Genomic DNA, 288,358 nt, shown 5'->3' with positions numbered 1-288,358 from the left:
TTCAAAATAAGCTTTTAAAGCCCATGGCAGTATCTTTGGGTATAAGGTTTTTTTTTTAACTTACACGAGGCAGGGTCATTTAAACTTTAAGAACCAAGGTTGCAACCTCAGCGATCAATTTAAAAGAACACGCATGTGTTTTGCTGGCCCAGACTACTTAAGACCCCAAAGCTTTGGGGATGGGAGAAAAGAAGTTGGAGAGGAAGAAAGGGTGCTAGGGTTTTTAATAAGAAGGGGCTCTGCATGGTCCATCCAGGTTAGCTCCAAAGGAGTGGGCATGAGACACGCTTCCCCATGTTGCCATGAGCTTAGGAGCTGAGACTAGGAAGGACCCTGCTACTATCTGTCTGGAGCACTTATGTATGTCCCCTTCGCCATCATGGCAGGGACAAGGGAGTAGATGTTATGATGTGGGGCAGGGGCAGAACCAGAGTGGCATAGGAAAGCAAGGGAACTCTTCATGTTTCTGAGAGTGAGGTTGAAGTGGCTGAGAAAGGGAGCCAGCGATCCAGAAGGTGTCATGGTTGCAGTGAGGAGATGCTGTGGCAGAGAGCAGGTTGCTTGTGTGACTGGAAACCAGATGGGAAGGACAAACCTGGGCAGAGGGCCTCCCGTACCTGCACGGGCTGGTTCGTGCTTACTGTCTATCTGCTAAGAGGGCTGGACCAACCTTGTGTGTGATGTGGCTCTGTGTCAAGAAGCAGAGACACAGTAGAATTTCTTTAAGATGAGAGAGAATACACCCAAGGGAGCAGGTGCTCGGGCTTGAATTCATTTCTTGCAGCCCCTCTAGGCTCTCGATCTTGAATTCCTGTGCCTTGCATCCTCATTAACACCTGTGGGCCACCTCTTGGACTCTGGCTGTAGTTTGCACCCTCTCTGGGATCAGATGATTCCCACTGCTGAGTCTGGCCACTCCCTAACATGCATTCATCCATGCCCAAAGCCCTGGCATCCCGTCCACATGGCCTCTGCTGTCCGATCTCATTTTGCCTGGTTTTGGCTTCTTTGCACCCACCTTGGCACTGACATCTGGAAGGGGCCCCACCCCACTCTGCAATCTAAGATGGAATATTTTCTAAGAGTAGCTCAGCCAAAGAGCAGGCCAGGAGAAAGGGAATTATGGGAAGGAGCCGCCCAACGGTTATGGTGTAACCCCTTTGCCAGGCTGCCCTGCAGGAAATTGGAGAACAACAAAGCCATAGTGTTTCTCTTATTCTTTCCCAGCCGGACAGCCCTCGAGGCTCCTCCTGGTTAGTCCCCGCGGACCCAGGGCTCTCACATGTGTGTGCCAATGTCTAGTCTGGGCTGACGTCATTTTCGTTCTTGTGCGCTCTGGCTGGCTCTGGTGCTGTCCCCTCACTGCTGGCCACCCCCGGAGTGCCATCCCCAACCTTGCAATCTGCCAAGAGTCCGCACCTGCTGGAGCAGCCCCTGCCCAAGCTGAACCCACTGAGGGGGTCTGCACGAGGGCACTGGTGGTTGTGCCGAAGGATGAAGGTGACATGGATGCTGTCACCACCACTGGCCATGCTGCTTGTTATGGGTTGAACTGTGGCCCCCAAAGCTACGTTAACGTCCTAACCCCGGGATACCTGCGAATGTGACCTTATTTGGAAATAGGATCTTTGCCATTGTGACAAAGATATAAAATTAAGATGAAGTGATGCTGGAATGGGGTGGGCCCGTGGTGCCGTGTGACTGGTGCTCTCATAAAAAGAGAGGAGACACAGACAGACACCGGAGGGAGAACATCATGTGAAGATGGAGGCAGATGACCTCATTCTGCCTGGTTTTGGCTTCTTTGCACCCACCTAGGCACTGACAGCTGGAAGGGGCCCCAAGGGATGCCAATGATGGCCAGAAAGAACCAGAAGCTAAGAGAGAGGCACGGGAGCTACCCCGATACCAGCATTGGCAGCTTCTGCATGGCCTGTGCCCCCCGAGACCCCCCGACATTAGAGACAAGTGCTCATTTTGCTTTTGTTTGGTCTTTTCTTCACACCCTCTTGCTCTACAATCCAGGTATAAACCAGCAGGGGCTGGGCCAGGGTGACACCTTATGAGTGGTGACCCGCGGAACCCAGAACACCTCCCCCCCGAGCTTCCTGGCCATTCCAGAGCCCAGGTGGGCTTCTGTCTCCTCTTGAGAGGAGCTCTTTCCCCTCAGCCACCTCAGCTGTGCTCCAGGGTTGATGTGGAAAATGACAAATTGGGGGCACTTTTTACAGTGCATGTTACTAATTAGAAAAGAATTTCTCCTCTGTGTAAGCATATACCCAGAACAGCTATTACCCCACCCTGAAAGCCGATGTTCAGGACAGATCAGGAATCAAAATATGCAAATAAGAACGTAAGAACTTCAGTCTAGCCTTGGCTGACTGGTGCTCAGACCTCTCTAGTCCTCTTCTGCCAAGCGCTCGCCTAGAGCTCTCTTCGCAGAAAGGAGGGTACAGCAAAATGTCAGTAGCATGGACCCCTGGGCCAGGCTCCCTGGCAAGCGGCATTCACACATCTCTCCCCTGGCAACTGTGCACTTTACCTTGTTGTCTCAGCTTGTGTGTGGCCCTTGGAGGGCAAGGATAGACCTTGGCCACAAGGACAGAGTCAACTGCAGGATGAGGGTCAAGGTTGGCAAAGCTGGAGCTCCTCCTGATGGTCCTCAAACAAAGACATTTGAGGGTCTTCACTCAGCTCGCCCTAGAGGATAACCATGGTGGGGTGGGGTGGGGGTGGAGATGGACAAGAGTGGGAAGGCAACATGGCCAATTGGGCTGGGGCCCAGAGCAGGCTAAGTGGTCTGGAGACAGAAGGTGTTGGTCCCAGTTCAAGTATCATTTCCAAATGTCATTGGCTAAGCATTATCCCTTTAAAGACCGTAGGCAAATGTAAGGTAAAGCCAGCAGTCTCCTCAATGGGAATGCTGTGACAAGGGGAGGTCCACAGTAGCAGCTGCTTCCTGGCTTGAAGGGTAGCTCCTCTCCCAGCCTTTTCTGTAGAATGTTCTGGGTGGTTCCCCTCAGTTAGAAAATGCCACCCAATAAGCTTGGGACACAGACTGGAGCTAGGCTGGTCAGAAGACACCCTGAAAAGGGAATTGATGATGATGATGATGATGATGATGATGTTGACGATGAAGATGATGGTAAGCTCTCAAATGATTCCTCCTGTGTTTCTCTTATCTTTTTTTCTTGTTTTGTTAATCCTCCTCCAAAGATGCTCGTTACCCAGAGAGAAAAGCCCCGACTGAATAATAAACACTCCCTTGTGCCAAAAAAGAAAAGCACGCACATGTCTCCAGCAAAACCCGCTTGCTGTTCACATTTGCAAACCATCCTATCATTCTGAAACAGCGTTTTTCTGAAACATTTATCCTCAGCTCCTTTCTACTCTAATTTCCTGTTTGCTCTCTCAAATGGTAGGTTTGGGAAGTGGTTGGGGGCTATGGTGGAGTAGGGGAGAAAGAATGAAAGAGGAAACCATAACCCCAAACAGGGATAAAATTATCCTCACTGGTAAAATTATCTTCACTGTCATGATCTATCTTTCTGGGACAAAAGTCACCATTTTGTGCAAATACAGATTTTGCTTCCCTGACTCTTGACTGTGAAGAACGATTTAAGGTGTAAGTAAACCCTTGAGATGGTTCATAACAATGGCCTTTGGCTTCAGGCTGCCACCCAGCGGTTGGGCTAGAACTCTAACCATCCGCCTCCCTCGCTGGTTCCTGGGCCCTGGGAAGGGGGTGCTCTCCCACCACGTGTCTGATTTTTCTGGTAAGATCCCTATAGGCTGGCCGCACTCTCCTTTTGCTGATAGTCCCCAAAACAAGGCTCTTGGGTCGGAGAATATTTGAAGGTCCCCATTCACACAATGGCTTCTAAAGCTCCCCTTGCTCTGGGGCCTTTGGAGGAGGAGGATTTGGATTGTCCCTGTTTTCTTCTGCCTCAGGGCCAGGGACTCGCCATCATAGCAACTTCCCCAGACTGAAGACTGCTTTGTCCCTTTCTCTTTGTTTGAGGTCTGTATCTCAAAGGAATGATACCCAGCCCAAAGTCCTGGCTACAGGTTTCCACGAGTGGCGGGGGGGGGGGGGGGGGGGGGGGGGGGGGCAAGGACTGTCATGTAAATGAGACTCACACCGCCTGTCTTGATAGGCCAGCGCTCTGCAGAATAAGCGGTCCACCTTCTCCCAACATCAGGCTCAGGTATGGAGAAGGGGAGACTTTTTACAGGCGACTTCACTTTTTCCTGATTCCTGTCATAAACTCTTTCAGACTGACACAGTTAGGTAGTAACCCACCAATCAGAGCTACTGTATGTGTGTGTAAAAGAACTGAAAAAGATTTTCAGCTGCCTTTAAAAGCTTGTGAAGAAATAACAAATGCATTTCTCTTTATAGTTCTTCATACCTCTTCCCTCCCCTCAACAATGAAGACCCTGATGCATCATGGCAAGTGGTCAGTTAGAACTGGCAAAAGCCTCTCTGGTCTCAGTTTTACACCCTGCCCTGGGGACACGTGTGCCGATAGTGGCAAAGACCTGGTCAGATTCAAATGCTGAGAATGGGGGTGCCTGGGTGGCTCCGTTGGTTGAGTATCCAACTCTTGGTTTCGGCTCAGGTCATGGTCTCTAGGTCATGGTCTCAGGGTCGTGGGATCAAGCCCCAAGTTGGACTGCAAGCTCAGCAGGCAGTCTGCTCAAGATTCTGTCCCTTTTCCCTCTGCCCCTCTTCCCACTCATATGCTCTCTCTAAAATAAATAAATAAATAAATAAATAAATAAATAAATAAATAAATAAATAAATAAATAAATAAATCTTTAAAAAAAAAAAATGCTGAGAATGAAAACCTCTCCTGAATCCAAACTCCTTATTTTTTAAATTTTATAAAACAATGTTCTTGATAAAAATCAACAGAAAAGGGCAAGTATACAGCTAACAACCCCCAGGCCTAAATTCAAACCAACTGTGTTCCATGCTATAGGACCTGCCTTGGCCAACATGTTATTAGTAAAACTCCGACTTCAACCCAGAAAGAATGGAGGTTCTGGGTATAATGCAAGTAGCTCATAAAAAATGAAGCTGGAGATGATTAGGGAAAAGACGGATATTCACATGTATGTAAATATCACATATTGCTAAATAATATTTATGAATAAAATAAATGATATGTTAATATTACATCTTTATCACATATTATTAAGTATTAAACATATATATTATATATAGATAATATATATATGCGCTTCTCCAAATTTCTTCTTTTATTGCTAATAAGCCTTCAGTTAGGATCAGGAAATTAGGTGTAAAGGTTACAATATTAGCAGTCACCTTCAAAGTCAGATTACAGAAAAGATCCCCAGATTGGGATGTTCCCTGGGACAAGGTTTCCATTTTCCCCAGATTATGTGGGTCAGAGCAGCTGCAGAGACTCCTGGGCACTCAGCATCCTGCCAGGCTTTTCCATGTTCCATAGGGGAAGGGGGCTGCAGGAAGCCCTGGGGGGATAGTGAAGGGGGTAGGGGGTGGCAACAGTGGGGGGCAGGAGTAAAGCCCATGTCCTGCCTAATGGAAAAGAAGAAGGCAGACCCTGGACTCCAAGGACCACCTGGGGAGATTCTCAAACTGTGTCCTCCACCCTCCACTCATCCATTGTGACCAAATGCAGGCTAGGCAGTGGCTTCTGTGACCTGAGCCCCAGGAGCTGGAGTCTGGGATAAAAGCCAGGGTTGTCCCTAAGGACCAGTCAACTTCCACCTTACAGAACTGTTGCACTTTCCTTGCAAAGAGTTGCTAATTGGTATTCGACTGATGGCTGGTGTTTTTGCACAAGAATCAGAACCGCATTAGTAAGGATTCAACATCCACCCCGAGATTGTGCTCAGCAGTGGACAAGACACAGATGTAAACAGGCACACTCCATGCCTGCTGGGCTTGGTGCCCAAATGATAAGGACAGACATGAAAGGCTCGGGAAAGACATAAAGACTCATGAAGTCCAGGATAGGCGCTCAGAGGAATAACCATCGTGTATTGGGTTGAATTTCTTTGTCCATTTTGGGGGTATCTTGTGATCCACGATTGGGCTTCTGGAAAGAGCCTATCTAGAGGAGGAGTCCGAAGGTGGGTAAGATTGGATGGAATCTGAATTCCATAAAGGCGACTCTAATTTCTGCAATCGACTCGAGGCTCTGTTGCCTGCTCTTGCCACACACACACACACACACACACACACACACACACACACACAAACTATGCAGCACAAAGCCAAGTCGGATCCGAAGTGGGTTAGGGTATTATATAAGCCCTTGGCGGGAGGGGAGATGGTCTTTTCTGTGTGTTTCTTTTGCTGCAGCGGCGGCGGCGGTGGCGGCAGCAGCAAGAGTGGCTCAGGTTGATTTAGAATACGGATGACAGTGGCCTGGCGCGAGCCCACGGCTGACGAAAGCTGCTTAGCCCTCTCGGTTTCCATGGAGACAAGCAGGAGCAGCGGCGGCGGCGGCGGCGGCGGCGAGGCTGTCAGCGAGCGCGGCGGCGGCGGCGGCGGCGATCGCGCGTCCGCGGGGGTCTGCAGGAGGAAGGAGGAGGCCGGGGCCCGGACCCTCGCGGCAGACATGGACTTGCATTGTGATTGTGCTGCCGAAACGCCGGCCGCCGAGCAGCCGTCGGGGAAGATTAATAAAGCTGCTTTCAAATTATTCAAGAAGAGGAAATCGGGTGGCACCATGCCCAGCATTTTTGGGGTCAAAAACAAAGGGGATGGGAAAGGCTCGGGTCCGACGGGCATGGTGAGGAGCCGGACCCACGACGGCTTAGCGGAGGTGGTGGTGCTGGAGAGCAGCAAGAAGGAGGAGCCACGCGGCGGGGGCGACAGCGGGGGCGGCGGCGGGGGTGGCCGCAGCGGGGGGCGGCCGAACCCGGGTCCCCCCAGGGCGGCCGGGACCGGCGTGGGCTCCCTGGCCAACAGCTCGGTGGCGAAGTCGCACAGCTTCTTCTCCCTGTTGAAGAAGAACGGGCGATCGGAGAACGGCAAGGGCGAGCCGGCGGACGCGAGCAAGGCTGGCGGCAAACAAAAGAGAGGGCTGAAGGGGCTCTTCAGCAGCATGCGCTGGCACAAGAAGGACAAGCGGGCCAAGGCGGAGGCGAAGGGCGAGCGCGCGGGGGCCCCGGGCGGCCTCATTCTGCCGGGCTCGCTCACCGCCAGCCTGGAGTGCGTCAAGGAGGAAACGCCCGGACCCGCCGGCGAGCCGGAGAAGCCCAGCAGGGACGCGCCGGGAGACCCAGCAGGTGAGCTCGGAGGGGGAGAGCCGGGGCCGGCCTCCGCCGATCGCGCCCACGTGCCGGACCGCCGAGAGGCCCACAGCCCCGGGGTCCCTAAGGCCGAAAGCGCCCGGGGAGAGGACGCCGCGGGGCATCGGCGCGCCGAGAAGCCCCGGGCACCCCCAGAGCTGGGCGCTGGGGAGGTCCAGACGGCCGAGGATGCCTCCAGGACAGGTGACGTTCCGGTAAAGACCGTCCCCCTTGTCGACTCGGAATGCGGCAGCGGCCGAGCGGCGGCCATCCCTGACCCTTCCTCTGTTGATCCACCCTCAGACCCATCGGCCGATCGTATTTGTTTGATGTTTTCTGACGTGACTTCACTGAAAAGCTTTGACTCTCTTACAGGCTGTGGAGATATTATTGCAGACCAAGAGGACGAGGCAGGTCCCAGCTGTGACAAGCATGCCCCCGGGCCAGGCAAACCAGTTCTGTCTAAAAAGAACCCCGGCGTGGTGGCCTACCAAGGAGGAGGGGAGGAGATGGCGAGCCCGGAGGAGCTGGACGACACCTATCTCCAGGAATTCTGGGACATGCTCTCCCAGACTGAGGACCAAGGACCAGGGCCCCAAGAGGGAGCGGCCAAGGCGGCGGCAGCCCTGGAAACCAAGGTGGTGGCCGAGACGTCCAAAGACGCCAGGTGTGCGGAAGGGTCCAAGGACGTGTCCTTGGGCAAGCACAGGAGGCTCAACCGGATTCCCATCGAGCTCCATCCCAAGGAGGAGCCTAAACAGCCCGAGAAGGAGCAGCAGGAAGGCATCCCCAATAGTGACGAGGGCTACTGGGATTCCACCACTCCGGGCCCTGAGGAAGACAGCGCGGGCAGCGGCAAAAAGGCGGGCATCCCCCGGGATAGCTACAGCGGGGACGCGCTCTACGATCTCTACGCAGATCCGGAGGGAAGCCCGGCGGTCGTTCCTGCCAACGAGGAGACGTCCTGCTTGTCCCGGTTAAAGCCTGTGTCTCCAGGCACCATCACCTGTCCACTGCGAACACCAGGCAGTTTGCTGAAGGACTCCAAAATCCCTATCAGCATCAAGCACCTCGCGAACCTTCCATCCAGCCATCCCGTAGTGCACCAGCAACCAGTCAGGAGTGAGATGCCCAGAACAAAAATCCCAGTTTCCAAAGTGCTGGTCCGCAGGGTCAGCAACCGGGGTTTGGCTGGGACCACCCTCCGGGCAGCGGCGTGCCATGACAGTGCCAAAAAGTTGTGAGGTCTCCGAAGCCAAGGTGGATGGACCACATGTCAAGGAATACAACTTTCCCTGGAAACCACTCAAATAAGTTTTGCTTCTCCTAAAGAAAAGCTTTTAGGACCATCCCAGCTCCAGAGCCTAGACCGAGGACGTCTCTGTGCCGCCAGCAGGGGCAGGATACACCAGAGAGAGGGTGCTACACGTGGGATTCTCCTCTCCAGATAAGTTCCCTGAGAATTATTTTCAAGCACTTTTAGTTTTTTACCTTAAAAAAAAATCACTTTTTTTCTTTTTTCCTTTGATGCACTGAACACTTGGAAGTCACCTTTACTTGCCTTTGCAGAAAACAGGACTTAACCAAACCTATGTAAGCATCATGCCATGATATTTGGTGCGGCCAGGGCCCAGAGAGGGCCTGGAGGAACGACTGCCAACACCAGAGGAGCCCCTCCTCTTCCATGACACTTTCCTTCCCTCCTTCCTTCTTTTCCTTTTTCTTTCCAGGAAAAAAAGAGAGAGAGAGAGAAAAGAAAAAAGACCCTTTGCTGTATCACTGTGTGGGAAACACCTGCAAAGCTGAAAGAGCCAGGTATTTACCTGATGAGCAGAGGGGATCACTGATTGGTCAAAAACTTACCTACTTTTAGTTGCTGGGTATGCAAATAGGTCAATATCTACCACTAGGACAATAAAGGAGCATTTTGGTTTGGTTGGTTTAGAGCATCTGTTTGGGGAGAAATAAGAAGCTCAGCAGAGCAGGTTTTTTCTTTTTCTTTTTCTTTTTCTTTCCCACCCAGTGAAGAAATGAGGATCAGGGAAAGATTTCACTAAAATGCCAATAGACACAGTATTTTAGCATTTATAAACTGTAACATTTTCATGTGTAGATAACGCATATTTTACAGTTTATCCAGCTGTTAACATTTTATAATCTGTCAGTAACCTCGAATTTAAAATCTGGTTTTATTACTAGTTATGATAACTGTCCCTGAACCACTGATGTTCTTTTATGTACTGTAACCTAAAAGCAATTCTGTTTTTGTTTTATATGGGATCTCTGGCTCTCAATGCAGGAAAAAAAAAAAAAAGTCTATTGTGTTGATGTCCCAGAGGAATGATTCTGCCTTGTCTTGGGTAAAAAGACTATTTGCTTCTCACTCTCAATCCTGGTTTTCAGAGATTTTTACCTTGGTTATAAAAATTTCGGATTCAACCATTCTACAATATGGGGAGTCCCAAATGAGGAACATATTTTAAAAACCCAATAGAAAAATACAGTTTTTCATGTTATTTGACTTTTGCTTTATAGATTCATAATTGAGACATATGTTCAGAATATAACACTGGCAAGTGTATATATCATAAACACTCTATGTCAAGATTTTTTTTTTGAAAAGTGGTTTCCTGATATGTATATTTTCTATTATTTTAGATGAGACATTTATTTCAGGATGGGTTACCATATGCCTGGATAGTTTGAGTGATTAACTGAAGCAGTTCCTAGAATGCTATTAGCATCTAATGATTATATAATATCCTCTTTGAAACGCACTTCAGTGTGTTTAATCAAAAGACCGGAGCTTCTGCTAGGAATTGATTCATGGTATCAGGAAGATTAGACATTTTCAAGGAAAACTACATGTATATGATGGCACAAACACTTCTATATAGCTCCCATTTTTCAGAGAGATTGCCTAAGTAATGAACTGATATTATATGCTTTCCAAGCTTGTTTTCTATTTTATAAAGGAAGGAAAGAGGCAAGTTAAGTATATGGAAACCTATTTTAATAGTACGAAAGGAACAAAATAAACGGACATCAAAGGCAAACAAATTTGAGCCAGTAGCATAAAGCAAATCGTTCCCCATTTTAAATTTGCAATGATTCAATTAGAAGAGGTGGTAGAGATTTGTTGAATTTCTTTAGTAGTCAGATTACTGGATTTTATTGCACTGTGTCAGATCCTTAATGTTATTTCAAAGTAGTGTTTTAATATTTAATTTCCTTATACAGATGAGGTCCTATAATCAGATATAGCCTTAAGCACTCTGAACCCACCAACAGGAATTCATAAAGCCACTCACACTCACACGTGCTTATGCACTCAACTGTGCACAAACTAACAGACAAAGGCGTGTACTGTACACTTGGAAATATTTTACAAATTATTTCTGTCTTGAGAAAGGGATTTAAATTTGATTTCACACTGATAGTACTATTTAGACTCCAAATGCATTCATCTTCCTCCAGTGAATGTAAAGAACATAAATTTTATTCCTAGCCGTAAAACAAAGGATGTTTATTTTCTTCTTGTGCATTTTCTTGTGAGGGTTATCTTCTCCTCTGCGTGAATCCATCACAGAGTTATATTTGTTCATTCGTTCAATTGTACAGGAAAGTTAGGAGTACCTGAAGTATGGATGAGAATATTCTAACAGTAAAGGCAATCTATTGATAAATCTATTTTGTTAGCACTGGGACAAACTAGTTTTGCTTTCATAATTTTGGGGGCTTATTTCTGCCATTATACCACTATGCTGTGTCTTCTTGTTATAAGTAAAGGAAAATGTCAGCAAAACTTACCTTCATTTCCCCCTGCCTATTAAGCAGTTATACAAGATGTAAAATATTTTCTCTTTTCCTTCTTTTTTCCATATGTTTTCCACTTTTAAAAAACTCTCGTCTTTAAGAATTCCACCCACACCAGTAAAATGAAGGATGCAGGCAATTAATTAAATGGCCTCTGTAGCTAGATGGGAAATCAGGACCAATGCAGGAAGCCTGCGTCTTAACCTTTTCCACCCACAGTCGCTTGCTTTGTGTGTGTGTATGTGTGCGTGTGTGTGTGTGTGTGTGTGTGTGTGCATGCGCCAAGGGCTACTTTTTCTCATTCATGTTCCTGGAGATTGCTCCCCCCCCCCAGCATTTTAATAGATTTATATTCCAATTATTATTAATACATTTCTTAATTTGGCCTATTTGCTGATTTTTTTTAATGGAAGATTAAATATGGGCTGATGACACCGTTGCTGTGTGTGTATGATTCTGAGATGCTTAGTTGATTAGGTCTCTTTAGTCAGAGAGCTGGACAAATTAGAGAGGAAAAAGTCAGATCAATTGTTGGCCCTGAATTTATCAGTGAGTTTAAGAGCTCTGCACAAAGACAGCCTGACTTTAATAACTACATTACACAGACAATGTTACTTGAACTACTTTAGCATCAGTACTAATGGCAGTTGGATGCTTTTATTCTTCCATTAGCACCGACTGGAAGAAATTTTACTACAGCCGTTTTCAACAATTGCTAGAGGAAAAGATTTTTATTATTTCACCTAATGACAACAATGGCAGATAGGACATTAAGGACTTCCTTTAGATACGTTTTCCACAAATTATCTGCCTATTTAAATACAAAGTGTTTAACATCTATGAGAGTGATGATTTACTGGGTCTAAAGCCTTTCTTCCTTAATCTCAGAAGTAGTTTTGAAGTATTTGCACTTAAATGAATATTCAAATAACCCTTTGCACAGTTACCAAGGTAAAAAAAACTATATTAGGTATCAAGATTTCTTCGACTGATCTGAGTTTTTGTTATTTATGTCTCTGTCAGATTAGTTTTCAGAGCCTTTTGACTGTTAACTTTGTATGAAGAGATTGATTAAAGTAGCTTTCTGTCCTCTCCCTTTGTACCCACCAATGTTTGATGTTTGCTTGGTGCCCTCAGATAGCCATAAGTGGACGCTTGTCATGATGGTGGCGTCTTTGACTCTTGCATAGTGGAACACATTTCCTGATTGTAGTCATTCCAGATTTCTCTCCTGAATGATGACAATCTGGCCTTGGTCACCTGTGCTGGGTTTCTACGAAGGCATCTTCCAATACATTCACAGATACTTTGCTCCCCTTATCATTCTTAAAAAATTAATTCAAGAATTTTATACTCTTAAACAAAAAGAGAACACATCACAATTGTCTCTTATCACCACTGGGAATGACCAGTTCAAAGTACCTACATGAAATAAGAGGAGAAACCTGAATACCTTGGCCTACCCATTTCCCCTCCCTATTCGTCAGACAGACCAAGGGATGAACAGCACCATTCTTATTTGTGGAAACTTGGCCTTAGGAATTTTTGATTGCTTATGCACAAATATTCATGACAGTTTGGGACCCGAAGCTAGCGTGGCAGAGCGGTGGCTTATATATCTGTGTGGGAAAGCAAGAGGCCAGGATTTACTTCATAAAAAGACGTGTCTGTAACGTTGTCAGGTGGGAAGTGCGGTTCCCCCTCAAGGTCAGTCGCCTGTCTGCCTCTGAGGATTTTGTAAAGGCCGTCATAAACTGCTTCTCAAAGCCTTTGCACTGTGCTAATGCTTTAAAGGAGATGGTTTGTTGCAACTATAGCCACTTATAAAGAATGCTATTATCTCACTCCAGATAGTGCTTTTAAGGAGTGATTCAGAGTGATAGTTTCATGATTATGGAAAAGTGTTCTTTCTCAAACTGAAAAAGGAAAGATTAAAATAGTCACAAAGCCTCCAGAACGGAAACTGGGCATATTTTATGACCGACGTTTACTTTAATTCAATGCAACCTGTGTTCGTGGGGCATATACTGTGTCTAATACTTCATAAAAACCCCTTCAGTCTGGGCTCGCACATAGCTGTACTGTGATTGGACTTTCTTAACAGTCATGAAAAACATCTTTATTTTACTTTACCTTTTTTTTTTTTTTTTTTGCATCTGTTGCTTATGGTTTGTGGGGTGGAGCAGAATGCGGCAAACTTGAACAGGAGTGGTATGGATTAAGCCACACAAATTCCTCTCAAAATAATAATAGCAATTATAACAATAATGAACATTTGTTGAGTCCTTGCTAAGTGCCAGTGACCACTAAGAGCTTTACAAATATTGACATGGTCCTCCTAGCAGCCATGTGGGTTAGGCAATATTATTTCCCTAATGTGCCATCTTTAACTCATTCTTTTTGTTTGTTTCCATCCCATCTCATCTCCCCCCCACCTCCCCTCTTTCTCTTTCTCTCTCTTTTCCCCTAGCTTCTGGGATGGGAACATAAACTCTTCTGTAACTTAAGAGTAACACAAGAGCTAAGAACTACTTAATGTCATGACAGTTCACTTCCAACAGAAACAAAGCTAACCCATGCCATGAAGCTGAAAATTGGTTTTTTGTCCGAGACAATGGTGCTCATATCACTGACAGAGAAGCCAGGCACAGTTAATAGGCAAACACTCTGCTTTCTTTTGGCGGTATCCTCTCCTTCTTGAGATTAACATCAAAAATATAGGCAGAAATCTCTCCTGTTGTCATGGTAACACTTCTTCCCTGTAGGATGTCAGTCATTCCAAGCACGTTGCCCTTGTTTTTCCACCATGAACCCACTCTAGGCTTGCTCTGGCTGTTCCATGTGGTTTGTTTAAATAGCGACTAGCTGAGTGATCCCTTGCCTGGATACAATTCTGAACTTCAGAGATAAGCTCCTGGCTCTTTCCAAAGTAGCACATCCTACATTCTGTCGATGGCCATTGAATCCTGACTCATATTTTCCAATTCATTAATTCATTCAACTAATATTATTGAAGACCTAGAAGTCAGTCATCGTGAATTTGAGTATTTTATATCGAAGGAGAATAACTAACATATACTGTGTGTTTGCTCTGTGCCAGGATGATGCTCGGTGCTTCCTTTCATGTTCTTATCGCCACTGTTCACAAGGACCATGCAGGGTGGATATTGGCTCCATCCCCAGAGGAAAAAAATGATGCTCGCAAAGGTGAAATACTTTGTCCCAAGTCACCCATTTCCTAAGTAATGGACAGAATTTGAATCAGAAACCTAACTCTATAGCTTCTGCTTTAATTATGCATTTTTTTAAGCCATATGATTCAATTTCTGTAAAACTTGTTTTAAGTAAGAAACTGATCAAAGTTCTGAACTGCAAGAGCCAACCCCGATTTGTGTAATTGTGGGTACCATCCGACTGATGGCTGTTTTAGTTAAAAGTGAACTTGTATTTTTATTTTTAATTCTTTGATGGCTTTTATACATGCAAGCCTAAAAGGGAGAGCTCAGAGACTAGCAGGTTTTTTTCTCACCTGGGCCAGTCAAAATTGTGGACTATATTCATTAATTACTTTAGAGTTCCATACAAGCAGACCTATGTACAGATTTTGTGATCTGATGTCTGTTTTGCCAATATTAAAACCAAAAGCAATTTCAGTAGTGAATCCAGCAGCGTGCAACCTCTGTTTTATCCCACTCTGATTCTGTTAATACCTCCAGTATTTAGGTAAAATCCATTTGAAATTGCATCATGGTCATAATTAAGGAGGTTATTTTCCTAATATATGGCCTGCCTACATTTGGTAAAATGCTTTTAAAATGAATTTTAGACTTCATTTTAATGAGACACAGTGGAAGATTTTAATAACACGTGGTCATTCTATTAAAATGTAAACTAGGGTAATTTGTGGTAATAACTCAATAATCAATAGAGTAAATTTCTGCTTTGTGTGTGAAGATAACATTTTTAATAAAATATAGCCAAGGTGACTGGTTATCGGAGACATATTTAACTTTCTCAGATACCTACCTGGATCATCTAATAAGCTAAAGCAGAGATACTAAAAATACCTGGTTAGATTTCATAGGGGCACCGAGCGGACACACAGTAAATACTTGTAACACAAGTATTGAAATGGTCCTAGGTAGCCTGAAGGAATTAGTGAACTTTCTAAATATCTGCATTGCAACCATTTATCCCCCACTACACAGTTATTTCTAAAGAAAAGAAGAGAAACTCTCATAAAGTAATACAATAGCTTTCTTATTGCTTCCAGGACACATTTAACTGAACATGAAGGATCTGAGAGTGGTCGTTTTATCAAGAACATCAGGGAAAATGGTTCTGATGTTATAGGCAAAGTAAATTTTTGTCACTTTTACTTGACTCCAGCTATCTACCAGGCTCATTGCTAACTTCAGGTTTTTGACCAAGTTATTTATATGGAATATCTCAGTGTAATATAGGGAATGCAGGTTATTTGAAAATAATGACAAAGAAGACCCAAATGAGAAACTCCATTTCTATAATTAGTTTTCCTGAAAGTCAGGCATGTCTTTGAGGACAAGCTTTTGGCTGTATTATTTTTGTGCACAGGAGGAAAATTGTTAGTAGGTTTATAGATATTATTTTTATAATAGAATGTTAAATTCCCCCCAAACATCAAAAATCATCTCCTAGAACTACTCTATGTTTTTAAAACTTGTTTTAAAAAAGGATTCTAAATAGCAATAGGATCTTTTCTCCTTTCTCCACTCCAATGATTTAATGGGATAAATGAACCAATGTTTATATTTTTAAACCTGTAAATATTTTATTTTGGGTATTTTGTATATTTGTTGATATAATTCCATTTTGTGCATATGTATCATTGTGCATGTTGCTGTTTTTGATAGTCACTCTTTTAATGAATGTAAGAAGCTTGGACTAATAGCACTTTTCTTGTTTCATTCAAACATCTTAAAATGAAAATACAACACTGCCATTTTAACTGTTGTGTTTAATTCAGTCAATAAATTTTGTTGCTCCTTTACATTTAAAGTGAAATCTGTTGGTTGTTATTTTTCCAGGAGGAATTTTATTTCCAGTCTCTTCAATTTTTAGAACTGATACTAATGACGGTGATAATGGCAAGGTGATGTGTGTGTATGAAATTGGTGGAAAAACTGATGGGGGGGCTGTATTTCTTTCCATACTTTGTAAACAAGTGAAAAATTATTGTTTGGTTTGGGCGGTTGTCTTTCATTTTTTTTAAAGATTTTATTTATTTGAGAGAGAGAATAAGATAGAAAGAGAGCATGAGAGGGTCAGAGGGAGGAGCAGACTCCCTGCTGAGCAGGGAGCCCAATGCGGGACTCAATCCCGGGACTCCAGGATCATGACCTGAGCCGAAGGCAGACGCTTAACCAACTGAGCCACCCAGGTGCCCCAAGGGTGGTTGCCTTTCAAAAGCCTTGTTGTCTTCACATGGATCTGATTTCTGAACCTTTTACTCAGAAAATCTCCATTCCTCATTAGTGCAGGAACGTGAAGCCAGCTACTCTGCTGTGATTATTAGGAGCAGCTAACTGGAGTCTTTTTTTAAAGAGTTGTTTTCTGGCTTTTATTGTTTTGTTTGGGGGTGGGCGGAGTTGTTAAAAAGCAAAATTCAACCAAGTAAATTTGAAAATCCAATTGGCTTCGTTAACAATTCATGAATTGGGCAGCATTCCTTCCGGCAAGTAGAGAGATGCTCTGAGGAGTTGTACAAAATAGAGGGTTTTTATAGGAAGGAGGGTGGGGCAAAGAGCTATTAGTAAAAGAAATAAAAAGGATTATTTCAGGCAGGGTCACCTTCCCTGAAGGGGAAGGGCAGTGGCTTTTATTAGTTGGCTGACCTCATCTTCCTTTGGGGAATGGAGAGGGCCCCAGTGGCAGATTACCTCTGATGCTGATCAGAAAATTCCTTACAATTTCTGGGGGAGGCACAGGTTAGGTACTAAGTCCTGGTTTGGTGACTTGGCCTGAGTGCTGCCATTTTGGACTGTGGTTTTATTTTCAACAGGGGTATGTTTTCACTTTGTATGTCTAATGGTTTACATTCATAGTAGTTTGAGGGGCACCTGGGTGGCTCAGTTGGTTAAGCAGCTGCCTTCGGCTCCGGTCATGATCCCACGATCCTGGGATCGGGCCCTACTGTCGGGCTCCCTGCTCAGCATGGAGTCTGCTTCTTCCTCTCCCTCTGCCTGCCTCTCTGCCTGCTTGTGCTCTCTCTATCAAATAAATAAATAAAATCTTTTTTAAAATAAATAAATAAATAAAAAATAAATAAATTCATAGTAGTTTGAAACTCAATGTAAAGACTAAGGAAGTTGTGCCCTTTTATATTTGAAAAATAACAATCGATGACTGCACAAATTGTTTTGAAGTATGCCTCCCTTAAAATAGGCTTGTTCACACTACACTTGCTTGTATTTCTCTTAAATGACAAGAAAAATTCATATTTGTCCGGAGAACATGATGAGGGTAAACTTCCAAAGGGAGATCTGATTAGTTACAGAAAGCAGAGTAAATATACCACAATAGAACCAGAAATAGGGAAATAGAAACTTACAAAGCCTCTACTCCCTTTGTGCCGCCTCTCCCCCTTTCTCCCAGCCCCTTTGACTTGCCCCTCTCTTCTTCTCTTGTCCTAGAATTAGCATGGAAGCACCTCAAAATAACTGAACTCAATTTCCCTTTAATAAGGCGATGAGGAGGCTAAAGCTCATAGAGGCTGGGAGACTCACCCTAAAGTCTTTGAAGCCGGAAGTTGTGGTAAAAAGAGACCAAGTTTGGAAACCAAACAGAATCTGGGTTTGAATTCTGGTTTGGGCACTTATCCGCTCTCCAGGCAATTTTCTTAACTTCTGTGAGCCACAATTTCCTACTCTATAAAATGAGGATAACAAGATTTAATTTAGAGGGTACTTGTACCATTATTAACTTTCAGAAAGAAAGGTGTCTAAGACATAGTATGTTTTTTGCATACGTTCATATAGTTCCTCTTGTTTAAAAAAAAAAGAAAAGCATTTATAAAAATTAAAACCTCAAGGGCTGGAGTTGAAATAGTCTTGAACAGAGAACTTGTTTTGATGTACCTAGAGATAAATATGAACCTCTTGGTTTGGGGTGGAGGTGTAGAGTGGTGAAGTATGCTTATATACAAACAAGGAAACAAATGGGAGTCAAGGTGGTCTTAAGTGTCTTATTCTGAGACACATAATTCTGAAATGAAGAGCCTACATGCAATTAGGAGAGAGTAGAAGGAAAAAGCTAGTTTTTGTAGAAGAGGTCAAGAACAGTAGCTGAGCTGGTTGAGCTGGTTAGAAAGTTGGCAGCTAAAACAACAATGACCAGACACAATGGCACTGAAATCAGAAAGGAGTATACACCCCCAGACATGAGACAATGGGTTGTAAGAGACAGCACCACCATAACTGAGGTATTGGGTACCTCAGGTAGCTGGGAGGTTTAGTGCACCCACTTAATGGAAAGAGATCATTGATGTGTTTAACCTGAAAAAAAAAGAAGTAGCTATATGGGTTTGAGAGATAGAAAATAATTTAAGCAAGAAGGCAATGCCTCTACCATTTCAAGTCACGGATGAGCAAAGCCTATGTTCTGAATCAGTCTCAGTTCCTGAACGCTTTTCACAGAGTAAGCATCGCCCTACCCTGAGTGGGATGTGGGATTCTGGGATTTAATGATAACACCATTTTCATAGCAGCCAAACTCAGTCAGAGAAACCCATCTATTCTGACACGGAGGGAGTAGTTGGCCACACTGAACATACTGAGATATGTCAGTCTCCATTGTGAGCCTGCACAGGAGAGTTTTAAGGGCATTCACAATTTTCTCCTTTTATGCTGTTTTCACTGTGTGGAGAAGTTTAGGCTGAAAGTTTAGAATCCCAAGGAAGCAATTGTGAATGAAAGGGGAGTGAAAACATATGTCTCAGAAGGAAGAGGTTAATACCATAAATCTAAACCAAGAGAACAAAGCAATGGAAAACTGCCTTTGAATTTTCCTATCCACCTATGCCTTTTACTCACAGACTCCTGTGCACTCCAGGATATGTCAGGTGCTCATGAACCAGCAATGAGATGAAGAAAGGGATATTCCCAAGAAAAAGTAGAAATCTGGGCAAAGACCAGGACCAAGGGTTACAGACACATCCCTTTGTCTTTGTTATTCTACATATATACTTTGAAGCAGCAAAGTATATACTTGTGTTCCATCAAGGAGGGGGTCCCCATTTAAGATCATTTAAGATTTTATGCTTGGGCACCTGGGTGGCTCAGTCATTAAGCATCTGCCTTTGGCTCAGGTCATGGTCCCAGGGTCCTGGGGTCGAGTCCCACATCGGGCTCCCTGCTCCACGGAGAGCCTGCTTCTCCCTCTCCCACTCCCCCTGCTTGTGTTCCCTCTCTCGCTGTGTCTCTCTCTGTCAAATAAATAAATAAAATCTTTAAAAAAAAAGATTTTATGCTTTTCTGGCTTCTAGGTCTACAATTTGAGAGTTTAATTTCCTTCTCAGCCCCTGAGATTTCTATATTCCCCAGGCCCTGCATAAAAGTGGCCTTTTAGAAGTAATTGAGAGTCCTTGACAGTTGTTCTCGGTGCCTCCATGTTGGCTTTGTTGCCCAGGGGATGTAGGAAATTTCTAGAGGATTCTGGTTCTCTTGGGCAGCTCAGGGACAACACTTGCCAGGTGCTCCAGTGATCCCATGTCTTATGTCACAGTCTAGCTGCAGCTTTCCATCTTATGATAGGTTACATCCATTGTATATGACAGAAAATAGATTCATGCCATCTGGCTTAGCTCAACAACCATCGACTCTTTAATGTGTTAGGTTCATGCTCAGCTTGGTGGGTATAAGTTTGTGAGATATAACGCTCTCTGCTAAGGGCACTTAAACTTCCCAACAAATTCCCTGAGTACAGATCTCTGCCCTGGCGTCATTTCCTGGGGACCCTTAACCTCAGATATTATTATTTCCATTTTCCAATAAAAAAATGAGGTTTAAAGATCCTACATGTTTCTGGCAATACAGAAGTTTAGATAGAGTTTTAAAAAAATCCTTGTACGTAACAATTAAAAATGCCAGACAAAGTTCATTTTCATTTCTTTATATGCATTGTTGAGCTATCACAGAAGGGAGGCCGGAAATCCCTGGATATTACTACTGATTCCTGGACTAGAACTTCCAGTTCCATGGTTCAAGATTGGGCTGGGGACCAAACAGGAGACAGTTAAATCCACAATCAGAGCAGAAGAGCTGTTTTGTAGACCTTTTCGGTATTGAAAGATCAAGCAGGCACAAAATCAGTAAGGATAAAGATTTGAGAAACACTTATATAGTTAGATACGTATATAATCCTGGATCAAACAATTAGAGAATCCACATTCTTTTCAAGTACAAATAAAACATTTATGAAACTTGGCTACATCCTAAGCCATGAAGTAAGTTTTAAGCTTTTCAAAAAAATCAGTTTCATGCAGAACATGTTCTTTTACTACAAGTATGCTAGAAATTTGTAGAAACAAGATAACTAAAACCACTCCATACATTTGGAAAAATTTTAAATGCACCTTTCAATAACTTATGGATCAAAGAATAAATGAAAATGGATACTAGGAAACAATTGGAAGTACGTAATTATGAAAACATATATTAAAACATGGAATATAGCTAAAGGTCACTTAGAAGGAATTTTACAGCCTAAAATGCTTAAAACAGAAAAGATAAAAGGCTACAAATGAATGAGTTAAGAATCCATTTTAATCAAATGTAAGAAGTTAGAAAAAGAATAACAGAATAAACACATAAAAAGTATAAGTAACAAGTAATATAAATTAGCAGAAAGTAATGAGACTGGAAACAAAGATACTCTAAAGTGGATCAACAAAGACAAAAATCAATTCTTTTGAAAAACATCTAATAACGTTCATTAAGAAAAAGAAAAGATAATAATAAGATTCAGAATGGGAAGATGGGCACTGTGTCTGTGTGCCAAAGATAAAAAGATAAAGAATGCTATAAAGCTATGCCAATAACTTTAAGATTTAGACAAAATATGCAAATTCCAAAAATACATAAATTGCCAAAACTGACTTGAGAAGAAATAGATAATGTAGAAAGTCCTAAAACTATTACAAAGATGTGACATTGGTAGTGAAAACTCTCTCTCCCCCTCCAAACATGACGGTAAAACCAGATGGCAGAACCAACGTTTTACCAAACAACTAATGATCAGGTAATTCCAATGTAACACCATCTCTTTAAGAGAAAGAAGAACCGTTCCTTGTTGCATATATCTGAGGAAAATTAAGCCATAACTCTATTATGGAATTCAACATTTCCATATAAGCTATTTGAAAATTGAATCTAGTAGTCTATAAAACCAACATCCATCATATCAAGTTGGGTTTGTTCCAGGAATGCAAATATGGTTCAACATAAAAAAAATCTATTACTATAACTTATCACATTAAGAGGTTAAAGGAGAGCAAATGATGTCTTAAAGCTGTAGATTCACATGCCTGAAGACACTTTTTTAAAGTTCTTTAACAATTCTAGAATTTGGACACCTAATCCCTGTCATGTTCTGAAAGCATTCAAGCTATTTAAGACAATGGGCTTCTTTAAAGTTTAAATGTTTTGTCTAATAATATTATTTTAAGCAATTGCCCATATTTCATCCAATCTATGGTTTTATAGATGCACATTCTCTTATGTGTCATAAAGAAAAAAACAATTCTGGCAATTATAATTGTGAGACACCATTGATTCAAATATGTACCCAGTTTTAGAGATGTAAAATTGTGAAAATATGCATCTTAGAATGGATGTAATATTGGTGTATTTGTTAAAAGTTTAAATAATATTCTTCACTTATCAGGGAAGTGAAGGTTTATGTGAAAAAAGACAGTTATCTAAATGTTGGGTCTACAGATACCAAATGTCTGTATGTTTGGAAGCAACTAATATTTAGTGAAGAATATATCAAACAGATACAATCAAGGTCTCAATGTTTAGGAAAATTGTATATTCCTTTTTATACAGAATTATACACTTTTCATGAAATGAACATGAAAAAAATTCACATTTATAGAGGGTTAGTTTTCAAGCTTCCCACTTTGAAGAAAATGAAGACCTGTACATCTGACATCTTTGCTTACCAGGCCCTCCAAATTGGCAGCAAGAATACAGTGATAATCGAAAAAGATCTTTCTCTGCTAGCACCTCAGTGTTTCCCAGAAGACACCAATTTCTCATAGATCTATGTCTTGTACTTACTTCCAGATGGTAATGTGTTTTTTAACAAGCTTCTAAATCTTTCTTTTGCCCATGGGACTACACTTCAGAAGATTCTTGTCACATCTTGTTTTCTCAGTCTGGCAGATATGCACCAGGCCTGATGCATGACCATATCCATCAATTTGTGCCTGCCTGGTGGGTGTTAGGTAGAGTTCTTCTGAGTGGAGAGCCCCATCATCTGGCAAGTTCAAGTCCTACATTTTGTTCAAGAGAATATTGGTCTTCCCATAATGATATCTCTCAATTTGTAGGTCTTTAAATAGTCATAAAAGGTGAAACCTACTTGGCTTTATTCTTTCTGATGGTCTATAGTTTCCACACCCCAGGGACTTGAATCTTTTAACCTTTCTTTTATGACTGTGCATTTTGGTTTTAAGCTTTCCTTCTTCCTGCTATCTTTGTTTTTTATTCTCCAGATAACCTGCTCTCATACTGACATTTAGCCCGGAATTATCTTCCCAACAGTTCATTTGTTCTCTTGTAGTGGAAAATCCACATAATACCTACTTTTTCTGGGAGGATTATCCTGAGAATCTTGTATCAATAAACTAGTGTTGTTAGAGATTATAATAGAGTTTGTCTGGTCTTGCTTCCTGAAAAATTAACTTGGAAATCTTTGGACTTTCCTGAGTGACAGGAGTGTCTTTGTTATTCATGGGGAGCCCCTCATCCGCACCTGAGCTTATGCTAATGAGGTGACTCAGGATGGGACTGGTCATGCCAGAGAGACCAACCATGTGATTAGAAGCCTAGGGCTCCAAGTCTTGTGACAGCAGCCTGACCTCCCCACTTCCAGGGAGGGGAAGGGGGCTGGAGATTGATTGAGTTCAACTTTGAAGCCAATGATTTAATCAATCATGCTTAAGTAATGAAACCCCAACAAAATTTCTGGACACTGAGGCTTCTGAGAGTAGCTTCTTGGTGGTGAATTGTTCTGGGAGGGGTGACAACCCCAATTCCATGAGACAGGACACAGAAGCTCTGTGTCTAAGACCCTCCAGACCTTGCCCTATGTGACTCTTCACTTGGCTGGTCCTGATTTGTATTCTTTTTCATAACTATAATTGTAAGTATAGCACCTTCCTGGGTTCTCTGAGTCATTCTAATGAGTTATCAAACCTTAGGGGGTGTTGGGATCCCCCCAAACTGGTAGCCAGTTAGTCGGAAGTGCAGGTGACCGAACCTGTGGCAGGCATCTGAAATGAGGACACTTGGGGACCATGCCCTTAACCTGTGCATTCTATGCTGACTCTGAGTGGCTAGCATCAGAACTGGATTGCAGTATTGCAGGGATGCGGGGGGAGGGGAGAGAGGCTTAATTTTATCAAGCCCGAATAACACTTTTGAAAGGTTATTTTTGTTATAGTGTCTATAAATAAAGAAATAAAAATTGATACCATAGTCTCATAACTTACATGCCCCATTGATCTACCAGCTACACTTGTTTCTTAGTTATTTTATGAGGCTGTTTCTCTGAAACTTTAAAGAGTTACTTTCACACTCCCTCCTGTGGCTTTAACTAGACATTCCTCAGAGGTATGCTTGGAGGAGCTGATCTCCTGCAGGGCCCAGAGTGGTTGGCCATACCCTGGTTTGGGGATCCAGAGAGTGGCTTGGGCAGAGGAGAGAGGGCCTAATATCATCTCATGGTATTCACGGGCCTGGGAACAGATGAAAAAGCCTGGGACTCCCTGCAGTGCTAGAAAATGCAAGCAAGGTGATCCAGCACCTGGAAATCCACCTCCCCCACTGCTGCCCACCTGATGGACAAAGGGTGGAGACGGGAATGGAATCTGTTTTGGAAAAGGGCAAGGGGCAGGGTTCCATAGCCTCAGGTGCTGCCCAGTGTGGGGCAGGGGAGGATTTGGCTGGGTCCCCATCTCTGTCCTCCCAGTTAGCATGCTTTGGGCCAAGGGCTGGTTTAGCAGACTCTCGCTGTCCTCTGAGTGACTGCTCTAGTATATGCAAGATACACAAGGGAGAACTTCCATTTATAGAGTCATCAGTCATCAGGGTCAAAAAGTCCAATTGGGTCAGAGGTCCATTTGCCCTGATCAGAAGAACTTCCACCATGAAAGAGAAGGAGCCATTAGACTCTTTAAACCTAATTTCAACTTTTATAAATGTTTGAAAGGTTTACAAAATGGTGTTCAATTTTTTATCACCCATTTGGGTGAACACGGTTCCTCCTCCATGGTGACTATCAAGCGGTAGAAAAGGAAGGTGGGACCGCTAAGGCTTAAACCCTTAGAGGCATGCCATACACAGGGAGAGCCAGCTCCAGTTTCTCAATAAAGTTCTTGGAAAGGTTTTATTGAAGGGTTTTATGGAAAGTCACTATTAAATATTTTGTCTGTTACTTCCTATCTTATTTTTCTTGATATAACTATATGATGTAATATGAAGAAAATGTCATGTTTTTACCAAGCCCCATAGAATTGTCCCTGGCTCCCCTCTGCTTAGCTCCACATGCTGCATTAATATCATTCTCCATGGGACTGTGAGAGGAAGAGCCTGGGGGCCCCAGCTCTTCACACCGTCATGAACGCCCCCTACTCACACGAGATTCACTGGTATTTTAGGGAAACTCAAGACTGTGACCAGTGAGTTCAGTTGTCCTCCCTGCTTTACATTGGGAAAAATCTGTGTATGTTTCCTCCCCCCAGGAGCCGCTAGGTAATCAGAGCAATAGCACATAAAAAAATCTCAGTGGATTCTGGTGTGATATAGAGTAGCGAACACAGGTTAATATACAGGCTTAATACATTTTTTTAAAAGATTTTATTTATTTATGAGAGAGAGAGAGAATGAGAAAGAGAGAGCACTTGAGGGGGGGGAGGGTCAGAGGGAGAAGCAGACTCCCTGCCGAGCAGGGAGCCTGATGTGGGACTTGATCCAGGGACTCCAGGATCATGACCTGAGCCGAAGGCAGTCACTTAACCAACTGAGCCACCCAGGCGCCCCAAGCTTAATACATTTTTAATTTTAAAAAGTCAGAAAGCAACACAGTTGTGTTACGTTACTAACATAATGTAAATGACAGCTGGGGTCACCTGGTCCTCCGAGTTTAAATGCCATCCTTCCAATGGTAAGAAATCCAGTTAAGCAAGGAGGTGGTTTCCTGAAAGTTCCCTCAGCCTGATCCCACAGGGAACTCAGGAGAATGTATTTCACTGTGAAGCCCATCCACCTTGAGACCAGCGGGGTTTCTGTACTCTTCACCAGTCAGCCATTAGCTGGGGGACCAAGCAGATTTTTCTATATTCATTGGCCATTCGGGCTTCTTTTTCTATGTACTGCCTGTTCCCGTTTTCCCCTTCGTTTCCCCACCTACTAAATGAGCACACTCTCCCACCATCCCCGGACAGGCTGGCTCAGGGGGTTTCCTAAACAGGTGCCTCCCTAATAGAAATCTGGTACCAGCTACTAAAACAATCCCCCCACCACCCGCTATCTAAGAAATGAAAGAAGAGAAAACAATAAAGGAGTGAAGAGAGGGAGGCTGTGGCAGGTGCTTAGGAGAGCCCTGCCCACGTCCGCTGGGAGTCTGTTGCTCTGGGGCTGAGACTAGTAATGACTCAGACCCACAGCCTTCTCTGAACTTCTGCCTGCCGGATTGGAGCTAACTCTCCAGGCCTGCCTGGAAAGCTGTCCCCCAGGCCACCCCGGTGACAAGAGAGGGTTCCAGTAGCTCTGCTCCCTGGACTGAATATATGTGACTGTGCTTGAAACGTCTGACTTATGAGTTTTTAAATCTCTAGGCATGGGACTCATTACCATGAATTCATCAGTGTCACCTCCAAATGGCACTGAAAGTACAATCGTTTTAATGTCCACACTAACCCCATGAGATAAATGGGGTGGGGACAGAGTGGTTGGAACTAGAACTCCAGAACTTTTGAACTGGAAGGGACTTGGAGATTATAGTCTAATCCCTTCATTTTACAATGAGGAAACTGAAGTCCAAAGAGGGAAAAATGATCTCCTCCCGGTGAGTGAGGTTCTGTGGTGAGGGAGGGGACAGGTTTAAAGCCAGAGCTGAAGTCGGATGCTTGTCTGGTTCTCCTTTCCAGTGAAGGATGGAATGGAGAAGAGCATTTCAGGCTTTTGTTATGAGTCCAAGTTAGTTGCCCACAATTCCTGGAAAGGGTCTTCTTCATTAAGGAGGTGCAGGGGAAGACGGAAAGATACAGGTTCGAGAGAGATTCAGGAGGTAGTAGCAATATTTGATGACCAACTGGATAAGAAAGGAGAGAAAGAGAGAGATGACAGACAACTCAGAAATTTCTGATTTTTTAAAAGATAGATAGTAACTCATTGTAATAAGGAATATTGAACAAAAAGCAAATATTAAAGATGAGTTCATTTGAGATATACTGAGTTGTTATGTTTTCAGGACCTTGAGATGAAAATGTCTTTTAAAGATAGGAAACTGGGTCTGGGTGGGATTAGTGCTTGGGAATATTTTTGGATACCAGCAGGTAACACTAGGTCATAATTCATTTGTTCCTCTATCCCTGGACACGTCTTAAGAAACTGGTTTTAAGGTAGTCACCTACTCAAATCTGTGTGCCTCTTTCCCAGAAGATAAACTACACTAAAGGGAAGAGAAAATACAACCCTGAGAGAATTGCTCAAAATCATGCTTGCTGGGAATTAAGACAATTGAGGTTAGATATGACCATTGAAACTTCCTTAGATGAGATCAATGAATAATTGAAGATCTCAATTGAAGATCCCAAAGATCAAGAGTTCTGTTCCAAAAGAGGAATAATAAATTTATTTTTAAAAACATTCCCTTTGTGGACAAAAATACCCGTGTCCTCCATTTTGACAAAATGAGCTGGATTATCTGACAGTGAACAATTCCATTTTTAGTAGAAGACCAGAAGCAACGAGGGTCATTTCAGAATGTTGTTTAACATGTTTTTAGATAGGAAAGAAAATGACAGGTCCTTCCTCCTTCTAAAAAAATCCCTTTTAAAAAATTCCTTTCAAATGGACTATATCTTTTGTTGACTTGAGCTTTCTATTCCACTGGATGAAAATAATCAAAGTAAGGTTTATTCCAGACCCAAGGGTCCTAAGCCAAGGCAGCAGCTGAAGCCACAGAAGTAGCTGAGATTATCCAAAGGGAATCTGGAACAGAAGACAAGAAGTAGAATTCTGGTGTAAGAGACAGCTCTTGAATTTGTCTTTCCAGCATCCATTCTCCCTTCTTTGGCTAACAACATACTATGTCCTCTGGGGAGCACCTCCATCCCAATATCCCTCACTTCAACTTGTTCATGTAGAAATGGCCCCACATTCTGGACCCAGGATTGGGCACACCACTCAGAGCCCTGCACCCCCCAGTCACAGTTGTGGATTCAAGGAGGAGTGCCTGACTCACTGGTCCAGGGAGACATCACTCTAGATCTTCTGCTAAAACCATTTGGGAAAAAGGGCTCTTTGTCTGCTGGAATTGCTGTACTGGTGGGAATATGAACAGGAAATTGCTCTTGGCCAACTAATCACCGCAGGGAGATCTTGCCTGAGAGAGAAGCAGTGGGAACAGAGCTATGAGAATGAGAGAGCTCCTGAGTGAGCAAACCCTGGCGCCCAAAATCATGGACACATTGTGACAAAGCTAGCTCTGTGTTTGAACTTTCTGTCTGAGCCAATACATTCTTTCTCCTATTAAAGGCCATTTCAACTGTGACCAAAAACAAAACAAAAAAAACCAAAAAATCATGACTAAAGCACTTAAGCTTAACATTTAAAATATGTTTCTTAAGCTTCGGTCTCTGAATTTTGCATTTACACACCCACAGTGATACAGTAGATTGATTAGCCTGACATTATCCTGCTTAGCCCCCTTTCTCCAGTGCAGAGCTGGAAAGGTGGAAACCACAGGTCCCACTCCCTTTGAAGCCAGGATTCTGCATTAAGACCTAGGCTCTGCCAGGAAGACGAGCTTGGGAGAGACCCTGATTGGAAATTGGGTCACCCGAAGACAGTGGACCTCGTGAGGGACTTGATCCGGTTGGAGTTACATGGGGAGAGAAGCTTGGGCTGCAGGGCGCCACTTTGCTGGCATGGTCCCTGCTAGAGCTGCTACAGTTTTGGGGCCAGCATCTCGGTGGGGGCTTTTCTCTGGGGGCTCTCTCAGCAGGCAGAGGCAGAGCAGTTCTATTGTGTGTTTAGGGTTCCTGGAAGTTTCACACTCCCAACCTTTACATGAACTGTCTGTGCTCTCAGGAAAAGCCCCTTTTTGACTCCCCTAGCTGGAGCGTATTCTCCAGTTTGTTACAAACAACCTTGATCAATACCATGCAAAATACATGTTTCTAGGGAAACAAACCATAGGCTTTGTCCATTTTTCAACAGGTTTTGTAATCCAGAAAAGGCAACACATTTGTTGGCTTGAGGGATGGAAAATGGAGGAGGGACCACTGAAAAGGAACAGGAAGATCTATGAGGGAAGTGTTCAGCAGGCCATTTAGAAGAGGATAAATCAGCAGAATCAACTGTTGCAGAGGAGTGAAATGCTGAAATTAGGCCACTGCACTTGGCAGTTTCAGGAGAGTAGAGGGGCAGAATTCTAATTGCCAGAGTGAACTGAGAAGTGAATGAATGATAAGAAAGTACAGGGAGTATAGAATATTTTTGGAAGCAAACACGTTGTGAAGTGAAGAACGGGGATGACAAATTGATTCTCAGGAAGAAGGAGAGTTGTTTTTCTTTCCTTCTTTTCTTCCCTTTTTAGTTCATACACTGAAGATAAAGAGCCACTGGAGCAGAGAGATTGGAGATAAAAGGAAGAGGGAGTAATTGATAAAGCTAAATCCCAGAGGAGGGCAGGGGGACTGGATCCTGAGCACAGGGGGCCCAGCTCACTGCCGACAGGAGGAAGCACTGCTTGGAGGATAGGCCAACAGGGATGGAGGTGGAGATAGCTGAGAAGTCCGAGAGAAGTTGTGGACTCTGTACAGGCTGGCTTCTCTCTCTCGACGGAGTAGGAGGCAGGCCACCCGCTGAAGGGTGGCGACAGGGTCTGTGTGATGAACTGCGGAGGCTGCTTTGGGGCGTGGGGAAGACACTGGATATGTCGGACTTGGCCAACAGCAGGTGACAGAAAACCTCGCTCCAACTGACTGGAACAAAAAAGAAACACCAGATTCATGCACTGAAAAGTCCAAGGACAGGGCTGCATCTAGGAGTTCAAACAATGTCATCAGAACTTGGTTTCTTTCCCACTCTCTGCGAATGTTGGCTCCGATCCTCAGATGCCACTGCCCAGTTCCTGACAATGGACTCCTCTTGGGATCGAGTACAGCAAAAAAGGAGAGGTTTCTTCCTGGATGGGGATGCCTGAATCCTGGCATGGGCCTGGACTAGACTAATCTGGGTCTTAAGCGCATCCTTGACCCAATCACGGTGGCCCGGGATTTGAATTACTCTAATTGGCTAGCCCCATGACATGTGACCTCCTCTGGTCCAATCATTGCAGCAAATGCATTTCGGCGGAACTGAAGAGCCAGCCCTAAAGACTGTGCAGGAACCGCATGTAAACCAAATTTCCCTGAAGGGCGAAGAGGAAGGTGGGAAAATCACTGTAGGGGAGACAAGGACCGTTAGCGCAAACTACAGGCATTGGTTTAGGACAAGGAGGGCTCAAATGCCAGGGAGGTACTTAGGATGACTGACAGTCTGAAACAGCCCCGCGGGGACCCAGAAGAGGAGACAGCGAAATATGAATAAAAGGGTTGTGAGGAGGGCCCCGAGGTTAGCAAAATAGACAGACAGACTTGTTGAGTCAGCACCCTTACGAGACATTTTTTCCTTTCTCTTTTCTTTCCTTCTTCCTTTTCTTTTTCTTTCTCTTTTTCTTTTTCTTTCTTTCTTTCTTTCTTTCTTTCTTTCTTTCTTTCTTTCTTTCTTTCTTTCTTTCTTTCTTTCTTTCTTCTTTCTTTCTTTCTTTCTTTCTTCTTTCTTTCTTTCTTCTTTCTTTCTTCTTTCTTTTCCTTCCTTCCTTTCTTTCTTCTTTCTTTCTTTCTTTTTTTCCTTCCTTCCTTCTTTTCTTTCGTCTTTCTTTCTTTCTTTCCTTTTTCTTCTCTTTCTTTTTTCCTTCCTTCCTTCCTTCCTTCCTTCCTTTCTTCTTTCTTTCTTTCTTTCTTTCTTTCTTTCTTTCTTTCTTTCTTTCTTTCTTTCTTTCTTTCTTTCTTTCCTTCCTTCCTTCCTTCCTTCTTTCTTTCTTTCAAGAAGCACTTGGTAGCCAGCCCCACAGTATAAGGGGAGGAAGCAGAAATGTTAATAGACATACATCCACTGCAGACAGAGCAGCCAGGTTGCTGAGTGCTCTGCCTCAGCGACAGTGCGTGATTCATGGGAAATTCCTGGCTTAGCCTTGAAGGCGCTCGTTTGGGACACATGCAGACGGGAGAAGAGGAGCAGACGTGGCCCACAGCTTCTTGTGCAGGCAAATTTACTCCTGGGAAAAATGTAATGACATGCTTTGGAATGATTCCCCAAACAGAGAGGAACAAGTGAGGGATTGTGACATGTGTGCGTTTTTGGATTTGATGTGTTCCTTTTAATCACATGCAGCTAAGCAGGTACTTAAAATAGCTGGGCCACCAGGGAATTGGCATGCCATTCACACAAACTCTGCTTTGAGTGTTAATTTGAAGTTGCTCCCTTTAGGGTATTCTTAATAGCAGCAATGTTTCTTAATTCCTGAACTTATCCCCACCCTCAGTCTCTATTTTTCTCATTCACTCCTTACAATAACCAAAATCTTCTCTACCACAGATCTATAGTTGAGTCAAGAAGCATCTAGCTTGGTGGTGAAATGGGAGTGAGGGTTCCCCAGTAATCCCTGTGGGACAACTTTGAGAATAGACAGGGAATACATCAGAGTTTTTGGATGGAATTAAGTAGGTATCATAGAAAGAGCAAGAGAATAAAGTTTTATGTGTCTGGTAGCATAATCTTTCTGGAGCACAGCTGACCAGAGTCTGCCCTCTGCTCACTTTTTTTTGTTTTTTCAAATTAGGTTTGTGCAAACACTCTTCATACCTACAGAATAAACTTCAGAACTAGGCATGATATTGTAGATCCTTCAACCTCTGTCCTCAAATTTTCCTTTCATTATTTTCATTTTTTACGTTTAAATATTAAAGATTTCAATGCATAGTAAAGTTCAGAGAAGAGGATAAGAGACACCCAATGCCCACAACAAAAATTAGACTGTTCATTGGTTTGTCGTATTTGTTTCACATCTTTGTGTAAAGAAAGTCTTAAGCAGACAAGACGGTGGTGGTGGTGGTGGCGCCTGGGGCCTTGGGCACCTTGCAGGCAGGTCGCACTGGGTGGCTCAGTGGCTGCTTGCCGTGCATGGCTTGGCCCCGGGTGGAGGCTGCCCTGTGATCTGGGCCCCTGGGCTGGGCGCCAGCCACCAGAAGGTTGCCCAAATGAGGGGCTACAGCTCTGAGATAAGGACGGGCTGCAGGTAGGGTACCTGGAGGAGGAGAACCAAGGAATTGTGGTGCTTGGAATAAATAGAGCTTATGGCAAAAATTCGTTCAGTAAAAATCTGATAAAAACGCTCTCAAAAGCTATAGATGCTTTAAAATCTGATAAGAAAGTGAGGACAGTGTGGCGTCTGGGTGGCTCAGTTGGGTAAGCATCTGACTCTTGATTTCCGCTCAGGTCATGATCTCAGGGTTATGAGACCCAGCCCCACTTGGGATGCTGAATGTGGATCCTGCTTAAAATTATCTCTCTCCCTCTGCCCCCCGCCTGTCTCCCTCTCTAAGAGTGAAAAAAAGAGAAAGAAAGAGAAGAAAGAAAGAAAGAAAGAAAGAAAGAAAGAAGAAAGAAAGAAAGAAAGAAAGAGAAAGAAAGAAAGAAAGAAAGAAAGAAAGAAAGAAAGAAAGAAAGAAAGAAAGAAAGAAAGAAAGAGAAAAAAGAGAGGAAGGAAGGGAGAAAGAGAGAAAATGTGGACCATAATAGTCAGGAGAAAAGTCCCAGAGATATTCTGTGCTGGTGTGGACCTTATGGAGAGTGAGAGCATCAAAATGAATCTCAGTGAAGTTGGTCCTTTGTCTCCAAAATAAGAGCAGTGTTTAATGAAATCGGTGGGCGCCCAGTGACCATAGTGGGCTATCGGGATGTCCCTGGCCAAACAGCTCATCTTCTCTGCATGGGTGCTTGATGGCCAAGAAGCCAAAGCAGTGGGCTTGATCAGCCATGTTCTAGAACAGAACCAGGAGGGGGACACTGCCCACTGCAAGGCTTTGGACCTGGCACAAGAGTTTTGACCTCAGGGACTTGTTGCGGTGAGAGTGGCAAAATTAGCAATTAATCAAGGGATGAAGGTTGATTTAGTAACAGGATTAGCTTGTTATGCTCAGACTATTTCAACAAAAAATAGGCTTGAAGGTCTTCTTGCTTTTAGGAAGAAAAGGTCTCCTCACTATAAAGGAGAACAGAAGAAACAGAAATCTTTAAAATGCCAGTGTAACAAATAAATGTACTTCTAGAAGTATGCTTCAGCACCTGGAATCCCAATGACCAAAGTGAAGAGCCAGTTATCCATGTAGTGAATTAAGCATCTGGTGTGGACCCATATGTGGACTTTGTTCAAATGTGTATCATTTCATATTCATTCAGTTTTATAAAGCTAGTCGTGTAAACTGTCAAAAACAGATTGAAAATTCAGTACACATTTTTAAACATCTCCTGTGTACAAGGTTTCTTGTTCTTAATTTTTTGTTTTGTTTTTTTTAATGTGAATAATTTATACATTGCACACTCTAGGAAATAATATTGCTTGTATGTCTACTCTGCCACAATATGAAATAAAATTATTTCTATATACCAAAAGAGAAAGAAAGACTCAAAGCAAGCAAGAAAGTCTTACAGACACAGTGAAAGCTTCTGCCACCATGCATCCCCATGTGAAGTTCAATGTCATGACCACTGTATTCGATCTCTGCTGTCCTAGAGGGAATCACTATCCTGAAGTTGTTCTGAGCCCTTGCCACCCATGTTTATGTTTTTGTTAATTATATGTTTCTATAGACACTGTATAGTATTATTCAAGATTTAAACTTCTATATCAAGTAAATTACCCTCTATGTATCATATTCTAACTTGCTTTTTAATTCAATGTTTTTGAGATTTTTCCATGTTCATAATTTAGATCTGATTCATCCATTTATTTCAACTGCTGTACTATATGTCAATGTATGGATATATCAGAATGTATCCATTCTCTTAATGATGAACATTTATTTTGTTTCTGTACAACAGGGCTGTGACAAGTGCCCTTAACCATGCTTCCTTGTGCACATATGTGAGTTCCTCTAGGGCAGTGATTTTTCAAAATTGTGTTCTGTCACATATTTTGAAAACAATACAGGGGTGCCTGGGTGGCTCAGTTGGTTAAGCGTTTGCCTTCAGCTCAGGTCATGACCTCAGGGTCTTGGGATCAAGTCCTGCATCGGGCTCCCTGCTCAACCGGGAGTCTGTTTCGCCCTCTGCCCACCCCCCAACCCCGCTCATGAGTATTCTCTCTCTCTTTCTCTCACAAGAAAAAATAAAATCTTTAAAAAAAAGAAAACACTGTGCTCGCTTCGGCAGCACATATACTAAAAAAAAGAAAACACTACAGATAAGTGCAGAAAGAAGTGAAACAGAAAACATGAGTGTTAAAATTATTTAGCAAATCCCTCAAGAAATTGCCATCATAAGGCATAAGAGAATTTTCTCTCAGGTTTCACAGTTAAGAAACATTAAACAACTGATCCACTCTTTTTTTTTTTTCTGTCAACCTTGTAATAATTGGGGTGTGCTTTTTGCTTGGGCTGTTATGAAGCCTGGCACCAAATTTGTAGGCCACCCTGGGAATTCATAGCACCACATGGCATGTATTCTATGTTCTAATCTCTCCCTGGCTTAATTCTTTTTCCTCAGTTTTATCACCTTAAGTATTCTATGTGTGTGTGTGTGTGTGTGTGTTTGTGTGTGTGTATGTGTGTGTGTGTGTGTGTGTGGTATATGTATGTGTATGCTTCCTGGAAACATTTGCGGAGTACAGCATAAATGAATCAATGAATAAATAACAGATTATTACAGCAAGACAGCAAGACTAGACAGGATAGAATGGGCAGATCAAATAATCTGTACCCATTACAGAAGTCTGCCTTAAAGCTAATTTTTGTCAAGACACATTCCTCTTGCATAAATAATGTAGCTCATAATTTCATAACTTTGGCATTTCCTAGTAGGGAACTCAGCTCATTCTAGCTCAGCCATCTCAAAGATTAAAGGTTTGATTTTCACTTTTCCTTACATTGATCAGAGTGTTGATATATAAATCAAAAGGACAATTTGTGAGCTTGCAAATATCCAGCGGTTAGGGGCAGAAACAGAAAAAGCTGCCATAACTAACGTATCTGAAAGAAATCCACATAGTTAGTCAACGGATCCTTCTCTTTGAAAAACTACAAAGGGGAGCCTGGATGGCTCAGTCGTGAAGCATCTGCCTTCGGCTCAGGTCATGATCCCAGGGTCCTGGGATCGAGCCCCACATCGGGCTCCCTGCTCAGCGGGAAGCCTGCTTCTCCCTCTCCCACTCCCCCTGCTTGTGTTCCCTCTCTCACTGTGTCTCTCTCTCTCTGTCAAATAAATAAATAAAATCTTAAAAAAAAAAAAGAAAAAGAAAAACTACAAAGTTCGGACCTGAGAATGCCATACGCTGGCCTGCAAAAAGATTGTATGTAAATCACATGCAAATCACCCCCACTGTGTTGACAGTGACGGAGAGCAGTTATTGTTTCACATGCCCAGCTAACCAGAAATGGGGGTTGTAAGTAGTTCTTTAATAGTATTTTGGGAGCTAAGCTATTCTTTGGCCTTTACTGAATAGGACTTTTAAATGTCTCGCCCTGATTACCCTTTCGTGTTATGTGTCGGAATCTTTTTCCACCTCAATTTAAGGTCTTCTGATGTTCAGCCACTTCATTTCGTTATAAATGTACTATTTTTTTTCTTTTGTCATTATGGAAACTATCTGTCCTATAATGTAGAAGGTATTTTAAGTGCTTGCTTTTTTCCCTCTGACCTACTGTTCTGCTTCAGTTCTGTTTTACACATAGATTGCTTTGGCAGTTTTTAATAACTTGGCAGGTCAAAACAGTTTCTGGGAAAAAAAAAACTTAAAAAAGGAAAAGCCAGTCAAACCAGAATTTTTTTTTTGTCCCAAGTGACCTAACCAGTCGTGGTGATTGCTGTCATTTTCTGGTTTAGTGAACAATGAAGTAAAAATTAAATGAATATTAAAAACCCTACTTAAATTATTTTCACATGGATGGATTTTCTTGCCCCTCTAAATGTTGATTTCTCTTCATGTGATTCTATCTCATGCATTTTCAAAGTGCATTGGGTGTAGACAAATTGGCCCACTGGGTGAGTAGAGAGAGTCTGAAGGTCAGTGAAATTCCAAGTGCTAGTTACCTTGTTTAAATTACTAGCTGAATCTTGTGCCACACTCTGGGACAATTCATTTCTTTCCTTTACTTATGGCCCAAACCACATTATAGGAAGAGAATTGTCTGAGATCGTACTCTCCCAGTAGCAATTCTTGTTTTTCTTTTCAGAGAATTTGTCCACCAACATACTTTTTTTGTTGTTTTTTCTTTTTTCTTTTTTAAAGATTTTATTTATTTATTTATTTATTTATTTATTTGAGAGAATGAGCGAGAGAGAGAGAGAGAGAGAGAGTACTTGAGCAGGGGCAGAGGGAGAGGAAGTGGGAGAAGCAGACTCTGCTGCTGAGCAGGGAGCCTGACATGGGGCTCGATCCCAGGACCATGGGATCATCATGACCCGAGCCCGAAGGGAGAAGCTTAACTGACTGAGCCACCCAGGCACCCCACAAGCATACTTTTTACATAGCTGCCTCCTACAGCTTTTTTACCTCCTTAATAAAAATACCATTTCACCTGTGAGCACATACAGCATGCTTCAGAGTTTTCTATCTCAGTGCTATCAACATTTTGGGTTGGATAATTTTTTGTTGTGGGGGCTTCCTGTTGTCCATCGTGTAATGTTTAGCAGCATCCCTGGTCTCACCCACCAGATGCAGGTGGCACCCAACCCATCCCCAGTTGTGACAGCCAAAAATGTCTCCAGACATTGCCAAATGTCCCTGACGGGTGGGGGACTTCTTAAGATTGCCCCAGCTGAGGACCGCTAATCTGCTTTTCTTATCTGAGGAAAGCAAAGGGTGTTGCAAATGAGACCCCATGTCCAGGCACACAGGAAGGAATGTGGCTCTAGTGTGGCAGGGCCAGCCTCTGAGGAAGGTATGCAGGCTTCTTCAACTGACCCGCATAATGAAGCCAATCAGATAAGTCCAGGAACCCCCAATCCAGCTCTGCCCAGATCAGGACCAAATAGTCACTCTGTTGGGAATGTGTGTTGTTTCAGGCACTGGCTCTTACCCTTAATCCTCTGAGGCAGGTAATACTAACCAAGGTTTACAGGTGGGGAGACTGAGACTCAGAGAGGTTAAGTAAACTTGCCCCCTGGCAAGTTGGGGAATTCAGGATTCAAACACTGAGCAGTAGGATGGTAAACTTATAGTCTACCTCCTACCATGACACAGAAAGGTAGTAGGTGGGATCCAGGCCTGCAGGGGATGGCTGGGTTGCTCAGGGGGTCAAGCCAAGTCTTTAGAATCTGTTTCAAGAGAAAGAGAAGATGTGAGGTTGATTACAGTCAAGGGAAACTTTCGAAGAAAGAATTGAGGTGTTTAATGGGGAATTTTATTGTTTCTGCTGTATGTTGGATGCTAAGACCTCTCTACCGAATCCTCATAAAATCTCCACTAAAATATGTGTGTCACATTATTGCATCATGGAATTGGGTCAGCCACTGGAGATGGGTCAAGGTGCTAAGGTCTGCTCAGGGTGCGCAGGAGGAGTGGACGGAGGCAGCCCACGTGGGTGATAATGTGCCCACGTGGCACTGGTCCATTCAGCTGTTAGGATGATCATAACATTTTGTAGGAGAACCTGTTCTAACATATCACAGAAGAGCTGCAACAGAATCGCCAGGGGCTTCCTATAGACTCCACACTCTCTACTCACTGACAGCCAATCCTTGTCACAAACTTATGAGGTGGGTGATTACTTTTGGCATTTGACAGTCACAGAAACTCAAACTCAGAGAGGTTAAAATGATGCAGGGATTAAGTAGCAGAGCAGAGACGTTTAATCCATTTGTAATGGGCTACAAGCCAGCCCTTTTGCCTACTCCATCATGCTATCTACTGAGGAAGAAGAGTAGGACTGGGAATTTTCTTTGTTCTCAGATTTCTTCACTAGGCAAAGGTGTTCTGAATACTCTGCTGAGACGGAGACATGAGGATCCCTACAGGGGCTCCACACAGGCAAAGCCCCAGCCTCACTTTATGGGAGACCGAGCAGGCCCCCATCAGCCTGTATCTGTAATAATTGTTATATTTGTTATAATTTCTATAACTGTTATAATTCTTGTTATAATTCTTATACTTGTCCTTAAGCTCTCTGCCCCAGAGTCCAGGCAAACATATGACTGTAGTCAGGCCCTGTTTATCTCAAGAACATATGTAATTCTTTTAAAGAGAAAAAAAAAAATCAGGGTCTAAGGACTGTATCAGTCCCTTCAGCTGAAATCTACTTGGGGAGCTACCATGTTGGTAAGACCATTGATATAACCAGTCTCCAGCCTTTTGACCAGTCTTGCTTCTGTGGACCATGCCTTGGTGTGCAAAGGATATTACCTACCTACCTACCAGCTAACTTTGTTCCCTGTGAGCTGTTAGTTGCATATAATTGAATATCAGCCACTGGCACCATGGAAAAACAAGTTATGTCATCTTCAGTTAGTCTTTGGAAGTTAAAAGAAGTACACCCAAGTGAAGCAAAGAAGAAGCAAGGGCCCTTTCCAACTGGGTTTGGAGACACAAGATCTGGGGTGAAGGAGAAGGAGCCCACAGGGCCAGACCAGGACCCAGTGGACCAGAATCAATTTGGAGAAGCCGAGAGCAAGAATCTGATGAGACTAGGAATACGCAGAACTATGAAACACTGTTCAGTCTTCATGGAGCTTCATGGAGTTCATGCCCTCAGAAAAAAAAAACTCACAAAGATCTATCAACAACTCTTTGAATTCAAAGGAAGAAAGCGAGAGCCTTCATATTCATTCATACATGCACGCAGATGTGTGTGTATGTGTGTGTGTATTTGAAGACAATGTCGGTATTAGAAGACTATATACAGATATAGTCTTCTTTGTGCTAGCATTTTTTCAGGTGGGATAAAACAATGGACAATTTAAACCAAAAAAAAAAAAAAGAGAGAGAGAAAATCCTCGCTTGTGTGGAGATTACATTATATTTCTATATTTCTGTGTATGAGCAGATCTCATCCACTTGAGACCATACTAGTGGCTAATAAAGCGTGGATAAATCGCTGTTCTTTCTTTAAAGAATAGATGATAAACATGAACGTTTCAACTGACTTTGCAAATTATGTTGCAAAATGCAAAAGCACTTGCTTCTTACAGATTATTATCCTGTTTATACTACCAATTGATTTAGCAACATTTTTATGAAGAAATTATGCCACAGAAGGTACATTTCTGTTCATTATGTGTTCAAATATCATGACAGAAATCAAACTTTTGAACGATTGCATTTTTATTGCAGCCACTTTCAGCAAAGCAGGGTGGGGCTTTGGGATTTGCTGAGTTTGGACTAGAGCGTATGAACGCATGGATCGCTTCAAGGTGTTGACATTCTTTAAATAGAATAAAATATGTACAGGAATGACTCATCCACTCCGTCAAGGCTTTTTTATGGAATTCAATCTGGTTTCCCATTTCAAGACATGGGAAATAATCCACTGTGGTTGGAAAGGAAACTGTTGCAAGTTAGCAACCAGACTCCCTTTCCCTGAACTTCTTTATTCCTTTCTTGTTACGAAGAAGCAATAGCACCTATTATGTTGTAAATCCCATTCCAGCGTTAGAAAACACTGCATTTTCCAAGCCACTGTGAAAACTGACCGTGGGGGGCTCTCACTCCTCGATGGTGGGAATGCAAAATGGTGGCAGCCACTTTTGAAGACAGTTGGGCAGTTTCTTACAAAATGAACACACTCTTACCATACAATCCAGCAGTTGCACTCCTTGGTTTTCACCTAAAGGAGTCAAAAACTTCTGTTCACAGAAAAACCTGCACACAGATATTTATAGCAGCTTTATGCATAGCTGCCAGACCCTGGAAGCAACCAAATTGTCCTTCAGTAGGTGAATGGACAAATAAGATGGTACATCTAGACAATGGAATATTATTTAGCACTAAACAGAAATGAGCTATCAGGCCATGAAAAGACCTGGAGGACGCTTAGAGGCATATTACTAAGTGAATGAAGCCAACCTGAAAAGGCTACATACTATATGATTCCAACTATATGACATCCTGGAAGAGGCAAACCTGTGGAGACATTGAGGTATCAGTGGTTGCCAGGGGTCGGGGGAGTGGGGTTGGGGAGGAAAGAGTAGGCAGAGCGCAGACGGTTTTAGGGCAGGGAAATACTCTGTATGGTACTATAACAGTGCATATGTGTGTGTCATTACACATTTGCCCAACACCAGAGCATGTACAACACCCAGAGGGAACAGTAATGGGAACTATGGACTTTGGGTGATAATGTGCCAGTGAGTTCATCAATTTGTTTTCTTTTTTTTAAAAGGTATCACTTATTTATTTTAGAGAGAGAGAGAGACAGAGCATGAGCAGGGGGGATGGGCAGAGGGAGAGGGAGAAGCAGGCTTCCTGCTGAGCAGGGAACCCCCCACACACACACCAAAATGGGACTCGATCCCAGGACCCTGGGATCACGATGTGAGCCAAAGGCAGACGCTATACCAACTGAGCCACCCAGGCGCCCCCATCAGTTTTTTTCCTAAGTGCACCAATTATAACAAATGTAGCACTCTGGCAGGGGGGTGTCAATAGTGAGGGGGGTTGTACAAATGTGGGAAGAGGGGGTATATTAGAAATCTCTGTGCTTTCTGCTCAATTTGGTTGTGAACTTGAAACTGGTGTAAAAATGAGGTTTATTAATTTAAAAAAAGGAGGGGCTTAAAAAAACTGACTGTGGGTTTAATGAACCAGAACTTGATCATGCAAATATTACCAGTCAGGTCTTTTTCCAACATTGTCCGGGTGACTGATAACAAATTTGTTCAGAGGTGTTTGTTGGTGGGGCCTTCAGCTCACTCCCTGAACATGAGTGTCTTTTTTTTTTTTTTCCTTCAGCAAGATGTGCTGGTGCAGCATTGGTGCGTCCCCTCTGTTTTTATGCCCCGAAAGCCGCATTGTGTGAGTTCAGCCTCCGTGCCCGTTGGCAATTTTCACTAATTGTTTACAGTGCTCTAATTTTTACACTCTCTTTAAAGGATCTTTGTGTGTGCTGACTGCAAGAGGTAATATTTCGGGCACCAGTAACCATGGTAATGAATCATCTCCGCTCAGAATTGGTGCCAGGCACACTCCTGTCTAGATAGTAGCACCCCGGTGTTTTGCTAATGAGCGACTTTTCATTTGCTTGTAGGAGGATGCTTCCACTTCTTCGCATGTTTGCTTGTGTTTTGTTAAAGGCTCTTCCTTGAGAACAACATGAGAAAAAATAAATCCCATTTGGTAAAACCTTGATCTCAAAAGGAAAACCTGCCTAGTTCCAGAGAGCAAAGCAGGCAGAATGAAAGCCTTTGAAGGTTCTATGGGGAGGCCATTCCCGCCTGCTCCAGGCTCCAGTCCTACTCGCCGCCCCCCCCCCCCCCCCCCGCCGGCCTGCTTCCCCCAAGCATCGATCTTCTCTTTCAGGCATGCACAGAGAGCTTGCCATCAGCATTCTCCTGTAACTACTGGAGAAAAGAGTTTAAATATTTCAAAGATTTATGTTATGAATAATTTAAGAGAAATAAAGAAAGCCCTAAACTCTCTTTGAATTATGTAATGGAAGCTTTGAAATATGTTAGCATTTTGCCTTATCAGATTAAACTTATTTTTTTTTTTTTTTGTGGGAAGATCGAAGTGGAAATGTAAGCTATTGTCCCCCTTTATTTCACTGACTAATGATGATTCTAGGAGAGACAGAGAGCTTCTTAACCTTGCAAGAGATAAGAGCCCTGTGGTAATGGACCCTCTTTCCATCTACTCTACGTGCTATTTCCACGAACAATTGACAGGATACTCTCACTAGCTTTTAAAACATTTGAATCCCATAGTGCTGCTACTTCTAGCCTGGGTGGCATTTTGACTGAGAGCTAGGGAAAACTGATATCCAGAATACCTGCTGAGTGTTCTTCCTTCCTAGTCACTTAAATACAGACACCCGAGCCTATGATTCTGGTCTGGATAGTGACTCTTAATGCTGAAACTTCACTCGCAGTCATAGCTTCGCGAGAGGCAAACACGTGGTGCTTTCCACGCAGATCTTATGTGCTTTAGTGTGTTAACTTATTTTATCCTTATAATGACTCTACAATGTACACATTATTTTTTTTAGATTTTATTTATTTATAGCACAGGGGGTCAGGGGGAGCCTGAAGAGGAGCTTGATTTCACAACACTGAGATTATGACAGGAGCTGAAATCAGGAGTTGGACCCTCAACCAACTGTGCCACCCAGGCAACCCCGATTTACACGTCATTATTTCCATTTTACAGATGAGGAGGGAGGCGCAAAGAGGTTAGGTAGCTAGTCAAGGCTACCTGGATGGTAAATGGCAGGACCAGGATTCACATCCAGGAAGTCTTGAGTGTAGAGCTCTTGGTATTATCCACATACCTGTATATCTATAGATCCATCACAACACTCTACCATGGAAGGAAGCACACAGGAGGGCTCACTGAAATCTCAGCCCTCAGCCTGGGTGGCTCAGTCAGATAAGCATCTGCCTTTGGCTCAGGTCTGATCCCGGAGTCCTGGGATCAAGCCCCACATCGGGTTCCCTGCTCAGTGAGGAGTCTGCTTCCCCCTCTGCCCCTCCTCCTGCTGGTGCTCCCTCTCTCCTCTCTCTCTCTCTCAAATAAATAAAATCTTTAAAAAAAATCTCAGCACTGCCACTTGCCATTTGCCCCATATAAAAAATCACAGCACCTGCTTCACAGGGTTCTTGGATGATCACGTGAGATTAAGCATCTGAAAGCTTTTTTGAAATGCTACAGGCGCTATGCAGCGGATATATAAGGGTGAGGATGAAGAAGAAGATGATGATTACTGGAGAGGTGGATCATAATGAAAAAATGTATCCCTAGAGAATATTAAAATAAGTGATAATTAAATCATTCAAATTTCTCAGAATTGTGTGATTAAGAACTCACTTATTTCAAAACATTGTTCTTGTTGAGTTAACTTGGAAGTTGACAACCCATCGTTCCGGAACAAGTATGAGATGGACTACTTAAAAACGGGATGTTCTTGGGGGCGCCTGGGTGGCTCAGTCGTTAAGCATCTGATTTCAACTCAGGTCACGATCTCGGGGTCCTGGGATTGACATCATTTGCTGCCGGGCTCCGCGCTCAGCAGAGAATCTGCTTCTCCCTCTCTCTCTGCCCTTCCCCCAGCTCATGCTCTCTCTCTCTCTCAAATAAATAATTAAAATCTTTTTTTTTTAATGGGATGGTCCACGGTCATAGTTATTTTTTGAAAATATCCATCTTTTTTGGGGAGATTAACATGTCACTTGAGAAAACAAACAACAAATCCCTTGAAATGACTCCGAGTATGGACAGAAACAAGTGACCCCCAAGTGACCCGGGACATTGCGATTGGGCCGTTCACATTGAGGGTGACACAGAAAGGCAAAAGAGCACAGCGGCAGCGGACGAACCTGACGAAGGATAAAACTAAGTGGCACAAATGTTACCAAATACATGGTTTAATGCTTTGTTAGCAAGATGTATTTTAGAGAGAGAGAGAGAGAGAGGAGAAAGCAAAAGGGAGAGAGGGAAGGAGAATCAGAGACCGAGAGAAATGATGGATTTCATGTTTGAGTCTCCATTCAGGTCTAAGAGTCCAACTACAGGAGGTTCAATTTTCTTCCTTCCAGAAATGATAACCTGACTCTTGATTTTTCCCTTTAGACATTTTCTTCCCAAGTAGAAAAAACGAGCGGCAAGAATATTTAATATACTCACAAAATTCTCCAAGGGGATGAAAATAATCACTTGCATTAAAGTGGAGATTTGGTTTTTTTTGAACTTGGCTGTGCATCACCAATCATGTTAAATCTCTTATTATTGTAACTATGTTCCAGAATCCAAGTGAAGGTGGGAAATATGGAGGCTTTGGTCTTTCCGACAGTAAACCACAGTGGAACCAGTTTTACTGGCACTTTCTTTAAAGAGAGCACAACCATATTCCCTTTAAAGTCCACTGCGGTGTCTCACCCATGAGTCATGAACACTCCTGCTTCTGAGAAGCAGAGATCATGTAAGAATATGCTTGCTGGCACTGGGGAGGGTGGAGAACAGAATCCTGTTAGTGGTAGTGAAGCATTTTCTCGCACATTTATCCCACTTCAAAACCTGTGAACGTCTTGGAAGGGATCCATGAACGCACACTCAAAGGAACAGATGGTGAATGAAGGAGAGAATGTGATAGTAGAAACGAATTCGCTTATTAAGAAGTCAGCTACTTGATATAATGTGGCAGGTTTCCATGGAGTACTGCATGGGCTTTGACTCAAAGACGAGAGGGCTTTCCCAACAGCTCGCTCCAAAGCAAGGACTGGTGTTTGGATCACCACGATTTACAGTCATTTCACAAAAGCGTCCCACGCAGAGTCTAGGATTCCCGTGGCGGAGTCCTCTGCTCTCCCCTCCCCGGCCATTCCTCTGGGCCCCCGGCTTCCCTCTCCGCTCCTGGGCAAGGGCGCCCAGGCTGAGAAGCATCCACGATAGCTTCTCCACCCCAGGCGCGGCGCTGGGCTCAGAAAGTGACACAGATGCCTGAAAGAGACACACATTCTCCTGGAGCTCCCAGTTCGGAGGATGGGGTGAAACAGGAAAGATGTCATTTCAGGGAGACAGAGTATCAGGAACGAACGAAGCAGCCAGGCATGAGGCTTCAGGGAGCCGTGGGTACTGCGGCCATCTGGAGAGAGCAATGTGAATATGCAGATTTTTGTGTGAAAATGTCTGAGTTTTCTAAAACACTTATGGCAAAGCAAAACACACTGAATTCAGCCTGCAGCCTGCCAATTTGTGACAGGTGGGAGGGCAAGAAGCCGGAGTATGAATGGCCCAGAACACACCAGTACCTTCCTTTCTTTCCCCTTGGAACAGTAGAGTTAGGATTGTTATCTTCAACAGAACAAAACACTCCAAGGAAAACAAGAAGAACAAACAGCTTAAGATCCTACGAGGTGTTAAGAGCATGGCCATAAAACGCTGGAGTCAGGGATGGCACTGCCTGGGTTTAAAGCCTGGTTCTGGAGCTTGCGAGCTGTGTGGGCTTGGGGCGGGGGGGGGGTCACTTCACCCCAACACCTCATTTTTCTCATCTATGCAACGGGGAGAATATTAGTCACCACCTTATGGGTTGGGAGGATAAAATTAGTTGATACAGATAAAGTGCTTGGAAGTGTGTCTGGCACCATATAAATGTTAACTCTTCTTATAGTTATTTAGACAGATGACTTCAGACCATCAGGATCTCAGAAAATGCGGTGAAGAGGTTCACGTGACACACGATGGCTTCACCATCCAGGCAGTCCTTTAGAGCAATATCCCCTCCAACCCTCTTCTCTACCCTGTATCTTTTTTCCAGCTGTGTCCTGGATCATACCTTCTTTCCAGAGCTAGACTTCCCAAATATACCTTAGGCTGTATCTTCTCTTCAGACCTAGACCAGCACTGCAGAAGCCGTTGTGTGCATGTGAATCACCTGAATATCTTGCTAAAAATGCATATTCTAATTCAGTGCCTCTAGAATGGGACCTGAGATCCCGCACTTCGAACAAGATGGAGGGTTTCGCCAACTTTGAAAAGCTACAGAACTAAACAAGCTGCCTCCACATCCTCTTCCAAACTAAGTTTTATATCAAAGCTTGCCTTTTATTTATTTATTTTTAAAGATTTATTTATTTTTAGAAAAGGGGAAGAGAGAGAGCAAGAGAGCACAGGGAGGGGCAGAAGGAGAGGGAGAGAGAATCTCAAGCAGACTCCCTGTTGAGTGTGAAGCCTGATGCAGGGCTGATGCGGGGCTCGAGCTCACGACTCTGAGATCATGACCTGAGTTGGACGCTTAACCGACTGAGCCACCCAGGCTCCCCTCAAATCTTGTTTTTTAAAGTTTGAAGTATCCTTTAGCCCCGAGGTCTAGTCTATATGATGATACCCTCCCTTGCCACTTCACAGCTCTCTTGAATGGCAACCATGGAAAATGGACCCTGTGCCCATAGAATATTCCAGCCCTTGTTACTAGCTCCATCTGCCTCTTCATGTCTTCCATGGCTCAGGCACAAACCTCCTCCAGTGGGAGTATTCTAGTAGGTGTCTAGTATGAATAGAGTTTTCAAAATCATTCTCCAATCTCATGACGCTGTGAGGAAAATCATTTTTTTCCCCGAATAAACACAACAAAACAGAACCTTACGTTACAGAATATTATATTTGCCTGTGGATTCGTCTTCTTTCGAGACAATAATTTCATAAAGGTGAGGACTTCTTGGTCACTTTGACTCCTTCCACCCTCCCTCTGTTAGATTCCCTGCATACAGTCAATCCTCAATAAATATGAGGAGGATATGATTGCATTTCCACACTGAATGAGCAATTTGACCACAATCCATACCACTATTTTGTTCCAAGTGGCCCAAGACACAGATATCCCATGAATTTATGAGGCTGTCCCAATTCTCTTGGCTCAAACTTCCTCCAAAACCCAGGAAAATGGAACCACCAGGTTTCTCTATGTTGACTTGTACACATCCCAGACACAAAGTAGCAGAAAAGAGTGTTATTAAAAGAAGGAAGAATCTGTGAGCATGTATTTTAAAATGGGGAAATGATGGGGCGCCTGGGTGGCTCAGTCAGTTAAGCGTCTGACTCTTGGTTTTGGCTCAGGTCATGATCTCAGGGTCTTGGGATCGAGCCCCACGTCGGCCTCTGTGCTCAGCATGGAGTCTGCTTGAATTTCTTTCTCCCCCTCCCTGTGATTCTCCCCCCTACACTTGTTCTCTCTCTCTAAAATAAAAAAAATAAATCTTAAAAAAAAAGGGAAAATAACAATAACTTAAAGCATGGGAATATTACACAGTCTTCCCAAAGCTCAAATGTAACTAGCCCCCAGTGCCATTTATTCCTTGCACTACAATCGAGGGCACTCTTGGGGGAGTTTTATGGTGGTCTCTATCCCCACCGTGACCCCACACGGCTCCAGGCTTAGATATCACTTCGGTGACTCTTCCCTATCAGTTTCATTCACTCATTCATTGACTTGTCCATTCAGCAAATGTTTATTTCAGCCTGTTTGCTGGCTGACATGTGGGAGCAGGCAGTATAGTGGATTTGTGTTAGAACAAGAGGAAAAGGTGAGAATTCTATTAAACATAGATGATGTGTGTACCTTGTGTTGGGGAGTCTGGGAAGGACAGAACTGAAGTCTGGTGTAAGTCTTATTCCCCGGCCAGCTCCTTTGGGGCTGCTGCAAAGACCAGCCTGAAGGTGTGGCCCCATGTCCCGTGTTGAGAGGCTGGCAATGGATGGTATCAACGCAAGCCAGGGTCAGAGACAGTTCAAGAGCAGTGAGTGCAGGGGTGGAGGTGGGGGAGGGGGCAAGAGTAAAAGCACCAATGGCCCAAGCTAGGACATGTCCTCGGACCCAGGTGAAGTCCCACTGGAGACTCCGTAAGGCTGGGGTGTTCCACACCTCTTGCAAACCTCTCTACTGATAACTCTGTCTTTGTGGGTGAGGGGTTTCTTGAGGAGATCAACAGAGCAGGAGTTCAAAAAGAATCTGTTGAAGAGAAATGCAACCAAATTGAGATGTGGCTGACATATACCACATGGAACCCAAAATGCAAAGGAAGCATTTGACTTTGGGAAAAATAGAGAAGAAAAAACACGTAAAGAAGATAATGGGCATTAGAAGACAGAGAGTAACAGAAATCACAAAAGACTCTGTGCCCACATCCTCTGAACACATCGTGAAGAATCTAAACCATTTTAGCGGGGGACACGAAAGGTTTCATAGGGAATAATAGATGCTTTACTCACAGAATGATCTGGAGTTCAATAGCACTTTCAGTTCACTCCACAGTTTGACGTCAAGGGTCTCTCTTCCTCCCACCAAGGCCCTGGGAGGGACCCAGGGAAGGTGTTATTCTGAGCTAACCCGTGAGAAGCCAAACGCAAGCTTCTCAGATGCTGGCCCACAGATCACTCACATCAGACTCACATGAGGAGCATCGGGTTCCTGACCTTTGTCAGAATCTCTCAGGAATTCACATTTTTAACAACTTCGCCAGGTGATTTGTAAATGCACTCAAGGTTGAGAAGCTGTGGCTCCAGAGGTTTAGGAACTTCACACACACGCACGCGCGCGCGCGCGCACACACACACACACACACACACACACACACACACACACGGCCAAGACCAGAGCCCAGCTCCTCTGGTCCCGCAGCTTTCCCTCTCAGTCCTGTGTCTCTCACGAAATCCTGGTGCCTGTTGCCATCCGTTCCATACTGGAGTTTCTGAGTTGCTTATCAACGCTCAAATCTATCTTTTTTCTTTAGGGAGCAGGGTTCAGATGATTTTTTTTGGAAAGCATATGAGTAAAAGATGAGTCTCTCTCTTTTTTTTTAATTTATTTTTGTTTGAGAGAGAGAGAGTGAGTGGGGAGGGGCAGAGGGAGAGGAAGAGAGAGAATCCTCAAGCAGAATCCCTGCTGAGCCTGGAAGCTGATGCAGGGGGTTTGATCTCACCACTCTGAGATCATGACCTGAGCCGAAATCAAGAGTCGGACCCTTAACCGACTGAGCCACCCAGGGGCCCCAAGGTGAGTGTCTCTTAAAAGCAACTCACTAGTCATACAGAACAGTCCTGCAGTCTTTATCATTTGGTGTCTTAGAGCCTGACCTTCCATCCATCTTTTACCCCAAATTGAAAGGGGCTGGTGGGACACAAAAGTTAAGCTATACATTTGTAGTGAAATTCTTGTTTTACTTGATGAAACCTGCACATTCTATGTTGGGATGAGTGTCCTTCTCCCTCTTGATACGGAGGGGGTGACTTCGTGCAAGCCTCAACACCTACTCTGTCCTGATGGGGGATGTGGGAAGGCACAGCCCAGCCTTCTCTCCTCCTCCCCTTGACGGCTGGCTCCTTGGTGGGAAAGCACATTCCACAGGGTTCTTGTACTGCAGTTTTCAGCAGGGTCTGCCCAGGAGATGGACAGGGTGGGTCAGACATAAGGAAGCCCACTCTTCCATAGGCATAAGCCACATTCCCCAGCAACAGCTTTGTCTCTAATAAAGGTAACATTCTGATGTCCCATCCCCCTGACTCTCTGTTTGAATTGAATTGCCTGTATTTAATTGAATTTATGATTCTTTCCACTAAAAATTTTCCAGAGCTAAGAGGAAACAGAAGCTTGCCTCACTGAGTTATTTGCAAGAAGCCCAAAAACGTATCTGCTTTAATAGATATACTTAAACAAGGAATTTAGCTGGGCAAGACTTACTTTTTGACATTATGTGCTGTTACCGAGGCAGCCGGATTGTGGCAGCCCTGAGTCTCCCTCCTGTGTGCAGAACACACAGCAATAGCCCTTATAAAAAACAAAACAAAACAGTAAGTCTAAGAATTCAGGCCAAGATGACAACCACAGGTTGGAGGACTTTTGGAAAGCGCTGTGTCTATGGTGGTCTGAGAATCGTCTTCATTGCCTCTCTTCCCCGTTCCGTTACTGTCCGTGACTTCTTTTACTGGAAATCAACCTAAAAAGTGATATGGTCTCCCAGTTTTGCTAACAAACTCAGGACATTTGAGTATTGATAAGATCATAGTACATGAAGAATGGCTGAGTCAATCACGCCCTCATAACTGAAGCAAGTACTGTATCCTAATTTTCGAAGCATCGGACATCCTTATGTTGCTTTCCTGACTCTAGGGCTTTTGTCACTTTGGGCCTGAAGTCCCACTGGGAGGCCAGAGACTTCAAAAATCGGCCAGGTGTGAGTTACCCGATTCTCAAAGACTTCCTGGCCCCCTCTTCAGTCTCAAAACTCCTAGAGGCTCCCGGCTGTCCAAATGTTCGGGAAAGTCCTCCATTTAAACACATATCTGAATTTAGATGGGATATGGCAGATACCATGTGGGAGAGGCCCATATAGTAGTTAGAGAATTACAGTAGTACGTAAAGAATTAATAATAATAGAGGGGGACTGAGAGTGATCAACAAACACTAAGCGTCAAAGGGAAATTATGACAATAAATATTTGGGGGAATTTGGGATTGGGGGGAAGATCCTATAAAGCTGGAGGGTTCAGAGGAAGATTTTAAGAACAGGCCTTGCAGAGTGGATAAAATGAAGATTCACCTATAGGAAAAGGAAGGCCGTCCTAAGCAGGGAAAGGCAGACCCCTGCCCCCTGCTGCCTCCCTCACCATCGTCAACACTGGCCTAATATGTGTCTTCCAACTTTCCCAGTGTATTGGGCACCAGCTCTGTTCAAGGTACTTTGACTATTGCATCTTTGGTCTTAAGTCACGAGGCGCCACAATCCACAGCTGTGATACACGGGCCCGGGTGGGATGGAAGTCCGTCCCCTCAGAGTGTCCCGGGAGGCCGTACCGTGGGGCTAGATGCTGTGTGTGTGCGTGTGTGCGTGCGCGTGTGTGTGCATGCTGGCAGCCGGCCCTCCTGTGCCCTGAGGAGCTCGCCTTCGGGCCCTGCCATCCCCAGCGAGGCCTGCAGGTTCTCACTTGCTGTGTTATTATCTGTTGGTTTGAAGAGTTCCATGGCCCCTTTATTCTTAATTCTCCTCAACTTGAGGACTGTCATCTCCTTACTGACTTCTCTCCTTCCCATTTATTACCTGGGGTAGAGTCCTTTTCTCTTCTTATTTTATATGTTTCTTCCGAGTGGTCTGACCCACATCAAACAGTCACGACTATCACCATATACCTACAACTCCAAAATCAATACCTCCAGCTTTATTTTTATTTCTAAATTGAGCTACAGTCACATTTCTGCATCTCTTCTTCCTGAGGGACATCGTTAGGTATTTCAAATCGAATATGTTAAAAATGGAACTCACTTCCTTCTTCCTAAAAATGTCCCTAATCTCTTTCATCTTTCACCTTCCTTACCTTCCTTATTCAATTTATTCCAAGTTGTGTCTCAGATTTGTTCCCCAAATTGACCCGACTTCTTATCCTGGGTCATTACCAGACCACCTCTCAGGGGGCAGAAGGCTTTAACTCAACTCACTGCCGCCAGAATCTCTCCTCTTGGGTTCATCTTTTACGTTGCTACCAGAACAGTTTTCCCAAAAATAAATTCTTTCTTTAAAAGGCTTTAGTTGGCTTCTAGCTTTTATAGAACAAAGTTCAATTCTCTCACTGAAAACTTAGCCTCTTCAGTATCACCTTCCTCCTGTCCCCATCCCATATCTTTTTTTAAGATTTTATTTAATTATGTGAGAGAGAGAGTGAGAGAGAGAGAGAGCATGAGAGGGAGGAGGGCCAGAGGGAGAAGCAGACTCCCTGCTGAGCAGGGACCCCCCCCCCCCGATGTGGGACTTGATCCCAGGACTCCAGGATCATGACCTGAGCCGAAGGCAGTTGTCCAACCAACTGAGCCACCCAGGCGCCCCTCATCCTATATCTTATGCCATCCTGATGCCTAACCTCTCCCCAGTCTATAAACTATAAACCAGTTCATGCTTCCATACATGCTGTTCCTGTATCTGGAATGCCTTTCCTGTTACTATTCATCTAGTGAACTCCGATTCATCCTTCAAGACCCTTGTATTGTTTAGAGTCCCTTCCACAAAGATGAAACAGGTATTGGTCCAACTCCACGCACGCAGAACACCCCGTGGTCACGGTCATGGGGTAGAACCAACACTCTGGCCCTGCTGCTCTCCCTTCCCCTTCATTTTCTTGCCAACTCTCTCTTCCAACATCACCTCCATGTCTTCAGCTCATGGAATGGACGAGAGGAGACCTGGGACCCAGGAAGCCCACGTTCTGTTCCCTCTCCTGCTCGTCTTCTTGATATTCTCTGAGATACTATCTCCCAGATGATATTCTTGGTTGGCATCGGGCGGGGTGATGACCACGTGTTTGGATGGCCGGTGCTTCCAGAGGCCTCCCTCTCGCCAGCCCCCTTCCAAACACATCCTCCCAGTGCCACCTCAGGTTGGTGGGGACAATGCTGAGTTCAAGGGGCCGTTTCCTTCCTCTGCCAGGAATGCCGGGCCTCGGCTTGGAGAGATAGAGGGTAGAGTGAGCTGCAGTCGGAGGACGCCGGTCCTAAACAGGTGCCAGGAGGGACAGCTCCGGGCTCGGTGAGCGGAGCAAGCGCCTCCCTTCAGGTGCAGAACATAGAGTGCGGACTGGCTAAGTTGTATCGGCATCCTCACTGTATCGGGAGGGGGTCTGCCTTGTCTTCCAGCTGACGGTGGACAAGTTATCAACCCCCTATTCCCAAAGCCTGCGTTCAATGAAAGACTGTTCATGGAATGAGGGAATGGGTCAATTTATTACAAGAGTTTCAGGGGTTTTCTTTGTTTTTACTTTTTGAATAATGTTAAGAGGGGCGCCTGGGTGGCTCAGTTGGTTAAGCAACTGCCTTCGGCTCAGGTCATGATCCTGGAGTCCCGGGATCGAGTCCCGCATCGGGCTCCCCGCTCAGTGGGGAGTCTGCTTCTCCCTCGGACCCTCTCCCCTCTCATGCTCTCTATCTCATTCTCTCTCTCAAATAAATAAATAAAATCTTTAAAAAAAAAAAAGAATAATGTTAAGAACAGGACAGATTTTCTGAGAAACCCACTGCCCCGGGGGTGTTGCCCGTGCTTGGTGCACGAGCCACAGGACCCTGAATTCCGCTCCTTTCTTTGACCCATGGACCGGTGAAGGGGGTCCAGCAGGTCTGAGGTCTTTTAGCAGTGTTAAGTAACAAAAATCCAAACGAGCACATTCTAAAGATCTAATTGGCTTTATTAAACAAGTCGCAGGTCAGGCAGCATCCCAGCCAGCGAGTAGACGGGAGCCCTGAGGAGTTGCACAAAATGGAAGGTTTTTAGAAGGAGGATGTGGCAAGAAAGTTATTAGCAAAGGAAAAGGATTGTTCCAGCCAAACCCCCCTTCCCTTAGGGGCAAAGGCAAGGGGTTTTACCAAGCAGATTCTTTTGTCTTCCTTTGGGGGGACGAGAGGGCCCCAGGGGCATGATCATACAATTCCTGACTAACTGGTTTCGCCTGTATCCCTAGGGGAGCTTGAAACTGAGAGCAGATGAGGTATTAAGCCCCAGTTTGGGATCTCAGTCTCAGTGGCCCCCATCTGGGGCCTGTGGTTTTCTTTTTCACAGCAGCATGCCCTGATCAGGGCCAACTTCCGCATTTCTGGGAGGAGGAGTCGTGTCCGACGTGGCCCAAAGGACAAAACTAATGTTATACCACTTCCTGCCCAGAAGGCCTGAATTGAGTGAATGAACCCCTTTGAGCCTCAGTGTTCTCCTCTGTAAAACGGGACAATAATTCCTTTAGAATTGCAGTCTGTGGGAGTCAGGGAGGCCCTGGAGCCAGTCCCCTGGGACCATTACAGTAACTTCTGCCCAGCCAGCATTTTGTGGTGTACTTTGTATGACTGTCTCCCCCACAAAACCAACTCTTCTCTGTCTTTGAAACCTCAGCGTCCGACACCTAGGAAGGGCTCAGGTAAATGTTTGCTGAGTAAATAAATGAATATGAGAAGAGAGAGAGAAAGGAATAAGTGAAGTATAATACAACCTTCACCAGGACCTATGATGTACTTTGTTGTGTTGTTGATGGGTTTCTCAAATCCTATTCATGTGTTGGACTGCTGGTGCCAAAATCCGGAGTGTTTAGAAATTATTTTTAAGAGGTGGAAATCCAACCTGTGGATTTTATTTCTTGCCCTAGAGAAGGAGGTGCCTTCTCAGGGCCCTGTTAGTTAGAGGGTGGATGACTGTCTCCCCAGCACAGGGGGTGGGGGTGGTTCTGAAACAAGAAGCTGTTCCCAAACTGGGGAATGGGTGGGAAATAGAGGGAGAGGGTGATTGAGGCCTGAGTCCATTCTGAGCAAGCTTCTGGCTGTCAGTGTTGGGCCCAGGGGATAGCCCTGCATGGGAACCAGGACTACTGTGGGGAAGCCATGGCCAAGCTCTTGGAAATACTCGGACAAGGGATCTCTGCTCATCCTGGCACAGGCCCACCCTCAGGCCAGCTGCCACTCTTGAGCCAGGGTCACCCTCACAGCGGTGCTGGGGACCCCGAATTGTGTGAGTCAGGGCAGACACCCCCTTCCCTTGGTCTGGGACTCACCTGGAGGACTGCCTTTTATTCCTCTTAAAAGTGCCTTTTCAAGTTCTACATAGAGAGTTTGCTGGGGAAACAGGAAGCATGGATTAAAAAAAAATGTTAACTCAAAAGTGAGGATAAACCACCGTGGAATTTACCACACTACCTTTGGCTAATAAATAAAAATAAAATTCTTCCCGAGTGAAGTAAGAGGCCACAGGAAGTAGAACATCACGACCTTGCTAAAAGAGATGACGCAATCCACAGATGCTCCAGCAAAGCGCTTCCTGCTTTGACATCTCCATAAACCACAAGATTATCTGCAAAGCTGATCAGAGGGGAATCGGTGTTTCCATTATTAACACCTCAAACAACAATGTCAAATAGGAGCTGGGGAGTTCATAATTGCTAAACTGTATCACCTAAGAAGATAGCGATGAAAAAAAAAAAAACTCAGCATGGTAGAACCTTAGCAAAAAATCTAGTCCAACCCCCCTATCTTCAGACAGGGTAGAGGTGTGGAAAGGCCCCCTGGTCTTGACTGGCAGAATGGGGATTAGCATCCCTAATTTGGGCCTCTTTCTGCTACACTGATGCTTCCCCGAATAAGTTGGATAGCAAAATATCTATTTTGTGATTTCTAGATATATATCTAGACATTCCCATAAACCTGTGGCTTTCTAAGTTTTGCTTACAAGTTGCACCTAATAAATTTTGCTGAAATGAGATCATTTATAGGAACAGAGTCTTTCCTGAAAGGGATTAACCCTGACACAAAACTTGTGTTTGGGGGCAGTTCATCTGGAGCATTTAACCAAGAATGGAAAACTTGGGGCACCTGGGTTGGCTTAGCTGGTTAAGTATCCAACTCTTGATTGCAGTGCAGGTCTCAGGGTCGTGAGTATAAGCCCCACATTGGGCTCCACGCTGGGTATGGAGCCTACTTAAAAAAAAAAAAAAAATTCCTGAGAAGTAATTGAGACCAAGAAGCATCATCAGGTGGTTTAAAGACAAATGTCCACTGGAGACTGTGCATGGCCTTGCTTCGGAGGTGGCAGGAAGCGGGCTGAGCAGTCTGCAGCTACACTGAGAGAGGGGACTGAGCAGCTCCAGCAAATTGGCTCCAAAGTGTGTGAGGAGTGGAGGCCAAGCAGGGCCGCAGGGTGGCAGCTCATCTATGACAGAGGACGCAGGTGACGTCTGCAGAGACACAGGCCTGGTGTCCCGCCCCCCCCATGCTGAGATTGCTCAGGCGTTCAGTTAGCACTGATTGCATTGGATTGAAAGACAGATGCCACGAAGCCGAACCCAGTCATGGAGGCACGAAGGGCAGCCTGGGGGATAGGGAGGAGCTGAGCAGAGAGCTACAGACTCTGAAGGAAAATGAGAGAAAATGAGACTCCCGTGTGACTGGCAGTGCTAGGTTTTCCGGAAGGCAGATGGGGCTCTCAGTTGGGGCATTGGCAGGATGAAGCACACAAGAATGAACCTCATCCACCAAAGTCCTGATATGGCAATAAAAATACAGAAAGACGCTACTTTGGTTTCAAGAAACGTGAACCTTAAACATGCACCCCAATGTTCATAGCAGCAATGTCCGCAATAGCCAAACAGTGGAAGGAGCCGAGATGCCCTTCAACAGACGAATGGATAAAGAAGATGTGGTCCATATATACAATGGAATATTACTCAGCCATCAGAAAGGATGAATACCCACTATTTGCATCAACATGGATGGAACTGGAGGGGATGATGTTAAGTGAAATAAGTCAAGCAGAGAAAGTCAATTATCATAAGGTTTCACTTATTTGTGGAACATAAGAAATAACATGGAGGACATTAGGAGAAGGAAGGGAAAAATGAAGGGGGGGAAATCGGAGGGGGAGACGAACCTTGAGAGATTATGGACTCTGAGAAACAAACAGGGTTTTAGAGGGGAGGGGGGTGGGGGGATGGGTTAGCCCAGTGATGGGTATTAAGGAGGGCACATATTGCATGGAGCACTGGGTGTTATATGCAAACAATGAATCATGGAACCCTACATCAAAAACTAATGATGTACTGTATGGTGACTAACATATCATAATAGAAAAGAAAAGAAAAAGAAACTTGCACCTTGTATCTTGTGCGTTGAGTTCTTTGTCCACTTAGGCAGTTCTGCAATGTTTTCAGTGCTTCGGGCTTTGAACACCTCAGGGCCTGGGACTGAGGCTTCGTGAGGGCTCCCCGAAGACAAGGAAGCCAAACCGCATTAGGCTTTGGAGGCACTCAGGAGAGAACACCCCTCCTGAGCTGTGGTCAACTGTGGAGACGCTCCAGTTTATGTCAGAACTCCCCCTTCTCCAGCGTCATTGCTCAGAAGGAAGGATTTGCCCCAGGAGACCTTCCCATGGCTTATTTTGTGTGGACCACGGGTGTTCGGAGGAAATGACCTTTTCTACTTAATTAAATTATGGTGCATCTTTTCTTATCTTGTGTTCTGCTGATTGAATTCCCCTTCCTACAGATTGTTCCCAAATCCCATCCCTCATCTGACCATTCACCCTTGACCCAAACCCTCTCATCTGAAGGTCTGCCAATCAATTACACTTAATGTTTCCCTGTTACTTCACATCATTGCATCTCAAAGTGCACACACCACCTTCCCCATCAGACTAGCCCTGCCGACTACTCTATTTCCAGTATCGGCACCCCCAGCTCCTCGTCATCTGGGTTTACAAGCATAGATCATTTTTTATCCTATCTTCTCTCAATTTAGGGTTTGTGCCCTGTCAGTCTTTCTTTCCATTGTCCTTTCACATCTGTACTCTCCTTTCTAGGAACAAAAGGGCGGCTGGAGAATTCAGGCCGGTGCATGCAGAATTAGTTCACTTTCGGCAATTAAGAGTATCAGTCAGTAAATGTTTGCTCAGAGAAAGGACGCAAGAAAGAATCCAGAGTTTGCAAGCCTTCATGAGACGTGAGTCACAGGAAGGCAGGAGCAACGTCTGAATTATCCCCCGCGCCCAGCTAAGTAATGGCACAGCTGACTGAATGCTAGTTAAAAGGAAGATACAAACAGATGTTTCCTTGGTCTTTGTTCCAATCTCTGTGCCTGTTAATCCAGCCTATTAAACTTCCATAAATAATTTATATTATTAGTTTTCTCCTTTCTTCAAAAATTTCAGTTTCCTATTAAAAACTTCCTTTGTGTGTCATTCAAGAACTTATGCATGTGGCTTCAGGCAGAGAAGAGAGAGGATTGTATGTGTGTGTGTGTATGTGTGTTTGTGTGTGTTTGTTTCTGTAGCTGGGGGATAGAAAAGGGTGAAACTAGACGGGATGAGGAGGGTGGAGGGAAGAGAGCAAATTATCCACCAATCCCACACCTGTCTCTCCCTGGAATGCAGGTCATTGAGGTTCTGAACCTTGAGGACGAGGACTCGATTGACCAAAAAGCATGTCCTCTGTTTATTTCCAGGGCAAGTCCTCTCTCGAGCCACCTCCTCTGAGGGGATTTTTACTCAATATTTTCTTTCGGTGGAGATCTGCTTTCAGTGACAGCAAGGCTTTCCAAGGTGAGCGGGTGACTCCAGGCTGGGCCTCTGAGGACATCTCCTGCATGGTCACTGGCTTGAGACAGGCCACACAGGAGGGCTCAAGTCCCAGCTGGCCCCTGGAGCCGGCCACCGTGCTTTCTCCCTCCCGAGCAGCGCTCCCCCTGAAATAGGCTGGAACCCGCACAGAGGCGGGCGGGGAAGCACCACAGCTGCTGAGCACGTCAATGACCTTGACAGCAGAGCCCTGCTGAGCAAGCCGGCATCCAGAGAACTGTTGTCCACGTCTGCACCTGGCGGACTCACTCGCGCCGGGAGCTCAGGAGGCATCCGGTAGCTCATGGGGCATCCGGTAGCAGAGGACTCGGCCAGGGGTGGCTTCTGCGGCTGGAACAAAGAGAGAGGTGGAGGCAGGCGTGAAGGAGGGGCCAAGACAGGATTTCTGGCCTCTGATCCTATTTATGAGTTAAATGGCCAAAGGGGAGGGGAAGGCGGGATGGTGTTTTTTTTTCAGGATGGGTTCTTTTCATTAGCTATTGCAGTCATTCGTAAGACAGCAGAAATGATGCCTTACAGTCCACAGTCAATTCTTCACAATTTTCTTTTCATCTATCAGAAAGCCAGTCTTTTCCCTCTGTAAACACACCTGGAGCAACAAAGGTAGCGACGTTGGCTTTTTCAATTAGTGAGATTAATTATTTGGAGGCCATTTGAGTTTTGAAACCATCTGGCCAATATTGCAGAGACAGAAACCTCCAGCAGATGGCAGCACGAAGACAGTAGCGCCACATAGTCCCCGACTCGCCAGCATTCACCTTGTGAGCAGGCGCATTCTTCTCGTTGGAACCTGTGTTAGGACTAGCTACCACTAAGTGTAGTATAGTCATAACAGGATGAGTCATTCATTTAATATTATTGAGTCATAAAATAAGAGAAATAGGAAAGGCCATTTTGCCGACAAGCTCTAAACTAAGGGCTATGTGTTTCTATCCCAATTTCCAGAAAATAAACATTGCAAATACTGTTGAAATTCATTGCTTCAACAAGGAATAATACCTGTTGCTTGGAAATTTGCTTTTGCTACAAGACCTGGAAAACTGAAATTCTGGATTTCTCCTATATAATATAGGCTTTTGGTAAAAGGGAGTCTCAGGATTTTGGGTGTCTCTGAAAGGATCCTGGTCTTTTTCCTAGACAACAGAAGATTGAACTTAGCTGTTTTAGTGACAGTTTAAGAGTTAATTTTATTCTTAGAAAGACATCATTCAGTGGCATTGCATATGCTCTTTTGGTTAAAATAAGTAGGCTGAAGTATAAACATTATTATTCAAAAAGAAATGCAGAGTTTCTTAAATATGTCTATGAATCTATGTAGTTTGTAAGTGTATATATTTATAGTTTAGCATCTTTTTCTTATTTAAGAGATATATATCTGCCATGAATCTCTGATATATAGATATAGACCATAATTCACACCGTAGGAAAATGCTTTTAAGTCTAATTTCATGTTTTAGTAAGACCGTGGACAGCTGCTGCCGTGGAGGTCTGTACTTGAGCCAAGTGGTATTTTTAAAAGCAAGCCAGTCTCTATCTAGCTGCTTGTAGCTGGCAAGACCTGGAGCCAACTGCAAAGCACAAAGCACCTTACCTTAATAGACTGTCCTGAATGATGGAAATTGCATTTGGGATAAATACCAGCTCATCTGGATGTACCTGAAATTCCTTAGAGGGCCATGGTGGAGAGAATTAGTTGTTCTCTGAAAATGGAAGATGCTGACTCTTGCTGTCCATAATCCTCTGTGTGTCCTGTGCTATTTGGTTATCATACATCTAAGAAAATCATTTTTACATTTGCTTCGACTCCATTGCAGAGGACCCAAGTCCCAGTCCCACCAGTGAAACTTCCAGATGTGTTCTATAAATGGCACCCAGGGCAGAAGGGCTGACAAAGGGTCTAGAAGCTTTGACAAAAGTCACATTCAATCTTTGTCTCAGTCTCCTTGTCTGTAAAATAAGGGCCGTAGATGGCATGGCTTCTAAGGGCTCTTTCAACTTTAACATTTGAGTATTTCTTCTTCTGGAGGTATTAGGAGAGGGTTAAGGATTGACTTACTTCTTGTGCAACTCTGCCAGAAGTAAGAGAGAACATTCTCTTGGTGTCAGCACCTTCAGATAACCTGGCTCAAAGGACAGTATTGAAGAAACATAAGCCTTCCGTGATTTCCCCAAATCTCCGTCCTTATTTTTAGCATACAGCTTTTAGTACTAGCTCCCTAAGTCTCCGATCCTTACAAAGGTAAATATTGTGCTTTCTGGTACTACATTCAAAAAAGCAATTCTCTATACCTGTGTGTATTACCTCCTGGCAGGAAGCAAATGACAGCTCACACCTGTGTCATTGATCTGTGGAATCTTAGTTTCAAGGCTTAGCCAAAGTAGTTACTAATAGATTTTAGATGACAGATATGGAATTTTCATCTCTCATCCTTCAGTGGGAAAATCAGAAGGACAGAACTGTGATGGTAGGTTTTGATGCCTTCATGGTAATTTTGGGAAAACCTAAAACAACGTTAAGAAAAAAATATTGGTATATGTATATATCAGTGTCGTTTCAGTAGTCTTTTTAATGAACACAAATTTATTGATCTGGCAGGTGAGCTCAATTATTTGCATTATTGTCAAATCTCAAACTGGGGACCATGTATAAAAGCACCAGAACATGCATGGAACAGTCACTCAACAAATATTAATGTCATTTTGTACAAAGTGTACTTGAAGGGTGATTATTTGTAATCATCTCAGGAATATCTAGATTATTTACATGACAACAGCTCACGTTAGGAGACTGAAGATAAACAGATTATCTTAAATAAATGTTGGCTAGTTTCACACAGTATTTTCTTAGACGTTAGTCTAAGACCTAAGTCTGATAAGGCCTGAGAACCTTTTTTTTTAAAGATTTTATTTATTTGAGAGAGAGAGACCACGAGTGGGGAGAAGAAGCAGGGTCCCCACTGGGCAGGGAGCCCGGCTCGGGGCTCGATCCCAGGACCCTGGATCATGACCTGAGTGAAGGCAGATGCTTAACCCCAGGCCTGAGAACCTTGAAGATGAATTATCCTGAAATATCAAAGATATATGTGCCCACGCAGCCCATTTTATCCCCTCTGGTCTGCATTCCTTTAATTTTAGCTACAAAGGCGCAAAGATCAGTGTCTCCAGGAGGTTTGGGTCTTGAAGGTTTCCTTGTAAACTCTAGAAGTCATGGGAAGCATTGCGTTAGGTACCAAGTGTTCACTAGATTTTCTAAAGTTGAGAAATCTCGAGAAGAAATAAAATGTACTACTGCAAGAAATGGACCTGCCTATCCCAGCAGTTAAGGATACTTGCTCATAGTTCTTATATTTTCACAGGATTTGCACCATAAGAGCCTAGCTCTTCATTGATAGCTGACACTCCTCTTGGTGATTACTAAATAGCAGGGCCTCAGCGTTTATGAGGTGGCTGAAAAGACAGCAGAGATACTCTATTCATTCTCAAGGTGCTTCAAGATGCAAATGATAGGAACCAACACTGGGCACAAAGATTCTAGGGACTTGGGTGCTCATCCATTACAACCAAAGAAAACAAATGCCTTTTTGTTTGCGAGATTGCTCTGACAAAGAACATGTCAGGGTAACACAAGTCACAGCCCACGCTATCTTCTATTACTGTAGTTACTGATTTACGGAGTCATCTTAACTTTCTGAAGTATCAATATGGAAAGAATTTATGTTTCCATTAAGAGCCATTAGCTGTGCTCTGTTGAACATCCCCATCCCTTGCTCTCTGGCCAAGCCTTGCTTACTCAGTCCAATTATATAAACCTTTAGTATTTCCAGTTATTAGCACAGTCTCATTCTAAAGGTAACCAGTCTTATTTATTTTCTTTAAAACCACATTTTTTTTAATTGAGGTAAGTTTTATGCTGTAAAATGCATTGTATCTTACATGCAAGATTCAGTGACTTTCAACAAAGGTATACACCTGTGTAGGATGCAAAACAAATACACAAAAATCAATTGTATTTTGTACACTCACAGTTAAAAATCCGCAAATAAAATTTAGAAAATGATGCCAGGGGTGCCTGGGTGGCTCAGTAGGTTAAGCATCTGTCTTTGGCTTGGGTCGTAATCCCGGGGTCCTGGGATTGAGCTCTGAATCGGGCTCCTTGCTCAGTGGGGAGCTGCCTTCTCCCTCTCCCTCTGCCTACCACGCCCTCTCTTGTGCTCTCTTTCTCTGTCAAATAAATAAAATTAAAAAAAAAAAGATTCTATTACAGTTGCATAAGAAAAAGACAAAATATTTAAGAATCAATTTACAAAATAGTGTAAGACTGGTACCCTAAAAATGATACATTGTTGAAAAAATTTGAAGAAGACTAAGTAAGAGAAGACATCCCATGTTAATAGATTGAATGGCTTGTTAAAATGGCAATATACTGCAAATGGATCCACAGATTTAGCATGACTCCTATCAAAATCCCAGTTACCTTTTTTTTTTTTTGCAGAAATTGACAAGCTGGTCCTAAAATTCATATGGAAATGCAAGGAACCCAGCATAGTCCAACCTTGAAAAATAATAAAACTGGAGAACCCACACCTGCCAATTTCAAAACTTACTTTAAAGTTCCAATAATCAAGACAGTATGAGACTGGCATAAGATAGCCATAAGGTCAATAGAATTAAATTCAGCCCAGAGATAAATGCTTACCCTTTTGGTCAATTAATTTTTGACAAGGGTGCCAAATCAAAATCATAATGGTGTGTACAGCAAAGGAATCTATCAAGAAAATGAAAAGGCAACCTATGGAATGGGAGAAAATACTTGCCAATTATATATCTGACAAACGGTTAATATTTAAAATATATAAAGAGCATATACAACTCAAGAGCAAACAAGCGAACACATTAAAAAATGGGCAGAGAATCTGAATAGACATTTTCCCAAAGAAGACATATGTGTGGCCAACAGGTACATAGAAAGATGCTCAACACCACTCGTCATCAGGGAAATGCAAATCAAAACCACAAGGAGATATCGCCTCATACCTGTTAGAATGGCTAGTGTCAAACGGACAAGGAATAACAAGTGTTGTTGAGGATGTGCAGCAAAGGGAAACTTTGTCTCGTGCACCATTGGTAGGAATGTAGACTAGTGCAGCCGCTGTGAAGAACAGTATGGAGGTTCCTCAAAAAGTTAAAACTGGAACTACCCTATGATGCAGCAATTGCACTACTGGGAATTTTTCCAAAGGAAACAAAAACACTGACTCGAAAAGATATCTGCACCCTCAGGGGGCACTGCCGAATCATTTACAATAGCAGAAACCTGGCAACAACCTGAGTGTCCATCAGTAGATGAATGGATAAAGAAAATGTGGAACATGTATACAGTGGGAAATTATTCAGCCATAAAAAAGAAAAAATACTGCCATTTGTGACAACATGGATGGACCTGAGAACATTATGCTAAGCGAAATAAGTCAGAGAGAGAAAGACAAATACTGTATGATCTCTCTTATATGTGAATAGTCAATCAATCAATCAATCAATCAAACCAAGCTCATAGATACAGAGAACTGATTGGTGGTTACCTGAGGCAAGGGATTGGGGGTAAGAGAAATGGGTGAACTGTTTTTGGGTTTGTTTTAGGTTAAGTAAATTGAACTTTAAAATAATTTCTCCCCAAATATTATAGTCATTACTTCCTCCTCTACCTCTATCATGTCTGCTGCGTTTGATCATTTCACTTGCTATCATCCTAGCTCAGAAACAAACACTGCGTGATTGCAATAATCTAACTCAGTGATTCGCAGCTCTGGTTCCCCATTAGAATCACCTGGAAGAGCTTTAGAACATCCTTATGGGGGCTCCTGGGTGGCTCAGTCATTAAGCGTCTGCCTTCGGCTCAGGTCATGATCCCAGGGTCCTGGGATCAAGCCCCACATTGGGCTCCTTGCCCAGCGGGAAGCCTGCTTCTCCCTCTCCCTCTGCTGCTCCGCCTGCTTGTGTTCCTCTCTCTCTGTCTCTCTCTGTCAAATAAATAAATAAAATCTTAAAAAAAAAAAGCTTATCTTTTTAGAGTGTAGTTTTAGAAAGAGATACAAAAATATCACAAAGCATTTAAAAATATTTACAGTTCTCTGGGTATAGTTCTAATGTCATTCTTTCAAGATCCCTAAGTGTCCTGAGATTCTGCTAAATATATCTGGTCTATCCTCCCCAAAATGAATGTCCTTATAATCCTAACAAAAATGGACAGCAAAATGAGGTGGAGTTCTTTTGAGGCCTATTTCCTGATTTTTATATATTCCTTGTCTAGGGCAGCGTTGGTATAAAAAAAATGACTATTATCACTGGGCTTTTTTTTTTTTTAAAGATCTTATTTTTAAGAAATCTCTATTTTAAGAACTCACAATCTTGAGATCTAGAGTCTATGCTCTTTCAACTGAGCCAGCCAGGTGCCCCAGCATTGGTTTTTAAAATTTTACATTTAAATTGATTCTCGTGGGACGCCTGGGTGGCTCAGTCGGTTTAGCATCTGCCTTCGGCTCAGGTCACGGTCCCAGGATCCTGGGATCGAGTCCTGCGTTACGCTCCTTGCTCAGCAGGGAGCCTGCTTCTCCCTCTGCCTGCTGCTCCCCTCCTTGTGTTCTCTCTCTCTCTCTGACAAATAAATAAATAAAATATTTTTAAAAATATAATAAATTGGTTCTCACTAGTATCAAGCAATACAATTGAGTTTTAAATATTGACCTTGAATTGAGTGGCCTACTGAATCCACTCATTATTTCTATTTGTTTATGGACTCTTTTGGCTTTTTGATGTATGCAATCATGTCATCTATGAAAATACAGATTTACTTTTTTTTCCCTATCTTTATACTTTAATTTCTTTTTCTAGCCTCATGCAGGTTAGGTCTTCCAGTACAAAGTTGAATAAAAATGGTGATGATGGATATCATTTTTTTATTCCCTATTGATGAAGAAAGCATTCAATATTTCATCATTAAGTATGATATCCTAGATTCTTTGTAAATATACTTTGTTCTAGTTTCCTGAGTGTTTGAGAGAGAGAGAAAGAGAGAATGAGCAGGGAGAGGGGCAGAGGGAGAAGCAGACTCCCCACTGAGCAAGGCACCTGATGTGGGACTCGATCCCAGGACCCTGGGATCATGATCTGAGCCAAAGGCAGACTCTTAACTGATTGAGCCACCCAGGCGCCCCTCCTGAGTGTTTTTTATGACTGGGTCTCAAATTTTATGAAATGCTCTTTCAATATATGCAAATATATGGCTTTTCTCTTTTATTTCTGTTATTATGATGAGCTACACTGATTGTCAAATGTCAAACAAATTTTTTATTTCTGGAATAAGCCCCAATAATCCTTCATTTTGACAACATTCCTAGAAAAAGGAGGTTTCTATATAAATGAAGTTTATTATCGCCTTAAGAACAAAACTCTTCTTTAACACTTTTTTGAAGGAGGTGGGAATATTTTAAAATTGTTTTGTTGGCTTTATACCCTTTAATCATAACATACTGAACACAATTACATTTTTTTCCTACTGAGAGTTATCATTGTCATTGACATTTATTCCACAAATATTTACTAGATGCCTTTTATTCTTTGTTCTGGTTAATGAATTAATGACCGTTAGTTAGAATGCACTGTGATAGGGGTGCCTGGGTGGCTCAGTTGGTTAAGCATCTGACTTCAGCTCAGTCTTGATCTCCAGGTCCTGAGACCAAGCCCCACCTCAGGCTCCCTGCTCAGCAAGGAGTCAGCTTCTCCTCTCCCTCGCCTCTCTTCTCTCCCTCTGCCCCTCCCCCCTCCTCCCTGCTGGTGCTCTCTTTCTCAAATAAATAAGTAAAATCTTAAAAAAAAAAAAAAGAATGTGCAGTGATATATAAAGGTTATGAAGTGTAGTCAATATCTACATGACACACTAGGTTTGGTTTTTATTGTTGCTGCTGCTGTTATTTCTGTTGAGTATTTATGCTGCTTTTTGCCTATTTCTTGCTGTTTGACTGCCAAGTATTTCTTGCTGCTTCTAATGTACTTGTTTCTGGCATTCTGTCCCCACCTCTTAATTTGTTTTTTTAATAAGAAGGAAATAGCTAACCAACCTTGTTAGACCTATATGCAAAGTAAGAATAACTTGGTTCTTTTTTTTTTTTGTTTTAAAGATTTTATTTATTTGACAGAGAGAGCACAAGCAGAGGGAGAGAGAGGGAGAAGCAGGCTCCCTGCTGAGCAAGGAGCCTGACGTGGGACTCGATCCCAGGACCCTGGGATCATGACCCGGGTCAAAGGCAGCCACTTAACCGACTGAGCCACACAGGAGTCCCAAGAGTAACTTGTTTCTGAGTGAGGGTATACCCACTGTTCTGGAAGAAACAAATTCATGGTCTTTGTACTTTTTCTGACTGCCTGAGACCTTGTTTGCTTATTCATACATTCTGTTAGTCCATTCTGTATTAAATAATTGAGATCACTGAAAAAGTGACTGTTAGGATATTTGAGTATATCACAGACCAAGCAGCATGGACTCAATTCAAGTTTGAATAATTGAAAGCAATAATATTCAAGTCAACTGCCAGTAATATACATATTTTATAGAAATTATAAAAATTTTGTATAAGATATAAAATCAACATTTTGTATATAACATAATTTTTAAAATAGTTTATAAATTCAATTAACAAGTTCTACTTACTTATAATAACAAACTACATCAGTTAGATTTTTTTAAAAATACAACTCCCCAAGAATAAATTATATGCCCTTGTCACCAAACTTAACCATCACCTAGTGCTGCTTTCTTTATAAGTTTGTTTTCCTTTATACTTTGCTTTACCTACAGCTCTTAGTAGGTCTCCAACCTAATCATTCAAGTGTTTATTAGATGCTATGTCTAGTTTTTGTTTTAGTCACCAGGGACACCAAGTTGAAAACACGCCTCCAATTGTCCACAGTCTAATGTGACGGTGCACATCTGAGGGGATTCTGTGTGCTCCCTCCTGCCCTTGGGACGTTTGACAATGTCTGGAGATGTGTTTGGTTTTGGTTGTCACAAGTTTGGGAGGCGTGGGCCATGCCCGCTCGTGATCTACTGGCATCTAGTGGGTAGAGGCTGGGGCTGCTGCTAAGCCTTCCATCGTGTAAAGGACAGGCCCCCACAAGGATTATCCAGGCCCAAATGTCAGTAGTGCTGAGGCTGAGAAATCCTGCCCGAAAGTGACAACCATCACGCAAACAAATAGGTATAAAACAAAAGGATATAAGCGGTAAACCAATGAAGGGCTGTTTTTGAAGATATCTTTTTTCTTTTACAGGTACATTAAAACTTTGTTTGTCATGGAAAATTTTAAACATACACAAAATAGAGAGAAGAGAATAATATACCCCATGTATCATCTCCAACAATTGTCAACACTTTGTCAATCTTGTCTCAGATATACCTGGCCCCTCTTACTCTGACAGATTAATCAAATCAAACCCAGATATCATATATTTGCATTTGTAACTACTTCAGTATTTACCTCTAAAAGATAAGGTATTATTAAAAATACACCTCTTTATTTTTAATCACAGCAAAAAAAAAAAAATGTCCTTAATACATAGATGCATTCTTCACACGAAAGAGACACTACTCTACAGGTTTTTTGGTTTTTTTTTTTTTTTTGGTCCAAAGTTATTGATAGATATCCACATTTCCGGTATCTTCCAGTCTTGAGGTGAACAGGAGGAGAGTTGAAATCTTTCTTTTTTGTGTACCTTATTGATCTGCACAATCCATCATTCCATGTTGGTGAATGTTACTAGAGCAATGATCTAACCTGCAAAGTTTGCCCATTCTTTTTTACATTGGCATGATCCATAAATCTGATGAAAATTCTGCTGCATATCCAAATTGTCTGGTTAAGACAAGATTAACAACTAACTGTGTCCTTATTCCAAGTTCATTATTCATGCATCAGAACAGGATGTAATTTCAAAGTGCCTGGCTGTCTTCACTAGGAATAAATTAGTCCTCACATAGAATTTCATTTGGCTCTTGCACTGGGGGGTGGGGGTGGGGGGTGACATTTGTGTTTGGTGAGAGAAGCCAACAAGGGAAAATCCACAATGGAGCTCATGAAAATAAGTCAGGAGAGGGCGAAGACATTAAAAAGTCTCCCGATTCCCTTTTTGTGGAGTGTGTCTGGGGAATCTGAGTGTAGCAGAGAGATCTGAGGGCGTCTCAAAGGTATGGCATCCATGGCTCTGGAGTGAGGAGTCTTGGGTTTGAGATCTCTTTTTTCCTTGCTCAAGTAACTACCACTCTCACGTCCATTTCCTTACCTGTAAAATATACAAAGAAACATTACCTGGCGATGAAATGAAATGAGAGAATTAGCACAGCATTCTTATTTTAATCTCTGGTAAAAAATAAATAAATAAAGGTTTAATAAACAAAGTAGACTTTATTATCTTAAGGAAGAAGGTCTTCGTGTTCATTCTAGAAAATGGATGCCAGAAGTAGCTGTCTGGGCCTGCGCCCGCCAACAAACACACTAGCCGCACGTGAGGATGGAGCCCTTGAAATGCAGCCAGTCTGAACGGAGATGTGCTTGCTGTGTCAAATTACCACCCGACTTTGAAGTCTTAGTTCGATTTTGTTTTTTAAGATTTTATTTATTTATTTGAGAGTGAACGAGAGAACAGAGCAGGGGCAGGGGCAGAGGAAGCCGACTCCCGGCTAAGCAGAGAGAGTTGGACGCGAGGCTCGATCCCAGGACCCTGGGATCATGATCTGAGCCGAAGGCAGACACTTAACCCACTGAACCTCCCAGGAGTCCCTCAGTTTGATTTTTAAAAAAAGAATGTAAAAACCTTGTTAATAGTCTTTATATTGATTACATGTTAAAATAATGATATTTGGATGTTCTGGCGTAAAGAAAACCAACTGTTAAAATTAGTTTTACCTCTTGTTATTTTTTAATGTGGCTACTAGAAAATTTGAAATGAAACACAGGGCTTGCATCCTAGTTGTGGGCCACAGCGCTGTTTTGGGGCACTTCTGAGTCGGGGTGCTCAGCTCTGGCGCCGCATGACCAGAAGCCTAAATATGTGCTCTTGCGTCCCGCAGTGTTCAGGAGCTAGAGAATCCATTTTTTCCATCTTACTGCCGTGAAGGTTTGGAGAGTGCTGTAGCTGACTTGGGAGATGGACATTGCTCCAAAGGACCAGGAGGAACCGAGGGCAAGGGGACAGGGAGATTAAGTACTCTGATAAAAGACAAATCCACTAACTCATCAGAGGTTTGCTCTCAGCATACCTGCGATCAGTTTTGGGTCACAAAGCATCATTTTCCAGTCGCACGGCTCATCCAGTGTCTTCCTTCTCTCTGCAGCTGTTCTGAATGTGCTCATGAAGTGCATAGATGCACACCCGAGCGGAGGAACCGCAGATTTACCTTCCCAGCCAGCACAGCTCCCCCATCCACCGCGCCCCGGGTGTGCTGCTGCTTGGCGACCGTGCCCGTCCCCAGACACCTGTCCTCAGGAACCCGGAGGGTTCCACGAATGTAGCCAAGATGAGACCTGATGCAACATTTTGCAATATTACAATGTGCGTGTGCGTGTGTGTGTGTGTGTGTGTGTGTATGTGTGTGGTCTATACATAAGGTGTGGAGCATTTATCAACTCTTTCCACAAGCACCTACATGGGAATTGAACACAAGACGGAGATGTATTTATTTTTACAGCTATATTATATATATATAAATATATATATCCTTGATAACAATATTTAATACTTAATGAAATTTGGAAAGAATATGATCTTTAGCTTTACTTAAATAATTTTGGCAATTATAAAGCTAACAACTTAGCTTTATTTAAATAATTAATAATTCTTTTTTTTCCCAAAGATTTTATTTATCTATTTGATAGAGAGAGAGCAAGCACAAGCAGGGGCAACGACAGGCAGAGGGCAAAGCAGGCTCCCTGCTGAGCAGGGAGCCCAGTGCGTGGCTTGATCTCAGGACCCTGGGATCACAACCTGAACTGAAGGCAAACGCTTAACTGACTGAGCCATCCAGGCACCACCCCTATGTTATTGTTTTAATAATAAAAATCTAACTAGTGATTTTTGGACTTGAGTCATATAAAAATCATAGCTTTACACATATTTTCCTATTCCTCTGTTATGAAGCTATATCTTAAGGTAATAGATATATTTCATTTGACTGTTGTGTTGATTTATAATTTTTAATAGTTAGACATAGGTAGGCCTCTGTTCTCTTGACTATGGATCCATAAATATCAGCTGGGCTAGTGCCAGTGTGGTGGGCTAGGTAGACTTCCGGCAGCCTACTGAGTCTTAAAGTCTGTAACATAAACTATTTTATAAAACGCATCAGAAGGAAATAGCTCATTTTAGAATGCTGTGATATATCCTTGGCTGATTGGCGCTTTTCTCCCCAACTTCTTGCTTAGATCCACCTGCCTGATGATTGCAGTCAGACTCCTGGTCCTAGTTCACATGTGGGTCCTGGCGTTATGTTAGAAATATCAAAGTCTATTTCAAAGTGTGTGCAGTGCCCAATCTTAGTGCTTATGTCATCTTTTTAATCAATTCCTCTGGAAGCTGCTTCATGGTTTCCCTGCCTCCTGACTTCCTGCCCCTTAAAAGCACAGTTGTGTCCCTTCCTCGAATACTGTTGAGAGCAGCATGAGGTAGAAAGCCCACAATACCTGTACTGATGTTGTTAGAGGACCTCATTTCACTTTGGCCCAAATGCATTCATGTAGGCATGGTCTGCCTCTTTAGGCGTAGGACGTCGCAGCTGTCCTTGATTGAGGCCCCAGATTTCTAGCTACTTGGTCCATAAAACTCATCCCAAACAGATAGACAAATTTCATTCTGATACACACAGTTCCTTGCCTTTTATAAGAGAATGCTATCTCAAAATCCATGAAGCCCTGTCCTTAAAATGATACCCATGATAAGTATTTTTAAAAAGGTAAAGCCAATAATTCATGAAAATACCCCATCTCATGGCAAATCATGGTTTAGGCAGAAACAGTGACAAGCCCTTAGCAAAGTGTATCCTGGGTCTTTTTCTCAGTGCTCATCTCTATTAGGCAGACTGTTGGGTGGCATTGCTTCCGATTTTCCTCAGATTGGGAGTAAAAGCCAAAGGATGGGACAGATAACTCATTGGTTTTTTATCCGAATCCAAAGTGCTTATCCATGTGACACCTCATAAATCATTACAATAAACATTATTTACTATAAGGGCTGTCAACCCAGGTGGTAGATCCCAATTGTGTCTGGATTCTCATATATCCCTGGCTGCTTTGTGTCAACACATACCGGTGCAGGCCTCAGAGTAGTGGGTAATTATAAGGTTTGTGTGCAGTTTCATGTGTAAGTCTTAACGGATATTTGGTTTGGGAGTGAAATAGCCCCTTTTTATTTAAAAGCTTCTTCTTGACTTGACTTAAGTTAACTGTTAACTGGTTAGTGTCAACTTACGTCCGGTGATATGATCAGATTTGACATTTATTTTCTGATTAAATTTCAGGCCATCTTTCAGAAGGCAGGCCTGTCACCTACATGGACTTTTGTCTCCTTCAGGGAGTCGAATTACTTCCCATCCCTCATCGATTGCATTGCCCGGGAAGCCCCAGGGCCAGAACATCATTCCGAATGATCAGTACTGTCCATCTGGAGTGATGCTCTGGGCAGGGGTTACCCAGTGAGCTCTTGGAAATGGGGAGCGTTTTTCATAGCGTTGAAATATCCAGTATTTCTCAGTGGTAGGGGCAGCCATCGATCGCCCAGAGGAAACGGAGAGCTGAGGTTTCTCCCCTGCAGCCCTGGGCTTGGGTGGAGGGATGAAGTTATCCTTTTAGGGGCATATTTTCTCCTCTTGCTCTCAACCTTTAGGCCGTGGCCATTTTGCTTCCCCTTCTCCAGTGGACATACTTTAAGAGAAAGAGTAGTGAAAGGGGTAAGCATATTTTTCTGTCAACATTTTGATTTATTGGAAACTTACTGTTTGAAGGGTCTCTTGATGTATCTCCCTCTTTGTGTGACCAACGTTCCGTATTGTGACCGTGTGATGGCAGCCTGTACATCTCACTGTGTGCTCACTTCTCCCCCTGCGTCCCGGGTACAAGATTCAGCTGCAGCTCCATTCTGGGCAATAGGAAGATTGCAGCTCCAATCCTCCTTTAGACTGACCTACTGTGTGGAAATGTCCAAATGTAGGGGTCCTGTTTATGTTTTGTTCATGTGACAGTTCAGTGCAGGTATTCCTAGCTGGCACGCAGCTTTGTTCCTGGGTGACTTGGGGACCCAGGATTCTTCCGTCTCTGGTTCCTCTTTCTCTTAGAAAAAGAGCGATCGGAATCCCCAGAGGGATTGGAATCTTCTGCCTCCAGGAGATGAAGAAAGGGAGGATGGAAAATATACCTGTTTCTTTCTCTCTCTCTTTTTTAAAGACTCTTTTTTAAAAAGATTTTATTTATTTATTTGAGAGAGAGAGAGTGAGCATGAGCAGGAGGGAGGAGTAGGGCAACGGATGCGGAAGCAGGAGCGATCCCAGGACCCTGGGATCATGACCTGAGCCGAAGGCAGATGCTTAACTGACTGAGCCACCCAGGCGCCCTGAAAATATGCCTGTTTCTTAACTGCCTTGCTTCAAACAACACATATCACTTCCACTACCATTCCCTGGGTGAGAACCAATGACACACCACATCTAGATGCAAAGGAGCTGAGAAATACAGACTTTGAAAAGAGAGCTACTTTCCAGAGACAACTGTATTCCATGGAAGGAAAGGGATTGTGAAATCTGGTGAGTAAAGTTGGTCAAATTCCCTTGACCTGTTAAGCCTATTTTTCTCTTTACTGTCTATCAAAATCCTACGCATCTTTATTTTTTTTTTTAAGATTTTATTTATTTGACAGAGAGAGACAGCAAGAGAGGGAACACAAGCAGGTGGAGTGGGAGAGGGAGAAGCAGGCTTCCTGTTGAGCAGGGAGCCCGATGCAGGCTTGATCCCAGGACCCTGGGATCATGGCCTGAGCCGAAGGCAGGTGCTTAACAACTGAGCCACCCAGGCGCCCCCAAATCCTACTCATCTTTAAGGGCTCAGCTTAAATGCCACCTTATTCACAAAGTCCTCCAAGATCTCACTGTTGGAAATTAATTGTCCTTCTCCTATATATGTGGCCCATGCCTCTATTATTAAATAAGAAGCTACTTGTTTCCCTGTCTGCCTCCCTAACTACGGAGGGTGCTCCGTAAGACCGTAGACTGGAAGTTATTTCTTTCTATGCTTCCCCCATCACCTAGACTACCTCTGCATACTCAAATCAGTGTTCCCTCAGCTATTCTGAGAAGTGTTATTAGAATTTAAGCACTTGAACAGTAAGTATATAAAATTCCTCAGGAAGAATATTGGCCAACTAATAAGCATTTCTTAATCATCTGCTATGCAAAACCCAGTTCCTGTATTTAAGATGTTTATATTCTAATAGAGACGTCAGATATAAGCCCTTTTTTCAAAAAAGAAAAAAATATTTAAACTCTTGAGGTACTGCTGACAAGACGACCAGCAAAGTGGTATTTAGCACCCTGGAAACTAGTCACATCTGAGGGTTGAAATGCTCTTATATACACAATATACACATGAAACATTATCTGTCAGGGAATAAATAATAAAACTCAAATCCTTTTTTAAATTTTTTCAAATATAAACATTCTGATTTTATGAGTTTTAAAAATCATTTAAGTATAATTGTACCATATATACAGAATATGTACAACCATAATGAAGTTCTCTGTGATTTACCTGTACATTGAATCCAAAAGTTAAAATCAATAAACAGCACCTTATATTATTATGGCTACACGTATACACGACTTCATATAAATGTTTGTGTGTATATGCATACACACTGTTTATATAGTGACTCTCTTATATATATATATATATATATATATATATATATATAGCATATTGCTAAGTACTATAATATGATTACACTTCTCTCTATGGTGCAGTGTCATGGCCTCTGCTCTTCTCAAAGGAAAATGCTTAAGTGTGCTATCCTTGTATACATTTCACCAGATGTAACATTAATTAATATAATTATAATATGAATGTTTATATTAACTTATAATACCATCTAAAGAATGAAAAGTATTGATAGCTAGGGATAGGTGGGAAGGAATAAATAGAACATATTCTCATCTATCATAGCAAAAAAGTCGGTAGTTATATTGCAAGGTTGATAAACCAAGAATAACTGTACAATTATTACCAATGAAAACCAACTAATAGAAACACTAAAAACAAATGGCTAAGTATCTGATAAGTTAATATCCAATGTATATGAGGAGCTTCTACTAATCAATGCAAAAAAACAAAAAAACCCTTCGAAAAGATGCTCAACATCGCTAATCTATCAGGGAAATGCAAATCAAAACCACAATAAGATATCACCTCACAGCTGTTAGACGGGCTATTATCAAACAAAACAAAACAAGTGTTGGTGATGGTGAGGAGAAATGGGAACCCTCTTGCACTGTTGGTGGGAATGCAAACTGGTGCAGCCACTCTGGAAAACAGTATGGAGGTTCCTGAAAAAATTACAAATAAAGTTACTGTGTGAGCCATCAATCCCACTTATGGGTGTACATCCAAAGGAATTGAAGTCAGGATCTCAGAGATCTGTACTCCTGTGTTCTTTGCAACATTCTTTCAGGATCCAAGAAATGGAAGCAAACTAAATGTCCGTTGATGGATGAAAGGATAAAGAAAATGTGGGATATACATGGATTTTATTCAACCTTAAAAAATAAGGAAATCCTACTATTTGAGACAGTGTGGATGGACCTGGAGGACACTATGCTAAGTGAAATAAACTAGGCAGAGAAGGACAAATGCTGCATGGTCCCACTAAAATAGTCAAACTCATGAAACCAGAAACTAGAGTGGTGGTTACCAGGGGCTTGGGGGAGGTGGAAATGAGATGTCAGTCAAAGGGTACAAAGTTTCAGTTATGCAAGATGAATAAATTGGAGATCTCCTGTACAACATGGACCCTATAGTTAACAATATGGTGTTATATACTTAAAAATTTGGTAAGAGGGTAGACTATATGTTAAGTGCTCTTACCACAAAAGGAAAAAAACTAAAATAAATAAAAGAAGGAGAAGGAAACTTTTGGAGGTGATGAATAAGTTAGGGTCTCAACTGTGGTGATAGTTTTAGTATATATTTACCCGCAAACTCATCACGTTGTATACATTAAATATATATATATATAGCTTTTTGTATGTCTGTCATACCTCAGTTAAGTGGTTTTTCAAAAGCAAATGGTTGAAAGTGAGTATCTTTGTGATCAGAAGCAGACATAGCCACCTATTCAGTTGGACTTTTTAAATTATGCATTTGTATCTTTGACTAGTCATCTTTAAAAAAAACATAGAATTTAAAATCATGTTATAATTTTTAAAAGTGTTGCTGAATTTATAATGGCCATTTTATTATTATATAATTTACATAATGATATCTATTTTATATATTATATAAATATATAACTATCTAATAACATAACAATAGAAAATATATAACAAATATATAATGAATAATATAATATGATATATTTATATTCTCTTGAGGTCAGGCTGGAAATTCACATGTTAAGTATAAGGTTTATACCCAAAGGTACACAATCTTAATCTTGGGATCTAATGTAGCTACATATCTAAGTAACTCACAATCCGAAATAATTCTGTTTAAGAAAATCCCTCTAAAAAGGTCCAACCCTACAAAGAAGATCAATTGGGAAGCTCTGTTCATATTACAAAGAATTCAGAACAGGGCTTCTTTAAATCATGAAGATCTTCACTAATACAAGATTTTTTAGAGGTTTAAAAATTAAATCAATACACAGCTTTTTAGGAACATATCATTTCAAGAATGCAGTCTTGTAAAAAGCAAGTGCTAGGAAGGGTGTGATTACTTACAAATGTGTGGTGAATTTTCTGCTTCATTAACAAATGCAAAGTGCTCTTTTCTTTCAAAGAAAGGCAGTATAGCAAAACCATTTCAATGTGTAAATGGGTAGGAAATCAGATTCACAAGGATGTGAATATAGACTAGCTTTTATTTCCTAAAGATGCTGCTCACAGACTATCCACTTGGGTGGAGTAGAACTGGGATGGAATCACCAAAATTCTGGGTTGGGGACCCATGATTTAATCTATAACTTCACTTTCAAATTTTCCCAGAAGTTTTGAGGATTGTAATCCCAAACCCAGTGAGACTAGGACATTTGATACAAGGCTAGACCATGCATTAAACGGTAATTTCCACTGGACAACCCATCTGTCCACTGTGTTATGGTTTATAGAAAATCTTGATTGTGGCTGGCAAACAAATTGATTTCTGTGGGAAAATTCTGCCTGGTAGGAAAAGGAACTGAATAGATCAAAAGGATATAGTCATTCCAAGATGCTTCGGAGTCTATATTGGCATATTATGTGGTTTAATCAAATCTCTCGGTCACCATGGTTTCCAAAATAAGAGGGAAAATAAATTCTCTTGTCTAAATCCTACCCTTTTCTCTCTTCCCTATTGTGGAGCTTTTTTTTTTTTTCATCATTTCCACCAATTACAGGTTTGAATGCTCATCTGCTAAAGAGCCAATGATCTGTAGAGAACATCTAGTCTTAGATGGTTTTGTAGATAAAATTTAAGGTTGTCTTATGCACAAATAAGGCAAAAGTAGGTTCTTATGTAAAAAAAAGAAAAAATGAAAAATGAAAAGCGTCAAGCATGGGTTGTCAGGCTAAACTAATGTCATATTATTATTGTCAATGGGGTTGAATTATACGGTGGGGTTGCAAATGTGGCAACTGCATATTTTAACTTGTCCAAATCGAGAAGTACAAAATTATGCTTTTGTACTTGTCCAAATAAGGAAGTACAGAAATGCACACTTTTGAGGTTATGAAAATCAGTGTATGTGAGGACTCAAAGCCAACGAACAGAGAGAGGATCATACTTAGGGCAATTCTCATGGGTCAGGGTCCCGTGGGGTTTAGGAGCAGAAGAATAAGCATATCTAATCACATCTCATTAACGAGGTTGGGATGCAAAGGTTTCAAGACCTGTTCTTGTCTGTTTTCTAATGAGGACAGAAAATGTTTATCATACAACTTGGGGGACGGTGGGTGTATGAACCCATTGTAAGTCAGGGAGTATTTCTGAAGTAACTACTAATATCCATCATTCTGGGGTTTTGCTTTTAAGAATAGTATGTCTTTATATTTTGAAAAATGTGGATAGGGGATATAGTTACAGGGTTCAACACCTTTCCAAATGACAAGCCCCCTTCTCCCTTCTGTCCCTTACCCCTCACCTTTGTCCCTCAGGTAACCACTGTGATTAGTTTCTTGCCTATTCTTTCAGTGTTCTTGTTTATAAACAAGCAACTGCAAATATATATATTCTTTCTTTCCTTTCTTGTTTACCCATTCTACTCCCTCTTCAGAACCTTGCTTTTTTTCAACTAGCATTTCCAGTTCACCTCATGCCATTGAGTACGCAGAGCACATTTTCAGTGTTTGTTTAGGCTGCAAAGTATTACACTGTATAGATATATCATAATTTATTCAACGGGTTCTCCATCGTTAGATATTTAGATTGGTCTTGGGTTTTGATATTACACACAATAGTGAGGTGGAAAGCTTATATAGACATAATTTCTCACTTGTGCAAATATATCTGCAGAGTAAATATACAGGAATGAGATAGCTACATCAAAGAGAAAATGCATTTGGAATTCTAATAGATACTGTCAACAGCCCTCCGTAGAGCTGATAACGATTTATACTCCTAAGAGCAGTACATGGTAGAGCCTGTTTGCCCACAACCTCGCCAGGAATACTTTATTGTATTTTTGAGTTTTCTTACCTGATAAGTGGATGGTGATTTCTCAGTGTTGTTGTAATTTGCATTTATTTTACTGTGAGAAAATTTGAGTATCTTTTCTCTGTTTAAAACTCTTTTGCATTTCTTTTTCTGTTAACCATTCTGGTAATTTTATATTGAGCTGTTGGTCTTTTTTTTTTCTTAGGGATCTCTAGGAGCCTGTTGTTTGATTCCCACTTCACATTTTAGCATTACTTCCAATTTTTTTTTTTTTTTGGTAATACAAGACTTTAAAAAAATGTTTATGACTTCTGGATTTTAAGTTATAATTAGAAAGGCTTTTCCCATTCCACAGTTATAGCACATGCACTCATATTTACTTCTAATACTTTCTGACTCCGCTTTCACACTTAAATCTTTGATTTATTTGGAATTTATCGCTATGTATGTTAAACTGCATGGATTCAACGATATTTTTTCCCCAGAATGCTCCCTGTTGTCCCCAAAGCATTTATTAAATAGTCCTTTCCCCACTGATTTGAGATACAATTTTCTTCTTTAAGTAGGCTCTACTCCCAACGTGGGACTTGGATTCACCATCCGGAGATCAAGAGTTGCATGCTCTACCGACTGACCCCGCCAGGTGCCCCTTGAGATGCAATTTTTATTGTAATGTCTCATAAGTATTTGTGTATATTTCTGGGCTTTTTGTTCAATTACATAGCTCTCTCCCGCTCATGTGCCAGTACCACAGGTTTTTAAAACATTAATGACAATTTTATGTTTTAGTATTTGCTTTTCTTTTTCAGTTTCCTTAGCTAATCTTGTTTCCTTGTTTTTCAACATAAATATGAAAACTGATTTGTTAATTACAGATGAAACAATAACAGTAATAGCAACAAAATAGTAGAAATACCTGTTGGCATTTGATTTATAAATTAACTACAGAAGAATTGACATCTTTACAATGTTGAGTCTTTTTGTTTAAGTACATGGATGTCCTTCTATTTGTTTAAGTCTTTTTTGTTGTTGTTGATTTTGAAGTGTTTTTACACAGCTCCTGCAATTTCTGGTTTGCTAATTCCAATGGAATTCTTTTTTTTTTTTTGCTATTGTGAGTGGGCTCTGTATCAGTCAGCGTTCTAATAAAGAAACAAATGACACCATTTCAGTTGGATAACTTGAGATAAATAAGAGAAAAGTGATATCCTTTGGGATAGTAACAGCAGTTCTAGGGTCCTTCATTTTCATACCTAGGGTTGGATTATTAAGGGCAAAGAGTTGTTATAACCCATACACACAGCTCCTGTTCGAGATAGGAGTTATAACCTTGGTCCAGCAATATCACTAGCCTGCTGTGGTCCCAGCAGAGAGAACAGAGGTAGAGGAGGAAATAAATATACTACCTCCTTCTAATCCCTTCAGATCTCCTGTTGGAGTTTTCCACTGGCCAAACCCAATAAGAGGCAAGAGGACGAGAGAGCCCATTGGTAGTCAATAGGCAATATCCTTAAGCTTATCTGGGTAGAGAACCGGGTGGGATCACGTGGAGAATGAATCTGGTGAGTGAACAGAGGATATCCAACATATTGTCCTTTTTTTCACTGAGTCTTCTACTGGCTGATTTTTTTTAAATGTATATATGTAGGGAACCCTCCCGCACTGTTGGTGGGAATGCAAGCTGGTGCACCACTCTGGAAAACTGTATGGAGGTTCCTCAAAAAGTTGAAAATAGAGCTACCCTATGACCCAGCAATTGTACTACTGGGTATTTACCCCAAAGGTACAAATATAGTGACCTGAAGGGGCACCTGCACCCCAAGGTTCATAGCAGCAATGTCCACAATAGCCAAACCCATGGAAAGAGCCAAGATGTCCATCAACAGAGGAATGGATAAAGAGGGTGTGGGGTGTGTGTGTGTGTGTGTGTATATATATATATGAGACATATATATATATAAAATGGGATATTACACAGCCATCAAAAATGAAATCCTGTGATTTGCAATGAGGTGGATGGAACTAGAGGGTATTATGTTAAGCAAAATAAGTCAATAAGAGAAAGACAATTATCATATGATCTCACTGATATGTGGAATTTAAGAAATAAGGCAGAAGATCATAGGGGAAGAGAGGAAAAAATGAAACAGGAAAGCAGAGAGGGAGACAACCCATAAGAGACTCTTTAATAATAGGAAACAAACTGAGGGTTGCTGGAGGGGAAAGGGATGGAGGGATGGGGTAACTGGGTGACGGACATTAGAGAGGGTATGTTTTGTAATGAGCATTGGGTATTATGTAAGAGTGATGAATCACAGACCTGTACCCCTGAAACAAATAATACATTATATGTTATTTAATTGAATTTAAAGAAAAAAGGGGGAAAATAAATTTATATATGTATTTTAAGTAATCTCTATGCCCAATGTGGGGCTCAAACTCATGACCTCGAGATCAAGAGTAGCATGCTCTACCAGCTGAGCCAGCCAGGCACCCCTGATTTTTTTTTTATTTAAAAGATACTGATTTTTTGCATATGGATTTTTTTTGCAACTTTTGAGATAAATTTCTATTCAATAAAACTCATAGATTTTAGGAGTATAGTTCTATGAGTTTGCGAAATGGATACAATCCTGCAAGCCCCACCAAAATAAAAATTCATTTGTGCTCCCCTACAGTCAATCTCTTCTTCCAGCCCTGGCCCAAGACAACCACTGATCTGTCTTTTGTCGGTATGATTTTGCCTTTTCTAGAAATTCACATAAATAATATGTTGTCTTTTGTGTCTGGTTTCCTTCAGTTTGCATATTTTAGAGTTCCATCCATGTGTTTTGCATGTATCAGTAGTTCATCCCATGGTCTTGCCAAGCAGTTTTCCATTGTCTGGACATACAACAACTTGTTTACCTATTTACTAGTTTATAAATACATTAGTTGTTTCCAGTTGGGGGCAATTAAGAATAATGTTGCTATGACCATTCACATATGGTGTCTTTGTGTGGATATATGTATTCATTCTTGGTTATCTAGCCAGGAATGGAATTGCTGGGATGAATATTAAGTGGGTGCTTAACATTTTAAGAAAACGCCAACTTGTTTTTCAAGTGGATATATCATTTCGGTATAACCACTAGCAATATGTGAGTATTCCAGTTCTCTACCTCCATGCAGATACTGGATGTTGTCAGGCTTCTTAAATTTTAGCCATTCTAGTGAGTATATAGCAGTATCTCTTTGTTGTTTTAATTTGTTTTTCTTTGAATAACTAATAATGTTGAGCATCTTTTCATTCCTTAGCAGCCTTTTATATATATATATTCTTTTATGAAGAGTCTGTTTAAATCTTTTGTCCTTTTCTTGACTGAGCTGTATGTCTTCTTACTGGTAACTTATAATAGTTCTTTATATATTCAGGACACAAGCCCCTCGTTGGATGTTTTGCAAATTTTTTTTCACATTTTATTTTCTGAAGAGACTCTTTAGAGGAGCAAAAGATTTTTGTTTTGATGAAATCCAATTTATCAATATTTTTTCTTTGGTTTCATGCCTTTATGTCTTTTAAAATTAATTAATTAATTTATTTATTTATTTTACAGAGAGAGTGTGCCAGCAGAGGGAGAGAAAGAATCTCAAGCCGACTCTGCGCTGAGCTCAAGCCCAACTACTCAGTCTCATGACCCTGAGATCCTGACCTTTGCTGAAACCAAGAGTCAGATGCTCAACTGACTGAGCCACCAGGTACCCCCATGCCTTTATGTCTTAGTAAATTATTGCCTAATCTTATATTACAAATATTTTCTCCTATGTTTTCTGCCTAAAGGTGTTAAGATTTGAGCTTTTAAAATTAGCTCTATGATCCATTTTGAGTTAATTTTTGCATATGGTGAAAGATAAGAGTCAAGACTTTTTTTTCCCATTGGACAGTGTGGCATGATTCCAATGCCATTTGTTGCCTTCCCGTCGTTCAATTACTTTGACACCTTAGTTAAAAATCATTTGACTCTATATGTTTGGATCTCTTCCTGGACTATACTCTGTTTCACTGATCGGTGGGCCTTTCTTTACACCTGTATCACCTATATTACTATAGTTTTACAGAGTCTTCATATCGGGTGGTTTAAGTCTTCCGACTTTTTTCTTCTTTTTAAAATTATTTGACTATTTTAGGTTATTTGTATTTCCATGTCAATTTTTTAAAAGATTTTATTTATTTATTTGAGAGAGAGAGAGAGAGAGCACACAAGCAGGGTGGGGGTGGTTGAGGCAGAAGGAGGGAGAGGCAGACTCCCCGCGGAGCGGAGCTTCCCAACCGGGGCCTCTATCCCAGGACCCTGGGATCATGACCTGAGCCAAAGGCAGACCCTTAACCAATTAAGCCACCCAGGCGTCCCTCCATATCAATTTTAGAATCCACTTGTCAATTTCTAAAAGAAAATGCCTGCTGTGCTTTTGATTAAGATTGCATTGAATCTGGGGCATCTGGCTGGCTTAGTCGATAGAGCATGTGACTCTTAATCTCAGCGTTGTGAGCTCAAGCCCCACACTGGGTGTGGAGCCTACTTTAAAAAAAAAAAAAAAGATTGCATTGAATCTATTGATTAGGAGAAAATTCCTATCTTAATATTAAATCTTCCAGGGGCGCCTGGGTGGCTCAGTTGGTTAAGCGACTGCCTTCGGCTCAGGTCATGATCCCAGGGCCCTGGGACCGAGCCCCACACCAGGCTCCCTGCTAGGCAGGGGGCCTGCTTCTCCCTCTCCCTCTGCCGCTCGCCCTGCTTGTGCTCTCCTGCTCTCTCTCTGTCAAATAAATAAATAAAATCTTTAAAAAAAATTAAATCTTCCAATTCATAAACATGGCATACCTCTCCATTTATTTAGGTCTTCTTTAATTTCTCTCAGCATTGTAAAAATCTTCTACACCTTTCATTAAATTTATTTCTAAAGATTTTTTATGCTGTTATAAATGTATTGGGTTTTTTTATGTCATTTTTAATTGTTTGCTGTTAATATATAGAAATGAAATAATTATTGCATATTAATCTTTTATTTTGGAGTCTTCCTAAATTCATTTATTAGTTGTGGTAGATTTTGTATACTCCCTCAGGATTTTTTATATATGTGATCATGTTGACTGTAAATTCAGTTTTACTTCTTCCTTTACAAATTCTATGCTTTGTATTTTATGTTTTCTTGCCTATTCACCTGTTTAAGACCACCAGCTGAATAATAATGCTGAATACAAGTCCCAAGAGTATGCATCTTTGTCTTGTTCATGTTGTAGGGGAAAAGCATTTACTTTTTCAACATTTAGTATGATGTTTGTTCTAAGTTTTTCACTGATACTCTTTTACAAGGGTGAAGATATTTCATTCTATTCTGAGTTTGCTGTGAGTTTTATCAGGAATGGGTGTTGAACTTTGTCAAATACTTTCTCTGCATCTGTTGAGATGATCATATGGTTTTTCTCCTTTATTCTATTAATACGATGAATTACATTAATTGATTCTCATATATTAAACCAATACTACATTTCTTGGACAAACCTTATTTGATCATGACTCATGATTCTTTTAATATATTGCCGGGTTCAGTTTCCTAATATTTCCTTAAGGGTTTTTACATTTATATCCATGATGGATATTGGTCTATATAGTGTTTTTTTTCTTGTTATGTCTTTATCAGATATTAAGTCAGAGTAATGCAGTAAAATATTTCCTCCTCTTTTTTCTGAAATAATTTGTGAGAGATTGGTATCATTTATTCCTTAAATGTTTGACAGAATTACCATGAAATCAACTGGAACTGGGGTTTTCTCTGTGAGAGGGCTTTTATTTTTTAAGATTTTATTTATTTACTTGAGAGAGAGAGCGAGCGAGCTCACACGTGCACATGAGTGGGGGGGCGGGGGCGCAGAGGGAGAGGGAGGAGCACACTCCCCACGGAGCAAGGATCCCGATGTGGGGCTCGATCCCAGGACCCTGGGATCATGACCTGAGCCGAAGGCAGATGCTTAACAGACTGAGCCACCCAGAAGCCCCAGTGAGAAGGCTTTTAAATAAAAATTTAAAAATTTTATTTGTTATAGGTCTTCTGTTTTCCCTGAGTCTGTTTTTTGTAATTTGTGTCTTTTGAGGAATTTGTATATTTCATGTCATTGAAATTTTTGGCATGATGTCGTTCACAACATTCCTTTATTTTTCATCCTTTTGTGAGTGTAGAACTGTAGTGAGAATCCTTTCTCAGTTTTTCATCTCATTGGTAATTCGTGCATTTGTAATTGACCAGTTTACCTAGAAGTTTATGTGTAATTGATATCTGACAGGAGCCAGCTTCTGATTTCATTGGTTTTCTCTTTAATGTTTCCATTTTCTGTTTCATTGATTTCCACTGTTTATTATTCCATCTTTATTATTTTTCCTTCTACTTGCTCTGGGTTTGATTTGCTCTTTTTCTACTTCCTTAAGAAAGAAGTTTATATAATTGGATTTATTCATTTCTTCTTTTTCGCTGATATAAATAATGCTATAAATTTTCCTCTAAGCATTGTTTTCACCGTATCGCACAAATTTTGATATACTGTGTTTACATTTTTGTTCAATTCAAAATATTTTCTTTTTCTTTTTTTTTAAAGAGTTTATTTATTTGACAGAGAGAGACAGAGAGACAGAAAGGGAACACAAGCAGGAGGAGTGGGAAGTGGGAGATGCAGGCTTCCCGCTGAGCAGGGAGCCTCATAGGGGGCTCGATCCCAGGACCCTGGGATTATGACCTGAGCCAAAGGCAGACGCTTAACGACTGAGCCACCCAGGCGCCCCCAAAATATTTTCTAATTTCTATTCTGACTTCTTTTTTCCCTCAAATATTTGAGGATTTTCCAGGGAGATTTTATTGACTTCTAGTTTAATTCTGTTGTGGTCTGAGAATATACTCTAAGCAATCCCATGACATTTATATTTATTGAGACTTGTTTTGTGGCTCAAGATATTCTTTTTTTTTTTTTAAGATTTTATTTATCTATTTGGCAGAGAGAGAGAGAGGAGAGAACACAAGCAGGGGGGAGCGGCAGGCAGAGGGAGAGGAAGAAGCAGACTCCCTGATGAGCAGGGAGCCCAATGTGAGGACTGGATCCTAGGACCCTGGGATCATGACCTGAGCCGAAGGCAGATGCTTAACTGCCTGAGCCCCCCCAGGCATCCCAGCTCAAGATATTCTATATTGGTGAGTATTCCACATGCACTTGAAAAGAACGTATTGCCATGTGGCATGGTCTATGAATGCCAATTAGGTCAAGTTCATTGATGATGTTGTTCAGGCTTTATCTATCACTACCGATTTTCTGCCTACTTTCTCTATCAATGTTGGTCGAATTTTCTCTATACTGATTTTCTGTCTACATGTTCTGTCATTAACTGAGAAAGTATGGTTTCTTCTCTAGCTAAAATCATGGATTTGTCTATTTCTTCTTTCCTTTTTGTCATTGTTTAATGTTTTGGAACTCTGTTATTAGGTTCATATACATTCATAGATGTTCTATAGTCCTGCCTTTTGATCTTTGTATCATTTTGAAATTTTTTGTCTCTAGTAAAACTCCTTCCTTAAAATCTGTTTTTCTATAACAATATAGCTATTTGGGCTTTCTCATGCTGACTGTTTCCATGATATGTCTTTTTCTGTTCTTTTACTTTCAACTCATTTGCATATTTGCATTTAAAGAACATCTTTTGTAGACAGCATATAGGTTGGTTTTGTTTTTATATTCCATCTGCCAATCTGTCTTTTGATTGGAGTGTTTAATCCACTTAGATTTAATTCTTTTTTTTTAATATTTTATTTATTTATTTGACAGAGAGAAACACAGCGAGAGAAGGAACACAAGCAGGGGGAGTGGGAGAGGGAGAAGCAGGCTTCCCACCGAGCAGGGAGCCCCATGTGGGGCTCGATCCCAGGACCCTGGGACCATGACCCGAGCCGAAAGCAGATGCTTAAGGACTGAGCCGCCCAGGCGCCCCAGATTTAATTCTTGATATGAATTATTTTAAGTCTGCCATTTTTCTCTTTGTCACATCTCTTTTTTAAATTACTCTAGTCCTGCTTTTTTTATTCTGCTTTTTATGTATTAAACATTTTTTTAGTATACTGTGTAAATAATTTCTTGGTTTTTAAGCTAATTTTGTGAGTTTTTAGTGGTTGCTCTAAGATGGCAATATTTGCTTTTTAAATGTCATTTTCAGTCATTTGGTGTTAATATATAGAAATAAAATGACTATTATATATTGATCTTTTATTCCTGGTGATATTCTGGAAATTTTTTGCATTCTTTTCACCATATAGTCTTCTTAGATCTTATCTTTATTGAGCATATGTGTGGTGGTCAGTGTTTGTGTGGGATGGTATCATTTTCATGGGTCATAGGCTCTTTTAAATAACTGTATATATATTTATTTCCAAAAAACACATTCTTAAATTTTTTAGGGCAAAATTTTCCAGTTTTCCTCATTGTGTAGCTGCCTTCATTTGCAATTCATCCACAGAAATACTCCCTACTCTCACAATCTGTCAACAACAGCTAAGCTCATAGAAGCTTTACCTTGTAATGGAGATTTAGTCTATCAGATAACAATTTGAAGCAGATGGACTTAATTATCAACAATGGGGAGCTGAACCCATCAATTAGTGCCCACAAATCTGGCCTAGGATATTGTCAGTATATTGATGAGTGACTAGGAGAAAGAAGATACTTTATATCTTAATTCTACAGTCTACATTGTATAAAAGAAAGAAGATCACAGCAAACATATGAGGAACTTAAAATATGAAGTTTGTGTGTGTAAAAAAGATGTTTATTACAATATTATTTGCAATTGTGAGAAATGGGTACAGTTAAATGTTCACTAGGGATATGGTTAAATATATTATGATAGAAAATATGAAGTTCTTTCAATTGAGAAGATGTTAATAGTGATATGCAAAAGTCTGCTAAAATCCATTAGCCATCCATTTATTATTTTTTTAAGTTTTTTACTTTTTAAAATTTTTTAAGATTTTATTTATTTATTTGAGACAGAGTGAGAGAGAGCATGAGCGGGGGAGAGGGGCAGAGGCAGAGGGAGAAGCAGGCACCCCACTGCTCAGGGAGCCTGATGTGAGGCTCCATCCCAGGACCCTGAGATCATGACCTGAGCTGAAGGCAGACGCTTAACCGACTGAGCCACCCAGGCGCCGCTAGCCATCCATTTAGACATGATTACTACTCAGCAATAAAATGGAGCAAACTCCTAATACACAACATAGATGAAACTCAGAAATACTATGCTCAGCAAAATAAGCCAGGCACAAGGGAACACATACTGTAGGATTCCATTTTTGTAAGGCTCCACAACAGTCGACACTAATCTATGGGGTTAGAAACCAAAATAGTGAGGAGGAGGGTCATGAGGGAACTTTCTAAGGTGAGCGAAATGCTCTCTATGTTTATTAAAGTGGCACTTACACAGGTGTATACATTTGTCAAAGCTTACCAAACTACATTTAAGATTTGTGAGTCTTACTATATGTGATATACCTTAATTTAAAAAAAAATGCTGACTACATTAACTCAGTTCCCTTAAGGCTTTATCAAGGAATTTTACATTTGCTAAGGAAATGCTTTCATAAGAGCAAACTTTTCTTCAGAGAGAAACGTTTGCTTAATGTATCTTACCTCTGCTAACTCATAGAGAGGTCATGAAAAAGGTGCAAGCTTAGAGGCAAACCAGTTTCAACCAGCTGTGTGGATTTGGCCAACTTAATTTAAACCCCAGACAGTGGTTTTCTTAAATGTAAATTGGAGATAATGAACAAGACCTTGTTGGGTTGCTGTGTGGGCTTGGAGCTATTATTACATATTAAGGGCCTAGCAGCACACGGTTGGTGATCAATAAATGGTAGCTAATCCCATGTACAGTAAAGGGATCACATACACTACACTTTTCTTAACCTTACAAGGGTAAAGTCTTGGCTCTAAAGAGTTCTGTCTTGCATCTTGAATAATCACACAGAGATATTGATATTCTGTCTGCTCATGCAAGTTGTCTTCTTAGAATGTGGTGGCCCTTCTTTTTGTAGGGCTTAGCAGAATGTGGGAATGGAATCTACTCTCTCCTGAACTATTTCAAAAGCCTCAGGGGTCTACTCACAACTTCCCTGACCCCTCTCCACAGTGTGCTGGCCTGTTCCTTCAGAACACCTCCCCCTCCTACCCCAGTCCTCTTCAAAGAGCTCAAGCTAAGACGGTAACTCTGTAACATTGTCTACTCAGTGCGCTGAGCCTGCCCACCTCTCCTGGGTCACTGCCCTCTCAACCGTAAAACCATACTTGTAATTTCTGTACATCGATGCTGTAACATCTAGAAAAACGGCCACTAGCTGGTCCCAGGTAAGCCCACCCCAAACCATTTGGAGACTTTAGAAAGACCCAAACCATGTGTTCTAACAGTTGCTGTGACCGTGGATTTCACGAGGGCTCCACTTCCAAACGTAGCTAGCCAATCCTCAGCCCACTTAACCTGCTTTACCCGTTCCTTTTCATGGAAACCACAGGAAAGGCACCTGCCCACAGTTGGCTCTCTCCCTCTTTGTCCCCAACCCCAGGGCTTCTCCTGAGTGGTCCTGCCTGGTGTGCCGAGAACACAGGGCACCCTGAATCTAGTCACCCATAAAACTCCTTCTGGTCTCTTGCTCTGCAGTCTGGCCTTCTCACACCCATCTCCCCAAGGTAATACAGTGACGGCATCAACTTCCTCCGAGACTTGGCAGAAGCTGCAGGCTTTGTCATGAGCATTTTTTCCTCTCCCCTTTTAGCAGGGAAAGCCCCAGCATCCTGTGCTTCTCAGCTGCAGCATCACTTACCCAGGGAAGACTTTCCCAAGTCCCTGCTCCACCCAAACCACCCGCCCAGAGTCCACAGGCACCGTGTCCCCTCCTTCAGCACTTCCCACCAGTGTGATTTCACAGTTGTTTGTGTGACTAATTAAGGAGTCTATCTTTTCCAACAGCTGTAAGCTCCAAGAAGGCAGAAACCACATCTATTTCTGCTGTCGGGTGTGTGGCCAGCCCCAGGTTGTGCGGAGCCTGTACAAACTAGTGGCTCATTACCTGCTTGTTGAGTGACCCCTCCTGAGCCTTTGTGCCACAACGTTTGGGGCATGAAAGAGATCGAGGACCTTTGCGTGAAGATGCTGATGCTCATTTATAGAAGAGATCATATGAGAATCTGAAGGCAGATAAAGGAATTTTTTAAAAGTAAATGAACATTTATCTGCCCAAGAAAGAGTAGAAGATTAATTCAAAGACAAAGGGGGTAGGAGAATTAGGTCTAAAGAGATTTAAACATTTTTAACTCTTTCCTTCTCAGTTCCTCTCTTTCTTAATTTCTTTCCCCATTCTACTCCCCCCTTTACATGTGCATGCTTATGGGCACACAAACATATTACTTTTTTTTTTTAAGATTTTATTTTTAGGTAGTCTCTACACCTAATGTGGGGCTCAAACTCACAACCCCGAGATCAAGAGTTGCACACTCCACTGACTGAGCCAGCCAGGTGCCCCACAAATATACTACTTCTTTTGTGGGAGGGAGGGACAGAGGGAGAAAGAATCTTAAGCAGGCTCCACGCCCAGCGCAGCCCGACTTGGGGCTCGATCTCACCACCCTGAGATCATGACCTGAGCCGAAATCAAGAGTTGGATGCTTAACCGACTGAGCCACCCAAGTGCCCCAACATACTACTTTTTATACATTTTTTTTCTTTACAGGTAGCCAATGATCCTGTCCTGTAGATGACCGATGCTCTCCCATTTGTCACTTACGATGTTTTCAAGAAAACCTTTCCTTTTTAACTTCTCTTGGCTGATGTGACCCAAGAAAAACTGGAGTCATGGAATTATAGCACATATATTAAGTCTCAAATGAAATTAGTTTTTAGCCTCTCTTGAAATGAAATCTTCTTACACCGTAAAGTTTGGATTTAAAAAAATTTTGTATTGCAACACTCAAAACTTGTTAAAAGTCATATCGTATATTATATTGTCTAGAGACATTTTTATGGGCTCTTTTAGATCTTATGACCTCATTAAAATCTTATGAAAAGTATAGGCTCTCTGGATAAAATACACTGACACCCATTCTCAAAAATTTTGCTTACCACTCTAGGAAGGTCACAAAACTAAAGTTCATTCATTAACAACAAAGATCCAATGGTAAAATTCCCTATTCAAGAGTGACCTAAATCCCTAAGTATGACCTAAAGCCCACCCCAAATTTACCACGGAATAGAATTACAAACTCTCAATTTTGCAAACATTACCTCAGTAAAAAACATTAGCATTCAAACGTGAACATTTTGTAACAGCATGAAGAGTACTCTGCAAATGTCTTTCCCATACCAGTACAGAGCTCAGAGTAGTGCAGGGCACATAGTAAGTAACCAGTTGCATATTTATTTGGAGCACCTCCTGAGCTGATACCAGCAACAGTAATGACAATTGTCGTCACCATGACTGCTGTCCTTCTGCACCAGTCCCCGTGCTAAGCACTTTATAAATATCGTCATGTAACAATCTGGTAAAGTGGGGATTTTAAATTAGTTTTTATTTTTATCAAAGTAATGTATGCACATAGCTTAGAAATTCAAATGTGGAAGCTCAAAACAAAATAAAGCCATTCTCTGCTTTTGCTTTTCCCCATTGCTGTCATCTGCCCTTTTCAGAGGCAACAGTTTTAACTCTTTGAGATGTTTGTTCTGACACTTAAACATGCCCAGAGTTCTAAACAAGGTATGTATATTAGTTTTTTGAGTCAATGTCAACATGATTTATTGACTTTCTGTACTTCTGATCCACCAACATGTTCTCTGCCTTTTCTTCTCCTTTTGTTCAAAATAGTTACAGTTTTTTTATTTTTTACTTTTTAAATTTTATTTTCAAGTAATCTCTACACCCAATGTGGGGTTCGAACTTAACAACCCAGAGATCAAGAGTTGCATACTCTACCGACTGAGCCAGCCCAGTGTTCCTCAAAATAGTTATAATTTTAAATTAAATCTGTTTACTATCCACATTTTTCTGCTCATGCAACTACTAATCAGAGTTAAATATTTAGTGTACTATGATGATTTCTTTCCTTCCTTTTTGTTTTCTGGAAGTCAATAATTCCCTGGCTTATCAATCAATTATTGATTTCCTCATATTCTCCACTAGCATCTCCCAGGGCTAAGGAATTCCAGGGTTCCTTGGCCGTGACCCTCCTTAGGGTCTCTCTCCTCCTGCAGGGGTGACAGCTGTCCAGTGTGCTACAGCTGGCTCCAGCTTTTCTGCCCTTCTCCTCCATGCATTCCCCACTCCCTGGATCTCTTGTCTCCCTCTGTCTTGCTTCAGTCCCTTGTTTTGCAGGAGCTCATCCCCCGGTAGTTCACTCATTAAAAGTTGGCACAGAGGCAGGCACCATGCCGAGTGCCCTAGGCTCCATCTTTGAGGCTTGCTGGTGCTCCAGGTGGGGCTGACTGCCCTCCACACCCAGGGATCAGTGGTCCTCCTGCATCAGCCCTCCCTTTGCTCCTCTTCTCCTTGGACCGCCGTCCTCCATCTCACTTTTCTCTCCTTTCCAGTTTATTTCCTCATTTGAGTAGAAGACATCCTTACGATACTTACTATAGGTACCTGTTTTAGAAAAAGACACAGAGACCAAAGGAATGGCCTCAAGTCTCAAACTTGCTGGACTTCTGCTGATCTAAGTGCCTGCTCTTACTGTGGCTTCACAACCACTAGGCAAGCGGGGGACCAGGAGAATCTCGGTCTGCGATGAGTAGAGGCTAACGGCCCCTGCCAGGTCCCTTGACAGTGGGAGGGGAACCTGGGCCTTTGGGGCAGGTGCCCGGGCTCTGGGATATCTTATCTGATTTGGAAAACAAGATTATAGAACCCAGTTTCAGTGCTCAGCCTTAGACTGGTCAGGTCCAAAACTGAGCCTGACTTAGCTTCCTGCTTTGGATTAGCCCACAGCTTTGGCTCTCCCTCTCATTTTGCTGGCCTCCGGGTTCATCATTGTTATGGGTCTCTGGAGTGCAACCAAAACTACTTCTACGTAAATTTCGTTTCTTTTTCTTTTTCTTTTTTTCAGTGTAAATAGAACCTGTTTATTTGATGGTCCCATCATTTGAAATAAACTCACTTTTTTTCTTTAAATTTTTATTGTTATGTTAATCACTATATTATATCATTAGTTTGTGATGTAGTGTTCCATGATTCACTGTCTGTGCATAGCACCCAGTGCTCCTCGCAGAACATGCCCTCTTTAATACCCATCACCAGGCTAACCGATCCCCCCAACCCCCTCCCCTCTAGAACCCTCAGTTTGTTTTCCAGAGTCGATTGTCTCTCATGGTTCATCTCCCCCTCCAATTTACCCCCCTTCATTCTTCCCCTCCTGCAATCTTCTTTTTTTTTAAACATATATTGCATTATTTGTTTCAGAGGTACAGATCTGTGATTGAACAGTCTTGCACAATTCACAGCGCTCACCATGGCACATACCCTCCCCAATGTCCATCACCCGGCCACCCCATCCCTCCCACCCCTCCCTCACTCCAGCAACCCTCAGTTTGTTTCCCGAGATTAAGAATTCCTCATATCAGTGAGGTCATATGATACATGAATTTCTCTGATTGACTTATTTCACTCAGCATAACACCCTCCAGTTCCATCCACGTCGTTGCAATTGGCAAGATCTCATTCCTTTTGATGGCTGCATAATATTCCATTGTGTATATATACCACCTCTTCTTTATCCATTCATCTGTCGATGGACATCTTGGCTCTTTCCACAGTTTGGCTATTGTGGACATTGATGCTATAAACATTGGGGTGCATGTACCCCTTCGGATCCCTACGTTTGTATCTTTGGGGTAAATACCCAGTAGTGCAATTTCTGGATCGTATGGTAGCTCTATTTTCGACTTTTTGAGGAACCTCCATACTGTTTTCCAGAGTGGTTGCACCAGCTTGCATTCTCACCAACAGCGTAGGAGGGTTCCCCTTTCTCCACATCCCCGCCAACATCTGTCGTTTCCTGACTTGTTAATTTTAGCCATTCTGACTGGTGTGAGGTGGTATCTCATGGAGGTTTTGATTTGGATTTCCCTGATGCCAAGCGATGTTGAGCACTTTTTCATGTGTCTGTTGGCCATTTGGATGTCTTCTTTGGAAAAATGTCCATTCATGTCTTCTGCCCATTTCTTGATTGGATGATTTGTTCTTTGGGTGTTGAGTTTGATAAGTTCTTTATAGATTTTGGATACTAGCCATCTATCTGTTATATCATTTGCAAATATCTTCTCCCATTCTGTCGGTTGTCTTTTGGTTTTGTTGACTGTTACTTTTGCTGTGCGAAAGCTTTTTATCTTGATGAAATCCCAATAGCTCATTTTTACCCTTGCTTCCCTTGCCTTTGGCAATGTTTCTAGGAAGAAGTTGCTGCGGCTGAGGTTGAAGAGGTTGCTGCCCATGTTCTCCTTTCGGATTTTGATGGACTCCTGTCTCACATCTAGGTCTTTCAACCATTTGGAGTCTATTTTTGTGTGTGGTGTAAGGAAATGGTCCAGTTTCATTCTTCTGCATGTGGCTGTCCAATTTTCCCAACACCATTTGTTGAAGAGACTGTCTTTTTTCCACTGGACATTCTTTCCTGCTTTGTCAAAGATTAGTTGACCACAGAGTTGAGGGTCCATTTCTGGGCTCTCTATTCTGTTCTATTGATCTATGTGTCTGTTTTTGTGCCAGTACCATACTGTCTTGATGATGACAGCTTTGTAATAGAGCTGGAAGTCCAGAATTGTGATGCTGCCAGCTTTGCTTTTCTTTTTCAACATTCCTCTGGCTCCTCAGGGTCTTTTCTGGTTCCATACAAATTTTAGGATTATTTGTTCCATTTCTTTGAAAAAGTGGATGGTATTTTGATGGGGATTGCATTGAATGTGTAGATTGCTCTAGGTAGCATTGACATCTTCACAATATTTGTTCTTCCAATCCATGAGCATGGAACGTTTTTCCATTTCTTTGTGTCTTCCTCAATTTCTTTCATGACTATTTCACAGATTTCTGAGTACAGATTCTTTGCCTCTTTGGTTAGATTTATTCCTAGGTATCTTATGGTTTTGGGTGCAATTGTAAATGGGATCGACTCCTTAATCTCTCTCTTCTGTCTTGTTGTTGGTGTATAGGAATGCCACTGATTTCTGTGCACTGATTTTATATCCTGCCACTCTACTGAATTCCTGTGTGAGTTCTAGCAGTTTTGGGGTGGAGTCTTTTGGGTTTTCCACATAAAGTATCATATCATCTGCAAACAGTGAGAGTTTGACTTCTTCTTTGCCGATTTGGATGCCTTTGATTTCTTTTTGTTGTCTGATTGCTGTGGCTAGGACTTCTAATGCTATGTTGAATAGCAGTGGTGATAGTGCACATCCCTGCTGCATTCCTGACCTCAGGGGGAAAGCTCTCAGTTTTCCCCCATTGAGAATGATATTCGCTGTAGGTTTTTCATAGATGGCTTTTATGATATTGAGGTAGGTACCCTCTATCTCTATACTCTGAAGAGTTTTGATCAAGAAAGGATGCTGTACTTTGTCAAATGCCTTTTCTGCATCTATTGAGATGATCATATGATTCTTCTTTCTTTTGTTAATGTAAAGTATCACGTTGATTGATTTGCGGATGTTGAACCAACCTTGCAGCCCAGGGATAAATCCCACTTGGTCGTGGTGAATAATCCTTTTAATGTACTGTTGGGTTCTATTGGCTAGTATTTTGGTGAGAATTTTTGCATCCATGTTCATCAAGGATATTGGTCTGTAATTCTCCTTTTTGATGGGATCTTTGTCTGGTTTGGGGATCAAGGTAATGGTGGCCTCATAAAACGAGTTTGGAAGTTTTCCTTCCATTTCTATTTTTTGGAACAGTTTCAGGAGGATAGGTATTAATCCTTCTTTAAATGTTTGGTAGAATTCCCCTGGGAAGCCATCTGGCCCTGGGCTTTTGTTCGTTGGGAGATTTTTGATGACAGCTTCAATTTCCTTCGTGGTTATAGGTCTGTTCAGGTTTTCTATTTCTTCCTGGTTCAGTGTTAGTAGTTGATACATCTCTAGGAATGAATCCATTTCTTCCAGGTTATCTAATTTGCCGGCATAGAGTTGCTCATAATATGTTCTTACAATTGTTTGTATTTCTTTGGTGTTGGGTGTGATCTCTCCTCTTTTATTCATGATTTTGTTGATTTGGGTCATTTCTCTTTTCTTTTTGATAAGTCTGGCCAGGGGTTTATCAATCTTGTTAATTCTTTCAAAGAACCAGCTCCAGCTCCTAGTTTCGTCGATCTGTTCTACTGTTCTTTTGGTTTCTAGTTCATTGATTTCTGCTCTGATCTTCATTATTTCTCTCTCCTGCTGGGTTTAGGCTTTATTTGCTGTTTTTTCTCTAGCTCCTTTAGGTGTAGGGTTAGGTTGTGTATTTGAGACCTTTCTTGTTTCTTGAGAAAGGCTTGTATTGCTATATACTTTCCTCTTAGGACTGCCTTTGCTGCATCCCAAAGATTTTGAACAGTTGTGCTTTCATTTTCATTGCTTTCCATGAATTTTTTTAATTCTTCTTTAATTTCCTGGTTGACCCATTCATTCTTTAGTAGGATGCCCTTTAGCCTCCATGTATTTGAGTTCTTTCCGACTTTCCTCTTGTGACTGAGTTCTAGTTTCAAAGCATTGTGGTCTGAAAATATGCAGGGAATAATCCCAATCTTTTGGTACCAGTTGAGACCTGATTTGTGACCTAAGATGTGATCTATTCTGGAGAATGTTCCATGGATACTAGAGAAGAATGTGTATTCTGTTGCTTTGGAATGGAATGTTCTGAATATGTCTGTGAAGTCCATTTGGTCCAGTGTGTCATTTAAAGCCTTTATTTCCTTGTTGATCTTTTGCTTAGATGATCTGTCCATTTCAGTCAGGGGGGTGTTAAAGTCCCCCACTATTATTGTATTGTTGTCAATGTGTTTCTTTGCTTTTGTTATTAATTGCCTTATATAATTGGCTGCTCCCATGTTAGGGGCATAGATATTTACAATTGTTAGATCTTCTTGTTGGATAGACCCCTTAAGTAGGATATAGTGTCCTTCTTCATCTCTTAATTACAGTTTGGTTTAAAATCTAATTTGTCTGATATAAGGATTGCCACCCCAGCTTTCTTTTGGTGTCCATTAGCATGGTAAATGGTTTTCCACCCCCTCACTTTCAATGTGGGGGTGTCTTTGGGTCTAAAATGAGTCTCTTGCAGATAGCATATCGATGGGTCTTGTTGTTTAATCCAATCTGATAGCCTGTGTCTTTTGATTGGGGCATTTAGCCCATTTACATTCAGGATAACTATTGAAAGATATGAATTTAGTGCCATTGTATTGCCTGTACGTGACTGTTACTGTATATTGTCTGTGTTCTTTTCTGGTCTATGCTGCTTTTAGGCTCTCTCTTTGCTTAGAGGATCCCTTTCAATATTTCTTGTACAGCTGGTTTTGTGTTTGCAAATTCCTTTAGTTTTTGTTTGTCCTGGAAGATTTTTATCTCTCCTTCTATTTTCAATGACAATCTAGCTGGATATAGTATTCTTGGCTGCATATTTTTCTCATGTAGTGCTCTGAAGATATCATGCCAATCCCTTCTGGCCTGCCAGGTCTCTGTGGATAGGTCTGTTGCCAATCTAATGTTTCTACCATTATAGGTTACATATCTCTTCTCCCGAGCTGCTTTCAGGATTTTCTCTTTGTCTCTGAGACTCGTAAGTTTTACTATTAGATGTCGGGGTGTTGACCTATTTTTATTGATTTTGAGAGGGGTTCTCTGTGCCTCTTGGATTTTGATGCCTGTTTCCTTCCCCACATTAGAGAAGTTCTCTGTTATAATTTGCTCCAGTATACCTTCTGCCCCTCTCTCTCTTTCCTCTTCTTCTGGGGTCCCAATTATTCTAATGTTGTTTCATCTTATGGTATCGCTTATATCTCGAATTCTGCCCTCGTGATCCAGTAGTTTATCTCTCTTTTCCTCAGCTTCTTTATTTTCCATCATTTGGTCTTCTATATCGCTGATTCTCTCTTCTTCCTCCTTTATCCTAGCAGTTAGTGCCCCCATTTTTGATTGCACCTCATTAATACCCTTTCTGATTTTGACTTGGTTAGATTTTAGTTCTTTTATTTTTCCAGAAAGGGTTCTATAATAACTTCCATGCTTTTTTCAAGCCCAGCTAGTATCTTTAAAGTCATGATTCTGAACTCTAGGTCCAACATCGTACTAATGTCCGTATTGAGTAGGTCCCTGGCAGACGGTACTACCTCTTGTTCTTTTTGCTGAGGTGATTTTTTCCGTCTTGTCATTTTGTCCAGAGGAGAATAGATGAATGAGAGAACAAAATGCTAACAGGGTAAAAACGTCCCCAGAAAATATACTCTAAACAAATCAGAAAAGACCTGAAACTAGGGGAAGAGAAAGGGAAAGAAAGAAAAAAGAAAGGGAAAAAAAAAAGAAAAAGAAACAAACAAAAACAGAACAAAACAAAAAAACTAGAATATGATCAAATATGATCAGGCTGGTGCATAGATCAGTGCCACACACTAGATTTTGGGTGTATTTTGGTCTGTTAGAAGAAAGTGCCTCCCAAAGTTTTAAAGAAAGAAAGACTTATATATGTACAAAATAAGGGTTGATATGATGAAGGGATGGAATATGACTATAAAGATGAAAATGATAAAAAATTTTAAAAAAGGAATTGATAAGAAGTTGTTTGAAAAAAGAAAGAAGAGGATTTAAAAAAAAAGAAAGAAAGAAAAAGGGGAGAGAATGTGATCAGGCAGGAGACTAGAACAAAGCCATACAGTAGAGATTTAGGGTATATTTTCATCTATTAGAAGAAACTGTATCTCAAAATTTTAAAGAGAGAACAACTTATATACATATGCCAAAAATAAGGGTAACTACTATGAAGGGATAGAATATGATTCTAAAAACGAAAAATAAAAATTTTTTTTAAAAAAGGGATTGATAAGATGTTGGATGAAAAAGGGAAAAAGAAAAATTAAAAAAAAAGGACAGTTAAAAAAATTAACTTTGAAAGACTAAAGAATCATGGTAAAAAAGCCATGAATTCTATGTGCAGTATTCCCCTAACGCTGGAGTGCTGCCGTTCTCACTGATCGGTAAACTTGGTCTTGGTTGGCTGTTCTTGCTCATCTTGGGGGGAGGGGCCTGTTGCTGTGGTTCCCAAATGTTTTTGCCGGAGACAGAATTGCCCGGCCCTTGCCAGTCCGGGCTAAGTACTCTGCTCCGGTTTGCTCTCGGGAGCTTTTGTTCCCTACAAGCTTTGCTACAGCTTTGGAGGATGAGAGTGAAAGTGGCGGCCTCCCAATCTCCACCCCGGAGGAGCCGAGAACTCGGGGCCCCACTCTTCAGTGAGCCCCCAGAGAAAAGCAGTCAGTCACTCCCGTCTCCCCGGTCTCTGGCCGCACTCCATGCTCACCTGGCCTGTGACCGAGCGTTTCTATCTCTGGCACCCGACCCCGTGTGGAGTCTCCAAACCCAGCAGATCCCTGCGGTGCGCTCCCGCGCTGCTCCTCCCGGGGCTGGGGGAAGGGGAGTCTCCCCGGATCTGCCGCTTGTTGGGTCCCTGCTGGAGGAGCAGTGGCCCGACTGTGTCACCGATCACAGTTTATGGCAACCCCGAACTGAGAGCCTGCGCCTCTGCTCCGTCTCTGCAGCCGGCTTCCCAGCTCTGATACCTGGGAGCTCTGCCGCACTCAGGCACCCCCGGTCTTTCTGTGACCCCAAGGGTCCTGAGACCACACTGTCCCAGCGAGGGTCTCACCATCTGCTTAGCCCCTGGAGCGACATCCCTCAGCGGAGCCGGCTTCTAAAAGTTCCGATTTTGTGCTCCGGGGCTCTATCACTTGCCAGAAGCGGCCGACGGAGGCCCCCTCCCCGCCGTCTACCCTCCCGAATATCGCCTCGGATTCACTTCTCCGCAAGTCCTACTTTCCAGAAAGTGGTCGCTTTTCTGTTCAGAGAGTTGTTGCTATTCTTTTCTTCCATCTCCTGTTGAGATCGTAGGTGTTCAGAATTGTTTGATCCCTATCCAGCTGAGTTCCTGGGACCAGACGAAATCCAGGTCTTCTACTCCTCCGCCATCTTGCTCCGCCCTCACTTTCGTTTATTTTTCAAAGGAAAAAAAGGGGGCAAGACATTGACATACAAGTGACTAAAAAACAAAGGAGCTGGCTAACAAGGGTTTAACGGAAGGTATTACGGAAAATGTAGGTGTTCTATTGTCTACTGTATGTCTGCTATCATAGTCTTTTATATTTACATCTATCCACATTAGTATATTTTTCTCTTGTAATTTTTGTGATCATCTACATGCAAATGGGGCTTATCTCAACCAGGACTTTTAAAGAAAAAAAATAGCAAACGGGATTTGCAACAATTTAATTTAGCCAGTTAGGGGCGTCTGGGTGGTTCAGTCAGTTAAGCGTCTGCCTTCAGCTCAGGTCATGATCGCAGGGTCCTGGGATCGAGCCCCATGTCCAGCTCTCCTACTTAGCCGGGATTCTGCGTCTCTCTCTCTCTCTGCCCCTTCCCACACTTCTGTTCTCTCTCTCTCTCTCTCTCTCTCTCTCTCAAATAAATAAATAAGTAAATAAAGTATTAAAAAAATAATTTAGCCAGTGTATATATCTCATGTAACCATGATCTTTAGAGAAATATGATTTGGCTTCCCTTATTACCCTAACGTGTATGTGTATGTGTATATATGTGTTTACTGCTTATATAATTTATCTGTTCTCTGCCTTTTTTTTTTAATTAAGGATGAAATTGAGGGGAATTTTGCCTGGTGTCGAAATACAGATTATTTTAGAAACTTAAATAAAAAGATCCAGTAACTTCTTTATGAGGGCACAATGACCCTCTTGTTCTCAACAAAATCTTGGAATAGACTGGCAACAGTGGAATACCCTGTTTGAAAGTGGCATGGTCAGAAAAATCTGGAAGGTTGGGTTGCCAAAAAAAAAAAAAAAGCACCAGCAGCAGCCAGGTCTGTTCCAGATCACTTTTTGTTCTTCTGTCTCTGAATTCCCACTACATTTCTTATTTGTACTTATAATGAAAATAGTATTAATAATAGCTGATATTTACATAAAGCCTTACTATATGCCAAGCTTTGTTCTAAGCCTTAACAAATGTTAGCTCGTTCGATCCCCAGAACGCTGTGAAATAGATCCAACATTATTCTCATCTCATAGACAAGGAAACCAGCACACACAGGGGCTAAGTAACTTGCTCAAGGCCACACACACCTGGCAAGAGGCAGGAGGCCAGGAGGGCCGCCCTGTACAGGCTTTCTTATCATGCTCTCTCCTCTCAGAGCCCCCTCCCTCTCTCCAGTTTCCACCTGCTCAAATCCAATCTCATCTTTCATGGCATGATTCAAATCCTTGAGAAACATTGGTGGAAGGTCTTTTTCTGAAATTTCTTAACAATCACATGGACATATTTCTCTTTTCACGCAGCCATTCAACGTCCATGTACTAAATGCCTTTGTATGTCAGGTCTATGACCCCGGGTAATTCCTGCCCTCAAGTAGTTCAGTTTGGGGAGCAGGTAGGTGGATAGGTGAACCAACAGGTCATTAAACAGTGAAATTAGTGCTGTGTGGGAGCAGGGCCAGAGATGCTCGGTTGAGCAGGAGATCCTGGGATGGGAGGTCAGAGGACACTTCCTCGCCACAGTCCTAAGCTCAGCCAAGCCAACGAGCCAAGGGAGCCAAAGGGCTCTCTTGACAGAGGGTTTGCTGTACCCCATGAGAAACTGCAGTGAGCTCAGCATATTGGAAGTTCAAAGTGAGACCCTAAGGGATGTATTCAGTGCACAGGACTGCGATGGGCTGGCTGGGCTTTTTATTCACACCATGGCCCATTTAGCCTCACTGAAGCTTTACTCATTGTGAAGCTTTACTCATTGTGAAACTCTCCCAAGAGCAGGAAGCCAAGGTCACCTAAGCCAAGGAACCAGATCGGAAGGGACTCACTGCTATGGGAGGAGGACAGCTTAGGGTACAAGGGTGTCAGGGATTTCTGGTTGGGGGCGAGGAGGGGTGTGCACTGTTGCTCACTGGCCCCTTCAGTCCATCAGCTTGACTTATGCCCTTCCTCATCCAAATCCATTTCCTCCCCCTCCCTGGGACTCAGGTGTGGCTTTGAGGCTGAATCCACTATCAAATGCAACATCCTTTAACATTGAGTCATCTCAGATGACTGAACACAGGGATCAGGACCTGGCATTAAGCCGCACAGATTTTCAATCCAGTACTAAGATGCAGAGAATCCTCAGTGGGTCCTATATTCTGAGATCTTCTTTATGTCTACATCGTTGGTAATTTTTCTTAACTAGTGACCATAGCTGGAAAACAAAAGTACATGTCTGCTAGCTGCTCAGAATCTTTCTTTCTGAACATCCTCTAAATTCATGGGAAATGGTCAGAGACATTTAGTATCTTTCTCCTAAGTTCATGAGGATTAAGGATCCAGTCCCACATTGTGAAATTTGGAATTCATTCAATAAATATTTTTTGAGCAGTTATCAGGTATTCTAGGAGTCAGAGATAGAACAGAACGAAAAAGACAAAAGGTTTGTTTTTCTGGTGCTTAATTATAGTGGGACGGGAGAGGCAATGAGCAAACAGGTAAATAATATGTCAAGTGGTCATAAGTGGGATGGAAATATAAATATGAACATGTCATGTGTAGTTTAATGGACTAAAAGCATCAAGATTGCTAGTTAAATGGCATAGATCAGTGTGTTTTATTTTGTTTTCATTGCTTTGTCTTTATTCAGGCCATAAACACTTTTTAACTGAATATGTATCCTTCTTTCCTCCTGAAAGACAAAGTGGCATGAGAGGACTTCTAACGTGATTTCTCAGTTTCCAAAAGGAGGCTTGTGGCGCATCCACAGGGGCAGCTAATAGCGTCTGTGGCTCTCACCCCTTCTGAGCAGGGGTCTCAAGGTAATTGTAAAAGCACTCCATCGAATGCTTTCGAGAGCTTTCTCCCATCAGAGCTGCCAGAGAACTTTCGGCATCCATGAACTGAAATCACAAACTTCAGAGTGGATTCCATTTTTCAAAAGTAGAAGTCAGTTGCCCACAATATCCTGGTTGGCTGTAGGTGACCCTGGGATTTTTCTCACCAGCCTATCACGAATGTTTTTTATATCTACTCAAACCTCTTACAAGAAAACACATAGCCTTTTAAGAACAGTTAGTGTCATGGACTACATTCTTAAGTTATACATTCTGGGCAGGAGGTTAGTATTTATGAAAGAATCTAGCCGACTTTAGCCTCAGCACACCAAGACAGACAGACACAAACATGCGCATGCCCACACACGCGATCAGGTTGTGGAGTTTTGTAGAGTGCTAGGTTCCCAACATGTACAATTCAAGAGGACTTCTAAAGAAACTAATATCAGTTCTACAGCACATATCGCAAAATTGTATGAGAGATTGATATCCAAGAGTGAAAAAGCCTGAGGGCACAATCTTAACTTTTTATAATGTGTCCACAGTTGAAAGATTCTTCAATTTCAAGTGAAATGCCAAGAAAGATATAACAAATTGTACATTTGTTTTTTTAAATATTTTATTTAGGGACGCCTGGGTGGCTCAGTCGGTTAAGTGTCTGCCTTCAGCTCAGGTCATGTTCCCAGAGTCCTGGGATCGGGTCCCATATTGCGTTCCTTGCTCAGTGGGAACCTGCTTCTTCCCCTCCCTCTATGGCTCTTTCTCTGTCAAATAAATAAATAAAATCTTTAAAAATAATAATAAAGATTTTATTTATTTATTTATTTATTTATTTATTTATTTATTTGAGAGAGAGAGTACCCCCCATGAGGGGGGAGGGGCAGAGGGAGAGGAAGAAGCAGACTCCCCGCTGGGCGGGGAGCCCAACAGAGGACACAAATTGTACATTTAAAAGATCATGAGTCTAAACAACCTTCCATAGGGGCTGGATAAAAAGATAAAGATTATTTATATTGAAAAACTAAGGAAAAAATAATAACAAAAGATCATCAAAATCTAAAATATCTAGACTGGAAATGTCAGGCAAACTCTCGAAGCATTGCATATTATTATAGGAAAGCACTTTTTCCTGGGGCGCCTGGGTGGCTCAGTTGTTAAGCGTCTGCCTTCAGCTCAGGTCATGATCCCAGGGTCCTGGGATCGAGCCCCGCATCGGGCTCCCTGCTCATCAGGAAGCCCGCTTCTCCCTCTCCCACTTCTCCCCACCCCCCACTTGTGTTCCCTCTCTCGCTGCGTTTCTCTCTGTCAAATAAATAAATAAAATCTTTAAAAAAAGGAAGGTACTTTTCTTCATTGTTTCAACAACACCTTGCTCAGACACTCTTACTTGTGTTCCAGCTATAGTGTCAGTTTTCCCAATCTGTCTCCACCATCAGCCTGTGAATTCCTCGAGAGCTGGAAGCATGTTGCTTTGTTTCTTCCATGCGTGGCACAGAATCCAGCACACGGTTTGTGCTGAATCAATGCTTACTGAGCAAATGCATGAATGAAGGGCAGTAAGCAGAGTGCTGAATGAGTGCACACCCTGTGACATGTTAATATCGTACAGACGCAAGCAAAAAAAAAAAGGCATTTTACATTTTGCAACGATTATAAAGAAGACACAACTCATTATTTCCAAGAATATGCACAGGCTCAAAATAGAAACAGTTCAGAAAGGATTTAAATAAGTTAATGGCTGATGGTTCCCCATGGATTATTTGAAGGAAGCTAGGAAAGGAAAAGATAAAACATGTAACAAAGGCGTGTGTATCCAGAGAGCTGAACAAAGGCGATGGTGCCAGGTATGCAGAAGCTATCCAGTAAGACTCTTGTCACCTTCCCTTGTGGGTTACAGGGCAAACAGTCCTGGATCAACTGGAGGCTGTTGCTGTAAAGACGCTTCTCTGGAAAGGCTGCTGTTTTACACTGGCGAGGAATGGTGGCTCTCAGAGGCCCTGGCTCTTGCGTTTAGTGAGGTACCGCCTGCCTCCGTGGAACTTGAACTAGCAGAGTCGGCCGGATCCGAGTGTGGCTTGGAGCAGCTGACAGAGAGCTGGGGTGTGCTTAGCCACCTCTCCATGTCCTCCACATCAGTCTCCCTGAGCACGACTTCTTTCTCCCCAGGTCCCTTGAATCCGTCTGAATCTCCCCCTGCCCTGAGCCCCAGTCCCACAGTGTCAATTCCTGGATGACAAACAGTTGTGTTTGCTTTTCTGCTTTCAGCCATGTGGCTGTCAAGATGAGAGCCCTTACTAAAGACCCTTTTTTTTTTTACCAAACCCCCAGCTCCTGGAGGGTGACAGTGGTCATTTAATTTCTCTGCCTTAGATCAGAGGCCCCTTATAAACCGGTGCCATGGCATCTCTTGCTCTTCAGGGTCCCATTTCCCACGCGGTGGCCTTCTTCCCGTCCTCCCCATCCTCCCCTCCGGTGTTCTTGTCCAGATCCCCTGCCGTCTCCAAGGCCCTCCTCACTGCTTAGGGGAACTTCCACGAAGAAATCTGCCATTCCTCAGCAACCTCTCAACCGTACAAATGTGTGTCTTTACACTGATAGTCCAGTTTATGAATTAAGAGTGTTATTGGTATCACAATTGGATTTTTTGCTTTATAAAAGAATTTTTCACAGAATTCTTCAAACTGTTCTTTTTTTAAGATTTATTTATTTTAGAGAGAGGGAGAGAGTGAGGACATGTGCAGGAGCAGAGGGGAGGGGAGGGGCAGAGGCAGAGGGAGAGAAGCAGACTCCCCGCTGAGCGAGGAGCCCAAACAGGGGGCTCCATCTCACAACCTAGACATCTTGACCTGAGCCGAAATCAAGAGTCTGACGCTTAACCAACTGAGCCACCCAAGCACCCCACAAATTGTTCTCTTAAAGTCACATTTAAACAACAATTTAATTTACAGGAAGTAGATTTATACATATATATTCTCATTATATTCTCATGTCCTCATGGACAATGGTTTTTTAAAAAATTCCCGTGTGCCTGGCATCTTGCTTCATACAGAGTTAGGCAATAAACAGTTCCAAGTGAACGAATGAACAAAAGTCAATGCAAGGAAGAACAATTTGTTTTATTTTCTTCAATAGGAACAGAGCCATGGGCAGAACTGGTCACAATTAATGCTTTGGGGGGAAATCTGACTAACAATTGATAAGGGCTGAATTTACAAAGGTGTGAATTTACAAAGGAACCTTGATTCATCTCATTTCTCTTCCCTCTGTATCTACCTGGTAGGCTGAGGGCCAGGAGGTATTTTTATGTAGCAGCATATCATAAAGGGATTCTGTGTCACGATGATCAAGTTTGACATCAGTGGTTAATAACACGTCAGATCTTGTCAGTTTTGTTTATGGGCCTATTTCTCAGGGGTACACAATGAAAATGATGAAAAATGACTTTAATTAGGATCCCAAGGTAAAATGCTTGTTTGATGCCTAGAAGAACTGTGAACAGTAGACATGCATGAGTCTTTATTACCACCCCCCTCTTGATTTCCTTTCATTTAATTCAAGTCCCAATAATGCACTAGAGGAATTCGTGGGGATGATATTACATTTGGAGGGCGCCTGGGTGGCTCAGTCATTAAGCGTCTGCCTTCGGCTCAGGTCATGATCCCAGGGTCCTGGGATCGAGCCCCACATTGGGCTCCTTGCTCGGCGGGAAGCCTGCTTCTCCCTCTGCCACTCTCCCTGCTTGTGTTCCTTCTCTCACTGTGTCTCTCTCTGTCAAATAAATAAATAAAATCTTAAAAAAAATACTACATTTGGAAATTGGAGAGATTCTAAAGCATGTACTTGGGTTGGTATGCAGCTTAGAATAAAAAAGTACCCCCATAATTAGCCTAACAATATTTGTGTATTAACTTGGGAATCCAGGAAGGGGACACAATGCATTTCTGTGTATTTCAAATGCAGAAGAAATTCTCATCCAAATTAATTAACCACAGATGATCCCAGAAGCTGAGAAAAGAATTAACAAGAGTGGTAACTGAGCTGAATCTTATAGATGCCAATATCTAACAAAGCAGTATGTCCATAACAAGATTCAAGGTCTCCAAGACAAGTGAACAAATATTTTACTGTATTTAGTGCATGCTAGTAGGAGATATCATTAGTGTTGGGCCATCATTTGTGAGCTACTTACTTGAGATCTAGTTGGCACCTCCAGGTGTGGCTGAATTACCCGTTACCTTCCCTGGAGTCCCAGGCATTGTTGATTCATGCTGCTGGGTCATAGGGCTGCCATTGATCATGGCCCAGCCTCCCCTGCTCCCGCCTCCTTTTCCTCCACTTCAGGCTTTTCCTAATCCTTGGTCTGAAGGTCAATCTCCAGTCCAGAAGCACTATCTAAACGCTTTCACAGACAAATTTACGGCCAACATCAGATATGTTTCTCAGTGAGCTCTCAAAGTAGGCCTGCAACAGAAATGGGGGAAATACCCGCCCAGAAAACATTAGTCATTCACAGGAATAAACAAAAAAAGAAGAAAGGCTAATCAGCAAGTTAGTTAACAAGTACTTACTGCTCACAGAATCTAGGGTATTGTATTAGACTAGAACCAGGGGGAATGGACATACTTGTTTATCCCTGGGTCTCTAAAGTGATTTTATTTACTCTCACAAGTGACTACAGTGCTAACAAAAAACAGTGACACCCACACCCACACACTCACACAGGTATATTACATTTTTCTCCTATCATCAGGAAAGAAAACAGTCAATGTCCTAAAAGTGCACAAGACAAATATGTACCATATAAGAAAATTATTATAGTTGTTTGCATCTTGGAAACATCGAGATCTCTTGTTTTATCACAACTCCATCCTTCCCCCCTAAATATAATATAGTTTTTCAGGGGCATCTGGGTGGCTCAGCCAGTTAAGCGTCTGCCTTCTGCTCAGGTTATGATCCCGGGGTCCTGGGATCAAGCCGCGCGTTGGGCTCCCTGCTCAGTGGGGAATCTGCTTCTCCCTCTCCCTCTGGCCCCGTGCTCTCTCTCTCTCTCAAATAAATAAATAAATAAAATTAAAAAAAAATAATATAGTTGTCATGAAATACATCATGTCTTTACTTACTTTAAATGGGCTAAAGATTCATTTTTGCATGGTTTGCATACATTGCTTTCAGAGTTCTAAAAGGATCTTGATGAAACACATATAAATGTATGAATTTGCATAGTTATAAATATATGAATGCCTGTTCATCTTTTCTGTTCTCATTTCCCCTATGTTGTATTTTCCTCATCTGCCTGTTTTTAATTCTCTTTCTTGTTCTATGGGATTGGATGTATTTATAATGTACCTAAAATTCTTTCCGGACCAAAGCATGATTTTCATAAAATAATAAACAGACTTATTCAGGACGTGGTGACAACTAACATTAGTGTTTCCAAAAGTTTAAAGTAAAAATGGATTCCAACATATATACCAGAAAATACTTTAAATAACATCTCTCCCATAAAACTAAGTATGAATGTTTAGAGAAGTGAACCACAGATGCAGCATCGAACCTAGTAAAGAAGGAAGCAAATTAAATTCCTTCTCAATCTAAGTGGAACATTCAAGAGGTTATTCTTAGATCTGCACACATTAATTTAAATAGAACCCTTACTCTGGGCAACTTTATCCTCCAAACTCTGTTCTTTTCATTGACCTCTAGTGTCATTTTTCCTATTTCCCTGATGCATTTGATGCCCACCTATTTTTATGCATTTTAAAGCACTATCCTATATGGAGGGATTGCTCTAAAAACTGTCTTTGGAACCTTGGAATATTTCCATGGTTTCTCCTTCTGGGTCCTTAATCAGAAGACCTATTCTAGGCATTGGGCTGTGACAATGTCTGGTGTAAAGACATCTGGGTGTCTTCCTTCCATGTTCTTATGTTTGGGAAGTGGTTGATGAGTGGAGTTGTTTTGTGGGGAAGCAGCCTTCAATGGACATCCCACAGAAGGACTGAGCAGGGCCCTCTGGGAAGCAGTTTGCCAAGGGAGACCAAAGGTAAGGTCTCCTCTCTTCTACCCCCTGCTGCCCAAAGGGTGACCCAGGCGCACCTTCAGCGGTGTGTTTTTCCCTGGCACCTTTGGAGGTGGGGAGATGGCAGGCAGCTTGGGTGCAGCTCATCTCTCTAACTCACTGCTACGACCCTGGAGATACATCCAGTTGGCTCCTAGGAGCTAGAAGATGTACCTCCCTCTCATTTTTGTATAAGAAAATAATCACATATTATTGTTACGCTATTATTTTTTAAAGTTTTTATTTGAATTTCAGTTAGTTAACACAGTGTAATATTAGTTTCAGGTGTACAATATGGTGATTCAACGTTTCCGTACAGCACCTGGTGCTCATCACAACAGTGCTCTCCTTCATCCCCATCACCTGTTTCCCCCATCCCCACTCCCTCCTCCCTTCTGGTAACCAGCAGTTTGTTCTGTATTGTTAAGAGTCTGTTTTTTGGTTTGCAGCACTCTCTCTCTTTTTTTCCCCTTTGTTCATTTGTTTTGTTTCTTAAACTCCACATATGAGTGAAATCATCTGGTATTTGTCTTTCTCTGACTGACTTATTTCGCTTAGCATAATACTCTAGCTCCACCCATGTTGTTACAAATGGCAAGATTTTTCCTTTATGGCCAAATAATATTCCATTGTATCTACATATGTACACCACATCTTCTTTATCCATACCTCAGTCAACACTTGGGCTGTTTTCATAATTTGGCTATTGTAGTTAATGCTGCTATAAAACATCAGGGTGCATGTGTCCCTTTCAATTAGTATTTTTGTATTCTTTGGGTAAATACCTAGTAGTGCAATTACTGGGTGGTAGGGTAGCTCTATTTTTAACTTTTTGAGGAACCTCCATACTGTTCTCCAGAGTGGCTGCACCAGTTTGCATTCCCACCAACAGTACTGCAATTCTATTATCAAAGAAATGGCAAAGGAGGAGAGTCTTTTCCTTTTGCTTCACGGTGGTTTGTTGCTGCCCAGAGTAGCACATGCTGTGAAGGAGACTGGGCTGTAGGCTATAGCAGGGCTTTGGGAGAGAGGGATTAGCATCCTAGCTCCACCGTGTAATGTGCTTCGAGCCGTTGGCAAGGAAATTGACCTCTTGGATCCTCTTTTGAATCTGTACAATGGTTAGTGGTAGTGATGACAAAGAGATAATGTGGGTAGAGGGCTAGCAGGGTGCCTTGGTAACCATTAGCCTTCCCCCACTCACATCCTACTTCCCTTTGTAGGGAAAGAATGAATTACAAATGAGTACCAAGAATTAGAAAGCAACATTAGTCCTATAATCAAGCAACCACAGCTTTCAAAGGATATGCTGCAGGGCTATCCTCCTGAAGGCCAGTGGCTTCAGTGAGGAATTATTAAATAGCTAGCCCTGTGATCAGCAGCCCCTGAGGTAGGTATTATTACGCATGTTTACAACTGGGGAGACCAGAGTCGGAGATGAAGTGTCCTGCCCAGCTGATGCATTTAGAACTCAGTCTGACATCAGTATGTGCTTGCTGACCATCCAGCAACACTGTCAGACCCTCTGAACCTCTGTGCTCATTAAATCAGTACACAACTTCCTCTGCCCACTCTAAAAATGACTGAAAACATAGACTACTCTTTGTTTGATGAGAAAACAAACTCAGAAAGGCACCCATATGCCCATATACTTAATTGGACCTAAAACCCTATCAGAAAACCTGGACTTCGTCTTAGTTGGTTCTGTTAGGGAATTCATGGCATTTCCATACTCTCTGGGCTTCCAGCATCTACCTTTCTAAATAGCTGTATTTTTCTTTATAGCAATAATAACTGCCTGACTTTTATTTGTTCTGCACTCGAAGCTTGGCTCCCAGGGCAGGGACCTAAGCTGTTTCCTTGTCAGTGGTCTCCCCAGCACCCACCACCCACCAGTAGAAGATTTGTGGAATGAGTGGATTTCTGGAGTCTAACCACCTGCAATTGCTGAGGGGTAATGAGTACAGGTCACCTCTTTCAGCTAACAAGGGAGTTTTCTGTAGCACTTAAACACAGAGGAGTACATCTGGTCATGAGAGCACCATGGCAGGGTATTTGCTGGTAGAGTGTTAGGCAGAAGAACCTTTGCATCCATTGAGATCACCTTACTCAGGTAACCACCCGTACCGTAAGTCGTAGACTGGATTTGAATTCCTGGATGTGCTTTATGATGATTCTCATGGTGGAAATTTCGGGGAGGAAAGAGAGACCATTCTGGAGAGTTGCTTGTTCTGTCTGGGGGTAAGAGCTCAGCACCAGTGGCTTCTACTGCTTCTCAGACTGTCCCTGCCCCCTAAGTGAACTTCCTTAGGCCCGTAATTTTTCTTACCCTATTTTTATTTTCTGAAAATGTGTTCCCATTAACAACCTGTTTATAAATCAGAAAATCTGGGTTTTGGGGAATGGTGGAGGGCTGTGCCAATCAATTATGATGCAGTTCAACAGAATCAATGCAATTAGCGAGGTCTGTGCATATAAAATTTCAACGGCTCTCTTTAGTATGAAGAACACGCAGTTCAAATCATCCTTTAAAAAATCCTTGGCCAAAAAACCCCACAAAAACCCAATTAGTCTAATACTATAATTAGGACCAAGAAATTTAGTCAGGACCTTCTTGAAATTTCCTTTGCTCAGTTCAGGCTCTGAGAAATGTTGAGTGTGTGTGTCTGTGTGTGTGTGTACAAGAGCGTGCGACTGGTGAAATAGGAATCCTATGTTTGCTTATCTATTTATGTTGCCATTTATTTCCCCACCCTCTTCCTTTCGCAGCCTTTCCTTCCAAATCAAATCTTCCCACTTCCTTCCCTCGGCTTCCTCAACCCTGAGGATTCAAAAGAGATGGAGAGTGACTCCGCCCTCTTATGAATATGCAACCAGCGAGGGGCGGGGAGGGAGCTCGGGAGAAAAGCCCTGCGAGGAAATTCAACCTGGGCCGCCCGAAACGGGCTCCAGCTGGCTGCGCCCACCCTCCGCCCGGGTCTTCAGGGGCCGGGACGCACTAGCACAGCCTGGGGACTGGGAAGCCCAGCTCGCCCCCGAGGAGGAGCCGGTGGACTTGGTCCTCGTCTGGGAGATGTGGCATCTGAGCAGCCCCTCAGAGCCCATGTGAACTCTGGCCAGAAAGGCCACCGCCGGCCGGAATAACCGTCTCCCGACCGCGGGGCCCTATGTCCCCGCCCTTTGTGGTGCAAATGAGGAGCGCGCAGGGGCCCTGGGGACGGCGCTCGTCCGGGACGAAGTTTGCCCTTTGCCTCTCCGAGACTTCCTTCACACTTTGAGCGCGGCGCGGGATAGTCAAATCCCTCCGGGGATCCCCCTGCCTACGTGGAGGAATGCTGAGGAAGGTAAGTGGGTTTTCTTTGCCGATTGTCACCTCTCCCTCACGTTTGGAGGAGGGACCACCAGGCAGCAGGTGGCTGGAATCCTGTGCCCGTGGAACATTTTTTCGGAAACAAGGTTGAGAGAAGGCGGTGATTAGCGGCTCTGGGTAAAAGACCGGGCAGAGCTGTTGGAGAGTGAAGGTTTGAAAAGTTGCCGCGACCCAGCAGGTGCAGGGGGCGAGCGCTGTGAGCTGTTCCCCTCGCGGCCAGAGCACAAAGCCCGCGCGCCGGCGCTGCGGCGTTGCCATGGCAGCGGGGGAGGGGCCGAGCCGAGGTGTGCCTGGGTTGCCGGGCGACGGAGGGGTGCGGGAGAGGGGGACTCAAAATCTTTGAGAACTTTTCCCCAAGATGAGCCAACTCTTGTCTCACAGGATCCTTAACCCAAGTGTATTGGTCAACACTTGTCCTTTGGTAAGCGAATCAGGCTACCACCTGCTTAATGCTATCATACTCTGCTTTCGAAATACTGGATTGTGGTCTGATGGAAGACATGAAAAGGTTAGAAGATACTTAATTTCTAAAGTAATAACAAAAATATTCTGTTTCCTCGTTTTCTATATAGCATCTGCTGAGGGATATCCCTTAATTATCGTCATTTAAAAAAAATAAAATACAGAACCAGGTTTGGGTCCATGCAAATGAATTGGCCTTCAACCTTCCAATATATTAACCAAAATCTTTGCAAAATAAAAGCACATACAGTAGGTAGCAGGCCCAGTGTGAAACATTCAGACAGTTGCATCTTAAAATGTTTTACAAAGACACGAATTTCACAAAGCATGGGAGAGAATGTTATTTTTTTTTCACTAGGTATTTTCCTACATGTAAATGTGCCAGATAATTTTGGCTTATTATCTCAAAGATTATTTGTTTTAGCCATACACTGCAGAAAAAAAATATTGGTGGAAAGGAATTTGAGTTATCTTTTTTAGAGTAGTGATTGGCAGCTACAGTAGTATTTTACGCCCCCTCCTTCCCATTTATCCTATTATAGCTAAAGCTATCTTTTGGTGTTTTTAGTTTCTCAGATTTTGATTGTGTTCATTGAAGACACTGATCTGTTAACAGTTCTTAAGCTGTGTTCCACATACTGGTTTATTTCTTTCTCTGCCTCCAATTTATTTATTTGTTATTTATTTATATATTTATTTATTTTTGAGAGAGAGCCTGGGCGCCTGGTGGGGAGGGGCAGAAGGATGGAGGGAGAGGGAGGGAGAGAGTCTTAAGCAGGCTCCATGCTCAGGGCAGAGCCCCACATGGGGCTCAATCTCAGGACCCTGAGATTCTGACCTGACCCGAAATCAGGAGATGGTCGCTTTCGCGACTAAGCCACCCAGGCGCCCCTCTCTGCCTCCAATTTAAAATTGTCTATGTGTTATTTATTCATGTATGTATTTTATCAACTGTTTATTAGGCTTTGCTACGTGCTGTGTACCAGAGCCAGACTTGGGATTAAGTGGTGGAGAGACATACAAAGTTGAGTTAGAAAAATACACAGTTTAGGGAGAGGAAAAGGCTAGGAAGCAGTTATAATCCACTATGATACATTCTCATTTAGAAATCATACCCAAGGTATCCCCTGCTGCTGACCAGGAAAGGTACACTCATCGCAGCTGAGCTTTGTGCTTCATCTATGCCATCACCTTTGCCCTTCCAAAGCAGTCATTATTCATGGACCAATTTAAACTATGAGGAAGGTGAGACTAGAAAAGTTCAGTAATTTGCCTTAGATCTTTTTTTTTTTAAGATTTTATTTATTTATTTGACAGAGAGACACAGTAAGAGAGAGAACAGGGGGAGTGGGAGAGGGAGAAGCAGGCTTCCCGCGGAGCAGGGAGTCTGACACGGGGCTCGATGCGGGGCTCGATGCGGGGCTCGATCCCAGGGCCCTAAGATCATGACCTAAGCAGAAGGCAGACGCTTAACGACTGAGCCACCCAGGCGCCCCTAATTGCCATAGTTCCTACAGTGACTAATCGGTAAAGTCAGGATCTAAATCCAAATGTGATTGCTATGACATGCTGCATTAAATTCTTTATCCCTATATCCCTACCAAATTACCATATTTTGATCATTCTTAATAGTGTAAATTTCTAAAAATAGTTATGTGGTTTTCTTTTTCGTTGAGATGTTTTCAAAGTCAGATATTTCTAAAGTCAAATATCAATTGCATTTCTGAAGAGTATATGTTTTTCCTACTAGAATGTTGCTATTGTCAATTATCTTTTTTTCAGGGGTTCCTAAGGAGCTACTGAAAAATGAAGAATTTGATTATTCAAGTCAAGTTTTAAGATTAGAGATACTTGTATATTAAAGCATTCTATTTTATAAATGATTATAGAATTAGATTTGTTTAAAGATAAATATACTACTTAGCATTCAGATTTTTATTACCTTTCTTAATTTTATAATTTTTTTTCTTAAAGATTTTATTTATTTATTTGTCAGAGAGAGAGCCCAAGCAGGGGGAGTGGCAGGCAGAGCATGCAGAACAGGCAGAGGGAGAAGCAGGCTCGCTACTGAGCAAGGAGCCGGATGTGGGACTCGATCCCAGGAACCTGGGATTATGATCCGAGGCGAAGGCAGTTGCTTAACCAAACTGAGCCACCCAGGTGTCCCTACCTTTCTTAATTTTAAATCTTTTTAATCAGATTTGTTAGCTTCTGCTGGCAGTGACTTTAGTACACGATAGCTGGGAATTGCTATCTGGGGAGTTGTCCTAGAGAGTTCAGGTATGAACCTGATTTGACCTGATCAGAGCCCTGAAAACCACTGTGAACTGATTTTATAAGTGTTTTTTACTGTGAAAAAAATTTTTTTCTAAAAAAAATTTTTTCTAAATAGATTACAGGATCCCTGAAGGCAAAAGGCAGGTCTTTTGTGTCTTTAAAACCCATCTCTTAATATCAAGTACAACATTCTTCATAAATATTAAGTGGCAGGAGAAACAAAAGTAAACTTTATTAGGCCAATGAAATATAGAGTAGAAATAATCCTTTAAAATACATAATACTGAGAGTCACAGAAGTTCTAATCATTTGCTGATTGGTTTTTTTCATACTATACTACAAACTAATAGGTAGTACCTATTTTACAAATAGAAAAACTGAGCCATGGCGATTAGTATAGAAAGTATTTTCCAATGTTTTATCTTAACTGAACCTCACAACCACCATGCAATAATTCCCATCACTATTTTTTTAATATATGAAAACATAGAAACTCAGAGAAGTTGGGTGAAGTTGCCAGAGAGGGAGAGGCACATCTGATAATGATGTCAAGTGATTTTGTGCACTATAACCTTGCAAACCAGATGCACCTGTGAGCTGTGGGAGCCTGAGCCTCTAGACAGACCTGGGGGTGGCTGGGTGCAAGATGCCTTCTTTCTGTCTCACCTTCCACATCTGTTTAGGCAAAAGGGGAGAGACCCTCTTTTAAAAGACAAGTACAGGGGTGCCTGGGTGGCTCAGTCAGTTTTAGCATCTGCCTTTGGCTCAGGTCATGATCCTAGGGTCCTAGGATTGAGTCCCACATCAGACTTCCTGCTCAGTGGGGAGCCTGCTTCTCCCTCTTCTTCCATCCCTCCCCCTGCTCATGCTCTCTCTCACAAATACATACATACATACATAAGTCTTAAAAAAAAACAACAAAAAATAAAAGACAAATACAGACAGAGGCAGGGCAGAAGCAAGGAAGACATGCTCAGTGGAGCAAAAGAAAGTGAGGGGTAAAACAGTGAAATGAAGTTAGTAAAAGAAGGAGCCAGTGTTCACAGGTGGTAGTGAGGAGACCGAGGTGTATTAGTTTGCTATGATTGCTGTAATGAATGACCACAGACTGGCCGATTGAAACAACAGACATTTACTGTCTTGTCGTTTTGGAGTCTGCAAGTCTGAGGTCAGGGTGTCAGCGGGGTTGTTTTCTTCTGACACCCCTCCTTAGTTTGTATATGGCTATCTTTTGCTGTTTCCTCACATGGTCTTCCTCGGTGTATGTCTGTCTGTGTCCTAATCTCTTCTTATGACACCTGCCCTGTTGGATTAGAGCCCACCCATATGGCCTCATTTTACCTTAGTTGCCTCTTTCAAGACCCTATCTCCACATACAGTCACATTCTGAGACACTGGAGGATTAGAACTTCAGCATATGAATTTTAAGGAACTCAATTCAGTCCATAATAGAAATAAGAAAAGTGAACCTGATCTATAATTCTGAAGACATGGCCTGTTTCAACTGCTTTACTCCTGTTCGTATACTCTCCTGGCACAAATAAATGTTGGAGCAAGTTGTGACAATTTTTTTTACATCAGTATATTCCACTGGATGTATAAAGAAAAAAAAGAGATTCAGAACTGAATTCTTCTATATTTAGCTTGCTTCATACTTTATTTTCACTCTCATCTCTGGAGGGCCAGCTTCAAGCCTTGTCAAGTTTTGACAAGGGCAGATGAAGCGGATGAGGGTCCCATTGCCAGCCACGTCTAACCTCTCTCTGTCTTTTTTGAGCTGTGGAGTGCGTACAGTTTGCGTCCTATGCACTCTCTGTGTAATGTGATATATCCAGTAAAAATGAACTCACAATACTGAGAAGACAGTGAAGCATAGATTTTACAAGCCTCACAGCTGTGGAGATAAGCTAGGGGGACCTATCGGAATGGCATTTTCCAGCTTATTTCTACAAGATGGATTCAGCGTAGTACTCCAGAGCGTGAAAGGTAGCCAGGAGAATTTGAAAGTTTTCTCTGAGGCATTGAGCAGCTAACAAGGTTATAATTGGAATGTGTTGCAAGGACTCAAATTATTAAAATGCTGTGGTCATAGAATAACAGGGACAAGAGGGAAGCCTGGGAGTCTTGTGGCGAGTGCCTTGCTCAAAGCACAGAAACTGCTTTGTAAAGATAGGAATCAGGGCTGGGTTTTAAGACGGCCAAAGAAGATTCCAGAGTCTTCTGCAATAAAAGTTTCTGTATCTAACCAATCATCAGAAATCTCAAAGTACTTTTGTTTCCTTGACTTCCTTCATTATTTCGTGTTCTGCCTTCAGAAAAGGTGAAACATACCTGTCTACTTTTCTTCATGCAATATCTTGTGATTTGCTAAAAGAGTTTTAATAGGTCACTTCTCGGCCCTTTTCTGTAAGTTGGACTGAAACTCTGTCCATTGTTTTAGGGATCTGTTTCTATTAGTCCCACACATGCTACCCCTCACCATCTGGAATGGTGGAGTTCTTATTTATGTCTTCATGGCACCTCCCTGACTCGTTCCCCTTTGGGGACCATCCTATTTACGTCAAGTGTGAGGCCCCAGACTATATTCTGAAATATCCCTACTGAAGAATATGCATCCAATATACTTGGTGGAGCTTTTTCAAGAAATACCAGAAGCTTTCGAAATGTACTCTTTGGCTGTGATCCAGTAGCTTTCCATTCCATGATGGGTGGTTTCAGAAACAGGTTCTTCTGTGGAATAGCTATTGTTATCCAGCCAAAAAAAGAGTGCCTATTTCTCAGAGCTATGCATACTTAATTAGTAAAAGGATCGATGCCAGTGCCTGGAATTTGAAAAGTCAGCTTTGAAAGTTTGTGTAAGTCCCTGAAGGGCCAAACTATGTATTTCTCCTTGTGATATGAGCCAGACATTGGTCTAAGTGGTCAGTTGTGCAAATCGGCTGACACAGGGCCAGGAGGTGGGTTGGCCTGCTCCAGAGCTGCTTCTATAACACCTTTTCATTAAAAGCTTGCCTCAGAGGCACTCCCCTCAAATTAGGAGCAAAGAGCCAAAGACATATGTGTAAAGAGTGAGGAAAAACTACCGTCCGTGGCTGTTTAAACTTCCCCAGATTTCGTGGCACCTGGTGGCTCAGGCGGTTAAGCATCTGCCTTCGGCTCAGGTCATGATCTCAGGGTCCTGGGGTGGAGCCCCGCATTGGGCTCCCTGCTCATCGGGGTCTGCTTCTCCCCCTCCCCTCCCCCTCCCCCCTGCTTGTGCTCTCTCTGTCTCTCTCAAATAAATAAATAAAATCCTAAAATAAAATAAAATAAAATAAAATAAACGTCCCCAGATTTTGGTACCATGAAATACCTTTCATTCCCCTGTGTTACTGAAGAAAATCATGACCTTGAAGTGTCTGGAAAGTTCCCAGGCAGTCAACAAGTATTTATCAATCACTTACTATCTACTCAGCCCTGACAGGGCATAAGAAATATGTCATGAGCTTTCTCCTCAAGTAGCTGATACTAGAGTTCTGGGTAAAAGGCATGAAAATATGAAAATCTGTTGCGTGCGCTCCTGGACATACGGCAGCCCCAGGAATGACTGCTCCAGGTGGAGCCTGGGGGGCCAGAGAACTACATCTTCCTTTCTCTCTGTGGCTTTGCAGATGCCTGTCTCCTTCAAGTTCTCCTCTCCCAGCCCCCTAAGCCGAGGCCCTTTCCGGCTTTTCAGAGTCTTGCTTCAATCTGGTAAGGATGCTTCAAGAAATCCTATCTTTGAATGTGTTTACATCAGGGTGAATCTGGCCATAGGATTTAAGCCTTTATACTCCTGGAGGAAATGCATCACCATTTGAAGGAAATAAAAGAAGGGGCTAGGTTGAAGGAGCAGGAGAGAGAACCATTTCAATCTTTTTCCTCACTGATAGTAGTTGTAAATCCTTGGCAAGGCATAAAAAGACTGCCTGAGTTTACATACCTTTTAAGGACGGAAAGATATGTCAGCAATGACATATGACTAAGAGACTGTGTTACGGGCAACAGCAGGGCAGAGAGGAGAAAAACACTGGTCCAGAACCCAAGATGGTGACCAAAGATAGGGCAGCAGCAAGTGGCCATTATCCCAAGACTGGGAAGAAAACAAACATGGCAACTGGGAAGCCAGCTTAGGATACAGAAGTGCCCCGTGGGGTTATCCTCCAGAAGCCTCAGGCTCCAAACTCCTTACCCGCTGGAATCCCGCTCCTCCCTTCCTGATGATCAGCAGGGATTTGGAGCTAGAGGGGTCCCCAGCAGGGAGTGTTGATGCCATTGTTCCTCGCATTTCAAGGTGGAATAATAAATTCAGTTCAGTGTTAGATTTGCAGGTGGTTTTGTTTGTTTGTTATGCACACTTCCTCATGTGCATGCTTTCGGTATTTGGGGCCGGCTCAGGGACATAGTCATTGTATATCTATTGCTAAGGAAAATACATGCCAAATTCCAAACAAGTGAGATGTATTTTTATTGCACAGTGTTTGTGGCATGAAGATTAGTGCAACAAGAATTTTATTTGGATGGCCAAGACTCCATCTCACATCCATTTGGATGTGAGAGCAAAGAGCATTAGCGGAGGGTTGGGAGATGTGCATGTTAAGTCTTGTGTCTAATACCAATTAAGAAATGTTTAGCAAGCCAAATTCCCAGAGGTTACATTTTGTTATCTGCAAGAGGAAGGACTTGGTTAGATCATTTCGAAGGCTCTTTACTGTCTGGAATTCTGCTCTTTCTAAAAGGCAGCCTGAAATGGAATGTGTCTTCTCTAAGAATTCCAAGTGCTTGTCAACGATCAATCCTTTTGCCTTCCATCTGTAGGTTTTCCAGTGACCCTATGGGACTGTAATGGTCAGTGATAACGTTACCAACCTGTTTTCATGCATTTGGTTGGGAAAGTCTTTCCAGGAAAAGTTTTAGAGGTGAGAAGTTACTAGCTTTTCTTAATTCATTCTTTCAGTTCATGGCTTTGTAAAACTAGCATTGTCTTCAGATGCTCCTGGCTTCCATGTCTTGGCTGTGAGATCTCAGCCTTGAGAAGCCATCAGGCCATTCAGCAGTCATAGTGCCATTAAATGTCACAATCATTTGAGGCTGTTCTTGTTGTTATTATATTACACCTCAAGTAGAATAGCTCAGGATGCATCCTCAACCCAAATGCCTGTCATTTCTTTTGATTGAGAACACATAAGGATGTCCCTGGGCAGTCAATTGCGGCAATACAGAGTGAAGCACAATTATCATTTAGTGTAGAATATGTAATAGTGTAAATTTTGACACATTTACAAATAGTGTAAAATATGAAGCATAACGTGGAATTTTGAAAAGTCTTAAATTTTGGTATTTTAATTTCTATTTTAAATGAACTCGTAGATCAAACCTCAAGGGGGAAAAGAAGGAAGAAAGAACACGTTTTTCCCATCTAGCTCTTAAGTATGTATGTGACTTGAAAGCTAGGAAGCACAGGACTTATAAGATACCCACATTTTTAGTGGGATGGAAGATAGCTGGGGTAATGTGAAAATGAACAGTTCCTCTGGTTGTGGGAATATATTCTCTGGAGAGAAGTGTAAGCGCTTTTAGAATTAAATATATTAATCACTGGCAGCTCTGGGAATCTGCCCAAACAAATCATTGTCCCAGCAATGTTTGCGTTCAGCCAACTTGAGCCGTCAACCACTGAATTAGGTACTTTTTTCCCCCTAAAAGACATGATTTAGCCAGTGAGAATTTGGTTATGCAATTAAATGTTCACCAATTAGGAGGTAAAAGCCCTGGATTTAGAAAAGTTTGGTATTTTAATGATCCAAAGTATAAATAGTTTCTACCCCCACAATAAATAACCAATGTAAAAATTTTAATTTCAAATTGGCCAGTCTTCAAAGCCACACTGCAAGCCATACACTAAGGTATTGAGGATAATAAAAAAAACTAGAATGCCACTAGCAGTGAGAAACTTTTAAAAAAAAAAGAAAAGAAAAGGAAAAGAAGGGCAAAGTCTTTTAGAAAATGACTTAAGATTCTTTTCCTGTTAAGTATGAGAAAAAGGAAAGAATTTTCTGAGAATGTTGACCAATGATAGCGCTTCTTGTAGAAACTGTATTTCTTACTGGAACTCTAATCAGAAGTTTAGGGGTCACTTTGCCTCTTGTAAAGACAAAAGGAGACAATGTTATCAAGATTTGATGAGTATTATACCTGCAGAGTTTAATCGCAGGCACTTTGTTCTAGTTACGACGAGATGGGTTTAGGAAAGGGAAGACACAGAAGTCCCCAACAGCTGAATGGAAGGCACCAGAGCAGGACAGGGACAGGAGTGGACTGGAAGGAGGGCAGGGGCAATGTTTCCCAGTGTTCTTGCTTGGTTCTTTCTTTGGGGAAGGGCCTTCTGGAGTTGTCACTGGGATCCGGTTTATGAAAACAGCTTATGAGAGGGTGAGAAAGATTTAGCCCAAGTAGCTGGGCTAAAAAGGCTGTGTGTGAATTAGACAGATGATAGAAAACAACATCCTTCATTGATATTGTTATTCAAGTAGTTTCATATTAAAAATCAGTGTTCTTGATAGTTTAATTTGCTAATTGAACAAAAAGGTATGTCCCGCTAGTTTACTAAAAATCTATTTTAAAATACTGCTTATTTAAAACATGGGTTTTTGTAGTGGGAAAGATGGCAGTTTGTAGGAAAGCATGAAAAACCCATTTTTTAAAATTAAGTCTATTAATTTAAAAAAATTGTGTTAATTTTTAAAAATATGTAACTTATGTATGTGCTGTGAAATTAGAGGGTAGAAAACAGCACCTACTGAAAAGTCGCCTCCTCTCCCCTCCCGCCTGCCAGCCCGCTAACACTTCCACATCGGCCAGCTCCCTTCCATGTCTTCAGACAAAGTCTGGACCTGTGTAAGTGAATATATTTTCTTCTATCCCCTCCCTGTTTGTTACACAAGTGATGACACTGTCTGCATGCTATCTGGATCTTTCATTTTCACTTCATGATACACTTTGGAGATTATTCCTTATTAGCATATAAAGCAATTCTTCATTGTTTTTTACTGTGGTAAAATATATATAACATGAAATTTACTATTTAAAAGTGTACAGTTCAGTGGCATTAAGTTGTGCAATCGTCACTATCATCCATCCCCAGAACTTTTTTATCATCCCAAACTGAAACTGTCCCCATTAAACAACAACTCCCCACACCCTGTAGCCCCTGGTGACCACCATTCTACTTTCTGTGTCTATGAATTTGACTTTTCTAGTTTGGCTGTTCTAGCTACCTCCTACAAGTTGAATCATACAATATTTGTTCTTTTGTGTCCAGCTTATTTCACTTAGCGTAATGTCCTAAAGGTTCATCCCTGTTATAGCCTGTATCAGAATTTCATTTCCTTTTAATGGCTGAATAATATTCCATTGTTGTATATACCACATTTTGTTTATCTCTTCATCTGTCGATGGACCTTTGGGTTGTTTCCCCTTTCTTCCATCCTTTCTGATGGCTGCATAGTATTCTATTTTGTGGTTGTAACATATTACACAAACCAGTTTCCTACTGATGGTCAGGTTATTTCCATGTTTCAGTGAATAACTGTGAAATTAAACCATTTCATACATGTATATCTATTAAAACTCATTTCTTGAAATGGATTTGCTGAAAAAAATGTTATACATATATTAAATTTGGGGCCATTACTAAATTGCCCTCCATGGACATTATACCAATTTACCCACCATTTAGAGACTGTCTGTCTGTTTCCCTACCTCCTTACCAACGCAGAGCGTTCCCAAACTCCTTCATTTTTGTTCATCTTATGGTGGAAAACAGTGTCTCAGAATAGTTGCAATTTGCATTTCTCTTATCTTGAGTGAACTCTGGGAGTTTTAGGGCCATTGTTTTTGTTTGTTTGTTATTTTTTATTTTTTAAGATTTTATTTATTTATTTGACAGAGAGAGACACAGCGAGAGAGGGAACACAAGCAGGGGGAGTGGGAGTGGGAGAAGCAGGCCTCCTGCTGAGCAGGGAGCCAGATGCCGGGCTCCATCCCAGCACCCTGGGATCATGACCTGAGCCGAAGGCAGATGCCTAACAACTGAGCCACCCAGGCGCCCCTGTTTGTTTGTTTGTTTGTTTTACTGGGACTATCTTCATTTCCTTTGTTCATTTCTCAGTTAGTCTCTTGAGTTTTTTTCCTCCCTCTGCTTTATATTGGCTGTTCTTGAAATATTTGCTTTTGTTTGGCATCTTTAATGTAGCTTGTGGGAGACTTTTGGAACTCTGCTGTGAAACAGGAGCTTTGTCTAAGAATAGTGGAACCTGCTTTTCAACACCATTGACCAAATATTGGCTCCACGACAATACATGTGACTAAGGGGACAGATCATCTGATGCTGTAGGAGGCTTTATTGGAGAGGTTATATTCAGAAGAAAGTATCTCTGTGAGAACAATATAAAAACTTCTGACAATATGTTTTAATGTTGTTTAGGATTTACTCATCTTTCAAAGGGTGGATGTAAAAACCCAAGATAATAAATAACTTGGTATATACTGAAAAAAAAAAAAAAAACAGAAACAAAATAGCATGTTAGATTTCGTTTTGTTAACCCATGTACCCCATCCTGGATACCTCCAACTCAACATGCCCTGCTTTGGACTCATTCCTTTGACCCACAAAGCTACTCCTCAGTTCCTATATTTCCCATCTGGGTTTTCTAAGGCAGTTGTCACTCTCCTCCATATCAAGCTAGCTTATCACCAATGTCTCTCAGGTGCATCCACCACCCTGTGTTCCCATGTCCACCACCTTGTCCAAACCCCCATTGGAGTTCTTCTGGGTTACTGTAGCAACCTCCAACTGATCCTTTGCCTCCAGACTTGTCCCTGTTCAGTAGTTCTGTGATCTGTAGCCAAGAGTGAAGTTTATGAAATGCAAATCAGATTGGTACATCTCTGTTTAAAATCCTTTGATGGTCCCCTGTTGCCCTTAGGATAAAACTCAAACTCCTTAACATGGCCTCCAAGGCCAGCACGCCCTGGCCTGTCCCACTTATCTTTCAGGACCCTCCTTCACCACACCCCTTTTTCTACACTTCCCTCTTCTCTTGGTAATCTTTCGATTCCTCAAACTCAGGGTGCACACTTTCAGGAACTTTGACTTTTCTGGAATGTTCTCCCCTGTTCCATTCCCTCTACCTCCTTCACCTGGAAAACTCCGACTTACTCTTTGTCAACAAGTCTCGCCCAGCTCTCCCAATCTGAGTCAGTGGCTTCTCCTGGGCCCCTGAATATCCCTTATCTTTCATGATCATGATTTCATGTACTGTAAGGGCCTGTTTCCTTGCACGAACAGGTACTCCCCACCAGGCCGGAAGTGCCCAAGGAGCAAGACCGTGTCTCACTTGTTTCCCACCTTTGCCCCAACAGCTAAACACATTTATTGCTCATAAATAACTGTGGATACATGGTTGTTGAAATGTATCTGAAGAGCTGAAAGAGAGTATCTTCCAGGAATGGGGCGTTGCTATGTGTGAGAGCGTTGTGATAATTTTCTGTACTGAAACCGTGAATGCCTTCCCCACAAATTCTGAAATCTGTGTGGCAAGAAAAGAGCCTGAGGTTAGCTGTGCTCTTGTTGGTTTAATGGCCTGCTAGCCTCATGAGCATGACACTAAGGATAAGAGTTGCTCAAGGTCAAGTCTAGGTAGCAGGGAAACAAAGAGCACTGGCGATATTCTGGCAAGAGTCCCAGACAGGGAAGGAGCTCACGGAGGGCAGTTGGGGCCTATATGCTTGGGGCAGAGGTCCCACTGGTGGTCAGTGAGGAGGGGATTGGTTTTGAGCACACCATAACATCAATTGCCTTTGAGTACAGCCTCTGAGAGAATATCCTCTGCCCTTTCTTTTTTAACACAGTTATGACCTCACTTTGAGATGTAAGTGTGGTTTGGGGCTGATTCAAGACAAGAAATCTCGTGTTTGCAAAATAGAATCATTGACTTGGGACTTAGGGTCTGACCAGCATGCAGTAGAGTAAAAATAATAAAGGTCATACTTTAGTGGACTCTGTCTAAAGTAAGCAAGCAAATCAGGAGCTTAAGAGACTCTTGAATGACTTCCCTCCTGCTCACCTTTTCTCCTTGGAAATTTACTGTGAATGTTGTGGTCATAAGAAACTTTTCTGTAGAGGGCGCCTGGGTGGCTCAGTTGGTTAAGCAACTGCCTTCGGCTCAGGTCATGATCCTGGAGTCCCGGGATCGAGTCCCGCATCGGGCTCCCTGCTCAGCAGGGAGTCTGCTTCTCCCTCTGACCTTCCTCTCTCTCATGCTTTCTACCATTCTCTCTCTCTCAATAAATAAATAAAAAAATCTTAAAAAAAAAAAAGAAACTTCTCTGTAGAGCTTCACCTGCAAAGTAGCTGAGATTCAGCCTCCCAGTGACCAGCTGTCTTTGTGCCGTTACTTTATCCTCTCCCCGTAGAGGCCGATAGGACTAGTTTTCATGGCGAGACCAACAAGGAAAAAAGGGTTACAGCGACAGCACAGGTCATGTTGCCGGTGGGACCAAAGGCAGCGTTCTTTGAGGACAGTTGTTTAAGAGGTAAACATTCTTCTCATTCCATAATACGAGGGGAATGAATATTCAAAATACCGTGACTTCTGTTTATAGAAGATCAGATCAGGGAGATTTTGTATTGGTTGGTGTGGGCACCAGGGTGTGTGCGGGGGAAGATGTGGTTTTTGTTTTGTTTTTGAGAAGAAAAATCTTACACGAGGAGAGTAAGCCCTCATTCGGAATGAAGATGTTAGTGCAGTGAAATATGTAATATAAAGTTACCCCAAACAGGAGGAGGAAATGATCGTGATGACCACAGGGTTATTGTAATGATAGCGTCTAACATTCTTTTTTTTTTTTTTTAAGTTTTTTTTTTTTTAAAGATTTTATTTATTTATTTGACAGAGAGAGAGACAGCGAGAGCAGGAACACAAGCAGGGGGAGCGGGAGAGGGAGAAGCAGGCTTCCTGCAGAGCAAGGAGCCCGATGTGGGACTCGATCCCAGGACCCTGAGATCATGACCTGAGCCGAAGGCAGACGCTTAACGACTGAGCCACCCAGGCGCCCCTAGCGTCTAACATTCTTAAGCCAAGCACTCTGCTAAGTGTTTCACATGGATTATTTTAGATACCTTTCACAATGAGGTACCAAGTCGGTAAAATAATTAGGCCCACTTGCAGTCAGATAACTGGGGCGCAGCATCCTCCCTGAGGCTCCCCAAGTCTGGGTTCTGAGTATTAAGCAGAGAGCGGAAGTTCACCTGTGTGCTTTTAACCCCAGCCCATCCACGCCCGCTGCAGCGTCCAGGGCCACGCCCCTGGGCGTGAGTCAGCTCCGCCCCTCCCAGCTGTGTGACCTGCGCAGTTTACAGAAGTCTCCGCTTCAGAGCCGCGTGAGGCACACAGGCTGTTGCGAGGATTAATACAACAATGTCAATGTCATGTCTGAGGGTAACACGAAGTCCCACAATAAACAAAGCCCAACATTTCAGTGGCTCGACACAGGAAAAACTGACCACATCACTAATGGCCAGAGGCAGCGTTCCTGATTAGGGGTGGGCGACTCCTTTCTACAGAGTCTGCAGGGATCTCCGCTCCAGAAGCTTCCAGCACCTTCAACAGGTGATCTCCAGGGCCCCTGAGACGTTGATGCCCCACCCACAGGGGAAGGGTGTTGGCGGGAGTGATCGCAGGTCGGGTGAGGCTTGGAGAGAATACCATGTGCGGGAAGCTCTTTAAGAAAAAAAGAATGTGGCCTGTGACCAGACTGCTGCAGGCCCGCACAAGGCCCAAATGGAGCCCTGCAGCCAAGATTCACTGGTGTCATGGCCCATGCACCTCTGTAGCTGTAGCTGACACCCCTTTAGCTAGACTCTGCTAGAAGTCTCTGCTACACCTATGAAAAGTGCTTTGAGCACACGGTAAAAGCTAAATAATAGTGTCAGCCACTCGTTTATAATGCTGCATGAGAATTTCCATCCAGACCAGCATGCCCTGATGGTCACTTGCCATTACCATTTCCACCAATACATTCCAGGCACTGTGTGCCTGCTGGTCCCTCAAAGAAGCTTAAGAGCTTGACAGCCTCCTTGGTGAGACACCATATCTCTTTAAAAATAGAGAAGGAACAGTACAGAACCCTGTCACCAGAGGGACAAATGTTCTGTCTATACCAGTAATCTCAGAATTGGTAGGGGTACTCCATTTGGGGTGGGCAGACTGATCAGAATATGTATGTACACACACACACATTCATAAACATACAAACACATGCATGTATATACATATATATGCATCTATGTGTGTATATCAGAATATATATATATCTTTATCCATTAGAAGCAATATAATTTATGAATTAATAAAAATGTATATGGGGATGTATAGAATTTTAAAATTTCTTTATGGGGATGTGTAATTGGAAAGGTGTGGAGACCGTTTATCTTGACAGCCGATGCCCTAGCAGTAGAAGTGGCAACATAACCTTTTAGGGTTTAATGTGCAGACACCTAACGGGTACAATACAGACATTTCAAATGAACACTCTGAGCAAGGCTGGTGTGATGGTTAACTTTATGTGTCAGATTGCCTGGGTCACAGGCAATAACTTCATTCTGGGTATTCTGTGAGGGTAGTTCTCAAAGAGATTAACATTTGAATGGGTGGGCAGAGTAAAGCCCATGGCTCTCCCCAGTGTGGTGGTCCTCATCCAATCCACTGAAGGCCTGAATAGACAAAAACGCAGAGTAAGGGGGAATTTGCTCTCTTGGCTTGTCTTTGAGCTGGGACATTGGTCTTCTGTCATCTTTGGACTCAGACTGGAAATGATGCCATCAGCTCTCCACCATGTAGACTCACCTGACAGATCTTGGGACTTGTCAACCTTTGTGACCAATGTGAGCCAATTCCTTATAATAAATCAGTTTTTCTTACAATAGGTAGAGAGATATAGAGATTATCTATCTATCTATCTATCTATCTATCTATCTAAAATCTCCTATTGGTTCTCTGTCTGTGGAGAACCCTGATGGATGCACCTGGTTAGGCCCCCGATAGGCCCTGTGGCAAAGTAGTCTTCAGCCAGGGTTGCTCTCAGTTTGGCTGCCTGTTGAACCACATGGGGAGCTTTAAAAAAAAAAAATCCCAATGCTTGGGTCCCTCAATCAGAGATTCTGATATAATTGGAATTTTTTTTAAAAGCTCCCCAAGCATTTCTAATTTAAAAGGTCCCCAACTGGTTGGGGCTGAGAATTGGGACAAATTCAAGCAATGTAAGTGTCAGAAACATGATTGGTCAGCAGTAAGAAACCAGGTGTGTGCCCAGATTAGCCAAGCACAGGACTGAGGAAGACACCAGAGCGCTAAGAGGACTAATTGCCATCTGAGGGACAGTCACCTGGAGGACTAGACTTGAAGCCACCCCACACCCCTCCTCCCTGATGGCTGACTGAAGTGGGGAGTGGAACCTGCTTCCGTACTTGGAAGATAGCTTTGTGAGCATGTAGACATGCTCAGAAACGGGCCAAGAGGCTGGCTGGTGTAGTGGGTCGGAGCCCTGGCATCCCAACTTTGTCACCTGCTCCATGCCTTCCTCTACTTCATCCGTGCCTGAGTTTACTCCTCTGAAGAATTGACATGGTTACCTTCTAGAATTGTTGGGAAAATGGAGTTAACACATAAAAAGTGTTCTGAGCAATAATTAGTTGTCACTTGCTTAGTGCTCAGTAATGTCAGTTACTGTTACTCAGATGTTTTGTCGCCTCACTGATAGCAGACGGCTGGGATGTGGACCTTCTCACATACAGATATACTCTGTCTTCCAGTTTGCATTCTTTCCATGCTCCCATTGCTGACCAATACCCCCTTTTTGGGTTCTATATTGACTCTAATAAGTAATGTCTTTGTTTGCGTGTACTCAAGTTCTGGAGATCTGGAAGATTGCCCTATAAGGCTATGAACAACCCTGCCTATCTTTGGGTTTTTCTGTTCTGACCTGTTTTAATTTTTAAAGTGCAATTCTCAAAGGGACTCTGTCTAGTTGTATTTCTAGGTAGGATGTTTCACTTTTACCCACGTCATCCACTGATAGCGTGTGGTGATGTCACCTGTGCTTTCAGAAAGAGTGGAAAGCACTAGAAAAGATGTGGTTTTAAAAAGTCATTGAGTTGCCACACACAGGATGAAATGAGCCAGATCTATGGAAGGTCATGAACATAAGTGTGGCCTGCCATGGCAGCTCAGAATCCTAAGCCTGATGCTTTGCACCTGCAGAATCACACGCAATTTATTGCCTCCTGGAGGAGGACAGAGCATCTCAGGGTCAGTGACATTTGCAGTCCAAGGCAGCAGTTTTATATGGACTACTACATTTTTATTAATGGTTTTAGTTAATCTGCTACTAACTAATCTGGGACTGGTGTAAATGGTATTAAAATGCTGTTATTTCTAACAATGTATTATGCATAGATTCAGACATATTTCTCTTGTCAGCAATTTACAGCAGTAAGGCCTGTCTGCAAATAGAAGTTAGCACCACCTCTCAGGAAGGCTGACATTGTTTCATGGATGCCAAGTGCTTGATGCCAGATTCTGCCAATGACAGTCTCAGCCAGGGAACTGATAGGATGTGCATTTATCATCTCCCCACCCCTCCCCATAGACCACCTGTATTACATTCTTGAACCATAGATTCAAACCCACAAGGCTAAGATAAAGAAAGAATTTACCTAGAAAAACCCATCTTGTGGCAAGATGGAGAGAAACCAGCTGGAATTACTTTCTGGTAGGGTCTCTGGGTGCTTTCCTAGAGAACCCCTCCATCCCACTACAGAACCAACCCTACTCACAGCAGTCAGTATTTATGCAGCTTGAGGGTGAAATTGTTGAATGTTTGAACAACAGATTTCGTTAGGAAATTAAATTCACTTACGGTGTTCAAGGCACTAGCCATTTGGAAGGTGAGGGATGCTTCTCTGGAGTCTGGGAAGTAGGAAGTGTATCACACGCTTCTTCAATCTTTTTTTTTTTTTTTTTGAGAAGTAACAAGCAGTTACAATGAAACATCGTTCTTCTCAATTGTGAAGTGATTGCCAAGTTTTGGAGTTAGAGCCCATTCTTGCAGATTTGGGGCAGGCTGCTGCATTTTGGGGTAAAAGAGATGTGTACCTGGCACTCTAAATTCCAACTTGGAAAAATTCTCTAATGGAAACATTCTCTAATTTCACTACTATGAAAGGTATTAGGGGCTTAATACCATAACACTGGCTCACAAAATCACCTTTAACCAAACTTTTGGCAAAACTGGGGCTTACGGGGTGCCTGGGTGTCTCAGTCGTTAAGCATCTGCCTTTCGCTCAGGTCATGATCCCAGGGTCTTGGGATCTCGTCCTGCATGGGGCTCAGCGGGAAGCCTGCTTCTCCCTCTCCCACTCCCCCTGCTTGTGTTCCCTCACTTGCTGTCTCTCTCTCTCTGTCAAGTAAATAAATAAATAAAATCTTAAAAAACAAAACCACACACACACACAAACACCAAGAACCCTGGGGTTTAAAAGGTCCTATGTGGCCTTATGTCATAAAGTTGTTAAGAATTTGAAACGTATCTTAATGTAGCATGAATGGAACATTAACTTCTCTAAGAGCTACCTACAGAGGACGCTTGGACAGATCCTGCCATGGCTCCAGAGAGCAGACTTAGAGTGAAAGCTAGAGGATGATGGAGTCTTCCTTAACAAAGGCAGCAGTTTCTATCCAAATAAAAACAGATGTGGTTGAGGAGATTCTGATCTAGGGTTGGCCAGCATTATTCTGAAGACATCTTTCAGAGGTGATTGGTGTGATTCTCCAAGTGGTGGGAAGGTCCCACCCACATATAATTGGGAGCCTGTCTTTATTGGCTGCAGGTGGGAAATGTTGAAGTTTCCTGTTCTTCAGTGAGTAATGACAAAGAGGGAAAAATGAATATAGAGTGACTTTAAAAATTTTAAATAGTTGTTATTGATTGATTGATTGGCTTTGCAAAACCGGTGTCTCTGAGTACAAATTTTTGGATACAGAATTGTAATAGTCAGTAGGCAATAGCTTTTCTCCTATAGCTCCTTGGAATTATGGAGAAAATAGCTTGTAACCAAGCCCTACATTTTAGGCTTATAAGGCAGATAAAAGTTAAATTTACATGGTGAGATGGTTACAAAGTATCTGCTTTAATCTACAAAGTATTTGCTTTAATTGTTGCTAACCAGGTGAGTTAGTTTAAGCTGTGTTCTCAATGGGGGGGAGGGGTGATTTTGCTTCCAGGGGACATTTGGCAGGGTCTGGGGATGTTTTTGATTATCATGAGGTGTGTGATAGGATGCTTCTAGCACCTAGTGGGTAGAGACCAGGGATGCTGCTAAACATCCCTCAATGCACCCAATGGCTCCCAAACAAAGAATGATGTCCAAACTGTCAACAGTGCCAATGTTGAGAAACCTCGGTAGTCTTAGGATATATATAGCAATCTTGGGTTTGTTTTTGGAAAACTACAAAAAAAATCACATGTCAAAATGATTTATCATGCATGGCTAATCTTCTGATCCCTACAAAGACAAAGAAAGATGTGATCTTTGAACACATATAAGTCAAAGATTATTTTGTTTTTCCAGTTTGCTTTGATCAGATCCCAGTAGAGTTCAGTGATGTCCTTGGATGAATTCTATTTAACTTGGTTTGACATTAACATCAACACTACTGGGTCTTAGTTTTTAGACTTGTTATTAATTCTAACTTATTTTTAGAACACTGATTATACTGATAACTTGAAATGAATCATGCCCAGATGCAGCGCCATAGAAAGCAGTCTGCTTTGGCAGGTGGCCTTAAAAGAAGATGACAGTTTCAACCCAAAACAAATGCAATCCTGTGGCCCACTGAGGTTTTCTTTTTGGAATAAATATGTGGTGTATGTCCATCTTTATCTGATGTGCATTTTCATATTATAATAACCACATTCTGTGATCTGGATAGTTCTGATTCTTCTTACCAAAATCCACTGAGAAAACAACGTAGATGGTGAAAGACGGGGAAATGAAGAAGGTGGTATTAAGTAGCATATGAATTTGCAACTGAGTGCAAAGGATCTAAGTCTGAAAAGAGTGGAGGACAGTGCAAAGGGCACAGAAATTCAAATCGGCAGCCTTCCCAAGATGGAAAAAATGGTAAGTGTTCATTCCTCTGGCCATGGGAATTCCTGAAGGATGAGGCTGCCTTGAATTGGATGGGAATTGGTGATCCCTTACTCCAAGTAGTGATCAGACCCCTAATAGCATGTGTTCTGTCCATATCTGAGCATTTTTTTAAAGATTTATTTATTTGAGAGAGAGAGCATGCACATTTATTTATGTGAGAGAGGGAGCATGCACATGTGGAGTGCAAGCTGGGGGAGGGGCAGAGAGAGCAGAGAGAGAGGGAGAGAGAGAATCCTCAAGCAGACTCTATGCTGAGTGTGGAGCCTGATGTGGAACTTGATCCCAGGACCCTGAGATCATGACCTGAGCCCAAATCAGGAGTTGGACACTTTCACTTTATTTTTTTTTAATTTTTTATTGTTATGTTAATCACCATATATTACATCATTTGTTCTGGTGTAGTGTTCCATGATTCATTGTTTGTTCATAACACCCCGTGCTCCGTGCAGAATGTGCCCTCTTTAATACCCATCACCAGGCTAACCCATCCCCCTACCCTCCTCCCGTCTAGAAACCTCAGTTTGTTTTTCAGAGTCCATCATCTCTCCTGGTTCGTCTCCCCCTCTGACTTACTCCCCTTCATTCTTCCTCTCCTGCTATCTTCTTCTTTTTCTTTTTTCTTAAAATATGTTGCATTATTTGTTTCAGAAGTACAGATCTGTGATTCAACAGTCTTACACAATTCACAGCGCTCACCGTAGCACATACCCTCCCCAATGTCTATCACCCAGCCACCCCATCCCTCCCACCCCCGACCACTCCAGCAACCCTCAGTTTGTTCCTGAGATTAAGAATTCCTCATATCAGTGAGGTCATATGATACAGGAGTTGGACACTTAACTGTATGAGTCACACAAGCATCCCTGAGCTTCAGTTTTGAAGAGGGGCATGCAGAGTGACCTGCTAGGTTGTTCTCCAACAGGTAGGCAGAGTGAACTTGCCTGCTGGTTCTCTCTCTCTCTCTCCTCCAGCTCCCCATGGATCCAAGCTTGCGGCTCCCCCGCCCCCATGGGAGCTGACTCCCCGATACTTTCAGGTTACATCTAGTGCATCCAGCAGCTGGAAAGGCAGAGTCCATGGCCAGCATCATGGCACTTCATCTGAGTCCGAAGCAGGGAGGAAGTTAGGAGTTAGCAGTGGGGGCAGAAACTGCATCAGGTTGTCTCTGCCAGTGGCAGCTGAGCGAAACTCACCAAGTTGATTGCTGCAGGGACAGGCAGGGCAGAATGTGTAGTCAAGTTTCCTGGAGATGGCTGAGAAGATCTGATGTGTCACAAAACTGATGGCTGGGGCACCAACACAGGGAACATATGCCTAACACAGGCCCTAGCAATTGTGCTTCTACATACCTATTCTACCTATTCCTATGTACCTACAAACACACATACCTGGAGATAAGTATAAGGATGTTCACGACAATGCTGGGATTGTTCATAATGGTCACAAATTGGAAACACCCTCAGAGTTTAAGAACAGTCAAAAAATGAGAGAAATTGTGGCATATTCATAAAATGGGACAACTGTCCAGTGAAGATGACCTCCAAGTACACACATTAATATGAAGGAATCTCAAAAACATAATGTTAAACAATAACAAAAAAGTATGCACAGAAGAATATATACATGCTCTGTTAAATAGTATTATTACTTAGAGATACATCCTTATAACAAGAGCAAGAGCACAGTTAATAACATTTTGGATGGCAGTTACCTCTGGGAATAGTAAGGTGATGCTATTGGGGAGAGCATACAAGAAGCTTCTAAGGTAACAAAGGTGTTTTGTTGTTGAACCTGAGCAGCTGTGAGTATTCTTTTTTCTTTAAATTGTGCAAATGTATTTTACACATTTTGAATGTATGGTGTATTTTGCATACATACACATGCAAGACAGTGAGTTAGGAAATGTGTGGTCTAGTCCCAGGTTGGCCTCTAATAGGCTATGTAACTTTGGGCAAATTGCTTCATTTCTTCATCAAACAAATACATTTTAAAGCAGTGATGTGCCAGCGTTGTGCTGGGCACTAGAATACAATCTTGATCAAAACTGGTTGTGATTCTTGCTCTGATGGGCATGTGGTTTTATGGGAGAGTCAGACATTGATCGATGGAAAATTTCAGCTCTGGTCATGCTGGTAAGGGAGGAGGACGTTGTGGCAGCAGGTACAACAGGGAGCCTGACTTGGTCTGGGAGTTGAGAAGCCTTCACTGAGGAAGTGGTGGGCATTAGGGCATCTGTGGTATGGGTAGGAGTTCAACCAGACAAATATGGATGGAAAAGAGGAGTCCTGCACTGGAGGAGAACATGCTGGGTATGTGTAACCAAATGAGAGATAGTGTGGTGGGAGATGAGGCTGCAAAGCCAGGCAGGCTTTGAGGGTGTAGGACCACTCCCAGACACTGTGCATGTGATGATGGACAAGGCAGCCCTGGCCTCCTCAAAACAAAGTGTGGGGGGACAGACCACAAGTGGAGTACACAGCGACCACAGCACGTTCGCTAAGGGGATCTGATCTGTGAAGGAAATAAATAAGGCTGAGCTAGACAACTGCTCATGGAGAAGCAGCTCTGGATAGCACGGGCCAGGAGGGCCTTCCTGGAATGTGACATCGAAGCCGAGAATTAAATCACACAGAGGACCTAGCCATGTGAGACCAGGGGACAGCAGTGGGGGAGAGCCCTGGAAGAGGAGTCTAGGTGAGTACATGAAACATCCCTGTGTGGGAAAAGGATTTTGTTGTTTAAGGAAATGAAAGACCAGTGAACAGTGGTGCCAAGGGAAAGTGAAGCCAGGTGAGGTAACAGATGAGGTAACAGGCTCCGAGCAGGTGGCACTGCTCCAGTTGTCCTGAGTGATCTCGAGCTCTCTCTTCCAGCCAAGAAATGGTGACATCTTTTGCCATGGAGTTGTCAGGACAGATAGGATATAGTGGATGATTCGAGAGGAATTTCCAAGCACTCGGATTTGGCTGGATGTGGGCGGTAAGGATGGAGTCGGAGGTTTTAAGAGTTATGACCGTGTTTCATGGGAATATGACTTACTGAGATAGGAAACCTTGTATTTCTTTCTTTTTAAATTTTGTTTTGTCAAGTTTGGTAGCAGGGGATGTGAAAGAACAGAGTTATTTTTGGAGATGTTAGATTTGTAGTGTCTTTTTGACATCCCACAAGAGGGGTCAGGTAGCCAGTTAAGTTAGTGGACCTACTGTGGTTTGTGAGAAAGGTCTAGATCAGAGATAGAATTGTGGGACTAGATGTGTGTGTGTGTGTGTATATATATATATATATTGGCTTCCCATGGCTGCTGTAACAAAGTGTCACAGACCGGGGTGCCTGGGTGGCTCAGTTGGTGAAGCGTCTGCCTTCGGCTCAGGTCATGATCCCAGGGTCCTGGGATTGAGTCCTGCATTAGCAGGGAGCCTGTTTCTCCCTCTCCCTTTGTCTGCACACCCCCCTCCCCCCCCCGCCGCTTGCACTCTTTCTCTCAAGCAAATAAATAAAATATAAAAAATAAAATAAAGTATCACGGACTGAGTGGCTTAAACAACAGAAACTTACTGTCTCACGGTTCTGGAGGCCGGGAGTCTGAGGTCAGGGGGTCCGCAGGGCTGGTTCCTTCTCAGGGATGTGAGGCAGAATCTGTTCCAGGCCTGTCTCCTTGGCTTATAAGTGGCTGTCTTCTGCCTGTGTCTTCATATCATCTTCCTTATGTATATGTCTGTCTCTGTCTAAATTTCCCCTTTTTGTAAGGACACAGTCATACAGGATTGGGGCCCACCCTAATGACCTCATCTTACCTTCATCATCTGAAAGACTCTGTTTCCAAATAAGGTCACAGTCCCAGGTGCTGGGGGTTAGGACTCCACATTTTTGTGGGGGACACAATTCAACCTGTAGCAGACGGTAAGGCAGCTGTGAGCATGGGTGAACTTACCTAGGGAGAGAGTGTGGAGTAAGAACAGAAGAGGGTCAAGGACCAAGCCTTGAAGAACTGTATCAACTAATGGCCAGGTAGGGAAGAGGAACCCGGGAAGGAGAGGCAGAGCCCTTGTTAGAGAAGAAAATAGAGCATGGCATTGTAGAATTCAAAGGAAAGAGGTTTTATGAAAGAGAGGTGATCAGTAGTTTCAAAGGCTGCAGAAAGGTCAAGTATTTTGACGTACTTTGAGGACTAAAATCTCTCCATCGAATTTGACAGCACAGGCATCATTGGTGCCCTCTGTATGAGCTGTTTTGGGAATGATAGAGGAGCCCAGCTGAAGAAGGAGTCTGAAGGGAAGAAATGAGGCATGCTTTGTGTCGCTTTAACTGTTCAGGGGAGAAATGGAGTAGGTGGTAGCCAGAGGGTCCAGAGAGGGAGAGCCCTCTGCTCTAAGTGTGAGATAAGAGAGAGGGCATCCAGGTAGATATACACAGGTTTATAGATATTGCAAGGGAATTTAATGGGACTTTCTGTCTGCGGACATCTATTTTCTCTGAGAAGCAGGAAGTAAGGCCCTCTACCGAGTGGGGAGAGGAGGTTGGGGTAGTTGGGTGGTGGTTGGAAGTTTGAGGAAAGTGGATAAAGTGTGAAGTAGTCACCATAGAAAGTGGGAGAATGAGTTAACTGGAGAGATGTCCTCATTGAGGTTGGTGATCATGAACTGTCTCTTCTTACTTGATTGCTCTCCTATTTGATTGCTCTCACTAGGAGAGCCCAAGAGCAGATAAAGCTGGGAGTTGAATCCATCCAGATGAGCATGATGGGAAGATGGAGGGGTGAGGGGGCTAGGATATTGGCTTGGCTGTTACTTAAATGATGGTCCTTAGATAAGGAGGGCCATGAAGAAAGGAGGGCACCAATGGTTGGAGAAAGTAGAGGACTGAGTGACAGAGCACTTCCAGGGAGGTGATAACTGAGCAGGCAAGCTTTGGGGAGAGGCTATGCAGAAGCTTACCACAGAGAATTAGATTCTGGGAGAGGACCAGGCCCAGGGTATGACTGTGGGAAAGTTGGCGGAATAAAGGAAAAGATCATGGGAAGTGAGGAGATGAGGGGATTGAGAGGCCAGTAGTCACTCATGTAGACACTGAACTCACTTGAGGTGATGGTGGAGATGGAGAGGTTGACTGAGCCCCATACCAAGGCTGCAAAGACCAGGTCAGGTGCATGCTTGAGGCATGAGCTTCTAAAAAGCAGTGTTAGGGTTTTCTTCCCCTGTAACATGAGGTGGTTATGTCAGAAGAGGTCTGATCATTGCCATTTATTTATTCATCTATCCATTCAATAGTTCACCCTAGCACCGGGCCTATGATCTAAAAGCATTTCCAAAACTGTGTTGCATGAGAATCTGTTGAATGGCAGGAACATAGCAAACTCTGAGTCAGGCTTACAGTCCCAGGTGTAAATGAAAAAGTCTTTTCTCAGGGTATTTGCAGTCAAAAGCAAGACTGGTGTGTTGAGAAATGGATTCCAATAATTAAATGTCACTCTGGGTCTATATTTTATAGAGGAGAGAGTTAACATATTTGGGGAAGGGAGTAGGGGTGCTGGTGATGGCTTTCCTAAGACAGCACTCTGGGTTTGGAAAAACACACTATTGGCCTAAGTGGCTTGAGGTGTGGACAGAAGTGGTAGTTGTATTGGTCTTTGGGATTCCTCAATCCCTGCCTGCTGGACTGACCTGACTACAAGGATTAGAAGCCAGAGAAGAATTTTCCCAGTTCCCTCAGAGTCTCCATGAAAGAAGATTGCCTCAAGTCTCGTCTGGCTCCTCGAGGGAGGGAATCAGGATCTCAGCACCCTTGGAACCCATCCCATAGGTGAGGGACCAGCTGTGTTCTCTGAAGGAGTTTCCTACATGCTGCTGCTCTGCTTCCCTTATCTTTCAGCCGTGTCCTTAGGAACCCACGCCTCCCTGTCCTCCTCGTAAGTAATTATAGATGGGATTGCTGCAGCTTTAACGTCACCAGCTGTCCCCTTTAGGAACTGGGCCCCTGTCATAACCTTTGCTTCTGATGTTCCCCGATGTGGTACAGCTAAATATTTTTCTTCTTCTGCACATTAGGTGAACAGAGAATATCTCTGTCATGGCTTCTGTTGATTTTCCCTGTGAACTCGGGCCTGGGGTGTGTGGCTGGCTCCCTGGCTCCCTGAGGCCATCACGCAGTTTTAAGAAGTGCGGTATTTGCAGTAACTCAAAATCCTGTTTGTCTGGTTCTACATCATTCTGTTTATAGCATTCCTGCCTACCCCGCACACTGGTCTATAAATGCAGTGTGTGTGTGTGTGTGTGTGTGTGTGTGTGTGTGGTGTGTACATATATAGATAAGGACGGGGAGTACCTGTATCAAATAACCCAGGGAAAGGGTTGAATTAACTTCATTTTCATGTTTCAATAACAGGCATCTCAAGCTAAGTAAATATCGCTTCTCACACACCACTGGCAATTTCATTACTGGGCCTTGAGATAACAGGAAGTTTACAGGAGAAGATTTGGTAAATTAGACTTTAAAAAAGATTGACAGCTTACATAATGAATGGGACACAGAAAAGAGAGTGTTGTGTGTATCTGAAGAACATGAATTAATAGGCTGTTGTGCTAAATATCGAGTAATGTCCTCTTGGGAGGCATGAAGGGACTTTGATGATAATAAGTAGCTTTTGAGAAAATTTAAAATTAAAAAAAATAGAGTTAAAATTAGAATCATTAGGTAATTAGCTCTTTATATACTTAATGGTAGTACCCTAACACAGATTGAATTGCTCTAATGCATTTCAAAAAACTTTGGATTAAAGCAAAAAATAAATTATTAATAATATGAATGTAGAAAGTTTGTGGTTCTTTTGCAAACACAAAGTACTCGCAAAACAATTTATTTTACATTATACATCAGCTATTACTCACTGTTAATGATATCTTAATGTCATCTTAGCTTATTTTTTGTTTTATATTTAATTTAATTTATAATACAATGTTAGAAACCTTTTTAAACATATGAATAAAATCACAGTACATATCTGTGTACACAGTACCCATTAAAAGAACCAATACAGTTGAAGCCCCTTCCAGTTACCTTCTCTTCCCTGGCCACTCTCTCCACAAATTGTTTTGTATATTTACTGCATATATACATACATAAACCATCTATATTATTATTGTTTTTTATACATAGAAATTTAGTTTTGTCCCCTTTCATAGCTCTTGGTGAGCAGTCTGGAGTTCTGGTCTACCTCTCAAGGCTATTCAAGGACCTAGGTTCCTTCCGGGACCTAGGTTCCATTCAAGGACCTAACCCGTCCAGGGCAGGGCCTCTCTGTCTTTGGTAAAGGATTGCTGCTTTTTCCTTTCTTTCTTTCCTTTTTTTTTTTTTCTTAAGTAGGCTCTGTGCCCAGTGTGGGACTTGAACCCATGACCCTGAGATCAAGAGTTACATGCTGTACTGACTGAGCCAGTTAGGTGCCCTGGTAAAGGATTGCTTTTTTAAATCTCCAAAGTATCATGAACCAATATTTGTAAATTACAGTAAGAAGGAACAATTATTATAAAAATGAAATAAAAAAACATAAAATATTGCTGTGCTGTCACCTACATAGTTAGGAGAGAAACAGTGACTCCTTATACTGACTGACAGGCTTTAAGTGCATTTTGAATGGATACCATTTATATCAATGTTCAAAGTTTTTAACATGGCCAATTGCTTACTTCTTCCTTATCAAATTGATTTAATCTAGGTTGGATTGACATTTGTATATTTGAGATTCATGAAATAGGGAAGCCTATGCTATGGATCATTTATTTTCAAGCTATCTAGTTTTTGTTTTCCTAACTCATTGGCCATCCAGGAGTGTGGTGCTCCCCTTAGGGGAGAGGAAGAACAGTCAGTGAAGAAGGGACTTCCTCCATCATGACTATGTTCCTTCAGGTATTTTCCTGGAACTGGTAGTAGGTAATATAGATATTCCCAGGGAAGACTCTGGAAGCGATCAGAACACTGTATCAATTAATTCATTTCCAAGAGTATTCTGTTATACAGGGCTGAAAATTTACTTTCCATACTATTTATTATCCCAAATGATGTTCAGTCACATTATTCAATGTCAGTTCCCAGATATTCTACAGTGAGCTAAAGCCAAAAGTAAAATGAAAAGGGTTACTCAGATAATAAAATGGCCCTACCCAGAGACCCCCAAATCAGACTATAAACCCCTTCCCACCATCAGAATCCCAATGAAAACTTACCTCCTGACTTTGTTTCACTAATATTATCATCATCTACTCTAGGGGAGAACAAATCAGAGGAAGTAATTGACAGGCATTTGAAAATGCACTACATTCCCTTTTATATTACTACCTTTTACTAACATATAAATGATCTTTGCCAACTTGCTTTCAATTTAAAAAACTCTAAAATTTTCTCAAAGTAAATAATACTTTGAAGGTCCTTATTTTAACATAAGACCACTTTTTCTGCCTCTCTAGGGGAAGAGTTAAGTGCTGGATGACATTAGCATTGAATTGTAAAGAAAATCTGTTCTTCGACAACCTGTATACAGTGCTCACATTTTCATATTGTTTTAAATTCTTATATTTTGATAAAGTTGAAGAAATCTGGATGGTTGTTTGAAACCGTGTTCTAAAAGATATGCTTGTGTTTAGTAGCAAGAATCAGGGACCAGTTTAGATGAAATGGAGAATTGCCTAGTCTCTTAGACCATGGAATTAGCTCACAAATAGGGTGCTAGTTCAGGGCTTAGCAGGGGAGGTCCAGGGGCAGGAATTCAGATTTAAGTATGAAAGACAGAGTACAGTTGACCCTTGAACAACGTGGGGGTTAGGGGTACCAACCCCCCCACACACACAGTCTAAAATCTGTGTATGAATTTTGACTCCCCCAAAACTTAACTACTAATAGTAGTCACGCTTTTTACTGTGGTATATAATTTGCTGGAGAGGTGAACTGCTCATGCTAAAAGATGATTAGCATTACAGGCGTTTTAAGCAGCTACTTTGGAGCTCACTGCAATGGCAACAGGTGGCTACAGTATGTCCTACAGTTAATTTTATGCAGTTATTACTTAATATTGCATCTTTACATTTGTTTATATTTTTCTTGACTGAGAATGGTGCCATGTATGATCTGTGCATGCATAAGTTTTGATAAATTTTCACTTTTTATAATAGATGTGTGTATATTTAATGGTAGTAAATGATAAAATAGACTACTGTCTACATAAATTTTATGCATTCATGACATATCTGATTTTTCTTAATTTTTTCAATATTTCTAGGCTAAACAGTTGTGGGTGAGTTTTTTCAAACTGTCATAAATCTTCAAAAATTTTTCCAATCTATTTATTTTTAAAAATTTGCATATAAGCAGACCCATGCCCTTCAAACCCATGTTGATCGAGGGTCAACTGTATCTGCAGATATCAAATGAACAGTGTTTTTATGGATGTATGGATGCTCGGGGAATATGGAATCGTGGGTGAAAAGGTGCAACTAGATAGCTTTCTTGTCTGGCGAAGGAATGAATTCATGTGTTTTGACCACTCTTGGTGTGGGGACAAAGGTAAGATGGGAAGGACTGTAGTTCATGCAACTGTCTTCCAAAGAATCACTACGAAGAAGAACCGCTGATAAACGTCATGTCAGAGGGTCTGAGGACACGCAAAATTTAAAAGGGCATTTTCCAAGGAATGCACATTCTTTTCGATTTGTCAACAAACGCGAAACGTTGCCTCTGAGGCACAAGAAGCAGCCTCAGCATTTTTGTCAATGGAGGAGTAGATTCCTTTCTACGCACACAGCAACATAACTGACATTTTTTTCTCTTCTTAATAAAGGCTTCCACTCCCTTGACCTTTAGAGTTGACCTTCTAAAACACAGCACACCATTTCTTGCGTAGTTACCACCTGTTCGGCTACACAGTTGCCCCGCTTGCACTCACACTGCTGGGTAGACGTTCAGGCCAGTTGAGCCGGAAGCGACCGTAGGTGCCTGCTACAGTCCTTTGGTTTTCAGTGTGAAGCCCAGAGAAAATACAGCAATTTTGAGAGTAACCATCCATAATTCTATTATTGAGAGGTTAAGAATGGACAGAGTCAAGTCTATCTGAGAGGATATAGAGGGTAAATTTATACAGTAGCTTCCATTAGCAGTTACTAACTTCTATAAAAATTTTCTCACCCTGAGTGTATCTATGGGCTGTCACCCTGGAGTGTATCTATGGGCTGTCACCCTGAGTCTAGAAGACCCACTAATTCATTAGCAGATGGTCCTTGCGTATTGCACAAAACAGGCTTCCAGGGATTGGGAATGTGATAGGAAAAAAAAAAATCTGTAAGTGGTATCAGTAAGCAACAGTTTCAGACAAATACATGACAAAGTTGTTTGCAGGGTCTTCTCATTCCATGTACTGTGATCTGCGAAGGGATGGAAAGAAGGCCAGAGTGGAGAGCAGCCAAGGGAGGGGGCACTGGGGCGCAGCGTGGGGCCGAAGAGCTGGCCCAGCCGCCCACAGGCCCCTGTAGTAACCACCGCTACTCCTACGGCTGGTGCTCTGCGGCTAGTGCCAAGCGCAGCTACGCTTTTGAGCACTCCCTGTGCGCGGTGCGCATCGGAGCTCTTGCCGTGCACTGGTGCTGAATCCTCACGATATTGCCCGGGCGGACGGACAGTTACCATCCCAGGTGCCCGCGGCGGGGCTCAGCCTCAGTGAGGCCGGCCCCTCAGACACCAAGCTTGTGACAGGCGGTGGCCGAGAGCACCCAGCCGCGTGACCCAAGCCCCTCCCACCTATTCATCGCGCCTATCAGCTCCCAGCCGGGGCTGTGGGGTTTGTTCAAGTGCAGAGCGAAGCCACGTGAATGGTGGCGGGGAAAGGATGCTCTTGCTGGGCCACAAACATAAAGCTGCCTCTCAAAAGAACGATGTACAGGGTCACTGCAGCTCTCACTGGTTCATCGTCTTGGACCAGCCTCCCCTTGTGTCCACTGCCCCATCCTTACATATCCTTACTGGTCCTCGGAGGTCCGGTGGAAATGCCAGCTCCTTTGCAGACCCTTCCCCGCGGCCCCCCCCCACCCCCCTTAGCTCAAAGAACGTGTCCTGCCTTGGTCCCCAGCTGTCCTTAACAGAATCACTACCTATCTGCAGTCACTGGTCATTCTGGTGACATCTTGCCCAACTAGAAAGCACCTCAGGGCGGGTGCCTGGTCACGTAGGTGTCCCCTGAAGCTCTGGGCACAGTAGCTGGGCAGAATTCAGCTGAATTTTGTTGCGTGGCCTCTGGGAAAAGGGAAGGACTGGCTGAGCGACCTCCTCTTCCTAGGGGGTAGGTGGGGCTAGAGCTTGCCTGTCAGGAGGGAGCCGCTCTGTGTGTGGCATCATGGCTGTGTTTAGTAGCTGCGCCCTGGGGCTCAAAATCCTGCTCGTCTCATGGCTAGCTGTGCAATCTGGGGAAGTTACTAAGGCTCAGATTTGTCTCCATTTTAAATTTAGGAGTAATAGTACGATTTACCTCAAGAGTCACTGTGAGGATTAAATGAGATTTTACATGTGCTTGATACATAGTAAGACATAATAAACAGCATTTGTTATCATTACGGTGGGTTGGCACGTGCCATCCCAGAAAGTGCACATTTTACTTCTCCTTTAAACCATGAAGCGTAACTGGGAAGTTCTGTGGGAAAACGGTGGTAGCTGCAGCTAAAAGGCTGCTGTGTGGGTCTGTGCTGCAAAGTAGAGTGGGGGATTAGAGGTGGGGTCACACTTGGGCGAGCTCAAGTGTAGGCTGTGTGTCCCCTGACTCTCTTAAATCAAGGTTAAGATGGGTAGATTCAAGGAGAGATCAGTACCCTAGATGCCTTTCCTTTTTAGTTTCCCAGTCTGCTGAATGAGAGTGTGGCCCCACAGTCTCTCCCCACCCCTTCCCCATGCCCCCTCCTCCTCTCTTTCCCTGGGTGCTCCCTCCCCTCTCCTTCCCTGGGTCCTCCCTCTCCTCTCCTTCCCTGGGTGCTCCCTCCTCCTCTCCTTCCCTGGGTGCTCCCTCCCCTTCCCTGGGTGCTCCCTTCCCTCTCTTCACATATCCCAGAGAGCTCTTAGTTTTATTGTTCTGCAGCCTCTAAGAAAACCACTTCCTGCCCCCGGATGATAGAGTGACTTAAAGTGTCCAGGAACCCTTTTGACTGAGGAGGAGGGAAGAGGTGGCAAAAATACAGTGATGGGACCAAGGGGGTGGAGGCTCCTCATAAAACAGAATGCAGTAACTTCACATGGCCTTTGAGAACACACAGGAGCATAAACGGCAATGAGAACATGAACCCAAGGGAGCATTTTGCTGCCAAGGGCAGTGCAAGAATGTGCCCGTAGTTTTCTCTTTGCTTCAGGTCTCTGAACTCTGCCAGGCCCTGCCAGAGGAGGTGGGGGGGTCACCGTGCGGATCCGAGCCGGCTTGCTCTCCACCCCCACCTCCACCCCCCGGACACTGTTTCTGGTTCTGGCAGGAGCTGACAAATGCAGTTCTGTGTACCACAGCCATGACCAACATGGAGACAAGAGCAGTCCTGTTGGTCTCCCTGGTCCAGCAGGGCTGCCTTCTTCCCCAGTGTCCCTGCCCCCCTATTCTGCTTCAGGCTTTGGTCAGGTCTACTCTTCCTCCTAAGATGCCATTTCCCTTCACTTTCATGAATATTTATTCCCATTCATCATCTTTTCTTTCCCGCACTGGCTTCTTACCCGTGGCCTACATAACATGTCCCATGCCACATGTCCGGATGCTGTGCCCTGCCCCTGCCTGCGTTCTCCAGGGACAGCACACTGGCTTTGCCTAAGGAAATCCCCCTGGGCCTGGGAGGGAATCTCTCCACCTTGAACTCTTTTTGTCTTTTTCTCTGTTTCCATCCTGCTATGATGTGTCTGGATTCTCCAGTTGGCTGACCCTCGGGAGACCTTGATTTTGGTTTCTTTCCTGGACCTGGTCCATCAGCCATGCTCCCTCCCCACACTGCCCTGCTTTGCAGGTGGCTCAGGCCAGCTTCAGCCCTCAGCTGGGCCCACATTTTGGGGTTTCTGCCCCCGGCGTCACTCAGCACTCACAGATTCCACCTGCCGCCAAGGGAGAAGTGGGCATAAGTCCTCGTTCTGGGAGTGTTTCCTCTCCCCATTCCCGATGCAATGCCAGCATCCTGCTCAGTCATCACATTCCTCAGTTGGTCTGGGCCCTGAGATACTCCTGGCATGGGACTTGGCCTTGCTGCCCCTCCCCTGGGGACCATGGTGACCCAGCTCTGGGAGCCTGAGAGGCTAGCTGCTGGTGAGGACGAAGCCCCAAGCCACGGAAGTTCTGGAACCCTGCCACTGCTCTCTGTGCTCAGGCTGGGCAATGTCTTTGAGTCATGGGGCTGTCGTACAGCTGGGGGAGGATGACAGCACACCCGGTGGCACCAGGACCCTTTGATTGGCCAACAAGGGACTGAACCTGCCTTGCTTTCTTCTTCAAGTAGTATGGCTGAAAACACTGGGCTCTAAATTTCCGGGGGGAGCAGAGCTCTAGTCTCTAACATCCTGCCTGGCAGAGAGCACACTGGGACAGTGGCCTCCTCCTCTGGCCAAGGCCTGTCCGTCCCAGCACGCAGTTGTCCCAGTCTGGGTGGCAAGAGGCGGCCAGTGATGCCAGCTGCAGGCCCTGGCCTGGGACCCCAGGGCTGGCCCTCCCGGCAAAAGCAGGTCTGGGAAGGCCCTAGGGAGGTCACGAAGAAGGATTGGGCCAGATGAAGCCCCAAAGTTGTTCTGAACTAACAAACCCAGAACTCTCAGACCAGGTAGCACCCCCAGGCTTCTCTGCCCTTCTTTATACACCTGTAGTGGTGGCTTTCCTGTCCCCCTCCTCCTACCCCCCCAGACCGGGAGCCTCGGAGACAGGACCTATTCCTGTCTACCATTGTATCTGTAAGGCATTGAGAGGATAGAGGCAGTGGGGGGGCCTGCAGTGATTGTCTGTGGTCACTGCCTCTGACCATGGGGCCCAGCAGGAATGTGAGGGGCCTGGGCACTGGCAAGGTACTGCCAAGAAGCCAGGCGTATAATTGGCCAATGATGCAAGGTCGGGGCAGGTTTCAGACCTGCCCGGGGAATGTCACTGCCTTCGCTCTGCATCTCAGCCAGACCCTCCGTCATGGGCACGGGGTCTGAGGACCACTCCAGAGCAGGGAATTTTTCTCTGCTTTCAGACCAAAATACTTTTAGACTGTGGGTGTTGTAGGAAACAAAGGCAGAAGGAAATGCAGATAAAATGGAAATGTCCTTATAACCTGCAGCCCATTGACAACTACTTGAGGCAGGCAGAGCATCCTGTTCCTCCAGGGAGCTCCCAGCTGTCTGAATGTGAATGCCCTGCTAGAGAGAAAAACAACCTTGGTTTGACAATAGCAAGGCCTCCTGTATCCCGTGAGTCTTCTTTAGCATATGAAAGTCCTTTTGAAACTTCCCTTATCTTTACTAACCCCCAGCCCGGAAGTATATAATCAGTTGCTCCTCACAATCCCAGGGCGGCAGCTCTTCGTGCCCATGGGTCCTGTCCCGTGCTTTAAATAAAACACCATTTTGCACCGAAAACATCTCAAGAATTCTTTCTTGGCTCTCGGCTCTGGACCCCACCAACCTCACCAAAACATTCCAAAACTACATCGTGGGGCCAGGCCAGCTTGTGGATAAAACTCTCATCTGTCTTGTCCAAGCTTGCTCCATTGGCCGCACATGCTCCCTGCTGGTCAGTATCTGGAGGAGCCACAAGCCACCTAGAAACACCTTTAGGGTATCTTCTAGGTGTAACTAGGATGGGTACAAAGATTATACCTACTGGGTCTAAGGGGTGAGAGAGACACCCCCATGTGGGAAATTCTGACAGGCTTCCCACTTGGATGTCAAGTTAGGACCCCTCAAGTTGGCCAAGATGATCATGGTCATGGCCTTCCAATTTCAGTGGCTCCTGTGCTTGCCCTCTCTGCTCCTAGTGTCTATGGCCCACCCATCTCTCATTACCAGACCCACAACCTGAGTGTGTGCTGGGGGGCTCTAGGCATTCAGAGGAGGAGTTGCTTGAGCTGTTGAGCAGCCACAGGCACTGTGTCAGTCATCTATTCCCGTAATTCTGCCACATGATGAGCCACTGCAAAGCCTCGTGGCCCAAGACACTCAGCATCTGTTTGGCTCATGAGTCTACAGGTTGTGCTTGGCCGGGCTCCCTCACCTTGCCGGCCCCCAGCTGGCTAACAGCTAAGCCAACCGTCTCTCCTCATCCAGCGGGCTAGCCTGGACACGTTCTTAGTGTGGTGGCCGAGGGGAAAGGCGAGCAAGTCCAAATTGTGCAAGAGCTTCCCAAGCCTTTGCTGTGTCGCATTTGTTAAAGCCCCACCGGGCACAGTGTGCATGTCTGAGCCCAGAGCCAGTGTGGGAGGATGGCCCAAGGTCATGTGGGAAATGTCGGCAGACCTGGAGGAACTTCAACCCACCTGATGCACCTACCGAAAAGGGGTGTGAGCCCGCGTTTTCTGAGCAGCACTCAGAGCACTTCATAGTCCCTCCCCACGCATGTGTCACCTATCGGCTGCCCTCCCCTCAAGGAATTTCTCCAGTCCCACTCCCCACTCTTTGAGGGGACTTGCTTTTATTTGAGTACCCTGGTTTTCAGATCATCCCATTCCTTCTACCTGGCCCGGACCCACCTCTGCCTGACCCCCTCAGACTGATCATTGCCCAGGTTGTGACCCCTGTTGCCTCTTGACCTCTCAGCTCCAGGCTCTGGAGCACCCAGGGGATGGTCACACCTCACCCTATACCATCCCCAGTACCTGGGGACATAGTTTGGGAATGGTGCCCTGGGATTCACCCATTCTCAGAATGAGGACAAGATATCCACAATGAAGCTTAAGTCCCACTCACCCTAAAAAGTATCTTTTCCTTGACCTTGTGAGTCCTTCAAAGTCCCATTTCTCTTTAACCTTCCTTTTAACAACAAAAAAAGCTTTGAAAGAATAGTCCACACCCACTGCCTCCATTTCCTTACTACCCACTTGCTCCCTGGTTCCCGACAAGTTTTTCTGAGTTTTTCTCCACTCTTTTTGGCCCTAAAAAGTACTCTCTTGAAAGTCAACAGAGTTAGGAACATCATGTGTGTTTTTTATTGAATTCTTGCAAAACCTTTATAAGACAGGGCTGCATGTTACCGTGGCCATTTCACAGGTGACGAAATCCAGGTTCGGCCTGAGTCATTCACGAAGTGACTCAGGACAGGTAACGGAACGCAGGCCTGACTGCAGGGGCTATTCTCTTAGCCATTATCCTAACCCTGAATACAGTGCTGGAGTGTGTTCCAGTAGGATCCCTCCGAACCCTTCCTGTGCAGAGGGTGGTGTATGAGTTTGCCAGGGCTGCTATAAAAAAGGACCACAAACGGAGGGCCTTAACAACAGACATTGAGCGTCTCACAGCTCTGGAGGCTGAAAGTCTGAGATCGAGGTGTCCGTAGGGCTGTGCTCCCTCTGAAAGCTCTAGGGGACGGTCTGTTCCAGGCTTCTCTCCGAGCTTCCAGTGGCTTGTCTGCAGTCTTCACATGGCATTTTCCGTGTGTGCAGGGCTGTGTCCAGATTCCCCTTTTTATAAGAACATTAGTCATAGGAGATTAAGGCCCATCCTGATGACCTCATCTAAACTAATTATATCTGTATCAACCCTCTTTCCAAATAAGGTCACATTCTGAGCTACTGGGGTTTAGGATTTCAACATATGAACATGGAGGTGGGGGCCGTAGTTTACCCCATAGTGGATGATCCATGCCTTACTGAGCCCGTAAGCAGACAGTGTAGCCGGCACCTGGGAGCCCCTCCCCAGATGTACTGAAGGAGCATTTGCATTTTAACAAGATGCCCAGGCAATTCCAATGCACATTAAGATGAGAGAAGCTCTTGTCTATAGCACCTTCTGGCAAGAAGAATGGCAGCATGAAACAAGAGTCTTAGGATGAGCCTAATTCTCAAATTTCACGTAGAATAGATATAATTTTAAACATGGACAAAAACAGTGTATACAAAGAGGTTTATTCCAGGTTATTCCATAGAAATAAAACATTTTTGTGCAGTAAGCATTACTTTCTACCATTTTTAGCTGAAAAATCATTTTTTTTAATTGTCCTATTTCAGGTGATGTATGAATTAAAGATGCTTTTGTGGGAAACATTTCCTGAAATCTAAACTGACATATAACCAAATTTCTGGAACAACACCTCTTTGTAAATTTGAGAATTATAGAAAATCAACCATTGAACTTAAGAGCTAACTTAACTAAGGAATACAATTTTTGTTTAGTGTGATAATGGCAATTTGTTTATGTAGGAAAATGTCCCCTTTTTGAGAGAATATTGAATTATTCAGGGGTGAAGTGGCATGAAGACTGGGATTTGCTTTTTAAAAATCTAGCAAAATGAAAATTAATAGAATGAGTGTAGCAAAATGATGGCTGTTGAATGTAGGGGATGGGTTCATAGAGGGAATTATTTCTTTTTTCTTTTTCTTTTCTTTCTTTTTCTTTCCTTTTCTTTCTTTTTCTTTCTTTCTTTTTCTTTCTTTCTTTCTTTCTTTCTTTCTTTCTTTCTTTCTTTCTTTCTTTCTTTCTTTCTTTCTTTCTTTTCTTTCTTTCTTTCTTTCTTTCTTTCCTTCCTTCCTTCTTTCCTTCCTTCCTTCCTTCTTTCCTTCTTTCTTTCTTTTCTTTCCTTCTTTCCTTAAAAACACAGGGCTTGAACTCAAAACCCTGAGATCAAGACCTGAGCTGAGATCGGAAGTCGGACGCTTTACCTGACTGAGCCACCCAGGCGCCCCAGTGGAGGGAGTTTCAACTCGTTTTTTGAGTGTACCTGACAATTTTTACTATAAAAGGGGTTAAAAATACAATCACGTAAAGTATTAAAAAATTAATTTTCTTTCAGGTGTTCTCTTGAATGCCATGTCTTCTCAGTTATTTTATTTTTTATTTTTGTTTTTCAAGATTTTATTTATTTATTAGAGAGAGAGTGCGTACACACAAGTAAGGGGAGCAGCAGAGGGAGAGGGAGAAGCAGGCTGCCTGCTGAGCAGGGAACCTGATGCGGGACTTGATCCTAGGACCCTGGTATCATGACTTGAGCCAAAGGCAGATGCTTAACAGACTGAGCCACCCAGGCTACCCATCTTCTCAGTTATTTTAGTCAAACAATGTTTAACCGTCTATCCACCTGTTTCTTCAGTTTCTTAGTTTGTAACTCATGCATGTCTTCCTCCCCATGTTGATCATTGTTCCTTCCTGGCCTCCTTTAAAAGGAAAGATTGCTTGGTTTAGTGTGAGACCGTTAAAAGGAAATGATTGCCCTAATTGCTAAAGTTGTAATCCACACACACTGTGTTAGCCTCATGCCATCCTCCCTTTCTGGTTGCTTTTGTGACACTTTCTGGATTTTAATGGTAATAGCAATGATTTCTGAACAGAGTAAGGCCTGTTATTTCTAAACAATGACCTATACGAGTTTTAACAAGACAGGCCTTGAAAGAAGATCTGCTACAATGAGTGCTTACTCCAGAACTGATGCAGGAGTTATTAAATGTTTCTTTTCTTTTCTTCTTTCTTTCCTTTCTTTTTTAAGTAGGCTTCACACCCAGCATGGAGCCCAACACGGGGCTTGCTTGAACTCACGACTCTGAGAGCAAGACCTGAGCTAATAGCAAGAGTCTGATGCTTAACCGACTGGGCCACCCAGGCGCCCATTAGCTGTTTCTTTTAAAAAAGTATTCAGAGAACATCAGTTAATGCCTTATCAATTGACCCTTCCCTGCCAGGTACCAGATGGACTGGACACATAAAACTCTTTCTTCGAAGTGCACATCAATAAACACAAAATTTCAGGGATAACCCTGCGTCCAAGCTCATTTGTTTCCCTGAAGTCCCTTCTCTCCTGGGGGGTGATTTATCAGTAGCACAAATATGACCGTGTCCCAGGAGGCTGTCATCCTTCAGGATGGGTTCTAAACCCACCAGCGAGCCACCTGAATCTGTCTCCCTCTTCAGCTTTGCCTCGTGCGGCTGCCTGCTGCTTAGGCTTCTGCTCGGGTCAGGCTTAATCGCTCGTGGTTCTCCACAGCCACCTTCCCACACAGCAACACCCCCCCCCCGGGGCCTCTAAGTCTTTCCTCCAACCCCCCCCCGCCCTCAACCCCCCCTCAACCCCCCCCGCCCTCAACCCCCCCCCCCGCCCTCTAAGTCCTTCCTCCCAACCGCACCCCCCCCACCCTCTAAGTCCTTCCTCCCAACCGCACCCCCCCCCGCCCTCTAAGTCCTTCCTCCCAACCGCACCCCCCCACCCTCTAAGCCCTTCCTCCCAACCGCCCCCGCAAGTCCTTCCTCCCAACCCCCCAACCCCCCCTGCCCTCTAAGTCCTTCCTCCCAACCCCCCCAACCCCCCCGCCCTCTAAGTCCTTCCTCCCAACCGCACCCCCCCGCCCTCTAAGTCCTTCCTCCCAACCCCCCCAACCCCTTCCTCCCAACCCCCACACCCCCCCCGCCCTCTAAGTCCTTCCTCCCACCCCCCCAACCCCCCCCAAGTCCTTCCTCCCAACCCCCCCAACCCCCGCCCTCTAAGGCCTTCCTCCCAACCGCACCCCCCGCCCTCTAAGTCCTTCCTCCCACCCCCCCAACCCCCCCTCTAAGTCCTTCCTCCCAACCCCCCCCACTCTCTAAGTCCTTCCTCCCAACCCCCCAACCCCCTCCCGCCCTCTAAGTCCTTCCTCCCAACCGCACCCCCCCGCCCTCTAAGTCCTTCCTCCCAACCCCCCCAACCCCTTCCTCCCAACCCCCACACCCCCCCCGCCCTCTAAGTCCTTCCTCCCACCCCCCCAACCCCCCCCAAGTCCTTCCTCCCAACCCCCCAACCCCCGCCCTCTAAGGCCTTCCTCCCAACCGCACCCCCCGCCCTCTAAGTCCTTCCTCCCACCCCCCCAACCCCCCCTCTAAGTCCTTCCTCCCAACCCCCCCCACTCTCTAAGTCCTTCCTCCCAACCCCCCAACCCCCTCCCGCCCTCTAAGTCCTTCCTCCCAACCCCCCCACCCCCTGCCCTCTAAGTCCTTCCTCCCAACCGCCCCCCCCGCCCTGTAAGTCCTTCCTCCCAACCCCCCCAACCCCCCTCCGCCCTCTAAGTCCTTCCTCCCAACCCCCCCAACCCCCCTCCGCCCTCTAAGTCCTTCCTCCCAACCTCCCCAACCCCCCCAAGTCCTTCCTCCCAACCGCCCCCCGCCCTCTAAGTTCTTCCTCCCAACCGCACCCCCCGCCCTCTAAGTCCTTCCTCCCACCCCCCCAACCCCCCCCAAGTCCTTCCTCCCAACCCCCCAACCCCCGCCCTCTAAGGCCTTCCTCCCAACCGCACCCCCCGCCCTCTAAGTCCTTCCTCCCACCCCCCCAACCCCCCCTCTAAGTCCTTCCTCCCAACCCCCCCCACTCTCTAAGTCCTTCCTCCCAACCCCCCAACCCCCTCCCGCCCTCTAAGTCCTTCCTCCCAACCCCCCCACCCCCTGCCCTCTAAGTCCTTCCTCCCAACCGCCCCCCCCGCCCTGTAAGTCCTTCCTCCCAACCCCCCCAACCCCCCTCCGCCCTCTAAGTCCTTCCTCCCAACCCCCCCAACCCCCCTCCGCCCTCTAAGTCCTTCCTCCCAACCTCCCCAACCCCCCCAAGTCCTTCCTCCCAACCGCCCCCCGCCCTCTAAGTTCTTCCTCCCAACCGCACCCCCCGCCCTCTAAGTCCTTCCTCCCACCCCCCCAACCCCCCCAAGTCCTTCCTCCCAACCGCCCCCCCCCCCGCCCTCTAAGGCCTTCCTCCCAACCGCCCACCCGCCCTCTAAGTCCTTCCTCCCAACCCCCCCAACCCCCCCGCCCTCTAAGTCCTTCCTCCCAACCCCCCAACCCTCTAAGTCCTTCCTCCCAACTCCCCCAAGCCCCCCCCCGCCCTCTAAGTCCTTCCTCCCAACCCTCCCAACTGCCCACCCGCCCTCTAAGTCCTTCCTCCCAACCCCCCCAGCTGTCCTCTTGGTCCACGAGGTCCCCGGGTCCTTCAGCCGCCCTCACAGGCTCCTCCTCCTCCAAGATGGCTTTTTTGAGCACCCCTTGGATCGTGAATTTCGGCTGGCAAACCTTCTAGGGTCCCCCTTGTGACAAAATCTACACAATTGAAACAAAGTTAATTTTACTTAGAGATAATTTACTGTCCAGGAGGGATACTTTCTTTGTTCAGAGAGACTTCGTTGTGGAGCCAGAGCACAGTTTTGTTTTCCCGTGGCCCCCCGAGTGCTGGCTTCACTCTTCCCGTGTGCAGACAGTGTCAACGTCGCTCTGGGCTCTGACGTCACCTCTACCCCCAGCCCTACGGAGATGGGGAGGGCACAGGAGGGGATGCTGGCCATGGTGACAAGTGTCTGGGTTCTGACCCCACGGTAAAATGGTAGGAACCCCAACCCAAGCCCCTCCGTCCCCCCGGCAGGATTGGGGACACTGTGCATTTTCCTCCGATGTTCTTACAGTCGGTCAGTCCTTGGTCTTGGTTTGTGGCTTTATCCTTCTCCGCTGCTCCTGGGGGGGTTTCTCCTGATGGGGCAGGCGAGATCGGTAGGACGTGCGTTTGCTCTGTCGCGTGGACAGCACTCCTCCTCTGCCATGGCTCTAGTCACGCCAAGGGACAGTAGTGCCCTTCCTGAAGCCGGGATAGCTGTGTCCCAGCAGAGCTGCAGTTCTCAGTAGCGTCCAAATGCAAATTCTTCCCATCTCCAACAGCACCCTGGGTGTTGCACTAATTTTATTTAACTGGCTTCCAACTTTCTTGAGTTCTTGCTGAAAGAACTTGGAACATCCATCCTTCAACAGCTGAGTGGGAAAGTGATACAAATGACATACCCATACCATTGGGCTTAAAATGGCCTTTCTGTGCCCACAACCGAGGTGTCATTGGGCTGACCTTGACATCACTGACTCTACCCAAGCCAGCTCCATTTCCCAGGGACCCGTGTATAGCCCAAGAGCCTGAGCACCCTCCACTCACTCCCCTCCTCCCTTGCTCGTATCTTCATGAGCTATTGTGTCTCTAGTATTCTCTCTTCCAGAAGTTTTATTGTATCCTTGTTCAGAGAGAAGCCCTATAGGATACTTGAGGATATGGAGTGTGCAGTATGCCACACAGTTCCAGCAATAGGGTGGCAGATCTGTCCCACTCTGTCTGGCCCCCCAGCATGGGAATAAAGACATGAGAAGACACATGGATGCAGAGACTGGCGGCCTCATTCATGCCTGTGTTACTCGCACAGAGGCCCACGGCCAGCTTTCACTAACTACGTGTTAGCTTGGTGAACGAAAGAGCAAATAGGTAGCTGCTCATCCAGATGGTATGATGAACATAAATTAGCACAATCCTAACTAAGAAGTGGCAGGCAGCTTCCAGGAAAGTGTACTTTCTGAAGGTAAGAGATGGCGATGAGCTCCGGAAGGATGGAATGAGGCCGTAGAGACTCGGGAGCCGAAATTCTTTCCGAATGGTGAGCCAAGGGAGAGAGCTCAGTAAATATTCTGTAAAGGAGCAAGGATTCCTGAGAAACTGTCCAGTTTGTAGCCATGGAGAGCAAATCCCCAAAATAACAACATAGCATTCGCATATGCTTACAACGTGTCAGGCGCAGCTCTAAATCTTTTATGGACATTAATTCATTTAGTTCTTACTTAATTCTCTGCTGCTAGCCAGGCAGAGAGATTCCATAACTGCCCTGGGTCCTGCAGCAAGAAATGGTGGTCTGGGATTTGACCCTCTGTGCTCTGGCTTTGGATCCCATGCACTTAACCAGAGATCAATGGATTTGAAACCCAGGGCTGATTGTTAAAAATAACACAGTCAGAACCCTGGGGCTGCTGCGCCATCCAAGTATGTTGGGTAGAATACGTCATTTTCTCAGTGCTATTAAAATCTGCTATAAGGCCATGTGAGCTCTGTGTGTGTGTGTGTGTGTGTGCAAATGTATACGCATATACATATATATATATATTTTTCAAGTCCAATAGAGAACCACCATTCGAATTTAACTTCAGATAATCTTTCACACATCTGTGTACTAACAGCACATCTTTCCCTTCCTTTCCAGGACTTGTCCTTATGTGTCTCCAGTGCTCCAAACCTGGTAAGAAGGGCTTCCAGTCCTCCCTCCCCTTACCCACCCCACTGTCCCTCCTGGAGTCTCAGACCCACAGCTTCCTGCTTTTCTTGACTTTCAACGTATACCTTCTGTCAGGGCCCTTGGGTGACATCTTCCTTTTCGAAGTTAGGCCTCTTCTTACTATAATTTTAGGCCATAAATGAACTTTATTAATCTGCAGTATCACCACCGAATATTCTGCTGTTGTGGCCAATCCATTTGGAGGCAAACTTGGGGATGATTTTATTTTATAAGCAAATGCAAATTAGTCACCTCATACCAATGGAAAACCAAACATGAAATTTCTTCCATTTTAAAGATATTTGATTGTGATAAAAACCTGGGAGTGTTTTCAGCCTTTTTGTTTTTTATTGGATGGATATACGCTTAGGGTTTAACACATTTTAGTGTACATATGTATGTATATAACATGTTTATGTCTTGTTACAAGTAAGTTGTATTAACAACCACTTCATGGTTGTAAGGCCAAAATGTCTTTTCTGATGGACAGATAGAAATGTTAACAAAAGATCATGTTTTTCATCTCAGCATTATTTAAAGCCATGATTTACCCATTGGGGCCAACTAAAAACTAACAGGTAAAGAATCTAAGGAAGGTCGTTTAAGTCTTGAATGAATTATCTTTCTGCTTTCCTTATTCTCCAACTAAAGTGGATGACAGCTTATGGGAAGCTTCAACTGAGCTAGACAATGCAAAATTTAGGAAATCTGATTTGAGATTACCTTTACAGGTCAGAAACCCAGTGATGTCTATCCATCAATAGCCATTGATGACAAGTAAGGTGCAGCTTATTAGCGAGGTGATCCGCTGGTTTGGTTGAAGTTCATTGATTTTGTGCACCATCAGCCTTACCTGACGTTTTGCCATTTACCATTGACCTGAAATAAAGGCTATTTTTAAAATATTTTGCTTACTTGATGCATTATTTGAATTTTTAACTATTTGTATTTGTTTGCAGAAAAATTACATAATGGCATTTGGATTCCAAAGTTTGTGCATATTATGTGAATAGATTATCACATACTTTTATATCTTACTTCAAAATCATTTGGTGTACACTCAGATGAAAAGAAATTATGGTAAGCTCTTAAAAATTTACCCAGGCTGTTTTATAATGTTTTTAATTTTTAGGATGAAGGAGAATATTGAAGCCTCCCTGACTGGGTGGATTTCAGTGGGCGTATTATTATAATTTGGGTGATACTCAGGGAAAGTAAATGTGTTTCTAAAGAAGGAGGAGCCCCAAAGTTATATGATTTTTATTAATGGAAGAGAAAAACAGTATGCATTTTTGTAACATACTGTAGAATAACAAATTCAATAGCAGTAGAACCAGTTACAGTTTCAACATGTTTTTCTTTGTTTTGCTTTTGGTAAACTCATGATTAAAAAATCTCTTATCTAACAATACTTTATGTGTGTTTTTAAAACATTTTTTAATGTCACAGGCTAAATGATTATATAACTTAAAAGGTGTATGTGTTTCTCCTTTTTTCTCTTGTGCATCCTTCCTAATTAGAATAAATGTCATTAATGAAAATGCTTCCCTGAAGTCAGATTTTATATAAAAATACAACTACAGAAGGGAAACCATCAAACTGTTCACAAAACTTATGGTGCTTGGAAATAATTGTTGGAATCCTAGACAACAATGGGAATCCAGAGGGAAAGAGACATTCTGTATACAAGAAAAGCTTCTATTAAATAGAGGTTATATTTTCTCAAAGGGGTCACGTTAGCAATGACAGATGTAGATTTCAGTGTTGTCCCTCTCTTTCTTCTCCTCCTCTCTGGAGTCAGGAAGGACTAGGGGAGGTTAGGATCCCCACCCTTTTCTCCCTGGGGTCCTTCTGAAGATCCTTCTGGCCAGGTGGAGCTCTTTGTGCCAGGCCAGAATTCAGACACTTTCTCTTTCCTGAAGCTTAGCCTCTCACTGTGTGATGTGCTGACTTGGGCTGCTCCTTAGGAAGCCCACCACAGAGCGTGGAGACCCACCCACAGCCAGACCCTGACCTCCTTCAATCAGCTTTTCCCTTTATGGCAGAAACCCCTGGGTCATAGGCATGGATGGTGACTTGAGGGATTTGGACCTCGTTAAGAGCTGTACTTCGGGGTTTAACGTTTTGCATTTTACTTGGTTCCTCATTTTAAATTGTTCCATTTCAAACTGGAGCATTTGATTGTATAGTTAGAATGCTTGAGCTTTTAAACTTATTTGTAATTCATATTGTTCCAAATTTTGGAAAAAACAAAAATAGAGTGTTCTATATATTGTCACTGAGTTCCAAGATACATTCATTCTCAGGTACTGAAAATGTATATGTGACTTTCTGAAAACTTGCTTTTTAACCTTAATCAAATATTAATATTTAAATTAAAATCTATTAATTATTTTAAAAGCAGATTTATAGTCATTTGAGATGGAAACCATTGACCGATAATTGCTTCTATTTATTCTTCACATAAAAAATGACACCTTTATGCCAAATAAAATGTACCATTCAGTGGGAATTAACTTTTAACATCAAAACTGAAATTGATTGAGAATCTTCAAATTTAATTTCCAAAAATAAAATGAAATTCTGTTTTAACTCTGGAGGCTAGCAAGCTCAATTGCCCACAGAGGCCACGAGAGGGAGCTGTTGAATCTTAAACTAAATATATTTGCATTTCAACAAACCTTTGGATAAACTATCCATATACTCTGGTCTATACAATGTAATATAATGTAATAAGCGGTAGCATGGTTTTCATCCCTATTAGAACAAAATTTATGCATATATTTAAAAGGTACAGCAGTTAAATTCAATGGATACTTTAGAGCACATATTATTTATAAGACACTCTCTTCTAAAAGGGGCTATAAAGATAAATAATTCAAATGGTTCATAAGCATGTGTGTATGTCTGCGTATGTACACTTGCATTACGAAGTAGAACATAATATACAAGAACCAGAAGAAAGAAACAAAGTACCGTGGAGTTTCAAAAAAGAGAGCCCATATCATGAAGGAGATGACATTTCAGGATGCGCATGGGGGTATTCTGGGGATGTGACAATTGGAGATGGGAAAAGATGCCAAGTGCAGAGTACAGCGTAAGTAAAGGAATTTTGGAGAACCCTGAAAATTCCCGTTTGCTTGAAGCATTGGTTGCGTAAAGGTAATTAAAGGAATCTCAAGCAGGAAAGGCTGGTCAGGATGCATTGTGATCCCACATAAATTCTGGAGGGCTTATTTGTACCTAATTGCTCTGGATGTCAAAGTGTGGCCAAAGAACTCTTAACCTGCACATCCAGAAATATGACTGAGAAGCACCTCCTTTCCCATATTACCTCTGGTGGTTTGGGGCCTCAAAACCACAGAATATTCTAGCAACATTTAGGTCAGGGGGGCTAGATTTAATAAAATGCTGTAGTGTTCACTGTTTATTAGGCATTATTCACCAAATATCTGTTGAGCACACATTAGAGAAAAGTTCTTAGAAAAAAAAAATTTTTTTTAAGATTTTTGTATTATTTGTTTATTTATTTGACACACAGAGAGAGATAGCGAGAGAGAGAGAGGGAGAGAGCACAAGCAGGGGGAGCGGCAGGCAGACGGAGAAGCAGGCTTCCTGCATGAGCAGGGAGCCCGATGTGGGGCTCGATCCCAGGACCCTGGGATCATGACCTGAGCCGAAGGCAGCGGTTTAACCAACTGAGCCACCCAGGTGCCCCAGAAAAAAATTTTTTAAAAGATTTATTTCTTTGAGAGGAGGGGAAGGGGCAGAGGGAGAGAGAATCTCAAGCAGACTCCCTGCTGAGGGGGAGCCTGATTCGGGACTTGATCTCCCATACTGAGATCATGACCTGAGCCGAAATTAAGAGCCAGCTGAGCCATCCAGGCACCCCAAGTTCTTAGAAAACCTTAATATTTCTTAATTACAGCATTCTGAACCTGCTAAAGCATTTGTAAATTTTTCAAAAGTCATTGAAAGTTATTTTCTTTTAAAAAATGGTTAATAAGATGCTTTTACTATATTTATTAAGACAGAAATGACTACTTCTTAGAGTACTTGTGGTAACTTTAAAAATCCAAAATAAGAATTTTTTTTAGAGTTAAAACAGAACAAACTGTCTACAGGAAGTGGGATGAATTTCATTCTGAAGTTTTCTAACCGCCAGTGCAAGGCAGGCAACTCTGTGGTCCACGTTGTTTGCATTTGATGAATACATCTGTGGAATCAGAAGTTTTCCTGGAATTAAACTCCAGCAAAAATTTATAGTGTAGGCTCTTATATTAAAAGAACATTGAGTAATGTGCCAGACAATAACTTCAGTTGTTTCTAAAAAACACATAGAGGTTGTTCGATCACACTTGGATCCTCTGTAAAGATAGACATTAAGGCATAGCTCAAGTAATTCATTTCTCTGGAAGGTAGAGATAACATGATCCCGATAGCTTAGTTTTTGATTGTAAGATGTAGAGAGAAAATTAGGGAATAATGAGTGGTGTCTCATAGTGTGATAGGTGGAATAATTATACCCCCCCAACCCCAAAGATGTCCATGCCCTAATCCCTGAAACATAAACATACTACTTTATATGGCAAAGAGGAAGTAAGGGTCCTCACCAACTGATGCTAGAAGAAGGGGATGATCCTGGATTATCCGGTGGACCCAATGAAATCCCAAGGGTCCTTAAAAGTGGGGAGAGGGAAGCAGAAGAGTAGGTCAGGGGAATTCTGTGTGAGGACTTGATCTGACATTGCTGGTTTTGCAGGTGGAGGAGGGGCCAGGAGCCCAGGAATGTGGGTGGCTTCTAGAAGCTGGAGAAGGCAAGGGTATGGATTCTTCCCTTGCCTCCAGGAAAGAATGCAGCCCTGCTGACACCTTAATTTTAGCCCTGTAAGACCCCTGTTGGGCTTTTAACCAACAGAGCTGTAGGTGGCAAATTTGTGTTCAAGCCACCAAGTTTGTGATAATTTATTACAGCAGCAATAGGAAACTAATATACATAGACCCTCTCTAATATCACAGTCAGTTCATGATAAAACCCCCTGATTCCCTGTCATGCAGATATTTCATGTTAGTGTATGGGAGCTGTGAGCTTCCATTACCAGGATTGAGGGGATGAAAATGGCCAACATGTGGGAAAGGTTTGTGAATCATATGCTGTGCAAGTTTATGAATCTGAACAATCTACACTGGTAGAAGGGGTGGCCAAGGGAGAGTGATCAGATGCACCTTGGATTAGACTGCATCCATGTATCTATAATTTGCCAACCCATTTGTTGCCTTGAGATTCTTCAAACTATAGGACTTTGAAAGCTGAAGTTTGGAGATTCCCAGACCTTGGGAGGTACTTAAATATTTATTGAATGGAGCGATGGATGGACAGATGGATGGATGGATGGAAGAATGGATGGATGGATGGATGGATGGATGGATGGATGGATGGATGGATGGTTGGATGGATGGGGAGGATGAAGGGGTAAAGATGAACCAGGCTGCTGGCTAAAGAAGAAACACTACTTCACTCTCCTAGCTAGTGGTCATGACAAGACCAGCCACATACATGAATGGGGGGTCCTATCTGGAAAGTTAGTGACCCAGAGCCCCTGAGTCCCATGCCACTAGAGATCTGGTGGCTGCACAGCACCATCCTACAAAACAGCAGACACAGCAACTCCTGTGTTATCATTAGGTATTGAAAGCTGACCATGTGCTACACAGTAAGTTCTTTTTAAACATTTTTCATGTTTTGATAAATAATTGATAATGCAAAAGAATATGCATTGTGTGTTATGATGCAGAATAATAAAGTGAACATCTGGACCCCCCATATCTTAAGAAATATCAGGACTTCCCTGCACATTAGTCTACGATTGTGCACCCTGTCTTCTCTCAAAAAGGAGTCAATATTCTAAAAATTGGTTTTTTAAAAATTTTATTTATTTATTTTAATTCTAGGGTAATTAATGTACAGTGTTATATTAGTTTCAGGTGTATAATACAGCAACAGTTCTGTACATTACCCGGTGCTCATCAAGATAAATGTACTCTTAATCCCCATCACCTATTTCACCCACCTCCCCTCTGGTGACTACCAGTTTGTTCTCTATAGTTAAGAGTCTGTTTTTATGTTTGTCTCTTTCTGTGTTTTGTTTCTTAAATTCCATGTATGAGTGAAATCATATGGTATTTGTCTTTCTCTGACTGACTTATTTCACTTAGCATTATACCCTCTAGATCCATCCATGTTGTTGTAAATGGCAAGAATTCATTTTTTATGGCTGAGTAATATTCCATTGTATATATAAATCACATCCCCTTTATCAATTCATCTATCGATGGACACTTGGGCAGCTTCCATATCTTGGCTATTATAAATAATGCTGATATAAACATAGGGGTGCATATATCTTTTCAAATTAGTGTTTTTGTATTCTTTGAGTAAATATCTTGTAGTGGAATTATTGAATCATAGGGTAATTCTATTTTTAATTTTTTGAGGAACCTCCATATTGTTTGTGGCTGCAGCAGTTTGCACTCCCACCAACAGTGCAAGAGGGTTCCTTTTTCTCCACTTGCTCTCCAACACTTGTTGTTTAGCCATTCTGACAGGTGTGAAGTGGTTTTGATGTGCATTTCCCTGATGATGAGTGATGTTGAGCATCTTTTCAGGTGTCTGTTGGCCATCTGTATATCTTTGGAGAAATGTCTTCTGCCCCCCTTTTTATAAAAAGATTTTATTTACTTATTTGACAGAGAGAGAGACAGCGAGAGAGGGAACACAAGCAGGGGGAGTGGGAGAGGGAGAAACAGGCTTCCCACTGAGCAGAGAGTCTGATTCAGGGCTCAGTCCCAGGACCCTGGGATCATGACCTGAGCCAAAGGCAGACACTTAACGACTGAGCCACCCATGCACCCCTCTTCTGCCCATTTTTAATTGGATTATTTGTTTTTTTGGTGTTGAGTTGTATAAGTTCTTTATATCTTTGGGTACTAACTCCTTATTGGATATGTCATTTGCAAATATCTTCTCCCACTTTTGAATATTGTTTTTAATTCTCTTTATTGTTTCACCATAAATATATATGTCCCTAAGCAATATATATCTTAATTTTTGCTTTTTTTTTTTTGAGAGAAAGAGAGAGTGCGCACAAGTTGGGGGGTTGCAGAGGGAGAAAGAGAGAGAATCTTAAGCAGGCTCCATGCCCAGTGCAGAGCCCAATGCAGAGCTCAATCTCATGACCCTAAGATCATCCCCTGAACCAAAATCAAGAGTCAGACGCTTAACCAACTGATCTGGCCAGGCGCCCCAATTTTTGCTTATTTTAAAAAATTTTATTAAAACGTATCATAGTATATGTATTCTCATTGCTTTTTCATTCATCATCCTGATGCTTGAGGTAATAGTGCATCCATTTTCTGTGCTCTAAAGTATTTCACTGTACTTATATCCCAAAATGTATGTATATATATCTATATTATCCTATGAATAAACATTTGAGTTGTTTCCAGTCTTAACTGTTGCAGACATGCTTCTGTGAATATTTCATACAGGTCTCCCAGAATACATGTACAGATTTCTTTAGGGCATACATTTAGAAGTTCTGGATCATAGTGGAGTTGCATGTTCAACTTTTAAAAAGAATCCTAAACTCTTTCCCAAAGTGGTCGTACCAATTTATACATAAAACCAGTGGTAGGTGCAACTTCTTTTTGCTCTAAATCCTTATTAAAAGTCAATATTTTCAGTTTTCAAATTTCTGTAATTTGGCGGGATATAAAATTGTATCTCATTATGATTTGAATTTTCCTTTTTGTGACTTCTAATGAAGTTGAGCATCTTTTTTTCTTTTCTTTTCTTTTTTTAATATTTTCTTTTTATGTAATCTCAACAACCCTACATGAGGCTTAAACTCACAACCCTGAGATGAAGAGTTTCACGATCCCCTGACTGAGCCAGCCAGGTGCCCCATGCATCTTCTCATATACTTATTAGCCATTTACACATTCCTTTCCAATAAAATGTCTGATAATTTATTTTGCCCTTTTTAAAAAAAACTGGCTTGCTTATTCTTTATATATTTTGGATACTAATTCATTTTTGGTTATATAGGTTCCAAATATCTTCTCTAATGTATAACTTATTATTTCACCTATTTTTATGGTGAAACAGAAGTTTCAGAACAGAAGTTCTTAATGTATTCATTCTTTTTCCTTCTATGATTAATGCTTTTTGTGAGTTAAGAAGTTCTTTCCTATCCCAGTATCATATAGTCTCCTCCAAATAACCTTCCTTCTAAAAGTTTGAAGTTTTATGTCTTTAACATTAAGGGCACATAAATTATTATTTGTTTGGTATGTGCAGGGGAAGGAGTATGAGGTGAGGTAGAGATCCTCACCTATCTTTCATATCTGTTTCAGTATTATTTACTCTTTCTGTTCTCTGGTTGAGTTTGGGTAAGATAGAATTATTTCATCCTTTAATGTTTAGTAAAATGATTTATAATAGTGTATAGAAATTGGTTCTTTCATAGGAAGGTTTCAAATGGCTGACTCACTTTAATGGTTGTGGGTATTGTTTCTTAAGTCAATTTTCTATTTTTTTTCCTAGGAATATGTGCATTTTGTTTGTTTTCAAATGCATAGGCAAAAAATTGATTATAGTATAGTCTTACCTTTTAGTTCTGCCTATATTGTTGTCATATCACTTTGATGATATTCTTTGTTTTGCCTTTTTTCTTTTTTTTTACTTTTAAAAGTATTTTTATTTTTATTTTTTTTTATTTAAGTTCTAGTTAGTTCAATATTGGTTTCAGGAGAAGAATTCAGTGGTTCATCACTTACATGTAACACCCAGTGCACCTCATAACAAGTGCCCTCCTTAATGCCCATCACCCATCTAGCCCATCCCCCACCCACCTCCCTCCAGCAACCCTCAGTTTGTTCTCTATCCTTAAGAGTAATCTCATGATTTGTCTTTTTTCTTGATTAATCATGCTAGAGATTTATTAATCTTATTAATATTTTCAAAGAGTCAACTTTTGACTTTATCATTCCTCTAATGTATCTTTGTCTTCCATTTCATGAATTTCAGTTTTTATCTTTAGAATAATACCTGGTGCAGAGTAAACAATAGAGAAGTGCTTTCCCCCTACCCCCCACACCTGCCTTCTTCTTTCTCTTCCTCTTAAACATCATGTAGCTATTAAACACCATAAACTTTGATAAAAAAGTATTTTTGTTATAATTCAGTTTTAGTTGTCTCTAATTTCCCTTTTACTGTTTCTTTGATACATGAATTATTTATGTTTTGTAATTTCTCTACATATAGGAGAGGTTTTTTTAGTATTTTAAAAATTGATTTATCACCATTATATTGTGATCAGGAAATGTGGTCTGTTTGATACCAGTTTTTCAGAATTTGCAAGACCTGGTTTATGGTCTAATATGTGTTTTTATAAATATTGTTTTGTTTTGTTTTTATCCCCACAGGTTAGACTATTAATACTATCTTATACTATTGATAATTGTTTAGATTTACTTACATAGTTACCTCTTTCTTGGCTTATCCTTCCTTTTTGTATCTGGTCTCATTTTCTTCTTCATGTAGTAAATTCTTCTGAAAGTCTTTTAGGGAGGTCTCTTGTTGGTATACAGTTCAGAATGTTTCTGTTTATCTGAAAATGTCTCTATTTTATCATACCTCTTGAAAGATAGTTTTGCTGAGTGCGTAATTCTAGATTGATATTGTGTTTCTCCTGGTACCTCATAAGTGGTATTCTTCAGGGGGTCCATGGTTGCAGCTGTGAAGTCAGTTGAGTGTCTAATTAGATACAAAGGTAATATCTTTTTCATTGGCTGCTTTTGAATCTCTTCTTTGGCTTTGGCGTTCTTCAGTTCTTTTGTAATGTTTGTTTATTGTTTTAAAGTTATCTTGCTTGGTAGTCTTTATGATTCTTAAGTCTGAGGATTTATCAATCCTCAAAACTACTATGAGTTTTGGAAAATTCTGATCTTTTCTCCTTTTGGAATTTCAATCGAATATTTGTTAGTTCTTCTTACTCAAGCTTTGGTATTCTTTACTTACCCTTCATATTTTTCTTTCTTTTTCTCTGTGCTGGATTCTGGATTCTAGATCATTGATTCTTTATTCAATCATGTCTAATTTGCTATTTAATAGTTTCTCTGAGTTTTTTTGTTTCAATAATTCTATTTAGTTTAGAAGCTTGTTTTTTAATGTTTCTGGTCATTTTTAAAATTCTCCTTGCTCATGGTTTCTTCTTTTATTTCTTTTTTTTTAAAGATTTTATTATTTATTTGAGAGAGAGAGACAGAGATAGCAGCAGAGATAGGGACAGAGAGAACAAGTGGGGAGGAGAGGGAGAAGCAGGCTCCCCGCTGAGCAGGGAGCCCGATGCGGGGCTCGATCCCAGGACCCTGGGGTCATGACCTGAGCCAAAGGCAGATGCTTAACTGACTGACCCACCCATGTGCCCCCTCTTTTATTTCTTTAAACACTTTATTTTCTATAGCTGATCATTCCTATATCTAAAGTCCTGGTGAGTCTATTCCATTATTTATTTTTTTCCTGTGGTTCTTCTGTTTCCTTGTATGTTTTTTGTTTTTTATTGTAATGTTATATTTATTTGAGATCTATTTGTGGGAATGTTTCCAGACCTGGGGTAAAGAAAGGTACATTTTACAGGATGAAGTTTTTTGCTTTTACCAGGTACCTAGGGATAACACAAATTTTGACCTATTTAATATAAATATTTTAGCTTATAGATTTTAGACAGATAATGTGAATTCAGGACCCAAATCCATATTAGGTCTTGCTAATAGCCATGGATCTCAAGGGTAATATTGCCATAAAAAATACAGGATGCCTTGTTACATTTGAATATCAAATAAATGATGAATACATTTTTAGTATAAGTATGTTGTTTATATAAAATAAATAAACTTTATTTTTTAGAGTAGCTTTGAGTTCACAGCAAAATTGACCATTAACTATAGGGTTCTCACATACCCCTCCTCCCCATACCCATACAGTCTCCCCCCCAACAACATCCCCCACCAGAATGGTATATTTGTTACAATCAATGAACCAGCATTGACACATGATATCACCCGAAGTCCATAGTCTACATTAGGGTTTGTTGGTGGTGTACATTCTGTTGATTTTGATAAATGTATAATGACATGTATCTACCATTATAGTAGCATAGAGAATAGTTTCACTGCCCTAAAAATCCCCGGCACTCTCTATTTTTATTTCTGAATCTGACAACCTGACTCAGGGGAGACTTTTACTTCTTCCAGTAAAAGTCAAGACCAAGACAGATAACTTTTCTTGTCTATTTCTTGGGTAAGGTGTTTATGTTTTCCCCTTAGTTTACATTTCTCTGAGGGCATAGCCTGTTATGTGCCTTGTCTTTCTGTAGTGGTCTCTGATTCTCCTCCCACCGAATCCCTTGACCACCCATGTGTCCATTAGGACGAAAGCTTGCACCACCTGGGACTGGAACATGCTTCCAGGCTAGCTGAATGGGTGATAACTTCTCATTTCCTTGGATTTATCCTACAGCCTCATTCCTGATTTCAGAGGAATCTTTTACTCTCTTATGACCTAGTCCATATAGTTTTAAAGACTAAAAAAAGATATTGAATATAATTTTTACAATCTCTAGCCCACTATACTGCCAGTGATGGAAAATTTTAAATCTTTTTTTTTAAGATTTTATTTATTTATTTGACAGAGAGAGGTAGAGAGCACAAGCAGGGGGAGTGGCAGACAGAAGGAGAGGAAGAAGCAGACTCCCCGCTGAGCAAGGAGCCTGGGGCTCTATCCCAGGACCCTGGGATCATGACCTGAGCCAAAGGCAGACACTTAACCAACTGAACCACCCAGGCGCCCCGGAAATTTTAAATCTTTACATAGATTCTCTCTTTTGATCCTCACAACCTAATGCCATGGATATTATTATTATCTCAATTTCATGAAGAAAATTGAGATTCAGAAAGTTTAAATAATTTGCATAAATTCACAAAGTAACCACCAAATGCAATCCTAGCTTTTCTAACCTCCAAAACCTATATTTTCACCTAGTTTGCTACATTCACTTCCATTTCTCAATACTCTTTACCGTTCAAAGAAGCAAAAGTGTTAAAGCTTATTTTTATTTATTTATATAGTTGTCTTATTTATTTAGGCCACCATTAGAATTGCTGCCGGTGGTGGGTAGTGTTGATGCTGGTATCAGGACTGGCCTGCAGTGTAGGCAGGACCTCCCATCTACTGACATCTCTTGAGGGTTTGGCACCGACCAAGGTTTTGTCCTGAGCTTTACTGGTTTGGGAACTCGATTATTATCAGTTTACCTGGAACTAATCAGACTCTAGTGTACTGACTCATGCTAACATATATATCATGGGCCAGAATTCCAATATATCAATTTATAGTGGGAGATAGTCCTTTTCAGTGACTAGAATGCTTGTAGCCACTCTCCAGGGACTTTCCAGATATCAAGACAGTGGAGAAAACATATCTGTGGCCAGTGGTATGCTTGGCCAACTTTGAATTAGGAAAAGGAAAATTAAGTGACCTAAGAATATTAAAAGGCCTTCAGGCTTATTAGGGATGTCTGATAAAATCAATATTTCTAATAACCAACGTTTCTACCATAAAATATGTCAATTATGAACATGTACTGTGCATCTACTTCATATTGGTCACCATGGCAGATACTATCAAAGATCAGTAAGAGTGACCTGCCCTTGACGAGTTTGTAATCTCATATGTTCCCTCTCCCTTAAACAATGCGCAATCGACACTTGAAAATTCGCTTTTTTGGGGCACCTGGGTGGCTCAGTCGTTAAGTGTCTGCCTTCGGCTCAAGTCATGGTCCTCGGGTCCTGGGATCGAGTCCCGCATCGGGCTCCCTGCTCAGTGGGAAGCCTGCTTCTCCCTCTCCCAGTCCCCCTACTTGTGTTCCCTCTCTCGCTGTGTCTCTCTCAGTCAAATAAATAAATAAAATCTTAAAAAAAAATTCTCTTTTTTATGTCTACATGCAACTTTCCTCAGTTAAATCCAGACTTGAGGAAATGGACTTCAGACACCCAGTTAGACTTTTGGATCTCCAAGATGTTCTCAGTACCGAATTTACAAGCTGTCTCTTTATGCAAGTGGCTTCTTTGGGTCAGTCTTCTCCATTTTTGGGTAATTCTTCACCCACAGTTGTCCTCTGTGTGCTGAGTACTTGGGGCACTATTGCTTCTTAACAATTACTCATGTGGGGCGCCTGGGTGGCTCAGTTGGTTAAGCGACTGCCTTCGGCTCAGGCCATGATCCTGGAGTCCCAGGATCGAGTCCCACATCGGGCTCCCTGCTCAGCAGGGAGTCTGCTTCTCCCTCTGACTCTCCCCCCTCTCATGTGCTCGCTCTCTCTCTCATTCTCTCTCTCTTTCAAATAAATAAATAAATCTTTAAAAAAATAAACAATTACTCATGTGGCAGTAGCAGGAAGTGAATGCTATTGGAATCAATCCACCTATGCATCTGCCAGAGATTTCACAGGAAGCCATTACAAATATCTTGAGTTTCCTTTTGTGTTTGTTCCCAGGAGCAGTTGACTGTGGGGAAAATCTGTTAACTTACTTCTTTTCTGTAGTAATGGAGAGTATGGAGGCTTTGGGTTGCAAATAAGACATTACAGATTTGGGCACACGGGAAAATCTAGTTCCTGAGCAGATTAACTTCAAATTAACTTTACATTTGGGAGTTAAATGTGCTCTAAAATGTAACCAAACTTTTAAAATAGGAGCAAACGTAAATGCCCTTGCTATATCAGAGTGGCTTTCCCTAGAGGGTTGCCATACTTCAGGGTCTGGTTTTCATCCTTATAATTCAGTTTAGTTGAGTCAGTAGGTCTGAGACTTAATCTTTGTTTTCTGAGTCACTAAAACTGGAAATACTGGGGCATTTGATATAGTCCTGGCTGGGGAGCGTTTGACTCATTTATTTGTTTGATTCAATTTGGGGTAGATTGGAAAGGTTAGCTTAATACAACCTTCCTGATGGGGAGAAAGAAGAAATTCACATTTTATCTAGATAAATAAAGACAACAGTTTAACTTTTTTAAAGATATCTAACTGTTAGGGACTTGTAGCAAGGCCTCCGGTGTTAGGTAATTGATGAAAATACCCTGGACCTGCAGGGTGGATGGTACCATTTAGGAGCAAGACCACTTGCCTAACATCCATACTGTGTGTGAAGCCACCAAATTTTACAAAACTGCTCAGAAAATAGAACTTCAAAAATCTAATAAAAATGAAGGCCAAAAACAGTCAAGTTGAGAGGCATATAATAGCAGCTTTGTGTTTTGACGGGTCCAGAAGGGTCCATGGGGTTTCCCTCTCGTTATTGATGGCCAGATCCTCACAGTATCAGAGATAAACTCATTTCCATTAATCAGTATGCTAATTTGATCTGTGTGTAGAAGTCTTTCTGGCATCTTACCCGACCCAAAGTGTTCTGCTAACTTACTGGTCTCAACTTGGAATGGTAAATTGACTATTGTAATATTGTAATTAACTCTGACATGGAGGAAGGGACTAAAGAGCCACTGGCCACAAATCAGCTATTTCCAGCTTCAGTTTCACGGGGCTCATTAAGGCCCTGGTTCCTGTCCCAGCCTGCAGTGGGACCCAGCGCGATGCTGAGTTGCTGCGGGTCCTCTGTGTATCCTCTGGTCTCATCCCAAGTGAAGCGATGCTATGTTTAGGTTATTGCTTAGTGTGTCACAGGAGAAAATCACCTTTGCCCTGGCTGCATTTCCATCCATTCCACAGCAGGTGAGTCCTACAGTTCAACAAATGTGGTAGCCTTAGGTAGTCAATGCGAGGAGAAATGTGGTAAAGTGAATGCAATTATGGAAGCCACCCATTTGCTTTTGCCATTTATCAAGAATAGTCTTTTCACAAAACAGAAAGGAAGAAGGCAATAGGGAGTTTTCTGTTGCAAGTCCTTATTTATGGAAGAGGGGACAGTTTATCTACATTGAATTTCTGAGGATTCCACGCTGTTCCTTTCATTGTTGCAGGCCAGCTTCCAACATTCAATTAAGAGTCATAAGGCGGTGGCTTCCCCCACCCACAGAAAAATTCCTTTAAGGAATCCTGAGACCATCAACATTCTGCAGCTGTTTAAAAGACTGTTTAGACGCCCAGAATGATGCTGGGAAATTCTTGGATTTATGGTCTTGGGCAAGAAGAGAACTCAAGAATGGGAAAATCAAGTAGTATAACAACCTAAATCCAAACCCAGGGGAACCTTCCTTACATAACCTGCTAATCTGCTCCTCTAGAATTCAATGAAGAAAAAAAAAAGGTTAATATCCTTTCTGCTCTGGATCAAATATAACACAGGAGACCAAATTCTCCATGAAATTGGTTGGAGTCAACCATTTCATGCAGAATGCTTACTTTGGAGCTGTAGCACTGATTGCTGCTTCATGTCCAGTGAACCCTCACAGGTCTCGATAGATAAGGTGACTTGGAAGGCTTGTCCACTTCATCAGTTCAGGCACTGTCTCCCTCAACAACATTTTGAAGCCACCTGGGTTAGCTTTGGCCATGGAGACTTGGAACAGAGTGGTAGGAACCTTAAAAGCCAGGAGTTCCTGGGCACACAGCCTCATTTAGAAGAAATAAGAAGCAGACATGAGGAAAAACATGCCAGAGAAGTAAGACTAATTGGTTGCATGTCATCGAGTTGTATTTAGTTCATATAAGGCAGTGGTTCTCAAAGTTGTTGGTCTCAGGACCCCTTTATGCTCTTAAAAATTGAAGAGCCTGGGGGCGCCTGGCTGGCTCAGTTGGTTGAGCACGCAACTCTTGATCTCAGGGTCATGAGTTCAAGCCCAGCATTGGGAGCCTAGTTAAAAAACAATTGAAAAGCCTCAAGAGCTTTTGTTTACAATGGACTAAATTACTAATATCTACTATATTAAAAAAATTGAGGGCGCCCCTGGGTGGCTCAGTCGTTAAGCGTCTGCCTTCGGCTCAGGTCATGATCCCAGGGTCCTGGGATGGAGCCCCGCATGGGGCTCCCTGCTCTGCGGGAAGCCTGCTTCTCCCTCTCCCACTCCCCCTGCTTGTGTTCCCTCTCTCGCTGTGTTTCTCTCTGTCAAATAAATAAATAAAATCTTAAAAAAAAAAGAAGAGTGGCACTGTTGGGGCACCTGGGTGGCTCAGTCTGTTAAGTGTCTGCCTTCTGCTCAGGTCATGATCCCAGAGTCCTGGGAATGAGCCCCGAGTCAAGCTCCCCACTTAGTGGGGAACCTGCTTTTTCCTTTCCCTCTGCCCTTTCTCCCCGTACTACCCCCACTTGTGCTCTGTCTCTCTCTCGCTCACTCCCTATCTCTCTCAAATAAATAAAATCTTTAAAAAAAAATTCGGCTCAGGTCATGATCTTGGAGTCCTGGGATGGAGCCCTGCATTGGACTCCTTGCTCAGTGGGGAGTGTGCTTCTCCCTCTCCCTTTGCCTCCTCCCCGGCCCCCCACTTGTACTCTTTCTCTCTCAAATAAATAAATAAAATCTTTAAAAAAAAAAAAGAGTGGCACTGTTTGGGAGTTTTGCAAATCTCTTTAATGTTTGGCTTAATAGAAGACAGGAGTCTTATCTCTGCTTTTACATTTAATTTGAATCTGTCGCAATATGTTGTCTTGGTTGAAGTGTCTGAGGAAATCTGGCCTCACACAGATATATAAGTGGAAAAAGAAGGAGTATTTAAACAACCCTTTCAAATAATGGTGGGTTTGAGTTTCTTGACAAGTGTAGTTTCTTAAAGATGAGTCACAATGTAGAATTGGAAGTCCTATCAGTTTCAGATCCATGTAGTTCCATTAAAATCTCTTGTTCTATTTTGCACTTACAATGGGTGCTTTACCCATGCACGACTTGGTAATATCATGCATTGATCACTTGAAAAATATTGGTTCACTAATTTATGCAGATCTTCCAAATATTGACATACATATCAAGAAAGCACATCTGTTAATATTAACACCAGTCTTATCAGAAAAGTCTTGAGATACTGGAAAGCTGTCAAGCTCATGGTGATGGACAGATTTTCAATAACCTCATTTTTGCTTGAAACTTGAATTTTAGTATTGGCAACAAATACCTTCTGTTGTTTTCCTTTCAGGGACTGGATTTTTCAGAAAATAACCAACAAACCCGAGTTTGAATAACCAGAGTCTGTCAGTCATTCTTTCAAGTAAAAATAGTGCACCATGGAAACCAAAGGCTCGCAACTCAAACTGTTTCTTCTACACGAGGGTTTCTTCTACAATTATTGTACTTCTGAGTGCAGCAGGAGTGCTTTATGAGTACTTTCCATTTTGTCACACAGAATATTAAAAAAGTTGAGATTTAAAGTTTTCCTACATCATCATGGATACTCTTTTTTTTTTTAAGATTTTGTTTTTATTTATTTGAGAGGGAGGGAGGGAGAGTGAGAGGGAGAAGCAGACTCCCTGCTGAGCAGAGAGCCTGATGTGGGACTCGATCCCAATGTGGGACTCGATTCCAGGACCCTGAGACCATGACCTGAGCTGAAGGCAGATGCTTAACTGACTGAGCCACCCAGGTGCTGCTCCCATCATGGATATTCTTAAGTGAAAATGTTTTGTTTTTTGTAACTACAAGTACAGGGTAGTGACAAATTTACTGGGACTCCTAGTACAGTTGGGGGCCTTAACTCAGGCCAAAGACCTCATAGCTTTACCCACCACTGCTTTAGTAGCATTGGTACCAATGTCAACACAGTAAACATCAAAAGACATCTTCGTATTTTATTACAGAAATAATTTTGATCTCTGGGACTCCTTGAAAGTGCCTTGGGACCCTTGGGACCTATAGACCCCACTTGAATACCACTCACTTAAGGTATCTCCACTCTTGATCTTTTAGAACTACACAAACTTCTCCATTTTGTCTAGTTACAAAAGACTTAAATTACATGGCTGGTCATTCCCATCAAAGCAGACTGAATTTGACTCTGGAACTTACCACCCATATTTAGCTTAGCCAAGCTCTAGTTTCTTAATTGTCAGATTCAAATATTATACTTTTTATAGAAAATGGTTGGCTCCCCTGAAAGAAGTACCATTAAAGCATGTGGTCCATTAACATCGTTTTCCTTCTGCTCATTTGTTTTACATTTTGCATTTATGCCCTGAGGAAGAGTTCAAATTTATTCTCATAGTAACGGAATCACTGTGGTAGTCTGTTGGATAAATACTAGGTTCTCTACATTCCTTTTTTTCTTTTTTGAAGATTTTATTTATTTATTTATTTAGAGAGTGCACAAATAAGGGAAAGGCAGAGGGAGAAGGAGAGAGAGAATCCCAAACAGGCTCCATGCTCAGCGAGGAGCCCAACATGGGGCTGGGTTTCACAACCCTAAGATCATGACCTGAGCCAAAACCAAGAGTTGGGTGCTCAACTGACTGAGCCACCCAGGCACCCCTCTTTTTTTTTTTAAAGTAAACTTTACACCCAACGTGGGGCTCAAACTCATGACCCCAAGATCAAGAGTCACATGCTCTACCGATTGAGCCAGCCAGGCACCCTATACTGAGTTTTCTAAACCAAATTTGAACCTTGACAGTTCCAGCAGTAGCAAGTTTTTTTTTTTTTCCACTCTATTCAAACTTAGAGTTCTTCATTCTCAGAAGAAAAGCAAAATCTCCAATAACAACAAAGTCCTGAAGGAAATTGCTTTGAATTAACTGTGCAAGGAATATCATGAGGCTTAAAGAGGGGGGAAGGCTGGTCCTTCATGTAGATCAAAGAATTGGAGCCTCTTGAACTAAAGACTCTGGGTAGGTGAAAGGGACCAACCTAAATTGTTACAGCAACTTGGAGAAATAAAAATACAAAGTAAGCTTTAAAAAAAAAGACATAAATAATGAAATTGAAAATAAATCTTAAAATCTTTTCTCCCCTCATTTAGTCATAGCACTTATGGATTGGTTTTCTTTTTTAAAAATGTGATAGAAATCCTAAAATTTAGGAAAGCACATTTTAATCGCACAAGTTAAAAATTAGACAGCTCTTGCTATGAGAGAAGTTTGAAGATTATAATTAGCTTCATATTAATCATTCAGAGGAGTTTAAATTTATTCGTAAGACCTGGTGACAAGTCCTCAGTATGGCGTCTACGAGTTGGAGCTCTCTCACCCTGTAGACTGGTGTCCCAGCTTTGGGGTGTGGCATGGTACATTTTCCTATCTTTTTATCCATGCTTGATCATATTACTATTGGATCCATTCTTCCCCCAGGATCAGGACTGGGTACAAAATTTGCAGGGCCCAGTTCAAAATGAAAATGCTGTCTATTTATTTAAAAAATTATGACCAATTTTAAGGAGGCAACAGTAGAACATTAGGCAAGTACCCACTCTGGCTGGGATCCACTGTTATCCTGAATGCAAGTCACAACAGTACCAACACACAAGGTGTAGCGATTTCTTCTGAGACCTCAAAATCTGGAGATTTGTAGGATGACTGTCTTTTAGGGATGTCTTAGATGCTCCTCTGCCTGGGGCCCCTAGGTAAGAAACCTAAGACTGAGAACTGTAAGAGTCTGGAAGACATTTGTGAACCATCCCTCCCTGCTCCTTTCTGCGCATCTAACACTTAGCTATTCTTTCCAAGCTTAGAGAAATCCCACTTCTGTGAAGGCTTCTCTCACCTTACTAAACAACCAATAATCTCTTAATTTCGGTAATGTTATTGTATGTACCACTTATTTGGCACTTAGTAGATGCTGCTAATTTTAAATTAATTGCCAAGTATGTACTTGCTAATTGTTAATTAAGTTAATTGAAAACAGGTTCTTTGGCTAGTGCTTTTTAAAATTTGTTTTCCACAATGAGCAAAAAAAAAAAAAAAAAATCCAGTTTCTTAATCTGGTTCTTGGGAGTCCAAGAACCCTTGGAAATTATCAATGAAATTGTGCCTGTCTGGGTATATGTCATTTTTCATAAATATTAACCACCACCCCCCAAAAAGGTTAATAACTAAGCTAGAGTCTCAACAGATATACTCTGATTGGTTCTTAAGGGATATTATTTACTAATTTATTATTTTTTTAAGTAAACTCTACCCTCAATGTGAACCTCAAACTCAAAACTCTGAAATCAAGAGTTTCATGCTCTACCTACTGAGCCAGCCAGGCACCCTGGTTTTTAGGGGATATTAAACTGAAGATCTGCTACAATATGGTCAGGAAAGGTCTCGCAGATGGTCTCATCCTTCAGACCCTCAACTGTAAAAGCAAATCCTTCCCGAATTATGCTAGTGGGCTTTTAGTTCTCACCATTGTGTGTTTACATTGGAATTCCAATCATCTGGTCACCTTTGGAATTCCAAGGGGGTCTATGTTTGGAAGAGAACCCTTTGTTTGCCCCCTCGATTCTGTCTTTTTTTTTTTTTTTAAGATCTTATTTACTTATTTGACAGAAAGAGACACAGCAAGAGAGGGAACACAAGCAGGGAGAGTGGGAGAGGGAGAAGCAGGCTTCCCGCGGAGCAAGGAGCCCAATGCGGGGCTCGATCCCAGGACTCTGGGATTATGACCTGAGCCGAAGGCAGACATTCAACGACTGAGCCACCTAGGCGCCCCCTCGATTCTGTCTTGTCCCATGCACACATGTGGTTAGTCCTGGGGAAAGGGTTCATGTGACTACAATATTTATCAAGGTGCCTCCGTAGTGCTAAGAAGCAAGACAAGCATCCAACTCAGGGGTCAGGAAACTTTTTCAGTAAAGGGCAAATAGTAAATATTTTAGGCTCTGCCAGTCGGATGGTCTCTGTTGTAACTTCTCAGCCCTACTATTGTTGCACGAAGATAGCCTATAGGTAAACAATAGGCATGGCTGTGCCAAGTACCACTCTATTTACAAAATCAGGCAGTGGCTACATTTGGCCCCTGGGCCAGAGTTTGCCAACCTCTGATCTAATTCGTGGCTCACTGGGACCTAGGAAATCCCAGTTATAACCAAAAGACACAACACTGAATAATTAGGCATGCCTTTCAAAACTCTGCATTTCACCAATAGCATGTAATTCTAATCTTGGCTGAAAAATGAGCATACAAATACAACAGGCAAGGAAATAGGGGTGATTTTGTTGTCACTACTCCAGTTCTCACGCAGCCTTTATCGGAGACAATAAAAAAGGTTATTGTTTACACCGTCACTGACAAGGAGAGGGCAGGCTCCTGCTATAAAATCTGGATTGCTCCCTGATCAGCTTCTCTGTAATTAGTGACCCTTTCTTTCTCTGTTCCGTGCAGATGATGAATAAAAGGCTCACGGTGTATGATGTCACCAGAGTTCTAAAAACAATCTCTTGATTGTTCCATGTTAAATTCTGCATTTGCACCCGGCTGTGGCTGCAGCTGCTAGTCATTTCTCTACCAACTACTACTCATTTACCAAACTGGTTTTGTCAGCTTCCCCGTCTGGCCTGGCAGGAGGAAAGCCTGGTGGGAGCAGAAATCGTAGGTGGCAACTCGGTAGTGTCATTCCTGAGAGAGCGCAAATAGCGGAAGCTGATTCACAACTTCTTACAAGTTGAATGATCTGAAAACAGGTTTAAGTGGTTCAGCTTGCAAATCAGAATTTAAAAACATGGCAAATGCTCAGATTTATTTAGATTCCTTTCTATTATCAAGTTTCATAAAAGGGAACTTGTTTATTCTCAGTAGGGATCCTTGGATCTCAAAAGATTCTGGTTTGAATTTGGTCCTTCTTTCTTTGTCTTTTGCTGCTCTGTCAACTAGAGGGATTGATGAGTTATGTACATTTATTTCTTTGTCTTTAGTAAGTTGCCATGTGTTCTCCCAGTCATGTGTGTGATTGGGAGTGGGGGGACTTCTGTGGTTGGTTCTGGTCCTGGGTCTTCTCCACCAGAACTTGGTTTTCTGGCAACTATTAATGCTGTCATCGGTGATGCCACGTTTGCCCCAAGAAAGCACCCTTCTGGTCACCTCTCATGCTGTCCTCACCCAGGAGAGGCTGAACCCTGACCTGTCTCTCTTGGGTTGCTATTGTGTGTCCAAGTACGGTGAGGGTCTTTCTGATCGTGGAGCCCAGGCTGCATGCCACTGCCCTAGAAGCCAGGAAGACTGAAGACCAGATTATGTTTGGCCAATCACAAGCAACTTGCCATTAGATTAGCTCCTTTAGTAGCAGTTCCCTTGAATCGCCACTAAAACCCATTCAGCAGACATTCCTGAAACAGACAGGGTTGAGATGCTGGGTGGCCAAACCAGATGGCAAGGGCCTTGCTACTCCAGCTAAACTGGATAGACAGTGTGAGCTGGGACTCTGGTTCTGGAGAGGGAGCAGAGAGGAAGGACCCAATCCTTACTGAGTGCTCACCCTGTGTCAAGCTCAGGAGAAGGCATGTGTCTTATTTAAAGCTCTACAAACCTTTGAGCAGTGAAGTACCAAGGCCTTGTAGGTGGTAAGTGACTGAGCCAAGATTTGAAACAAGTCTCTCTGAGGTTGTCTGTCCATACTCTTTTAAACATTTTTTTTTTAAACCAAATAGTAATTGGAGTATGGGGTGGAAACTGATAATACTACAGTGAAGAGAAGCTAGGCAGAGCTCCACTTTTGTGTTCTAAGGCAAAATGGGGTGGAGAGAGAGACAAAGCCATGGGTTTGAGAGAGAGAGACAAGTCCATTCACACTGACGTTGAAAGACCAGAGTAGTTGTAGCCATAGGGCTCAAGGGAAGACAAAACACAAAACCAGCAAGACCAATTTTGTAAAGCCCAGTTTTAATGAGGAAAAATTCCCTGAAAAAGATCCAAGTAGGATTTCTCTGCTATAGATACAATTTTTTCCAATTGGAAGGGGGGCGGAAAGGGCTTCAAGGTGCTTCAGCTTAAAACCCTTTAATATTTTGAATCTCTCCTCTCTGGCTCTTGCTAATTGTTTATTATCATTCCTTTTATAAAGCTCTTCCTTGTTTTTTGAGATTAGAGATGGCGGCTGGCCAATACAAGAAACTTTCGCTCAGATCAGATCACAATGTGAACTAAAATACTGGAGTTGTGGTCCACCAGGAGACTGCAGCCTTGTGGTGGGAGCAAGCAGAGAGAAGGCGGCTTGGGGTAGGTGCTAGTACATCATACAGTTAAAGCTACGTTCAGACATGAGCAGCAAAAGCAGTTTTATTTTGAAACAACAAATAGAACAAAATATAAATACTGACCTGTGCTCTCTTATCTTTGGGAACACTGTAGAGTGGGGCTAGGATGGAGTGGAAATAGTTCAAGTCTGTCCACTTAGCTTGACTCAACCCACAGTATGCTCCAAACGCACCAGAAATTTTGGAAAGCTTGTTTCTTGTAATACAAGTGACATGTTCTCTTTGTAGAATCCCTTGGCAGTTTCAATGTTATATAGATGACTTGGATTTTCAAAATAATCGGTTTCAACCTGAATTTTGGATATACGTTTTGTTTTGTTTTGTTTTGTTTTTTGATTCTCTTTCTCTCTCTTCCCCTCTGATAAAAATATCCTTTTAAAGCCCATTTTCCTAATTGAAAATTTTTGGCCAGGTTCAGATTAGCATAGTCTGATGTTTATGTTAAAGTTAAACGCCTCAGAATCAGAATCTCACATGTAAATAGCCCTGGTATAAAAGATGTTACATAAAACCAAACAAAAAATCAGTATCAGTTTTGTCAAATAGCTTGTAGATCGAAGCTCTAAAGATAACAGAAACACAGACAAGCTTGGAGTTGGGTTAGGGAATCATGGTGGTGTTAAGAAAATGCTATCTTTTTAGTTTTTAGCACCACCCTCCCCCCAGCTCATATTTTCATGCCTCCAAACTTGGAGGGAAAATGCCCATCAGAGAGTAGAAAAATGGGAGGAATGGGCTGGGCCTGGGGAAAGGCAGGCATTAGCATAGATGGTGGATCAGGGCTGCTGGCTTAGTCTCATTCACGCAAGGAGATGGTCACAGGTGCACTGTGCCTAAAACGAAAGCGGGAAAGAGCAGGATAGGTAAAGGGAGACTGCTGTCACCTGAGAACAGGGCAGAGGGGACTTGACAACCAATCGCAGCTTGGCAAAGACCAGCTGGAATCAGAGTGAGTCGTCAAGGTCAACATTAACGCACTGACACACAGCCTTCACCTTTCCATCATCTTATTAGGAAATGTACTGGGAATTCCTGGCTCTGGGGTTGTGTGGGGGACACGGCGAAGGCTGTGTGTGTCTCTTGAGGTATGTGGACCAACCCTGGCAATGGGGTAAGTCTTCCCTCCAGCACCTTGGCCACCAGAGCCGAGGCTGCGAGCAGTTTGTGTAGAAGGTGAGAGGGACTGCAGGGGTCGGAAGGAAGTTTGTGACTTTGCTTGTTACTCCTTAGTTTTAAGGACACAGTACTTGCCCTGAAGGCTCCTGGAGAAGCAACACTGGGCTCAGTGGGAATTTTAAATTCTAACTGAATGGAAGAAGAAGGGAAAAGTAACATAAAAACTAAAAAAAGCCCAGGGGCACTTGGGTGGCTCAGTCGGTTAAGCATCTGCCTTCGGCTCAGGTCATGATCCCAGGGTCCTGGGATTGAGCCCCGCATTGGGCTCCTTGCTACGTGGGGAGCCTGCTTCTCCCTCTGCCTGCCACTCCCCCTGCTTTTGCTTGCTCTTGGTCTCTCTCCCTCTCTCTCCCTCTCTCTCTCTGACAAATAAATAAAATCTTAAAAAAAAAAAAACCTAAAAAAGCACAAAGGGGTAGGGGGAGACAGTGATGAAGTGCTGGGCCACATTCTTAAATATCGTGTGTTTATCACACTGCAGTTTTCAAAGCACACGAGGTTGCCAGATGAAACCATTGACCACTCTCCTCACAAGTCACGTGGGTATGAGGCACGAGGGCACATCCACACACGTGTTTTAACTCATCATTTCACAAAACCGGCTCACAGGTAGTCATTTGTGTGCTGACCATCGGGGCGGCCTTCCTGAATTAACCCTAGGACAAAACTTCCCAAGATGTATTGGGCACAGATATAGTCCAAGCAGCTTGACCAAAATGGGAAATCCCAAACAACAACCCCAGAGGGGCTGCCCTACTTGGCCAGTGGTGGAGCCCGGGAATCTGCATTTTATCAAGCCCTTCCTGACAATTCTGACATAAGTGCTCTGAGAACACTTAGAGACGTACTGCTGGGAATGTATAGTAAAAAAAAAAAGGTTCTTCAGAGGTCCACTGTTTATTTTTTTTGATTTTTAATTTTTTAAAAAACTTTTTGTTTAAGTAATCTCTCCACCCAATGTGGGCTCGAAGTCATGACCCCAAGATCAAGAGTCGCATGCTCTTCCGGCTGAGCCAGCCAGGCACCCCATCTACTGTTTGTTTAGATCCCATGTTCAAAGCATTAACAACAGTCTGGCACTCGATAGGAAGATGCAAATGTGGTATGAAAAGATATACATAAATATATCTTCAACTTGTCTGAGTTGATAATGAAGACTTTTGCGGTGTGTCTTGGTTAATAATGCCACTCATGGCTCAGTTGAATGGGGCATACAAACGCAATAAATCTTGGGGTGCCTGGATAGCTCAGTCGGTTAAGTGTTTGCCTTCGGCTCAGGTCATGATCCCAGGGTCCTGGAATCGAGCCCCACATCAGGCTCCCTGCTCAGCGGGGCATCTGCTTTTCTCTCTGCCTGCTGCTCCCCCTGCTTGTGCTCACTCTCTTTCTCTCTCTCTGACAAATAAATAAATAAAATCTTAAAAAAAAAACGCACTAAATCTCAAATACTTATTTTTGGTTTTGGCAAGGGCCTTTCTCTTCTTCAGCTTTACTTTCATAGATAGATGTCAACGGCCTTGCAGAACTTTCTCCACATCTACCTTCTTTTGCTCAGTGGCACGCTCCTCTGCTCGACCTTAGCTGCCTCACCATGGACGTTTGCTTTGGCAGTGGCACACGTGGGGCACGAGAGGATAGGGTGCTTACGTGATGATACGTTATGCTTTCTTCCCCTTCCAGTTTTACTGAGCTATAATTGATGTACAACATTGTGTGTTGAAGGTGCACAGCATAACGACTTGACAACTTATGAAATAATAACTACAAATTTAGTTAACTTATTGTTAACACCTAATTACAGTTTTTTTTCTTGTGATGAGAACTTTTAAGATCTACTATCTTAGCAGCTGTCAAATAATGTTTTTTTTTTTTTTTTAAATCAAACACCGGGGCCCCTCCGTGGCTCTGCCTTTGGCTTGGGTCGTGATCTCCAGGTCCTGGGATCGAGCCCCGCATTGGGCTGTCTGCTCAGCGGGGAGTCTGCTTCTCCCTGTTACTCTCCCTCTGTGCTTTCCTTCTTTCTCTCTCTCTCTCTCAAATAAATCAGTAAAAATCTTTAAAAAAAATAAGTAAAGATAAAAAATAAATAAAAAGTCAAACTCTGTGCCAACTTTTCCCATCTCAGGGGCAGTGACCCTCGAAGTTTGAGAGATTCAGGCAATCACTTGTCTACTCGGGGAAAACAGAAGGCTCCATCTGCCAGATTCTGGGCCTTGATCGTGTGGTAGTTACAAAAACACATACATGTACCTGAACACATGTTTACGTGAGTACACGTCACATGTGCGCACACACACAGAGTGTTGGGCCCACTGGTAATTTCTAGATTGGAATCCATGGTCATTAGCTCAGAGGAAAAGAACATGCCTCTCTGGAGGATAAAGCCCTCAGTGAATTGTCTCTTGTAACCTTAAGTGAGGGAGTTTTTTTGTTTGTAAACTTATGCCAGAGGAGAAGGACGGAACACTGGGCAAGAACAGCTCATAGGGAAAGGTCACATTTTTGTCACTCTGTGCTGACTCATCACACATTGAGATCTTCTCATAAATGCCCTTCCTGACAGAAATGGAAAGGACACTAAGTGGAACAAATGAAATCACTTCGAGACAAAGGTTGCAAGAAGGACAGATTTCTCAGCCTTGAAAACGTGGTTGTTTTTCGCCCATGTGGATGGCACTGCTAGAGATGAGAGGATGGATTGACACTGTGCAGCATGTTGCATTGCCCAGAGTGCTTTAATGTGAGGTAGGCAGGCTAAGCATTGCTATTTCTGTATTTTGCCTGGAGGGAAAACAGAGGCCCGGAAGGTAGAGGGCAAGGCTGGCCTCCTGGCCCCTCAGGGCTCACCTGCTGTCCCAGAGCCACTGCCTGGCCAGCCCGGTGGGTCTCTGCTGCCTTGTAAAGACCAGAACCTCTCTTTATTCCTGTTTTCTTTTTTTTTTTGTTTTTCTTGGAACTTGTTCTCGAAAAATAAAATCCAGGGTTGTTTCATTTGTAACACTTCCCTCCTAAAATGACACCTTTTTTTTTTTTTAAGATTTTATTTTTAAGTAATCCTTGTACCCAATGCAGGGCTCAAACTCACAGCCCCGAGATCAAGAGCTCCACCTACTGAGCCAGCCAGGTGCCCCTAAAATGAAACTTCTTACTGTCACTTGATATCTACATACAATTTGTATCATTCATTATTGAACCTTTTGCATAAGTTTCTTTGGCATGCCTCTTGGAAATTTCTATCTGGAAAATTGTCTTCTTTGTAAAACTGATTTCTTTCTTTCTATCAGATTAGGAGATTTATGTACTTGTTTTCCAGAAAGCTTAGATTTGATTTTAATGTTCAGCGATGGCTTTTGTATTATCCTAAATTAGTTTCTTCCCCTTTCATGAGGTTTCAAATTGTGGATTTCAGCTTTATTTTATATGCACCTTTTATTATGAGCCAAAGCTGCTTGGAAATAGGCAGGGGTGTATACATTTTGAATAAACACTTTCTGATCTGAGTTTAATTTGCTATAAAATAAAAACATCGAATGCCCTAAATAAAGCTGCAATATTATTAAATGAAATTGGGTGGATCACATAATACATGTTGTTTTGTTTTGTTTATCATTACAAATACTGTAAGAGCAAATCTTGTAGCGGAAGAAAACTAGTGTATAAAACAACACTATAAACACGACCAGGCTTTATGAGAAAGGGTGCTAAAAGAAAACCAATCTGCAAGGGAAGCTGAGACGTTAGAAGGAGGAACGCTAAAGTTTAATTTCAGTTTGCATTATCTCTAAGCAATCCATATGAAATATCCTGAAGGACGAAAAGAAAAAAAAGTCTGCACGCAGGGTTGCGGTGATTTGTGCTTTTGCTCCAGGCTCTCAGCTTCAGCAGGCTGCCCTCTGGATCCGGCAGCCTCCAAGGTGGAGAGATTGGCCACCTAGCAGATGTGTGGTCTTGAACAAACTGAATCCACTCAGAGCCTCCCTTTGCTAGTATGCAAAATGGGATCATAATACCCATCTCACTGGGTGGTGCTGACCGTTTCACAAAGTGACTTAGGAGAAGAAATTCGCACAGAGCCTGACCCACTTTTCCTTGAAATTCGAATTCTACCTTGTAAAAAAGGGAAAGTGTGGCATTTTCTGTTTCATCATAAATCCCGGGTAGAGCCCTGTATTCGATTCTTACCAAACATGTTTGCTGGAGTATATCACATACACAGAAAAGTGCACAAGTCTTAAGTACACAGGCAGCTGCTGGGATTTTTCACAAAGTGGACACACTCATGTACTAGCGTTGAGATTAAGAAACAGCCCCCAGATACTCTCCTCCCGTCTCCTTTGTCACTGCTCTTCCCTAAGAAGGTATCCACCCCCTATCTAGACTTCTGACGCTATAGATTTGTGTTGCCTATTTCAGAGTTTTATATAAATGGCATTCTCGAGCGTGTCCTCTTTTGTGTTTGGCTTCTTTCATTCAGCATAACATTGGCAAGATTCCTTCGCAATGTGTGTAGAGCTATAGTTGATTTTTGTGGCTGTATAGAAGCCCATGATATGATACCAAAATTTATTCATTAATTTTGCTGTTGATGGAAATTGGGGCTTCCAGTGTGAGAGCATTATGAGTAAAGTCACTATGAGCATTCTTTTTTTTTTTTAAGATTTTATTTATTTGAGAGAGACAGAGTGAGAGAGAGAACACGAGCAAGGAGAGGGGCAGAGGGAGAAGCAGACAGAGATCATGACCTGAGCCACCCAGGTGCCCCTGCTATGAGCATACTTGTACGTGTCTTATAGTCAATATATATATACATCTCAATTAGATGTGTACCTGGGGATGTAGCTGCTGATGTGAGGCTGTGCCTATTGACCAGCTTCAAAAAAAATCCATTCAGTTTTCCAAAGTGTCTGTGCCAATTTATCCCCAGTACAGGGTGGGAGCTCTTCTTTATCCTCCTCAACACTTGGCATTGTCTGTCTTTTTCATTTTGGTGTTCCCACTACTTGGCAGCATAGCGATATCTCATTATGCTCCTCATTTGTATTTCCCGAGTGACTAACCCTTCTGTTGCATTGTTAACATTGCCTTATATCTATATGTATATAGATAAAATAAGATACTGACATAAAAACATGGATCTAAACAGAAAGCAAAAGCTATTAGAACTATAAACAGAGCTTGATAAGCACAAACATAATGAATGCTTTTAAATATTTTTATTTCACAATTCAGCCTATCTAGTACACTTTAAGTAATCGGGGAGAAATAGGATCCTCACACATTTGTAACCTCCTGTAATCATACATAATGAAATTTGTATCCTACAAGTAGAGAATATATAGTCTTTCCTTAATTTTTTGTCCTTTAATATTTATAAAATTTGGTTTGGTACTTGATGATGAAGGACGTTTCAAATGGTTCAAGAAAGTAGAGATTTTAGTTAGCACCATCAGCCTCTAATCAAAAGCCAATTAAATTAGATAAATTACATAAAGACCCAGTCTTAAATACTTACAAATTAGCGAGCACTCTTATTGAGTATCCACAGAGCAAAGAGGAGGTTGAGGGTGAACTTTCAAGTTATCTAGCAAGCTTTAAAACTAGGAGACCTTAGGGGCACCTGGCTGGCTCACTAGGAAGAGCGTGCAGCTCTTGATCTCGGGGTTGTGAGTTCTAGCCCCATGTTGGATGTAGAGATTACCTAAATACACTTTAAAAAAAAAACAAAAACTAGGAGACCTCATACCAAGCCTATGGGCTCCAGGAAAAGTTGCATTTAGAGGAAATAGCCTTTAATACCACTTCCCTAGAGAAGGAATTTTTAAAAATACAAGTTAGAATTCATCCTAAGAAACTGGAAGAGAACTAAAAAAACCCAAAGGACCTATGAAAGGAAATTAATTAAGATGATAATAGTAAGTTGACAGTAATTAAGTAGACACAGGGACTATTAAATCTGTGGCTCCTTGATTTCAGTATTAGGGTTCAGAAATGTCTGAATTCTAGACCGGACCAGATGAGGGGCTAAAAACAGACACATCACTTCTCTGGTTATTTAGTTTCCTTCACTGTAAAATTAATAAAAGCAGTACCAGCGGTAATAATAATAATGCCTAAGACAGTGGTCATAGTAGGCTTTAAAAATGTAATATTGTCTTGCAATTTAGGCAGTAGAGATTTCCTCCATATATCTGCTACTGTGCTAACTTCTATAAACTAAAGACTCAAAATCGATGTTAAAGGGAGAGCAGAAGTGCTATTTATCGAGGAGGGTTTTGTGCCACATGTGTCAATCCTCTGAAGAAAGCGCCTAAAGGACCTTTACTGTGGGGCCACCATAGTCATCTGCAAGCCAAGAAGACATTGTCTGATGATTTATATTTGTGAATGCTTTCAGACTCTTTCTGAACCATCTGCGTACGTCAGAGATTGATATTAACCATGAATTTGTGAGAAATTGTTATAATGTTCCTTGTATATAGACGATATTAGAAAACAGGTAGAAAGTTAATCTTAGCTGGTAGGAGAAGACTAAAATCTTCCCTGCGCTTCTAGCTGCGTGAAATCTGATAACGCTGACTGGTCAGTTTCCCAGAGCCAAATTAACCTGCTCGACTGGTCGTCCCAGGAAACCAAACATCCTTGTTATAAGAAAAGAATGTCGAAACAAACAACACACACACACACACACACACACACAAAACAAAGCAGACACAGAATAGTTGAGGTGTCTTGTGTTTTACAGGTTCCGAGGCTGGCTCAGACCTTCTACCATCACTCTGGGGCCACTTCCCCCCAGTCTGGCAACAGCCAGCAGGAGGACGGGGAGCCCAGGATGGTGTCCAGCCAGAGCAGCTCCCGGGCCACAGAGGGGCAGTGGGCTGGGTCTCGGCCGTGGGCCACAGTCTGCAAGAGGTGAAATGGTCTTTTATGCTGTGTCTCAGCCAGAAGTTAAAATGCCTGGATAGTCATGGACTTTTCTAATGTTATGTAAAGCTTGCCTTGGTCCAGCTCCAGACTGAGGACTCGGCACGATGCTGACCACCACCATCTGTAGGGTAGTGTGTGGCACAGGCAGGGCTCTCTGGACAAGGAGCCGTGTCTTGCCCAAACCTGGTAACTGTGTTAGTTTGTACAACACTCAGAAACAAAATCAAGGGGGATGCCTGAATTGGTGCTGCCATAATGTCCTGGGAGGTTTACCCACTTCTCAGAAATGTGCCATTTGTACTTTTGTCCAAAAACAGGTAAGTTGGGGCACCTGGGTAGCTGTCAATTAAGCATCTGCCTTCGGCTCAGGTTGTGATCCCAGACTCCTGGGATCGAGTCCCACGTCGGGCTCCTTGCTCAGCAGAGAGTCTGTTTCTCCCTCTCCCTCTGCCCATCTGCCTGCTTGTGCTCTCTCTCTCAGATGAATAAATAAAATCTTAAACAAAACAAAACCCAAACAGCTAAGTTGTGTTACTTGAGGGTTTTTTCCCATCATGTTCTAACAGGTGCATGTCCTGGGAGGTAAGCTATGTTCGAGACCCAGATCTGCTATTATCAGGGCGGGAGCCTCTTTTCTTCTCTGGATTTTCCTGAACATATATGAAAGGGATAGAGTACGTGACCTCTAAGTGAACACTTCCGGTGCTAACCTCCTTAGATTTGCAGAGCCCTTAGCTCCCTGTCCTGTCTCTACACACAGCACCTAGCTTATTGCAGAGTCCTTGTGATCTGCCACGACGCTGTGAACAGCACAAAGTGATTTCCAGCCCTGGTGGACAGGTGGTGCCCGCAGAGATCTGCATTGCCCTTGTCCTGACATTGTAAGTGAAAGGCCTTATGCCTGGGGCTGGAGGTCAAGCTTGCTCAGAAGCCAGATAATGCCTGTCCTCACTGTTCTTACTCGGCCCCCCCGCCCCCCACTGCCCTAGCTCTGTCCAGTGGCCCCACTGACACCCGTCATGCCCCCCGCCCCCACCCCCACGAACTCCAGTTTTTAGCCTGTCCGGCTACATGAGACACCCCGTAAGGACTCCCTCTGGGCTTCCGGGCCTGTCACATTCCAGCCACACCCTGGTGACTTACCCGTGCCAGTTCCATCCAGCTTCGGCAGGTACAGCTGACAGGGTCGTGTCTCATGCCTGCACGCCCCTCGCCTCCTGCTTGGGGGGGCTCTTGGAGGATGCCTGGGCATGGGATTCTGGGGGAGGCATTGGAGGCACACACATGTGCAACCTGGAAGGTGGGGGGAGGTTAACCCCAGGGGATGGTCAGTAGAAGGAAGTGGATGAATAAATGCTGTATGTCCATTGGTTGAGTTCAGTGGAGCCCAAGGGAGAGAACGATCCCTTTTGGGGCTGCTTCAGGGACAAGGGAGGTCAGGAAGAGACTCCATAGAGGAAACATCTGAGGCAAATCTAAGAGAAGTGGGCAGTGTCGGGGGAGGTGGATGTGAGGCGGGTGGGGGCTGGAAGAAGAGGTGGCAGAGCCTCAAGATCATAGGGCAAAAGCATGCTGTTTGTTGGGTTGGCCAGGACCAGGGGGAAGGCGGGGGGCAGGGGGAGCATTGCTGTGGTGGACAGACAAGGCTGTAGAGGCATGGGGCCCCAGGAGTTCCCATGACCTTCTGTGCACAGGTGGCCTTGCTGTCCCTCGCCTCCCAGTCAGTCCGCCCCTGCAGGAGCAGTTCACTTGCCTGGGTCCCCTCCCTGCTCACCCCTGCAGCAGTCACCTGCCTGGGTCCCCTGCCGTGTTGAGATCTCCTGTCTCTGGCTTTTCCATGCCACCTGTGCTTGTCATCAGTTGTCTCCTTTCTCATGGGGGAGCTAAAACCTTCCTAGTTGCTGGGGAGTGAGTATGGCTGTAGGTATGGCTTGACTTTTTCACATGACTCACTCATACTGGGCCTTCGGGGCTCCTCCGGTGTCTGTTCTTTTTTTTTTTTTTCCGGTCTCTGTTCTTAATGCATTTCCAGATGGAAGAATGGGAGGACGAGCATGGCTCTAAAGGATCTTGAGGTCTCGGTTGCATAGTTTGATTGTAATGTGTTTGTTTCTTGATTGTCATTAAGAACTGATCTTATATTTTGGGGGGGCTGTCTTTAGTTCTTTTTTTTAAAATTTTTATTTAAATTCAATTAACATATTATGTATTATTGGTTTCAGAGGTAGAGGTCAGTGATTCATCAGTGGTATATAACACTCAGAGCTCATTATATCACGTGCCCTCCTTAATGCCCATCACCCAGTTACCCCATCCCCCACCCCTCTCCCCTCCAGCAACCCTCAGTTTGTTTCCTATGATTAATAGTCTTTTATGGTTTGTCTCCCTCTCTGATTTCATCTTATTTTTTCCTCTCTTCCTCTATGATCCTGTTTTGTTTCTTAAATTCCATGTTATCAGCAAGATCATATAATTGTCTTTCTCTGATTGACTTATTTCACTTAGCATAATACCGTCTAGTTCCATCCACGTCGTTGCAAATGGCAAGATTTCATTTTTTTTTTTGATGGTTGAGTAATATCCGATCTTATATTTAAATTCAGAATGGACCAGGTTCATTCATGTATATTTATGTTCAGGTATACAGATTTGATATGTTATATATATATATATAATACATACAGTTGTTATCTTGGTTTTGTTTTTACTTTTATCTTTATTTATTTTTTTTAAAGATTTTATTTATTTATTAGAGAGAGAGAATGAGAGATAGAGAGCACAAGAGGGAAGAGGGTCAGAGGGAGAAGCAGACTCCCCGCTGAGCAGGGAGCCCGATGTGGGACTCGATCCCGGGACTCCGGGATCATGACCTGAGCCGAAGGCAGTCGCTTAACCAACTGAACCACCCAGGCGCCCTACTTTTATTTTTAATCTATTATAGGAGAAATAAATGTTCCAGGCAGATTGCTAGGAGCCTCCACCAGAGCATCTCTGCCTGACTCCCCCATTTCCAAATGAAGACCAGTTTCCACATCTGCTGGCTTGATGACAAGGGGAGATGGAAAGTATAAAAGGATCTCGCTTTAAGGAACTCTTTGGACACAGTAGAATGTGATGAAATTTTTCTATGAAAGACACATTTTACAAGCAGAATATAAATATTCAGTGTCTTGGCCTTGGAGACCACAGCTTTCCTTTGGGAGGGCAAGTCAGCACCAGCATGCCCGCTCCGTCCGCTTTTCCCTCCTTCCTCCACAGGTTCCTTGTCTTGCTCACAGCCCTGCCTGGCTTGTTATTTATTAGACATGTCTCCTGTTTGCCATGGAAAATTGTTCCACTGAGCTTCCTGTAGGGATATTTTGGGACTAAGAACCTTGGCTTCATCTTTTTTCCCCCCTCTACCTTGCATAACAGCTCCGATTCCTCAGTCTTTGGAATTTTCTCTCTCCCCTGCCTTTCATTAATCTATAAAATAACAAGTCTCATTCAGCACCCTGTTTTAAGCTTATGGGACCGATCTGTACCTACGGCACAAAGTTATTTACCTCTGTGATTTCTTTTCTTTTAGACTTATTACAGACTTTTATTTTAGATCTAAACCATCCAGCATTTGGGGAGCAAGAATATTTTGTTTGCTAGCATTTTATTATCACGAAATGCAGAAAAGGCCTTGTATGAGTTCAGTTTGCATAGAGTTTCAGAGCTAGAGCACTGCCTGATATGCCTCCTTGAAGCTTGTTTGACCTGTTTTTCATTTAGATGGGGATGTGAATTTTGACTTTTTTTTCTTTTTGTAAATCAGTGCCGTGATCGAAAAAGGATGAATGATAAAATTTGGAAAATCACTGCATTTAGATGCAAATACCTAGTGAACCATAAACCACCCCCTCTCACCCACTAACCACTGTTGTGTGGGCGATTTGCCCTGAGTTCCTGCATGTTAATATTCAGGCAGCAGTAACCTGTTTGAAATAAGTACTAACACCATCCATTAGAAGTGTGAAATTCGGTGAGCTGTTCTAACCCTGGGCTTCAACTTTCTTACCTGGAAATGAGGAGGGTGAACTAGCTCAATGCCTAAGCACCCTTCTAGACCTTTCTTGAGAGCGGGGTGGCAAGTTCAGGGTGGTCTTCTCTCCACGGCCACTAGATGTCGATGTTTCTGGGAGACCTGGGCTCCTTCCTGCTGCTCCCGCTGTCTTTGTCCTCTCTGGGAGCACTGAATCCTGCTGTTGTGAGGACTCGATGCTTTGGTTTCATGTTTGTAATATTTGAGGGCTGGTGACTCAGCCATTGACATTCAGACGAGAATTTTCAGAGACACCCAAACAATCCCTTGGTTTTCCTGATGTCTGTTTGAAACTGGACTGGGAATCGTTACACTACCAGGAATGGATTATCGTGTATGCCATAGAGTCGGAATTTACAAGGATATTTCCAACATACATGAACCAACAGAGGAAGAGTTATTATGGATGATTTATATGCTTAAGGTGTAGATGTCTTTAAAAATAAAATCGTCACAGGCTTACCCTCTGTTCAGCATCTGCCTGAGGCTCCTGCATAGCTTTGCCTTTGCTGGGTCACTGAATAATGGGCGCCCTGTGCTTAGGGGCAGCCTGGCGAAGGGGAGAGGGGAGGGGAGACGTGGAGGAGGATGTGAAGAAGCCCACAAAGAATAATCACTTCAAGGAGAACACGACGGATCCCTCCTACGCTACTTCCACCGTGGGAAAGTCCTTGGCTCCTATCACACCCTGTCCCAGCAGCCCTGGTGTGGTAGACCACTGGTTCCTTCAGCCAGGAAAGGACGAACGTCATTCAGGGGAATTTAAAGGGAACTTCAAATCCACTTGTAATAATCTTGGAGAGGTAAATGTCCTCTGGAAGGATCTGGGAGAAGAGGGAATGCTGAGTCTGGAAGTTTGGCAAAATTAGCTCCATTCAAGTTTTTAAGTTGTTGAGCAGGAGGGGCTTCTAAGAAATAACTGCCAAGTGGAAGAGTCAATGGTAAGGGTATTAGGAATGTCAGCACGCCCAGACATAAATGTTCCAGTTTAGCGTTAGGGGAAATTGTATGATAGCGCAAGAATCTTAGTACTGATAAACCACACAGTGATGGTGTTAACTTCTTGTGGTAGTATGTTCTCTGGCATTTAGAAAAAAAAAAAAGTAGATTTAGCCAGGTTTCTTTCAAAAGGTGGTTATTAGGACTACCATTTTACATCTATAATTCAAAATTTTTATGAACAATTCAAAATTTATATGGCAGGAAAGCAAAATGTGGTGCCCCGCCTTGCTTTATATAGCATTTGAAGTTTGGATCAGCAACCCTACGGTGTCTAGGGGTCTGAAAAGGTATCACACTGCAGTTTAAGTGTATACAGTATGAACATATATATTTGGATAATTCTATACATTTGTATGACACTCAATTTCTATTTTGTTGTGCTTAAACTCTTCCCCCAGCCCTCTCCTGCTCCTTCAGGGTTATATATATGTTATGATGTATCCATTCCTTCATTGTTGGTACAGCATAGTCTTCAAGATCACAGACTCAGACAGGAGCCCTGAGTTCAAATCCTAGTTCTGACCTTATCTATTTGTATTCTCTTAGGCAAACTTCTTAACTTCTGCACTCCTTGGTATATTAAGGGCATTAACAGTACCTATGTCACTGGGTTGTTGTGAGGCATGAGTTAACGAATACAAAGGTTGTAATCACGTCTTCAGCAATCACCTTTCATCCATTTAAAATGTATGTATTGCATGGTATTTCATGGTGCCACATACCAGGAACTGTGCTGAGCCATGGGGAGCCAGCGGTGGTGGTGAGAAGAGCACCAGAGACCAAGGGCCCCCAGCCCAGTCCTCAGGTGCTACTAACTCTTACTAGCCAGGTTGTTCTGGCTAAGTCACACAACCTCCTGGGGCCTCAGTTTTCCCTTTAGCCAAATAATAAAGATGGTGTCAATAATCTCAAAAATTACTTTCCAACTCTATGTATTCTTGGACGTTCTAACACTAAGTCAAGTAGGCTTGGTGGAAATTCATTTCAGTGGACTAGGGAGGTTAGTCTATCCACTCCCACGGACCCAGAATAAAATGACTGTGCTGTATTCGAGGAATGACCTTGGCAATGGTCTTATTATGGAAAGTGGTTTTTGGATGTTTGGGATGAAAGGAGCGATAAAGAGATCACGTATTAACATTAGTGGTTTGAACAATTTAGGGAGCATATTAACAACAGGTTTTACTCATGTGAGGGGCCAGCAAAGCTCTCAATGAAAAGCTCTCTCTCGGACACTGTAGCTAGTGTTTGCAGGGGGAAGATGGGATAGAGGGAGCTCCTCCACATTTCATGGATGCTAAAACATCGAAGAGAGGAAATGAGTCACTTTTTACCAAATGAGTAAATAGAGCAAGTTAAACCGAGCAGCAAAGGAGGAGTAGAAGACGGGCCTGAACAGCTTCACTGCAGCATCTGTTGTATCCCTACCTAAAGTATTTTGGGATCCATTTAGAGATGCTTTGGGAGTTCCAGAAAGGGGAAGGCAGGCAAAGCTTAAGCATCTGATTAACCCAGTAGTTTGACGTTTGGACTTTTAAAGTAGTAACAGAATAAACATAACCTTAGATCTGTTATTCCTTTTCCATACAAGAGGTATGTCGAATTAAATCCTCTTCCTACAGACTCCCATAGCACTCCGCTCTTGGGCCGAGAGGGCACTCTTCATTTCTTGCTTAGCACTGTGTCTCCCCCTCCAGAATTTCGGCTCTGTGGGTGTGGAGGTGTTGTGTTATCTGATGGTTCGTTGTTGTGCCCAAAGTGCCTAGCACAGTATCCGGCACAAAGGAGGAGAATGGTGCATACACGTTTGTATGTTCATTGAATGGAAAGGATAGTTTGTTTTAGCAGACTCATCTTCTGAACTGTGCATTCCCAGTATTCTAAAGACCGTTCCCTATTTCCGCGTGCTCTGATGGCTTTGTTTTGGGAGAGGACTGAAGACAAGAATAAGCAAGTTGCCCTGTGTTTCTGACAAGATGTCTGACCCGCTCAGGTTACAGGCCCGAATGTGCTCCTCAGATTGTCCCGAAATAAAAGGAGAGTGGCCTTCCTTATCCACCAGGCTTCCAGGCCAAAGGGGAAATGGAACTTCTTAGACTCACCCCCTCTCCGGCCTTTGGTGCCTGCCATCCCCCTGCAGCTGCTGGTCTTCTTGAGGAGGTCCTCAACTTTCCCTCTCAGCCTGCGACGGGGTGTCTTCATTTCACTTCTGGTTAGTGGTTTTCTCACATTCTCCAGAGGAGAGGCCCTCAGCGAACCCAGTGTTCTCCCGAGCCCTAGGACAGCATCCATGTCAGACCAGGTTGCTGTGGGGTGTTCTACAGGAATGTCTTCAATATCGAAGGCACTGAAAAGTCAGGACAGGGAATTGGACGTGTTGGGACATAAACTCTATTTCTTTGTTTTCCTGGTCTACCCCATCCCTACCACCTTCTCCCCAACCTTCAACTATCATGGCACCAGAGATGTAGAGTCCCAGAGATGGACAGTCGTAGCCTTTTGGATTCTCCACAGCACACGTGTCCCTGCTTTCCTTTCTCTTCTCTGCATGCAATGACCCTACACCAAGGCTGCAGTTGGGGTGGGAGAGAAGGTTCACAGCCCACCCCCCACCACCCCTGCCCCCAACCTCGGGGGTTCGGGAGGCCTGAGAGGAAGTCACACTGAGGTTTATTACACCAGATCCCCTTCCTCTGTTTTCCTGTGATCTCAGCGCCTGGGGTGCCTGCCAAACCCCACGCTGCTGTATCTTCATTCTGTGGACGCTGTGGCAAAGTGCTGTAGAATGCAGAAAGGAATGTTCACAGTCAGATTCAAACTTGGCGAGCTGCTGCCAACATAGCAACATGAGCGCCTCTAGGCTCCATCCTGGATGAACTTCCATTTCCCCATACTCATGGCCTCCAAGCCTCATGCCACATCAGAGGGTTGGACCTTTGTATTTGTTTCTCTTTGCATACTCATGATGCCACATAAATTGAGTTTTTGCTGACCATGAAACAAAACCCAGAAAGCTAACTTTGGATGACATCTTTTAATCATAAGGGGAATGCAGAATTCCAATGTAGAAAGCTGTTGATAACCCACTACCTGGTATTATTGTTTGGGTATCAGATTAGAACAACAATGGTAACAGCAAACTCCCTGTGCTCCTGGCACTGCTTAAACCTTTTAAATCCTATGGGCTCATTTAAACCTCACCACAGTATTTTGAGTAGGTAATTCTAATATCTCCATTTCACAATTAAGGAAATCAAGGCAAAATAGAAGGGTGTTAAACTTCCTAGCTAGGGTGGCTTTTGTTGCATACAGGATGAAAAAACAGTGCATAAGCCGAACCTTTGTCTTTGTGTTATGAAGGCCGCTTATTGTTTAAAGTAATAATTAATAACCTGATTAGAGATTTTTTTTTAATAATGGATTTTATTTATTTACTTGAGAGACAGAGCAAGCGAGAGAGGAGCAGTGGTGAGCGGCAGAAGGAGAGGGAGAAGACTCCCCGCTGAGCAGGGAGCCCGATGCGGGACTCGATCCCAGGACCCTGGGATCATGACCTGAGCCAAAGGCAGACGCTTAACCGACTGAGCCACCCAGGTGCCCCCTGCTTAGAGATTCTAACAAAGAAAATTATCAATAACTTTCTTGGTTTGGAACCCCAGGTTTAATTTATTAATTGCTTATCTTTGTTTGATAAAACCATGCCAGATTAGTAAAGAATAGCTAATTATTTGGGGAATTATCTAATTCTTTTTTCTAATGATTTATGTAGAGGCTTTATAGGTTTATTGGTTAAGATATGAGTCAGCAAATTTTATTTTTAAACAAAGTTTCTAGAATATCTTCAACGCCATATACATTATTTTTGAAAACCCCACTAGCAATGCCACTGTAGCTCATACAGACCATGAGCTCCTCAGGACAAGGACTATGGTCTGTTTATTGTTGTAGTCACACTACCCAGCACAGTGCTTAGAACATGGTGGACATTGAGAAAAATTTGTCTTCGATCCATTCAGAAGACCGTTCTCATTATTAACACGATGGCTGCACCTTGCATTGTCCATTTGATTGCTGTTCTTACTCATCACACTTGAATCCTAATAGCTTTTGGCCATCTTCAAAGGTATTATTCACCTTCAGAATAATAGGTAACAATTTGGCACCACTAAGTTACCTATAATGCTTCACTTTCTGAGGGTAATTCCCAAAGGAGAAAGAAAGAAAATATTTCTGGGAATCTATTATATACCAAGCACAGGTACTTTCACTTCCGTCATCTTATTTAACCTTCTCATCAGTTTTGTAAAGTAAGCATAATTATGGCTCTTTTATAAGTGAGGAAGCTATGGTTCAGAAAGGTTAAGTAACTCACCCAAAGTCACACAGCTAGCTAGTATGTTTTAGAACTACGATTTAACTTAGGTACCTTTGACTCAAAAGCCTACTTTGCGCTGCTACTGCTGTCTTGAAGAGGAGGTCCTGGGATGTTATGCGCAATAGAGACATCACTGGGGAGAGACATAACCCACCAATGGGAATACTGGGAAGGAGAGCACACTCCTTTCCATGTGTAAATGCTAACAGGTTTGGTTACATCTCAGACTGTGTTAACTGTGGCTCTTGGCAAGTTATTGCTTAATGCTGGTGCTATTCTAAGAAGAGCTGTCAGAACTTTTAGCCCCATGCCCACTTCTTGTGGTCCCAGAGTTCTGTTTACTGAGCACCACCCAAATGGTTGTGGGTCTGGGTGAGGTCGCCATCTTTTGAGAGAAGGCTGGAGGGCAGCGGTGGGGTTGATCAGGACGGGGACAACTTAGGGCAGGCGATCATGATGGAATTCTCACTCTGATGGGCTGGCCTTCACCTGGACAGGGAGGACAGGGGCGCCCATCTGCAGTGCGCAGAGGGGCCCTGCCTTCCCGCCCGCTCTGCTTCCCAGAGACCCGCGTTCCTGGTCAGGCAACCTCACCTTTCTGAAGGCCTTTCTTATTTGCCAAACAGACGGCATTGGATCAGGTGACTGAAGAGCTTCTATCCAGTTCTAACTTTCCACGGCTTTACAAATCTGAGGCTCGAGTGTCTGGGTGGAGCGCAGTAACGGGATCCAGCGCAGGATGGGTATGGTACTTGTAGGGGACCGGCGGGCGCGCGTGCGCACGTGCGCACCTTTCCGTGTGTCATTTGCTGTCCTGTCCATCTCCGAGTCCCTCAGGAGGATTAAGTGAGGGAAGAATCAGAATTTCTACACGTTGATTTTGTATAGGTCTTACTCTGGAAGCTGTTGCAGACGGTGCTCTAGTTGTCGCGGCTGTTCGGACTACGCTTCCGGTCCTGCCCGGTGACAGTGCCCGGCCCTCCTGGTTAGCCCCGCCTCCGTGCCCTTCCATCCGGGAGCTCAGGCCCCGCAGGCGCAGAGGACCCTCCTCCCGCCCCTGCCGCGAGCTTCCCGCCGGTGGCCTGGAACGGATAGGCCGTGTGTGCCTCTTCCAGAGAGGCCAGGCCTGTCTCGGTGAGGCTGACTGTTTTTAGAGACCACAGTCCCCTCACCGGGAGTTGCTTCTGTTTCCTGTATTTGGTAAGTCTTGGGAGCCAAAGACCACCTTTGGCTTCTGCCAACTCACTTTTCAAGCAGGAAAAAACCCCGCTTCTGCATGCGGCTGCTCCTGAGAGGCCTGAGCCACGCTTGTCTTCCTGCGTGCTGATGGGACTAGCGCTCCAGACAGACAGCCTGAGGCCAGCCGAACCCCTCACACCGCGGGTCTGTGGTGTGACAGCAGATCATGACACTTAAACTCACTCAAGGTGCCGCTGGCCTGGTGTCCACTGGGAATAAAGTTCAAAGACCAGGCCAGGACCTCTCAGAGCTTGCCTGCTCGGCCCTTCACGCCTGCTTCCCCTTTCCCTCCCCTCCCGCTGTGTTTCGGCCCCTCTGTTCTGGAAGCCTTCCTCCACATACCATATGGCTGCCATGGCCTCTGCCGGTAGCCTCCATGGCTTGGCCCTCCCTGCTCCCTTCAGCTCTCTGCTCAATGTCATCCTTCAGACAGGCCTTTCCCGACCACCTTACCTAAGAAAGCAGCCTCTCTGTCCCTGTCAGTTCCCTGACCTGCCTGATGCTTCCTCACAGCGCTTCCCCATAGCCCGATGTCTGGCCCACTAGAAGATGCACTCCACATGGCGGGGACTTTGTGTTATTCACGTCTGTATTCTCATTGCCAAACCACCATCTGGCACGGAGAGCACACTCAATAAATATTCATAGGACGGATGAGTGAATTATTGTAATTCTTGATCCATGCCCAAGTTATAAGGCCCTCCAGCCAACCACCATCCACTTCTCTTGACCCCAAGCTGATCTGGGCTCCCTCTCCCCTGGCCCAAAGGCCCCAGCTGACTCTTGCTCAAACATTTCTGCCCTACCCTCTGGAATTCTCATTGCAGGAAAACACACTCCCCTGCATCATCACTAAATCTTACTCTACCTCCTTGCCTGAACTGAACCCTCAAGAACTGTCACTCGAGAACACAGCTTCCCTGAAGCCCACTCAGGTAGGGCGGCTCCTTCTCCCATATCCACTGTACCTTAGGGTCAGGAAGAAGGGTTGTACCCTATCTTTGCTGAAGCCAGATTCAGAAACTCAGGCTAGAAACTTAGGCTAGACCTGGCCAGCAGTCATGGTACCTTGGCCTGGGAAGGGACAGACCAAACCAAGAAGAGGCCTAGGGTTGCCATTTGCAAGATTCTAGCTAAAGCAGCCTCCATTCACCTTGTAAACCTAGTGCTCAGTGGATTTATTCCATGCCATCCTGAAGATAAGAGTTCAGGGCTCCACTGGAAGCAGATGGAATTGGTTGTACATCTTTCTGTCCCCTCCCAATCGGTTATACAGACTCCCCAGTCCAAACCTCTAAGTCTTAACACTTTTCTCATCCCTGGGCAGAATTTAATTCTGTTATGACCTTCATGAGTAAATACCAGAATTCAGGCAGCAAACACCTGGAAATCCCACCAATCCTAGATCTCTGACTCTTGCTTCATGCTTTTTTTTTTTCTTTTTGAGTTATAAATACTGTCTGTAAATTGAGCAGTAGTATGATTAGGTCAAGTAAGAATTTATTCATTAAACTTCAGAGCATCAAAATCAAGTGGCTCAATAAAAACAAATTATAAAGAAATACCTACCCAATATTAAGCCTAAATCTTCGTGTAGGTCAAAAACGTAAGTAGATGGAAGAAGGTTACGTAAGTAAATTCACGGGTGACATATCGGTAATAAATATGAAATTGGAAAGTCATTAGTATGGGAAGTTAAGGCTAATATTTCTTTTGAAATTAGCAACATGGCAGGCAACCTCTTCTTTCACCAACTACCTCCTGTTTTTTTTCTCAGGGAAAGAATTTGGGGATAGAAAAAGCTGCTGATTTAATCAAATACGGTTTTTGCTTCAACAATTATACTTGCCAGCAATAATTATTCTGCCTTTGATAATTTATTTTGTTTTTCCTGTTATATTACTGATGCAATAATTCTTTCTACCATTTCGTCATAATCCATGACCAGATGGCACTGGCTATTGCAAAAGGGAGAATGTTGGGAATGGGCAGGGTGGAGGGGCTGCTCCCCAAAAGGTGATGCACAGTTCAAATCTCGGGGGCCAAAGGAATGTTCCAAATGGGGCCTCACTCTGGGACAGCATTCCTGTCTGCTTGAGATTTGGTGGGGCAGGGTAGAGAGGTCATTCTGGTAAGACTAGGCAGGGGTGACATTTGAGGGAGACTTTCCAGGTCCAGTACATAATTTAGCTCGGACATTGTCCCAGATACTGACTGCTTATACAGGGACAGAGCTCAGGAGCAGGGCCCAGATTGCTGACAAAAATGGTCCTAGTGTTGGAGTAAATGACCAGTTAGACTTCATGTTGCACGTTCTGGAAAACCCAACTAAATTGGGTCTCACAGTAGAGGATGGCTCTGCTTGCAAATGTCCCAAGGTAATCAGACTTTACATATAGCTTGATCAGGGCCACAACTTTCCTCTGAGACTCTCCTGGCCCACTCTGGGCTTCTTATGCTGACTTCCCTCAGGATGGTGAATAACTATAGCAGCTCTAGGCATCCCATTGAAAGGAAAAGAGAAAAGGATGTCCTTTCCCAGAAGTCCACAGTATATGACTTATCTGGTCTGCTTCATTAGTGGTTTGTCATGTGTCTGCCTTTAACCAGTGGAATCTTACTGATTAGCCTAGGCCTGAGCCTTGGGATTATATGCTTATTGTGATGGTAAATTTTGTCAACTTGACTGGGCTACAGGGTGTTCAGATGTTTGCTCAAACATTATTCTGGGTATGTGTGTGAGAGAGTTTTTCTAAATGGGATTAATATTTCAGTTGGTAGACAGAGCAAAGCAGATTGTCCTTCCTAAGGTGGGTGGGCCTCAACCAATCAGTTGAAGGCTTGAGCAGAACAAAAAGACAGATCTTCCCTAGTGTAAGAGAGAATTCCTCCTGTCTAACAGCCTTTGAATTGGGACATCAATTTTTTTTTCTGTCTTTGAACTCAAACTGAAACACTGGCTCATCCTGGGGCTCAAACTTGCCAGCCTTTGAACTAGAACTACATCCTTACCTCTCCTGGTTCTCAGGCCTTTGGACTCAGACTGCAACTAGTCCATTAGCTCTCCTGGGTCTCCAGCTTACCAAATCAGGGGCCAAAGGAACGACCCTGCAGATTTTGGAACTCGTCAGCTTCTGTAGTCGCATAAGCCCATTCCTTTATATATTTTCTTTATATTTATATCTCTGTATACATCCTATTGGTCTATTTCTCTAAGAACCCTGACCAATACACTTATGGTTCAGGGAAGGGCTTTCATGTAATCAGGGGAACTGGAGGTGCTCAGAAAACTGATGCCTTGGGCACCTGGGTGGCTCAGTAGGCTAGGCGTCTGCCTTTGGCTCAGGTTGTGATCCCAGGGTCCTGGGACCAAGCCCCACATTGGGCTTCCTGCTCAGCAGGGAGTCTGCTTCTCTCTCTCTCTCCCTCTGCCCTCCCAACATTCTCTCTCTCTCTCTAAAATAAAAAATCTTCTAAAAAAGATGAAAATTTAAAAATTATTAAAAAGAACCTGATACCTTAGCTCTGTCATAAGCTGATTGAACATGACAGTATCATTCCTTTACAGAAGGGAAGTCTATGTCCCAGGAGACTCAGAGGAGCCTAGAACTCATTCTAGACACATTGGAATGGAGAGTGGCAAGACCAAAGAGCAGGAAGCCACACACTGTTGGGCCTGGCACAGAAACTAACTGGAGCTCAGCCTGCTATGGTGAACTATAGTGGATGTAACTAAAGTGGAATAATAATGATGCCACCACCATCATCGGTGCGCGGCATGGAAGTGAGACTCCCTCTGCACTGACATGTTCAGTCCTCCTCTAAGAAATCTGTGAAGTGGGTCTGATTATCCATAATAGACAGATGAGGAGGCAAAGGCTTAGGAATTAAGTACCTTGCTCTTGCTTCTCTGAGGCAGAACTGGGGTAAACAGGCCCTCACAGATGTGAACCTTGGTTGGATTCAGCCCTCTGTGATCTGGAACTTGTTCTTGTCATCTCTGCACTGCGAATTTAGACAAACCTACCCAGCATGGGTCAGGTCAGATTTCCTATTCATCGCTGCCATTTTTGCTGCTAAAACTTTTTCTGCTTCCATATGTCATAGCATTTCGTGAGGAGGAGGCTCTTGGCATTGTCACCCACTTTGCTATCTTTCTGGAAGCACATAAGCTCTGTTTGTATGTTGGCAAAAGTTCTAATACTGCAAGACTCTAAAGAATTTTGGAGTAAGGGAATTCTCCCCACGTGCACTTTATGACAGCTGTCCCTGGGTGCTCCAGTAGCTGGAGGACCTAAAGAAATCAGGATCTGCAGCTGGTGACAGCATGCCATTGCTGGTTTTTTTGGCATAAATATGGAACATGTGCTTGCTATATTAATAATTCAATTCATATGCCCTTTTCCCAATTTGTCTAGAAAAATAGAAGAAGTGCACATATCCAGTCAAGGATATTAAGTAAGAATGAACTGGAGAAACTACAAAATCGAACACACAAGTATGTAAGTTATTCTCTGTCACAGAGTAAATGTTTTCTTAGAAATGGCTTCTACTCACCCTAGAAAAACAAAACAAAAATATCTTGAGTTACTGGTGCAAATTTATTTTTTAAAGCCCCCAAATCACTGCCAAAACCATTGTCTCTACTTAAGTACCCATTTGCCAAACTGTTCTAAATTGAAATGGTCTCTAGAATCTTCATGCCTGAATAAACTCAATGGAGCCTTTGCAGAAAGATAAATGAGAAACCAAGTGTATGTCTGAACTGGACACATGGATGATTAATGTTCACATTGAACCCTAGATGGGTTGATCTCCACAGTGTGTACTCATGTGGGGGCTGAACATCAGCCACTCTGTTTTTTTTTTTTTTTTTTTAAGATTTTATTTATTTATTCATGAGAGAGAGAGAGAGAGAGAAGCAGAGGGAGAAGCAGGCTCCCAAGGAGCAGGGAGCCCGATGCGGGACTCGATCCCAGGACCCTGGGATCATGACCTGAGCCGAAGGCAGACGCTTAACCATCTGAGCCACCCAGGCGCCCAGCCACTCTGTTATATAAGGGCTTCTGCCACATCCCTCCCCTTCCCTTTAGAGACAAACTTCATTTGTGTAGACTTGGCTCCCTCCCCTCTGTGCCTCCTACTCATGCACCACTTAGTCCACTGAATTCTGGCTTGCACCCATGGTTTGGTTGAAGCTATGTTCTGGAACATCACCAGAGACTCGAGACTCTTCTCTTTCCCAGGCTCTGCACCCCTCCATGCCTGTGATGCTCTTGGCTGCTCCACTGGCCTCACTTCCCTCGTTCTTCCCCCAGTCTCCTCCTCAGCATCCCCTGTTGGCTCCTTTCCTTTTACCTCTTCCATGAAGTGTTGCCCAAGATTTCACCCCCGGCAATCGTGTCCGACAGCAAACATGTACAAACATACAAACATAATGTACAAATGACTCCTCCATTCACATTTCCAAACCAGACCATCTCCTGGATTCTAGATTTGACTTCCCCTTTAGCATTTCAAACTGAACCTGCCCAACATTGGCCCCATTAGTTCTTCTCTCCTTAAGTTTAGAGGTTGATTTAAGGATCATTGATATTTTGATGACACCAGGTTTTCCACCCAAGACAATGATGGGAACTTTTTAGTCATTTTTCTAAATCATGTATGGTTGTTAAGTTTCGTGGCAGAAGAGTGTATGTTGATGCTGGAAGGCTAGGGAGTGGACTATAGTGGATGTTTGTTAAGATTCTGGCTGCCCTATACTTTTTACCTTTACTATTCTGTAAAATTTCCAGATTTATGAATCCTATGACCCTAAGAGAAACTCAAGAACTCGTTTTGCCATATCAAGTAAGGCACAGGCAGGTGACTTTCACCCATCAGTCCTATTCGATGTGCAAGTAAGAAATCTGGAACAGGAAGTTCCACGTGGTATTTATCCTTGCTGGTGAGTGACAGCCGAGGCATGTAGTTCTTTGGGGGGGGAGGGTAGAGGCTGTCCCACCTACAAGTGACATTGGTGCTGATGGCAGTGGTAGTTACGGCTACAACAGTGTAAATGGTAGAATTTAGGGCTCAGTGACATCAGTGGCCCTGTTTTCCAAGCAGTCCTGTATAGCAGCATGATTTGGGGTCTCTTCCTGGAAGTTTAGCCTTGAGCCTATTTCTCGAGCCTATTTCTCAAGCCCACCCATATAATATCCTTTAAATAAACTCCTCTCCTGCCAATTTCTGTTGCTTGCAACAAGAACCGTGACTAGCACATCAGGGAAGTGTGGGAAGGGAAATAGTCTTGAACGAAAATTCCATCCATGGTCACCATGAATATCCAGGTAGGCTGTGAGCTGAACACGTCTGGGGTGCCAGCCATGTAGACTGAGGTGTGAGTGGAAACTCTTGGAGATGTACAACTTCTCATGTCCCAGTAACCTTCGCTACTGCATAGCTGCTACTCCGCCTCTACCCTGATCTGATCGTATATTGTACTTTATATTTTAGCACTTTTTAAAAAAGTTGTGGTATAATACACATAACATTGAATTCACTATCATAGCCGTTTTTAAACGTCTAGTTCAGTAATGTTAGGTATATCCATCCACATTGTCAGACAACATCGCCACCGTCTGTCTCCGGAACTTTCTCATCTTCCCAACCTGAAACTCTGCCCCCAGTAAACACTAAGTCCTCATCCTCCCCTCCCCCAGGCCCTGGCAACCACCATTCTACCCTCTGTCTCTGTGAATTTGCCCACTCTAGACACCCCATGTTAGGTGAAATCATACAATATTTGTGACTGGATTGTTTCATACAGCATGATGTCCTCCATGTGGTGGCACGTATCAGAATGCCCTTCCTTTTTAAGGCTGGATAACATTCCACTGTGTGGCTAGACCACATTTTGTCTATCCATTTATCCATCTGTAAACATCTGGGTTGCTTACACCTTTTAGCTATTGTGAATAATGCAGGTATGAACATGATTGTATATACTTGGCACTTTTAAATCTAATAATAGTGACCATCCCTTATAGCACACTTAGTATGTATTGGGCATTATTGTAACATATATGAATCCCTTTAAACCTTGCAACAGCGCTGTCAGTGGGAAGCTATCATTATCCATATTTTACCAACAAGGAAACAAAGGCACTGACAAAACCCTCATAGGAGTTAGGGAACGTACTCCGAGGTGCTTGAATCCTGGTGGTAGAACTGGGTTTCAAGTGCCCGAGTATGGCTCTGGAGTGTAGACGCTCCTCTGTGCTGCCTCTGAATACACTGCCTTTGGACCTCGGTCATTTCCTTGGAGGATTACAGTGACTTTCGTGTGTGCTCTTCGTGCTGCCACAAATGGTGTCCTGACCCTTGATGGCTGGTTCCTTCTTGCCATTTACATCCTAATTTAAATGTCTTTCCTCAGAAAGACCTTTAAAAAAAAAAAAGATTTTATGTTTTTATTTGAGAGAGAGAGAGAATGAGAACAAATGGGGGGAGGGCAGAGGGAGAAGCAGGCTCCCCGCTGAGCAGGGAGCCTGACCCGACTTGGGACTCGATCCCAGGACTCCGGGATCATGACCTGAGGTGAAGGCAGGCGCTTAACTGACTGAGCCACCCAGGCGCCCCAGAAAGGCCTATTTTGACTCCCCAGTTTAGTTTGTCTTTACCACAGTACCTGTTTCAAATCCATACAAAGCCCCTATTACTCTCTAATATCTCAGTATTCATTTACTTTTTGTCCACCACCGGTCTCCCACTAAAATGTAAGCTCTGGGAAAGCAAAGGCCTGTGCTAACTTTACACTGTTATATCCCCAGTGCCTAGCACTCTGGTTAGCAAATTGTAGGTACGCGATAGAGTTGTTGCCTGTAACAGTGAATGAATGCATAAAGGAATAAGCCTGGCCAACTTAGAATTTTACATTAAAAAAATTAAAATAAAGCAGATGTTAATATAGGGAAATTCTTTCCATTGAGCCAAGGGTTTAAGTAAACCCAAGAGCTAAGCAGAATGGCTAAAATATTCTCTTATTTCTAATGACCACACACTATTCTGCTACTTTCTAGCTGTGTTTGCTGATTAGATTAGCTATAATGCTGGCATTGTTTCTTCTTTATGGAATTGGTAAGGTTATGACAAAGTTGCTTATCCAGCTTCTTGAAAGTTAAGTATTTAGTTCCAAGAAACTCGAAGATTGTAATTTCAGCTTAAGTTAAAATGAGTGAAAGTTTTTCATCTTGCCCTCCAGATCAGGAGTGCAAAAGATACCTGCACAGGAAGCTGTGGTCACGCTGCTGCTAGTCACAGGGTCATCTGTGTCTCAGAGACACTCCTGGGTGGAAGGAAAAGAGAAGTCTTCAGAAGCATCTGCCTCTTTTCTCTCAATATTTATTGAGAAATTCCTGTGGAAGAGAAATCCCTATAGAAGAAAAAATTTCTGGGGCACCTGAGTGGCTCAGTTGGTTAAGCAGCCAACTCGTGGTTTCGGCTCAGGGCATGATCTCATGGGTCGTGGAATTGAACCCCACATCAGGCTCTGTGCTCAGCGGGGAGTCAGCTTGAAGTTTCTTTCCCTCTGCTCCTCCCCCCTCGTGCTCTCTTTCTGTCTCTCTTTTTCAAATAAATAAATCTTGAAGAAAAAAATTCTGTAGCAGAATTAGGAACAAAAATGGTCTAGAATAGAAAAAAATCTAAAATAAGGAAGTCATGTGGCAGAAAACATTTGATTTTCTGTAAGGTCTTCTGTTCCTGTCAGTATCTTTAGAATATACTGCCCAAACTAAGCTGCCCATTTTTTTTTTTAATCTCTCATATAACATGTCCTGCCACCTGTAAAATAAAGAAAGTGATTACTTTGGATTTCATTAAGATAATAAGCACCATTGATGTATATTTTTGACTGGGAGGTTCTCAGAGATCCTCAAGTAGAAACAAACAGCATTTTGTGTATTTTAGCCATTTAAGAACAGCTATAAATCCACATGTAACTAAAGTGTGACATGCCAGCTAATGCAAGGAGGTTGAAAATTAGGGTTCCCAGTGTATTAGGAATTAGGATTTTACTTTGGTAATTCAGGGCCAGGAACCCAGTTTGGAGATAGTCAACTGAAATCTGTTTTATATCACTTCTAGAATCGAAATACTCCACTCAGTGTCCTTAAGGAACTAACAAAGAACACAGCTGCTATCCACTTGCCTACTTCATGTAAGTTCCACTGGGAAATAATCTATTCAATTTTCCTCATTAAAGTTGAATGAAATCCAACATCCATACTGATTATAAGCTTTGCAGACTGAACTCCTTCTGGGATAAAAGTGATTCATCTTCGTTTGCCGGGTTATAGCCTTGTGTCTGATGAGGGCTCCATCACTGAGTGACAGATGCAGAACTGAGCAGATCAGTGGTAAAGCACGTCTGCCATTGGGCAAGGACTCAGGAATGTAGATCTTCCAAGGGATAGCACAATTTATAGATTTTTGTTATTATTTTGTTTCCTCATTCTTGTTTTGATATCATTCGTGCAAAAAAGTGAAACAAAGCTCTTTGTTAATGGGGAGAAATGACTATACACAAACCAGCAGAATGTGAGATGTTAAAACTCAAGGCCATCTGGGTTCTTGTGGCCCTGGTTATCCATGGTTTGGTGTGGTGCTGCGTGGATATAAAGTGCTGGGACCAAGGCCAGAGGTAATACCGTGAGATGGAAGGGGAGAGGGAGAAGGGAGAGAGAGGGAAGGATCTTGTTTGCAGGCAACAAAAAATCTAGAATGTACGGCTTAATCAAAAGGCAGTTGCCTTCCCCCCAGAAAAGAAGGCAGAAGCCAAGCAGAAGGCAGCTGAGAGAGGAGAGTTCAAGTGAGGTCCTCCTGAAGTGCAGGCGAGATGCCTCCAGTCCTCATGCATTAGCCGGCCTGGTGGGCTGGCACTTGTAAGGATATGTCCCCACGCAGGATGTGTCCCCAAGCAGGATGACCCCCATTAACCTTGCTATGTTCTCAAGAACCACGAGCTTTCAGTCAGAAAATGGCAAGCTCTCTTCCTTTAATTGATATGTTGTTGAAGGGACCCTGGGTTTCTTGTCAAGCCACAGTTTTCAGTATTTCTGGTTTTTGTTAAAATACCATCTCTTGTGGCTGAAGGGAATGTGGAATAATGTCGAGGAGGAACACGATATCATTATCGTTGAACTTAATAATCAGCAAATGGATTTTTCCACTGGGTAGGCAGTGCCCAACCTACAAGTGGGTTCCATTCCAAAAGTTCCTTGGAACTTGGGATGAATTTTCCCACAGGAAATAGAAATAGGAATTAGACTCCCAGTTTGAGTCCACAAGAGCTGGTTTAATTCATAATTGAGCTGAACTATAGTTATAGGGGCCATATTTTCTGAACCCCAAATTGAGATCCATGATTTGGCAAGTACAGAGGTTCTTACCACAACAAAAGAACAAAGCAGAATACTGAAATTGGTTTTATACTGGGAGATCCAGGAAGTCCTATATTGTAGGACTTCAAACACTGCACTGTAGACCCCAACGCCATGCATAACTATGCTTCTGCAGGAAAATGCATGTCCAGCTCCAATGTGGCGCATTGGGATCACACTCCTCCTGCCACTATCTGACCCCCCACACCCCCACACCTGGCTTGATGCCTCAGGAGGGGGCCTCAACACTGTTGTGACTCCTGGCTGGCCCCACAACTCTGTTCCCATGGCTGGCTCCCTCATTCCTACCTCCTGCAAGCCTAGTGCCTTCCCAAGCTTTGGGAATAATCCCAGTCTCGATCCACAGATCTCCGAGGCCTGGCCTAGTATCACCAGCCATCTTGTTCATCCCACACTAACTTTGCCAACTGGTCCCAGCCACTGTGAGTTTTGATGGAGCTTCCTGGTCTCATCACGTGGTCCCTGCTCTACTCCTGTCCCAGAAACTTAGACTTTTTCTGGGCAACTGTGGTCAGAACTCTGAAGCTGGCTGCCTGCCCAACTGTACCTCTGCTTGGGTTGGCTCTCACCCCACAGCTGACCCACTCTGGCTTATTTGCTGACACCAAAGACCTTCAGCCTAGGGGCTCAGTGCTCTCAGCCCCTAAACCAAACAGCGTCAAGAGAGGAAAGACTTTGGAGAGAGCCTCATCCTGGTTGAATTCTAACTTAGCCATTTGCTCACTGTGAGTCTTTCAACAAAGTCATCAAATCTTTCTGAACCCCAGTTTCCTTATGCTTGAAACAAGGATGTTAATAACAGCTATGATACTTGTAATGTTTGCAATGCGCCTAATACCATTGTAAGGGCTTTATGTGTCTTAGTTCATTGAAACCTCACAATAACAGTCTGAAGTTAATGCTATCATTTTCCCATTTTACAAATGAGCAACCCGGAAGGCCTCTGGCACTTGAGTACTTTGCTTAAGGAAACAGTTTAGTAAGTGATGGAGCCAAGATTCTAAGCCAGCGCGACTGCAGACCCGCACCATCAGCCTCCGGAGACATGGCGTGAAGCCCAGCACAGTGTCCAGCACACGGGGGCCTCAGTAACCAGCCCTTGCTACTTGATGTGACTGCCCATTCATGTCTCCATTTCCCAATAGATGTGCTTGGGAAGTAGTTGTTGTCTGACTGAAGGTCATGTTACTAAATCCATAATCCTGCCATCTTCTGTCCACACAGCCTTCCCACTTCTGCTCCACGTCTGCAGTCACAATTGTGTAAATGGGTTTCGGCCCTGGTTGGTGCATCCATTCCTTTACCCATTTAGGTAATTATTAAAGAAATGACTATTCTGGAGACTGTGGGCACAACAGTTTGCAAGATGGACACAGTCTCTGTCCTCTCAGTGTTTATGATTCAGTGGGAAAACCCATCAGATCATCACTCAGTGAACGTAAAATTACAGTTGGCAAGTGCTCTGAGGCAGGTGGAGAGGGCTATAAGACTGTCATGGCATCTGATCTAACTGGAGGATCAGGGAGGGTTTCTTGGAGGAAGTGATATTTACTTGAGAACTGAAGAATGAGTAGGAAGCAGTGGAAGATGAGAGAGAGAACATTCCTGTCAGTTAGAACATGTGCAAAGGCCCTGTGGTGTAAGCTAGCAGGCTGTGTAGAAGGCCAGTGTGGCTACAGCAGAAATTGTATGGCATGGAATGGGTCTGGAGTTATAAATAGGGGCCAGACCATCAAAGGCCTTGGAAGCCACAGTGGGGTTTTATCTTTATACCAAGAACCCTAGGGAAATATTGAAAGGTTTTAAACAGAGGTAAGGTTGGGGAGGGGACGGCATGATCCAGGATACTCTTGGAAAAGATCACTCTGGCTTCATGATGCAGAATGAATTGGAGAAGTCAGAGAAGGAGAGAAGAAGAGGGTTCTGGTCTGGACTTTTCCACTTGAAAGACTCTGGTTGAACTTTCTTGATCTGGTTGCTCATTGCTCTCAGGGAGTCTTTCTAGAAGGTTTAGCTGAGAATCCTGACTTGAAACTTAAAATGTGCAGATGTCTCATGATTCTGATTTGGGGGGTAGTTCTGAGAGTTTGAGGGAGAGGCCCTTCCTACCAGGTATGATGTCCAGCACTTTCCTGGTACCTGCTTCTGTCTGTCAGGTGATGATGGTGATTCTTGGGCATAGCCACATGACTTTTTCACTAAGTCACAAAGTCAGGCTGTATCCCTAGCCAGCATCTCTCTGAAGATGCTATGTCAGATTAACGTCTGACAGTGTTTCTTGCTTTGGGATCGATTTGTAAACAACAATGTCTCAGAAAAGAAATGACATCAGAAATGAGAAGTAATTCTGTGTTAAAATATGCAAGAACACCAAACTGCAGGAGAACATTGAGAATTCTGAAAAAAATCTTGCTTTTTAGGTTCCTTACCTACAAGAGGCCAATCTAAATCCCAAACCCTTTTAACCCCAAAGTTCATCTTTGCCTTATGACCATCTGTCTCCTTTTGCTCTGTATGTCAGAATAGAAATACCTAGAATAAGATTCTTAAAACATACCCCAAAAGTTTTAGTGCTATAAACAGACCACTAGGGACAACACAGCAAATAGGAAAGTCTCCTGCTATGGGATGAATGGGCTGTGAAGAGATTAATTAGGTACCAAGGACTTACCAGAAATTAAAACAAAGAGTTGGACATGCTGCTTGATTCCGATCACTTGCCACCATCACATGCCTCATTACTTCAAAATGAATAAAATGGTCAAAAGGTACATTCTCACCCAATAAATACAGAATGGGGTAGGAAGGGAAAATTGGAGTCATTGTGCGCATTTGCAGTTGGGAACTTGAGCCCAGCCAGACCCTGGAATCCATTAGCCTTGACATGCCATATATCATAGCAGAAGGTAATTTTCTCCTTAAATTTGCAATTAGGCCTGGGATTTGGCCCTTGACCCTGATGTCACAGAGTATCAATTATACTGCTTGGCATACCGTGTACCTTACCCTGTAACAAGCAGAGTCATCTTCCGGGTTTTGTAGAGTCCAGAGTCCAACGCACTGGCTAATTTTGTGCTTTTCCATCTCCCGTGTGTTGTTCCTGTTGTTTCCCCTGCTTAAGGCTTATCTCCCTCCAAAGATGAAACCAACCTCCTTAAGGTTGGAAAATGAGCTCCAATGTGCCTCTTTTCCTCCATCCTCATCTCCTAGAGGTACCCATGCCTCCCAGTAAGTACTCAGAAATTCCTTCTGTCATTCCAAGGGTCTGTCAGCCTCCAGGACATGAAGGAGGAGAAGTTCTGTGTGAACACAAGTATGTTTTGTTTTATACATTCATTCAAGCATTTGTTTTCTGCCTATCATATTCTAGGTGCTGTGGATATAAAGGGAGTCTCCAAGAACTCCATTTTGTCCTTGTCATTTCCTTTCAAGTAAATCTATCCAAAACACAATAGAGACCAACACGCTTTTTTCCTAATGTAAAGTGAAGGGATGCGTTCTTCATTTGAGTTCACCAATAGTCTGGAAAGGCCTTCTTTTCTTTTCTTTTATTCCTTTTTTTCCCACTTCTTCCTCACTCCCCACTCTCATTAACCCTTCTTCCCCCCGACCCTTAAGCGCCCACTCTGGTATGTTTGGCACATGTTCTTGGATCTATGTGGATCTCTGTAGAGTAAAGAGCATGGTTACGTGAATGTAAGTGTTTGAAATTTATAGCGATAGCAATAGTAATAGTGCACTGTATGATTCATCCTATTTCTTAATTTTTAACAAATGGCAGACTCTGTTTTAAAGACCAGTGGATGGGGGTGACTGGCTGGTTCAGCTGGTAGAGTGTGCAACTCTTGATCTCAGGGTTGTGAGTTTGAGCCCCACATTGGGTGTAGAGATTACTTTAAAAAAATAGAAATCTTTAAGAAATAAAGATGTTTCTGATGGTACCTCTGGCTTATTCCTCCATCCACTTCAGTCTTCTATCAGGGGCAGCCCCTGTTTTTCTCATCCATTCCCCGAGTTAAGCCCCAGGCTGCCTTCCACTCTCCCCACCCATGGAGAATGCTGTGCTCAGTCACCTGAGCCTTGTTCCTTCTGCTGTGCTCTCTGGGAGTCCCCTCTAAAAGCGGGCTTTATGGGTCATAGGTCATATGCTCACCTAATTTCACTGAATTCTGCTGCCACATTGCCATCAGATGGCTGCACTATTTCCACTCATAGTGACCCTTCATTCTCTTCATAGTATCAGCTTGGTACCCAGAATCATAGCAATAATAATGCCCACTGCCATTTATTGAACATCTGCTACCTGCCGAGTTTGATGCTAGTTGCTTCATGTGCAGAATCCAAAATACTTACATCTTTGTGAGGTGTGTATCAACATCTTGTTGACAGGTGAGGATAGCAGGATTCAGAAAGGGTAAATTCCTTGTCCAGGGGCACATAGCTCTCCTGTGACGGGGCAGGATTTGAGCTGACATCAGTCACTGGTGCTGAGCTCAGTGTGACTTGAAAAATATGTACTACCGAATGTGCTAGGTTCATTTTATTAAAATCATATAACTAACTGTGATGGGGGAGGCTGACATGGTGGAGAACTCTGCTCCAGATGAATGAGTAGCGCTCTGCAGTTTTGCCCATCATAGTGGGGTGCTCAGAGAGCCGCAGAAATCCTTATATGCAACTAGACCTGAACTAAAAATGAGATCTTCGCATCACTCCCACATAAATACAATGACAATGAAAATCAAAAACTCCTAAGTAGTCTCAGTAGGGAAAGGGCTGTCTTTTCTAGAGACCTCTTTAATCTATTGGAATAGTATTTTTGTATAATTTTTACCTCAGGGCTCTAGAGTAAAAATCTAAATGGTTAGTGGTTGGAATAGCCCAGGCTTTCTAAGGCAGACTAGAAATTATAGCTTCTGCTCGAGGGTGAAAAGTTATTTGTTTAATAAAAAACTTGTATAGATGCAAAGATGAATGAGGCACTCTCCAGCCTCAAGGGGCTTACAACCTAGGGAGAAAAGGGCATCAGTAAATAATCTGGGGACCGAGTAGATCCTGTACCAGCAAACGGAGAGCTCCCAGAAAAACGGAATAGAAGACAGATGTTCAGTGGCAAATGCAGGGAGCATGAGCTCCTGGCATCAAAAGGCTGCCTTGTCCCCGTGTCAGCCTCAGCTCTGCCTCCTTGTTCAGTGTGAGAAAATGGGGACCCGCAAATCACAAACAAGCTGGTGGGGTCAAAGGAGGGTGGGTCTGGTTTGGGCCAGAGGGCACCAGGTCATTCAGGGAGTGACGGGGAACCCCAACCTCAGAGAGAGAATGGTGACCTCTCTCTGCTTGCAGGTGATTAGAGTTTTGTTGGATTTCCCTAAATTTTGGACCTGTCCTCCTTCATCATTTGTGTAGAGAATGATATTTCAGGTGTCACAGGAGCTCATTTTGTAACATTAATCAGAGTGGATTAAAACTCTGCTTTCTCTGATCTGTCCTGCAAGGGTTGCTTGGGAAATCAAAGGGAGTCACTTTTCAGACACAAAGGCTGCACTTACTGGTTTGAAACACCATGTTCGGCCAAATGGTGATTAGACTGATTCCACCTGCTACTTTAGAATTATAAAGTTTTAACTGCTCATTTCCTGGCTGCTCCATCCCTTGTCACTGGGCGCAAACAATTCCCATCTAGAGACCAGGTACTTTTCTGACATTTTCCTCAAAGTGGGCAGGGGTCCAATTAAGTGTTCCATGGATTTCCCCAACATCTATTCATCTGTGCAGTTTGCAAGAGCCCACTGCGCCATGCCCGGCACCTATGTTACCTGCTCTAAAAATGAAGGTTTGGCTTAACGAGCATTTTCCTCCTGGGCCTCCTGCACCTTAGAAAGAGAGAGCACTGTGACTGGAATTGTAATGAGCTCCCAAACCTGTTCCTAATTATCTTCCGTAACTTAGCAACCTACTGGATGAGAGGAGAAAGGAGCAGAACGATTTAAATTCATCGGTAAGATGTGGGTGGAATTAGGGGACTCAGGCACCCTCGCACTATGGGTACAATGTGAGGAGGCATTTGCTAGGTGGGGAGAGGGTATGTGCCTGCAGCTCAGCTTCTGTAGAGGAGCAAGGGAGGGAGGAGGAGCCGAGCCCACGAGAGTTGGAGAAGTTGCTTGCCTTGCTACTTTAAGATTGGTAGAATGAATGCCCAGGAAGGGAATCTGGGTCTCTCGCTATTCCCTTCTAACTATGTGCAGTTGTGGGCTGGCCAACAATTGATTCCAGTGAACTAAATAATTTCTGCAGCCTGCCTCCCAGCCCTCTCAGCACTGCATGGTCACCCTTTCAAAATGTCAGGGTATCTGTGCTGTCTTGTGTCTCTTCTGGGAAGAAATATGCTCTACATTTTTTTTTTTTTTTAGTAAGATTTTATTTATTTGAGAGAGAGTGAGAGAGAGAGAGAGCACGAGAGAGGGGAGGGTCAGGGGGAGAAGCAGACTCCCTACTAAGCAGAGAGCCTGATGCGGGACTCGAGCCTGGGACTTCAGGATCATGACCTGAGAGGAAGGCAGTCGTTTAACCAACTAAGCCATCCAGGCGCCCCCCCCCTTTTTTAAAAACACTTTATTTATTTGAGAGAGAGTGAGAGAGAGCACAAGAGAGGGAAAGGTCAGAGGGAGAAGCAGACTCCCCATATGCTCTACATTTCTTTAGCTGCAGATGAATTTTAGTCTGCTACCCAGTGCCCATTGGTGGGAGCTCCAGTGGTGACGTGAGGCTGAAGAGCGTGCTCATCGGATTTGCAGAGCACAAGATGGGAATGATGGCCAGTGTGATAGTTACCAGAGCCAGGTTCCGAATGGTCTTGAATACAGACCTGGAATCAAGGAGATGCGTAACAGCCACTTACTTCCATTTGAAAATTCAAGGATAGGTCAGAGGAAGTTTAGCTTGATAACAATTTATGAGAAAAAGATTTGGGCATTTTGCTGAATCACAAACTAAATATAAAACCTGAAAATGATAAGGGTGATAAACACCTAGCTCAATCTCATGTGTCCCCTTAGAAGCGTGTGATTCAGGTCAAGGGGAGACAGTTGTTTTGTTTTTAGCATTAATCCCGGAGACCCTAATGCCAAGTGTGCGATCTGGCTCTGCTTTTTAATAAGCAACACTGAACTTGAGAATGTCCAGGGAAGAGAGCTCAGTCTGGAAGCCCTGTTACGTGGGGACAGCCACAGAAAATTGGGGGTGTTTGGCCCAAAGCAGGCAGCCCCAGGGACCCTAGCTTCAAGAGGGAGACTCCCATCACTGGCAGAAATGTGCCTTTGTTAGATGCTGAATTTGCCCCTACCTGACTTCTCCTTCACTTCCGTTTGGCCCAGCTCCCTTCGCAGGGAGGGCTTTCCTCCTACACCCTGTGGGATTATGCCAGGCGGTCTCAGTGAACTGTTTACTCAGTGTTAGCACTGCTGCCGCTGGCCTTTCTGTGGGATTGGAGCCTTCTTGCTCCTGCCCAGGTGAGGAGCAGAGTGCCATTTAGGGCCCAATGCGTCCCTAGCTCTTGGGGTTACTGAGTTCCAGGGCGCTGTTAATATTCCGAAGTGTCTTAACCAGATCAAAGTCATGTAGTAAATAAACTCCACAGGCTCAGAGTGCTAGCTCTCAGAGAACTCAGGGAGGGATTCATGGAAGAAAGGGAGTTTAAGAGGCGCCTGCCTTGGGCTCACGTCATGATCCCAGGGTCCTGGGATCGAGTCCCATGTTGAGCTCCCTGCTCAGCCAGGAGTCTGCTTCTCCCTCTGCCTCTGCCCCTCCCCCTGCTTGTGCTCTCCTGCTCTGTCAAATAAGTAAATAAAATCTTTTAAAAAAATGAAAGAGAGGGAGTTAAGAGAGGGTCGGATTTAAACAGGCAAAGAGAGGGAGGGGAAGCCCTCTGCTGGAGGACTATTATTGCCAAGGTAGGGAGTAGACAAGTCTGTAAGGATAGTGGGAGAAGGCTGTGGGAAAAGGTCAAATGGTAGAGAACCTTAAATGCCACATGAATGGTTTGACTTCTGTCAGGTAGGCAAGGGGTGGGGCTGTCAGATTTGGCAAATAAAATACAACGCCCAGTTAAATTTGAGTTTCAGATCAATAACAAATAACTTTTAGTAGAATTATGTCCTAAATATCACATGGGACATAGTCATATTAAAAAAATATATGTGTTGTTTATTTGAAATTCAAACTTAACAGGGCATCCTGTACTTTAATCTGGTAAATCGTGCAAGGGGAAGTCACTGGAGTTTTATAACAACTCAATTCTGACTTTATCTACCTGGACAGCGTCAGATCCCACAGGTTGAGAGCTCCGATCCCACGGACTGCCCCTCCCCCCGATGTCAATCTCGAGTCCAGGTTATCACACCAGCTATAAATCAGAGGTTCCCACAACTCCCTCCCCAGTTCAATAATTTGCTAAAACAGTTTATAGAATTCAGGAAACCAGTTTACTTAGAAGAGTACCAGTTTAGGATAAAAGGATACAACTCAAAAACAGCCAGATGAAGAGATGCACAGGGCAAGGTATGGGAGAAGCAGTGTGGAGCTTCCTCATCCTCTCTGAACCTGCCAGCCTCCCAGCACCTTCAGTTAGGGTTTTTTATGGAAGCTTCCTTATGTAGGCATGATTGAAGCCTTGGCCATTGGTGATTAACTCCACCTCCAGCCTGGCTTCCCTTCTCAGAAGTCAGGAGGTGGGGCTGAAAGTTTCAACTCTCCAATCACGTGGTCGTTTCCCTGGCAACCAGGTTATCTAGAGGCTTTCCAAAAACTGTCTCATTAACTTAAAGTTCAGATCGAAAGGGCTTGTTATAACTAACAAGACACTCCTTTCATCTTACTGTTTAGGAGTTATTTCAGGAGCCGTGGACAAAAGACCAAATATTGTAACAAAGGATGCTCCCATTGCTCTTATCACTTAGGAGATTACGAAGTGTTAGGAGCTATGTGCCATATGTGTCCATGTGGAACCATGGCCATAGATGCAGAAGAATAGATATACAACATTATATATTATTATAAATCACAATATCATAGGTATTCTTTGGAAAATGATTGAAATGGTCCCAGCTTGACTCCATAAAAGAACCTCAGTCTGTGTGATAGTAAAAACACGAACAAAGGGATGGTTTCAAGAGATAAGCTCAATGGCTCGATCAACAGGCCATGGTGACTGGCCAGAAGTAGTTCAGGGAAGGAGGCAGAGGAGCATGGCAGCAGCGAGGGTGAGTTCAAGGTTTAGGCCCAGTGGCTGGGATGAATCATGAAGAAATAGTTCAGAGGAAGAATGACGTAGAGGAATGAAGGTAGAGTTTTGAGTTCTCTGGAAGACCTTCTCGTGGCGGATACCAAATGGGAGTTTCTGCAAGCAGGAGAGGCAGAACTAAATTCCAGAATAGGGAGTGGGTAGGAGCTGTTGGCTTGGTAATCTCTGGATAGATAGTGGCAGCTGCTGAAGCAGGTTGAAGAGTGGATGAGCCCTCCAAGGTGGGGAGAAAATCGAGGTTCAATACAATAGTGGCCCAGGGAGGGGAAGGAAGCAAAGTCCACTGCACGATAAATAGATTCCAGTCTGTACTCCAGACTATCAAGTGAGTCTCATTTACCAGTGGCTTCAACCTTTTTTTTTCATTTTCAATAAAGGTGAAAAGCAAACATGGAGAAATAGTTGTAGTTGCTGTAATGGGCTCCTTCCTGTGAACACAGCTGGGGGATATAGTCTTAAATCTCTGAATGTCTGGAAAGACTGGCCCTCTGAGCATCACACTGATACTCCAGGGATCACAAGTAAAACCTGACAGTGCTGCTGGCTCCCATGCCTGTCAGCCCAGATCTGGAGTAAAGGAGTGGGGTGGGGGGGGCGGTTAGGAGGCCTAACATTAAGGGGTTTGGGGTCCTCCCAGTCCTGGCACAGATCCTGCACCAGAGCCATGCTAGGCGGCTTGCTCAGTGGCCTGCAGCCTGCCCCTGCATTTCTGCAGAGTGTCTCAGTCATGGCCAAGTGCTGATTGGCCCATTGCACCCCCACCCCAACCCCAAGGGACAGTATTTGGACACACACTTGACCAATCATGCACTCTGGTTTTCACTCAGTCAAGGACACGGAGAAAAGCGACTGTGACCCTTAGCCACAGACAGCATCCAGGGACTTTAAGTAGTTTAATTTATTGGAATCTTAATGAGATTCTAAAGATTTCTGGCTCCTGTTCTGGTGAAAATCTTTGAGTTTTAGACATTCTGACAGCATGTAAAAGATTTTAAGTGAATGACTCAGTTTCAAAGTCAGTGAACGGCAGGACACACTGAGGCATTCTCAAGTGAGGCAGAAACTGATTGAAGTACCCCCGCCTGTCATCTTCTCTTCCCACCCGCACATCCCTGGGTCACCCTGGGAAGCGCTTTGATCGCCCCCTTGCTGGATCTCACCGAGCCTGGCACTCTGGGAATTCACCAGGGCCCCTGCCTCTCCCCCTGGAGCCGCTGCTGGTGACAAAGCTGAGGTAGAAGCCGACAGACAAGGACCCACTGGGGCCAGCTACTCCCACCCTCCGTGATGCCAGTTGCTGGCTAGTTGGTAGACCCTCGGATGAGCCACTCACCCAGATCCAGCCCTTCAAGGCTCAGGCCTTCCTTCAGCTTCTCCCCCGCCCGCCTTTTTCCAGCTGCATTTAGCAATATTTTTTTTTTAAGATTTTATTTATTTATTGGATAGAGAGAGAGAGCACGAGAAGGGGGAGGGGCAGAGGGAGAAGCAGACTCTGCTGAGCAGGGAGCCTGATGCGGGACCTGGATCCCCGGATTCCAGGATCATGACCTAAGCCGAAGGCAGATGCTTAACCAAGTGAGCCACTCAGACGCCCCTAGTAATAACTTCCTAATGTCCTAAGAGCTATGCTTGACCCTCTAATTTGTGAATTTGTCAACTGTCTAACTGGGATTAAGCAACCTGGGATCACACATTTCTGGCTTTGTGACCTTAATTCCTTAGGTGCGGACAGATTGTCACATGAAGCCTTAGGCTGAGCTGCGGTCCCAGGAGACTGGGAATTACCATGTGCTACCTGCTGCCCTTGTGGCACTGGATCCCCAAACAATTTTTGAAGTTGGTCTTGTTTTCACTTTACAGACCTGAGGCTCAGAGCCTGCAGAATGTACCCAAAGCCTCCCAAGTGTCTAAATTGGGATGAGAACCTAAACCCAACTGACTTCAGATTCTGAACTCTGTTTATACTCTGTGCTCAAGTGTGGAGCTCCAGCTTTGTTTTTCTTCCCCTGGAGATAAAAATGTATATAAAACTGAGTGTGTAGCTCTGGATCTTCTAACTGATACATTTGGTAACAAATACTGATTGATGGATCAACAACCTGGAAGACAAAATTTTGGTGCTGTCCTAGCAAATAGTAGCAGTACTTACTTATTTTTTTAAAAGATTTATTTATTTATTTGAGAGAGAGAGAGTGCAAGAGTGCAGGGAGGGGTAGGGAGAGAGGGAAAGAGAATCTCAAGCAGACTCCCCACTGAGCATGGAGCCTGACGCAGGGCTTGATCTCAGGACCCAAGATCATGACCTAAGCCAAAATCAAGAGTCAGATACTCAACCTGCTGAGCCACCCAGGTGCTCCTTACTTATTTTTTTTTTAGCAGACTTTAATTTTTAGAGCAGTTCTTGGTCCACAGAAAAAATGAGTGGAAAGTGAAGAGATTTCCCACATACTCCCTGCCCCCACACATGCATAGCTTCCTCCATTATAACATCCCCTGTCAAACTGGTACATTTGTGCACATCATTATCATCCAAAGTCCATGGCTTACATTAGGGCTCACTCTTACTGATGTATATTCGACGGGTTTGAGAAAATGTATGACATGTATCCCTCATTATTGTGTAATAAGAGTACAGTTGATACTTGAACAACATGGAGGTTAGGGTTGCCAACCAACTCATGCAGTTGAAAATCAGCATAGAACTTTTAACTCCACAAAAACTTAACTACTAATAGCCTACTAGTGACTGGAAGTCTTACCAATAACATAGACAGTCAATTAACACATATTTTGTATATTACTATATTATATACTGTATTCTTACAATAAAGTAAGCTAGAGAAAAGAAAATGTTATTAAGAAAATCGTAAGAAAGAAGAAATGCATTTACCATACTGTACTATATTTATTGGAAAAAATCCACATATAAAAAAATGGACGTGCACAGTTGAAACTCGTGTTGCTCAGGGGTCATCTGTAGTTTCACTGCCCTAAATTCCTCTGTGACCTGCCTATTCATCCCTCTTTCCCCCTAGCCCCTGGCAATCACAGATCATTTTACCATCTCCATAGTTTTGCCTTTTCCAGAATGTCATATAGTTTGAATTATACAGCATGCAGCCTTTTCTCATTGGCTTCTTCCACTTAGTAATATGCACTTAAAGTGCCTCTATGTCTTTTCATGGCCTGATAGCTCATTCCTTTTTAGCACTGCATAATATTCCATTGTCTGGATGTACCAGTTTGTTTAGCCATTCACCTACTGAAGGACATCTTGGTTGCTTCCAAGTTTTCGCAATGATGAAGACAGCTGCTATAAATATCTGTGTGCAGGTTTTTGTCTGAACATGTTTTCAATTCCTTTGGGTAATTACCAAGGATTGTGATTCCTAGAGTGTATGGGAGGGTATGTTTAGTTTTGTAAAAAACTGCCAAACTGTCTTCCAAAGTAGCTGCACCATTTTTCATTCCCAACAGTGACGAGTGCAAGTTCCTGTTGCTCCCCATCCTCACCACCGTTTAGTGTTGTCAGTGTTTTGGATTTTGGCCATTCTAATTGGTGTATAGGTATCTTGTTATTTTAATTTGGATTTCCCTAATGACATGTGATCTTGAGCATCTTTTCATATGCTTATTTGCCATCTGTATATCGTCTTTGCTAAGGTGTTTGTTCAAATATTTTCCCCATTTTTTAACCAAGTTGTTCATTTTCTTATTGTTGAGTTTTTTAAAGTTTATTTTTAATTGTGGTAAAATACACACGACAAAAATTGTACCATCTTAATCATTGAAGTGTTCAGTGTGTTAAGTACATTCACATTGTTGTGCAGCCGATCTCCAGAACTCTTTGCATCTTAGAAAACTGAAACCCTGTCCCTGTTAAACAACTCCCCTCTCCCTTTCCCCACTCCCCAGCCCCTGGAAACTGCCATTCTACATTGTATCTCTATGAATTTGTCTGCTCTAAGTTGTATTTCTAAAATACTATAATAAATCCCTTTTTTAACTTCATTTCCAAAATGGAATGAAAAATCAAAGCTCTAAATCTCTTACTTCCAAATGACCTACTCTAGAGATTGTGACCTACTCTAACGGCCTTTGTGGTCTGCTCCTCACCAAGTGCTGTGTTTCCAGCTCTGCCTGTCTCTGTGTGGTTCTCCCCAGGCTTCTTGCTGTGCTGGTCAAGGAGCATATGAGGAAAAGGCAACAGGCAAAATACTAGCAATTGCTCCTGAATTCCTCGATGCCTACAAAGAAGAGCAAAAAAGGATGAAGAGTACATATCTTAAGACAAGACATAGTTAGGGTCGACCTGCTAGGTTTTTGACAAACAGAAACCTAAATAAATACTGATGAGGGTGGGAAATATTCACGGATAATGTTGGAAGCTGTCTCAAGACATGAATCAATGGGACAAAGTCTTTTAACTAACTTATAAACACTTTACAAGGAAAGATAACTAAAGTACACATCTAAGGGGGTTCTATCACCTACCTTGTTTTCTCACATTATATTTCATGTTACTTTTTTTCTCTTTTTTTAAAGATTTATTTATTTTAGAGAGAGAGAACATGGGTGGGAGGGGCAGAGGAAGAGGGAGAGAGAATCTCAAGCAGACTCCCCGCTGAGCGCAGAGCCCACTGCAGGGCTTAATCTCAGGACCATGAGATCATGACCTGAACTGAAACCAAGAGTTGGACACTTAATTGACTGCACCACCCATGCGCCCTTATTTCATGTTACTTTTTGATATCCAGGTTTAGTATCTATTGAATGACACTGACTTCCTGGAAACTGTGCTGTTTTTATAGTAACAGCTCATTAAATGGGTAGTAACATTCTTTTTTTTTTTAAAGATTTTATTTATTTATTTAATTTAGAGAGAGAGAGAGAGCGAGAGCACAAGCCAGGGGAGGGGGAAGTAGGGGGAAAGAATCTCAAGCAGACTCCACACCGAGCGCAGAGCCCAATGTGGAGCTCCATCTCATGATCCTGAGATTGTGACCTGAGCTGAAACGGAGAGCCAGTGGCTCAACCAACTGAGGCACCCAGGCGCCCCAGTAATAATCATTCTTATTTGCATAGATGTTTTTCACATTTGCATGGGATGTCCACATACATTACTTAGACTTTGTTCTCAAAACAGCTTGGTGTGATAAGAAAAGCAGGTGGAGGTATTTTCCATTTTCATTGTTATGGACACTACAGGCTAGAGCGGCAAAGGATGTGCTTATTTTCATATATTTAGTAAGTAGAAGACTCCAGATTCAAAGACAGTTCTCTAGGTTCTAAATCTGGTGGGTTTTCCACAAAATAAACATCATTATAAAACCCCTTAGGGCTAGGGCAATAATTTTAGTGTTATGGTCTAATTTGTATAATATGAATATGCCTTTTATGAAATAACCACGAATCATCAGAGATCCAAATAATTTTTAATATGTCATGCAATATTTGGGACATACTTAATACTTTTAAAAGTATTTATTTTTTTGTCTGAAATTCAAATTTAACTAGGCATCCCATATTTTTTTTTCCTAAACCTGGCCACTCTAATTCTTAAGACATCAGTCAGATTCCCACCCTGTTTTATATATTTCTACATGCCTGTATGGACTTGCATCTAGGTTTTTTTTTTCCACATTAAAATTCACATACAGTGGCTGCCTTGTTCTACTCTTGCTGGGGTCTTGTGTATGCATGACATTTGTGAACAGTATTTGATGTAGATGGAACTTCTACTTTTATAGCTCTGTCCCAACCATCAAATCTGTGCATCTAATTGCTTATTGACATCTCCACCTGGATGTGCAATGAACACCTCGAACTCAACCATCTAGTATAAGCTTAGCTTTCCCACAAACACAAGCTCCTGCTGTCTCCCCTCTCAGTGAATGGTATCACCACCTAACCCTCAATCTTGACATCTCCTTCTTGCTCACCTGCCCTCCACACGCCACCAAGTCCTACTGACACTCCAGTGAACAGAGTTCCAATCCATCCCACTTCTCCCCATTCTCCCCATTGCTATCATACTTAGTCACCATCACCTCTTGCCTGGACCACTCCAGCAACCTCCCCACTGATGCCCCTGTCTCCTCACCTTTCCTTCTCTTCCTCACCCCCGCCTCGGGCACATGGGGAGATCATTTCAAAGTACAAGTTTGACCATGTTTCTGCTGGGCCATGAGTTTTACTTCCCTCAGGACAATGTCCAAAAATCCTTAGCATGGTCTGCAAAGCCCTGAATAGCATGGCTCTGTGCTAGTCTTTCCAGATGCAACAGTGAACCAAATACAAGAGCCCTGTCCTCATGCTCCTTCCAACCTAGAGATGGGGACAGAAAATAAACAAGTAAACAAATATGAGTAATTGGATTGCGATTTGTGTTATGAAGAAAGTGGACGAGATGTCTTGATTGGGAAGGACGGGAGTAGTGACTATAGGTAGGGTGGTGAGGGGAGGCCCCTCTGAGGAGGGAACAGGTGAGCCAAGACCTAAAGTATGAGACAAGAGCTAGTTCTATGCAGAGGGAAAGCCATGTGTGAAAGCCTAGAGGTGGGAAACAGGTTGGAGTTTCAGGAATGGAAAAGCCAGTGTCACTGGAACGGAGAAAGCAAGGGAAGGTGGTGCAAGATGAGCTGGGAAAGGTAGGTGGAGCCATGGGGAGTATGCTGGGTTTCATCCGGGTGATGTGTAATGCTCTGCAGAAGAGCTCTGGATGCAGTGGAGGGTCCTTGTCTGAGGCTGAGTGTGTGGGGAGCCCGCTGAGGAACCTACAATACTCCAGCAGAGATCCCATGTGACACAGACATGGCAGTGAAGCTGGAGGGAGCAGGTGCATTTGAGGAGTGAAATGACCGGCACAAAGCTAGAGGAGACCTATATCTCTAGACTCTCAGCTTGGTTCTTCAGTTTGTTTGACCAACAGTTAAATCAAGGGTGGTGAGTTTAAGAGTCTTGAAGTTTTCCTTGCTTTTGACCACAATAGCTGTTAGAAGTGATTGAAAACCTGCACATGAGTCTGCCTATTTCACTCCTGGTAAGAGGCAGCAGGCTCTTGAAGAAGGCCTTGTTTTTGTCCAGATGTGGCTGGTTTATGGCTGGAAACTAGAGGCTAGGTCACTGGCATTCAGGGAGGCTGTGTGCATAGTGGTCCCTGCTCTCAGAGATGATGTTCTCTCTAGCTCTCCCATCAGACTACGAACAGGACTGTGTCAATATATCTTTTTTCTTTTTTTTTGTCTATTGAGATGACTGTATAGTTTCTGTGCTTTAGTGTACTTTTTTAAAAAATATCACATCAGTTGGGGCGCCTGGGTGGCTCAGTCATTTGAGCATCTGACTCTTGATCTCAGCTCAGGTCTTGATCTTAGGGTCATGAGTTCAGGCCCTGAGTTGGGCTCCTTGCTGGGTGTGGAACCTATTTAAAAACAAAAACAAAACAGAACAAAACAAAAAACTTAAAAAAAAAAAAAGATTACATCAATTGATCTTGGCATACTAAAATAACCTTGCATTCCCAGAATAAATCCCACCTGGTCATGATGTATAATCCTTTGTATATGTTACTGGATTTGGTTTGCTAGTCTTCTGTTTATATTTATGCATTTTTATTCCTGAGAGATACTGACCTGTAGTTTTTCATTATTGTAATGTCTTTGTCCATTTTTGGTATCTGTATAATAATATGCCTTATAAAATGAGATAGAAAATATTCTCTTCTCTTCTGTTTTTTGGAAAAGTTTGTAATGGAATGGTGTTAATTCTTTAAACATCTGGTAGGAATCACCACTGAAGCCATCTTGGTCTGGGCTTTCCTTTGTGGGAAGTTTTTGGTTATTAACTCTATTTTATTATTTGTTATATGTCTAACAAGACTTCTTATTTCTTCTTGACTCAATTTTGGTAGTTTATGTCTTTCTGGGCATTTGTTTAGGTTACCTAATTTGTTGGCATAAAATTGTTCACAGTATTCCCCATGGTCCTTTTTACTTCTGTAAGATTGGTAAGGATGTCTCCTCTTCCCTTCCTCAACTTAGTAATTTAAGTCTTTTCTAACTTTTTCTTGGCCATTCTGGCGAAATTTATCAATTTGGTTGATCTTTCAAAGAACTAACTGGAGTTTGTTGATTTTTTTTTTCCTATTCTTCAGTTCTGTATTTCAATTCTAATCTTTTTCATTGTTTTCATTCTTCTTGTTTGCGGTTTAGTTTGATCTTTTTCTATTTTCTTAAAGTGGTATGCTATTGATTTGAGATCTTTCTTTTTTTTAAATTTTTTAAAAAAGATTTATTTATTTGTTGAGAGAGAGCGAGCAAGCACAAGCAGGGGGAGCAGCAAGCAGAGGGAGAGGGAGAAACAGGCTTCCCACTGAACAAGGAGCCCGATGCGGGGCTCGATCCCAGGACCCTGGGATCATGGCCTGAGCTGAAGGCAGACGCCTAACCAACTAAGCCATCAGGCATCCCAAGATCTTTCTTTCTTTTTTTTTTTTAATTTTTTATTGTTATGTTAATCACCATACATTACATCATTAGTTTTTGATGTAGAGTTCCATGATTCATTGTTTGTGCATAACACCCAGTGCTCCACGCAGAACGTGCCCTCTTTAATACCCATCACCAGGCTAACCCATCCTCCCACCCCCCTCCCCTCTAGAACCCTCAGTTTGTTTTTCAGAGTCTATCATCTCTCATGGTTCGTCTCCCCCTCCGATTTCCCCCCCTTCATTCTTCCCCTCCTGCTATCTTCTTCCTTTTTTTTTTCTTAACATATATTGCATTATTTGTTTCAGAAGTACAGATCTGTGATTCAACAGTCTTGCACAATTCACAGTGCTCACCATAGCACATACCCTCCCCAATGTCTATCACCCAGCCACCCCATCCCTCCCACCCCCCACCACTCCAGCAACCCTCAGTTTGTTTCCTGAGATTAAGAATTCCTCATATCAGTGAGGTCATATGATACATGTCTTTCTCTGATTGACTTATTTCGTTCAGGATAACACCCTCCAGTTCCATCCACGTCATCGCAAATGGCAAGATCCCATTCCTTTTGATGGCTGCATAATATTCCATTGTGTATATATACCACATCTTTATCCATTCATCTGTCGATGGACATCTTGGCTCTTTCCACAGTTTGGCTATTGTGGACATTGCTGCTATAAACATTGCCAAAGGCAAGGGAAGCAAGGGCAAAAATGAACTATTGGGACTTCATCAAGATAAAAAGCTTTTGCACAGCAAAAGAAACAGTCCACAAAACCAAAAGACAACTGACAGAATGGGAGAAGATATTTGCAAATGACATATCAGATAAAGGGCTAGTATCCAAAATCTATAAAGAACTTATCAAACTCAACACCCAAAGAACAAATAATCCATTCAAGAAATGGGCAGAAGACATGAACAGACATTTTTCCAAAGAAGACATCCAAATGGCCAACAGACACATGAAAAAGTGCTCAACATCACTTGGCATCAGGGAAATCCAAATCAAAACCTCAATGAGCTACCACCTCACACCAGTCAGAATGGCTAAAATGAACAAGTCAGGAAACGACAGATGTTGGCGGGGATGTGGAGAAAGGGGAACCCTCCTACACTGTTGGTGGGAATGCAAGCTGGTGCAACCACTCTGGAAAACAGTATGGAGGTTCCTAACACAGTTGAAAATAGAGCTACCATATGATCCAGCAATTGCACTACTGGGTATTTACCCCAAAGACACAAATGTAGGGATCCGAAGGGGTATGTGCACCCCAAGATCTTTCTTTTTTAAATAGGCAATTACAGCTATAAATTTTTCTCTGAGCACTGCCTTGTCTGAATCCCATAAGTTTTGGCATCTTTTGTCTTCATTTTTGTTTATCTCAAAGTGCTTTCTAATTTTTCTTGTGATTTCTTCATTGGTTATTCATGAATGTGTTTTTAAAATTTCCAGGTAGGGCGCCTGGGTGGCTCAGTCGTTAAGCGTCTGCCTTCGGCTCAGGTCATGATCCCAGGGTCCTGGGATCGAGTCCCGCATCGGGCTCCCTGCTCTGCGGGGAGCCTGCTTCTCCCTCTCCCACTCCCCCTGCTTGTGTTCCTGCTCTCGCTATCTCTCTCTCTGTCAAATAAATAAAATCTTTAAAAAAATAAAAAAATAAAATTTCCAGGTATTTGTGAATTTCCCCAATTTTTTTCTCTTCCTGATTTCTAATTTCATTTCATGGTAGTCAGTCATTTTGTATGATTTTACTCTTTTTTAACGTTTTGATTGTTTTACGGCCTGGCACATGGTCTATCCTGAAGAATATTTCATTGACGCTGAGAAAAATGCATATTCTGCTGCTGTCGAGGGAAGTGTTCTATGGATTGCTGTTAGGTCTAATTGCTTTATAATATTGTTTAAATCGTCCATTTCCTTGTTGGTCTTCTGCCTAGTTATTCTATCCATTATTGATAGCAGGATATTGATATTTTCAACTGTTATAGTTTCATTGTCTATTTCTCCCTTCACTTTGAGTTTTCCCGTCATGTATTTTTGGTGTTTGTTATTAGGTGCGTATGTTTATAATTACTATGTCCTCTAATGGTTTGACCCTTTAAAATTTTTTAAATGCCCTTTTTAAATCCCTTTAAATCATTTTTTTGTCTTCAAGATTATTTTGTCTAATATTATTATATCTCCTTCAGCTCTCTTTTGGGTACTCTTTGCACAGGATATCTCTTTCCATTCTTCAATTTCCAATTTATTTGTATCTTTGAATCTGAAATGTGTCTCTTGTAGATCATGTTTTTTCTTTTTCCTATCTTTTTGTTTTGTTTTGTTTTACTCCATACTGCCAGTCTGCCTTTTGATTGAAGGGCATTCACAGTTAATGTAATCACCAATTAGGTAGGAATTACATCTGCCCTTTTGATATTTCTATGTGTCTTATATCTTATTGGTTCTTCTGTTTCTCTATTACTATCTTTTTTGTGTTAGATATTCTCTGGTACCATTCTCCAATACCATTTTAATTCCCTTGTTATTTATTTTACTCTACTTTCTTTTTTTTTAGATTTTATTTATTTATTTATTTGAGAGAGAGAGAGAGAAGGCGGGGGGTGAGGGAAGAGCTGGGGGAGAGGGACAAGCAGATTCTGCACTGAGTACAGATCCTGATGCAGGGCTTGATCCCAGGACCCTGAGATCATGATCTGAACCAAAACCAAGAGTTAGACGCTTAACTGAGTGAGCCACCCAGGCACCCCTATTTTACTCTACTTTTTAAAAAGTTATTTTCTTAGTATTTTTCCTCATGATTATAATTAACATCGTAACACAGTCTAACTTGGATTAGTACCAACTTTATTTTAATGGTATACAAAAACTTTGCTCCATTTTAGCTCTGTTCATCCCCCTCCTATTATTGTCATACAACTTACATCTTTATACATTCTAAACCCATCAACATAGTTTTATAATTATTACCTTTTGCCATTGTCTTTTGTTTTTAGTTTTTTTGTTTTTTTTGTTTCAAGTTTTTATTTAAATTCTAGTTATTTAACATACAGGGTAATATTGGTTTCAGGTGTAGAATTTATTGATTCATCACTTACACATGACACCCAGTGCTCATCACAAGTGCCCTCCTTAATACCCATCACCCATTTAGCCCATCCCCCTCCCTCCTCTCTCCATCAACCCTCAGTTTGTTCTCTATAGTTAAGAGTCTTTTATGGTTTGCATCCCTCTCTTTTTTTCCCCCTTCCCCTATGTTCATCTGTTTTATTTCTTAAATTCCACAAAAGAGTGAAATCATACAGTATTTGTCTTTCTCTGACTGACTTATTTCACCTAGCTAAGTGAAATATTATGCATTTGTCTTTTTTTTCCTTTGAGAGAGAGAGAGCATACATACGCACGTGGGAGTTGGGGAGGAGGGGCAGAGGGAGAGAGAGAAAATCTTAAGCAAGCTCCTTGCCCAGTGCAAAGCCCAACACAGGGTTTGATCTCAGGACCCTGAGATCATGACCTGAGCTGAAATCAAGAGTCAGACGCTTAATTGACTGAGCCACCCAGGCACCCCTGTGCAGTAATCTTTTTAAATCAGATAGCAAAATAAAATAGTTATAAGCAAAAATATATTTATACTATCTTTCATATTTCCCTGCATAGTTATCTTTACCAGTGCTTCTTATTTCTCTATGTGGAACCAAGTCACTGTCTAGTGTCCTCTTATTTTAGTCTGAATGATTCCTTTTAGTTTTTCTGGTAGAGCAGGTCTGCTAGTGATGAGTTCTCTCATTTTTTGTTTATCTGTGATTATCTTAAGTTTTTCTTTTTTTTTTAAGGATAGTGTCAGTGGCTATAAAATTCTTGGTTAGTAGTCTTTCAGCAGTTTGAATATGTCACCCACTGATTTCTGGCTTCCAGATGTTTGATGAGAAGTCAGCTGCTGTTCTTATTTAGGATCCATCGTGTGTAATGAATTGCTTTTCTCTTGATGCTTTCAAAGTTCTCCTTCTCTTTGTCTTTCACCAGTTTTACTGTGATGTGTCTAGATGTAACCATCTTTGAGTTTATCCTACTGGGTGTTCATTGTGCATGTATATGTAAAATAATGTTTTTAAAAGTTTGGAAAGTTTTTGATCATTATTTCTTCACATATTCCTTCTTCCTCTCTCTCATTCTGCCCTCCTCCTGGGACTACTGTGATGCGTATGTTGCTATATCTGGTGGTGTCACACAGGTTTCTGAGGCTTTATTTCTCCTCATACTTTTCTCTTTCTGTTCACCAGACTGGATAATCTCAATTGATTGATTGATGTACAAGTTCTTTCTTCTGCCAGTTCAAATATGCTATTGAGTCCCTCTAATGAATTTCTCATTTCAGTATACACTTTTCAACCAGGATTTTTATTTGGTTCTTTTTAATAATTTCTGTCTCATTATTGATATTCTCTATTTGGTGAGACATTATTTTCTTACTTTAAGTCTTTAGACATGGTTTCCTTTAGTGATTTGAACATACTTATAATAGATAAAGTCCTTGTTTAGTAAATCCAGCATCTGGGCTTCCTTCGGGACAGTTTGTATTGATTACTTTTCTCCTGTGCATGGACTGTACTTTTTTTTTTCATGTCTCACAAATTTTTTACGGAAACTAGATGTTTTAAATATTGAGTATCCAGATTTCATTCTCCCTGGGACTTTTTGTTATTGTTGCTGTTCTTGCCACTTGCTTGTCTGATGACTTTCCTGAATTAATTTACAAACTATGCATTCTTTGTCATTTGCAGCTACTGAAGTCTCTGCTCAGTTAGTTAGTGGTTGCATAATAATTGGAGAGATTTCCTCAAATGCATTGAAATAATAAGTCTCCCAGCCTTTTATAAGGACCTCTGTCTATGTGTTGAGGCATGCCTTCCATACTCTAGCAGACCATTTACATCTCTGCCTTCGCTTTCATCCCCAGCTTGTACAAAGTCTCAGTGTCAGCCAGAGGTGAGAGATTAAGCCTTCTAAGCTCTTGCCTGGGCATATCCACAGCCCTGCACATGCGTGTGGCCTTCTAAATTCTCAGTCATATGTTACAGCTTTACAAAGCCCCCTGAAGACATCTCATTCCCCAGCATTTCCTTTTAAGTTTTTTGTTCAGCATCATGTTAGTCTTAACTGGTATCACTACCCCAAGCAGCTGCAGTGTCAAACAATTGCCCCTGACTGTGTTTACAGATGCCCTAGGGATACAGCTCTTTGCACAGAACTTGCTCTGAATAAGGTCGAATAAAGACAAATCCTGACAATGGAGCTTTGCTGAGAGCTTCCAGACAGGCTTCAAAATAACAGTTTTCTGGGGGTGGGATTGGGGGAGTTCCAAATTCATTCTGCTCCTTCCTGAGGCTGCTAGGTTGCTGGTTTTCACAGTTACCAAGGTATAAACCTGTCGTTTTCCAAGGCTACTATGGGGAGAGCAGTGAATAGGAACAGAGCAAGTTGAAATGCCACAAACTCACTGTTCTTTCCTAAGACTCAGTCATATTCCTTGAATAAATACTCCATGAATTGTTGCAAATCTTTGATTAGTTTACGGAGTTCTGAAAAAATTGTTTTTGACAAATTTCGCCAGTTTCTCATTGTCTTGATGGAGACTTTTTGGAAGTCCTTATTCTACTATGCTGGAGGTGCTTCTCCAGTGCTCACCTTTTTAAAGGGCTTTTTAGAGATCGTACCTTAACTCACAGAGGAAATTGTAGTCATATGATGTTTCTTAGGCATCCTGGCAGTCCTCTGTGGGCAGTAGTTTTAGGATGGGGATGCTTAGTGCCTCTGGGATCAGTTAAAAGTGTTAGATACTGGCTCAGTCAGTAGAACACGAGACTCTTGATCTCAGGGTCATGAGTTCAAGCCCCACACTGGGTGTAGAGCTTATTTAAATAAATAAGTAAATAAATAAATAAACAATAGCATTTTTTAACAACAAAAACAAAACAATAGCACTTTAAACAGCATTAGATAGTTATTGCACTTATTTGTCATACCCCCAGTAGGCTTTTATTACTTCCTTGCTGTTGCATATAGTCACTGAATGATTACAATTGATATTACCTGAATAATAAGAAAAGATAATGGTTTACATATCCAAAGTAGATGAGTCAGTAAGAGTTAGAGTTTTAAAAACAGTGGTGGTAATGAAGTACAATGGGAAATGATTTTATGAGAGGAATCTTTTAAATATAAGATTATTCGAAGGTAATTAATTAGGGAGCCCAAACTTAGGGTCTGTTGGAAATGGGCTAATAGAGCACTATGTAGAAGAACACACCAGGGAATATTCTCTATTGACCTCTGGCTCTTGGAAACATATTGTTCTATTGATATACTAGTTATTCCCTTTCAAACTACCCCATGTTTGGCAACCTAACATCTCTACATGTTTTAAGTTGTAGTTTATAAAGAAGGCAGCCATTTTGAGTAACCATATTGAGGTGTTTTTATGTGGAGCTTTTATACTCCATAGACTATTATGTGGACTTAGTGAAAAAGCTAGTAAGAATGAAAAACTTGCTTGGGTAAGAATGAAGCACTAACATTAAGTTGAATTTTTGAATGTTTGGTATCTACTCATTAACAGTAAAGATGACCATTTCCTTTCAAAAGAATCTGAGAGCACAGTAGCAGTCTGGGATAATTAATCTTATTTTTCTAGAGCATCCTGGTAAAAACAGTAAGAGTGATCACATTTTTTAGCAAGGTCACATTTTACTTGTATTATTTTCCAAAGCAATAAAAAATCTGCCCATCTTCCCACCAGACCCTAATAAAAAAAACAAAAACAAAAACAACCTGTATTTCACAGGGTTAAAAGGTCAGCCTCACTGAGAAACATCAGTGGAATCTGCTGTCTCTCACTGTGACTGAGTCTAGTTTCAAATATATTATATAAAGGGTGAAAATAATGGTCTTTGGGTTCACTCAAGCTGGTCATTCTTCCTGAATTGAATAAAAGTCAGGAAATGTGGAAATTCATTTTCCATTCACCAGTGTCTCACTGTTCTATGCCATTAGGAATGCAAATACTCTACAGCAATTTGCCAGTTTTAGAAGAGACATAGTTAGTGATCCAGGTTTTCTTTAAGGTATTTACCTGAAATTTGAGATGGACCTTCGGAAGAAACAGTCTACCAAGTGGCTCCAACAAAAATGCAAATTTCAGGCACATTTCAGATATATCACAAAGAACAGCCTAAAGGTCTGGCCCAAATGCTCCTTTGAAATCGGATTGACTTGTCTCTTTTCTGCTAAATGGAGCAATTGTGGGAAAAGGCAGTATCACATAGAAGAAGTAGAAGCTTTAGCTTGGTGGCTATGAGGAAACTGCTAAATAGGTTTGTTTTAAATCTTTTGAATTTTTTGTAATGTTACAATTTTAAGAAAAACCTGGCTGCTTTAAGAACTAAGAGTCAAGATTCTAACATTACATAAAGGGCAAGTGTATAAGGAAAGAGCCAGGCTGTGCTAATAATACTTTGAACACTTTCTCAAGGTGCACGGGTCACAGAACTGTATGAATCAGCCAGGATGCTTGTGAAAGTGCAGCTTCCTGGGGTTTTTCCCTGCCTTAATAAATTGAAATCTAGGACTTGGGATTTGAATTTTAAGTCAGAATTTTGTACACTGTAAAGTTTGAGAACCACCAAGAACTCCTATTTTCCACTTATAAGCAACTTAATATTCCAGTTAACACAAGAGTTAAAAATAAAAACTAGCTTCTAGCACAAACTAAATACTAAACGTTTCTCTCCTTTCTTAACTATTATAACCTCTACTTGCCAGGATTTTTTTCTTTATGCAACTCTCACTTGGGGTCCTCTAAACTGTATTCCTAACTCTTGGCTGGTCTTCTCTATAAAAATGTTCATTTCTTGGGGCACCTGGGTGGCTCAGTTGGTTGAGACTCCGACTCTTGGTTTCAGCTCAGGTCTTGATCTCAGGGTTGTGGGATAGAGCCCTGCATTGAGCTCCCCGCTTAGCAGGGAGTCTGCTTGGGATTCTCTCCCCCCCCTTATACCCTGCCCCTCAAATAAATAAATAAACTTTAAAAAAAAAAAGGAAAAAATGTACATTTCTCTGTGATTTTTTAGAACTTTTTTATTGTTCATTTGTCTTCTCAGACTAGAATAAAAAGCAAACTTCATTTCTTGGTGTGCTTGATGCATGACAAAAGATAAGGGCAGTTCTAGAATCCCCTACAACTAGAGCTGGGAACATTTCTGTCTATGCTAATATTAAAAGGACAAGTAGCTAAGTACAGGTCCCTGGATCTCTCAATTACCCACATATAAACTGAGCTAAGTCACTGCATATAAACCAGCTCATCATCACACGTCATCTTGCACCTCATGGCAACCACTGCATCTGGGTGGCTTAGTCGTTAAGCATCTGCCTTCGGCTCAGGTCATAATCCCAAGGTCCTGGGATCGAGCCCCATATTGGGCTCCCTGCTCCGCGGGAAGCCTGCTTCTCCCTCTCCCACTCCCCCTGCTTGTGTTCCCTCTCTCGCTGTGTCCCTCTCTTGCAATATCAAATAAATAAAATCTTTAAAGAAAAATATACAGATCACTGGATCTTAAACATCCATAGGCATAGGAATAATAACCTAGGGTTCATTCAAAATAGATATTCCTGGGCTCCAACCACCCAGCTTGTGATCAGTGACTATGGAGTAAGAGCCAGGAATCTGCCTTTATCAGGCACACCTCCCACCCCAGGTGATTCTAGAATCTGGACCCAACCTTTGGGCAAACTTTCATAGAGGAATTTAACTCCCACATTCAAGGGTAGCTTTGTAGCTCTTACCAAATTTAGCATTGAAAAACTGCAGTGGAGTAAAGAGAATCTACTTCACACACCCAATAGCCATCTGAGAACAGGTCTATGAGGAGAAATCAGGCCCCGCTGCAATCACAACACATGAAACTCACAGGACAAATGTGATCTGAGAGTCACAATTCCAGTGACTTTAAATGGGAATTAGTGAAGCTTGTATCTTGCTGGTGATTGATACGTGTGATGAAGAAAGATGTACTTGACAAGTTGGATTTATTAGGACATTAATAAAAATTTGTGCTTAAATTTTTGGTGGAGGGGGGCGCCTGGGTGGCTCAGTCGTTACGTGTCTGCCTTCGGCTCAGGTCATGGTCCTAGGGTCCTGGGATCGAGCCCCGCATAGGGCTCCCTGCTCAGCGGGAAGCCTGCTTCTCCCTCTCCCACTCCCCCTGCTTGTGTTCCCTCTCTCGCTGTGTCTTTCTCTGTCAAATAAATAAATAAAATCTTAATAAATAAATAAATTAATTAATTAATTAATTAATTAATTTTTGGTGGGGTTTTTGACACGAGTAGCTCTGCTCCTCCCCTTTGCCCCTTACAACCTTCCACTCCCATTCCCAGACACGCTCACATCCACTATATTCACATGTGTACTTTCGTATTTTGATAGTTCTAGATGCAAAATGAAAGATATTATTAAGAACTCTGAATTTAAGCAAGTGGAGATGGCTCTTCAGTAAATGTTTCTACTGCTTGTAGGAAACAGACCAGAACCCATAATCATTTATATTGCAAAAGTATATTTTGTCATTCAGTGAAGTCTGAAGAAATATTGGGTTTTTTTAAAAGATTTTATCCACTTATTTGACACAGAGAGAGAGAGAGAGCACAAGCAGGGGGAGCAGCAGGTAGAGGGAGAGGGAGAAGCAGTTTCCCCGAAGAGCATGGAGCCCGATGCAGGGCTTGATCCCAGGACCTCGGGCTGAGCCGAAGGCAGACGCTTAACCAACTGAGCCACCCAGGTACCCTGAAACATTGGCTTTTAGGTAAAATGCCAAAAAATTGAAAAATTTCTTGTCTGCTTGAGATTTTAACAGAGATGTAAAAAACAAGTAGTTGTATTTTCTTGAGGGGTTTTAATAAGAAGAGCTGGGTTATTTTCTTATCTTAGCCAATCACTCAGTACCCATACACCAGGGGTCCTCGAGAGAGTCTGACATCCTCTGGAGGTATTAAACCATTTCCACACCATGCTCTCCTAGGCCCTGTCATGTGTGTGTTTGTCTGGTGCTCCCAGCATTTGGGTCTCACTCTTGATGAGGTAGGTATACGTGCAAGCCTTAGGGGAGGCAGGGGGACCTGATATGGCCCCAAATGCACTCAAATGGCCTCTCCCCATCCCAGATGTTGCCCTATGGTGCAGGTCCACTCTTTGGGGTGCAGATGTAAATAGTGGATGACAGCAGAGACCAGACTCCCCAGCTCCAGTAAAATTCTGGAACAGACCTAGGACGTAAGGTTTTGGAGAAGAACACAAACAGGTTTGACAAGGACACCTTTTGGCTGACAAGCTATTATTCCAGCCTATCCCAAAGCACTATTGTGTTGCAGTGTTTCAGTCACAGAGATGTCTGTGTACCTCTAGGTAGCATGATCATGAGGACTTTGGGAGTGCATAGTGTCTAGTAGTGGGAACTTGAAGTTAGCCCAGAAAATCCAGGTTTTGTTACATTTAATGATTCTGCATAAATAGTTCTCCTTGCTCAGATAGTTGTGAAAAAACACATGAACATTTTTGGAGAGAACTGGATAACTTGAAAACTCTCCCAGTACAAGATATCTTAAAATCATGAGGAGGATGGAGTAGGAAACAGCAAAGTAATGTGATCTGACAAAGTTAAGAGGTGGGTGCACAGATGTTTGCAGCTATAGTCCCTATTCATTGGGTATGCTTAAAATATCCAGAATAAATAAATAAAACTCACATTTGTGAGAGCCTTTTCAAACTCATTATGTAATCCACCTTACTGCCTCATATATGTTAGGGCTATCAAAAAATAGAAAATAACAAGTGTTGGTAAAGATGTGGAGGAATTGGAACCCCAGTGCACTGTGGTGGGAAAGTGAAATGGTGCAGTTGCTATGGAAAACAGTATAGCAGTTCCTCAAAAAATTAAAAATAGAACTACTGTTTGATCCAGCAATTCTACTTCTGGAGATCTACCAAAAGAATTTGAAAACAAGGTCTTAAAGAAGTATCTGCACACTCATGTTCACAGCCGCATTATTCACAATAGCTAAAAGGTGGAAGCAAGCTAAGTGTCTGTCAGTGGGTAAATGGACAAAACAAAATGTGGTCTATGCCTACAATGGAATATTATTTAGCCCTAAAAAAGAAAGAAATCCTGTCACATGCTAAAAGTTGGAGAAATAAGAGAAATAAGCCAGTCACAGAGGGACAAATACTGCATAATTCCACTTATATGAAGTACCTACAGTGGTCGAACTCATAGAGACAGAAGGTGGAATGATGGTTGCCAAGGGCTGGGTCAAAGGGGGATGGGGATTATTGTTTAATGAGCACAGAATTTCCATTTTTGCAAGACGAAAAGAGTTCTGGAGATTGCTCACACAACAATGTGAATGTACATAACACTACTGAGAACTGTATGCTTAAAAATGGGTAAGATGGTAAATTTTATGTGTATTTCATCACAACTAAAAATTAAAATAAAATTTAAACCCACCTTAGATAGTCAATAAAATTATACTGGCTATTGGATGAATCCACAAACTCTTCTCATCTGGGGATACAGAGCTCAAAACGGCAGACTTGAAATATGCCCTCCTTTCCCTACATAAAAATTTGGCTCCCGAGGTTAACTTTCCCAGCTATACTTTCCCAAATGAGTCTTCCCTTCCTAGAGAAGTACTTTTGATCAGTTCATTTGTGGAAGTTCACATTCCTGTCTTTGAAATGGGTCTTGTCTGGTGGTACCAGACCCACAACACTGCTTTGTCAACCATGTTCTCAGGACAAGAGCCCAGATGTCAGGGCTCAATCCAGAGCTCTTTATTCCAGAAGAAATATATCGTGATAACTATGCCTGCCCCTGAGAAGCTGCTTGGGTGATTTCCCATCCTATCCTTTTTTAAGTGTACAATTCAGTGGTTTTAGTATATTCACAAAATTGTACAACTATCACCAGAGTCTGAGTCCATAACATTTTCATCACCCCCAATGGAAACCCAAGCCTATTATCAGTCACTCCACACTTCCTTCTTACCCTAGGCCCTAGCAATCACTAATGTATGTTCTGTCTCTATGGATTTGCCTATTCTGGACATTTTATATAAATGGACTCATACAACATGTGTTTTTGTGTATTTTGTGACCTGTGTCTTTCACATATTTTCAGGTTTCATCCATATTATAGCATGTATCAGTACTTCATTCCTTTTTATGGCCAAATAATATTATTGCATGGATATATCACATCTCATTTATCTATGTGTCTGTTAATGGATATTTGGGTTGTTTCTACTTTGGGGCAATTATTAGTAATGCTACTATAAACATCTGTTTACAAGTCCTTGGTAGGCACATATTTTCAGTTCTGTTGGGTCTGTATCTAGGAGTGGAATTGATGGGTGATCAATTCACCCATCATCAATGGGTGATATGTCAACTCTATGTGTAACCTTTTGAGGACCTGTCAAACTGTTTTCCAAAGTATTGTACATTTTTCCATTCCTACCAGCAATGTATGAGGATTCCAACTTCCTACCCTCCTTACAGACACTTGTTACTGTTCATCATTTTGATTATAGTCATCCTAGCAGGTGTGAAGTGGTATCTAGCAGTGGCCTTGATTTACAATTCCCTAATGAGTAATGCCATTGAGCATCTTTTCATGTGCTTATTGGCCATTTGTATATCTTCTTTGGAGAAATATCTATTCAAAAACTTTGCCTATTTTTTAGTTGGGTTATTTGTCTTTTTATTATTGAGTCATAAATCTTCTTTATGTGTTCTGGTTACTAGTCTTTTATCAGATACATAATTTATGGGTGCCTGGGTGGCTCAGTCGTTAAGCGTCTGCCTTCGGCTCAGGTCATGATCCCAGGGTCCTGGGATCGAGTCCCATACTGGGCTCCCTGCTCAGCAGGGAGACTGCTTCTCCCTCTCCCTCTGCTGCTCCCCCTGCTTGTGCTCTCTCTCTCCCTGACAAATAAATAAGATCTTTTTTTTTTAAAGATTTTATTTATTTATTTGAGAGAGAGAGAATGAGAGATAGAGAGCACAAGAGGGAAGAGGGTCAGAGGGAGAAGCAGACTCCCCGCTGAGCAGGGAGCCCGATGCGGGACTCGATCCCGGGACTCCAGGATCATGACCTGAGCCGAAGGCAGTCGCCCAACCAACTGAGCCACCCAGGCGCCCAATAAGATCTTTTTTAAAAAATTAAAAAAAAAGAAAAATCCAGATTCGGGGGAATTCTATGGGTCAAGTGACCCAAGTTTTTAAACAAATAAATTAGAAGAAAAACAATGGGATGAGGAGTAACCTACAGATTCAAAGAATTTTTAAATTGCCAAGATGAAATTACTGTGTCTGTTAATGGACACTTGGAAGAAAAAGTGACAAAGAAATGCAAATAAATGATTACTGTGAAAATCAGGAAAACCGTTACAATGGTGGAAGGGCTGTGACTGGCACAGGGCCCAGTGAGGGGCTTCTGGTGTGGCCGGCAAAATTCTGTTTGTTGAGCTGGGTGCTGATTATAAGCATTCACCTTATCATAATTCACTAAGCCACATTCTGTAATGGCTTTCTCTATCAATGTTTTATTTTATAATTTAAAAAGTTTTTTTAAAGGAACCTACAAGTACCTCATCAGAGCACTATGCCTCTGATAAGATAATTTCCTATGATTTATGATCTTTAAATTTCCTTACCAAACCTCTTTACTAAGTGACATCTATATTCCCCACTGCATTAACATTTAAGAAGATTACACTCTGTTTGCTCTGAGTTACCGACGAGCTCTATAAAGGAGAAAAAATTACTTTCCTTCTTATCCTGCTGTCAGCCTGTGCATTTCGCTTTCAGGCAAATTTACTTTTGTATAACTCACGTGTCTTGAAACGTGCTAGAGGAGACCTTGTTCTCAACCCTTTCTCTCCACTATTTCCAATGGAGCATGTCACTTTACATTTCTCTGTCTTGTAATGATAGAATGTTCTGCTGAAGACTCATGAAGATCACTGATTCCAGTCAACCCTCCTTAATATTCACTTCTGAAAACTGGGGGCCCTGAGAAGGACGGGACTGTTTGCCAAAAGTCATAGAAGTCAATTTGGAGCAAGGCTGGGGCCAGAACTTTGATTTTCTAGTCCCACAGCTCTGTTTCTCTTCAAAAAACCTACATCCAGACAAGGGCAGATTTTCTTTTTACCTGGGCTCCTCCCTTCTGGGTTGCCCATAATTTTCACCTTTGTTGTTAAGATTCATCTTTAACTGTGTACCTTCATCCCCGTCTCCCACCCTCCTTCAAGGAACTCCTGCCTTTGAGAAACTGTTTTTGTTTTTTTTTTGAAGATTTTACTTATTTATTTGAGAGAGAGAGAGAGAGAAAGCACGAGCAAGGGGAGGAGGAGAGGCAGAGGGAGAGGGAGAAGCAGACTCCCCACTGAGCAGGGAGCCCGATGAGGAGCTCAATCCCAGGACCTCAGGATCAAGACCTGAGCCAAAGGCAGATGCTTAATTGGCTGAGCAACCCAGGTGCCCCAAGCAAGTGTTTTGATAGTAATTTCAGTGATGCATTCATGTGTTCTTTTGATAACATTTTCAATGGGTTTTATAGCATTGAGAAGGAGAAAACATCTATTTATGTGACTGACAATATCACAGCATTATTAGTGGGAAATGTGACTACCATAAGAATGCATGAGTAATATTCAATAAAAACCTGCTGGATGTTCTTAAAGGGAAATTTACATACATTTGGGGATCCACGTGAAATTGTGCAACTAAAGATTAAGTGTGACTTTTGGTGCCTCCACTCCTTTCAGTGGCCTTGGTCCCTTTGCGCCCCCCCCCCGCCATGTAGGGGGTCCTGAGCTCCTGTGCCCACACTGTGCAGTTGCTGTTCCCATGGGCCAGTCCCCACCAATGACAGGGACTTCCCATCCCGGTATTTAAAAAGCCTTTTTTGGGGGCACCGGGGTGGCTCAGTCAGTTAAGCATCTGCCTTCAGCTCAGGTCATGATCCCAGGGTCCTGGGATGGAGCCCAGCATCCGGCTCCCTGCCCAGCAGGGAGCCTGCCTCTCCCTCTCCCTCTGCCCCTCCCCCTGCTTGTGCTCTCTTGTTCTCTCTCTGTCAAATAAATAAATAAAATATTTTTAAAAAGTCTTTTTTTTCTGGCTGTCGAAATACATACCTATTATAAAATCTTGAAAAATACAAAGACCCACTATTAACATCCAACACGATTTTTTTTGTTTATCAGTGCCTGCCATTGCTTTCTTTCCGTTCTTTACTCCCCTTTGCTCTGCTCTTTCCTTTTCTCACCTGTTCCCTTCTTTCCCCCTCCTCTCTCCCTCTCTCTCTCTCTCCACACACGCACATGCACATACTCAAATATAATTTTCAAAAACACTCTTAAGTTTAATACTATGGCATGATGATAAATATATATTTAGTCTACCCGCCTTCCTTTCCTGGTACACAACTCCTAAAGCCCTTGAAATCTCCAAAATGTTCAGTGTATTTTGTATGCTAATGAGATATGACTGGTGGCTGGTCTCCTGGATAGCCTCAGGATGGAGGTTGATAACAGGGAAATCAGCCTGGTGCTGAGAGCCTGGGAACTTTCAGCCCTACACCTGGGAGGGGAGAGGGGTTGGAGACTGGGCTAATCATCAATGGCTGTTGATTTTATCAGCCAGGCCTACGTAATAGAGCCTCTGAAGTATGGGGTTTGGAGAGTTTCCAGGTTGGTGGAGGTGCGTGCTGGAGGGTGGCCCACCCAGAGAGGAGCATGGAAACTCCATACTTGGTCCCACGTGTCTCTTCCATTTGGCTGTTTCTGATTTTTTTTTAATTTAAATAAACTGGGAATCTAGTAAATAAACCTTTCCTGAATTCTATGAATCATTCTAGCAAATTATCAAAAGGAGTTGTAGGCACCTCCATTTTATACACAATTGGTCAGAAGCACAGGCAACAAGCTGGACTGGCCATGGCGTTTGAAGTTGGGGTGGGGGGTAGTCTTGTGGGACAGAGCCCTTAATCTGCAGGGTCTGTGCTAACTCTAGGTAGATAGTGTCAGAATAGAATTGAGTTGTTAGACACCCAGCTGGTGTTGGAGAATTGGTCAGTGTGGGGAAAAACCTTCATTTCTTCATACAGATGTGCCTTGAGCATTTTCTACATTTGGTTAAGTCGTTTTTTCTCAATTTGAGAGTACTGTGACCATTGCTATGCTTGATTTTTTTCATGTTTTATTGCTACTTGTGGTTTGCTTATGTTTTGCTTTCAAACTACATTTTTGTTGATTTGTTTAACCTTGTTTAATACTGCTATGTGTTCAGTTCATCTATTTGTGTGTGTATGTGGTAAAAGACGTATTGTATGAAATTTAACCATCTTAACTGTTTTAAGTGCACAGTACAACAGTGGTAGCTATACCCACATTGTTATGCAGTGGATCTCCAGAACTTTTTCTTTTTTATCTTTTAAAATTGAAACTCTATACCCATTGACCAACCCTCATTTCCTTCCCTTTTACCCCAAGCCCCTGGTAACCACATTGCATTTTCTGTTCCTGTAAGTGACCACTTTAGATAACTCAGTGAAGTGGAATCATGCCATATTTGTCTTTTTGCAACTAGCTTATTCCGTTTAGTATAATGTCCTCAAGATAATATCCATGTCGTAGGATAACCAGGATTTCCTGCTTTTGTAAGGCTGAATCATGTTCATTATATGTGTATACCACATTTTATTGATCCAGTTATCTGTCTAGATGGACATTCAAGTTGCTTCCACCTCTTGGCTACTGTGAATAATGCTGCAGTGCACACGGGAGTGGACATACATCTGAGATCCTGGTTTTGATTCCTGTGGATATAGCCCCAGGAATGGGAATTCGACATCATATGGTCATTCTATTTTTAATTTTTTGAGGAATCCCCACTGTTTTTCATAGTGGCTGCACCATTTTACATTCCCACCAAGAGTGCACGAGGGTTCCAAGTTTTTCACAACTTCCTAGCACTTATTATTTTCAGGGTTTTTTTGGTAGTGGCCATTCTAACAGGTGTAAGGTGATACCTCATTGTGGTTTTGATTTGCATTTCTCTGATGATCAGTGATGTTGAGTGTCTTTTCATATGCTTTTTGGCCATTCGTTTATCTTCTTGAGAGAAAGATCTATTCAAGTCCTTTGTCCGTATTTTAACTGGGCTATTTGATATTCAGTGTTGAGTTGTAGGAGTTCTTTATATATTCTGGACATTAATCTCTTTTCACTCTATTTATTGTTTCCTTTGTTGCACAGAAGTTTCCCCCCTCAGCTTTATTGAGATATAACTGACATATAATTTTGTGTAAGTTTAAGGTGTACAATGTGGTGATTTGACATATGTATGTATTGCAAAATGATTACCACAATAAGGTTAGTTGACATATTCATCATCACACAGTTACCATTTTTGTGCTTGATGAGAACTTTTAAAATCTGCTGTCATAGTAACTTCCAAGTATACAATACAGTATTGTTAACTGTGGTCACCATGCTGTACATTAGATCTTCAGAACTTACTCAGCTTACAGCTGGAAGTACTCCTTGACCAACCATTTTTACCCATTTTCCCCACCCCCCCTGCCACTGGCAACCACCAATGTATTCTCTGTTTCTGTGAGTTGTTCTGTTTTGTTTCTAAGATTCCACATATAAGTGAGATCATATAGTATTTGTCTTTCTCTGTCTGCTTATCTCACATAGCATAATGTCCTCAAGGTCCATCTATGTTGTCACAAATGGCAGGTTTTTCTTCTTTCTGTGGCTGATATGTGTGTGTGTGTGTGTGTGTGTGTGTGTGTGTGTGTGTGTGTAATCTCACAGTTTCTTATCCATTCATATGTTGATCTGTTGATGGACACAGGTTATTTCTATGCCTTGGCAATTGTAAATAATGCTGCAATGAACATGGGGCTGCAGATATCTCTCTGAAATAGAGATTTCATTTCCTTCAGATATATACCCAAGTGGTATTACTAGACCATATAGTAGTTCTATTTCTAATTTTTTGAGGAACCTCCATACTGTTTTCCAAAGTGCCTGCACCAATTTACAGTCTTACCAACAGTGCATGAGGGTTCCCTTTTCTGGTCTGTGTGTCTGTTTTAATGTGAGAACCATACTGTTTTGATTACCATAGATTTGTAATACATTTTGAAATTAGGATACACTTTGTGTGGCTCCATACTAACTTTAGGATTATATTTTCTGTTTCTGTAAAATATGTCAAATTGAATAGGGATTGCATTGAATTGGTTTTGGGTAGCATGGACATTTTTTTAAGATTTTATTTATTTATTTGCCAGAGAGAGAGAGAGAGCATGAGCAGGGGGGGTAGTAGGCAGAGGGAGAAGCAGGCTCCCCATTGAGCAGGGAGCCCAACACTGGACTCAATCCCAGGACCCCAGGATCACAATCCGATCTGAAGGCAGATGCGTAACCGAATGAGCCACCCAGGCATCCCTAGCATGGACATTTTAACAATATTAATTCCAATGATCCATGAACATGGGATATCTTTCCATTTATTTGTGTCTTTTTCAATTTCTTTAATCAATGTGTTACATTTTTCAGGGTACAGGTCTTTCACTTCTTTGGTTAAATTGATTCCTAAGTGTTTTATTGTTTTTGATGCTGTCAAGAATGGGGATTATCTTCTTTGTTTCTTTTCAGGTAGTTTGTTGTTAGTATATGAAAGCACAACTGATTTGGGTGTGTTGATTTTGTATCCTGCTGCTTTACTGAATTTGTTTATTAGTTCTAACAGTCTTTTGGTGAAGTCTTTAGGATTCTCTGTATATGAGATTATCTGTTCTGCAGAGACACTCTGTGATGAACATCTCAGAGGAATGGGTTCATCTATTCTCCAGATGAGATTCAAATGTTGTGTGTTGGGGGGAAGAGAGGAAGGATTAGAGGAGGAATGAGATAAGATTTTCCTGTAGAAAAGCCCACACGTATCTGTATGTGTATATATCTGTAATGGAGAAATTTAATCCCTTTTCATAGTTGTAGCATCCAGAACTGCCACTTCATTATTCTTGTAGGGAAAAAATAACAAAGGTGTTCCCCTTCTTCTGCATGTCCATTTTGTCACTTCTGGTTATTAACCGAGTAGGAGTTACTCTAAGTAGGGCTGATTTCAGCACTTTTCAGTGATTACTTAGTCTGTTTCCTGCAGCCTTTCTCATCTCAGTGGCCTTAAATAATCCCGCTATATTAAAAAAGAACACACTGGAAGTGAAACTCCTTCTCAGCTAAATTCTGCATCAGCATGTCCACTACCTACCTGCTAATGATATTTTATTTTGCAGCATCAACTTGCCACCTTCCTTTTTTTTTTTTAAAGATTTTATTTATTTGACAGAGAGAGACACAACCAGAGAGGGAACAAAAGCAGGGGGAGGGTGCCTGGGTGGCTCAGTTGGTTAAGCGACTGCCTTCGGCTCAGGTTATGATCCTGGAGTCCCGGGATCGAGTCCCACATCGGGCTCCCTGCTCAGCGGGGAGTGTGCTTCTCCCTCTGACCCTCTTCCCTCTCGTGCTCTCTATCTCTCATTCTCTCTCTCTCAAATAAATAAATAAAATCTTTAAAAAAAAAAAAAGCAGGGGGAGTGGGAGAGGGAGAAGCAGGCTTCCCGCTGAGCAAGGAGCCCAATGTGGGGCTTGATGCCAGGACCCTGGGACCATGACCCAGGCCAAAAGCAGACGCTTAACGACTGAGCCACACAGGTGCCCCAACTTGCCACCTTCCTTACCCAAGTACCAGCCAGTCACTTAAGGAATCTTTAGATTCTAGACTTCTAAGAGTATAACCAGATTTGATAGAATCAAATTTGTTTAACTAGTGGATAGAATCTAAATTTCAGTTTTCCCAAAAAAAGGGCATCCATACAGTTTTAAGCATATCTGCTATTCTACTTAGCACTTACAGGAAGTTTTAGGGCATTAAAAAAATTGCAGCAGTTTTTGGGTACGACTTTATACTAGTTATAGCACAAAAGTACACCACTAATAGTAGTGACCATGTGACAGTCATCCTCCATGTGACCTCCCCAAGTCACCTCTATACACAGCCTTAAGCAGGGACTGGAGTAAGGGTTCCTTTCTTGTATCGCAGATCTCATCAAAGCACAGACTAAGTGCAGCTCACTGACAACTAGCTTTATGAACACATATTCTCCTATGAAGGATTTCGTGCAAATCACTTCTGGCAAATTGAATTTAAATTTAAATTAGCTGCTGAAGTCCAAATTAAATATGACCTGGCTGGGTCAACAACTTTTCTGATTTCCATTGCATCTCTGCCACAGAAAGCTTTTCTGATAAAATCTAATGGTCCAGAAGAATCTTTACCCCAAGAAGGTCTTGCTTTGATGTGAATTTTCTCCAAGACTTTAATGGCATTTCCATTAGGTAGTAAATGTTGACACAAAAAGCTGGACTCCTTCAGGTGCTAGAAATGCCCCCATCTAGATCTGGGCATAAAGCGGTTCTATAAAAATGTATCCCATTTTGTTTGTTTTTCTTTTATCTGTACTCTCATTTTATTCTTTTTTAAAGATTTATTTATTTATTTTAGAGAGAGAGTGCAAGGGGAGAGGGAGAGAGAGAGAGACTCCCCACTGAGCATAGAACCTGATGCGGGGCTCAATTAGGACCCCAAGATCATGACCTGAGCTGAAATCAAGAGTCAGATGCTTAACTGACTGAGTCACCCAGGTGCCCTGTTCTCTCATTTCAAATTATTTATTTATTTATTTTGGCTAGAGTATTTTAGGGTTGACATCTTATAATTTCACTGTAAACACTTTATTGTATATCTCTAAGAAATAAAGTTTTTTTTTAAGATTTTATTTATTTATTTGACAGAGAGAGATACAGCAAGAGAGGGAAGACAAGCAGGGGGAGTGGGAGGGGGAGAAGCAGGCTCCTGGCGGAGCAGGGAGCCCGATGTAGGGCTCGATCCCAGGACCCTGGGATCATGACCTGAGCCGAAGACAGACGCTTAACAACTGAGCCACCCAGGCACCCCTCTAAGAAATAAAGATTTAAAAGAAAATACATAACCACAATGCCATTTTATTCCAGAAAAAAATTAACAGTGAAAGAAAAATGTTGTTTACTATGTGTCGTGGATACTTCCATCTATAAGGAAAGAGGAAAAAAACATAAACAGGGGCTAAAGTGAGAGGATGAGAGAGGAGGGGCCAGAAGCTGGATGCGGGGGAGAGAGGAGGTAGAGGAGGAAGAGGAGGGCTCTTCTACAGCTGCTTGACCTTAGCCTCTGAGCCTCACTTTTCTAAGTGGGAGATGAGTTCCTACTGCTTAGGGTTGCCCAGAAGATTAAATGAGACCATGCAGTATAGCACTTGGCCTAGTACCTGCCGTAGGGTTCAATAGACGGTAGCTATTATTATGAATTATATCTATCCTTCATAGTTTTAGAAAAAAATTAAAAATTATAGCCACCATTCTCAATTTATAGTCTCTTTGAGCCATGTTTATAAAAACAAAAGCCTTTTGGCGATGTATCTGCTGGCACATAGGGAGAAGAAAGCAGGACATTGTCTCTTCCCTTGCCTCCCCAAGCCACACACACAGGTCTTTTGACCTTGTACAGCTGTGCTGGGAGGCAGAGCTGTGGGGCCCGGGGCGGTGGAATGCATTGCCAGGCACTGTCCCATGAGACGAGCACTTTGCTGCCTTCTTATCCAGGAGCTACATGAGTTCAATGAGGAATCCGACCTGTCAATAATCTGGGGGCTCAGATGATGGACCGATTAATAAACTGATATTTATGAAACCTTCTTGACTAACATAACAAGGATCAAGACGTCAGACTCTACAACCAGACTCGGCTCAAATCCCACCTGCCACTTACATGTCATGGCTGTTGGGGCGAGTTGCTTGACCTCTTTGGGCCTCCGTTTTTACATCTTTAAAATAAAGATAATAATGGCACATACCTCATGGGTTATTATAAGAATTAAAGGAGTCAATTATACACAAAGTATCTGGCACTATATACCATGTTTGTCATTATTATTTTCTGTACTCCAGGCCCTGTGGTGATAGAGGGATACAAATGTACTTTTAATGATTTTTTTTTTAAGATTTTATTTATTTGAGAGAGAGAGAGAGTATGAGTGGGGGGATGGGGCAGAGGGAGAAGCAGACTCCCTGCTGAGCAGGGAGCCCAATGTGGGGCTCGATCCCAGGACCCCAGAATTATCACCTGAGCTGAAGGTAGATGCCCAACCAACTGAGCCACTTTTAATGATTTTATAAGAGAAATTATTCACATGAAACTGTTAGAGAGCAATATATACCAAGTTTGAGAATGTCCACATATATGTAAAAGCTAAGAAAATTCCAGTAGGGAAAGTCCACCTTAAGGTGAATAGTTTTGTTTTGTTGAATGGTATCATGATCGGATGGAGCCTCTTTAGGGAAAGAGTTTGGTGTTTGACAAAAAGGATCAGTTGATTTCACTTCATGTTAAATTAAAGAGATCCTTCCTTGTTCCATCGGTCTGTAAAATCAAGAAGTAGTTTAGTCTACCCAATTTTTAAATACGTTTTGAGGAAGGGCGCCTGGGTGGCTCAGTTGGTTAAGCGACTGCCTTCGGCTCAGGTCATGATCCTGGAGTCCCGGGATCGAGTCCCACATTGGGCTCCCTGCTCAGCAGGGAGTCTGCTTCTCCCTCTGACCCTCTTCCCTCTCGTGCTCTCTATCTCTCATTCTCTCTCTCTCAAATAAATAAATAAAATCTTTAAAAAAAAACCTCTTTAAAAAAAAATAAATATGTTTTGAGGAAAATACTTAAAGCAGGCATAAATCTACCCATTCTACAAAACTTTCCCTTAAATATACATATAAGGGAAAGTGTTTTATATGTGCCTACATATGCAAGTATCTTGATCTTTATGGACAGACATTAGGCATAGAGACAGTAGTTTCTGAGAAAGAAAAGGATTCCTTTTTTCCTTTTTAAAGATTTTATTTATTCATTTGAGACACAGAGATACAGAGAGAGAGAAAGAGCATGAGCAGGGGGAGAGGCAGAGGGAGAGGGAGAAGCAGGCTCCCTGCTAAGCCAGGAGCCCAATGTGGGGCTCGATCCCAGGATCCTGGGATCATGACCTGAGCCGAAGGCAGACACCTAACTGTTTGAGCCACCCAGGTGCCCCAGGATTGCTCTTTTTTTTAAAATCATTTATTCACTCATAGTGATGATGATAGGGACATATGCAATGCAAATAAAGTTAGATAAAGGTCCTATCATTGATGAGCTAAGAGTCCAGCTGGCAAGGCAGAACTAATTGAGCCTCTGTCTAGATAACATAAAAACAGTACTTTGCACATAGGTGCTCAGAAACTTATACTTTAATATTAATTTATTAGTTAATTAATGTGTCAAAATATTGATTGGCTTTCTCTGCCTACAGCCCTAATTTCTTCGCCTGGCTCCAATCTACCTCTCCAGCTTCATTTCTATTTCCTTCCTGTCCTGAGCACCCCCAGCTTACAACCAAAGACTATGCCATACTCTGTACTTTGTGTTTTCTAGTCCTGTCTTCTAGAATGATCTTATCTTTGTTTTCTCTTCCTGATGAACTCATATTCATTATTTTAAGAGCCTCTTCATTGTCATCTTCTCAGCTCAAACTTGCTTGCTCCCAGGTGGAAGCCACTGGTCTTTTGAGCTCCCACAAAATGTCATTCAAACCCCCATGACAGAATTATTGGCCTTTTTATAGTGTTTTTGCATGTCAACTTCTGCTCAGAGGCAGGAGCCACCCTGGGATCCCCAGCACCAAGCCCAGTGTAAGGGAGCATTATGGAAAATCAATAAATACATGTTGAGGAATGGAAAAAGCAATGGGTGGTATATGAAATAAGAGCTAAAAATAAGCCCACAGAGTATGTGTTTTAGGAGAATAGACATGGAAAGGATAGAAATGTAAAGAACATGCAAGCTGTCTGTTAACGGGGCTGGATTAGGCCCCCCTCCCCCTCAAATTCATATGTTGAAGTCCGAATGCCCAGTATCTCAGAATGTGACTATATCTGGAGATAGGGTCTTTAAAGAGGTCATTAAGTTAAGGTGAGGTCATTAAGCTGGGCTCTAATCCAATATGACTGGTGTCCTTATAAGAAAAGGGGAAGAGGACATAGGCACACACAGAAGGAATGCACACAGTCTTTAGGCATAAAGAGAAGGTGGCCCATCTACGCCCCAAGGAGAGAGGTCTCAGAAGAAACCAACCCTGCTGACCCCTTAATCTTGAACTTCTAGCCTCTGGAACTGTGAGAAAATAGATTTCTGTTGTTTAAGCACCCCAGTCTGTGGTTAACACCAATTAATAGAAATCTCCCATCTTTCATCTTTCATCTGCTAGGCACCGGGAGTTATTTTTTCTCTAAACGCAACTTTTCTTTGTATATGAAAATGTGAACCATTCCACCATTGAAGTTGGTGGGAATCATGATGGATTTTTTGTTTCCTGTACTTCCTCTCACTTCACTTGAGCAGTTGTGCAGCAGAGACCAGCCCTATTGGTGGATAAGTTAGCAGTCAGTCAGTCAGCTAGTGGCATTCACAGAACAACACCCTCATTGTGTTTCACTGGGTCTAAGTACCAACAATTCAATAATTGTTCAGTTCCAACATGGACTCTGTTGGTGCTGGGGCCCGTAGAGTTGGCTCTCACTCTGGAGCAAATTTCATAAACAAGTTCAAGGTGAGGGCCATGTCCACTTTACAGAGATTCCACATTGCAGGTATAAAACCAAGGACCTGCTAAAAGAAATGGGGATAGTAGTTAATCTTGTACAGAAAGAGACAACAAAAGAAAAATCTTGTTCCTAAATTCATTACAGATTCCAGATAAAGCAGATCAGGTGCATTTGAACAAATGTGGGAACCTGAATTCAAAAGGTAACCATGTGCTAAATGTCTGTGGACCCTTCTGAACATTTGAGGAATTGACTGATAGGATTTTAGTTGCATTTCCTCTCTGAAAACTATATTTCTGGGAACCTTCAGATTAAGAACAAACATGAAGGCAAGATAAAGGCAGAAAAAAAAGGGGGAAGGGAGGGACTTTACGCTTGCCAGAGTCGTGCAGGGAATAAATAAAGCTTTTACAACTATATCAGGGGAAGGAAATACTAGAAATTAAAGCAGATATATTAAGTAAAGGAGGAGAATGAAATATGAGATCACAAAATGGCTGGGTGCTCAGATGCTCCTTTGAAGTGTCCCTTTCACAACAAAACGTTCTAAGGCCCTGGCTCTCTGTTCAACCCCAGTTCCCTGGGTGATGCCAGTGAAAATGTCCTATGTGCATAGCGACAATGAAAGCTGGATCGAGAGAGAGGAGCATTCATAATCAAAACCGCTACTGTGTAGTCCCAAGAAGCCAGGAAAATGGTTTGCCAAACTGAAAAAACCAACCTAAGGCCCCAGTAAGGAATAAAGGCAAAAGTAAATGCACTAGCTTTTGATAAGTAAGCTGGCTCTCCTGGAAAAAAACTAAAAACAAGTGATGTCAATTCTGTGTTTCAGGAAATTCATAGAGAAAAATCATCCTCTCACCAAAGGTACTTCAGTGCGGACTCCAGCATTTTTATATTAATGTGTCTCAGAATTCCACGTGAGAAATAGAAAAGCCCAATGATAATCTCTGTATGCACTTTCTTCCCTTTACTTTCAAAATTTTACTGAAGCTGTATGTATATATGTGGTAAAAAAAAAAAAAGCGGTGAGTAGGTAAGAGGAAACTTGTAGTCATTTCCGATTTAGACCTTTTGGGGGTAACTCTCCTAACTCTAAACAAGATGCATAAGTTGTTCATTGACTGGTAACATTAATATATCAATTCAGGTCGTATCTTTTGAGTGTCTGGTATGAAAGAGGTTCATTTGCATTCTCCTTAGTTGTTCTCTCCTTTTTAAGGACTGCTATGTTCAGTCCTCCTGTTGGTTACTTTGCACCTTTGTTTATACCTAGAAAACCTCGATTTCTTGTTCCTTCAACATTGAACCTGACCCCTCAGTGAGATGTCGCCTGTTGATATGTCAGAATAAAGGCCTCAGTTAATCATTCTGGATGCTCAGAGTGTGAGGCGCCGCCTCTCTGTTAGGCAAACCATCACTGGGGAGTTTGCCTTTGGGGCAGGGACTTGCTTCCTGATGAGTTTGTGCAGACACTCACCCTTCCAGAGGGAAGTCTCCCTCCGTGGTTCATTTAATTTCTCTTTAGAAGAACCCTCCTGTTGGAGTTGGGGAGTAAATGTCGGCTCCTCTCCAGTAACACACAGGACTAGGGGAGACGTGTGCTGTGGCTCTGTAGGCAGACTTCCAATTTGTTCCTGCTTTTCAGCACCTTCCCTTGTTCTTACTCTGTAAGCCCATTGGCCCCAAGCCCAGAGCTTCCCTGGGGCTTTGCCAGAAAGACTGGCTCCCACTCCCCACTCCCTCACTCCCTCCTGTGAGTATTCTGGGCAGCAGTTTACTCCACTCAGGATTTTTTGTTTTGTTTTGTTTTGTTTTTAGGATTTTATTTATTTGAGAGAGAGAGCACGAGCAGGGGAGGGGTGAGGGGCAGAGAGAGAGGGAGAAGCAGACTCCCCGTTGAGCAGGGAGTCCGACTGGGGACTCGATCCCAGGACCCTGGGATCATGACCTGAGCCTAAGGCAAACGCTTAGCTGGCTGAGCCACCCAAGCAGCCCTACTCCACTCAATTCTAAGCAACAACATGCTAGCATTTGCTTTGCCTTCCAGAAATGTTTAAACTCTCTCTCCCGCCAATGACAGTCCTCTCTCCAGTACATCTACATGATGTACTTGTCCTGAGTCAGCCATCTTGAATTGGAGCTATAACCTATGGAGCCTTGAAAAAGAGAGCTCACACTGTACACACCCTTTCGGAGCCTCTCTCCCCCCATTTAGCTGTATGTTTTGAAGTATTTCCTACATCATTATTATCTTTTTAAATGTGCATAGTATTCCATTATATGGATAGACTGTAATTTACTTAATCAGCACCCCAAAATTGGGCATTTAGTTTGCTTGGAAATTTTACTCTAGTAAATTAATCTGCAGTGAATATCTTTGTTAGTATCATCTGCGAACGTTGCTGACCATTTCCCGGGAATACATGTCTAGAAGTGAAATCACTGTATCAAAGGGTTGCACATTTGTAAGACTTTTGATACACATTGCCAAATTCCTTTACAGAAAATTTATATCAAATTTCACTCCCATTCAATCCTGGTACTAATTTTCTTCCAACTGTAGATGTTATTATACTTTTAAACTCACAAATTTGACGGGCAAAAATGCCTTATTTTCATTGTTTGCTGACTTTGTTGTTAACTATGTAATTCCAGCTATAGGAGAATAATGGCACTCAGTTTCTTTCCCTGTACTGGGGCCCCACAGAGGAAGTGGGGAAGAGTCAAAATTGGAGCATATAGAATCAGTGCAGCCATGTTCTGCTGGCTAAGCCTGCCTCTCCTAGAGCCCCTTCAGTTCTTCCAGGCTTGAGAGCAGTGGTCAACGAGAGGGAACGAAGGGAGGAAGATGGGTCTAGATCAGACTTCATTCTCCTTTATCCAGTGGCATCTACAGGAATAAGGGAAAAGTAAGAATGAACCTGAGGAGTGGACTGCATCTTAGGGCCAGGACTGATGGAACTAGATCCCAACTCACTTAAGACTGAAGTAAGTCTGTGGGTCAACTGCACACTCTTGGACCTTCCTGAGCCTTTGTAGAGACTAAGTGCTTCCTTTGAAATGCATTAGCCCTAAGGATTTGTTACCCCCAATCTAGGCTTAAACTTTGCTAAGACCAAGAAGACGGTGGGAGAGAAACAAGGTTGGAGAATAAATTCCTATTTTTTGTTCATCAAGCCTTTACTGAGCTCCTACCATGTGCCAAGCATTGTGCTAGATCCTGGGGACACAGAAATGAAATAAACACATCCTTGCTGGTGAGGTGCTTAAAAGCTATTTAAGGAATAAATATTTAATGTCTGATAATACAATGATAATTTGATAGCCCATAAAGCAAATTACACGTAGGAAGGGCAAATCTTTCTGATCAGTAACCAACTTGAGGTAAGAATGTGAAGAATTGAGTCAGCGAACACCAAGGCTTTTGGACCTCTGGTAAAGATTGAATACATTTGTATTATCTGTGATTATAACATAATTCTTGACTCTTTATTAATAAGAATAAGAAAAGAGACTAGGGAAAAAACATTTCTAATTCTAACAAAATAAACTATATTGCATCCTTTCCACCTTTATTGCTATTATTTTAATTCAGACACCCATTATTTTATCTCTCTAACATGGATCTTGCCCCCTTGGAAGCCATCCTTACATGGGGGCTGTATCAAATCTATCATTTTTTTCCTCTATCATTTGTGCTTTCTTTGTCTTATTCAGAACCCTCTTTCCTCAACCCCACTGTTATGTACATTCCATTTGCTTCTAAAAGTTTTATTAAAGTTTCAATTTTGAACATTTAATTATGTCTCCATTTGGCTAGAATTATTTTTATTTATGGTATAATTATTTCTACTCAGTTCTCATGCCATCTTGCCATGCACTAACTTATCAAATGAACATGGGTCCATTTTGGATTCTCCATTTATTTCGTTGGTCCAGTCGTCTCTTTCTACCACCATACTGTTTTATTACTACAGCTTTATTGTAAGTCTTAATTTCAAATAAGACAAGTCATACTCACCGCTTTTTCGAAGTTGTCTTTGGTCCTTTACTTTCTACATCCATTTTAAGAGCCTGTAAACGTCTTCAAAATATCCTGTTGGCCTTTTGATTGAAGTTGCACTGAATTTTAGACTATTTGGGAGAAAATTGCCCTCTGTGTGATATTAAGTCTTCCCATCCAGGAACATTGTAAATCTTACTGTGTTTTTTTTTTTTTTTTTGGTCTTTTTAAATTAGGCTATCATTTTCTGTGAGTAATAACACCTGTCTCTTCCTTTTCAATTTTTGTCTTTTTTTCCCTCTTGTCTTACTCTGCTGGCTAGATCACTTTTATAATTTTGAAAAGAAGTGGCAATAAGGTATCTTTGCTATTTTCTTTAAAGGGAAAACTCCTAATATTTTACCTTTAAATACAGTATTTGCACTAGGCTTTGATGGATGCCCTATATAAATTTCATCAACATTGCTTGTGTTCCTAGTTTGCTAGCATTTTTTATGGTGAAATCAGTGTTCAAATACTTTTGCTGCATTTAATGAACCATGCTTTTTTCTCCCTTTATCTCTTAATGAGGTGAATTGCATATAAATTTTCTAATGTGAAGCTATTATTACAACTCCTACTTGGTCATATCTTTTTTTTTTTACTGAACTATCATTGGCATACGATGCTATGTTAATTTCACATGCACAGCCTAGTGATTCTCTGAGCTCTGCTCACCACAAATGTAGTTCCCGTCTGTCGCTATACACCACTATCACAATAATGATAGCTTTTTAAAATACATTTTTGAAATTTATTTGCTAATATCTTATTTCTGCTATTTTGCCTGTGTGTTCCTAATCCAGACCGACTCATGATTTTATCATTTGTACTATCCTTGTTTGAAATCGTTATTCAGGTTTTATAAGATTTATCGGATTAGTGGACGAGCATTCTCACTTTTTCCATTCTCTAGATCATTTTCTTATAAAGATTTTATTGATGTTTATTAGAGAGAGAGAGCGTGTGCGCATATGAGTGGGGGGAGGGGCAGCAGGCAAGGGAGAAGCTCAGTGGAGAGCCCACTGCAGGGCTCAATCCCAGGACCCTGAGATCAGGACCTGAGCCAAAGACAGAGGTTTAACCGAATGAGCCACGCAGGCCCCCCTCTCTCGATCATTCTGAATTACTTAAGGATTATTGTCCTTGAAGACTTGCTAAGTGATAGTTCTTGGGTCTCATCTTCTGTCACTTAGCAGCAACAGTGTAGATGGTTGGTTACACTTTTCTCCTTGGCCTCCAGGATGCTCTTATTTAAAGTAGCAGCATTTCTACCTTTCTGTGTTCCATTCCACTGTGCCTTCTTGCAGACCCGTGACCACCTTCATGGCAGGACACCAGTGAAAACAGGTTGGCTTCTCCTCTGGCACTGCAGACAAAGCCATATGGTTTGGCCAAAACATCTTCTACTCCCAAAGAAAACCTCCCTAGAACTTGCCAGGTCAGTGGCTACTCTGCTCTTGTTGCTCCCACAGCACTTCATACCTCTACAGCACTTACCATGCTGTGTTATAATTAACCGTACACATGTCTTATCTCCAACCAGTATGTCAGCGCCAGCACACTGTGTCTTATCCATCTTCACGATTTCCATGCCTGGCATAGCACCAAAAAAGACAGCCGATGTTTGTTGAATAAATGAACTAAGCGTTCTGATCCTTTAAACACAAATAGCTCATTACAGATCTAACGTGTGGTTTGCTGTCCTACCAGTTTCTAACCAGGATGTTCCACTGCCACCTCGCCATAGACAGATTTATCCCATAAACATGGGTCGATTTTGGAGTCCTTATTTATTCCCTTGGTCTGATCGTCTCTGTTGTTGTTACCATACAGTTTTAATTACTGCAGCTTTATTGTAAGTGTCGATCCTACACTCTGTTTTCTCACTCGTGATCTGCAGTCTCTCTCTGTTCCCTGTCTCCTTGGGCTGGGGGCTCAGACTCTCTCTGCAAGTTCTTCAGTGTCTAGTTGTGGTATCTGATCTTGGCGGCTCTTGCTCCCAATCCTCCCCCATGCATTTCCTCTCTTATGCTATTTCTGCTGCTGTGTCGCTAAGGTCTTTATGGTTCAGATATCCTGAGTGCTTTCTAGAACTCTGCTCTTTTATAGTGAGTTCATTCTGACAGATGCCGCCTAACAGGATGGGCTACTACTGTGATGACATACAGACAAGGAACTCTGACTTCCTGGAGGCCTGGGTGCCTGGGGACGGCATCTCCCAGGAAGCAGGACAGATGCTGTCTCTGAGGTCCTTCCTGGTTCTTGTCCCTAATGTGTTCCTGGAACGCTCCTGCAGAGGTCATCTGGACAACATCCATTTTAAGTTTTAGTTTTTTTTTTTTTAAGATTTTATTTATTTATTTGAGAGAGAGAGAGAGAGAGAATGAGAGATAGAGAGCACGAGAGGGAAGAGGGTCAGAGGGAGAAGCAGACTCCCTGCTGAGCGGGGAGCCCGATGTGGGACTCGATCCCGGGACTCCAGGATCATGACCTGAGCTGAAGGCAGTTGCTTAACCAACTGAGCCACCTAGGTGCCCTAAGTTTTAGTTTTGTAAGCCAATTTGTGCATATACCAAAACATTTTTACCTCAGTTATTGCATATTTTAGGCAAAAGTTATTTTGATTCAAACCATTGTTAATGGTGACATCAACTTTTTTTTTAAGCGAGTGTTTAATAAGTTACTTCTGTAAAGTAACTGTTATCTTTTTAAGTAAAACAAGAAAATAAAGCAAGTTATATAAACACCAGCTCAAGGATGGAGGATGTATTCTAAGTTTGCAAAGCATTCTCTGCAGTTATGGGTTTGATCTTTCATGCAGATGGCTTGAGTCATGAAAACGTTTTCTACGTGTCTGAATGTGGAAGAATAATTTAACTTCTCACAGGGCTCACTTGAGAAGTGCACAGTTCATATGGGGCAAATGTAGACTTTGGTTAGGTTTTCTGATTCAGACGTGCTACAAGACTAGCATGGTCTCCAGAAATAGCTTTTGGACTGGAATAGCTTTTGAACTGCTAGTCAGTTCCTTGCAAGTCTACAGAAGGATGATTGTTGTTCCTCTTTCTGGTGGTCTGTCCAATCTGATCGTGAATTTTCCTCATTGCTCCCTCAGTGTTGGAACTGACTGGAAAGTAATATGCGAGGATATGGAAGGTAATTTTGTGTGTGTGTGTGTGTGTGTGTGTGTGTGTCTTTATGTAGCAAGTCAGTGCTTTACCTCAACACAGGAATATAGTGCTTTTACCTCAGGAGACCATTTAGTGAACAGAAAAGAAGGAACAGCACACACTGGGGCCGGGGCCTCCCTCCAGTGCCCCCCTCCTGGTGCATCAGGCTGCTACACTGCTTCAAGAACACTGCTACATCAGTCGCATTTTTATGTTTTAGATTCACATGATTTCTTTCATTTTTGATTTCTGCTTTTGGGGAAGCCGCCCAAGATTAGTTAAACTTTTCTTGGTTTGCTTTTGAGCCCAGCCCAGGTTGGGTCCTGGAGACTGACCAAGAAGTTTCTAGAGACATTCTCTCAGGGGAGAAGGTAGACGTTTTGCCATGTAGGACCATGGAAAAGGAAATGATCATGAAGGTCCTCTTGGACTGCACTTTGGGTATGCTAAAAATCAATAAGTACATTTTTTAAAAGACACTTGAGTATTTTTCTCATCGGGAAAATACCGCAGAGCAACAAACTTAATTTCAAATATGAGATAGTTCGATCCGGTACCTCTCCTAGTAGTGATCATGGCACTGGTGACAGGAAACTAAATTCCCTGAGTGTAGAATCATTACGAAATACACATCAGATGTGTCCCATTCATTCTGTCATGGCTCTCAGCCTTCAGCGGGCACCCGGGGGCTTGTAAATGGCAGAATGCCGGGCCCAGCCCCCACAGGTTCCAAGTCAGTGGGTCTGGGGTGGGGCCTGGGCATTTGCATTTTCAACAAGTCCATATTGATGCTGGTGCTGCTGCTTTGGGGACCAGACCTTGGGAAGCACTGTGTTCACCTGTTTCTTGAGAGGACGGGCCACACTATGGTCTTACCCATCTCTAGCCCTTGGCCTAGTGCCCGGCACATAATTACCTCTCGATAACTGACAATATAGCAACATTACAGAGAACTTTTATTTGGGACTCACCATGCACTAGTCCCACATTAAGAACGTTACAGGGATTCTCATCTAATTCTCACGGCTCCATCAGGGATATATCAACCTATATTCCCATTTTACAGAGAGAACCATGGAGCCTTGGAGAGAGAACAGTTAAGTCACTAGCCTACAGTCACATGGCCAGTGTGTGGTGGGGCCAGGAAAGATGTTTGCGGGGGTGGGGTTTGAGTTGAAACACTACGAGCCTTAGGCAATGTTCTCTTTTTTTGTGATCATTTTCAAGTTCTTATCAAATCCCTGACAAAGAAAAACCCAGAACTATTTTAAAAGAAGATAATTCTATTCAAATTCAACAGAAAAGCTCTCAAATTGATATTGAAAGGGAAAAAAATATTGACCAAACTTGCCTTTGCAAATACTCATTTTTTTTTCTCAGCAGCTGCTAGACATTTTCTCATGTACCCAGATGTCTAGGAAATCACCTTTGTGGGGCATTTATCAGAACCTCTTCTAAAGACTCCTTTTGCTCCAACTGCGGTGAAGGTCATGATAACCTTTGCTTGGTGTGAGCAGCTGTCACTAGAAAAAGGTCCTTCAAAAGCAACCGATGAGTCACTCAGAAAAACAGAACCTCTTTGCAAGGTTTTCCCAGTCTGTGCCTTCTCATTCAGCCAAGAATCTGAACTTGTCCCTGTGCAGAGTCTTATCTCCCGTCTTCACTATAAATAGTTCTCCTGAGAGCTGAACCACCACCAATTGGTCAGAGCTGGGGAAGGCAACCTCAAAAGCCCAAGACAACTTGGGCTTGCAGGGCAGATAAACTACCTCTCTGTGTCACTAGAAGAACGCTTTGAGAAAATGTCCTGCTGGGAAATACCAGGGTGTTTAGACAGAATTCCCTTTAGCACGACCAGTATGGATCAAATGCCCAAGTTCTCTTTGAACAGCTTGTTAGTCTCTTACTTATTTCTCCCTCCAACATAGCAACTAGAAGCAATCACCAAATGGCCCCTTGTTCTGTTGATTTGTTTATTCCAGCTGTCTTTAGTGGGAAACTGATCAGATCCAACCCTGCTGTGATCTGTAGCTGGCCCTAAGGCAGTCAGGAGTGCCCACCTCAGTCTGTTCCTCCCTCCCGGCAAACTCCTGGGATTCTGTCTATTCCTCCTTTGTAAAAGTCAGGCTTCTACTTTTCCACTGTTTAATTTCCTAGTTAATGATTGTCAAGAAATTGGTGTGTGATGGTAAGGAAACTTTGCAGAATGCAAAGAGCTTCTTGCCTTTGCAGATGAGACTCTCCCGGTGAGTTGCCTAGGTTACTCACTTTGGTCCTGTTGTTATTTAGACTCTGGGAAGATTTATGGCATAAGTGGTTTTTCCTTGCCTTTGTCCCTACTATCCAGAGCCGCAGTAGGAGCCTCACAGAAAGTAAATGAAGTTTATGTACGTTTTCTACATGTAGAACATGGTCTTTGGGGTCAGATTGGATTCAGACTCTGGCTCCACTGCTCACTGATTACTATATTGTTCTCTGCCTCAGTTTGCTCACCTGTAAAATGGGGATCGTAGTAGTACTCAGTTCCTAGGGTTCCACAAGGAGTGTTAATGCTTATGAAGTGCTTAGACAGATTCTGACCTAAATACTCCATAAATGCTTGTTGTTATTATTACTACAAATGCTTAAAATCAGAATCAAAGTATCAGCTAGAAAAACTGCATATTTAGGAGCTGAAGGGACTGTCCAGCTCCCGTGTCCTGGAATCCTTGCCCACAGGGCATTTAGAGTTTAATAGGAGAGACAGGACCAAACGTGTAATGAGAGAAAGTTCACTGAGTTCTTCCTAGCGATGGGAATTAGGTGCTGCACCGTCCTGAAAGAATGAGTGACACTGACTGTGGGAACCTTACTGGGGCCAAAAATTGCAAGATAACAAATGATAAAGAGGAAGTAGGAGTCCTTCTCCCGCCCCTGGTTTTTTTTTTTTTTTTTTTGCTTTTTTATTTTATTTTATTTTTAAAACATTACAAAAGCAATGAAGGCCCCCTGGGGAATGTTTAAAACAAAAATAAGTCACTTAAAACTCCTCCACCCAGAGATAACCATTGTTAATTCCTTAACAAATTTCCTGTTCGGGCTTTTGAGATAACCGGGGCAAATTGGTTATGGGAAAGGAAGGCTCCAGTGCCCGTGCCCCTGAGATACATCCCCAGGCCGCCCGCCACCGCCCTGGGTGCGGCGGGACGCGCCTGTGGCTCGGGCTCCTGGGCGGGCGGGCGTGGCCGCATCAGCGCGCCAGCGCGGAGGGGCGGGATGTGTCAGAATTGTCACCAATTACAACCAATCTCCTTTGCTGAGCACAACCCGCTGAGGCGGAGTCATCTTAGCATCAAATCACCTGTACATTCACCAAAGAAAGCAGTTATCTGAATTCTTAGAAAATAGCCAATGATAAACAGGTCTTTGGTTTTTAGGAAATTGGCGGCGGCAGTTAAATTTTGGGGTATTTTATCTATGCTGCGGCAGAATCTCTTTCTCATTCCCCATCTATAGGCTTAGGAGGACCATGACCACTCTTTTCTCTAAGTTGCAGACTACCAGGAGGGGCGAGCTGTGGAAAGCCCTCTCAGAATACGGTCTAGACCAGCAGACCCTATTTAGGTCTGAAATAACAGAAAGACGAGGGGCGTAGGAAATGCTGGGCCCTGCCTTTCCAGTGCAGCAGCAGGATATCTGATCTTCTCCCCTCTTAGGCTGTGCTTTTTCATAGACTCTGCTGAAAATGGCAGTCCTGGGATTGGATTGTTCAAAGTCTTAACAATATTGGGCACTCAACCTCCTCAAAAGCTAAAGAAACCATTTGACTAAACTTTCCACGTTTTGTTTGGTTGTTTTGTATTGTATACATCGTACTTTGTCCCCTGAAACAAACAAGAGGGTGTTTACTCCAATTTTTGCCTTTTTTATTTGCATCTTTATATAATCACTGGTTGGCCCATTTTGTTAGTTTCTTACATTTTGTACAGACTCGTCCAAATGTTTGCAGTGGGACCAGATGTTACTAGAACGTTATCACTTTTTTTTTTCTTTCTCATCCCAGCCTGTCTGCCCAGATTTGTAAGAGTGAGTCCCTCATTGGGGCCAAGGATCTGAAAGGAATTGAAACTCATAGCACAAGAAAGGGTGGAGGCAAAGGGGAGGTCTTAGAGGATCTCTCCACCCTATGCCCCAAATGACTCCATTGTCTCCTTCTTCCTCCTCCCTTCCTGTGTCCACTGTAAGGCTCCTCCCAATTTTTGCTCATAACTTAAGTTTGCACAGTATGTAGAGGTGGCCACAAAGGTATTGGCTCTGGGGCTGGTGTTTGATGGCTCAGAACCTACCTCTTCTGGAATCTTCAAGAGAAGTCTGTAGGCTCCAGATGAGGGAACTGCTTCCTCTAACAGAAGTGGGGAGAGAGGACCCTTGATGCAGAGTGGGGAAGCATCCTCTCATTCCAAACGAGAGTCTCCTCATTGCTCTGGGAAAAGAAAATTGGAAGGGACATTTGGAGCCTCAGGATCCAGGGAAGGGGCAGAAGGAGACAGGGGTGAGAGGAAGAGTGATTTCCCTGTTTAACAGAAACTGGTGAGTGATCAGATTAGGAAAGGGGGGAGGAGTGTCTCCTTTTCATTTCTCCTTCAGCCCAGATAGAGAATGCAAATGATTCCTGGAGGGCGGCACATGGAGCAACCGACTTTCTCCCACACTTTGTAATGGTTACCAATTAGACATCCAGTAGGTTTAAGGTCCTCCCCGCTGAATTAATAATCAGGGAATTTCTTCCTCATATGTGGCCAGGATCTTCAAGATTCAAGGGATGGGAGTTTTTCCTGCTGGGAGTAGGAAGGGAGAGAGAGGTCATTTTGGAGTTGAGGAACAAGGAAGAAGGCAGAAGTGCTTTGGGCTACCTAAGGGAAAGGTGCCAGAAGGCAGGAGAAGGACATGAGAAGCCCAGCACTCTTCTCAAAAATAAGAGATGTTCAATAACCATCTGGTCAATTAATTGGCAGAGTCAATAAAGGATGAGTAAGAGGTGAAAGGGAGCCCACTCTGGAATGTGGATTTCACATGCTCCCTTTTCCCAGAGAGGAATGTCCCTGCAGCTGGGAGCAACCGTCTAGTTGCGCTTGAGGCCCACTCTGTGGTTCCTGGAGAGGCAAGGATAGAGCAGGTGCCCTGTCTCAGGCAGATGACAGTCTTGCACCTTCCCCTTTGACCCAGCCTGGAAATGACAGAAGGGCATCCTTCCTTCCACCCCTGGGTCTATTGTAAGATCCTGCTGCAATTCTGCCCCCTTCTCTGCCCTCTTGTGCTGCAGGGGCTGCCTTGAGGGATGAGGCAGTGGGGGGCAGGTCAGGAGGGCCGTGAGGAGGTCAGGAGCTTTTGCTGCTGTGAGTGGGTCTGGGAGAGGCATCTAGAGGATGCAGCCTAGAGCCTATGAAACACTTTGTCACAGCATTAAATTAACTAGAAACAGAGGGGCTTGAGGTCAGATCTTGGTCTCATGACTGCCATGCTCTAAGCAGCTGGGGACACTGACAGATTACTCTTCCATAAATGTTGGACTTGAGTCATTTTCTAAAGCTGGTGACAGTGTTCATTCTGGAGTTTCCCTGGACAGGAACAGGGGAAAGGGGGCAAAAAATAGACTTATTATTTTTATTATTAACTTGGCAGCTCTTCACTAATCTGTACCATGAAGCTTCTCTCTCTCTCAAGATTATAATCGGAAGACCAGAGGTTATGAAGCCAAACAGAAATGGGTTGGAATGCCGGCAATTCCATTATCTCACTTGTGGCCTTGGGAAAATCCCCAGCTCGACTGAGACTCAGTTTCAGGATCTGTAAAGTTAGTAATCTTACTTTATTGTGTTGTTTGACGATTTAATTAAATGATACTAAAGTCGCAGTAGAAATGCTAGTCATGTCATGGCAGGAAAGGGGGACACTTGAGAATGTTTCATAATGGAGTTATTTACAAAGGTGGAGGGAAGCTTACCCAGGCCAGTAACAGCAGGGACACCATCTCTGGGCCAGAGGAGAGACCTGAGAGGTCATCGCCAGAAGCTGCAGGCAGAGAGGGCTGCCTTGTAGGTGCTGTGACCTTTAGTCAAGGGCAGCCAGCCCACAGTGCCTCCAACCTGACCTCATCCCTTCCCTCCCTCGCTCCTTCCAGTCTGGGCTGTGCTCCCATCGCGCAAACCCAACCAGAAGCCCGAGGGCTTAGAGCGCCTGAATGTAGTCCATATAGGCCAGCCATTAGAGACACAGCAGGCTGGAGAAGGGGAAACTGTAGGTGAACCCAGGAAGGAAGCAGAAGATATCCAGCACAGGAAGGGTTCAAGAAATGAAAGCCGTTGTGACAAGTCCCTTCAAGTTCAATTTAGACAGCTTTACACCCGTTTTCCAAAAAAGCCTTAGTCAATCCCCGCACATATAGGATGTGCCAATCAGTGTTTGCTGAACAGTAATCAGGTTCCAGAAAGGACATAAAATATTGACTTGTGAGCAAACATAATATTTGCATTGAATGTAATGTTAAAGCATGATCATTTAAATTGCAAATCACAGATGGAGATAAAACAGAAAAGCATCAAGTCTGTCATGGCTTTATTCATTCCTTCCTTTTCGTTCTGAGTTGAGTTTGCATCCAAGTACTTCTTCCTCTATTGGCAATATGACAGTGTAATTAACTGACAGCACTTAAATAAATGACTGTAAATTGCTTTGTAGTCAGAGGGCTAACCCCTGCTGCACACAGTCTCTGGTGTCTGGGATTCTCTTTGAAGTTGTAGGGGGAGGCTCTGGATGGATGGAACCTCTAACAGGTCGGTTGCAAACTCTAGGGTCCCGGGGTGTCAGGAGAATAAAATGCCCCTCAACAGGCAACACTGTAGGGGTCAATTCCAGACAGGTAGCCTTGCCTATAGAATTGGGACTCCTCAGTGGTCAATTGGGCATTTTTCCCATGCTCTGGGGAGTGATCTACGTATGTGCCCTTGTCGAGCCCTGGAGAGGAAATGACATCCAGGGCCTGTTCTGACCTCTGCCTCTGCCTGTTCTGTTCCCTGGGAACTTACCTAACCTGCTCTGTAAAGATTTCAAAATATTCTAAAGCATCGACTTAAATTGATTCTAACCTCAATGCTTGGTCAGATTTTCCTGGTTTCTGGGTAGCTGTTTGAAGGGAGGAATAAAGCCGAGTGGTAACTCAATAGCGGAGCAGAGCAATCAGGAGGGTCCTTGGGTGCTGCTCAGGCCTCAGGTAGCTTACAGCCAATGAGCCTGTTCTTCCCTGTCCCAAACTAAGGTTTTACAGACAAGCTGGTCCCAGGCCCAGGAATCTGCATTCTTAAAGCTCCCCGTTGATGTGGACCTACAGCCTTGCTTTGGAAAAAGGATCTCTGGGAGTGAGAGAAGCGCAAAAAAAAAAAAGTATTCAAGGAGGATTTAAGCATCAAAGTGTCCTACCTTCTAAGAACCTGCTTACTTCCCACTAAAAACATAAACTAAAGGCTAGCCTTTAGTTTACCTTACTTCTGGAATGATTAATTTTGTGCTTACCTTTACAATACAATGACATTTTTACTTTATGCATTGATCTTTAGAACCTGGTAGGAAAACAAGTGATCTAAAACTTTTTTTTACCTTTTCTGCCAGCCAAAATCAAATCATATTCTTTTTTTTTTTAGGATTTTATTTATTTATTTGAGACAGAGAGAGCACAAGCGGGAAGGAGGGCCAGAGGGAGAGGGAGAAGCAGACTCCCCACTAAGCAGGGAGCCCAATATGGGGCTCGATCCCAGGACCCTGAGATCACGACCTGAGCTGAAGGCAGACACTTAAATGATGGAGCCACCCAGGTGCCCCCAAATCATATTCTTAATTTAGGATAATGAATAAGTGGTTACAGTAAAGTTTCAGTAGCACAACCATCTAATGTGACTGCTGCAGATTCTGTGCTAACTCAACACCAGGGCGGCAGCGACCCCCTTTCTTGTCACCCCAAGGCCCCCAGCCATCCATCTACTGAAACCCTCTAACAACCATTTATGTTATTTTAAAAGGTGACTTCTGCACAGCAGGCCTGACATTAAAGTCCGGGCGGGGCCAGCTAAAAAGAGAGACCGTCTGGGTTTTGGTGCCTGTGTCCACTTGGCAGAGTCCTTGCTAAATCGCGGAGGGTCAGAAGAACATCCATTGATCAAAGAATTTAGTGAGAAATCTGTCCTGTGTGGGAGGGAGAGAACAAGAATCCAGCCTGGCTGTAATCCTTAAATTTGCATGGTCTATTGTTTTAACCTTCTGTGTGTTAGGATTAAGAAAAAAAAAAAAAACCTGCTAAATACACAAATTAGGGCTGGTATGGAGAGATGTTGGGGGTGTGACAGAAGAAACCGAGATTCTTACAGCCCTCAACCTCCAGGGCTGGGAGTGGCAGGGCCTCTAAAGACCTGCCATTCAATGGAACCCTAAGGAAATGAGAAACTTTCATTAGAAAGTGCTGGTTTGTTTTGCTAAACAGCCACCTGTTTGATTCCCCTGATATTTGCTGATGTTCGAAGACATGAACAGTGCTCTGTGGCTGGGACAGAGGGAAGAGCTAGTGGCTTCTGATCCCTGCAAGGATTTCTGGCTGTTTCTGCTCTATATACATGGTGTGCCCAAAGGCTGTGTGCTGGATATATATTTAGCATTCAGGACTTAGAACAAATTTTTGTCAGGCAGAACTCCCAGGAATTGAGCCCAGTCCCATCCAACTCCTGGTTGGGAATGACACTGTCTGTGTCCCGCTCCTTGGCACTGAAGACCGTCAGTAGCTCTGGAACCAAAGTGGTGGGTTAATAGTCCCATGACCCAGGGCGCCTAGGTGGCTCAGTGGGTTAAGCATCTGCCTGCGGCTCGGGTCATGATCCCAGGGTCCCGGGATTGAGTCCCGCTTCGAGCTCCCTGCTCAGCGGAGAGCCTGCTTCTCCCTCTCCTTCAGCTGCTCCCCCTGCTTGGGCTCTCTCTGTGTCTGTCTCTCTCTGTCAAATAAATAAATGAAATCTTAAAAAAAAAAACCCAAAGTCCCATGATCCTGGCCCAAAAGGTCAGGACCCTAGAGTCCTAGCCTCTGGTTCCCTGTGCTGCTTCCTGATGATCTTTTGTCTTTTCCTGATGCAGAAAGTCACCTCCGGCTCCCTAGCATTTTAGGAAAGTGCTAAGAGGTGGGTGAGGTGGCCTGGAGGCTACTGCACCCCACCCTTTCCTTCAGGATGTTTTCTTTCTGCCCAGTGCTGGCAGTGAACCCTCAGGCTGACCTCATCCCCTGTTTTAGGGCCTGTCATTGCTGGAGGCATGTTTGCACCAAGCTCCGTGTGCGCCCAGCGCCTTGTGTGAGAGAATCATGCCACGGAAATAAGTCCCCGTAAGTCCCCAGGAGTCTACGCTGGAGAGCCACTGGCTGATGCAACAGAGGGTGGCTTTGCACAAACAGGCTAATGGTTCTGGTGACTAAGTGAACAGAGCCCAGACCTTAGGTAGTCAAAAGGAAAAATCCTGCCAGTAGCCAGTGTGAGCCAATCTGGACACCTACCTATAACTGGATTAAAAAGGAGACGGCTTAGCAAACATGAATTGACACACTGTCCCAGGGTCCAGCTGGGAGGAGAGAAAGCACGTACAGAGAAGAGACAAAATGAGAAAAGGTCAGGGATACAGGCAAAAATAAAGCTGAGATTTCTAGAAGCACATGGAAGGAACAGTAACTTTTCTGATTCCCTGGCTACATTTCAACTCATCATTGAGTGTCAAGAGAACAAGAGGTTTATCAGACAAGATGAAAAGCTTGTTGGATTAATCATTCCAAATCCATGTTCCCTAAACAGATAAGTGGATAGTTCCCTGTGTTGATAGCATGCTGAAGGTTTCACCATTTTTTCAGGATAAGACCCACCACATTTGAAGAAGTAACCACTTCTCGTGTGATTGAGGAGACGGAAATCAACAGGACCTGTAAATGCACTGATGTCCTGGACCTAAATAAAGGCCTCTTCAAATTTGGACTGCTTTTTACATTCTTTACTTTTTTCTCTATAGGTTTTACATACGTAATTAAGGAGTTGGGACTCTGAGCAGGTGAACTGGCTGGACAGAAAGCTGGGGTAAGCTTTGGAGCAATGTGCTGTCTTGCTTCATCCCGATTCACATGTTTGTCTCCATATGAGTCCCCGTATGTTCAGAAATAAAACCCATCCTAAAGGACAAGGATTTTTTCAGTGAGCAAATTCAACAGATTTTCAAATACGCTTGGAAGTAATCCAGAAAAGGAACTGCATTTGAACATACTGCATTTGAGAAGAATGCTTTGAATAAAGGCTGCATTATTAAAGTCCACTGAGGGGGGCGCCTGGGTGGCTCAGTCATTAAGCGCCTGCCTTTGGCTCAGGTCATGATCCCAGGGTCCTGGATCGAGCCCCGCATCGAGCCCCGCATGGGGCTCCCCGCTCCGCCGGAAGCCTGCTTCTCCCTCTCCCACTCCCCCTGCTTGTGTTCCCTCTCTTCGCTGTGTCTCTGTCAAATAAGTAAAATCTTTAAAAAATAAAAAATAAAAAAAAATAAAGTCCACTGAGGGACTGCTTTGAAAAGACCAATGTCTATGTGGGTTTTTAAGTTCTCATGCACTTATTTACAACAAAAAAGAGTAGAAGTCATACCACGTTCTGGACTACCTTGTCCATGTCGGATCAAATAGTCCTCTTGCCTGTTCCCACAATGCTTCCTGGATTCCTGCAGATGCCCCTCCTCTCCCTGGGCCCATGAAGCATGGACTAACTCACAGAACCATCTCTGCTTACCTGACTGGGATGCTGGACCATCTTCCCGCTCAGACAGACAGCACCTGGAAGGCAAGGGTCTTGTCTCACCCATTTCAGCATCCCTAGGGTCTGGAAAGAGCTCAATATCAAGACATGGCAGAGAGAGGGAGTTTGTGCTACTTCCAGAGATCCAGGAGGTAAAGTTTGGATGCAGAAATGTTGAGATTTACAGGCCATTCCAGCGGTTTATGAGAACATGTATTTTGGTTTATGGAAGACCATATATTTGAAATGGGAAATATAACAAAATCCAGGGTGAACCCAGCTTTCATAGAGTCATATTAGTTACTTTAATAGAGTTGTTGGCTTTTTAACACTTCTCTGAGGAATTAAAAGTTTTGTTGAAAAACAGGGGCAACACATTGTGGAGCCTGGCTCTCTTGGGATAGTGTAACACATTTAGGGGTGGGGAACTGGGGTGAGAGAGGACAAGGAAATGAGGAGGCCGGACTACCATGTGGCCACCTAAAATAAGGGAAGGCAGAGTAGAGACGTAGGCTGTCACAGCAAACACAGTGGACCATCCATTCCTTAGAGTAGCTCTGATTTGGGTCAAGGCGGCAACGTGCCCAGCTTAATACCCCACGCTCCCAGACTCCTTTGCTGCTAGGGTTGACCAGGTGACACCGTTCAGCCAATGAGGTGCAAGAGGGGTCACTGGGCGGGGCTTTCAGGAAAGCTTCTTTAGGGAAGTGTAACTGAGAGCTACCATTTTGACTTTTGCTCTTTGCCCTTCATGGAACACAGAGCTTAGAGGTGGGAATCATTTTGCCACTGCAAGGATGAAAACCACATGCCAGGTGTGATGGAAAAGAAATACAGAAAAAGCCTGGAACCTGATGATATCATGGAGTTGATAAGCCTTGGGTGGCTTATCTCCAAATTTCCAGTGATGGGAGAGAAATAGACCGCTCTTTGGTTAAGCCACCATACCCGGTCTTCTGTTCTGCAGCTGGCCAAATGCAGTCCTGATTTATGCTGGGCTGTACCGAAAGGACAGAGGGCCCGAGTTCCACTCCTACCTCTGGCCCTATTGACGGGTGTGTGACCTCGGCCGTCATTTCCCTGAATGTGAAACTGGGGGTAAAATCTCTGTCTTACCAGCTCACAGGCCGTGTTAAAGACCAGAAATTATTTGAAAACATTTCAAAAGCGTAGAGAGTTTTATATAAAGTGTTATTAATACCTTTACTAATAAGGCACAAAAAGGGATTAATGTGAGGAGGCCAGGCTTGGAAGACATTAAGAAAATGTGGTATTTGCAATTCAAAGTCTAGGGAAGGAAACTTAAGGGGCTTCAAGGGATTCCCATAAAGGGAAACTTCTTAGAAGTCAGGGCCAGAATTCTTTTATTTGTATTCCCTCTGTTATGACTATGTGCCAATCACAAAGTAGGCACTAATAATTTTCAGAGGCAGAAATGGGTACTTGCCACTGTCAGAAGGCAGGACAAATCTAGGACTTGCCTGAAGGACAGGAGACACTCTGGCAGGAAGTCCTGGGAAAGGAGGTGGGCGGGAGGCAGAGGAAGAAGTTGCTAAAAGGCTGAGGGGTGTGGACTGACAACAGAACATCTGCAGGTTCTTGAGCAGGAAAGGGAGGACATAAAGGAAATGATGTTCTAGAACTACAAGCTGACAAAGGGTAACCGGTTCCTAGAAGAGAGCAGAGAAAGGGAGAAAGTCAGAAGGTAAACTATGCCGTTAGCATTTGCATGTGGGTTCACAGCTTACAAAACTGTGTTAGATAAAAGGTAAACCGTTCCAGGGAAGAAAAGCTTAGAGTTGGACATAAGGTAGCTTGGTTTTGATGCTGAGATCTAGGGAAAGTCACTGATGGACCCAAATCATGCTCTGTGTTCTTCTGACCCTATTCTTGGGCCTCAGTTCTAGGAGCAGGCCTCTGTCTTTATCTTGAGGTCTAGGATTCACACTAGACCCCAGTTTTATCAAACAGTCCCTGTACCTCAGTCCCTCTTTTGGTAATTAGCCAAGCACTGGAGTCAGAAACCTTGCCTCTGATCCCCAGTCCCATGGCAGGTGCCCGGCAGCCCTGCCGACTTTCCTGACGTTCACTGACTGCCTGCCTGTTTGAATCTAAGAACACTTCCAGCTCTGGGAGACCCCATCATGGGGTCTGTCTGCCTTGTCTGTCTGCCCAAGAGCTATGAAAGGGGGCTGTTTCATGCTCAGTGTGAGGAGCAGATATTTAGAAGCTCCAAGGAGGTCTGAGAGGGATCTAAAAAGCAGAGAGGGCTCCCAATTCTCATTTGTATGGCTGTCTAAGGGTAGAGATGGTGGGTCATGGCTTCCCTCATGCCACATGTAGGTTCCCATGGCTTGTAAATGAGACTGGGGGAGGGGGAATCCAGAAATTGCTACATCAAGGCATGTAGATAAATAAAGAGAGCTAGTGGGACCATGAAAGATTAAATATTGGGACAAGGAGGGGATGTTACCACTGAGGCGAAGGAGGGGAGCCAACATCATCGATGGACTCCTGCACATCCCAGTGGACAGGTGGATCCAGCAGCAGGTGTAACCGAGAGACATGGGTACCCAGAGACCCAGGGGATAAGACTTAGTGAGGCCTGTGTAGACCACAAAGATCAACCACCCCTCTGAAACTTGCCCTGTACCCAGATGCTGCACAGGGAATGGGAAAGAGAAACTTAAAAGACTGAGGATTTGCCCCAAGGAGACTGAGTTAACCTGGTAGGCCCAATTAAAACCACAATAACTATGCTACACTCTTTTTTTTCCCTCTAAGTGGAGATAACAGCTCTTAGGACATTTGAGATCAATTCTAGGAAATAAAGTTCTATTTCTATATGTCGGCAACATTGCATGTAAATTTCAACACTAGCACCCACAGCTTCAGAAGAGTTCGTTTCAGTGGGCACAGGGAAGATGGAGTTAGAAATGGAACAAGATACTCCTACTGAGGTGGGGCAGGTGCTAGATATACCTGAAGGTCGGGGAAGAAAAGCAGGTCACGTGGGTACAATACAATAGCCCGGGATAAGCAACAGGTGGTAGGTAGACCAAAAGGTGTCCTAGGGTTCCTTAACAGGTGGGGAGGCGGAGAGGCTGAGCAGAGAGCTCCAGCAACTTTAGCAGATGCCCCACCCACAGAACTGGGGCACAGGGCAAATAATAGCTCCGGGGCCACACAAAGAAAAATGGGAAAAGGAAGCAGAGGTTTGGTCTGAGGAGGCAAGGGAACAAGACAAGTTATCAAGCCAGGGACATAAGAACTACATCTTGTATGAATGTGGCTTCCAGGAGAGGCTACAGCCCAGCGTTGGACTAGACAGACAGCACATCCGCTGGGTGTTTCACTAGAGCTGCTTAGTTTTCCTGGTCTAGGAGGCAGCTGGTTCCAGAACCTGGTGTAAGACTGATTCCACATGCTTCCCAGGGACATGTGGAATTTGTGGTGGCCTGCAGGAAGTCGAGAGTGGGTAAGGAGAGGTATCAAATGGTTCACAAATGGTCCAAAGGGAAGAGAGAGGTAGAACAGTGCCTGGGTGGGACCCTGCTTGGCAAAATAAGCAAAGAGAACTTCAAAAGCCGTGTGATTGGGGCGCTTGGGTGGCTCAGTTGGTTAAACGACTGCCTTCGGCTCAGGTCATGATCTCCGGGTCCTGGGATCGAGCCCCGCATCGGGCTCTCTGCTCGGTGGGAAGCCTGCTTTTCCCTTTCCCACTCCCCCTGCTTGTGTTCCCTCTCGCTGTCTCTCTCTGTGTCAAATAAATAAATAAAATCTTAAAAAAAAAAAAAAAAGCTGTGTGATTGGTTGTGGCTTCAGGCCCAATGAATTTCCCTCCTGTACGTGAGGGTATCTGGGCCTTTATCCAAGCAGTGAGTAGGCAGACAGTGCCTGCTGGAGTTGTTATGCTGGTCTCAGGTATCCAAGCCATGAGTACCCAAGTGCCCAGCTGCCTTCCCAGTGAGGAGTTCTGCTGTGGCATCCCAGGGATCTGGAATGCAGCTCAGGGGACAGATGAGCGCTCAGGCTAACTTCCGGCTGGGATTTATCACCAAAGCAGATGGGGTAACACCTGCTGCATGGAGGTTGAAATGATACCCAGAGTGGCAGGTCTCTTTCTGGCAGAGCTAGATCAGCACAGGGATCCCACTAGGAAATGCTTCCAGGAGAGAGCAGACGAGATAGTTTTTAGGGGGAGAAGAGTAAAGGGACTGACGGATATGCCGTTCTGAGAGACCAGAGGTTCTCACTGGCTTAAGGACCACTGACCTCTACGAGAAGTTGATGAAACACTAAAGACCTTTTCCCGGAAAAGCAAGCACATTGACTCATTCACTCACTCACAAATTTCAATGGGGTTGGGAACATTCTGTGGAGGATCTTCCCTCACCAAGAGACAGTGTTCTTGAGCAAGGCAGTTAGCGATCCAAACTTTTCTGCCTCGTGTTGCCATTACAGATAGACTAAGAAGGGGCAGGAAAGAGGCTCAAATTTTCACCCAAGTTCATGAGAAGTTAGATGTGACATTACGGCATTTTGAGCTGAAAGTGTCTTTCGCAATCTGCAGGAAACCTTTGTCTTCGAGTTGGAGAAGTAAACCCTGGATGTGGAGTTGGGCGGTGGAAGCTGTGGGTCATAGTCTTGGCCCTGGTACTTGTTCATGCTAAGACCCTGGCTGGTCACTTGACCTCTCTGGGTCTTAACTTCCTCACTTGAAAGATGAAGCTACTCTCTCATTTACTGGATCCTTATCAGGTTTCATTGAGATGACACAGATGACAGTGAAACTCTTGGTAAAAGGTAATGTTCTGTGGAAAATGTAAATTGATATCACCCAAGTCACCTGCTAGCTTGTGGCACCCTGGGACAGGGCTTGGTCCTTCTGAGCCCAGCAGTGTTTCCTGCCTCCTACCTTGTTATCAGGCAGCCAGAGGGGAAACCCTGCGTTTCCTAATTGAAACTCACTGTCCTAGCCATTTGTAGCGCCAACATTGCCTCCTGAGCTTATAAAATACAGAGCTTCGGTTCAGTGGTTTTATGAGCCTCGGGATAGCTTTACTCATTGTTATGTGTTGAATTGTGTCCCCTAAAACTTCACATATAGAAGCCCTAACCTCCAGGACCTCAGAATGTGACCTTATTTGGAAATAGGGTTGTTGCAGACATAACTAGTTAAAATGAAGTCCTTAGGGTGGGCCCTCGTCCAATATGACTGATGTCCTTATAAAAAGGGAAGATTTGGACAAAGAGATAGACATGTAGAGAGGGAAGAAGATATAAGCAGACACAGGGAGATGGCCATCTCTAAGCCAAGGAGAGAGGCCAGGAACAGATGCTCCACTCATGGCCCTCAGAAGGGACCAACCCTGCCAACACCTTGATCTGATCTTATTAGACATCTGGCCTCCAGACTGGGAGAAGACAAATTTCTGTTCAAAACTTTAGCCATTCAGTTTGTGGTACTTTGTTACGGCAGCCTTAGCAAACTACTACACTCATTATCGGCATCATAAAAAGGGGGTGGGGTGCGCAAGCTACTTTCCCTTTTTGCCTTTCTTTCCCTCAGATTTGCAATAATTGGCTAGGAAATAGCACATCCACCTTAAACGAATATGTATTTTCAATGGAGGTTTAAAGTCCGTGTATCCTATAAAATCCTATTGGTTCAAGGTTAAAATAATCTCCTAAATTAGGAGTTCAGCTCCCTTTACAAAAGACCATTACTCAAGATTGCAGATTACATCCTGTGCTTCACTTTCCCACTTTCTCAGTAATGTCAGCTAGAACTCCTTTTCTCCAACCAGGAGCTTTTTGCTTAATCCTGCGAATTTCTGCAGGGTAAAGGGAACATAATGAAATGCTGATGGTATTTACTGAGGGTAAACACTCGCGAGTTTAGGAGCCTCTGGCTTGATTCCTTCCCTGACTGAGACAAGCACATTTTTCTCACTAAAGTTTGCAAACCTAGCACAAATCTGAAAGACAATGGGGACAGGGATACTTCTTTTTAGATAAATCTTTTGATCTCCTACAAACAATGTGTTCACTTTCCTGAGCCAAATTAAGAAGTTCTGGGTTGCCTTTAAACAGCAGTTGGCCTCAGAAGCTGTGCAGGGAGCGTTAAGCTCAGCTGGGCTGGTGTGTGGGAGAGAAGTTTTCCTAAGCAGATTATTAACAGGAAATTATTTGCCTGAGGTTCCAAATGGTCTTTCATTGCCAGGCCACAAAAATGCTTTATTTTTAAATAAACGATCCTGGGCAGAAATAACTAGAATACTCAGAAAATTCATTAGATAAATTCTAATTCTAGACTTCCCAAAGCTAAGTTGACAGGCTCGGCTTTGGGGACCACAGCATCCACCAATGTTGTTGACCTCTGAGTCCACTGGGCTTGGACGGAGAGCCCTCAGCGCAAGGCTGGTGCCCAGTAGGTCCAGATAGATTGGTTTAAGGAACACAGGATGGATTTAGGTGCAACAAATCTGTGTGAGCTGATGGAAATTGGGTGGAATATGTTTCACTACCTATGAGAAATGCAGTCATGCGGCGCAGAGACAAGACTGCACACCTTGTCATTGCCATGTGAACCTGGCAACATTATCTAGTCTCCTTGGGCTTCAGTTTCCTCATCTGTAACTTAGCTTCTGAGTCTTCTTTAACCTTGAAAAAGTCAGGGCAGAGAGTTTCCCTGTGTTGTGGGGGAGTGCAAGACGGCTATGAACTGAAATGACAAGATGTGGGTTCTAGTCCCGGCTTTGCCACTAGTGAGCCCAGAGGCCTCCTTCAAGCTGCAAAATGTTTCTGTGCCCCAGTTTCCTCTTTGGTAAAATTGGGAGGATTTCTGTGAGAAATTAATTCTACAACAGAGGAAATAGCTTTTACTATAAAGGCTGGTAGAGGGGCACCTGGGTGGCTTAGTCAGTTAAGTGTCTGCTTTCAGCTTAGGTCATGATCCCAGGGTCCTGGGATCGAGCCCTGAGCAGGGCTCTCTGCTCAGCGGGTTTGCCTGCCGCTCCCCCTGCTTGTGCGCTCTCTGTCAAATAAATAAATAAATCTTAAAAAAAAAAAAGGCTTGTAGAATGTAATGTGTATTATGAGTTTTAAGACCAGAGTGGGAGTTTTGGAATAAGGCCTCTTTAAAATTCAGCTTAAGTATTATCCGGAAGGGATATTAAGTGATAATAATATTCTCAAGAAGTAATGTTAAGTATTATCAAGAAGTGCTGTGCCCTTGGACTTTTGTTTGAGAATTTTCCACGCCTCATCAGAGAGTGGGTCCTCGGACCCAGAAGGGTCACATGTTATGTTTTATAAAGTCTGACACTGGGTGATGTGTCCCCCTGTCTGTTGCTACTGTGTGTTCTTGAAATTGTGCTTTGTTCCTTTTGGGCCCAATCAGATGCCCAGAGGTGATAGTGAAAGTGTTGCTGAATAATTGACAAATTTTTTCTCACGAGGGTTTTACTGATTCTACACTTCCTCTAGGACTGGTGTAGCCTGTCATTTTTCCCACGACTGGGCCTGCCTTGACTGTTGACATTAGGCTGAATTTTGCTACTTGAATAAAAGAATTACCACACCGGTCTTTTAAGGGGCATTTCTTTAATAAATAGCAAGGTGGAATATATTTTTTTCTCTTTTTTTTAAGATTTTATTTATTTGACAGAGATAGCAAGAGAAAGCACAAGCAAGGGGCAGGGCAGCAGGCAGAGGGAGAGGGAGAAGCAGGCTCCCCGCTGAGCAGGGAGCCCGACACGGGACTCGATCCCAGGACCCTGGGATCGTGACCTGAGCTGAAGGCAGATGCTTAACCGACTGAGCCCACCAGGTGCCCCAAATATATTTTTTTCAATGGTTGTTTTAATAGTTGTTTTCTTGTTTTGGTTGTAAAATACCTTTTTATATCCTTTATCCATTGGAGTATTAATGGATTTTAGCATCTTATTTAATAACATGCTTGTATTAATTTCCAAGGGGTGTCAAAACAAGTTGCTATAAACCAGGGGCCTTAAATAAGCAACATACATGTATTCTTCCATGGTTCCAGAGCCTGGAAGTCTGCATTAAAGTATCAGCAGAGCCACACTGTCTCTGAAGGCTCAGGGCACTTTCCTTCCTTGCCTCTTCCAGGTTCTGCTCGTTGCCAGCAATCTCTGGTGCTCCTTGGCTTGTAGACACATCACTGCAATCCATGCTTCCATCTCCACACAGTCTTCTCCTTGTGTGTCTCTGTGTACAAATTCCCCCCTCTTCTTTGCAGGACACGAGACAGATTAGGACCCACCCTAACCCAGTATGACCTCATCTTAATCTTACTACATTTGTAAGGACCCTATTTCCAAATAAGGTCTAAGACATTAGGACTTAAATCTATTTTGGGGGGGTACACGTGAGCGGGGGAGGGGGCAGAGGGAGAGGGAGAGAGAGAATCTTAAGCAAGCTCCATGTTCAGCATGGAGTCCAACACATGGCTCGATCCCACGACCCTGAGATCATGACCTGAGCCAAAATCAAGAGTCAGATGCTTAACGGACTGAGCCACCCAGGCGCCCCTAAACCTATTTTTTTGAGGGGGGCACCTTTCAGCCCACAACAAGACTTAAAAAGAAAATATGGGCAGAAGTTTCTTCTGATGGGGAAGGAGCAAAAAACTGGCAGGTGAGTGATAACTCAGAGGAAAATCTGTGTAGGTTTATTACCATCTGTTACCTCAAGGTACTGGAGAAAGTCATGCTTTCCAAATTGTAAATGATTTGAATTTGAAAAACACAGAAATTAGGTCTTAAGATTTCAGAATACTGGTTACTACCACTGGAACTATAAAAATCAACTCTGGCAATCTAGTAAAGTAGAAAGCACAGGCTACATAGAGTCAAGCACTCGGGGGATTTTCCTGGTTTTGGACTGCTCTGCTCTGCGACTTCATTTATTTAATTGACATATCTATTCTTGTTCCAAAATCTGTAACATGCTGGATAGAGACCACCTTTAAGATTTTTAATTCTAACCCCAATCTAATAACCTATGGCTGCAAAGGCCATAATAAGTTAAATCCATTTACTTCAGTTTCCACATTTATATTTGTAGCAGTAAATGGCTCTTCAGTTTTATGTTTAGTAAACAAGCCTAGTAGTTTAGGTTAAAATTAGTTTATATTTAAACCATTGGTATCCTTGAATACTGTGTTGGATTTGGGGAAGGTCAAGAGCTCTGTCAGATGCTGAGATGCTCAGATAATCAATCCACACTTTGTTCTTTCTGCAGGAAGAAAGGATATTTTTCAAATATAAAAGGCTCATTGATGTTGGAAGTGTAACTAGTGATTCAACCATAGAGTTTTCATCTTCAAAGCCCTTTATAAATCAGAGATTTGGTGGGACCTGGGGTAAGAGATTCCGGAACCCAACACAAATAGGGTCAGATGTAGAAGGATCTAGAGCCAGCCTCTCTCTGCTGAGGTCAAATGTGCTTGTTCAAAAGTTTGGTTTTATGTGTATTTGTTTGTGTGTAGGTCCTTCTGCAACAACTATCTGTGGTTAATTAAACATTCAGGACTAAAATTAAGCTAGCTATTGTTTGTAGATCTCTGCAGTTCACTCAAGTGAGAAAGCCAAGAATGATAATATAAATTGAGGGGAGTGGGCCCACAAAAATCTGGGTTAATTTTCTAAGTGTTTTACTGGTAAGGACCAGGATTCACTTCTCTGATGAATCTCTGCCACATTTTTAACTCTATGATCACGAAAACTTCTCTGTTTCATGTAATCTTGAAGAGAAGTGGTGATAATATTTTTAAAATGAGTTAATTTGGCTTGCCTGGGTGGCTCAGTCATTAAGCGTCTGCCTTCGGCTCAGGTCATGATCCCAGGGTCCGAGGATCGAGCCCTGCATTGGGCTCCCTGCTCAGTGGGGAGCCTGCTTCTCCTTCTCCCTCTGCCTGCCGCTCCCCCTGCTTGTGCTCTCTCTCAAATAAATAAATAAAATCTTTAAAAAAAAAATAAACAAAATGGGGCGCCTGGGTGGCTCAGTCGTTAAGCGTCTGCCTTCGGCTCAGGTCATGATCTCAGGGTCCTGGGATCAAGCCCCGCATCGGGCTTCCTGCTCAGCGGGGAGCCTGCTTCTCCCCCTCCCACTCCCCCTGCTTGTGTTCCTCCTCTCGCTATCTCTCTCTCTGTCAAATAAATAAATAAAATCTTTAAAATAAAAAGATAAACAAAATAAACAAAATAAACAAAATGAATTCATTTATTGTTCCAAGGAAATCTAACGAAGGTCACTCTGTTACGTTGGGCCATGGTAATGCTTTTTTTTTTTTAAGATTTTATTTTTTTGAGAGAGAGATTGCATGCAAGCAGGGAGGGGAGGGCAGAGAAGAAGACTGCACTGAGCACAGAGCCTGAGGTGGGTGGGACGCACTCCCAGGACCCTGACATCACAACCTAAGCCCCAACTAAGAGTCTGATTCTTAACCGACTGAGCCACCAGGCACTCCCATGGTAATGCTTTTGAATCTTCCACCATTCCCTGCTTGCCTGAACATTCTAGTCACCCTCGACTTTTGAACATGTCACAAGTCCACACTCTATTCTGTACCCGACAAACTCCTCCTTATTCCTCAAAGCCCTACTTGACCCCTCTAACTGAACTAATTCTTCTCTCTCCTAACTACCAAAAATACTTTACATGTTCCTCTATTAAAGAGATTATCTATATAACATAATTAAGGTAGTCTCTGTTAGAACATGAATACTTCAGAGGTGCCTGGCTGGCTCAATTGGGGTCATGAGTTTGAGCCCCGTGTTGGGTATAGAGCTTACTTAAAAAAAAAAAATAAAACAAAAACCCCTTAATACTTCATGAGTGAGTAGTCTTGAGTTTTTATTTTTGCAGCCTTAGTGCCTTGTATACAGATGGTACTTAATGGATGTTTGTTAAGCAGGTAAGAAATAGGCAACCTATTAAAGTTGTTGCCTTTTTTTTTAAGATTTTATTTATTTATTTGACAGAGCGAGACACAGCAAGAGAGGAAACACAAGCAGGGGGAGTGGGAGAGGGAGAAGCAGGCTTCCCGCCGAGCAGGGAGCCCGATGTGGGGCTCGATCCCGAGCCGAAGGCAGGCGCTTAACGACTGAGCCACCCAGGTGCCCCCAAAGTTGTTGCCTTTTGTCTCACTAACTGTGGAGCCTCAGTTGGATAAGAAAGAGATCCAGATATATCATTAAGTGAACATTGTCAATTATTTTTTTCTAATTCCTGTATCACTTCAAGGGCAATAATGTGCTGTTTCAGAGCAGACTAACCACCACTTTGGGAAAGTCTTGTATTTTCCTTTTCTTCAAAACTGCCATTTAACTTGGGCTGACTAATGGGGTGTTAGGTCTTCATGTAGCTAATTACCCACCTGGCTCAAGTATCTCAGGTGAACCTTGTAGAAACAACCTCTTAAAAACACTGTTTCCCAGAATGAGCTAAATATGACTTAGAAATACTACTATGGATGTTCCGGCTTGTGTGGTTATAAAAGGTAGACCAGGCAGTGTTTTTTCCCTTTTTTTTTTCACATTTTACCAGAAATAATTCAGCAAGTTTTTCCCAATTATGATTCACAGCCCTGACATTAGAGCAATTTTGGATAGTGTTAATCATTTGTAGGGAAAGATTTTTTAGCCTTTATGTTAAAATAATTTTATACTTAAAAAAAGGGATAAAAATAGAACAGTTCCTGTATGTCCTTCACCCAGCTTCCCCTAATGTTAACATGTAGCATAACCACAGTGCAATGACCCCAAACCAGGATATTAACATTGATTCATCTACAGGCTTTATTCAGAACTCACCATTTTTCTCACTCATGTTTTTCTGGTTCAGGATCCAATCCAGTACCGCTCATTACATTTTGTTGTCAAACTAAACTGTTTTCTCCAAACTGTTACAGTTCTTCAGTCTTTCTTTGTCTTTCATGACCTTGACACTTTCAAAGAGCAGCAGCCACTTATTCCCTCAATTTGGATTTCTCTGATGTTTTCTCATGTTAGGCTGAGGTTATGCATTTTGGGCAGAAATACCCATGATACCATGCCCTTCTCTGTATATGTAAAAGATTTTCACATTCACATTTTGTGTGAATGTTGGAATTTGCTCCTTAAAAGATAATGACTTCATTTTTTTAAAGATTTTATTTATTTGTCAGAGAGAGAGCACAAGTAGGGGGAGTGGCAGAGGGAGAGGGAGAAGCAGGCTTCCCACTGAGCAGGGAGCCCAATGTGGGACTCGATCCCAGGACCCTGGGATCATGACCTGATCAGGCAGACATTTAACCAACTGAGACACTCAGGCATCCCAGTTACTTCATTTTTAAAAAAGATTTTATTTATCTAATTTGAGAGAAAGAGAGCACACATGCACACGTGTTGGAGAGGGGCAAAAGGAGAGAGGGAATCTCAAGCAGACTCGAAACTGAGTGTGGAGCCCCACTCAGGGCCAGATCCTGTCACCCCGAGACCACCACCTGAGCCAAAACCAAGAGTTGGACACTCAAGAGACTGAGCCACCCAGGAGCCCTGAGAATTACTTAAAAAAAAAAAAAAAATCTATATGGGGTGCCTGGGTAGTTCAGTCAGTTAAGCATCTGACTCCTGATTTCAGCTGGGGTCATGATCTCAGGGTCATGAGATTAAGCCCCATGTCAGGCTTCATGCTCAGCAGGGAGTCTGCTTGAGATTCTCTCCCTCTCCCTTTCCCTCTGTCCCTCCCCACTCTGGTACTCTCCCCTCTCCCTCAAATAAATAAATAAATCTTTTAAAAGAAACATATAGTCTCTGTATTTCTCAGGAATTTGACAGCCCCTTCAATGACTTCAAGTTTGGAATCATGATTTATGGAAAGATTCTCTTAGAAGACTATTCGTTTCCCTACCTCTGGGGAATTTGAGAAGAGATGGGGCTGGCTGGCCTTCTCTTTATCACAATAGCAGAGACTCATGGTCAAGCAGGGACCTTCTGCTGCTGAAAAGCTGGCAGTCCATTTCCAGGCTTTGGCTGATTATAAATTGCTTTTTAGTTTAGGCTCGTCCAGAAGCCAACCTTGAGATGATGATTTCAGTGTAGGTCACTTACCTGGTGGGAGAGCAGGCAAGAGAGGGGAGAAACCTTGGGGCATTTAATCTGTAGCCCCCAATAGTCATTCAATGGAGCTGCTCCAGGGCACTTTTTTTCTGGCATTCTGACCCATTCCAAACCAGAGAATACCTCCTGGTAGAGAAGGGCCTGCACTAGAATGTCTAGAAAGTCCTTAGGGCTAAAGGCAATTGCAAGAGTCTAGAGATCTGGGAGGGACACCCCAATGCCCTTTCTGCTTTCCCCTTCTTTCTCTTTTTTCCCTCCCCCCATTCTCCAATAAAAAAAAAAATCCCAAGTGGTGGGTGGAGTGGGGATGGCATCAGGATAGAAGTGTTTAGGTAAAAATCCTCAGCGACTGGCAGTGCTACTATCATTAATATACTCTTACATTTTTGGATCAGTCGATGCTGAGTTCTATTTTTAAAAGATGAATGACCCAAGGCAGAAAAAAAATGCATGTCTTCTAAACTTAAAAAAAAAAAAAAAAACAAGCCATTGTTATCCAAGTTGTGGTCTTTCTTCCCAGGTTTTAAAACTGTAAGATCAGAGGCACCTGGGTGGCTCAGTCATTAAACGTCTGCCTTCGTCTCAGGTCATGATCTCAGGGTCCTGGGATTGAGCCCCACATTGGGCTCCCTGCTCCACAGGAAGCCTGCTTCTCCCACTCCCCTTGCTTGTGTTCTCTCTCTTGCTGTCTCTCTGTCTGTCAAAAAAATAAATAAAATCTTTTAAAAAAAGTTCAAAAAAAATTTTGAGATCAGTTATAAAGAGAGATGCATTACCTGAGCTTGGGGATGTCATGGGACCACCCACACTTCATTTAAAACACCCTACAAATGAAAGCATAGAACACCCAACACTGAGGGTTTACTCTTTTCAGAAGCTTTCTGGCAACTTGATGTTACATCTTGCAGTGGGATAGTCCCAGAAGTTCTGAAATGGCCCCCAAAACTAGAGGAAGGGCTTAAAATGGGGGTCGGAAACATAGAGCTTCAATACTTTTTTTCTCTGGTCAGATGTCTTTAGGTGAGTTGTTTATCCGATCCCTCACCCGTAAGATGGCAATAAGCATACCTATTTCATGTGGTGGCGCTGAAATTAGATACGGTCACGTCAGTGAGAAGTGTCTGGTCCCGGCTTGGCCAGAGTAGCCTCTTTGCATGTGTGAGTCGGGGTGGGGTGGAGAGGCCACTCCTCCCTAAATCTCAGACATGTCATCCATGTGCTGCGTGGGTTCTATCCCAGGTGACCCTCATACTAACCATGTGGGGCCATTAGTATTATCCTCACTCTGCAGTGTGGAAATTCAGTTCGCAGAGAGGTTGAGCCCACTGCCTCTGGTCATACAACTTTCAGGCAACGAGTTAGGATCTGAACCCAGATCTGTCTGGTTTCCAAGATCTATTTTACCACGCATTTCCCATACGTTAGGTACATCATACCAACATGAAGAGAGCAGGTGTTCACCTTCCTCCAACCTCGTCCTCCCACATCAAAATGGATGAACAAAGAATGCCTGTAAGCTCTACAACCTAAGTAAGCCCAACGGACAAGAGGATAGAAAGTGAACAGCGTCACTCAGCACCGAGGCCCAGGTATGATGCTGGTGCGCCACACAAGGTATCTTGTTTAAGAAGCATGGGAGCCCAGCGAGCAAGCTCTCCGTTCTGCTTGCTGCACGGCCCCAGCTGTGCCAGGCTGGCCCGGGGAGGCTTTGCTGAGCACAGTTGAGTAGCTTGTGGAGGTCCTTTGGTCCTTGCAGGTTGTTGCAGTCCAGCCCCTCACTGCCCGGGTTGGGCAGCAGCCGCTGAGGTTCCATTCCCCATTCCCAGGCTAGCCCAGGGCAGGGAGGCACAGAGCCTGTGGGTCCAGCTTCTGGTGGTGGCAGTGTTTAGAACATGGATGACAAGCCGACTTCTGGCTCTTGACCGTTGTGCCCTCGTCTTCCAGTTCCTGCCCAGAGCTTGCTTTCAGATTTAAGGTGCTGACCCCTTCCTGAAATCCTTCATTCCTTCCCAAACTTGGACTAAGATTTTAGTAGACCGGTGACCTCGTGGAAGATGAGGAAATGGATATCCTCTGGGTAAGAAGGAGGTGACAGAAAGCAGAGAGGAAAGGGGCATTGGAAGAGAGACAGCATCAAAGGTGCACCAACTCACCACGATGAGCCCCTATTCAGAACCAGGCAAGTCAAAGGAAGCCTATGCCAACCCCTTTCTTCTCGACTCCTGGCAATGCTGACATCACTTAGAATTTGGGTGTTGGTGATACGCATGAACAGACAGTGTGGAAAGGCATGGACAGCTTACTTGATTAAAGTGTATAAATCTCAGACACCTGGGTGGCTCAGTCAGTTAAACATCTGCCTTCGGCTCAGGTCACGATCCCAGGGTCCTGGGATCCAGTCCCATTGGGCTCCTTGCTCAGTGGGGAGCCTGCTTCTCCCTCTGCCTGCCGCTCCCCCTGCTTGTGCTCGCCCTCTCTCTCTGACAAATAAATAAATAAAATCTTAAGAAAACAATAAAGTATGTCCCTTCAGAAGAAGACTTATGTCCGAAGAAGCTGACTGTCGCATTCCTTGGTGTGTTCCTGGAGGGTTCTGGGTTAATTTGAGGACACAGAGGACATAAACCCAGTGAACTGTTAGCAGCCGTAGGGAAAATAATCACAGGCTTCCAGAAGAAGAGTCAGAGGGCAGAGGTTGGCATCTAGACAATTTGTGTAGCTAGATTTTGTGCTCGGGGCAGAGAAAGACTAGGAAGTATTTCCTATAATCCTTAATTTACGGGATCTGAGAAGAAAGGCATTAAGAGCCAAGATGGGATTTGTTAGACTGGGGAGGAGCTGCCTGGAAAGTGGAAAGAAAGCCAGTGCTTGCTGAGGAAAATGGTGCTAGAGTACCGTGTGCTCTTAAAGACTAATAGAATGTGGCTTTGCCTTTTATGTGACACACACAAGAATAAAAAAAGAAAAAGAGAAAAGTTAATGCAGTGAGAATAGATACGGATGACTTAATCCATATTTCCTGAAGGTCCTTGTCCAGTGCAAGAAGACTCCCCTCATAATCCAGGTGGAGAAAAACGTTCATGAACAAAAAAAATAAAGAACCACTAAATGCCAAATTGGTGGTGCTGGCCAGGAGGGCATGAGGAAGTCTAAGACGGGAAAATCCTCATAGATGGCATTGGCCAAGACCTCGTGGAAGACAGAACATTACCTGGTCTTGGAGGAAAGAAGATTTTATGTTGGTGGAGTGGAGGAAGAGGCTATTCCAGATGCAAGGAAGAAAACTGAACAGGTGGTGTGGGGTCACTTTCTGGAGAGCTTTGGAAGCTAAGAAGAAGAAAATAGGTTTGGGAACCTTGGCGGACTAGGCAGGAGGGTGGCGGGTGGGTTAATGGTATTTTAGGCAGTACCTATCCACAGTTGGTTTAGAGTAGAGGGAGCCTCAGGCAAAGATTGGGTTCCCTGATCTCAGTGACAAAGCCTCTCCAGCCTCTCCTAATTCAAAAATGATTGCTAGGGATTCCAGCCAATCAAGTGTAAGCATTCTGGCCCCAGCACCGAGGCCGTTCCTATCGTGGACAGGAGCATCCGATTCTTTAAACTCCATACAGTGAATCATCTAATTCCGCCAACTCCCCTTGTCTTCATGCTGACCGCATCCCCTTGATTGTTAGTGTGGGCGGTCAACAGGAAATGTGTCGGTTTTGATTCAAGGATAGGAACTGATAACTGTAATTGCCAAGGAGGTATATAACTAAGTAGTTTATAGTTTTATCTACATAGCCTTAATAAGATAAGAAATAACCTGTAAACCGGCATGACAGTTAACATAGAGGAATGTAGGCTATAAAATGTTCTTTTAGATGTCATTATATAAAGCGTATAGAAATTTTTTTTTAATTGCCAGTAATTGGGGCACCTGGGTGGCTCAGTCGGTTAAGCGTTTGCTTTCGGTTCAAGGTCATGATCCCAGGGTCCCGGGATCGAGCCCCATGTCAGGCTCCCTGCTCAGTGGGGAGTCTGCTTCTCCCTCGCCCTCCCCTGCTCATTCTGTCTCTCTCTCTCTTTCTATCTGTCTAAAATAAATAAATAAAATCTTTAAAAAATTAATTGCCAATAATTTTCTTACTTGCCCATAGGCATCTTTAAAACATCACGATTATGTTATACATTCAATTAGCATATCCTCTTGTACCTAGAGCCCTTCCCCGCTGTGGTTGGCAATGTGCTGACAGTCCATGTTCCCTCTGCAACACTGTAGGGCAGCCCATCCCCTGAATTTTGACCATTTGTGCTAGTTCCTCCTTTAAGAGACCTTGTTCAGACATAAAATGCTTTCTTCCTAGAAAAACTATGCGTTCCACATGGAAATAAAGGGAGGGAAACACTTTGGTGTTTGGTTTTTTCCCTTAGGCCTCCCAGGTGAGTGTGTTATCTTCCAGGGTCTGTAACACCAAGCACGTGTCGGGTACAAGATGGTACCTGCTAGGTAATGATGTTTTTACCACTAAGAGTGGAATGTTTTCTCCATAAAATAAAAACTGTGCTTCAAGAAGACTAGTCTGCTTAATGGACATGGGGGTTGATGCCTTGACATGCGGCTTTTCTAGTAATTTAGGCTGAACCCAAGGCAGGGAAGGTAGAAGGAGGTAGAAGGATGACCCGATTGAGTAACTTGGTCATGACAGTGTAGTATAGTCCGCTTTGCTACGGGTTGAGTTTCCGTAAAATGGTTTAGCTCAGGGCAACTGGCCAGCAGGGAAGGGAGGTCAATACAATGCAGAAGTTGCCGGGTTCATGGAGATTCCTGATAGGTAGTGTTTGGTGCCTCCAAGAGCAGCAGCCTGTTCCCCAGCCTCCTTCATCCACTGCCTTCTTCTGTGCTCCATGCTTTCCTTTTGTTTTTAAGATTGTATTTATGTATTTGTCAGAGAGAGAGCACGAGAGAGGGAACACAAGCAGGGGGAGTGGCAGGCAGAGGGAGAAGCAGGCTTCCCGCTGAGCAGGGAGCCCGATGTGGGGCTCGATCCCAGAACCCTGGGGTCACGACCTGAGCCAAAGGCAGATACTTAACCGACTGAACCACCCAGGCGCCCCTGCTCCGTCCTTTCAATCTGTGTGCATTTTGCCCCTGTTCCCATAACTCGTCAGTGTCAAACACTTACACCCCTTCTGTGAAGCTACCCATTTCTTATTTTTTAATCGTAGTAAAATACCCAGAAGATAAAACTTACCATCTTAATCATTTTCAAGTGAACAGTTCAGTGGCATCAAGTACAGTCACATTGTTGTGCAACCATCACCACCACCCACCTCCAGAACCCTTTCATCTTGCAAAACTGAAACCCCGTATTCATTAAACAATAACTCCCTTCCTGGCGCTCCTCCCTCTAGTCCCTGGCAAACACCGTGCTACTTTGTGCCTCTATGATTTTGACTCCTGTAGTTCGTATGAGTGGAATCATACAGTATTTGTCCTTCTGTGATGGATTTATTTCATTTAGCATAATTTCCTCAATGTTCACCCACGTCGTAGCCTGTGTGAGGATGTTCTTTTTTTTTTTTTTTTTAACATTCTTAGTTTATTGATCCTGTCATGAAAAATCTGCACAACCACCACAGATAAAGCCACTGCAGCATCTTTACTCCTTCTGTTGTCCAATCTCCAGCTCACTTTTTGCCAGCACCAACGTTGGCTTTTGCAGTCCCCCTGACTTTCTTCATTCTGTTCTTACGTTCCTTTCGCTGTTTTCTTGATGTCTTTTTCTTCTCATACAGGCCATGTCTTGCAAGTCTGTGTTTGGGTTCATTTTTCTTTGCATAATCCAAAGAATCATAAATCATGCCAAAGCCGGTTGTCTTGCCACCACCCAAATGGGTTCTGAATCCAAACACAAATATGACATCTGGTGTGGTCTTGTACATTTTGGCTAGTTTTTCCCGAATTTCTGTCTTAGGTACCGTTGCCTTTCCAGGGTGAAGAACATCAATGACCATCTGTTTCCGCTGAAGTAGTCGGTTAGTCATGAACTTCCTGGTCCGAATAGTTACTGTGTCGTTCATGATGGCGACGAGGCTTCAAGCAGCCGTGTGTGAGGATGTTCTTAAAGGCTGAATGATACTCCATTGTATGGGTTTATCCAGTGATCTGTCAGTGGGCACTTGGGTTGCATCCACCTCTTGGCTACTATGAATAATGTTGCTATGAACATGGGGGTACAGGTGTCTGTTTGAGTCCCTACCTTTCATTCTCCCCCATTTTTAAAGATGAAGTCCTATATTTTCTGTTATATTTCTTTACTCGGAAAGAGTTGCCTTTTCACTGTGTAAGTCTTTTTTTTAGGGTTATTACTATTTCGTTCAGGCTCTGGTAATAAAGTTGTGAGGGTTTGAGTGGTCTGCCTCAGCCCTGCCTCTCCTGTGAACCCTGCTATCTTTTGTGCACAACTGAAGACAACAAGGAGGGGGGTGTGTGTTTAGAAATGCGCATCTATTGCGCATGTGATGTGTGTCACATCCTAGCAGAAATGCCCATCGAGTTGGAAGAGAATAAGCTGGGGTGCACTGGGTACTGTGCTACCTAACTACCTGGCAACCTCAGAAATGTAACCAAGCCCAGCTTTCTCCTCAGTAACACCGCCTGCCAGGGCTCCTGGAGGAGCACCTGACGTGAGGCAGCGAATCCAAGCACCTGGTCCCCACATCATAGGAGGTCAAAACGCCATCATCTGTCACAGGATTGAGCAGAGGCTGACAGCCAGAGAGAGAACTTGGGTGCAGAGTTGAGCTGTGTAGGCAACTGGCTCGGCCCTTCTCTTGTGCCTACACCTGTTTCCGTCGGACACAGGCTTGATTGACCAAACAGATTAGATAAGCAAAAAAACATGACATTCTGTTCTAACACGAGTGTGCTGCAGAGACTTGGAAAGCTTGAGGAGGCCAGGGAGGGGCGGATAGAGGGAAGGAGGGTCACGGGAGTTGCTGTCAATTCGGGTAGAGTTGCTTGTTTATTATTCATGGTTTCCATGAGTGTTTCAATCATAAAGAAAGGCTCTTCTCAGTGTGCTGCAGAAAGGAGCCCTGTGATTCAGTGGTGCTGGCTAGTCATGCTGGAATGTAAACTCAGTCTACAAAGAAGTAGAATGAGGATTCGAATGTTATATTTGACCACTCGGTAAAATTATTTGTGACTGAGGTAGTAAGGGGCCCAGAGACCCACATGCGAGTCCAGGAGTTAGGTTAACCCTTATAATCCTGAGGGCCTAGTAAAGATATCAGTCTCATCCTCACATAGTTAGGCCCGAACAGTCACCAAAATTGAGTTCTTGGGCTTTCTGCTTTATGGAAATATTAAGACAAAATTGAAAAAGAGCCCCCTTTTTGGGTTTTTCAATGATACAACATAGAACCTATAATGTCAGGGTTATTGTATAAATGACATTTCCAGTAGCTTCAAGTTACAAGTAGAACTTGCCAGAGAAAAGGAAACAATACCTATTTGTTAGGAAGGCAAGACGTAAGAGGATCAGTGGCTGAAACCAACTGTGTTTGCCCCAGAGGAGGGAGAGATTGGGCTGAAAAGGGAGAAGGAAGAAAAGGAGCAGAGGGAAGGGATGTCAGGTCTGTGCCCTGTTTACTGGCACACTGTGTGAGT

General features: G+C 43.0%; 1 protein-coding gene, 1 long non-coding RNA gene and 1 pseudogene across 5 annotated transcripts; all 3 read left to right on the top strand.

The window, feature by feature from the left end:
* The first annotated feature begins 6,410 nt into the window (after nucleotides 1-6,410).
* On the top strand, nucleotides 6,411-8,534 carry AMER2 (APC membrane recruitment protein 2). 2 transcript variants are annotated; one of them, XM_028103450.1, is made up of 2 exons: nucleotides 6,471-7,287; nucleotides 7,666-8,534. In XM_028103450.1, exons 1-2 carry the CDS (start codon nucleotides 6,471-6,473, stop codon nucleotides 8,532-8,534), a joined length of 1,686 nt encoding a protein of 561 aa, XP_027959251.1. The 2 variants fall into 2 exon arrangements, with proteins under 2 accessions (XP_027959246.2, XP_027959251.1); XM_028103445.2 differs by having other exon boundaries at nucleotides 6,411-8,534.
* Nucleotides 8,535-17,832: 9,298 nt separating this feature from the next.
* Nucleotides 17,833-32,959, top strand: LOC114211968 (methylglutaconyl-CoA hydratase, mitochondrial-like; annotated as a pseudogene).
* A 77,745-nt stretch (nucleotides 32,960-110,704) lies between these two features.
* On the top strand, nucleotides 110,705-267,283 carry LOC148164737 (uncharacterized). Of its 3 annotated transcripts, XR_015767886.1 has the most exons (5): nucleotides 110,705-111,114; nucleotides 117,530-117,611; nucleotides 154,344-154,379; nucleotides 262,407-262,578; nucleotides 266,811-267,283. It is a non-coding gene; the product is annotated as an uncharacterized LOC148164737 (long non-coding RNA). The 3 variants fall into 3 exon arrangements; XR_015767885.1 differs by lacking the exon at nucleotides 117,530-117,611; XR_015767887.1 differs by lacking the exons at nucleotides 117,530-117,611; nucleotides 262,407-262,578.
* Nucleotides 267,284-288,358: the final 21,075 nt, after the last annotated feature.

Source organism: Eumetopias jubatus, unplaced genomic scaffold (assembly GCF_037043125.1).
Source record: "Eumetopias jubatus isolate StellerSeaLion01/CBP00866 unplaced genomic scaffold, mEumJub1_p1.0 scaffold_3, whole genome shotgun sequence".
NCBI classification, from domain to species: Eukaryota; Metazoa; Chordata; class Mammalia; order Carnivora; family Otariidae; genus Eumetopias; species Eumetopias jubatus.
Note: the sequence above shows the minus strand (reverse complement) of the source record. Positions and strands in the feature narration are given on the sequence as shown.

Coding starts and splice junctions, on each gene's coding strand:
- AMER2 (XM_028103445.2), top strand. CDS start 6,411: ATGACAGTGGCCTGGCGCGAGCCCACGGCTGACGAAAGCTGCTTAGCC.